General features: G+C 54.3%; 1 protein-coding gene across 2 annotated transcripts; it reads right to left on the bottom strand.

The window, feature by feature from the left end:
• Positions 1-85,531: 85,531 nt before the first annotated feature.
• Positions 85,532-243,497, bottom strand: LOC115503970 (protein sidekick-1). Of its 2 annotated transcripts, XM_030300555.1 has the most exons (29): positions 243,283-243,497; positions 240,901-241,016; positions 238,949-239,141; positions 233,671-233,769; positions 227,582-227,773; positions 224,750-224,871; positions 200,785-200,894; positions 198,986-199,136; positions 198,145-198,382; positions 190,447-190,562; positions 188,961-189,150; positions 186,434-186,532; positions 172,195-172,389; positions 169,747-169,948; positions 163,055-163,158; positions 160,804-160,874; positions 153,180-153,315; positions 151,623-151,682; positions 149,598-149,699; positions 128,324-128,439; positions 126,597-126,783; positions 125,028-125,165; positions 119,429-119,590; positions 118,401-118,526; positions 108,416-108,580; positions 105,374-105,511; positions 102,462-102,582; positions 101,916-102,045; positions 85,532-89,274 (listed from the first exon to the last, which is right to left on the bottom strand). In XM_030300555.1, exons 1-29 carry the CDS (start codon positions 243,296-243,298, stop codon positions 89,023-89,025), a joined length of 4,047 nt encoding a protein of 1,348 aa, XP_030156415.1. In that variant the 5' UTR covers positions 243,299-243,497; the 3' UTR covers positions 85,532-89,022. The 2 variants fall into 2 exon arrangements, with proteins under 2 accessions (XP_030156415.1, XP_030156416.1); XM_030300556.1 differs by lacking the exons at positions 227,582-227,773; positions 233,671-233,769; positions 238,949-239,141; positions 240,901-241,016; positions 243,283-243,497 and adding an exon at positions 225,237-225,472.
• Positions 243,498-243,793: the final 296 nt, after the last annotated feature.

Genomic DNA, 243,793 nt, shown 5'->3' on the forward strand with positions numbered 1-243,793 from the left:
ATTTGCTTATCAAACAACTGTATTCACCAAAACTCCTTCTAGATCCTTGCCTCACTGTGCCCACCAAACCTAAACTATTACGTCGAGAACTTTGCACAATCCCAGAGATGAGGGGGCCAAAGGTGAGGTGGGGGCAAAGCGCAAGCTAGCAATCTCCCCCCCGCCCCCGCCCCTTCCAGGTGGGGTATGTGTGACATTCCTCAGATACTCGCAGCTGTCCGAGGACAAAGGAAGGGAAAAACCAATGGCTAACTGTCAGAGATCAGTCACCCAGGATATGAGCTTCCATCAGTTTACAAAGGTCTTCGTACATCACAAGAAAAAGGCAATCTTACCAAGAGCCGAACCTCCAGAAACCCACAGACTCAATTTCCTGGAGCCCCCACATCATCCTCCCCTCCACAGTGATGTAGGGGACAAAGGTAAGACGAAAATTAAATAAAATAAAATTTCTTTATAACCTGCAGCCCACTGACAAACATTTGAGGTAGGCAGAGTATAACATTCCTCCAATTAACTCCCGACTGTCTTGTCTCAATATTAATGCTTTACTAGAGGGAAAACAACCTTAGCTCGACAATAACAAGGCCTCCAGTATCTTGTAGTAAACAGACACATTTCTAGTATCTCTGTAGCATATGAAAGTCCTTTTGCAAACCTCCCTTCTTCCTTACCTCCCCCAACTCCCAGGTCACTCCTCACAACCCCAGCACAGCTCTTTTTGTCCAGGGGTCCTGACCCTGTGCTCTGATGAAATCAAAGTCCTTCTGCACCAAAGACGTCTCAAGAATTCTTTCTTGGCGGACAGCTCCAGACCCGCCCCCACCACCCCCAAACCCCATCACCGGTACAGTCTCCCTGTCCAAAGCCCCACCCTAAACCAGTGAAGATGCGTAGTGGGCTGAATGGTGGCCCCCAAACAAACGTCCACAGCCTCATCCCTACAATCTGTGAATGTGGCCTTATTTGGACAAAGGGTGTTTGCAGATGGAAAGAGGGGTCTCGAGATGAGGAGATTCTGCCGGGTTACGTCGACGGTGCCTGACTTCAGTGACAAGTGCCCTCACAAGGAACACGGGGGCGGGAGAGGAAGAAGCACTGTGGCCACGGAAGCAGAGACTGACTCCAGCAGCCACGAGCAGCGGGGGGACAAAGACCGGATTGTCCCCTAGAGCCTTTGAGGGGAGTGTGGTCCTACCAGCACTTAGTTTTGCACCTCTGGCCTCCGGAACCGTGGCAGAAGCAATCTCCATTTTCTTTTAAAGCCACCCGGGTGTGTGGCGGTTTACTACAGCAGCCACCGGAAACGGATACAAGCCTCTCGCCGCGGAGACCCCACCCATGTGGGCCCCGGACCCCGTGTCTGAAGCGCGCCTACTGCCGACGAAGGGTCGTACCTCGGTTCCAGGGGTCCGACGCGCGACTCTGCTGGCTCGGCAGTTACACGCGGGCCTCTGGGGGGCCGACGGCCGATCACTCTCTTCCCTCGTCCTGCACGCTGTGTCTCGGGGCTCCCGAGGCTCTACAAAGAGGACCAGCGATACTGGTGTAAAGACACGCATGAAAGAGAGAGAAAGGCACATGGAGGGGGCGTCGCTTCACGCGACCATTCTCGCTTTGGAATATGTTGCATCGTCCCGGGGCATCTCGATCCAGAACACCGGTAAAGTGATTCACTTGTTGCACCGGTCACACATTTACTGGGTTTGTGTGTTTGTTTATATGACATTTTACCAGGGACCTTGGGAAACTAGGGTTAGAACAGAAAAATAGTTCACGGCGTGCAGAGTGGAGAATGCTTAAATAAAGTAGATTAAGTGGGAAGAAAACACACATCTAAAAGGTGCATTATGGAGGCTTAATGGGCTATATTGTATGAGTATTGATGCTTCGCCCAGGACGGGGCCACTTCCTGCTAACAGCGGTCACTGCGCACAACAGGAGAATTACAGCATGCTTGAAAATACCCAGAAAGGGAAGGAATCGCAAATTTAGTACCACTCAACGTGGCTGCTTAAAGACGTGCCATTGTGTCGGTGTCGATACAGATCAGCGTGGCACCCACATGCCCAGATCGTCCATAACAGTCCTGCTTTCAAATCCTCGTCCTTCGGTCAGATCCTGTGTTGTCATGTGAGCACTGGGTTACAGGGAGAAGCCCAGCCAACCCTGGGAACGATCTGCTCGTCTATTCAAGAAACATCCGAGTGACACCAAGTGGAAAGTCACAGATCTCGGACTCTGGTACTACATGACGTGTGACCTCGGGCCAGTCGCTTCGGCTCTCCCTGAATCTGTTTCCTCCTCGGTAAAGGAAGGTTGGTAACTGGTACGGAATAAATGAGATCACTCGTGTGTAGGGATGACTTTGTGGGGAATTCACCTGGTTCCTCCTCTTCTCTGTTTGTCCCTGAACGTTGTCACTTATAGCCTGAGGACTCCACCCACCCACCCCCGCCCCTTGTGGCCCTTGGCCCGGGGGGACAGGAACATCAAATCAAATCATCGGATTTCAGGTTTTAAAGAATTAAAGCCTGGAGAGAAGGCGGCGAAATTTGGTGTAAGTACCGTGGAGTCAGCATCTCCAAACTGGTGTCACAACAGGGGAAATATATTTCCGAATCTGGGGTGAGAAGCCAGTTGGAAAGAGGCTTCTGTACCCCACGTCCTCCACCGGGTGGACAAGAAGGGTAGAATCTTCTGGAAAGTTCTGGATCTGAGCATAGAGGGGACGCCTGCCTTCCTTCCAACCTGGGAGGGGTCCTTTTCATCACTGAGGTGTGGGGACAGCAGAACAGAGGCTAAGCAGGTGGCTGGCAGCTCACTGTGCTTTCTGCGGCCCCTGAGTAGGAGGGGCAGCAGCCAGGTTTCCTTTGCAGTAGGCTGTGTGGAGAAGGCAGCAGAGGTCTGTGAGCTCAGAGACCCGGCGGGAACACGGGGCTCCCAGGGACTTCCGAGCACCCTTTGGAGCCATCTGGAACCCTCTGGAACCTTTTGGAAGCTTGTCACGCCCAGGAAGAGGCAGGGTCTGTCTCCTCTCTTGCATCTGGGTGGGCTCTGACACCATGCATGCTGGAACGCTGGATCTTCAGAGCCATGCAGGGAAGTCTGATTGTCCTGAGGTCACCATGTGGTGAGGAGGCCACATGGAGAGGCCGTGAGACTGTGTGGAGTGGGCCCTGCCCCATCCTGCTGTTCCCGGCCCACATGCCGTGTGGGAATGAGAGACCTGTGGCCAGAAACGCCCAGCCAGACCCCTCGTGACTTCGTGACCCACGAGAACTGCAAAAAGTAAGAAATAGATGTTTTCGCTTTAAGCCTTTAAGTTTTTGGGTGACTTGTTAACGTCGCAATTGAAACCTAAAACCAAGGCTGAAACCACCAAGGACACCCAACACTGTGAGTAAACCTCTCACTGGAGGGAATGGAAGTTGAAGAAAAGCTCACTTTAAATAAACTTGTATTTTATTGTTTGCATGGTGGTTTCGAGCCCTGGAAGTTTATACCCACGCTGCCTGCGTCCCTCGGCAGCTAGCAGGGTCCCGAGGGCCCCCCAGTGCTGGGTGCACAAGGCTGGGTGTGATCCAGGCTCGAGGGCCTCACGCTCGCCTGCCTGGAGCTCTGCTGAAGAGGTGGGGGGAGCGCAGCCCCGGTGGTCCTTCCGGAATTTATTGGAAGAGGAGCGTAGACAGTCCAGCCCATGAGTGGTCTGAGGGCAGCGTGACGTCCCAGCACCCCAGGGTCCTCTAGAGCCCATCTCCGGCTTGGGGCCCAGCCCATAAGGGAACCCAAATCAGTAGCCCCTCAACGGGAGCCCAGCTCGACCCAGCCCTGAGCGTGGTGTGGGATGGGGGCTGGGGAGGGGACTCCGCAGCCCATCCCAGGCGGGTCTCACAACTTTGCCTTGTATCCTCACTCCTGCTCCCACCACCCCCAGCTTGACAAGCGTGAGCTCATTCTTCCCGGGAGCTGGATAAGGAGGAGGGCACGACATCACAGCTTACCAAAGCCTCCCAGAGCACGCAGATTTGAGTTTCAGTATTGCCTTTACAAGATACTCCCCTGTCCTGCAAAACGAAAATATGGCCGCGTGTAACAAAAGGAATATGGTCACTGAAGACAGGAAAAGGGGAGTTCGAACCCCATCTACGGTGGCCAGCCTCCTAGCAGGCCCCTGATGGATACTGTCCTGGTATTCACAGCTTGTGTTGTGCTGGGCTGGTCCGTGTGACCTGTAGGACACAGCAGAGGTGACGGCTTGTTTCTTTCTACATTGGGTTATTGAAGACACTGCCCATCTGATGAGGAGCTGAGGCCTCCTGCCAATAGCCTATCCTCCAACCCAATCGAGCCTTCAGATAACGTCAGCCCTGGCTGACAACATGGTTGCAGTTTCCCGGGAAACCCCAAGCCGGGACCACCGAGCCAAGCCATTCCTGAATTCCTGATCCTTAGAAACCACGGGGCATCATCAGTGTTGCTGCTTATATCTTCTAGGTTGTGGGATAATTTGTTACACAGCAAATGTAACTACTACACTATCTCTCCCAGTTATTGTTGGGTAACCTTGAGCACGTGACTTCCCGTCTTTCATCCATAAAATGGAGACATCAGTGCCCCACCCATATCCCCTTGGCCCTATCAGGGGGTCCCCACGGCTGGGTCTTACACTCACTAGCAGCTCCCCGTGTCCCCTGCCCAAGTCCATTCTTGTGCCACAGGCGTGTCCCTGGCCCACGCGCATTAATGCCCTGGGAGAGGCCCTCCGCCAGTGCAGACGGGGTGGTGGGTGGGCACCCCAGCTCCCTTGCTCCTGGCGGGAGGGCACTTCCGGATGCCGTGCACAGCTTTTCGGAGGGTCTCAGGGGACCGTCGTCACGTTCACACACCGGCTATCCGTCCTCCTTGTCTGTCTTGCTGGCCCACTCCCTGGCTGTGCTCCCTGGGGTCGCTCTCAGATGAAACACTTGTTCCCAAATCCTTGTCTCAGGCTTTGCTTTGTGGACAACCCAAACTAAGGCGTCCTGATCAACTGAGGTGTCGTGGGCGATGGGTAGTTCTCTTCCTTTCAAGGAGCCTGGCCTGGAGCGCCTGGGGGCAACGGTGTGCTGCCCCTGAGACACCTTATTCAGAGTGCTTCAGTCGTGGTGCGGCTTAGTCGTGGGTGACTTCCTGTGTATCGAGTCCCTTCCTCTCCCTCCTTTCTCCTTTCCTTTCCTCCCTCCCTCCCTTCCTCCCCCATCCCTCCATCTCCCCTTCCTTCCTTCCTTCCTTCCTTCCTTCCTTCCTTCCTTCCTAACTTCCTAACTTCCTTCCCTCCCTCCCTCCTTCCTTCCTCCCTCCCTCACCACCTCCCCTCCTCCCTTCCTCCTTCCATCTCCCCTTTCTTCCCTCCTTCCTAACTTGCTTCCTTCCTCCCTCTCTCCTTCCCTCCCTCCCTTCCTTCCTTCCTTCCCCCCTCCCTCCTCACCTCCCTTCCTTCCTCCCTCCCTCCATCTCCCCTTCCTTCCTTCTTCCCTCCTTCCTAACTTCCTTCCTTCCTCCCTCCCTCCCTCCCTCTCCTGTCCCTCCATCTCCCCTTCCTTCCTTCCTTCCTTCCTTCCTTCCTTCCTTCCTTCCTTCCTTCCTTCCCTCCTTCCTCCTTCCCTCCCCCGTCACTCCATCTCCCATTCCTTCCTTCCTTCCCTCCTTCCTTCCTCCCTCCCCACCTCCCTTCCTTCCTCCCTCCCTCCCTCCCTCCCTTCCTTTCTCCCTCTCAATTACATTACATGCTTTTTATTTCTTTTACATGTAAGAAACAATACCTAAGCATAGAAGGCTCAAATTTGAATGATGAGTTGATGGATAAACAGAATGAACTCAGGGAACAGTTTCTAAAATACATGTAATTAAATTCTTTCTTTCCTTGGTGGTCCCTCTTCTAAAGAAACAAACTGTACTGTAGTGATTTTTTAAATTTGTTTTTAATGTTTATCTTATTTCTGAGAGAGACACACAGAGTACAAGCAGGGGAGGGGCAGAGGGAGAGGAAGACACAGAATCCGAAGCAGGCTCCAGGCTCTGAGCCATCAGCACAGAGCCCGACGTGGGGCTCAAACCCACAAACCGCGAGATCATAACCTGACCTGAAGTCAGACGTTTAACGGACCGAGCTGCCCAGGCCCCCCCGTGTACCCTAGTGATTTTAGGAAAGCCTTTGTAAACTCCATAAACGAGGTTGTGCAGACATCTGGACACTCAGGCTACGAGTGGTGAGAATTATCTGGGACCAGGGTGGGGGGTGGGCGGGCAATGAACGAACTAAACAACCCGAAAGGCAGCTCAAGGCATCTCCTTCATACTGAATGGGCTGAGCCAAGCTTCGGGGGTTCTCGTTATTCGTAGCTCTGTCCTATGAAGTGACTGAACACCCAACTGGCGGATTCCGGAGCGACTTCCGCGGGGAAACGCAGGGCTACGTTCCGGCCGGCCCCCGGTCACACTTGGGTCGGTCAGTCAGGCCAGAACGTGACTTTGTGCCGTCTGTGTCTGGCTGGTGCGTCTTGGCCAGTATACGCTGAGGACATGGGAGCTGAGCCCAGGACGGACAGCACCACGACCCTGGGCTGAACGGCGCTCAGCTCTCTGCGCCTCGGCCGCGCAGCTCGCGGCAACCTGAGCTTGGGGACACCAGCCGGCACCGCCGCGCCGAGCCCGAGGGCCACTGTGACGGCAAAACGCCCAACAGAAAGCACACAGAGGTGGAGCGCGTGCGCTACACGGCCCGTGAAGGGGACACTTGTCGGCGGCGCGGGAGCGGCCGTGGCAGGCAGAGCGGTGGCCTCGGCCAGCCTCGGCCCGAAGCGTGAGGGGCGGGACGGTGGCCCCTCCGCAGGTCCGCGCCCGGAAGGGGTGACCCCAGCGCGGCAGGATCTGACTGTCGGGTCTCAGTCCTCTAAAGAGGCGGTTCGGTTAATGTGAGGTCATGGGGCAGGCCCCCGCCCAACCCAGGCCCCCGCCCAACCCGACCGGGGTCCCAGGAGGAGCCCGGGACGCACAGAGGGACCCCAGCTGCCCCTGGCCGCACAGGAAAGGCCGGGCGAGGCCCCGGCGGACCGACGGGGACCCCTGTGCTGGCGGGCCTGCACGTGTTCCCAGGGCGAGCACGGAGGCGCCGTGAGCACCGAGGGCGGTTTTGAATCAATCTTAGCGGGGACGCGGACCCGAGTGCCGGGTGCACGCACCGCGGGGGGTCAGCTGGACCGCCACCGAGGCCGGCACCCGGGGTCTCTGTGCAGCCACCATCGACTCTGACGGCGCCAGAGCGCCCCGGGGAAAACAGTCCGGGACCTCGGAGTCCCACACGAGTGGGTAAAACGGGGGCCCGTCGGGGAGAATTTCTCACCAAGAGCCCGGCTCAGCGCTCTCTGGGGTCTGTGGTTCCCCAGCGCAGTTATGGTGTTCCCTCCACAAACGTCGTTCACTTCGTTTTAAGTGCTGAACATCGTTTAGGGGCCAGAGCCCGAGGCGGGGGACACCCCAAACCCGAGGGGCGCGCGGGCTTTTCCCGTGCACCGACGCCACGTGGACGGGTGCCTGGCCGTGCGCCCTGGGCAGCTGCAGCTGGGCACCGAGCGCTGACCACTGAGCGCTGGGTACTGAGCACTGACCGTCGAGCTCTGACCACCGAGCGCTGACCACCGAACGCTGGGTACTGAGTGCTGACCACCGAGCTCTGACCACCGAGCACTGACCACTGAGTGCTGGGTACTGAGGACTGACAGCCAAGTTCTGACCACTGAGTGCGGACCACCGAGTGCTGGGTACTGATCACTGACCACCGAGCACTGACCCTCGAGCACTGACCACTGAGCACTGAGCGCTGACCACCGAGCTCTGACCACCGAGCACTGGGTACTGAGCACTGACCACAGAGCTCTGACCACTGAGCACTGACCACCGAGCGCTGACCACCAAGCGCAGGATACTGAGCACTGACCACCGAGCTCTGACCACCGAGCTCTGACCACTGAGAGCTGGGTACTGAGGACTGACCACCGAGCTCTGACCACTTAGTGCTGGCCACCGAGCACTAACCACTGAGCACTGACCACTGAGCGCCGACCACCGAGTGCTGGCCACTGAGCGCTGGGTACTGAGCACTGACCACCGAGCACTGACCACTTAGTGCTGACCACTGAGCACTGGGTACTGAGCACTGACCACCGAGTACTGACCACCGAGAGCTGGGTACTGAGCACTGACCGCCGAGCTCTGACCACCGAGAGCTGGGTACTGAGCACTGACTGCCGAGCTCTGACCACCGAGTGGTGACCACCGAGCACTGGGTACTGAGCGCTGACCACCGAGCTCTGACCACTGTTCACTGGGTACTGAGCTCTGACCACCGAGCGCTGACCACTGAGCGCTGACCACCGAGCAGTGGGTACTGAGCACTGACCACCGAGCGCTGACCACTGAGCGCTGGGTACTGAGCACTGACCACCGAGCGGTGACCACTGAGCACTGGGTACTGAATGCTGACCACTGAGCGGTGACCACTGAGCGCTGACCACTGAGCGCTGACCACCAAGTGCTGGGTACTGAGCACTGACCACCGAGCACTGACCACTGAGCGCTGGGTACTGAGCACTGACCACCGAGCGCTGGGTACTGGGCACTGACCACTGTACTCTGACCACCGAGTGCTGACCACTGAGCGCTGGGTACTGAGCACTGACCACCGAGTTCTGGGTACTGAGCGCTGACCACCGAGCACTGGGTACTGAGTGCTGACCACCGAGCTCTGACCACTGAGCGCTGGGTACGGAGCACTGACCGCTGAGCACTGGGTACTGAGCTCTGACCACCGAGCTCTGACCACCGAGCGCTGGGTACTGACCACCAAGAGCTGACCACCGAGCACTGGGTACTGAGCACTGACCACTGAGTGCTGGGTACGGAGCACTGACCACCAAGCTCTGACCACCGAGTGCTGAGCACTGAGCGCTGGGTACTGAGCACTGACCACTGAGTGCTGACAACTGAGCGCTGGGTACTGAGCACTGACCACCGAGCGCTGACCACCGAGCACTGACCACCGAGCACTGGGTACTGAGTGCTGACCACCGAGCTCTGACCACTGAGCGCTGGGTACGGAGCGCTGACCGCTGAGCACTGGGTACTGAGCTCTGACCACCGAGCTCTGACCACCGAGCGCTGGGTACTGACCACCAAGAGCTGACCACCGAGCACTGGGTACTGAGCACTGACCACTGAGTGCTGGGTACGGAGCACTGACCACCAAGCTCTGACCACCGAGTGCTGAGCACTGAGCGCTGGGTACTGAGCACTGACCACTGAGCGCTGACCACTGAGCGCTGGGTACTGAGCACTGACCACCGAGCGCTGACCACCGAGCACTGACCACTGAGCGCTGGGTATGGAACACTGACCACTGAGCACTGACCACCGAGTGCTGACCACTGAGCACTGGGTACTGATTGCTGACTGCTGAGCTCTGACCACTGAGCACTGACCACTGAGCGCTGGGTACTGAGCACTGACCACCAAGCGCTGGGTACTGAGCACTGACCACCGAGCACTGACCACCGAGTGCTGGGTACTGAACACTGACCACCGAGCGCTGACCACCAAGCGCTGGGTACTGAGCACTGACCACTGAGCTCTGACCACCGAGCACTGACCACTGAGCACTGACCACCAAAAGCTGGGTACTGAGCACTGACCACTGAGCTCTGACCACTGAGCGCTGGGTACTGAGCACTGACCACTGAGTGCTGACCACTGAGCACTGACCATAGAGAGCTGGGTACTGAGCACTGACTGCCGACCTCTGACCACCGAGCACTGACCACTGAGTGCTGGGTACTGAGCGCTGACCACTGAGCTCTGACCACCGAGCGCTGACCACTGAGCGCTGGGTATGGAGCAATGACCACCGAGAGCTGGGTACCAAGTGCCGACCACCGGGACAGCGCATCCCACGGCCACATGGATACATCTCGGCTCCTTCCCAGCAGTCATCAGGGATTTGCACGGACACATCTGCCCTTTTAGCCCGAAACCCCTCAGATCGCTGGCTGGGACTTAAAGGGTGACTGCAAGGGGTGAGCAGTACTTCTCATGATTCCCCCCAAATACTGACCCTGTGACACTGGCCCCCTCAGCACCTGCTGCAGCAGCAAGGCTACGGCCCAGGTGGAGGCCCTCCTTAGCAACAAGTGGCCGTTACGTGCCCAGCTGCGGCGAAGAGCCTCTCCCTCTACTCCCCAAGCACACATCTTACTCCTCGTTTTGACCAAACGGCACCATGCTTCACGGACTCCTGCGCGTTTCAGAGAAGCTCTCGGCGCCTTAGCGAGGACCTTTTTAAATGAAATGTGTGGATGTACAATAATTATTTTTAAATCATGGAGACGACAAAACTTTGTATATCCTAAAATCAGAGTTTTTTCCTTTTCAGAGTTGATCAATTAGCAATCTTCTAGATAGAAAATACATTTGTGTGGTTCCAAGTTTGGAAGATACAACACGATCCGTGAGGAAAATCTTCCTTCCGCCCCTGTGTCCTGCTACCTACTTCCTCCCTAAAGAGGAAACCGATCTTACCGGTCCTCGTGTATCTGTATGTTTCCACACTCTTGTTACGTGCAGGTGGCTAAATAGGTGTGTGTGTGTGAGCACACACACACACGTGCACTCGGAGTCTAGCACATTCGCTAGATTTCTTGTTTGCTCAACCACTCTCATTCGTAGGTTCTGAATTTGGGGATTCGCCTGCTTGCTAAAATCTGTTTGCACCCCGCACATCAATGCTCACGGTGTAGACACTCCTCGGAATAGGGAAAATCCGAGTCTCGCCACTTCCATGCTCCCAGCTGAGGTCCAGCAAAGCTACGCTCCAGATTCTTGTCACTGTTGCTACTTTTTTAGAGAGTGATTTTTGGTCACGCATTCGAATTAGCTGTTGTTTTATATGTTCAGTATTTTTTTTTAACCTGTATTTATTTTTGAGAGACAGAGAGGGACAGGGGAGGGAAAAGGGGAGGAACAGAGAGAGAAAGAGACATGGAATCCGAAGCAGGCTCCAGGCTCCGAGCCGTCAGCACAGAGCCCAACGTGGGGCTTGAATCCACCAACTGTGAGATCATGACCTGAGCTGAAGTCGGACACTCAAATGACTAAGCCACCTAGATGCCCCTGTTCAATCATTTTTTATATATTAATGCCTTCCTTCCTTCCTTCCTTCCTTCCTTCCTTCCTTCCTTCCTTCCTTCCTTCCTTCCTTCCTTCCTTCCTTCCTTCCTCCCTCCTTCCTTCCCTTCCCTTCCCTTCCCTTCCTCCTTCCCTTCCTTCCCTTCCCTTCCCTTCCCTTCCTCTCTTTCTTCCTGTGGTTTTACATAAAGCACAAATCTCCCCTCCACTTGTGACCCAATTTCACCCCACTTCCACTGCTGATTCTCAACATTCACCCTTCACTCCCAGGGGATTGTGTCTCTAGGGCTGGCATCCAGCTTCTGTGGTTGTGGACAGGCCAAGGCCCTCCTTTGCCAGAAGTGACCTTTATAAAGACTCTTCCTGATAGGTGCAGCCACAGTTGGTCACATTTCCTGTTATTCACCAAGACAGTCCCAACCAATAGAGAAGACAGCATGGTGACAGCAGACCTCAGCGATGGGGCGGGGCGGGGCTGGGCCGGGCCTGAGGACATTGTTGCACCTGGGCTGGGGTGAGGTAGACCTTGGAGGTTTTAGTTACATGAGCCGGTAATGCTGTTTGGTGAGAAGCCATCCGGCCCCTGCACCAAAAGCTTCCCCAGTGACTCAGGAACGACCCTGTATTCATCCGTGCGGCTGCCATTTGCTGGGTGTCCTCTCGTGACGGGCACGTGTCCTGGCCTGGGGATTTCCATCGTCAGATAGCGGAGATCTATCTTGTTCTTTGGAATGTGTCACGTTTCCCTAATTCTTCACGTTCCTTGTAGCTTGGCATTGGTGTCTGTGTATTTAAAGCAGCAGCCCTCTCCCAGGTTTAATGGACTGGCTTTGACTGGGACAGACCTTCACCATCAACGTGGCCTGACGTTCTGGGTCGTTCCTGGCCGCCCCAGACGTCCAGTCTTCCCGGCTCCCCTCCCCAGGAGCCCACCATCTCTCGCTCCTTCTGGTGTCCGACTATGCTAGCTCCATGCGGGGCAAGATAGAAACCGGCCCCTCGGGTACGTATTGAGCGAGCCCCCCCGCCCCCCCGGCCAGCGGAGCGAGGAGGACCGTGGCCATCTCAACAACTCTCCTCCACCTGACCTGTCACTCATGGAACGAATGACTCAGGCCACCGAGGTGGGTTGGACCATTGCAGAGTTTAAAATGGCTTTCGATCGCACAATTTGAAATGGTTGTCTTTAGCCATTTAATCTTTAGCCGTTGCTTCGGGCAGACACGGAATAGGTCACTGTCCAAAGGAGAGACACATACGGAACCCCGAATTTTAAATATAAGCTAAATAGAATAGAAAAGAAAAAGGAGTCTTTACATTTGACTCAGGTTGAAGCCCAACAGCCCTTTACTAGGTCCGCGAGCTACGTTGTATAGAGAATGGCACAATGAGCTTCCTTTGTATGTTAACCGCTGGCATTACGAAAAGACGTGCAACCCTGGAGTCAGCTGCCCGGACCTGCGTGCCGTCCGTGGGGAACACGGTCTGTATTCCGTCGGCCTCTGCCCTGCCATGTGCAACTTGTGACAAACCCCTGGCGGCCTGAAACTCTCTAATCTTTTCACTTAAAAGTAAAACACAACACTGATTTAAAAACAATCATTTGAGGGGCACCTGGGTGGCTCGGTCAGTTAAGCGTCGGACTTCGGCTCAGGTCATGATCTCATGGCCCGTGGGTTCGAGCCCCACATAGGGCTCTGTGCTGACAGCTGGGAGCCTGGAGCCTGCTTCGGGTTCTGTGTCTCCCTCTCTCTCTGCCCCTCCCCCCACTCATGCTCTGTTTCTCTCTCTCTCTCTCTCTCTCTCGCTCTCAAAAATAAATAAACATTAAAAAAAACCCAGTCATTTGATTGTTTTGAAAGTAAAGATTCAGGAATTTCAAACATCAAGCCAATTTATGTCCATTTTTAGGATGTAATGAGTAGTTGAATTTCAATTTATATTTCCATACTCGTTTACTTTTAATTTTTTGCAAACAAATCAAGCCTTTTGTACAGAGCATATTGGAAAATACCCGTTTCTCTAGATTTCATGAAATAAATATGGTTGCAAAATAACTTGTGTTTAGGTAGACTTGTGAAATCACAGTGCCTAAAATGAAGTATTTCGTCTTACAATTCCTTCTTCGTCATACACGGTGTGTGCACAATTATCTGCTCATCTCGGCTGGGGCCGAGGACTGCCCTTCCTGGGGACCCCAGCCCCTCACGCTTCTGGCTAGACTTGGTGGTGGAGACCAGATGAGGAAGCAGTGACAGCTGCTGTTCCCAGAGGAACAGCAGGTCAGGTCGGAGGGGGATGGACAGAGCCGAGGGGCTCCGGGGTCCCACTGCCCTCCTTGCCTCCACTCTGCCCGGGGCTCCATGTTACGGACCCTCCACACTCACCACCTGCACACCCTCGGCTGCCTGTCCGGAGGGATGGCAGCCACACAGGATTCGTGGTCCTGTCCCCAGCCTTCCCGGGCGCAACCCACTGAGGTTGTGGCTCGTACTGGGCTTCCTGACGTCCCCCCAGGAGCCACTCGCCCTGTGCTTCAGGGGGACGCTGAGTGACTTCTCCGGGATCTCCCAGTTCCGCCCTCTAAGTGTTCATCTCCCTAGCCTACCCCACGTGTCTGTAAGTGTCCAACGCCTGTAATGCACCCCCCATCCTGTCACCCTTGGGGTGGCTCTGCTCCGCTGGCTGAACCCTAACAGATACACTGAGAAAAAAAATTGTGAGATGGCTAAAATTCCCAAGGTGGTTCCCGTGATTCAGAATAGGCTGGAAAGCCCTTGACTCTCAGGCCTGCCACTTGACCTGCCCACTCTCCAGGAGCTGTTACTGTCGTGCACGAGACAGGGTGAGCAGGGGACATCTTGCCCTGAGTGTGGAAGCTTACATTTTGGTCAAATGACGCTTCGGTGGTTTTTTTTTTTTTTTTTCTGCCTGCAAGATCTCAGCCCACTTATAAGATTTTTATCCTTCTCTTTTCTTCTTTTTTCTTTCCAGTCCTTTGTGGGCTTGCAAAGCCTGTCCGTCTGGATGATACTGTCTGTTTCTGAGACCCTTGGTCTGTCTACGGCAGGCAGCGCCTAACGAGCAGGTCTCATCTGGAGGTTCTAGCATTTTCCAAGGTTGTGATTTCATTTATTGTTGTACGGATTTCAGGTCAAGTTTTTCTTCCACTACTTCAAAGTCCCTCTTTAATCATTTTCAGGTTTTCATGGCAGGTTCTTCTGCAGGGATTTTGGAGCGGTCGATGTCACACTCTCGTCATAACGGCGTGCAGGGTGGTGCAAGCCCCCCGTTGTAACCCCATTCCTAGTATTCCTTCCCCTAGCATTCCACGCTCCAGCCAGATCCACGGACATTGCACACGCTTCCTTTCCGCGTAAGCCTTTCCCTTCCCTGAGCCGCCTGTGGACTCTCAGTCTGAGCTGCCATCTTGGGAAGGTTCTCTGGTCTCCCGGGGGAGCGGAGCCCTCCACCATGTCTCTGGGTCTCTGTGGCCCCGGCTCATACATCTGTAACGGGACCTAAGTGTTTTGTGCATGGGGCACAAGTCTGTGTTTATTTCCGGCTCACACGTCGGCTGGTCGGCTGGGATTTGCTCGAGGCCGGGGTTGGCACTGCTTGGCTCCATTGTGAGCTCAGCTCAGGTCTGCTCTGTGTGTCTCTTACTCTTCTAGGATCTCATTCAGGGGCACCTGAGGCGCATTCCTCACGCGGGGACGGCCTACGTGCAAGGGGGCGAGCCCAACTGGATGAGCGTATTTTGACCCTTTGGATCTCACCCCACTGGCCAAAATGTGATGTACGGCCAAGCCCTGTGTCCAGTCGTGGGGAAATCCTCTGCCTGCCATGAAGCCACGGCAAGGACGTGGATATACGATCTAACTACAAGAGAGCAAAGAATTCACGCCAGTGATTCAGTCTACCCCAGCGCACTTAAATATGGGTTGCGTCCACAAATATGGAATGTTCAGGACATCCAGGAAGATTCCTCATGGTTGTATAGAACTTAGCAACTGCTAATTTACCCACATGCGAGAGACTAAGCTTCTTCTCACCTGTCCCCAGCACCACTCCATCCATTTCTCTTTTTTAATTTATTTAATTAAAATTTTAAGGTTTATTTATTTTTCAGGGAGAGAGAGGCAGAATGTGAGTGGGGGAGTGGCAGAGAGAGAGAAGGAGACACAGAATCTGAAGCAGGCTCCAGGCTCCCATCTGTCAGCACAGAGCCCGATGCAGGGCTCCAACCCACGGACCGCGAGATCATGACCTGAGCCGAAGTCATACACTCAATGGACTGAGCCACCCAGGTGCCTCCCCACCCCATCCATTTCTAAATTTTTTTTTTTTCAACGTTTATTTATTTTTGGGACAGAGAGAGACAGAGCATGAACGGGGGAGGGGCAGAGAGAGAGGGAGACACAGAATCTGAAACAGGCTCCAGGCTCTGAGCCATCAGCCCAGAGCCCGACGCGGGGCTCGAACTCACGGACCGCGAGATCGTGACCTGGCTGAAGTCGGACGCTTAACCGACTGTGCCACCCAGGCGCCCCTACCCCAACCATTTCTAAAGCAGCAACGACTGCCTCAAATCAACCTGGGGGTCAGCACCCCAGGGCTCAGTGTCATAAGCTGACAAGAGCCCCTTGACTGGGGGTGTCCAGCCGCATCGTGAAGCCACACCACACAGCGCCATCTGGGTAACCCTACGTTCAGCCCTACCTTTTTCTCTGTGAACATTCCCTCATGCATCAACAGGAAACCATATTAAATTTTTGAAGACCGTCTTATTTATCAGCTCATCATGGTAAGACGAGTTTTGGCGTACGCATGGCATTATTAACAAAGCTTACAAAAGAGCAAATATTTTGGCTCTTTATTGTTCTTTTCTTAATGTTTGTTCTTTGGATTATTTGTGGAATTCTATTAAAGAAAACCGAGGGAGATGGGCCCTTTCCTGCTTCTGGCCCACTGATGTTAACCTGAGGGATTTTTTATACAGTGAAATTTGTTTTTCAGGTTCGCTTTTGTCATGTTGGTGCTGAATTTTCCATCACAATTTGCAGCGAGGCAGAGGTCAGGAATAATATGCATAAATATTTATTTCCTAAAAAGTTAATTCTTACTCCTAAAATGATTTTGGAAAGTTGAAGGGAATAAACTTTCATTATGTAGCAGAAAATGCTGAATAATTCAGTCGGCATTTTCAAACACCTGCCCACGAAGTAAAGGAAGGCGCATTAAGGGAAGGGATGTTTGGAGCTGTTCAGACGGGGAGATCGGCCGGCGGCACTGAGGGTGGGACAGGGACGGGAGCGACACAAGGGATGGAACCAGTGAAGGACGCAAAGCCTACTGATCTGGTTCCCATCACTTGAAGCTGGAGAGGAGAGCAATGCCGACACTGTCCTATCGTTCATTACTGGCACTGGGGCGTCCTGCCCGCCAGCCTGCCTGTGTACCTCCTTCGAGAGGGCAAAACTCCAGACTCGCGGAGGGGAGGAGGTTCTGCTGGGAAATGTTTCATTATCATCATTTTCTACAGAAAGCAGATGAACTGTTTTAGGGCGATGTCTCACTGCCATGGTACCGCGGCAATGATGAGTTTTATAAAACACCTCATCTGTGTGGGCGTCTTAGTTTGGGCAACGTTGACCTTCTTTGTGCGGCCGTGCGCTGCACCACGGAACGTGTAGTAGCAGCATCCCTGGTCTCTGTCCACCTGATGCCAGGAGCTCTGCTCCCCCAGGGGGACAACCAAAAAATGTCCCCAGACATTTGCAAATCGTTCCTCGGGCGGGGCGGGGGGTGCAGGCAGGCTCGCCTCTGGTTGAGAACCACTGCTCTCATCCAATCTCAAAACAATTATGTGGTTGGTAATCAGGGACATGCAAACCAAAACAGGAATTAAATACTATTTCCCCCACTAGGTTTGCAACCATATCGAGCTGGATAATGTAGAATGTTGGCAAAAGGACAGGGAACAGGTTGTTCCTGGCAGGAATGTTAGAACAAGCATTTAGGGGGAGGGCATTGGTAGTTTCGATTGAAATAAAAAATGCACATATCCAATGACGGAGACTTCTTTCCAGTATCAACCAGGAGAAATAGCGACACTTTTAGATAAGAAAGCATTGAAGCAACATTCACTGCAAAATTACTTGCTATAGGGAAAAATGGAAAGCCTACGTGTCCGTCCACAGATAAGTAGCTAATTAAGTCATTGTGACTGGTGCTACAGACTATTTCGCAGCAGCTAAAAATAATTAGGTACATCTGTCTGTGCTGACATGGAGTTCGACAGAACATCGAGACACAGCATTAAGAAATAAAAAGCAAAGTTGCCAAATGAAAGGTACTGAATAATTTCACCCATGCTGCTCTCTGTCATGCACACAAACACCGCATTTTCTTTACGCGCACGTTTCTGTACGCAAATAGGAATACGTAAAAAAAAGATGTAGAAACACTGGGAGTGGCAGGGCCACTATGACCCCCTTCTCCTTTTCCTTAGGGATTGGTGAGGGCTTGGTGGCAACTATGCTGGGAGCTTGGAAGGAGAAGGACGGGGAGGATGAGTTGGAGAAGGAGGAGCGGTTGAGAGTCTGCCTTTCAGAGCAGTGCAGACATCGAAGAAGCTGAGGTGGGGGGGGGCTCTGGGGAGAGAGACTAGGGGGAGGCATCGGGGGAGACAACGCAGACCAGCATTTGTGCAGAGGGCATCATAAGCGCGCGTTCACAGCATCACTCACAACAGCTGAGATCTTGGAGGAAACGACCCAAGTGTCCACCAGTGGATGAATGAATCAACAAAATGGAATCCATCCAATGGCTCTCATTCAGCCACAGAAAGGAAGAAATCCTGACACCTGCTACAACCTAGATTAACCTTGAAAACATGATGCTGAGTGAAAGGAGGCAGACACTGAAGGCCATATACCGCGGGATTCCATTTATGTGGAACGTTCAGAGTAGGCGGATCTGTAGACACAGAACGCTGGCTGGTGACCGCCAGGGGGTGGGAGTGAACCTCATCATCAGTCATTGGTAAAAGTAATTTTTTTTTAAAAAGTAGGCACCACTTATTCTGAGAACTAGGGAAGAAAACAGGCTAAGCAACTCTTCCATAATACCAGAGCCAAGAGCGAACCCTTTACGGATTCATGTCTGCTGTCGGGGATGTGGAAATTTTCACCCTGTTAATTGACAGAAGGCAAATACTTGGATTCCTGGCAAAACGCCAAGGTAGTAACTCAACTTTGCCAAACGCTTCGTTGAAAAACATGGAGGAGGCACTGACCCGGTCCTCAAGGCCTCGGCAAGTAGAAACAGTCACGAAAACACTTGTGTGATAGACTGAGCGCCAAAAGGATGTCTCTCGTTTAGGGGGAACACAAAGAAGGAAATTCCGAACTCCCTGGGAAGCCTGGAAGAGGAGGAAAACTCCTGAGGGAGGTCCTCAGTCTTGCTGGGGGGAGAGGGCCGGCAGGGGAGAGCCTGAAGGTACCTCCCAGGGCACACAGAGCACCCGTTTGAGATGGCAGGAGACGAGGTTTACCTGCAGGCGGGCCTCTAGCGTGAGGGGAAGGCCGTCCGGACTCTGGCGCGTCCGTTAGGTTCCAGTCATCTGCTCCTTTGTCCGCTATCCCATGAGAATTTCAGCTCTTCTCAAACCCATGTCCACGTCCCAACTACTCCTGCCCTCATTTTAAGAAGATGACTCTGTGTCCTTCCCCACGGAGAAAAGGGAGGTCACCAGCTTGAAACGCCTCTTGACTTCCCAGTCTGTGTCTATAGGTCTCCCTTCCTTCCACCTGCTATGGCGGGGGGGGGGGGGGGGGGGGGGCGGGGCGAGGAGGTGTTACCCCAAGTTAGGGCCCGGCCCTCCCCTGGGCCCTAGAGCCCCTCCTCCACAGTCTCCCTATGGTTTATATCTCACATGGTGTGGCACAAAAGGGGCACCTGGGTGGCTCAGTCGGTTAAGCATCCAACTTCAGCTCAGGTCATTATCTCACACTTGGGGAGTTTGAGCCCCACGTCGGGCTCTGTGCTGATAGACGGGAGCCCAGAGCCTGCTTCCCATTCTGTGTCTCCCTCTCTCTCTGCCCCCCCCCCCCCGCTCACGCTCTGTCTCTCTCAAAAATGAATAAAAGTTTAAAAAAATTAAAAAAAAAAAAGGAAACACTGGAAGGCCCCGGTTGCTTCTGCTATCAGGCTGGGGGTCTCTGCAGCCGCCCACAGAGCACGGCCAGGCCAGAGTCTGCCCTGCTTACGCTGCTTCTCGGGCGCTGCCCGGTCCTGGGTCCCTGCTCACCTGGCCCCGCCGCCCCACGCCCTTGCGGTCCTGCGTCTTTTCCTGTGTTGCGCCTGTCGCGGTCTGTGAAGCGTCTCTGTTCCGGCTTCACTGGCTCCTGGTTCTCTCACGAGATCCTAAGGTCCAGTGGAGTCACGCCCCGCCCCCCTTACTTCTGCAGCACCAAGCACCGCGCCCGGCTGGCGAAGATGTGCTCAGTACACGCTAACTAACGTTAACGGAAACGCTGATTGGCTTTCACACACCCGGGAGGCTGTATCAATACTCTCCAAATGCGTGCAAAAATCATCACAATCGTTCTCTTCCTTGTTAGCCGAGAATAAATTTCTCACTATTGCCCATCTTTTGAACTGGAAGGAAGTTTGGAGGAGACACGGTCATTGACCGTTTTAGGCCAACCAGCCCACAACCGAGCTAACCTTGTCGTCTGCAGGCTCCCGGTGGTGGGGGAGGGAAGGGTGTGTGGTTAAGTGGGGACTTGCACAGAAACCCGAGCTGGAGCCCCGGAGTCCCCTTCATTTCTCTGTGAAAGGCAGGCCTCTGCCGGGATCTTGACGTGAACTTGGCAGACTCATTCACTCACGTCAGTCTTAGGTTTCAAGATCTTTATTGTTTCCCGAGAGCCTGTTATAAGAAGGTCACAGAGAAGCATGAGAATGGGGGACTGATGTCAGGGCAACAGATTTTCCAAGGATAAAGTCGCACAACACTTAGCGAAGATCTTCTCTGACGGGGCCCAGCCTCCTGTCCAACCAGCAGCCCGTTATTGGTCTGAGCGGGCCGCCTAACAAGGCGCCACAGGCTGGGCGACCTTAACTACAGACTTTGGTTTTCTCACACCTCTGGGGTTGTAAAGTGCAACACCAAGGTGTCAACAGGTCTGGTCTCCCCTGAGGCCTCTCTCCTTAGCACGGAGACAGCCACTGTCTCCCCGTGTCCTCACGTGGTCGTCCCTGTGTGTGTGTCAGTGTCCTGATCTCTTCTCGTAAGAACTTCAGTCCTCCTGGAGGAGGACCCACACTAATAACCTAATTGTAACCTAATTACCTCTTGAGTAGGAGACGCTGTCTCCCGATGCAGGCACATTCTGAGGCCTTGCAGGTTAGGACTCCAACTTGTGAACTTGGGGCAGGGCGCAATTCAGCCCATCTACGTGAGTAACAACGGACAAGGTCAGAGAGGACACAAGCACATACAACCCTGTCCCGAGGAGTAATGCCAGAATTAGATATTCTTTGAGTGATATTTGGATCAAAAGGAGAGAAAGCCCACCATGACTCATAGAACACACACTTTTTATCAGCCTGACATGTTTACTTATCATCTAAATAAATTTGGAGAGCAGCCCCCACAATGTCAGCAAATCTGACAACGCAGTCACTGGGTACGACACAGATGGGGAGTAAATGTTTAAAGAATTAATCAAAGACATTTTCATCAGCGGGTGGCCCGTGCTACTGTAAACAAAGCCCGTTTCTCATCCGATGGCAGGGCCGGGTACGGTCCTCTCCTCTCCGGGCATCTTCACACACCTCTGGAGACAATCCCTCTCCCTTTATTTTTCTATCCACTGCCTGGGGAAAGTGTTCAAGCTGCGCAGGTTGGATAAGAGGTATTTTTAGGCAAACGGAACCCGTGGCTCTTCCTTGGGTCTTTTCTCACCAAGGGTCCCTGATGGTGCATCATCTGACGAGGGGCTGGGGCTAAGCTATCCCATACTTGACATCTTTGCTGGTTTTTGATTTCATAAACAAAAAATATTTTGCCTTTAGGGTTTTCCTTAGCAGAAGACCTAGGAAAAAAACCCCATTTATTCTGCTCATAATGCTTGTGGAGCCATTAGTATTTGCCAAGCATGAAGTAGGGTGCTTGCCTGGGTGGACCCGTGAGCTTGTCTCTGCCTTGGGGTCGAGTCTCTCCATTCAACAGTAAAAAAATTTCTAGATGTTTCCAAAAGCGTGGCCCAAAGATTTCTTTTGGTCAACTGGGACACTTGTTAAAAATTTAGATTAGAATTCCCTTATGAACATATCTGTGAAACTCCCATTTCCTCTATGCTCCAAAAAAAAAAAAAAAAAAAGAAAAGAAAAGACTAATAAAAGAAGCAAACTTTGTTTTCGGCAATGAAAGTAAACTCCACAGAAAGGGGGATGCTCCCAAAAGCATCTGCGTTGTGATGAGAGCTGGTGCAAGGAAACGGAGACACGCTGAGGACAGATCTAAGGGGTGACAGTCCAGATGCCACGAAGCTCAGAAAACATCAGCAAAAACACAGTTCTGTAGGGCCAGAGACACATCCTGACGGGCACAGCTTTCATTTGCTGTTCCATTGTGGGCGGGGGGGGGGGGGGGGGGGGAAAGGATCGACAAATGCCCCCACTGGAACCACGCGGGTTTAGAGATGTCAAGAATCACGAAGACAGGCCATACAGGAAGCTGTCTGTTCTGGTTGTAACTCGCAAGTAAGAGCTGGCATCATGAAGGCTACAACCGGGTCCTCCCTGCCCTGACTCATGCAGTAGTAAGTAATATATATAGAGAGACATATGAACACGTCTTCTTACTTATGTTACTACATTTACGTCTACATATGTCTGTCTCTATGAATACATATACACATATATCTACGTGATGTACTAAAAGAAAAAAAAACAGCAAATATTTATAAAGAATACTCAGATATTTTGCAATGTGTATTAGTTTCCTATTGCCACTGCACAAAAACTGCCACTACATTAGTGGCTTTAAACAACACAAATTTATTATCTTACAGTTTTGGACGTCTGCTGAGACTGGAGTCGCTGGGCTGTGTTCCTTCTGGAGGCCCGGGGGACGACTGTTTTCTTGTCTTTTCCAGCTTCTGGAGGCGCCTGCATTTCTGGGCCCACGGCCTCTTCCTCCAGCTGCAAAGCCAGCAATGGCCAGTTGAGTTTTGGTTCTATTTCACCACTCTGACCCTCCTCTTCCACACTCCAGGGTGCTTGTGACTACATTACACCCACCCAGATAATCCAGGGAAATATCCCTATATTAAGGTAATCTGATTAGCAACCTTAATTCCATTTGCAACATTTATTCCCCTTTGCTACATAACACAGTGTATTCACAGGGTCCATGACCTAGCACGTGGATATTGTCCTTGGGGGCGACACTATCCTGCCTAGGGCTCCACAGCATAGAGAGGAAAACGGCAAACAACCATCTCACCGTGAATTTTTAAAACCTTAAGAAAATGATCTCAAATAAAGGAGACCACAGATACAATGGCCAAAATATCAGGTGAGAGAGAAGGGGGATAAAACAAAAGTTGACAGTACTCAGGAAAAAGAATAAAGAAAGAAAGAAAAAGAAAGAAAGGAAGAAAGAAAGAGAGAAAGAGAGAGAGAAAGCGAGAGAGAGAAAGAAAGAAAACCATCTCAGGAACGCAGAGAGAGTCGGAGGGAGCAAAAGGAATGCCACTGAGGCCAAAACTCATACAAAACAACAAAGCAGTAGCCTGCCTCTCATTAGAGGAGAGAAAGGAAAAGAAAAAAAAAAAAAAACGAAAAGAGACACAGTTTTAAAATGGAGTGCAGGGGCGCCTGGGTGGCTCAGCGGGTTGAGTGTCCAACTTCAGCTCAGGTCATGATCTCACAGTCTGTGGGTTCGAGCCCTGCATCAGGCTCTGTGCTGACAGCTCAGAGCCCGGAGCCTGTTTCAGATTCTGTGTCTCCCTCTTTCTCTGACCCTCCCCTGTTCATGCTCTCTCTCTCTCTGTCTCAAAAATAAATAAATGTTAAAAAAAAATTAAAAAAAATAAAATAAAATGGAGTGCAGAGCGGATGACACAAAAGCTGTGGGAGAAGAAACCACAGATGTTGTAACTGGAGTCCCGGAAGGAGGAAACCAGAATGGGAGAGAAGAAATATTTGAAGACATGGTTCAAGAAAACGTCTTTGAAAGAAAAGAAGCCTGAGCCTGCAGAGTGAAGGAGCACGTCAGGGTACGTGGAGCGGATAATGCTGGAACTAGCTGGTCACTACGCTTCAAGGATAAAGAAAAACTTCCTTTGGGCAGCCATGCAAGAAAAGGGAGACAAGCTGAAGAAAAACCCAAGCAGGTCTCAGATGTTTTTATAGCAACATTTAAAGCAAAAAAAAAAAAAAAAAAAAAAAAAGCAAGCAAGCAAGCAGAGAAATCCTTACAACATTCTCATGGAAAGAGGTTGTGAGCCACAATTTTACATCCATCCAAACTCTACATAGAGTGTAAAGGCTACCCACAAAATACCTCTGACGTTAAAGACTAAGAAAACACCATTCTATGAGGCCTTCTTGGGGCAATTACCAGAGGATCTACTCCAGCCACGCACTGTGTGCCCAGAAAAAGGAGGAACTGTTTCAAATTCTTTTTATGAAAAGAACATAACCTTGACATTAATATCCACCAGATTGCGGTGGGAGCAGACACAGTGATGGCAACAATAAAAAAAAACTCTCACTCACGAATGCAGATGTAAAAACTCTAAATAAAATATATTAATGGCAAGATTTCATTCTTTTTTTATGGCTGAGTAATGTTAATTATACTTCAATGAAAATGTATTGAATGAAGTAACCCAGTAACATTTTCGAATCCATCATGACCAAGTATGTTACGTGAGGAGTATAGGAACAATTCAATTTGAGGAAATCTAATGAAATAATATAATTCAAGGGAAATGGAAAGATCATCTTCATTTTATGCTAAGGGGGCATCTGAAAAATTTCAATATCCATTCCAATTAAAAAAAAAAGTACTCAGAGAAACAGGGGTAGATTCATACTAGCTTATCCACCATGGATACATAATAAAACATTTATCCTAGCTCAAAACCCAGCGTCATTCCTAATGGCAATCCCCTAGAGGTGTTTTCACTAGAATCAGCAACATGAAGACGATGCTTTATTATTATTTAATGTTGCACGGGGCGGGGGGGGTGGTTCTAGCCTATGCGAGGACACAAGAGACACCACCTAGAGTCTCACCAAAAGGATGATACACGGGCCGCATCAAGCCTTTGGATTCAGTTGCCAATTAAGCGAGGGTCACACTGAACCGTGCTGTGGGGTTGCAATCAGCCCCAGATACCCCAGAACTTTCCACAGGTAAATTGTAAGAAAAAAAAAGGATGTAAGGGAAATGGCAAAATTGAACGCAACTTAAGAGACATAGCATGATTTTTTAAAGTGGGCGAGACTGAACTGTGGTGTCCTAGGGATACGCACTGGGTGACCTATTCAGGAATGACAAGAGGCGATGGCCACATAGCTCGGGAGAGTGGTCACTTTGTGCAGAGAGGGGAAGTTGCGACGGGAAAGATGGCGATGGTCTCTGAGGCTGTTCCCGTCCCAGGCGTAGTTTACAAGGGTGTCTGCCTTAAGACCACTCATTAAGCTAGACATCTCTCTTATGTGCTTTCCTGTACAGAAATTTTATTTTACAATAAAAAGGTTCTAAAAGTGCTCAGCTCTGCACAGCATAAACCACCATAAAAATACCAAGTCAAAAGACAAATTGCAACACTGTTGGCAATTTCCATCAGAGGCAAAGCACCGAAGACTTTCTTCAAATTAACAAGAAAAAAAAACCCCACCAGTTTATTGCAAAAACTGACGAAAGACATGAACACGGGGCCCCCAAATCTACAAAAGATCTATGTCTTTTCGCTTCACTTGTGGGGGGATCCATGATGGCGCTTGTCAGGATTTCTGGTTCCCCCTCTTTTCCAGCCCATGTGCCTTTGAGGTCATGTGACTGGCTCTGGCCAATGGCATGAAGCAGAAGGGAAACGTGTCAGTCGTAGGTGGAAGCATTTAAATGCCTGTGGAAGAGGGTCTGGCACTCCCCTCCCTCTTGCCCAAGTGGTCCTGGGAGCGCGTTTACTCCCAGGAAACAGAAATGAACCCCTGCACGGAGAGCAACTGCAGAGACATCACTCAGTTCCGCCAGGACTTCAAGTGAGCAAGACACAGACCATTTCTGTTCCAAGGCACTGAAATCCAGGGGCAGTTTGTTGCACAGTGTCACCTAGCCTATCTGAGTGTTACGGATGTCCTAGGCGTGCCCTGTGACAATTATTATCTTGGTCCAGACTAGGGAGAAAAATGCCACTGTTCCCAGCGGTGAGCCATCGACTGCATTACAAAGTGGCGAGGCTTCTAAATGCAGCTGATAAGATGAAAAAAATGACAGCCATTTTCGTAAAGCGGAATATCTTCGTATTTCAAAATGCTATGCTGCAGACAATACGTTTTGATGACCACACAATTTCATTTCCTTTGTGATCTCAACAAATGCACCCTATTATGAAAGAAATAACCGCCACTTTCTTTATTTCACTTATTTATTCAACAAATATTTATTGAGCGCCTACTCTGAGTCTGGCACTTGGCTGGGTGATATATCAGGGAATAAAGGAAGTAAAAATGCCTGCTGGCCTAGAGTTTACACTCTGGTGGGGAGACATGGACAGTAAACACACATAGTACATAAATAAAGGGCACAGCATGACACAAGGCGTTAAGGGCTGTGGAGTAAAAATAGAGCAGGATAAGAAAGATCGGGAATGCTGGGGGAGGTGATGGTATTTTAAATGAATGGACAAGAGAGAACTTATTGAGAAAGTGACCTTCAAGCAAACATCTGAAGGTGGAGAGATGCCGAGCCATACAGCTGTCAGGGGAAGGGTGCTCTAGGGAGATGAAGCAGTCTGTGCAAAGGCACTGGGGTATTAGAGGAACAATGAGGAGGCTGGAATGGAATGAATGATAATGGGTGAGTGAGAAACAAAAAAGGGTAGAGAGAGAGCAGTTGGAGGACCCTGCAATAACCCATCATACGGAAACAGGGGAGGGGACGGAGGGGAGCTCAGATTCTGGGTTCATGCTTTCAAGGTGGAGGCTACAAGATTTCTTGACAGTTTGACTGTGAAATGTGCAAGAGCGAGAAATCAAGACTGTCTCCCAGGTTTTAGCCTGAGCAGCTGGCAGGAAGGATACAACCGACTCGGGCAAGATCCTGAGTACAGTGGCCCGGGGAGGAACCCAGAGCTCGGTTTCTGGCACGTCAACCATGAGATGACTATTAATCACTGTGTCGGATCCCTGTGCAAACTCCCGTGAACTAGGCGGTCTAAAACAACAGAGATTTCTTCTCTCACAGTTCAGGGCACGAGTCCCAAATCCCACAGGGGGCTCCAGGGGAGACTCTGTTCCTGGCCTCTTCCAGCTTTGGGGTGATCGGTATTTCTGGGCTTCTGGTACCACACCGAACCATAGAAGTTACGCTGCTTCCTCTCCGTCTGTGTCTTTCATAAGGGTGCTTGTCATTGGATTTAGGGCCCGTTGAGATAATTCAGGCTGCTCTCGTCACAAAGTCCCTCAGTTACATCAACAAAGACCCCTCCCCCCAACCCACCTTTTTTTTCTAAATAAGGTCACAGTCACAGATTTGAGAGATTAGGATGTGGACATATCTTTGGGGCGCCCATTCAGCCCCCCCACGTGTCTTCAGTGGTTTAGGGAGGGTCTTTCCGTGGGGAGACTATATGGGGATTGTGCAAAGCTCTCGACATAATGGTTTAGGTTTGGTGGGCACAATAAGGTAAGGATGTAGAAGGAGATTTGAAAAGTACACAGTTGTCTGCCAAGGAAATGCTTTGACCAGTGGAACAATCTCGAGTCCCAGAAGGCTTGTTTTTGGGAACTCTATGGTTCAGACAGATTGATTCTGAAGACGTTCCTGAAGCAAAGAATAAAGTCCTTTACTGCTTTACAGCTGTAGGTGCCTGAGCGAGAATGCCCAGTTCTCAGCTCTGGTAATTAAGCTGATGCTTAGGAAAAGCTGGACTCAGAGCTCAAAGGGGCAAGATGAATATCCTGACCTCCCTCCCTCCTCTGGCCCAGACGCTTGGAGCGGATGCATGTTACGGGCAAAGGAGAAAGCGGACCACAGAGAGCCTCTGCTGGGTCCACTGCCGGAGCCCTGGGTCAATGCTGCTTCTCCATGGTCCCACGCGTCCCCCGGGGGCACGGGCCCTGTGGCAGGGGACAACGGCACCACCTTTCCACCCAGGGCCGTCATCCAAGCGGAGACATCAAGTCCCATCACGTGGTTAGCTACCATGTGATCATGTCTTCAGAGCTGGGTGAGGTCTTCAGGTCATTTGCTGTAACTCTTGTGTTTTAGGTGGGGAGCCCCACAGGCAACGGTTAAGAATCTCACTGCGCTTCTCCAGGGCCCTGATGAGAAGGCTGGCTTTCGGATCCCAACTCCTGTGCTCTGTGTGACATCTTTGCCCTGGCTACCTGCAGACCCAAGGAACTGATGCTCAGAACGCAGCAGCATCTCGGGTTAGGGGTTTTTGTGACTAGCAACAGAAACGGAAACTAGTTAATTAAAGCCGAAAAGGAATTTATTAAAAGGATCAGGGCGCTCACAGACCTCCAGGAGGTCTCAGAGTCGGGCGCGGAGGCCGCTTTGCTGTGAGCAGTGCCCCAGTTCACACTGGCTGGAAGACGCTGCGGCCCCCACCCTGGGGCACTGACAGATCTGTCCACCCCACTGGCCTCTCCGATCCCTAACACTGGGGCTCTGGACACTGGACACAGGGGCTCTGCCGCGGCCACTCCTGGCGGACCGGACCGGTCCCGCGAGGTCTCTGCTCCTTTGCCTACTGGCTCTGAATCCAAGCAAGAGCCACGAGCCCCCGTCTGGCTGGTTGGGAGGCGTGAGGGTGAGAAGCCGGCACTTCCGGCCTGTCTGGCGGGAGGTCTAGGGGCAGATTTTCGAGTCCCCAAACACAGAAGGGGCCCAGGGGCACGACGGCCACAGTTAACAGCAATGTTCACAGCAAGAAGCTGGGGTGTGCCCACTTGAGACAGTAACAAAATAATCCTACCTTCTAAAATGCAATTTGGGTCACGTCAACTTTCAGCGCGTCCTATCTAGTGGCCAAACAGTCCGGTCACCTGGTCAGGGCTTGGCGGTCAGCTCCGGGCTGTCTGACCAGGCTAGCTCTCAGCACAGCCCCCACCCTGTCTCCGCTTGCCTACCACAGGCCACTTACTCGCCCCACCTCACCCACTGGGTTTCTTTCTTTCTTTTTTTTTTTTTTAGGTAAAATGTGCATACGGCAAAACGCACTAGTCTGAAGTGATATGATTTGATGGGTGCTGACAAGTACACACACCCGTGAAAGCCAGACCTCTATCAAGATCTAGACTTTTCTATCACCTGGCTCATTCTCTCGTGCCCCCTCCCTGGTCAATCCCTGGAAACAACTGCTGATTTGCTTTCTGTCACTACAGATTTGTGTGTTCTAGAATTCCACGTCCAGGGAATAAAACAGTACATCCTTTTATCGTGTCCAGCTTCTTTCTCTTATCGAGATGCTTGTAAGCATCATTCAGGCCACCGTGTGTGTGAGCAGTTAGCCTAGGCTGTCTGCCCAGTGTGACAGGACGTAGTGGCCCATGGCAGATTGCAGAGAAGCTGTGACCTCTGCCGTTTTCATTTGAATGAGGATGGTTCCGATCCCTGAGACCAGCTGAGAAAGGAGGAAAGGGGGTCGGGTGGGTTCAGAACCACCTTTCCCAAGCACCACAGGCAGGCCCTCTCGTGTCTCCTTAGACACTGACGCTTTTAGGTGAGTTTTCGTTTGGGGATGAAAAGAAGTTTCTTGTCTAAACGTCATCTGGGGGAGCGTGGGCTGGTAACCTAGGTGAGCTCACCGGCATCTGTTCTGAGAACTGAGCGCACCTCCAGATAGAAACCACTTTCAGTCGAGTGAGGTTGAGATTTTTAAAGTCAGTGAACAAACATTTGGCTGCCCCGCGTGGGCAAAGAACGTGCACGACTCCGTGGAAGATTCCAGAAACCTCTAGACTGTACCTGCAGTGGTCCACAGCCTCACTGGCGAGAGGAGCCACAACACTTGTCAGGAGCCCTTGCTGCGTTTCCACCGTGAGCTACACTCGGTCCCGTTCAGAGAGCGCAGGCCTTGCAGAAAGCCTAGGTCCCTGACAGGCCGTGGCTGAGCTCTGAAATAGAAGGAAAAGAGGAGAGGGGGTGACATGTGCCATATGCTCACCGTAGGGCTGTTGGTGACACATTTTTGTATTTCTGCACAGGTGCAGCTTTTTGGGCACATGCTCCTGAAACGGGATCCTGGATGAGGACCAACTTGGGGAGTTAACTGCAGGGGGAGAGAATTCTGGAGAGATTCGCCGAATGCTGCGGGAGGAGGAGGGGCGCAGTCCTGGGACGCCGGGCTTCCCTGGCCCCCAGAGAGGCTGATTTACACCCAGAGGGCTGGGGCGAAGACGCCCTCGGAGCCCCTCCCAGGCCACTAACTCACTACAGCTTTCTGTGTTGGCCACATCTCGCTTCTAGGTGCCAATTTACATAAGGGCACAAAACAGAGCCTATGGGTTAAGGACACAGAACAGAGGCCGACCTGTCCCACGCGACAGCCCCGCGGTCCTGCGTCCTGGCCGTGGGGTGGGTGGGGCTCCACACCACACGAAGTCACCCGAGACCCAGGCCCGTTCCCTCCTGCGCTCCCTCACCCCCTAGAATCCTGTCCACACGCAACACAGTGGAAGCGGCATTGCTCCCGCGTCTGCTTTCCAGCCTCCGAACAGAACAGAAAAGGGCAGACGTCTGAAACAAGCCGCTCGCGCTTACGCCTGACGCTGCTCACTTCTCTTCTCACACCCCATTGGCCCCTAATAGTCACATGACTACAAGGGGCTGAAAAGGAGGCTGGGAGAGTCCTTCTGCTTACCTCCTATTGGCCCCTAATAGTCACATGACCACATGTGCTTGGAGCGGGGAGGCTGGGAGCTACCCTTCTGCTCACAACCCTCTAATTGGCCTCTAGTAGTCACATGGCCACATGAAGCTGAAAGGGAGGCTGGGAGATGTAGTCTCCAGGTTGGCGGCCCTGTGCCTGGCTGAAAACTCCATTAACATGGAAAAGGAGAGGGAGAATTGGGAACACGCTCAGCCCTAAGTCCTTGAGGGATGGCAGAATTAATTCGTCAACCTGGGTGGGTTTTCCTTCTCCCCTGCCAGGGTTAGGCTATAAACACAGCTCCGTTTTTTACAGCCCGGCCTCCCCTGCATCTCTGGACCAGATGAGGAGGCGGCAGGTGCGGCCGCCGGGTTTCGGGGGCGAACCCCTCATCCTGGGACGTGCAAGTTACCCGATGTGCTCCTCGGCTGCCAGCGGCCTTCCCGCATTCCTCCACTCCCCATCCCGCACGGTTCTGCTCCCTCCTGCCCGGTTGTCAGTCCGTACACGTACTTTGAAGTCTGTGGGCTGTATCTATTTTCTGGTTTTCCCGAAAATGGAGTTTATGGGGTTTTTAAGTCCTCCTTGTTCTTTATGCATGATTTCCAGGAGGAGACGTAGAAAAATGGTCTTATGTGGCCACGTTCATTCCGAAAGGCAATGGACTAGTTTAACGAGTCACTTTATTCTGGTTAGGAGTCAAGGACTTAGCCTCTCTGGAGACGGTGTTAAAAGGGATTTCTCTGTGGGGCGAAGAGACTGCGGCAAGTAGCAATTTAGGCTGGCGACAGAAAATCGGCTTGATTAACGACGACAAGATCAGACAAGGAGGGGAGAATGCATCTGAGTTAGGGTGGAAAGCGGAACAACCTTGATAACATTGCTCTGGGCAAGATGTGAGCTGCTTTTCCAGCTCGGAAATTGGTCCAGATGTGCCTCGGGTAGGATCGTAGGTAATGGTCCCACAAAAAAAGTAAGAAACTACAGGAAGAGAATGTGCAAATGCCACTGAGTAAATGCAGAGAGATGTCCGTGGGCCCCGGCATCCTGCGCTGGGGGCAGGAACCAGCTTGTAGAGTTACCGAGAGCAGAGGTCAGGGAAATGTGCTGTGCGGGCCACACTGACTACGTCCTGTGTCCCCGACCCATTCCGGCGCCACGTGACTGTGCCTTGCAGCACATTTTCTCCACAGCATCCAGATTTCCCTTCTGAAGCAGAGTGCTGGTCTCAGAGCCAGAACCATGAACACTACTGTTATCATAATGAAAACCACCACCAGGTTAACTCTAGACATTTTGCGATGGATTTGGATAGATAAAAGCAGCATGGCTTTCTTCCCGGAACGTCTCCGTTCAGGCCATCCTCGGGAAGCCAGGTGCCCTGCGGGATGCTGGGGACGTGGTGTTCCACTTTACAGGTAAGTAACTGAAGCTCAGAGGCCTCGCGTGTCTTGCTCAAAGTCACTAGAATATGCAAGCGGTCAGGTGGCTTGGGTGGATACCGCTAACTTGTCTGTAAAAATCCTCCTGCCTTTCTTCCTTGCGAAAAGGAACCCGAGTGTAAGGCTGCAATGCACGTAGCCCCAGATGATGACTTATGATGCAGACAATCATGACAAAGCTGTTTCCCAGTTCCTCAGTCCCTTCTGCAGCTAGGGGGAGCCATGTGATCCAGTTTTGGCCCATGAAACCTAAGGAAAACACTGTTACCTGTGGCTCTGAAAAGCTTTTTGGTAAAAAAAAAAACAAAAAGAAAGAAAGAAAGAAAGAAAGAAAGAAAGAAAGAAAGAAAGAAAGAAAAAGAGAAAAAAAAGATGTGGCTCACATGACTTTTCGCACTTCCTTCCTCTCACTGCCTTGTTAGCAGATGTGATATCTGGTGCTGCTGCAGCCATCTTGTGACCACGAATGGGGGAAAAAAAAGAAAGAAAGAGAAAGAAGGAAAATCCTGAGTCTCAGGCTTAACATGGCCTGGGTCCCTTATGGTATTATTAAAACAGGTAAAGCAATGCCAGCAGCTGCCTACCTCCAGATTTCTATGAGAAAAATAAGCCTCTCTTTTATTTATTTAAAGTGTCTTTATTTATGTATTTATTTATTTATTTAGAGAGAGACAGAACGAGCGATCAGGGGAGGGGCAGAGAGAGAAGGAGAGAGAGAATCCCAAGGAGGCTCTGCACTGTCAGCGCAGAGCCCGACGTGGGGCTTGAACTCACCAACCACGAGATCATGACCTGAGCTGCAGTTGGATGCTCAACCCACTGAGCCACGCAGGTGTCTCAAGCCTCTTTTAAAAACCCACGTTGTTCAAGCTGTCTCTTGATTGTAGCCAAATGCAAAATTAGAATGTCTTCAGAGCTGTCTGAGCCTAAAGTCCTGTGGTTTCCACTCTACCGTGGAGGCTGCTTGGCCAAAGACGCATAAGCAGGTTCTCAGACTCCCAGCGAGTCTGGCAAAAATGTCACGCCGCAAGGTCAGGCTGAACGAGTCACGAGGCTGAGTCTCGCCTTGCTGGATGCCAGTCACCCCGGTCCTTTCTGCCCAAGGCCTCACTCAGCCCTAAGCGGAGCCCGCCCACACGCGAGGTCTGCAGCGTGTGCGAGGGCGGGGCAGGTAGCTTTGCCGGCTGAGGACCAAGGGCACCGGGCAGGGAATCGGTGGCGGGTCTCGTCCTAGAGGAGCGTTTGGAGTCTCCACCCCAGGCAGCCCTGGGTAGGCCAGCCTGCTGTTAACGCAGCACCGGCCCTTCCCGGATCCTTTGAAGCGACTGGCAAATTGCTGTTTTTCTATGGAGAAATACAGTTTCCGTTTTTTGCAAAACAAACTACCCTAAAACTTAGGGGCGTGCAACGATACTTTTCATTTTTCTCATGATTTCGGGGACAAGAAGGTGAGGAGGGTTTCAGGCAGTTCTCAGTTGGGCCACTCATGCTGCGGCTGCCAGATGGTGGTTGACATTCAGCTGTATGAGGACCTGGCGGGACGGGCATCCGGGATGGCACGTCCGGTGGCCTCCCTCCTCAGGCTGGTGGTTAATGCGGCTGGTGGCGGAGCGCCTGTGGCGTGGCCTCTCCAACAAGGTAGTCTCAAAGCTGCTATATTTCTTTTATTTAAACAATTTTTTAATGTTTATTTTTGAGAGAGAGAGATGGCGCGCTAGTGGGGGAGGGCAGAGAGAGACGGAGACAAAGAATCCGAAACAGGCTGCAGGCTCCAGGCTCCGAGCTGTCAGCGCACAGCCTGAAGCAGAGCTCGGACAACATGAACCGTGAGATCATGACCTGAGCCAAAGTCTGATGCTTAACCGACTGAGCCACCCAGGCGCCCCTCAAAGCTGCTGTATTTCTAACATTGTGTCTGGTTTCCTCCAGATGCCTCCGGAGCAAGCATCCAAAGAGAGAGGGCTTTTTCTGACCTGACCTTGGAAGTCATACAGCATCACTTTTCAATTCACCCTGCTGGGTCACGAGCAACTCACTGAGGTCAGCTTTGCTGTGGCAGGAGGGACATAGCAGCAAAGAATTCTGTGGATGAGTTTTTGAAACCAAACACAATCATCTGGAAGGAAATTCTTTCTGCTGGGGAACCATCTAGAAGGGAAATGCGCTGTTAGCCAAGAACACGGTACTGAAGGCAGAGATGTCCCTACACTGTAGGCCATTTTTATAATTGTTCTGTTATTTTTTTAATTTTTTCAACTTATTTATTTTTAACTTAAAAAATTTTTAATTTTTTATTGATGTGGACTTTTTTTTTTTTTTTTGAGCATCCATTGCCTCTTTCTGATAGAAAATCATATGTGTGAATTGTGGAAGCTCTGGAAAGCAGGAAGTTAAAATCATGCCGCACGTAATCTCATCAGAATTCGAACCACTGGTGACGTTCTGACAAGTTTCCTTTCAGCACTGTCGTCCCCAGGATGATCTCAGATCACGTGTAGTTCTATGCAGGCAATGAAACGGCATGGTGACTGGAACAGGCCTGGGGACTGGGGAGTCACTGCCTTCGATGTTGTCAGGGAGGCCTCTCAAAGGGGGTTTCCGCTGAGACCAAAATGAGGGGCGACTCGGTGGCTCAGTCACTTAAGCATCTGAGTCTTGATTTTGACTCAGGTCACGATCTCACGGTTCGTGAGTTCGAGCCCCACTTCGGGCTCTGTGCTGGCAGCTCGGAGCCTGGAGCCTGCTTCGGATTCTGTGTCTCCCTCTCTCTCTCTGCCCCTCCCCTGCCCAGGCTCTGTCTCTCTCTCTCTCTCTCTCTCTCTCTCTCTCTCTCTCTCAAAAATAAACATTAAAAAAAAATGATAAAAAGACTTGGGCAAAGAACAGCCAGTGTAAAGGCCCTGAGGTAGCAGAAGATCTGGAAGGTCTGTGGATGAGAAGGGGGTCCGGTGAGCTTGGAGGGCGCTGCATTTCGGCAGGAGGCATAAAGCAGGGTAGGTGTCGTCAAAGACTGGGCTACGCAGGGCTTGTCTGCCTTGGTAAGGAGGGTGGATTTTATCCTAAGCGTGATGACGAATTTTAAGCAGAGTGGAGAAAGGGTCCAATTTAAAAACAATCTCTGGGGCGCCTGGGTGGCGCAGTCGGTTAAGCGTCCGACTTCAGCCAGGTCACGATCTCGCGGTCCGGGAGTTCGAGCCCCGCGTCGGGCTCTGGGCTGATGGCTCGGAGCCTGGAGCCTGTTTCCGATTCTGTGTCTCCCTCTCTCTCTGCCCCTCCCCCGTTCATGCTCTGTCTCTCTCTGTCCCAAAAATAAATAAACGTTGAAAAGAAAAAAAATTAAAAACAAAAAACAAAAAACAATCTCTCTGCGTCTGATAGTTTGCTGGGGCCACCATAACAGAACACCACAAATGATGTGGCCCGAATAACAGAAATGGGTTGTCTCAGCATTCTGGAGGCCACACGTCCGAGGTCAAGGCGCCTGTGCGGTGGGTTCCTTCTGAGGCTGAGAGGGAGGGTCCGCTGCAGGCCTCTCCCGCTCTGCTTCTGACGGGGCTCCAGCAGCGTGTGGCACTCCTTGGCTTCTGGGGCATCGCCCCCATCTCTGCCTTCATCTTGATGTGGCCTTTGCTCGTGTGATGTCTGGGTCCAAAGTTCTCTTTTTTACGAGGATGCCTGTTGTATTGGATTCGATCCCGTCCTGATGACCTCATCTTTAGCTGATCGCCTGCAAAGACCCTATTTCCGAATCAGGTCACATCACAAGTACCGGGGGTCAGGGCTTCAGCATCTTTTGGGGGCTAGGCGGCACAATTCAACCCACAAAATCGGTGTTGTGTGGGTAGATGAGTTTGGGAGCGAGGGTGCAAGGCAGAAGTCTGACCTCATTTCCTGAGCTTTGTTCTCTATTCTCCAGTGGTCAGAGGCCAGAGGCAGGCAGAGTCCCTGTGCTGGGCTGACCGTGTCCCCACCGGCGGCCTACCCCTGGCCCGCGGCTGTGAGGCTCCTGTGAAGAAATCAGGCTCGTGAAGGTCACCAGGGCCAGGCCGAGCAGGCCCCCCAGGACTCAGGGTCCAGGCTTCTTACCAGCGTGAGCCTCGTTTTGGCCCCGCTGTGGCGAGGCCGCTCCGTCCTCTCCCGTCCCATGACTTTCGTGGGACAGGGTGACAGACACCTTGCTGGCAGGTCTGCTTTGTCTGATATGCTCTGTATCTTTGTCGTTATCATGGGCCCACACCTGGTAGCCTGATCCCAGGTCTGATTAGAAGAAAGCTCTTTCTGCTTATACTTAAAACTCAACACAGTAACTCTGAGAAAGGAAATATTTAAGATCCCGACGTCTTGAGTTGAGATAGTAAATCCATGGGGCTTAGCAGGCGCTTGAGGGATGGGACTCCTATGGGCCGAACTGCACATTAAGCCACATTTTACAGTCCTGACGGCCGGTATCTAAGAAGGGCTTGCGTCTGTAAGTGGTACCTTGGAAAAGGAAGGGGTAATTAAGGCCAAATGAGGTCCTGAGGGTGGGCCCTAATCCAGTCTGACTGGGGTCCTTCTAAGAAGAGGAGATCAGGACACAGACGTGCACAGAGGGACAACCACGTGAAGCCACGGGGAGAAGATGGTCATCTACACGCCAAGGAGATTGGCTTCAGAAGGAACCAGCCCTTTGGAGCCTTGATCTTGGACCTCCAGCCTCTGGAAGTGTAAGAAAATAAATTTGTGTTGTTCAAGCCCCCCAGTGTACGTGCTTTTTTTTTGTGGGGACCCCAGCACACCGATACGGGGACACAGGATGGAGATGTGTTGATAGGGAAGGTGAACAGAGGTTTAGAGTATGGGGACCGTCCCTTCATCCAGGGATTCCACATTTACAAGTTTGCCAGCTCCTTTAAATTTATTTGTGACCCTGAGATGAACACCCATGGCGCTTTCGTGGTCATTCACAGACCTGTGCACGGTGGTGACAGATCTGAGTCACCCAGTGGGCATGTTCCCAGCTACGATGGAGACAGGCCACCCTCTGCCTTCTTGTTTCAGCTCATACCTTTGACTTTCGTGCTTTTGGCTGGTGACTCCACTGTTTAAAACATCCCCAAGCTGAAGCCAGGAGTCCACGAGTCCAGCGGTGATGATTCCACGATATATACAGGTGAGGTAGGCTGACCTTAAGCAGAAACGCACGTACGCAAGGTTATATATTGATCTGTTCACGAAACCCTTGTGACCAGAGGCTCCCTCGGGAAGAGTGTATTTCCCCCGGGAGCGATGGTTCTGCGCTGGAGATTCAACTTTAGCAGCGGCTTCATAGAACACTTTACGGAAGGGACGTATCTTGGCTGCTCGTGTGTGAGCGAGGCGCTTTGTGTTCACGTGCGGACGTCATCCACCCATCCGTTTCCATTGTTTCCGTCAGCAGAGATGATAACTGAGTGTTCTTTCCACATGGGTCGGTCCCGATATCAGCATTTTTGAGTCACCTACTGGCCTTCATATTTAAAAAAGTTTTTTTTTTAACGTTTATTCAAATTTTTTTTGAGGGGGGGAACAAGTGAGGGAGGGGGAGAGAGAGGGAGACACAGAATCCGAAGCGGGCTCCAGGCCCAGAGCTGTCGGCACAGAGCCCGACGTGGGGCTCGAACCCACAAACCGTGAGATCATGACCTGGGCCAAAGTCAGACACTCAACTGACTGAGCCACCCAGGTGCCCGTTGGCCTTAATTTTATATCGGTGAGCGTTAGGAGAGAATACGGTTTGTGCCAGGCTAGAGGCTACAGTGTCTTCATGTGCACGTGGCCACGAGCCCAAGTGCCACATGGTGGGTTTGTGGAATTAACACCTTCAGTTCTAGTAAGGTGGGGGCACTGGCATCTATTCACATTCTAAATTGGACAACAGGGGTACCTGGGAGGCTTAGTTGGTTAAGCATCTGACTTCAGCTCAGGTCATGATTTTGCGGTTTGTGGGTTCGAGCCCCGCGTCGGGCTCTGTGCTGACAGCCCGGAGCCTGGAACCTGCTGCAGATTCCGTGTCTCCCTCGCTCTCTGCCCCTCCCCTGCTCGTGCTCTCTCGCTCTCTCTCGAAAACAAACATTAAAAAAAAAAAAAAAAAGTAAATTGGAGAACAAATTCGTTTCTCTTTGAGAAAAGGTTTTCTTGGTTTTATTTTATTTTTTTTAGTTCTTAGCTTGAACTTTGGTTTTACTTTTGATCACCTGGGGGCAGAGCTCTCTTTCCATCAGATGAACCATAGAAATTTCCCAGAAGGTAGACGAGAGAAATTTAGCAGATTTCTAGAAGGGAGGGCTATTTTAAAATAAGGGGTTGAGAGTGCATTTCACTGGAAAGGGAAGGAGAATAAAGTCCTTTTATCCCTACATTAACTCTGGATTCTGAAGTCTGAAAAGAAAGTACCGCCAGGGTCTCCCCATTTCTCCCGGATAAAGGACCCAGAGCCACGTGACTATTGATTACAGACCTTGGAAAGGCGGAGAGGGAGCTGAAAGTCAAAATGAAGGGCCATCAAATAAGGAGAAATACATTTTTCCTCTATTGAGATATGCTCTATATTTTAGCCCAGCGCCCATCGGGAGATATAATTAACGTTGGGCAGGCGGACAAGACAAATCACAGCAAACTGATTCAGCAGAAATCATATCGGAGCTGGTTACTGACCTCAGCAGGGGAGAGAAAAAGCAATCAAGGAGGCTCCTAGCTGCCAGTAAATGAAATGCACGCTGCCCCTCCCCCCCGGCAACGCAGCCCTCTACTCGGGATGAACGATTGGTAATCTGCACGCAATAAAATAAGAACGGCACATAAACAATACTCAGTGTCTTAAAAAATGGAACCATTAGTGTTACTGCATATGCGGCCCATCCTTTCCCTCCCGAAACGTATGAAAGATTCCTTCGCCAGGGCCAATTAGGATCTTCCACCCCGTGTGCGAGAAGGCCACTTATTATGGGTGACAACATAATGCTGAGAAGATGCTTAGAAATAAAACCCAAGCCGTAATCATTTGCCTGAGTAAGAGTCCCTGGCTCTGGCAGCCTCCTGTATTTGCTAAAAATTCTCCTTTCCACAAAGGTTAGGTCTCTGTTTACTATTTATTACTGTGCGTGTGTGGCTGGTGGGGGGTGGGGTGGGGGGACGGACGGGAAACTTGGTCCACAACTTGGGTGTGCCAGCGATGGTTTATGTCTTCCGTGTCTTTAAATCTGCGTAATTTTATCTCTGCTTGGCCGGTGGGAATACAAGAGGCATTTTTACGACGCCCTCCCTCTGAAGCTTCCTCTATAGACTGAGCCTCGCCTTTGGAGTTCCAGGCAGGGCAGAGGCGGCTGAGAGGGTGCTTGGGGTCATAGATGGGTGAACGCAGGGACCCCATCGCCAGCTCCCACGGACCCTGCAAATCTGAAGCTTTACTGCTGCCTCGGAGCTAGGTCTGGGGTCCTGGAATCTCTGCTAAAGCCGGGAGTTCAGACTGAATCCACATCCCTGGGGCCGGCTGTCTCTGAGGTCCGGGCACAGTTTGGCAGAGGTCCCTGTCTGTCCTGTGGCCTGTGCTCCACACACCCAGGAGATACTCCTTTTTTATCTAAGAGAAACTCTCTGCCTCCACATTTCCCTCAGGAGCTCACTTCTCTCTTCAAACTTCTCTTTCCAAAAAAGAGTGGATTCATATTAATCCGCGTTTCTCTTCTCCTTTTGGTTTCTAAGATCCCATTCAGGTCCCGGTTCTGGGTAAGAACCTGTGTTTTCCCCTGTATCCAATGACCCTGATTTAAAGCATTACCAGTGGCGATGCCAGCGGCTGCCATGTTTTCCCTCCAGCCTGGGTTTAATGCAGCTGGAAACCCAGATGTGAGCTGTGGGGCACAGGCAGGGAGTGAGTGCTCAGGGGAAGCTTCTAGCCCTGGCTCAAAGTTGGAAAAAGGGAACCCTAGTACCCAGAAAGCACAGCAGTGCCCTGGGCTTCCTTTTCTTCCTTCCCTCTCAATTCCCCCATTGTCTCATCTCCCAGTCCCCGGACAGTCCCAGAGACCGTGGCTGGCGAAGGGGCCAGTGGGAGCCCAAACTCAGAGAGGGGTGCTTCCTTCTATGTTCAGTGGAGCTGGGACCCTCAAAAGGGCACCAACCCTGGGGACTTTTCTCTCCCTGTCCTCCCTCCACGTGGGCCCAGGTGCAGTCCTGATCGCACAGGTGGCCAGCAGACCGCAGTGACCGGGGCCATGAGCCTTGGCCGGAGGACCATGAAGGGGAGCCTCAGAGATGTGGAGAAGTTGTACGCTTAAGGTTGAAATGACCCTAAATACGCTTCCCAACAACAGTTGAATTACATGAGGGATTAATGGCGGGAGACAATTTGGGAAACTCAGAGAGACACAGAACCAAAAAACACACTCCTAAGTAACCCATGGGTGAAAGAAGAAATCACACAATTAAAAAGTATTTTAGCATGAATGAAAAAAAAATGCAACATACCAAGATTTACAGAATGCAGGCAAAGACTGCTTAAGGGAAATTTATAGGAGTTAAACAAAACAAAACAAAACACAAAGAGGGAGGGATGGTTCAAACCAATCACCAGCCTTTCCACCTTAAGAAACAAGAAAAAGAAAAGCAAGCAAAACCCAAAGCAAGTAGAAAGAAGGAAGTCTTAAAGATTACAGCAGGAATATGATAAAATAGAGACTAGAAAATCAGTGTAGAATAATATCAACAGAACAAAAATGGGTTCTTGAAAAGACCAACAAAATTGACAAACTGACCAAGAGAAAAAACCAGAAGAGTCAAAATACTAAAATCAAGACGGAAAGAGATGGCATGCTTAGTGACTTGACAAAAATAAAAGAGATTATAAGAGAATTCTATGATCAATTACAGAGATAACTGTGATAACAGAGGAGAGAGACAAATACCTAGAAATTCGCAAACCACCAAGAGTGTCTCAGGAAAAAGTAGAAAATCTGAATGGATCTATAACAAGTAAAGAGATTGAATTAGCAATAATAATAATAATAAGAAGAAGAACAACTTCCCATGAAGAAAAGCCCATAACCAAATGGCTTCATGGGTCAGTTCTTTCAAACATTTAAAGAAGAATTAACATTAGTGCCTAACGAACTCTTCCAAAAAAGAAGAAGAGGAAGAACATTTATGAACTAATTCTGAGGCCAGAATTACCCTGATACCAAAACCAGACAAAGATATCACAAAAACAAAAACACCCCAACACTACCCATCGATATCCCTTATGGACAGTGATAAAAAGAATCCTTAACAAAATACTAGTAGATGAAGTCCAGCAATATATGAAAAAGATTATATACTATGACCAACCGGATTGTACCCCGGAAAGGGAGGCTGGTTTAAGACATGAAAATAAATCAATATAGTAAAAATATCGATAGAATAAAGGACACAAACCATCTGATTGTCTCAATGGACACAGAAAAAGCATTTGACAAAATCCAATACTCTTTTGTAAGACATTCAACAAACGAGGAATAGAAGGGAACTTTCTCCACCTGACACATAGCATCTATGAAAAACCTGTACTTATCACAGTTAATGGTGAAAAACTGAAAGATTTCCCACCAGGATCAGTAACAAGACCATTATGCCTGCTTTTACCACTTTTGTTCCACGTTGCACTGGAAGTTTCAGTCAGTGTAGTTAAGGAACAAAAAGATATAAAAGCATCCAGGTTTGAAAGGAAGAAGTAAAGCTCTCTCTATTTGCAGAGATGTGATCTTATATTTAGAAAATTTCAGAATATACACACATAAAAAAAACCCTATTAGGACAAAGGCCGAGGTTAGCAAGGTTTCAGGATGAAAGACTGACATACAGAAATCACTTGTATTTCTCTACACTAGCAGCGAACAATTCTAAAATAAAATGAAGAAAACAATTCCTTTTATAATAGCATCAGAAGAATAAAATAATTAGGAAGAAATTTAAAAAAGGAAGTTCAAAACTTGTACACATTAAACTAGGGAGCACTGTTGAAAAAAAGTTCAAAAGATCTAAAGAAATGGAAAGACATCCCATATTCATGGATTAGAAGACTCATTTCTATGATGGCGATGCTCCCCACATTGGTCTACATATTCAATGCAATCCCTATCAAAATCCCAGCTACCTTTTTTTGTTGTTGTTGTTGAAATTCACACACTAATCCTAAAATCCATATGGAAATGTGAAGGACCCAGAATAGCCAAAAAAAGTCTTGAAAAAGAAGAATAAAAATGAGTACTAACATTTCCTCATTTGAAAGCTTGCTACAAAGCTACAGTAATCAAGATAATATTGCACTGGCATAAGGATTGACATTTGGATCAAGGGAATGGAATTGAGAGTCCAGAAATAAATGCTTATATTTATGGTCGATTGATTTAGAAAAGGCTGCCAAGACAATTGAGCGGGAAACAATAGTCTTTTCAGGATATGGTGCTGGAATAAGTAAATAGCCACACGCAGAGGAACAAAGTGGGCCCCTTCCTCGCATGATACACAGGTATTAATTCAAATGGACTGTAAACCTAAGGGCTAAGCTAACACTACAAAATTAGAAGAAAACACAGGAGCAAATCTTCATGGCCTTGGGTTAGCCAAGGGCTCCTTGGATATGACATCAAAAGCACAAATAATAAAAGAAAAAAAGAGAGAAATCTGACTTTATCAAAATTACAAACTTTTGTGTTTTCAATTAAAAAATTTTTTTTTCATGCTTATTTTTGAGAGAGACAGAGCTCAAGCAGGGGAGGGGCAGAGAGAGAGGGAGACACAGAATCCAAAGCAGGCTCCAGGCTCTGAGCTGTCAGCACAGAGCCCGACACGGGGCTCAAACTCATGAAATGTGAGATCATGACCTGAGTTGAAGTCTGATGCTTCACCAACTGAGCCAGCCACCCAGGCGCCCCTTTTGTGCTTTAAAGGAAAACATCAAGAAAGGGAGAAGACAACCCACGGACTGGGACGAAACGTTTGCAGACTCGTATCTGATAAGGAACGTAAAACCTCTTAACAGCTCAGTGATAACTGATTTTTAAAAAATAACCCAACTTGGAAAAATGCGGGCAAAGGATCTGAACAGATATTTCTCTGGAGAACACATGCAAAGAGCCAAAAAGCACAGGAAACGATGCCTCACAGCCTTACCATTAGGGGAATGTGATCAAAACCATGAGAAGCAACCACTCCCTCCCCCGCCCTCCCACCCACAGTGGCTGCCGTCACTAAGACAGAAGACGCAAAGCGTGGGCGAGGATGTGAAGCAAACGGGACCCTCCCGCGGTGATGGCAGACACACAGAATGGACTGACCACGTTGGAAAGCACTTTGGCAGTTACTCGAGACGCTAAACACAGAGTGATCATCTAGCCCGGAAATTCTGCTCCTAGGTACACACCCAACAGAAAAGAAGACACACGACCTTGTACGTCAGTGCGCAGGCAGCATTGGGATAAAAGCTCAAAAGTGGGACGCAACCCAAGTGTCCATCTTTCCTGATGAAATTATGTGCTATATCCATGCAGTGGGATCTTTTTCAGCGGTAACAGAGAACGAATTACTGACACATGCTGCCATATGGAGGGGCCTCGAAAACGTGTTAGATGAAAGAAACAGTGACCAAACAGCACATACTGTATGATGCCCTTTATCTCAAATGCCCAGAAGGCAGGTCTTTGGAGAGAACGTAAATTAGTGTTCAGCGTGGGGCTGGGGATGGAGGTGACGTGGGGGGTGAATCCTAAGGTACAGGGTTTCCGCTGGGGGTGATGAAACTCTTCTAAAATTAGATCCAGGTTGGTTGGTGTGAATATTCTAAAATCCACTGAATTGTGCCCTTTAAATGGTGAATTGTATGGCACCTGAATTCTCTCTCTCCATCTCTCTCTGTCTCTTTCTATACATATATATATTTAAAGAACCAGCACAGGATTCTGGCTGATTCTTATGACCTCTTTACCGCTGACATCAGAGTTTTTAAGTGTTAAAATATCGCAGTATTCTGGGCTGAGGTCTCACTGGTCAGCTCCTGTTTTGGCCCAGTGTACTCATCAGGATGGAAGCCTCTGTCAATCTGGGTGAGAGCTAGCAGGTCTGTGACGCATACGTTCAGGTCCCGAGCAACCCCAAGCCCTGTCCTGGTTAGAACCTCCACCTCTAGAGACGGCCATGGGCACAGAAGGGCCGCTGAAAAGGTAGCAGTCCTACCTTAAGGCGGCCCTGGTGCACAACTCCAGGGGGCACTGTTGACATTGCGATCTATGTAGGGGGCGACCTCTCGTGTGAATGACTGCACCTGCCGGCTCACAAGCTGTGTCCTTACACACTCTCCATGAATTCTCAAAGCCAACGATTGCAACCGGGGGATGTTTCTTTCTTTCTCCATGTTCCTGTGGCCCATTTGAACCTGCAGAAAGGAAGACAGGACACCATACAGAAGCTCATGAAACCACCCCAGATTTATGACTCTTGCAGCCTCAGGTTGCTGCCTGAGGAAATGACACAATGTGAACGGGTCGCCCCCAACAGCAAGCCACACGGGGAGTCACTAAGGGAGCCCTGAGGAAGGGGAAAGTCTGGTAGTAGTTGTGTTTTCAACAACCTCTTCCTAGTTTAACTTTTATCCGCGCCCCCCCCCCCATAGGATGGGCGTAGCGAGTGACCTTCAGGCGAATGCTACAGGTGCCACACGGTTTTACCTTTCCCAAATATCTAGACTCTGAAACCATAGTTTTAGGACCATGAGTATAAATGTGAATGAACAAAACAAAATCTACTGGAGTAGGTGGTGGGATAAACCAGACAGAATGACTGGGTTCATGACGCAGCTGGTTAATCCGAATCACATTATTTTGTTTGGCTCCAAAAATGACACTCAATCTTCTTTATTATCTGTGCCTCAGCTGCTCTCCAGGAACATTTTAGTAACTGTTGTTGACAGATTATGAGACGGCCTGGCTCTCCGAGCTAAGAGGGTTTTTGGATTTCAGGGTTACACTTTATTTTTTCAACTCTCTAGAAATTTGGGTCACCTTGTGCATTATTAAGGACGTTTCACCATCCGTGTTCATTTGCGGTGGCCAAGGATGGAAGGTAAGCCAGGATTCTGCGCAGCCAAATTCAAAATGTGGAGGAAGAGTGTTTTCCACGGGAGGCAAGTGGCCTTGAAGGACCAGCACCTGGTCCTGGTGTCCACAGGGACGTGCGCGCCTCTGAAGCGTTCTCCTGGTTTCTGACAAAACACCTGCTGTGAGCCGGGAGTGACAACCTCTTCCGATGAAAGAGATAGTAGATTATCGACTGGGAATCAAAAAAGAGAAAAGCAAACCCAATGACATGTTTTTGTTGTTGGTAACGGTTCAGTTTTTGTCCTACACGGGGGTCTGGAACGGAAAATTAAACCCTGATCTCCTTCGTTAGAAACAAAGAGCCGTTTCCTTATCCAGGTCCGACATCTGTCTGTTCTACTTTTGCTTCGTCAGGATTTGTATTTGATTGTTTTCGCCTACTTGTGACTCGTGGACAACTTTCAGTCTTTTTTTTTTTTTAATTTCTAGTGTTTATTTATTTATTTATTTATTTATTTGTTAAAAAAATTTTTTTTAACGTTTATTTATTTTTGAGACAGAGAGAGACAGAGCATGAACGGGGGAGGGGGAGAGAGAGAGAGAGGGAGACACAGAATCTGAAGCAGGCTCCATCAGCACAGAGCCCGACGCGGGGCTCGAACCCACAAATTGCGAGATCGTGACCTGAGCCGAAGTCGGACGCTCAACCGACTGAGCCACCCAGGCGCCCCTAGTGTTTATTTATTTTTGAGAGACAGAGAGAGCACAAGCAGGGGAGGAGCAGAGAGAAGGGAGACACAGAATCCCAAGCAGGCTCTAGGCTCTGAGCTGTCAGCACGGAGCCCAACGAAGGGCTCGAACTCACAAACCACGAGATTATGACCTGAGCTGAAGTCGGATGCTCAACCAACTGAGCCACCCAGGTGCCCCAACTTGGAGGCTTTATCTGAGTTGACATCACTACAGACTTCTATTTTTAAAAAAGTTTTTTTTTCTTAATGTTTATTTATTTTTGAGACAGAGAGAGACAGAACATGAACTGGGGAGGGTCAGAGAGAGAGGGAGACACAGAATCTGAAACAGGCTCCAGGCTCTGAGCTGCCAGCACAGAGCCCCACGCGGGGCTCAAACTCACGGACCGCGAGATCGTGACCCGAGCCAAAGTCGGATGCTCAACCCACTGAGCCACCCAGGCGCCCCAACATCCCTACAGGCTTTGAAAACTGAATCACGTGATTTTCTGATTATAAGGTCAATTCACGTTAATGGTAGAAAATTGGGGAAATGCACAAAGTCATGGAGGCAACAACAATCACACCTCCCAAAAGCGAGCGTTCCAATCTTGCTGTGCTCTTATTTCCAAGCAATCCTTGCACGCTATTACCCAGTGCTTGCCATACGTCAGGCACTGCTCTGTTCAGTATTTTTTTCTGTGCACATTTCTCTCTGTATTTACTTACTTTAGATTCGGATCTTGCTTTCGCCCCCCTAATGTTTTATCGGTTGCATTTCCCCAGGCCATTTGGTAGCGTTCTCACTGGTACGGAGAACTGCCATACAGGCTTATGGTTTATTTAACCATTTACTTATTTTTACTTATTTAGGAGATTTCTCATTTCTGGTTGTTAGTAACTCATATCTTCACCTAAGCTTTTGTGTGTTTATTTAACCGCTACTTAAGCATAAGTTGCTAAGTGAGACTCGTAGTCAAAGGTATAAACATTGTACACGTTGTGAATGCTTATGCCCCAATGGTGCTCCAGAAACATTGTGGGACTTTTCTCTTCTGTGAGCAGTTGAATGAAAACATCCATTTCATTGCACTTATACTAACGCTGTATGCTTTTTTTTTTAAATCTTGAGGGTTCAATTTTTAAAACTTTATTTTTGCATTGTTTTATATTTTTGATGAATATATCAAATATTGTACATGTCTGGTAGCTATTTATTTTTTCTAGTTTCAGAACTTTAAAAGTCAATTTTTTTGAGGGGGAGCCTGGGTGGTTCGGTCGGTTGAGCGTCCGACTCTTGATTTCGGCTCAGGTCATGATCCCAGGGTCGTGTGTGGGATTGAGTCCTGCATCGGGCTCTGTGCTGGGTGTGGGGCCTGCCTCAGATTCTCTCCCTTTCCCTCTCCCTGATTTCCTGCGCTCTCTTTCTCTCTCTCTCAAGAAAAAAAAAAGCCATCATTTTTCATACACACTGCAAATGTTTCTTCCCACTTTGACTTTCCTCTTTTAATTTTGTTCATGGGTTTTTTTTTTTTCTCCCTGATATCAGCATGTTAGTATAATTTCATTGATCTCTGTTGCCATTTCGTTCACATTTTTATGCCTGGAAAATCCTTTCTACCTTCCTATATACTCCCTATATTTCTTGTTACATGTTGGCTTGGTTTTTATATTGAACTCTTTAGACCATCCATAATTTATCCTGGCACATGATCCAAGGAGGGAAAGCAACCATTTTTGTCCATTAGTCACCCATCTAGCTGCACGTCGCCAGTGAGTCGTGGGTGGTGTGAAACGCCCTGGCAGATACGGACGTAACGAAGGAGGATCTGGGGCTCCACTGCTGGCCTTCATGTCCCCAAACCTCTCTGTGCAATCCCTAAAATGCAGAGAATAGCAGACTTGTTTTAAACATCAAATTACTATTTTTAAATAGTCCTCCTTTGAGATGTAATTCACATACCTACGCATTCACTGATTCAAAGTGTATAATTCAAGGGCTTTTAAATATATTCACGTGGTGGCATGTCCGTTACCATAATCAGTTTTAGAACATTTTTATTACGCCCCAAAAGCATCCTTGAACCCTCAGGCGTCACCGTTCAATTCCTCCATCCACCCCAGCCCTAGGTACCGCTAACTTACTTTTCCGTCTCGATAGAGTTGACTATTCTGGCTTTTTCTTACAGAGGGAATCACACCATAGGTGGTCTTTTGTGGTAAGTTTCTGCCACGTGGCATGTTTGCAAGGCTCTTGCGTGCCCCCGCACGTCCCCATACTTCCTTCCTTTCTTTGCCTGAATTCTGTGCAACTTCGTGGCTACACCGTGTCTCACTCACCCATTCACCAGCTGACGGACATTTGAGCCGTCGCTCCTTTTTGGCTCTTATGAGTCACACCGCTGTGGATATTCCTGATGCATTTTTGGGTCATCGTTTACTTTCATGTCTCGTGGGCGCACACCTAGGGGTGGAAATGCTGGGTCATACGGTGACTCTGTTTAATTGTTCGACGAACAGCCAGACTGCTTCCGAAGTGGCTGTACCAGCCTACGTTCCCGCCGGCAGCGTGTGGGAGTTCTGATTCCCCCACGTCTTGGTCAACCCTTGCTATTTATCTGACTTCTTAAAAAAATTTTTTTTAAAAATTTTTAATTTTCTTAATGTTTACTTATTTTGGAGAGAGACAGAGTGCGGGCAGGGGAGGAGCAGACACACACACACACACACACACACACACACACACACAGAACTTGAAGCAGGCTCCAGGCTGCCAGCACAGAACCCGATGCAGGGCTCAAACTCATGAAGGGCGAGATGATGACCCGAGCCAAAGTCGGACGCTTAACCGACTGAGCCACCCAGGCCTATCTGACTTCTTGATTACAGCCGTCCTACCTGATGTGAACTGTGGGTGTGATCTGCATTTCCCTGCTGACTAAGGAAGCATTTTTTCACGTGCTTATTGGCCATTTGTATATCTCCTTTGGGAAAAAAAAAACAAAAAACAGAATATATAGACAACCATGTCCTTTGCCCATTTTAAGTTGGGTTACTTGCTGATTATTGAGTTGGAATAGTTCTTTATACATTATAAATAGAGTCCCTTGTCAGATCTAGATTTATATATAAGCACAGTCCCAATCAGATGTAGGATTAGCAGTTTTTTTCTCCCATTCTATGGATTTTCTTTCCAATTTCCTCATGGTGTCCTTTGAATCACAGAAGTTTTTAATTTTGATGATGCTTTACTTTATCTATTGGTTCTTTTGTTGCTTACTGTTCTGGTGTTGTATCTAAGAATCCACCCTAATATAAAGTCACAAAAATTTACACCTACATTTTATTCTGAGAGTGTTATACTTTTAGCTCTTACGTTTAGGTCTTTGATCCATTTGGAGTTAATTTTTGTATTTGGTGTGACGTCAGGGTCCAATAGTCTCAGCACTATTTGTTGAAGAGACTATTTTTTTTCCCCAATGAATGGTCTTGGCACCCTTGTGAAAAGTCGCCTGACCATAGATGTCTGAGTTTATTTCTGGACTCTCAGTTCTATTCCCTTGATCTTTATGTCTAGGCTATGCCAGCACCACACTTTCTTGACTGGCACAGCTTTGCAATAACTTTTGAAATCTGGACAAGTGAGTTCTCCAGTTTCGCTCCTTTTCAGGACTATTTTTGCAATTCCGTGTCCCTTGAATTTCCACGTAAGTTTTAAGATCATCTTGTCAATTTCTTCAAAGAAAGGGATTCAGGAGGAATTTTGAAAGGGATTGTACTGAATCTGTAAATCACTCTGAGGAGCATTGCTGCCTGGGAAACATTAAGTCTTTTGTTCCATTAATATGGGATATCTTTCCATTTATGTAGATCTTTAATTTCTTTCAACAATGGTTTGTAAAGTGTGAACATTTTATACTTCTTTTATTAAGTTTATTCTAATTCCTTCCGATGCCATTGTAAGTGGGACTGTTTTCTTAATTTATTTTTGGATTGTTCAGTGCTAGTGTATAGGCTTTTAACTGACTTTTTGGATTGATTGGTCTTGCATCTCGCAAACCTGCCGATCAATTAGTTAACATTTTAACCAGCAAGTATCTGGCCCCTAGTAAGAGTAATGTAGCTGCTGAAAATAATGAAGCAAAATAATACAGTGAAATGAGATGAAACTGTCATGTGACACCACAGAATGGTCCCCACGGCTTTTCTTTGTGGCACGGTACGACTCAGACCACTTTTTCAATTTCTTCTCCACCTTCTCAGGTGTCCTAAAGGTTCGTGAGTTAACTTTGGTCCCTCACAGTTACCTGAGAAGTCATTTGTTTCATCCAAATATTCAGATTTGTTGGTTGATTAATAATTATTCATCCTAAATCCAGAGTGATTCCAACAAATATCGGGAAGAGGGAGACGGAATGTGGACAGAGAGTGAGCTCATTTCTGTGTCTCGTGTAGCAGGAGCCACTTACTAAAAAACAACGGTTCAAGGTTTTCTTTTAAACTCAGCAGTAGCCACTAAGGGATAACTAAAAACTGTCTCTTGTGGGGCGCCTGGATGGCTCAGTCAGTTAAGCATCCGATTTTGGCTCAGGTCATGATGTCTCAGTTCGTGGGTTCGAGCCCCGCGTCGGGCTCTGGGCTGACAGCTCGGACCCTGGAGCCTGCTCCGGATTCTGTGACTCCCTCTCTCTCTGCCCCTCCCCTGCTCACATTCTGTCTCTCTCTCAAAAGATAAATATTAAATAAATTTTTTAAAAAGTTTATTTTTTTAATTTAAAATTTGAGTGTGGTTGACACTAAGGGAAACTTTCTGATTTGAGGTGGGGTGATTCGGTCATGACACGGTGTCATTCTCCGTCTGTGCACTGTGCTCCTGTGTCGTGCTCCCCTGTTCACGCCACCTTAATGCCTTGTCCCGCTCCCGTCGCCTTCCTCCACTCCCACCACGGGCAAATATTCTTTCAACGCCTATCTTTCATTTGTGTTTTTTGCGAAAAGTGTTTTGTTGCTTTGTGTGGCTGGGTCTTTATATAATTGTTTTGTGCCCTGTTGTCATTCTTTTTCCACTTTTACATTCTTCACCGGGCACCATGAATGTAATTAAGATCCATGTTTCTGTCTATATGTCTAACCCGCCAACTCCTAATGCGTGCATTGTGCCATAATGTATGATCCACCGTGTTGTACCCATCAGCCTCCTGTGCTGATGGCCCAGCTGGCTTCTATCTATTGTATGTGTCCTGCAGACTGTGGGAGAAGCACCCTGGGACGTATTTCCTGGGGCGGGACTGCTAGGTCATCGTGGGGATGATGGCCATTGCTCTCCAGACTGGCCACTCTGCTCTGTATTGCCACCACCAATCTACGAGGCTCCTCCACCTTCCCGCCCCCCCAATCCCACCCAGTAGGAATGATTTGATTCACCAAAACCCCCTAGCCAATGGATCTACAGATCCCTCACTGTGTCATTAAAGACACAGCCCAACAAGGGGTCTGGCCCTTGCCCCGTGGCTTTGGGAGGTGATCTCAAAGCCCTTGGGATGTCATGCTTGATAGAAGTGCGTTTGCTTCCCCAGGATCCTTGGGTCACGCCAAATAGTCGCATGATGTGGATTAGGGTGGGGGCCGTGGGTGTTGCAACATCAGCGCGACCTCCAGGGGGGCCTGAGGTCAGCCACCCGGAAGTCAGTCGAGCTTACACCCCAGGGAAAGTCGAGGGCACCCCAGGGAAATTCCTGGCTCAGAGGAGCCTCCTTGGCTGGTGATGCTCTGCACGCTGTGTGACATCATTGCAGGAAGGTCATACTGTGCATGGCTCCGCCTGGAAGGGGGCAACCGGAAGCCCCAGGCTTGGAACCTTCTGGGACCCTGCGCTGAGCACCGCTTTCCTGGGCCTTTCACTGTATCCTTTCGCTGCCTGAAACAATTACCATGAGCCCAACGGCTTTCAACAAGTTCTGTGGGTCTTTCGGCAAACTACCGAAGCTGAGGGTGGTTTGGGGGACCCTGAACTTGTAATTGGTATTAAGAGTGACGGAGGTCTTAGGGACCGTTCCCTGACAGTGTATTCCCAAACCAGCCCGGCTTCTCGTGGACACACCCCAAAGCCCACGGGGACGTCCAAATCAAATCCGATGAAAAGGAAAACAGTGCCGTGTTGTGTCAGTCTCTCTGCAAGGCTCCATGAGAATGGCCGGGGACGGGCACGACCGGGGAGGACCTCATAGCGAGGAGTGCACACCTCCCTCAGGGCGGCACCACAGGGAGGGATAAACCGGGGGCTCCAGTTCCCTGTTTCTTTTTTTTTTTTTTTTAAATTTTTTTTAAATGTTTATTTATTTTTGAGACAGACAGAAACAGAGCATGAATGGGGGAGGGTCAGAGAGAGAGGGAGACACAGAATCCGAAGCAGGCTCCAGGCTCTGAGCTGTCAGCACAGAGCCCGATACGGGGCTCAGACTCACGGACCGTGGGATCATGACCTGAGCCGAAGTCGGACGCTTAACCGACTGAGCCACCCAGGCGCCCCACCAGTTCCCCGTTTCCTGCACGGATCCGAGGTCCAGGCAAGGAGAGCGTTAGGACCAGGAGAGAGCGGAACATCTTTGCTTTTGGACATTCATGTAAATTCAGATGATGGAAGAAGGCCATTGAGTGCTTGGCTCACTGCTTTCCCCCAGTACCTGGCGAGTACGGACGAGGCCATACTGGTGGCTCTCAAGTCCAACGTGACCGGTGTCATCATACGAAGAACGCCGCATGAAGAGACAGACACGTGGAGAACGCCACGGGAAGGTTGGAGTGACGCCATCACAAGCCAAGGAGCCACCAGGAGCTGGGACGGAGGAGGACGGACGGGAGGCGGGGCTTGCGACGGATCCTCCCCCCGCGCCCGCACCGTAGTGTGATTCTGCCGACACCTCGGTCTCAGACGTCTGGCCTCCACGACCGTGAGCCGATGCTCCTGATGGTTAGTTAGGCCGCTGGGTTGGCGGTACCTTGTTAAGGCCTCCCGAGCAAACTCATACAGCGGAGAGTGGAGCCGTCGTCCAGGACCCAGGCTTGCAGCGACCGCATAGTCGCACGGCGGCTCTGAACGGGGACGGACGGGCTTTGCAGCAAAGGCTGGGCCTGCCTGGCTGGTGACATTCTTACTCCAGGTGAGTACAGAATTAATCCCTGCTGTGCCTGACTTGTTGTGCAAAGCGATTTAGTTAAATAGGTTCCAGGTGATTCCCCTGATTGTGACCAAGAGGCTTTATGCGAAAAAGGACGCAGACTTGATATCCTTCTTTGAGGCTGTGCTTGTTAGGGATCCAGCCCACACACGGGGCTGCTAAATCTTCCTCGGTTCGCTGCTCGCCTGGGCTTCCGGTGCCTCTATGCCTGCCTCATTTGTTAGGCTGTGACCCCACAGCGAAGCCGGAATGTGACTCGCTCATAACCACAGCTGGAAAATTAAATTTTATTTTCAACACATCTTTACCCTTCTTGCCGCTGATTTGTCTGGCTCTAAGCCAGTCTCCCTATGGCTTTGGTTTTAATATGTGGCCATAAACCCCTCAGTGTTACAGCCACTGTAAGGTGGTCGTCACTTTTTCTCAATACAGTTAATTAAATTCCAAGCACAGTGTGCAGACGGAGATTATAAAACTCCTTGGCTGGAGAGGGTTGGTAGGACACATCCAGGCGAACGTTCAGATTATCGTTTTACAACGGTGTCAACGCGGAATGGGAGGAGGCCATCTGTGACCGGACGGGAAGTGACGCTTTTAAGGTCCTTCCAGAAATTCCACGAGGCTCCCACCTTGAGATATCTACCCAGGAGAAATGAAGACACAGTCCCCGAAAGGCTTTCCCGAGAATGACGACAGCACTATTACTGGCTTTAGCCCCAAACTGGAGACAGTTTAAACGTCTGTCACCAGGAGAATGGTACACTGCTCGGTAATAAAAAGGAACAGACAACACAAAAATACATACTGGATGATTGCATTTTATGAAGTTCAAACAGCCAGCAAGACTAATCTATAGTCACAGAAGGCAGGACAGTGGTTCCTTATGACGGGCGCAGATTGCCTTGGGAGGAGCACACGGAAACTTCCTGGGGTGATGACCATATTCCATGTCTTGACATGTGTGCTGATGGCCTTGGTACGTGTGTTTATCAAAGCTCAGCTGGGGCGCCTGGGTGGCTCAGTCGGTTAAGCATCCGACTCGATTTCGGCTCAGGTCATGATATGAGAGCCCTGACACTGAGCCCTAAGGGAGACTCCACACTGACAGCACAAAGCCTGCTTGGGATTCTCTCTCTCCCTTTCTCTCTCTGCCCCTCCCCTGCTCACGTGCGCACATGCTCCCTCTGTCTCTCTCTCTCTCTCAAAAAAAAAAAAAAAGGTCCAATTTATTAAGTGTGCTCTTATGACCTGGGCATTTCACTATATGCAAATGTCACCTTGTAATGACAAAAAGGTGCGTGACTATAAAACCCTGAGTGCCCCGCCCACTTACCTCTCAGGACAGAACTCCTCGGGCTCCGGCTAGTGCTTGGGACGGCAGTGTAGACGGCAGGTGGGGATGGTGGTGTAGACGGTAGATGGGGATCATCACCAGCATTCCCTTGGAGGTAGTCACCCCTTGAACTCTGTGGTTTTATTCCAGACCCTTCCAGACATCCCCCTGGGGATAGAGCCTGTGGGATTCATTCACACAATGTTTAGATTCTCCATCTGAAGGAGGACCTCACGGGCAGGGTCCGCCTGCCGGAGAGAAGGGTGTTTATTAAGTAGCTGCTGAATGAGCCTGGCGTATGCTGCTAAGAAAATGAGGACTTCTATCTTTCTTTTTTTTTTTTAACTTTTTTTTTTCCAACGTTTATTTATTTTTGGGACAGAGAGAGACAGAGCATGAACGGGCGAGGGGCAGAGAGAGAGGGAGACACAGAATCGGAAACAGGCTCCAGGCTCTGAGCCGTCAGCCCAGAGCCCGACGCGGGGCTCGAACTCACAGACCGCGAGATCGTGACCTGGCTGAAGTCGGACGCTTAACCGACTGCGCCACCCAGGCGCCCCTATCTTTCTGAATTCTACAAGGGCGCGTCTGCCCGCTCAGAACTATCTCTAGAGGAGGTGCTGTGAGCTGCAGGTGACATTGGGTGGAACTGTCCACAGCTCACTGGACGTCATCATGACACGTTTATGTCTCTTCCAGGGGGTTAGGGGTGGTTTGGCTGTGCGCTGCAGGCCCACTGACTGCTTGTAGGGTTGGTACAACCTTTCCTTTCTCAGAATAGTCTGTGTCTACATGTATATGGACGTCTGGTGGGCACTCGCCGTCTCCCTGGGATGGCGGACTCAACGTGGCCTAACTTCTCTGACCCCGTCAAAATGTTCTTCCCGACTCCCCCCTTTTCTGTCAGTGGTCCAACCATCCACCCGCTGTCTCAGGCACAAAACCTATATGTTTTCCTTGATTCTTTCTTTTTAAAGAATTTTTTTTTCAACGTTTATTTATTTTTTGGACAGAGAGAGACAGAGCATGAACGGGGGAGGGGCAGAGAGAGAGGGAGACACAGAATCGGAAACAGGCTCCAGGCTCCGAGCCATCAGCCCAGAGCTTGACGCGGGGCTCGAACTCACGGACCGCGAGATCGTGACCTGGCTGAAGTCGGACGCTTAACCGACTGTGCCACCCAAGCGCCCCGATTCTTTCTTTTTAAACACACCCCGTCCAAGCCATCAGTCCCACCTCCCAAAAGTTTCTCTGATCCAGTTGGTTTCTCTATATCCACCGTGGTCTTCTTCCCCACCTGGACCTCCGCCTCCTCACTGACCTCCACGCCTCCATTTTTGCCCCCTGCATCTATCCCATCACATCACCCCTGCTCAGTGCTTCTCACTGCAGTGAGGTCAGAAGCCCCACTCCATCCCATGGCCTACACAGCCCCTCAGGATCTGGACCCTGCCCTCTCCCCCTCTGTACCTCCTTGTCCCTCCACCCAGAACTTTCCATGGGAAGGCTGCCTTCTCAGGCTCCTCCCGAACACTGGCTCTGAGGGATGCCCTGCACCCAACCCCAGCCCCAGCTCTGCCCCCTCCCCATTCTCTAACCTGCTGTCCTGTTGTATTTTCTTCACTGAACGTTATCACCATTGCCTTTCTCTTGCTTATCACCTGTGTGCCTCCTCCCCATCCAGGAGCATTTAGGTATTTGCAGGGCTCAGGGCCAGATGGAAATGCGGGTCCCCTCGTCTAAAAATTAACAATTTCAAGATCACGACGGTGGAACGTTAAACCCAGTGTGGGACTCTTATGTTTGTCTGGGTGTTCCCACCCACGAAGCCATCCCTGTCTCCACCTGTCATACCTGGAAGGTGAGCTCCTCGAGGCCAGAACCCTTGTCCTGCTTGACCACCACCAGACCCCTGCGGCCCTCCACCTGGTCTGCTCAACAAAGGTTTGCTGCATGCACAAAAGTCAGGCTGCTTTGCGCACACTGGGTAATTTCAGCGTATTCCTAACTATATTTATTCTCTCAACACCTTAGTGCTGTTGAGGCAGGATTCCCACTGTGCACCGTTCTGTGAGATCCTGGAGTCAATATCTGGCATCATCTAACACATAATTATTGGTTCAACGGTGTCAGCGTCCCCCCATCTGAGAACATTCTAGAATTTAGGCTCACACTTAAAACATGAGCCTTCCCTATGAAGGCTCCCAAGCCACTTGGCCTTGTTGGGCAAGGCGCTATTTCCTCCTGAAGTTTCTCTTGCCCCTCTGGGTGAGTGGCCAGGTTCCGGGAAGCAGAGACCCTGGCCAGGCAGGTGGCGGCTTGCAATCACCCATCCCACGATGTTTAGTTGGAAGGTGATGGTCTGGGGAAGGTCCTGGAAGGGGAAGGATGATGGAAAGATGGCAAAGGCTCATGGAATTTTATGAGCTGGAGGCAAGAGCCCATAAAAGCCAAGCCCCTCGAAATACAAATTGAAACCACAATGACATACCCCTTTACACCCATTAGGATGGATATTAAAAAGAAAACAAAACCAACACGCACACAACCTAGGCAGAGACAAGCGTCGGCAAAGATTTGGAGAAATCTGAACCTTGTGCACTGCTGGTGGGAAGATAAAATGGTACGGCCGCTGTGGGAAACAGTATGGCGGTTCCTCCAAACGTCTAGAAAATGACCACAGAACCCAGCAGTTCCATTTCTGGACAAATACCCCAAAGGACTGAAACCAGGGTCTTATTTGCACATCTGTGTTCACAGCAGCATCACTCATGATGGCGAGAAAGGAGGAAGCCACCCAAGTGTGCACCGATGGATGAACAGATGGACTGGCGACCCACACGCTCACACACACACACACACACACACACACACACACACACACACTGGAATGCCACTCAACCTTAAAAAGGAAGGAAACTTTGACACCTGCTCCATCATGGGTGAACCTTGAGGACACGATGCTGAGTGAAAGAAGGCAGACCCAGAAGACATTACGGGCTGAGTCCACGTCTGTGAGGTCCGAGAGGAAGCAAACTCACAGAGAGGGAGAGCGGGATGGTGGGTACGGGGGGCTGGGGGGTGGGGAAATGGGGACAGAGTTTCCATTTTACGAGACGAGAAGTCATAGAGATGGAGGGAGGTGATGGCTGCACAAAATCCGTGCCCACCGCCCCTGAACGGCACACTAAAAACGGTTAACACAGTCAGTTTTATGGTTTGTGTATTTTACCCCGATTTAAAGAAGAAGCCAGCTCTCCGTTCGGGAGACAGGCCCCTGGGCGCCTCTGGGACGTTACCTTTGGGGGCTTGGTCGTCCGCGCCGATTCCTGGCCGGCCTGGGCGTCCGTCGATCGTTTGCTGTAGGTAACCCATCGGGTCCGGGCAGAGACTCGGGGGCGGGGGGAGTGACGATGGCGAAGCTGACAGTGACCGGTGTCCGGACGCCCCTCGCTGCTCCCTTGGGGAGGGCAGGGAGGCTGCCGCCTCGATGCCCCCAGCCTTCGGCCGTGTCACATCCGGACCGTCCCCGCAGAGCCAGAAACTGGCCACCTCCTGCCCTTGTCTCCTACCGTCTGCAGCCCAGCGCCCGCCTCCCGCCCTGCCCGTTCCCTTGCAGAGCGCAGCCTGAGCAAAATTGCTAAGCAGGAATTTCTGCCTCTATTTTCATGTGAATTATTTTTTAGATGTCTGTAATTTTTGGACATTGAAAACTATGATAAAAATTAATTGTAAGGCAATTGCTAAAGATACATGCTGTTGTGCAGTTATGTGTTTCTTCCCAGGCTTTTCTCAAGCAATGTTTACGTGGATAAGCTGACATTCCGGGCACAGTCTTCTGTTTTGGTGTTTGCCACGTAGCATTACCATTTTGGCCTTTTCTCGTGCCGTAAAAGACTCTTCTGTGTGCAGCTAACGGCACCGGGACGAGATCCCACCATGTGACCATGCCGTCTTTTCTGTCACTCTTGCTGTGTTTCTAATTTATTCCATTTTGCAAAAAATGTTCCAATAAACATATCTTCTTGAGAATCTTTTTTTGGGGGTACACATTTCCAACTGTCATATTGGAAAAGACTTCCAGATTTTTTTTTTGAAGTGGGATCAACAGGTTAAAGGTGGGAATTATTTTATTTTATATTTATCTATTTTTTATAAGCATTTTTTCTTTTTTTCCCGAAGTTTATTTATTTATTTTGAGAGAGGGAGGTGGGGGGGGGGAGGGAGAGAGAGAATCCCAGGGCCTGATGTGGGGCTCGAACTCAAGAACTGTAAGACCATGACCTGAGCCCAGATCAAGAGTTGGACGCTTAACCGACTGAGCCACCGAGGTGTCCCTATTTTATTTGAGAAAGAGAGAGAGGGAAAGAGCCTGCATGAGCCGGGGAGGGGCAAAGAGAAAAAGAATCTCAAGCAGGCTCTGTGCTGTCAGCGCAGAGCTCGACGTGGGGCTGGAACTCAAGACTCTGGGATCGTGACCTGAGCTGAAATCAAGAGTGGGAGGCTCAACGGACTGAGCCACCTGGGTGCCCCAAGGGTGGGAATCATTTTAAAACTTGCCCCACATGGTGGCCACACTGTGTGGCTACCTGAGGAGGCTTGGTTTCCGTATATTTATTTACCACTGTAAATTTGTACAGAAGCATGGTTTATTTTCTTGACAGTAGTATAAGGTTCAGATAATTTCCTTGTAGGAATGTGAGCTGAACACTTTTTACTTTTTTCATTATTTATTTTTCATTGTTTTCTAGGGACTTTCTACCAATGTATAGTTTCGCTGAGAGTGTTCATGCCTCTAACACTTCCCACATTTCATATGTATACTTCATGTATATGTAACGTGTACGTATTATACGTATGTACATATATATACACACATACATAATATACACATACATATAATATGCGCACATATATGTGTACGTATACAATACATATGATAATATATAATTATAATTATAATAATTTAAAAATTCTAATTTGTTAGTAAAATAGAACACGGCGCTTAAAAAAATCTCTATGTTTTTGGTTACTAGTGAGGTTGAATGTCTTCCCACACGTTTATTTACAGCTGTATTTCTTCTCTTATAAATTTTTTTTTAACATTTATTTATTTTTGAGAGAGAGAGACAGACGGCATGAACGGGGAAGGGTCAGAGAGAGGGGGAGACACAGAATCCGAAGCAGGCTCCAGGCCCCGAGCTGTCGGCACAGAGCCTGACGCGGGGCTCAAACTCGCGGACCGCGAGATCACGCCCTGAGCCGAAGTCGGACGCTCGACCGACAGAGCCACCCAGGTGCCCCTGTATTTCTTCTCTTATGAGCGTCCTTTGAACGTCCACCTGTGGAGCCTGGGATTCTTCTCACTGATTCACACAAGCTCTTTATAAATTCAGTCTGGGAACACCTCGTCATATTTTTGCAGATACTTTGCCCCCCCCCTTGATGTTTGCAGGTTGAATGAACTGGTGTTCTTGGGGTTTCTGTCTCCTCCTCCTTCCTGCTCCCGGGGGCTCTCTCCCGCTTTCCCGCGAGGGTCAGTGTGAACAGGTGCCGTGTGGAGGCGGCCTGGGCGGTCGGGGGAGCCTCGGGGGCCTGGGGTCTCTGCGTTCAGGCAGCTGCTCACCGTGGGGTTCGGGCAGATTCTGTAACTTACGTGAGCATCAGAGAAACGTGGGACGGGGTCAGTGGGACGGTGAGGAGAGAGACCACTACGTGAGAACACCCAGCCCTCGTCAGAGAGCCCCGCTCTCGGGGCACCACCGCCTCCTCCGCCAACGTCGCTTTCAAGCACCGTTTCTGCTTTCGTGCCAGGACAGCACAGCTGCGCTCAGAGAGGGTGGTGGCGAGGTGAGAACACACAGCAAGAGGAGAACGGCCGTAAGTAAAGTAAGCGGGTCTGCCCGGAGGGAGATGCGGCCGAGGAAAAGCTTTTTCTGTGCCACGAGCCTCGCCATTAAAGAGAAATCTGAGAACAGAGCGGGCGTGCTGCGTCTGGGGACACGCAGAGCAGTCTCTGGGAGTGCAGAAACTACTTTTGAGACTTCTCTTTGCATTATTTTTCGTTGATCCTTCAAAAAATGCCAATTTTGGAGTATGCTTTATTATGTACATAATATATTCTCACAGAACTACATGTGGTGCTTCATAAATAAATAAATACACGCACACGTGCGAAGCTCAAAACGCGGTTGCTCGCACGGGTGTGCGGTCAAAAGAGCTCAGAGTGCCCGGAACACGCGGGGCGTGTGGATAAAGCCTTTGCTCTATTCTAATCGACTCCTGTGAAACCGCACTGCAGCACGTGGGGAGTCCTTCCTAGTCATGTGGAGCATTTCTTCTTTATTTGTAAGCCACAGTCTGGCAAACCGCTTCCCCACACTTGAGCTTATTAGATGCCCACAGCAGCCCGGGGAGCGGGCGGGTTTTGGGTTTCTTCCAGGGCAGCTGCGGGGAGGGCAAGGTTCCCCAGGGAGCACCATGTGCTTCAGGGAGGGGCAGGGAGGCCCCCGTGCTGCATTTGCTGGGAGGAGCTCCTTCTGCCCGGAGGAGGACCAGAGGGCTCAAGAAACGGCACATGATCTCCGCGGCAGCAGTGGTGGGGAAAGTCACCCCTATTATTGACAGGATCTATGTCCACACCGCAGGAGGTGCTGCTGAGGACGTCCAGACTGTGGCCCCCCAACATCCGGAACTCAAACGGGACTCAAACTCTAAGGGAATAAAGCAGAGGCGGCAAAGGGGTCAAGAGTATCCGGGGACCCCCTAGCGCACCCGTTGGCCTCCTCGCTGGTCCCGGAGCCCTCGCTCGGAGCTCGGTGGTGTCGGACTCACCGGGCAGATCAAGGGAATAAAGGGCACCGTCCTCCCATCACACGTGTCCGTGGCATAAAGGCTCTGCCTGGGCCAGCGAGCGATGTCACGACGTGGGCACAGGAGAGTCTATGAGGGGACACCCACGGTCTCCCCCGCAAAGCTGGTCGTCTGCCTCTCCGCAGAGGGTCGGAGAAGGAATGAATCACGGAGGTCAGCGTCGCAAGGGGCTTCGCGGAAAAGGTGAGCTACAAGATGAGCCTGGAGAGTGGGGGAGTATTTCAGTAAGCGGAGCAGAGCACGAGTGGGTGAACGTGTTCTATGTTCGGGAAATGCACACGAAAGCCACGACAGGCGTCCTCTGCGCCCCCGCCAGGATGAGGAGCCGCTGGGACGCACAGACCTCGTTGCTGGACACACAGAGTGGCCCTCGGGACTTGGGAAAACAGTTGTGCGGCTTCTCCTGAGCACAGACAACGTACACGCTCTCACGACCCAAGAAACCCCCTCCCGAGTAGGTCTCCGGGAGAAATGGGTGCTTACGTCCCTGAGAAACTACGTCCAAGTATCTTTGTAGGAGTTTTTGAATTATTTTGAATTATTATTATTTTTTTTTTAGAGAGAGAGAGAGCAGGAGAGAGGGGCAGAGGAAGAGAGAAAAAGATGGAGGGGGAAGAGAGAGGAAGAGAGCGAGAGAAAGAGAGAGAGGAAGAGAGAGGAGAAGGGAGAGAGAGAATCTCAAGCAGGCTTCACGCTCAGCATGGAGCCTGACTCCGGGCTCGATCTCACCGTCCTGGGATCATGACCTGAGCCCAAATCAAGACCTGATGCTCAACCGACTGAGCCACCCAGGTGCCCTGTTTGTAGCAGTTTTAATTACGAGAGTCCCAACCCAGAGATTCCCAGCTCGTCATGAACCGTGGGCTGGAGATGCCCGGCGTATATTCGCAGCGAACTGTAGCCACTGTCTGAAACAGTCCTCTCAGACACAACACGGAGCAGAGGAGACCGGACGAACGAGAGCCCCAGAACAGCCCTAGGGCGTCACCACACATGCACGAAGTTCAAACACAGCCGAACCTCGTCCACGATAAAGAGGATGAACAGGCAGAGAAGTAGGAAACTGGCTGGGGGTTGGGGCGCGGGTGGGGGGGAGAACAAGGGGGAAGGACCACGACGGAACCTTCTAGAAGCTGGAAATAGTCCGTATCTTGATGTGGGCAATGGTCACACAGGTGGGAACAGATATAAAAATGAGGCCACTCTACACTTAAGATTTGTATGGTTACTGCATAGGAGTTATATCTCAATAAAAGCGGTTTTAAAAATAACCAAAAACAGCGGCGTCTGGGTGGCTCAGTCGGTTCAGCGACCGGCCCTTGATTTCGGCTCAGATCACGAGTGATGTCACAGCTTGTGAATCTGAACCCTGCATCAGATTCTGCACTGACAGCACGGAGCCTGCTTGGGATTCTCTCTCTCTCCCCGCCTCTCTCTGCCCCTCCCCCTTTAGCGCGCTCTCTCTCAAAATAAATAAAACAAACAAGACAACCAAAAATAATCATCAAACTAAGAAAAAAAAAAGGCCATTCAGGTAAGGAGAAGAAACCACATTCCAGTAATTCACGGGAGAGGCTTCTTCTGTCTTTTTTGGGAAACCAAAGTCTGATCTTTTGAGTCATTTGTCCCCCTCACATCTTTCCCGAAGCAGAAATCCATACCTTTGCAAAAACGTTTGTCCAAGTCATTGCCTGCTCCGGTCCTCGTCACCGAAGGCTGTAACGTGTCATTCGCCCAGAGCTGCAGGGCAAGTGCTTTGAGACGCATCAGTTTCCAAAGCAAAATGGTCCTTTCCTTGAAGCTTCGTTGAACAAGATGTGTTTCGGAGACTGGAAACATGTAGATTTGTTTCGTTTCTGAGAACGACACCCTGTACTTGAGGGCCGCTGAGCGAGTCTGCTGCGGGAGACGGGGAAGGCTGTCGGGACATTCGGCAAACCGTGGGCGGTGGCTCCTCGGGTCGCCCGTCGGCACCGGCGGGGGTGGGGCAGAGACGGCCGAGGGCCCAAGGCGGGCGGGCGGGCGCCTTTCCTGGTACGGGTTTCCCACGGAGAAGAGAGTTACCGGGGATCCGGTGGGTGGCACGAAACGTGCCCGTGGGAGACGCCCAGCGAGTACTCGGATGTTGAACGAATCAAAGAATAAGCAGAAGGCCCGAAGTCTCTCTTCTGCTAATAGCACAGAGCCGGCTCCGGATAAACCGTCCAAGTTACCCCCTGGCTTTTCGGTTCTGTCCCCTCGGCCTCCCTCGAGGGCACCCCCGCCCCCCGGCCCCCACAGGTGCACCTGCCCTTCCCCCAGCCTCCCCGCAATTGAGCCTCGAAGACACCTGTGACCCGTCTTCACACTGAGGCGCCGAGTTGGGCCGGGAGGGGGTCATGGATGAGGTGCAGGGGAGGGGGATCTGCACACTGATGGGGATCAGCACTGGAGCCTCTGCCCCGAGGGTCCGTTCCCTGGCGGAATCCCGGCCACGAACGCCGGCAGCTCCACAGGACGCGCGTTTGCACAGCGCCATGTGCCTCTGGGCTTCACGGCCTGGCCCGCAGGTGCCGGAGACCTCGGGCCATCATTTCCAGCTCCGGTAAAATCCTCACATATCTTTTTATACCTGTTCTAAATTCATTTGGGCTCTGGGCCTTTTAGGCCTCGCTAATAATGTGCAGGACTGGGACGAGGCAAATGGGGCTCGTCTGGCCTCGCGCTGTCGTCTATAAAAAGGGGAAAAGAAAACCCTGAATATTTATGCCTGGGCGCCTGGCCCCAGACCCCCCTCCATCCATCTTTTCCAGTTCCCGGACTCCGTAAAGAGCCAGCGGCCGCCCCCCTCCTCCCCGAGGGCCACACCACGCGATTCCAAGGATGCGTTCCCAGCCACTGCTTTCCTGGGATTTTACACCAGAAACCCTCTGCAGCATTTGCTGCGGGGAGACATCTGGGGGCACAAGTGATATCAAAGCCATTTGGCATTTGGTCACTGATGTGTCCGTGGGTGACCGGCGCGGTGAAGGACATTTGGGTGCTCAGGGATGCCCTGCTTTCCGGAAGTTCACTCAATGCCACCTCGCTTTTACGAAAGGTCAACAGCAGTGCCTGCACTAACCGGAAGAAAGCTGAAGAGGGATTTTGGATTTTACGAAAAAAGCTGGTTTCCGTGCTAATGAGGGTCTTTTATGAACGGGCATGGCGGACTGTGGACTTTCAGGAAGCAGGGATGCTTTGCCGTACGTCATGGTGGCTTAAGGAAGGTTTTACAGACACGCTCTCTCTGGGTTACCGGGGGAAGCCTGCATCTCATGTAAGCCCTCTAATGACCACAACTGTTGAAGTCAAGGGGTTTCGGGTGGATGAAAAGAGGCATGACATATTCTGATTCATTAGCTTGAGCATGAAAAGGACTTTAACTTCACTGCGGCTGTTCAAATGTTTCTGGAGCCCGAACTGACTTCCCTGCTTTTGCAAATCCTGTCTGTGAATATAAATCTTCCTAGGACATAAAGATCATCTTAGTTGAAGCGATCACCACGCTGGAGAGGCAACTGGCCGGAATTCTAGATGGAGGGATCTCGTGGGTGTGTTGGCAAACATTTACCGACTGGCTCCCTCCAAGGGTAGACAGTCAGGTTCGTGGTGTTTCCCAGTTTCATGATGCAAATACTCGTGTGTGGCTGACTTCAAGTTACCAGCTTGATATCCCCGCACGTCAGTGGGGTCGACGCGTGTATAATCGGCTCTCACAGCTGATTCCGGCCAGTGGGCGTGCCATTTCCAGAAGACTTTTTTTTTTTTTTAAATTTCAACTATGAATGTATTTTGCCTAAAAGCAAGTGCAGATAAAAAACAGAGGGCTGAAATGGTACCATAGGGGTCATCCCACTGTATCCCAGTCTGGCCACATTGAGGGTTTGGGTTCGTTTCTGGCTGAGAAAAAATGTTGAGATGGTACAACCTCTGTCCTTTCCTTTAAGGCGCTGTTAGTCGAGGGGCGCTTGGGGGGCGCAGTCGGTTAAGCGTCTGGCTCTTGATCTCAGCACAAGTCACGATCTCACGGTTCATGGGATCAAGCCCCATGTTGGGCTCTGTACTGACAGTGTGGAGCCTGCTTGGAATTCTCTCTCTCCTTCTCTCTGCCCCTCCCCCGCTTGTGCTCTCTTTTTCTTTCAAAATAAATAAATAAACTTAAAGATAGATGCTAAATAGTTGGATAGGAACTAGTCCAACAAAGCTCATTGTGGAGCTTGGCTTTTACATTTCTCTCTGCTGAGAGACTGGTCTGGACTGGAGAGCACTCCTCACCCTCACCCCCCTTCCCCCCGCCCCGCCTGCCCCCCACGCCTTGTCCTTGAAGAAATCCTCCCCATCCCTGGCTCCGGGGGAAGGGAAAGCCACGTGGGTTCTGCCAGCTGCTCCTGTATCACTGCCCTCCACCTGCAGAATTCCCAAGACATCCCTGGGTCCCCTGGGTTGGGCGGATGGGGACAGAAGACACAACGGAAAACAATGGTATCGCCATACTTACGTTCGAAAACTTGAGTCCTGGATACCTGCTCCTCCCCTTCCCTCCACCCTTCTTAAAAACACAGATTCAGGTACGGCTAAATCATCCTGGTAGCCACGTGTAGTTTCTCCAGCGGAGAGAAGCCAGAAGGAGGGGTGTGCTGCCTCCTCAGGGAGATCCCCCTGGACCCGCGTTACCCAGGCTGGTGGAACTGGTTCCTTCCCTTCGGTGCCATAGAAGTCTGCCACTACAGTGTGAGTAGCATGGTTACAGGTGCCATTTTGCTGTCGGTGGCTGGCTCCTAGCAAAGCTGTATCGGGGAGAGACAAGCGGGATGGGAGAGGATGACAAGGACAGAGGAAGAGAGGAAGGGAAACCGATGATGGAAAATGAAAGATGTTTCAAGACCCTGACTCCCCCCACCCCCCCACCCCCGCCACAACAGCTCTTTGGGGCTGGCTGACTGGCCAGCACTTACCTCCTGGAGGTTTCTGGGGGCGAAGGGTGGGGACGTGACGGTTCTGAGCTGTTTTCATTTGTCATCCTTGGCGAAGATGAGGCTTGATTCCAAACTTCCATTTCAACCTCGGTTCTAAAGCAGATTAAGTGAATGAAAACAGGTACAGCTCAGGGTCGAGAAATGGCTTGGGAGCTTCTCCAAGGAAGGATTAGATGCATTACCGAGAAAAGAAAAAATAAATGGACTCGGATGATGTGCGATGCTGCCTCTTTCCAGAGCATTCTGAAGGGGCACGGAGGCAAGGTGGCAGGCTTGGGCGCCGTGTGTGGACAGCCACGACCGAGCTCCGCGTGCGCCCGAGGCCGACGGACCTCTGTTATCGTCGTCAGGGTCTCAGACGCGTCCCCTCTGCTGAGCAAGCCCGTCTGCTTCCCTGCTGGGAGTCCAGCTGGGGGAAATCATTAGGCATGGATGTTTCTGAGTGAATCGTTTTTAATCTAATGTAGCTCGCCCGAGGGAAGGCTGTTGAAATCTTGCATGAAGAGTAGATAATCTCTTGGATGGTCATCCTTTTGGAAATGTGAAGAAACCCGGGTGTCTAGGGGACCTGTGGCTGATTTAAGCCAAATCTGAGGCTGGAAACTGGGACTTTGGGACTTTGGCCACTAACAATACATTCAAAAACGTGGGCAGGATGGTGAGGGAAGGGATTCACATGTGGTCTTGACCCTGAAGTCCCCACCTAACTAATGCGCAGTGGTAGAGATTTGTCTGTGACGACCAGTGGTGGCGAGACAGATTTTTGGACAGAGGCCTGCCCAGGACCTCTCGAACTCCCTGTCACGGAGACCGCCGCTGGTGAAGGCTTGTAATCCACTGAAAGTGCTCAGATCCTGGCTGCCTTGACATATGGCCATGTTAAGTTCAGCAAAAGGATAAATTGTATTGTTCTGGATGCCACCATTGGGCAGATCTAGTCATTTTACATTAACCTGCCTTCATTTTCCAAATGTGGCTGCCAATTCACGACGACCCCTCCACATCTTAGATGCTGGTGCGGTTGCCAAGAGCCACACCGTCTCTTTCAATGCCATCAGAGTCTGAAATGACTCCAGGACTATGAAAAGGAGCTTCAAGCCTATCATCTGATGATTAATTCCTTTCTCAGGTTGAGAGGGAGGGAAGGGTTGTCACCAGCCCAGAAAGCTCAAGTCTAACTAGCTTCTGGTCGGAAACAGGCAGGGAAGAAGCAACCTCAGGCTCCAACCTACCCTTTGGTTGGGGAAAAGGGTGTGAAAGTCCTTCATCGGAACGCGCATGATGAGAACAGTGTCCAGGAGACCAGGACGAGCTGTCTGCCTCCAAGATGCTGTTGCACACACCACGACTGCCAACGAAACAGGCAACGACGTTATTTAAGAAAGGTGCCTCGGTGGGGCACCTGGGTGGCGGAGTCAGTTAAGTAAGCGTCCGACTTCAGCTCAGGTCATGATTTTGCGGTTTGTGGGTTCGAGCCCCGTGTCGGGCTCTGTGCTGACAGCTCGGAGCCTGGAGCCTGCTTCGGATTCTGTGTCTCCGTCTCTCTCTGCCCCTTCCCAACTTGTGCTTGCTCTCTCTCTCTCTCAAAAATAAACATTAAAAAAAAAAACAAAACATGCCTCAAGCCAAAACGTCCTGGTTGGCTAGTCTGGCATTTTGATGATTTCTTTTCTGAGAACATCAGTATTATGCAAGCTCCTATCATTTCCCCCTTTATAGCATAAACAATCTGAGTGCTTAATTTTCAAGATAATGCCTGATAGGATTTCTCTCCCTAGCTGGTTCCATCCGCCTCCCATTTTATCAGGCATCTTATGCTCCAGCCGGGTGGAGAGCTTTAGTCTTCACTGTGTCCAGAATATGCCAGGACCCTTCTTCCTCATTCTGCTTTGGGGACACGTAATTTTAAGAGGTCAGTTTTAAGAGTTTTGGCAATTGTGATCACCAGCGTGCAAACTAAGATGTACACATGTCCACCACCTAGAAAGGCATGGTCGATTTGCTACCCACCTCCCATCCCCCAAACCCCCTTCTGGTTTCTACCACCACAGGGTTGGGTTTTTTTGTCTGTTCTCGGACTTCATAGGATGACATCCTATTATCTGTATTCTTTCCCGCCTGGCCTCCTTTGCACAACATAGTGGCTTGGGAGATTCGTGCACACTGTGTGTCAATAGTTCGTTTCTTCTTACAGCCGAATAGGATTCCATTGCATGGAATTTACTTATCAACTTTCCAAGCAGATCCACAATGTAATCCATTTCGTGTTGATGAATGTTGGGATTGCGAACAAGGGTTTGTGTTTGACACATTTAAATTTTTCTCCGGTGAACTCCCAGGTAAAGACTCTCTGGGTCACAGAATAAATGTGCGTTTCATTTTATAGGAGGCACAGATCTTCAACGTGGTGGAATCACCTTACACGCCCACCAACAATGCGGGAGTTCCAGTACCTCCGTCAACCTTTTATATTGTTAGCCATTCCAGTGGGTGAGAAAACAGTTCTCTCCTTTCTGTTTGACTAACTGCTCTTCATCCTTCGAGACCGCTCGGGCACCACCCTTTCCGTGTGGCTTTCCGGCTTTCCGCTGTGCTGAATTTTCATGGCCTCAGTGACGAGTTTGAACCATCCGTGAACTGTCTCTTACAGCCGTGAGCTCCCTGGGACAGAAGTTGTGCTTTATGGGTCTCTTCCCCCAAACAGTGCTTAGCAGTGTTCCTGGCTGGTGGCAAGAGCCCAAACGAACGTGACAAATGAATGAGGAGTAGAGACGGAGTTAGAAGCTAGTTTCTGGTTTTGAAATCTTGGCATTTCTGATTCTTTTAAAATGGGCATTTCAAGAGATGTTGAGGTTAAATTGTATAAAGTGTGATCAATATACTGATTGATGGTTTCCTTTTTTTTCAAAATTTTTTTTAATATTTATTTATTTTTGAGACAGAGAGAGAGCATGAACAGGGGAGGGTCAGAGAAAGAGGGAAACACAGAATCCAAAACAGGCTCCAGGCTCTGAGCTGCCAGCACAGAGCCCAACGCGGGGCTCGAACCCATGGACCGTGAGATCATGACCTGGGTCGAAGTCGGACGCTCAACTGACTGAGCCACCCAGGCGCCCCTATGGTTTTCAATACCATCTCCCCTGTCCTCAGATTCTTTACTGGATCACAGTGGGCAGCAGCACTAAAATCTGTTTTGTTTGAAGCCCACGACAGTAGGGGGAGATTGTGAAGGCTGGGCTGTACTGTCCACAGCACAGAGTGCCTGCCTAGGTTGTGTCTCTCATGTGAACCTGTTTTAAAGAAGTCAACCTCCATGCACACTGGAGAAGGTGCCCGTCTTGCTACAGGGTAGTGGTGGCCTTCTGTTTCACCCTCATGGTGACCGCTAGTGCCCTTGAGGCCACCTGGGCCAGCTGGGTCCCCGGTGACTCTGTCCTCTGTATCCTGCCCCAGCATGTTACATGTGAATTGATCCACATCTCACCCACAGGACTCCAAGTTTCTCACGTAGCCAGCTCTGCTCCTACACATTTCTCAAGACCCCATTCAGGTCTCACCCCATCTGAGAGGATTCTGGAAATTCTAGTCCTTGTCCCATGCCCGATTCAGGGCCCTGCCCACAACGGAGGTCCGAATATTGGTTGATTAATTTTCAAGGTGATGAAGCTATAGCAATGCCTCCAAATCCACCACATGAGATGGGGTCTTCTACAGCTGACATGACAGTGGGCACTGTGTTGGCTGCCATATTCCCTGACTGGCTGAGGGGCGGGCTTTTGTACCGCATGGCGGAGAGGGAGAAGGCCCAAACTGCCTTACCTTGAGGAACATTCCAGTTCACATTCCAAAATCCCCTGGGGAAAAAGAAAGCCCTGTTCCAGGTGATCTACTGTTATGTCAACACTGCTCAGACGCTCAGGGGCCCCCCTTCCACCTTCCCATCCGTTGTGTCCCGACGTGGCCCCGCGTGATGGCTCGGGCAGCACACGCACAAACACTTGTTAGGTCAACAGGAACTCTTTTAAGGTGAACTAGAAAAACATAGAGTTAGTACATGTAGTTTAGAATTTCTAATATATTATTTCATAAGATAAAGTGACATTGATTTAGGTTAAAAAAAAAAAGCACAAAGTTCAACGTAAAGAAAATCATGGAGTGGATTATAGTACAGTGTTTCAATATGGATAAAATGGTGAAGGTAGTACCTGAACGTCGAAAAAGCAGTGGACTGTCCCAAAGCCCTGATCACGACAGAAGACGATGCGTTAAGTCATCTCCTCTGGGCCTGTTGGGTTCCCACCCCGGGGGTGGGAGAGGAAGTGATCTACGCACCTGCCTGTGGGGCTCAGCCACCGTTTGACCTGAAAAATCAGCACTGGTTGGTATCTGCACTTGCAAATTAGTCTAAGACGTGGCAATGAGCTTCAGTGGATGGGCCTTTCCTCACGTACAGACCTCGTTCTCGAGGACGCCCCACGGACAGGGACGCTGGGTCCACTCACTTCTGCCCGAGCTCTTCCTGCCTCGCTTCCAGGGTTTTGAAATCTTTCTCTCTCCTCTTCCCACCTATGGCCATGTCTGTTCCAGAACGTTCTGTCCCTCTGTCCCATGACACACTGATACTGCTCTCCTCTGAGGCACCTGCTGTCCCTTGTGCCTGTCGTGAGCACCACGTCCTCTGAACATCTGAAGTGACAAGGTGATGGCTAATGTCTGCAGTGTGGGGGCCGTCTGTCTCCTCACACCTTCGTCTGGGGCACTTGGATCCACGTGACTTAGCTGAGGACCTCCAGCATCTGGCACGTCACACACAGCACTTTACTCTGCCTTGTCTCCTCGACGGTAGTTCGTCTCGGTGAAGCCCTCCTGTCGCTCACAGATGGCTCAGCACCCATCGCAGGGATGAGCAGGGAACCCTCCCAACACCCTACTGACCCTCCCCGAGACCTCGTCCTGCTTTGGGAATTCTTCCCTGCCTGGATCCCTGGATTCCCCCTTCCACCACCCCCAGGACTGTCCCAAAGGCCCTGTCGAGGTGGACAGGAGCTTCCTGAGGGTCCGACAGACGTGTATCTGAGGGCCTGGAGATTTCTCATGCTTCTCCAGTGTCAGGATCCTCCTCTGTCACCCCTACTGCCCTCCCACCCCATCCTCACCCCTACCTAGCTGTCCTCAGGCCCCCAGATTCCAGGGGAGAGACAGCACCTCCCCTCCCCAGCCTCCTCCCCCACCCCCCACAGCGACAGGCCCAGGAAGCTGCGTTCCATTGGCGACTCAGCAGCAGGAGCGTGACGCAGGCCAGCAGGTGCGTCCACATCTCTGAGAGGACAGGGCTAGAAAGATGTTCACGTCCACAGCCTGGAGAGGACTGGGCAGGCACTGAGAGCTGCAGGCACATCTACAGAAGTCCTTCTGTGTCACTCATTTGACTTCTGTTATGAGTCTGTCCCCAGAATGCCAGCCCGTGCTGTCTCTTGCATAGTTTCCCTTTCTAATAAAAGGGAGGTGAAGGCTTTGCCCCCCGCTAACTTCCCGGCAGGATCTGTGCTTTGGCTTCAAAGTGCTGGGCTTGTCCCTGAGCCGAGGGCACTCGGTGCCCCCAGCCTGCTTCAGGGACACATGCCGAGTCCTGGGAGGAAGGTATACGGTCCCTGCCAGCGGGAGGGATTTAACGATGTGTGTCAGACGTCCCTAAACACCAGGGTTTGCTGAGACCCAGGGCACTTGTAAGGAGTGACAGGATCTGTATCTGCGGTCCTCGCGTCAGCTTTCCTTCTCTTCCTGCAATGTTCCCTTCAGCACCGCCACGGGGCTGTGTGGTAAGGACACAATTTTTACACCTAAATGTGGATTGGGGGTCACAGGGGGAGCCTCATGGGGCTGCAGCAAAGACTTGAGACCAGTGAAGATGGCACATAGTAGCCAGAGTCCGTGTGGAGGGACGGCCACACACCCCGCTGTGGCTGGCTGCCTGGGTGGGAGCGGACCGGGGAGGGGGGGGGCAAATGCCACCCTGAGCTCTGGTGCACCATCAATTCTCCCCAAAGAGTGTATTTTTTTCTTTGTTTTTATCCTTACACATATAATCCGCAAATACATCTTGTTTTTCAATGTTAGCAGCTTTATTGAGGTATAACTGACCTATCACAAACTGTACATGTTTAAAGAGAACAGCATGAGATTACACACAAACACACACAAGTCCGCACCCCCATCAAAGCAGCCAACAAAGCTGCTCCCTCCCCAGACTTTTCTCGAATCACGCCCTCCTGCCCATCCGCCACGAAAGAACTGCCTCCTGTCGCTGTGGATTTGTTTGCGTTTCCTAGAATTTTCTTTTGTTTTTTTTTAATGTTTATTTATTTTGAGAGAGAGCATGTGTGAGCAGGGGAAGGGCAGAAAGAGAGAGAGAGAGAGAGAGAGAGAGAGAGAGAGATCCCAAGCAGGTTCCACGCTGTCAGCATGGAGCCCGATGTGGGGTTCCATCGCGTGAACCGTGAGATCATGACCTGAGCTGAAATCGGGAGTCAGATGCTCAACCGACTGAGCCACCCAGGCATCCCTGCCTTTGCTAGAATTTTCTATGGGATGAAATCATGTTCTCTGCTTTGTCTCGCTTCTTCACTCAGTGCACTTCTTTCGAGACTCGTCCGCGAGGCCACGTGTATTCTCCATCCATTCTTTCTGTGGCCGAGCAGTGTCCCGCTATCTGAATGTACCGCGGTGGGCTTATTACTTTCCTGCCGATGGACATCTGGGCTGTTTCTGATAAACAGCCTTTCGTTCTGTGGGGTAAAATACCCAGAAGACCTAAGTTATAGGTCTAACCAGTACGTGTTATAGTCAGTCATTTTCATTTTAGTCCCTGATAGGTGGGCAGGGGTATCCCACTGTGATTTTTAAAACTTATTTTATTAATAAGAATTTTTAAGATTTATTTTTGAGAGAGAGAGAGACAGAACGTGAGCAGGAAAGGGGCAGAGAGAGAGGGAGACACAGAATCGGAAGCGGGTTCCAGGCTCCGAGCTGTCAGCACAGAGCCCGACACGGGGCACGAGCCCAATGACCACGAGACCATGACCTGAGCTGAAGTCGGACGCTCCACCAACTGAGTCACCCAGGCGCTCCTAAAACTTATTTAAAATGGTCACAGATACACAGGGGGTTGCAAAGTTATCACAAAGACTTCCGATATACCTTCACCCCGTCACCCCCAATGGTTTCATCGTACACAGTGATTGTACAACCAGGAAGCTGACACTGGTACAATGTGCGTGTGAGTAGTTCTGTGCTCCTTACCGCATTCTGGATCTGTGGAACCACTGCGGCAATCGAAACAGAATTATCCCATCACCACAAAGCTCTCCCCCCTGTATCTTTTCACAGGGACAGCCACCTCCCCACCACCTCTCTCTGTTTTCCATCTCTATAATTTTGTCATTTCATGACCGTTACATAGATGGGATCGTACGTTTGTCTTCATGTTCATGCAGCACGTTGGTGAGCAATTTTCTTTTTTTTGAACTGTGCTCCTCTGATTGTAGCATCAGCCTAGTACTTGCTTCATAAAATTGGCTGGGAACAGTTTTCACCTCTTCTATTTCCTGGAATAGATTCTACAGAATTGGTGTTAATTTTTCTTTAAATATTTGGTAGCGCTCTCCTGTGAATCCATCTCAGTGCAGAAATTTCTCCATAGGAATCTTTAAATGACGAATCAATTTCCTTGATAGCTATAAGGCTATTCAAATGATCTATTTCCTACAACTCCAGTGAGTTGTGGTAGTTGATCCTTTTCAAGGAATTCATCCATTTCGCCTAAGTTGTCAAATTTATGTGTGTAGAGGTATTTGTAGTATTCCCTTATTATCCTTTGGACGTTTGCAGAATCCATAATGACGCCCCCAGTTTCATTCATAATAACTGTGTCTTTTATTCTCAGTCTTGGTGGAGGTTTGTCCATTTTCCTCACTTTTTCAAAGAACCAGCTTTTTGTTTTACTGATTTTTCTCTGTATCTGTTTTTAATTTCTTTGATTTCTGCTATTATCCTTAGTATTTACTTCCATCTCCTTGCTTTGGTTCTATTTTTCGGTTCTTTCTCTGTTTCTGGAAGTGGAGGCTTTAACTATTGGCTTCAGAATTCCCTCACTTCTGATGGAAATATTCAGTGCTATAAATTTCCTTCTCAGAGCTCTTTTAGATGCTTTGCATTTTCATTTAAATTCAGTTATACATATCTTTAAAATTTTTCCCTGAGACTCCTTTGACCCACGGATGATTTAGAATTGTATTTTGTGGATATCAAATATGGGGAGAACTTCCTGTTATCTTTCCGGTATGGGTTTGCAGTTTGAGTCCGATGTGCTCTCCGAGTATGTATTATGTACAATTTCAATGCTTTTAAATACATTGAAATGTGTTCAATGGTTCAGGATATGATCTTGGGTAATATTCCATAAATACATGAAAAAAACTGTGTATTCTGCTGTCTTTGAGTGGGTTTTCTATAAACGTCAATTCATCCTGATGGTTGATGCTGGTGCTGAACTTTTTATGTCACCTCGTTGTTTTTTTTGTCTAGTTGTCCAGTCAACTGTTGTGAGAACGGTGTTGAAGTCTACAACTGTGATTGCAGATTGGTGTTTTTCTCCTTTCAGTTCTATGAATTTCTGTGTGTCATATTTTCAGTTCTGTTGTCTAGTGCATACATATTTAGGATTGCTGTAACTTCTCGTCAGATTGACCCTTTAATCATTATGTAATGTCTCTCTCTGTCTCTGGTAATTTTCTCTGCTCTGACATTTATTTTATCAGATTTTATATAGCTCAATTTTATATTCTTTATCTTTTTATTTCTATTAACTTTTTTCTATTCTTTTACTTGCGATCCACCTATATCATTATATTTGAAGTAACTTTACTAGAGAGAACAGTTTGATGGTTTCCTCCTTGCCAATCTCTGCCTTACACCTGGCTTATTTAGATGATTTACATTTAATGTAATTATCGAAGTGCTGCCCCTGCCATTTTGTTTTTTTTGTTCTGCCGTTCATTCTCCCTATATTCTGTTTTTGTTTTCCCTGCCTTCCTATGGGTCACGTGAGCATTTGTTTTAGAACTCTGTTTTTATTTGTCCAGAGTGATTGAGTCTCTTTCAATTTTTTAAATCATCGATCTAGAATTATATATGTAAAATATAAATATATGTATATATTAAGAGTCATAGGCATCTGAGGCATGTTATGTGTCTCACACGTACATAACTTACCACAGTCTATTTGTGTTGACGTTTTATGAGTTCAAAGGAAGTGTAGAGACTTACATCTCTTTTCATCCTTTGCCCTCTCCATTTATAAAATAACTGTCCTCAATATTTCTCCTACTTACAATGAGAACATATTAAAAAGTGTTATTTGACTTTTGCTTCATAATTTGGAAGCCTCAGAAGGGAAGGAAAGGCTGTCATATTTACACATGTTTCTGTCTGCTGTCCTTCCTTCCTCAGGGTTCCAGTTTTTTTTTTCTGGTTGCATTTCCTTCTTGTCTGAAGAGCTTCCTTTAACAATGTTCTTTTAGATCTTCTGGCTATAAATTCTAGTTTTCCTTCATCTGGCACTGTCCTTATTCTCCCTTTATTCCTGAAGGTTACTTTCTGCTGGATATAGAGTTGTAGGTGACAATTCTTTTCTTTCAGCACTTGGAAAATGTGTCACTTTTTTTCTGGCCCCTGTGGTTTCTGATGAGAAAACACCATCATTTGAATTATTTTCTCCTAGACTTAATGTCCCATTTTCCTCTGAATGCCCTCAAGATTTTTCTTTTCTCTTTAGTTTTCAGAGGCTGGACTGTGATGTGTCTTTCTTTGAGTGTATCTTTCTTGGGGTCACCCAGCCTTTTGATCTTGTACACTTATATCTTTTCCCAATTTTGGGAAACTGCAGCCACTATTTCTTTCAATACTTTTTTCAGCCACACCCTCTTTGTTTTCTCCTTCCGGGACTCTGATGACCCAAATCTTGTTACGGAATTTTGTTGTAGCTTCGAATGTCTCTGAGATTCTGTTCATTTTGTTTTTCAGTCTGTTTTCTCTCTGGCGTCTGGGTTGGGTTATTTCTGCTGTTTTACCTTCGACTTCCCCGCATCTTTGGTGTGTCCTCCCTCTTCTGTTGGTGAATCCCCCACCGTGACTTTTTGTTCGGGTACTGTGTTCTCCATTTGGTTATTCTTTATAGCTTCCAACTCTTTGCTGCATTTTTAAATTTTCATCATGTTTGTAATTGCTTATTTTCTTTTTTTATGATGGCTGCTTTAAAATCCAGGTCAGATAATTCTAATGGCTGCGTTACCTTGGTGTTGGCATCTGTTCCCTGCCTGTTCTCATTCAGTTTATGGTCTTCCTGGTTCCCGGATCTGGATCTTATTTAAACCTGACACCAGTCCAGAGCGGGCAGAGGGACGCTGCCTTGTTACCGCCGGGTGGGGGCAGGAGTTCAGGTTCTTCGTGTGGCTTCCATGGTCTGCTGGGTTGTGGATGTTTCTCATTGCAGTCGAGCGGAGGGGAGGTTGGGCTTTCAGGCTCCCTATGGAATCCGTGGGTGGAAGGGGGACAGACATCTCACTACTGTCATCCGAATGGCTTCTACTGACACTGGGTGGCGGGAGGGGCGGGGCTGTTCCTACCACTCAGTGGCGGTAGAAGCTCTGAGTCTCCGCCACACTCGTTTAGCACGACCCACCCCCCCGTCGGGGAGGTGGAAGGAGGCCAGGCTCCCTCCGGGTGATGGTGGAAGCCCAGGTTCCCCATGTGATCTCGGCACAGTCTCAGCTCTCCCCTTGGCCTGATCTGGAGCCACCAGGCAGCAGCAGGAGGGGGAGGAGTGGGGACATCTTGTCACACACAGCCTGGCGAGCTGCGAGTCTGAACTCTCTGTCTTTGCTGGCAGGGGTAGAGCCACTGTTTTTGTCTGTGGCATTTGGCTGGAGTAGAACAGGCATCGCCTAAAATGTTTGTTCTGCTAGGTTGCCTTTTCCTGGGCCTGTGGCTGGGGAGAACAGGCTTTCCCGGGAGCTTTTTAGTCTGTACCTGGTCCGGGTTACTAGGTTCCCACCTGGGAGCTACATGAGGCCACAAGGAAACCCGGAGAGTCACTGCCGTGTCCTTCCTCGGCTCCTGAGGTCCTTGGCCGATCTGCCATCTTCTCTCCATTCTCCAGTCTTTTGTTTGTTTTATCTAAATATCCGGGATTTTAGCTGTACTTAGTGGGAGGAACAGAAAAAAACAAAAGCACACCTACTCCATTTTTTCTGGAAGCAGGTCTCTTTTCTGGGTCTTCTTTCTAAACACTTGTCCTCCCCTCATCAGACCCTCTGTATTCTGATCCTTCCCGAGATAATTATTTCTCTTGATTCAACGCGTTTCTTCATAGACCTTTCCCCCTCTGTATTCACCTACACACATTCACACACAGAGAAAAGTCTGATTTTGCCTTTCGTAAAGAGTCAGATGCTGTATGTGTTATTCTGTAGTTTGCTCTGTCCATTTAATATGTCTCGGGAATCACCCCATGTCAATACACAGCATCGTCCCCATTGATTTTAGCTGTCATAAAAAAAGGGAAGTGTCTTCCATATAATAAATAAATGTAATTTATGTAACTGCTCTGCTACTGAAAAACTTCATGTTACCTCTAATTTTTTGTTACTATAAACAGCGGTGGTACTAATATCCTTATTCCTGGCTGTTTGAGCACAACCCCAGATTGGGAGAAAATCTCTACAAATTGTGTATCTGGCGAGGAACATGTACCCAGAACATATAAAAAGCTCTCAAAACTCAATGATGAAAAGATAAATAGCTTAATGCAAAAATGGGCAAAGGGTTTCGAGAACCATTTCTCCAAAGGCGAGAAATGAATGTCTATCACACACGTGGAAAGATGTTCCACAGCATTAAGCTGCAGGGAAATGCAAATTAAAACCACAATATACTACCCTACGCCCACTAGGATGGCTGGGGTAAGAAAGACATAAGATTACAAGTGTTGACAAGGACATGAAGAAAAGCCCTCATCCGTCCACGACGGGAATGCAAAAACGGTGCAGCCACGTGGGCAAACTGTGTGGCGGCTCCTCGAAACGTTAGCGTTACCTACGGCCGAGCAATTCTGGGTGTACACGTTGTACGTGTGGACATACGTACTCAAAGGAAATGAGAACCTACGTCCACACAAACATTTTTATGCAAATGTTCATCCAGTATTACTCACAACAGACGAAAAGGAGGCACCATCAGTGTCCGTGGACCGCCAAACGGACGGACAAAATGCGGTCCAGCCACACAGTGGAACATCACCGGGCGAACAAACTAACAAAGAACAAGTTGCTGATTCACGGCGCATCTTGAAAACCTGCAGCTCGGCGAAAGGAGCCAGTCCTAGATAGAGGCCATTTGTGGTGCGATTTCATTTCTGCGAAACGTCTGGGAGACAGACAGTGGTGGAGACAGGAGGTAAATTGGTGGCGGGTCAGGCCGGGGGCGGGGGGCGGCTCAGGGACACGCGGTGAGCGGCCGTTAGCGGCCGCAAGGTTTGCTTTCGGGATGGCGAACACACTCTGAAGCCTGAATGAGGCGATGGTCGCCCAGCCCTGGTCACGTGCAGGTCAGGATGCTGACGTGGAGGCTGTCGGCAGGGGAGCTACGGGGCCCGGCCCGCAAAGCATCTCCCGGTAAAGCTGCCGGGAAAACCAGAAACCCGGCGGTGGTCTCACGTAGCCTGTGGCCGCGGTCTGCCAGCCCGTGATCTAGACCGACGACCCCACCGGCCCCGCCTGGCACCTGCCTTCTGGCTCGAAGACCCAGGGCCCTGCCCGCGAGGCCCTTTAATAAATTCTCGGCGACCGTCCGTGGCACAAACCAAACAGCACAACGGGCCGCGCTCTGGATTTTCTAACGTCTTCTCAGAAGAGCTGTGTTTACCATTTTCTCCGCCCGTGAACCCCGTATCTCGCAGGATTTTGCGAGGTTTCATCTACTCGGCAAATCTCGTCCTCCCTTCCTCAAGTAACAGTGTGGCGAGGTCCATCGAGTTCCTGGTGGAAGGGCCACCTTTTCTCTGAGGCCTCAGCCCCCCCGCCCCCCTCAGCTCTGCTCCGGTTCCTGTTACACTCACCACCCTGAGCAGCCTGTATGGTTTCTGGATTATGTTGACTGTTCATTTCTGGACCCCCTTCCCTGGAGGGCAACTCCACAAGAGGGGGGTGTTTTGTCTTCTTCACCGAGGAGCCCCAACTACTGAGCCATCACACAGAGCTGGGGAGAGGTCCGTTCAGTGAGAGGGCGACTGTTCTGTAGTACTTTTCTTTTTTGTTATATATATATTTTTTTTCCAGAATCAGCTGTCATTTCCTGAGTATGCCAAGTATCCCCATTTTACAGACGGGAAAACTCGAGCTCAGAGTCAGTAAGACCCCAGCCCAGGTCACACAGCCAGTAGGGGTGGGACCCGGTGTGAATCCAGACAGTGGGCCTCTGGAGCCCACTCTGTGGTGCCCGCCAGCCTGGGGCTGACCCCTGCGGCCACTCTGGATGGCTCGTGTTTCGGCCCCAAGCAAAGACACCTGCACGTCCTACGAAAGGTAAAGGAGAGAACTCTCTGTTGGGCATTTGGAAACACTGAAGGTATCCTGTGAAACCCCCTCACAGGATCTCTGTGAACCCCGAAAGGGAGCGGGCTGGCCAGTTGAGAAACGACTCACGGACAGTGAGAGCGAATGGCTCCAGAAAACAGGAAGTGACATGCAGGTCCATCGGGATTTAGAGACGCGGAAACAGACGGTCCACATGCTCGCACACCACCGTCGTAATCCGCGGGGGCAAGGCTGGGAGGGGGGCCGCCCCAGGGTGGTGTCGGCAGCTGCCGTGGGGGTTCGGCTCCTGGAGACCCCTGAACTGGGAAGACGGCCGCGCAAAGGCTGAGCCTCCGGGGGACGGAGGCAAACACAAGTCTCTCAATCCTGGGCATTTTGCAATGTCATCGTCCCCCTTGGTTAGCTGGCTCCTGTGGCCTGGCTCTTTCCTGACCCCTGCGCGGCAAGGGGTCTCTCTTCCCGTTCGCTAGACGGGAGTGGGGTTCCAAGGGGGCTGCACAGACCGGCTGGTGGTGAATGTGGCAGACACGGGCACCGGGTGTTTTGAGTGTGATGACTTCATCCAACCGACTGCTTCACCCGGCCCGGCATTAATCTTCCGGCTTTCCAATCGTCTCTGCTAATAGCCGCCAGGATTCTCTGCAGCCTCATTGAGATTCCAGAGCGTCTCCAGTTTTAGTCCGAGCTGGATTCTGAGTCACTCAAAGGCCACAGAAAATTCAGACCCCAAATTTAGTGGTGATTGTTCTTGGCATCATGGAAGACAATCGTTGAGTAGAGGCCACTCAGGAGGCCAGGACAGGGAGGAGGTGATGGGGGGGAGAAGAGGGAGCAGGGCAGGAGAGCGGGACTTGGCCACCTATGTTTTCAAGTCACGAGTTACATATGTAAATATGTCCAAAACTTCATTAATAATTTTAAAAAATGCATGACAGTCTGCAGTATGACAGAATTCTAAATGGAAGCCGGGACTGACCGAAGGTACAATTTCTTCGCTAAAAGGGCATTAAGTTGTTCCAGGACAAAACGCGGACCGCAGTCCTGTTCCAGGGTGAGGGGCTGAACCAGGTGGCGGATCTGGTTTGGGATGGTGTGGACGGTGTGGTCTCGGTGTGGCTGGCGTGGGGCAGGTGGGCCCCCCCTGGCAGAGCGGGTGCCGCGGTCTTCCGCGGTGGGTCCTCTCGCGCACGCCTGGGCGGCCAGGGCGGGGATGGCTCGCGCACCCACTGTGCGGAGGCCCCATTTCTTGCTCACGGTGCCCTGAGCTGGCGGCGGAGGTGACCACGGGAATGAACGGACAGGTACGGATCTCTGGAGTCTGCAGGCTGCTTTCCCACTCACTTGTCCCCTAAGTCTCAAAAGAGCTTAGTGTTTCATTATAGCAAAGCAATAAATCAGAGAGGATTAGCGAGTTTCCCAAGACCACATAGCTGGACGTCTTCGAATCACATGAATGTCCGGCACCCAGGATGCCCAGGAAGGATGGGCACTGGGGAGGAGGACAGTGGGCATCCGTGCCCTGGCACTGCTCCATTTTCCTCTTTTCTGTTTGAAAAGACAATGGGGAGCCCGGGTGGCTCAGTCATTTGGGTGTCCAACTTCGGCTCAGGCCGAGCTCTCACGGCTCGGGAGTTTAAGCCCCGTGTTGGGCTGTGTCCTGACAGCTCAGAGCCTGGAACTTGCTTCGGATTCTGCGTCTCCCTGTCTCTCTGCCCCTCCCCTGCTCACACTCTGTCTCTGTCTCTGTCTCTCTCTCTCTCAAAAATAAATAAAACGTTAAAAAAAAGATAATATGTGTGCATGGCAAAAAGTCCAGACAATACCAAGGTCGGAGGCAACCACTGTTACCAAGGTCTTGCCTGTCTTTCCAGAGATGGTCTCCACACATGCAGACGTGTGTGTGTGTGTGTGTGTGTGTGTGTGTGTGTGTGTCTATGCACATGCGTGCACACGCATGAGTGACAGCATTCTTAATTTCGCTCACAAGGGCATCACTTGAAGATTGCTCTGTGCCCACAGATGTGATTGCAGTTCATTCTGCTCAACAGCTGTGTGGGTCCCAGTGTGTGCAGATAGCAGAATTCATTTCCTGCTGCGGTGGCCTGGGGGTGGCCTGTAGTAGAGGTGGCACAGGGCCGGGAGAGCTCACGCGGGGGATGGTGAGTGGGTGCCCCGGAGGCAGATGGTGAAGGGGGGGCTCCCCTCACCGGAGTCCCCAGGAGGCTGGGTGGCCTCTATCGGAGATGTGCCGGAGGCCTCTGAGTGGCTTGTCTGGATTTCTGTCTGGCTTGTCACACATCTTCTCTGGAGCAGCCGGTCCCCAATTTCCTGACCCTCAATGTTCTTGAAAAAACATTGCCTAAGACTGAGCGAGCACAGGACCCCAGCTGCAGCTCTGGGTCTCCATCAGCCACATGGGATTTTCCCCTTGGGCTCCCTTTGGGGACCCCACGGGGCTCTCTGGGCCCCAAGTCAGCAGGCCAGTTATGCCGTCTGCTGGTTGGAGAATCCCACGGAAACATCTCAGGATTCCTCAGAAACAGGAATTTGTTATTAAAATATTTGAACCTGGGGCGCCTGGGCGGCTCGGTGGGTTGAGCTCAGATCATGATCCCAGGGTCGTGGGGCCTGCTTGAGACTCTCTCTCGCCCTCTGCCCCTCTCCCCTGCTTGTGCGCCCACTCCCTCTAAAGTAAAAGAAAAAAAAATATTGAACCTGGATCACATTCAATCCCATAACGTAGCGGTGTGCTCAACGACTGTAGAATATTGTCTCGTCCGAGGAGAAGCAGGACGTTTTAAGACCGCAGAGCCCAGAATTAACAGCTTGGAATTTTCGCCCTTGCTTGGCTGCTAATTGACTTCAGCCATTAAAGGGAAGGAAATTCCGGCAAGTCCTGAGGTCCTTGAATGAGCAAAGCTGCGGCCACGTTCAGGTCCTCTAGCGGTGGGCGTCTGGCGAACCCATCCTTTCGGGAAGATGGGTTGTTCAATCAGAAGGTTTGCAAAAGCTTCTGTGGTTCCCGAGCGTAGTGTCCGTGAATGGCTGCACCTCACGACGGACCCACTTGTGAAGGCCACGCAAACCGGCCGCCACGCCATCGAATCCCGGTTTTCTCGGGAAACACGGTGCAGCCCTGGCACCGGCCTCCAGACCTGTCCTCGAGCTGCCCTTTCCTCGGTGCTGCGGGTGTCGGGGCCCAGGCTGGAGGCAGGATCGCCTTGGCGGGATCACCTCGGGATCGTCGGGCCGCGGAGGCCGCGGGGTCAGGGCCACCCCCGGACGCTGCCAGCTCCACACGCACAGGGGTGTCCAGGTCACGCCCTCCCCCTCCCCTTTCCCACGTCCTGCGCGGTACGTCCACGGGGCCCACGGGGTCCCCCGCCCGCGGCTCAGGTCAGAGGCGGCAGCTGTGTGGACCAGAGGCCACGAGCAGGCAGCAGGGCTGTGACTCCAAGTCCCCACCTGCCCGGGTCAGCCCCGAATAATCCCGTCGGGTGCTCACACCCGTCGAAAAACTGTCTTCCTTTTTCTACTGTCCCCCAAACGCCTCGTTTTGCAGAAAACGCACCTCAGGCTTCCATCCATAGCTCACTGGGAACCAGCCCCCGCCCTGGTCGGTGTATCTGTTCTGTAAGGACAGTCCGTTGGTCTGGCCCGAAACCGTGAGCTCAGGCAGGTGGCTGCGGCACCCGGGGCCGAGGGACCCTCCCCGGGCTTGGCCGCCACGGCCTCCCGTGGTGCCTCTGTGGCCTCCCGGGCTGGCCCATCGGGCAGGGGCACCGCGGGCGCTCAGAGCTCAGGCCCGAGGGGGACGAGGGCCCCCCTGGGGCAGGAAGTGGGGTTCTCCCCCTGCAAGGAGGTGGACGGTCTCAGGCTCACCTAAGCGAAGGGGACTCATGGCAGGAACGCTGGGAGCTTGCCCAGCCGACAGGAACCCAGTTTGGAAACTGGCAGAGAGCAAGGTGATGTCCCAGGCGAGATTCAAGGTGCCTCTATCTCACTCATCTGCTGCCAGAGAGTCATGTTTCCACGAGGGGGCCGCAGGCCACCCCCAGCCTTGCCTAGACACTTGTCGCCTGGGAGGTCGGCCTGGGGGAGAGGTGATGCCCCAGAGGCAGTCGGGGTGCGGGCGGGCAGGGAAACGCGTTCTACGGCCAAAGCGCTAACGACCCGTCTCTGCTATCTTGCTCCTGGGGCCCAGCTCTGCTCAAGCACCCTGGCGGTGCCCTGGCCCGTGTCCCATGCACACACCTGTGGGTGAAGGAGGGGAGGACCCGGAGACTCCCTTTCCTCAGCGGACGCCTGATTCACGGTGTGCAGGTCCTTGCGGCCCCCGTGGCCCCCGCTGCTTCCGGGCCCACCCTCTGGGGTCTGGGGGCCTGGGGCCTGGCTCTGGAGGACCCGGGAGTCCTGGCTCCTCCCAGCCAGGCGGGGGCACCCAGCATGCGGCCGCCACGCTCCCGCACCTTCCCCGTCCTGTCCTCAGAGCAGAGAAACCACTGTCAGGGCTCTGTGCCTGGGACGCTCACCCACGTCGCTTTTCCATCCCGAGACGGTCCACCTACCTGTCACCCAGCAAGGGAGTGGGGTTCTGTTCTCCGTGACGGGTGCTGCCTTTGGAAGGTCCTGCCTTTAACTTCCCAACAACAGTGGTCATCACGACGCGGGCCGAGCTAACGAGTCCGCTCTCTTCTTGTCAGCGCTGGAGGGGACGCCGGGGAGGATGAGGCCGCCCGCGTGCCCGCACACTCCCGCCAGGCTCTGGGCCGTGCCCACCAGCACCCGGCTCCTCCGAGGCTCTCCGTCCCGGGCTCCCAGGAAGGTTGGGGGAAGCAGACCCCTCCTGGAAGGCAGGGCGGCGGCTCAGGACCCCGGCTCTGCGGCCCCCCAGCCGCCTAGGTTGGGACCGCCCCCTGCCCCTGTGCCAGCTGGCTACCCTGGGGCAGATGGCTTCACCTCTCTGGGCGTTTCCTCATCTGCAAAACGGGAGCCCTGACTGTGCCTGCCGCACGTGGATCGACAATGTTGAAGGACACAGAACGTGCTTGGCAAACGGTACGGGTACAGTAAAGGCAACTATCTGGGACACGGAAGCTGCGGTTTCTGAAAAGCGTGCAGGTTTCAATTTCACAGTTCTGGAGGGTGGGAAGGAGAACAAGGGAAATGTTCTTACCTCTGGCTTGTCCACGACGGTGCTGGCTTCTGGAGCAAAAGGGCAAACTTGGGACCACAGGCCCCAGTTCTCCTGTGACCCGGACCCCCATCCTCCCTGCGGCCGGCAGCCCTGCCCCTCCCCCGCGCAGGTCTTCCTTGCCTGCGCGTGGGAACCGCCTGGGTAGCTTTCAGAACCAGAACCGAATGTCTGGGCCCAACCCCCAGAGATCCTGGCTTAGCTGATTTGGGTGTGACCGGAACACCGGGTCTTGTACACATTCCCGGGGATTCTGAAACCCACCACGGCCAAGAACCCCTCTCTGAGGCTGGTGGGACGTGGGGAGGCGGGAAGCCAGGCCTCTCGGGGTGGGGGGGCCTGCACGGAGGGGAGATTCCTGCATTGCCGCCAACCCAGGCTACATTCCGTGGGGCTCAGTGTCTCCTCCGGGCTCTGTGGAGTCTGGCGGGGGGGGGGGGGGCTGGGGCTGAGGAAGGCCACTGTTGACAGGATCCGTGGCTACGTGGTGCCCCTGACGTGTCTCTCCCCGGGAGCGCTTAAATCCCTGTGACCTCAGCGGCGCCCTCTGTGTGGCGTCTGCATCTCGACAGGCGTGGGGCCTGGGACGGCTGTGCATGTGGTTCAGGACCGCACTGGGGCTGAGCCTCAGAACCTAGTGTTTACAGGCCTAGAATTCAGGAGGCATTTCGTCAATACTTGAAGAAAATCACGAGCACATAAGGAACAAAATGATGTTTTTATTAAAAATCGTACCCATAGCACCTCTCTGTCATCCTACATTTTTTTTTTTTTTTTTTTTCCAAATGAGATCTGGGATTCTGCACAACTCCAGAAAACATTGCCGGGAAAACTTCAGGACTGACCTAAGCTCTCGATAAACCGGAAGGCGACGCTGAGAGGAATGGAGAGGAGCCTCAGCAGACTAGCTCGGGTCACGGGTTGCTGCGGTGTTCCCGCCTTCCGGACCGGATCCAGGCTACTGGGATGCCGAGTTCAAGAGAGCCAGATTTGGATACGCGGGTAGATTGCTCATTGGGAGAACGACTACACCGTGTGCCGAGAATTCGTAAAAACTAGAGACCATGCTACGATCCGTTACGCAAACACCATGCTTCAGTCCAGTCGTGGTCAAATATAAGCACAGCATCAAAAGAAGTTTACAGCGTGCGCGCGACCCTTCCTCCCCGCGGCCTGGACGGATTCCCTGGCCGAGGGCCTCTGCCATCACTCGCGGTGCGGGGGACGCGCCCCCACGTTGCCCTACGTCACACCGTCCTCTGCTACGACACCGAATCGAGTACGCCTTACAAGCACGGCGGCGAGTGAAACAGAAGGCAAGGCTGGGGAAGGACAGGGTTCGCTCTGGGCCAATTTATTCAGGAAGGGGTGCGTGAGGCCTTGCTGATGTGCTTAATGCCCGCTGGGTGCGGGGACCGCCCGCAGCCACCCCCGCCTGGAAACCTGTGCCCTGGTGCCCGGGCGGAGAGGGCCAGCCCGTCCCGTCCCGCCAGCTCTGACAGAGCTCGGCCCTGCCTGGCCGCTTTGCTGGCTCACCCTCACACGGGAAGGACAGCTCATCGCCCAACGACCTGCCCGGTGAGGGATGAGGGAGTGCACGGGGGGGCTCAGCCACCGCTCACCGTAAGGCACCCGAATGACGTCACTACAGAAGAAGGCAAGATGAGGACATTTCATCTGGCCGTGGTTAGAGAAACGTTGCTTGTTCTGTTCTTGGACGGAGATTAAAATCCAATCAATACCTATTCTCCTATGGTGTGGTGTCTATTTTCCTCCCTACAAGGTGAGAGGCTGGGGACTGATGCCCGTGGACGCCCACACTGCCTGGGGAGGCTGAAACCTAACTGCGGACGCCCAGTCTGTTGCTTTGGTGCAGGTGTCTCTCATGGGCCAGGGCCCCCGAGGGACAGGGCGGGGGGGCGGGGGGGAGCAGGTGCTAACAGTCCGTCAGCAGCCACGGTGCCAGCAGAGCCTCAGACAGACGATCCCATACACAAAAAGTTCAGTAAAAGCAGAGAAAGAGAAAGTACAGGAAATATAATGAACCTGAAAAAAAGCTTCATGTTGTCGCAAAAACCCCAAAGCAAAGAACACACCTCCAACCAAAGGGTCCTCATTCTGAGACGTGACAACACTTTCCCCCATATTTTAAAGCGAAGTCCATATGGCTTAGAGCTCGAAGTGCACAGAAGGCAGTTTGTCCGTGTTCTGCCCCGGGCGTCTGTCTTCCAAGAAGTTCAGCTTGCAGCCTGTCGCCTCGCGCGGGTTCCTGCCCCCTCACCGGCCGTCCTGGGGCCGAGAGGACGGAGCCGGGCTTGGGGCCCCAAGGTGCGTCCTGTCCAGTGAACTGTTGGGGGTGATTCTCATGCACAAGTGGCTTTGGGCAGAGCATCTAGGATTTTTGGTTTAGAATATTTCTGCCTCCACTCAGAAAAAGAAGGCAGGAAGGAGAGAAGGAAGGGAGGGAAGGAAAAGGAGGGGAGAGAGAGAGAGAGAGAGAGAGAGAAGGAGAGAGAGAGGAACCTTTCCACACCGTCAACTGTTGGAAAAACTGAAAAGGGGCTTTTCACCCAACGCAAAACTCTCCTTGGCCTCCGGGGGCCACAGGCGGCCGCTGGGAAAGCAGAGGGCCCGACGGAAGTATAGACTGGCTAGAGCCGAGGAGATACCACACGCTCTATATGGGGCCACAGGACCGGCTCCCCTACCGTCAGGGCACTGGCAGGTCACAGGTCACCCCTGCTCCTTGGGGGTGTCGACAGGGTGGCTGTGCATTGTCACGGCCACCCTCCTGCTAGCGAGGTGGGGACGCGGGGCCCTCCAGGAGCTCTGGGCGCCCGCCGGTTACACCTGGACCTCGGCTCTGGCCTGGGGGGTTGGCTGTCGGCTCCTCAGTCACCTCGGCCACCTCTTGGAAGAATAATGTGATGGCTGGAGCCACAGGTACACTTCGGGCTCTCGAAATTTCAAAGTAGTTCATGCTATTCTCACGTAGCTAAAAGATGAAAACTAAAGTAGCAAAGGGGGAAAAAATCGTTTCCAGAAAACCTGTTAAGGCTGAAAGCTGGGCTGGGCTGGGGGCAGGGACAGCAGCACTGGTGGTCAAGGCAGTGGGCAGCGGGCGGGACAAGGAGACCCGGGGGGGGGGGCCGCGCTCGCGGGAGGCCTGGCGGGGAGGAGGCAATTCGGGCCCCACTTTCTCAGAGCTGTTTCGCTTTATTTGGAGACACCGACGCTTTCCGCCTTTCTCATGTACAAGGCTAAACAATTAATAAAAAGGCACCTGGAGACAGCAGAGACTCATTCATTTCATGTGACATAGTTTAAAAAAAGATAAAAAGATTTAAAAAATCCTCTGGTTAACAACGCACGCCTCTTACACAACAAGCAATTCTGAAAGCGCCGTCTTGCTCTCTCTGGGTTCGCGGGGTGGGCCGTGTGCTGTTCACGGGAAGGACACGCTCGAGAAGGGAGGGCCCGCGCCCACTCGCAGCCCTGGGGGTGGGTCCCTGCTCTTCGCCGTTGGCTTCAGGCAAAGAAAGGAAGAGAAAAGCCCCGGGGATTTCACCACTGGAATGATGCAAGGTGCGACCGCTGAGCCGTCAGCCGGTCAGAGGACCCCCCCCTCGGAATCTCTTGCCCCCTCGCCAGGAACCTGAAAGCTGATTCCTTGCCTACAAACTGCGGAGTGAGAATATTTCAGAGATGGATGGGGTCGGGCCGAGAAGCGCTCAGCCCGGGGCACACACTTCGCTCCGCAGAGGCCAGGAGCGGGCGGGAGAAGGCTGGTTCTCCGGAGGCACAGGAGGTAGAGAAGAGGAAGGAGCGGCCTGGACGTGGGCGGACATCGCACTTGACCCCCGCTCCTCCTGCCCCCCTCCCCCCGCAGCCTCCCTACTTGGCGTGGGATGGGGACACCCAGGACTGGGGGGGTCTGGGGTCCCCTCGCCACCGCACCACTGAAATACACCTTCTCGTAAAAAGAAAAGAAAACAAAGAAACCCGCTTCCTGCAGCGATGTTACAAAAAGCCGTTAAAAAAACCTTTCTAATTGAAATCTAGTGTTCACAAGTAGGTAAAATCATCACTTATCAGAATTCTTGTTTGAACAAAAGCTTGAGCTCAGTTACTGGAGTTGATTGTCTTAACAAAAGGAGGCTGGAAGGTGCGCGGAGGCCCCGCCGCGGCCGTCACACGAAGGAGGAGAAGCCGGTGAGCGGAGTCCGGGCGCCGGGGCCCGCGGGCGCGAACACGGCGCTTTGTGTGGTGACCACCGTGTGCAGGTGCGGCCCCGCCTCGCCGCCCGCCACCGCCTCGTACCTGTGCGGGGCGCGCCCGGCCGGGGCTCGCCGCTTCCACGAGTTGTAGTAGGTGGGGTCGCTCATGTAGTGGTTGACGAAGGAGTGCTGGGGGGGCGTGTCCTCAGATTCGGAGTCGGTGCCCTGGGGAGACAGCCAGGCGTGAGCGGGCCTCGGGCGGCAGCAGGTGCCGGGGAGGGGGTGGGCGTGGGGGAGGGCATGAGTGGTCACGGGGGAGGGGGAGGTCAGCCACAGAGGACGGTGGGCATGGGGAGGGGACGGGGTGGCCGTGGGCGAGGGCAGGGGGCGGCCTTGGTGGGGACCCGTGGCCACGGGAGAAGGGCAGCCACAGGCGGAGGGTGGCCACGGGCAGGGGGGCTGAGCTGGAAGCGAGGGGTGGCCAGGCGGCCACACCAGCGAAAGCCACCCAAAGTGAGCTGGCTTGTGTCCACGGTGTCCCACCCTCTTCCCTTCTCCCGCCCCCCAGGCCACCCCGCACTCCACCCGAGGTACGCCTCCCTCCCTCGCCCGAGCTCAGCACCTCCACTGCCCTGAGACAGGGACCACGTGCTGTCCCAGCTGCCCGAGTCTGCGCCTGACCCCTCAGCGTGTGTGAGCCCGTCCCAGGAGGGGTCTGCACTGCACTTCTGCCCCAGGACAGGTCTACACTTCATCCTCTGACCCGGGAGAGCTCTACACAGCCTCAAGGGGGTGCTCTGTGCCCTCCCAAGGCAGAGCTCCTGCGAGGGGGTGGGGGTAAGAATGGTCCAGGGTCCTTGGCTTGCCCAGGACTACGGTGTAGGCTGCACTAGACCGAAGGGAGCCGGCCCTGAGCACACGTGGAGGTGAGGACAGGGTGACCTCTGTGGGATACAAATGTCTGTGTGATGTCACATCCGTGCAGATCTCAGAGGGGAGGCTACCGAGGACAGGGGCCCTAGGGAGCCACGACGTCTACAGCGGCCGTCGACTCCTCCCTCCCCAGGCCCTGAGACCTGACCCCTCCGGCCACACACAAGAGCCAGCCTCGTTGATTGGTGAAGGCCAGGCTGAGGGGGTTTTCTCCCCGTCTTTATAAGAAAGTAAATCAGCAGATTCCACTGAGAACATTTAGTCCACATAGTTTCTATGTTCACGTTCTTAAAGCAAAACCCTGTTTTGTGGTTTGGGGACTGATGTGAAGTCACTGAGGTGCCATTAACAGAGACAGTGAAGACCGTTTTCCCAAGAGGGTGGAGGCTCCCACCTTCCTGCCCCAGAGGAACTTCGAGTACCCCCGGGGGGCCTGCCGCCTGCCCACAGGCTGGCCGGGTCGGCTGCTGGGCCCCCACGAGACACGCCCCCCACCCCCCGCTTTTGAAAACACAGTGGGTTCCTCCCTGCACCACCGGGGACCTCTCAGAGGCCACTGACGCCTTGAAAAAGCCAAATACGGGTCTACAGACATGCAGCCATCTAGCCTTTCGAGTTCAAGGCCAGGGCGGGAGCCTGCAGCTGGATAAAGCCTCTCCATTCCAAGGTGCCCTGCCTGGGCTCCGTCCCTGACACGGCCACACCCGCCCTTTTTTCTCTCTCCAGGAGGGTCTCAGGAGGCCCGGCTGGTGTGAAGGTGTGGGACATGCCCAAATGCTGTCTCAGAATCAGCAGGAAAGTTTTGGGAGAGCACAGATTACTGGGTATGCTTCCTGACAGACTGGGCCTGGGCTAGGGCTGGGGACTGTGTGTTTCTCAGAAGCTCTGGGAGGATTCCCATCAGTGGCCAGGCTGGAGTGAGGGCAGGACTCATTCGATGTGTCGGCTGTGTTGAGACTGAGGGAAGGCAGAGGGTCCCTGGGTGCTCTGAGTCACTGTCGCTCATCTGATGGGGAGCGAACGGCCCACGTCATGCTCCATCTGGGGACTGCGTCCTGTCAGCCGGTAAGAGCAGGTGGCACCTGGGCTGTGCAGAAGCCCCTTGTGGACATGGGGGGAGCCGGACTCCCAGGAGTTTCCAGACACCGACTCGAAAATCGGGCTCTCACTGGAACATTTACAGGAAAGTAATGGTAAGTCACAGATTTGGGACTTCTTGGGACCTGTGCGTTATGGCACAGTCAGCTGTCGGCAGCTAAACACCTCTGTGGTTCCTCTGCTTTGTACGGAGTCAGAGCTCACATAAGTGCAGGTCTGATGACTGTCCTCTCCCGACACAGCCCGAGATGCAGGGAACATTAGTTCCTCCATCACTGGGCGGTGAGGGTGACAACAGACCACAGACCTAAGAGCAGCTTCTTTTTAGGAGACGCGACTACATACAGATGAACCCCTGCGGAGTCCCTGAAACCGCATGGTTCCTTTTGTTCCTATTTTATGGATGAAGAAAGGAGCTCAGAGAGACGGGCCAGTTGCCCAGCATCCCAGGCGGGGTGGGAGCCGAGGGGGAGCCTTGCAGCCCTGGGGCCCCTGCTGGTGCGGAACCGGTTCTCTGCTCCGGGGTCTCCTTCGTGTCTGCTGACCCGACTCACAAACCCCCGCTCGTGATTCCAAAACCCTCTGTGCTCTGAAAATCAAAAGCGGTTTTTGCAGCTTACCTGGTGGCAAAGTCTGACCTACGTGGAGCTACTTTGGCAGCTATGACCCTGAGCTGAACTGACGTGCAACTATTTAGTGTGCATATTCGCAGATTCTGCTGCAGAAATACTAACGTGCTCATAACGTAACGTGCCCTGCCGCGGATGCTGCGTAACATACGATGTATATATCCCACCCCTGAGAAACGCCGAATTCTTAAACATATCTGGCCTGGAGGGCTGCAGGTGAAGAGATACGGCACGTGTACTTCTGGCGGTTAAGGTTTATCCTTCGTCTGTTTTCCAGAGGCCTCGAGGGGCTTCTGAGGCAAAGCTCTGTGTAAACCAAGACAGGCAGGAACGACAACAAGGGTCACCTGAAGGAAGCTGGCGGGATCCGTTATCGGTCCCTGAGTTGGGTCTGTCCCTTCTGTAGACACCATATCTTGGTTCCAAATTCCTGACTTAGGAGAAAAGAGCTCATGCTGAGCTATGTCGGGGGTGTCGTCCTCTTGACAAAGTCACAGAACACTCAGGATTGAGGCTTCACGCACCGGGGTCAGAGGTCGTGGTCATCTGACGAGTGAATGTAAGATTCAAGGTTTTCTCCCTCTTCACCCTGTACCCTGTGGTGCTCGGGCCGCCCCGTCCCCCCCTCCCCCGGTTGTGCGTGAGGAAAAACGTGAGCAAGGGCACTTAGGTTCAGTCTCCTCGCTTTGTGTCTGACACTGGCCAGGGACAGGGCGGGGCCAGACCCAGCGCCGTATCACAGCCAAAGGTGGCAGAAATGAAGAAAGCCTTTCTAGGGGACACTAGGGTGTCTAGGGCCACCTTCGAGCACAGCCGTATGAAAGGTTAGAAGGACACTTTGTGTGCTCGGTCTTCCGTCAGGTCTCCACGTTGGGGGACGTCACCACACGCAGAAGTCACCCGTGCTGGCGGTTCCACTTTGGCAGACCTGTCGGGCACCTCTCCCTCTTCTTGCTACCCCTGTCCGCCCCTCCTCCTGCAGCTGTTTGGGCCGTCGAGAAGCCGGGCTCCCAGTGGCCAAGTGGCACTGGGTGGGAAGGGGAGGGGTGGCAGTCTGGTCTAGAAGGCACTCCCGAGTTCTTGCAGGAGGCAGCCTTTCTACGGGCACGTCCAACCTTGCTCAGGTATGAATGCCTCCCGTGTCCCACCCCGGCGTGCTCACACGGTTTCACTGGACATGTGTTCAGCTGTTACATCATTCCGTATTTTCCCGGCCACGGACCTAAAGGTCCTATAGCATGGAGAGAGGGCTCGGTGACATGCGGGTGCTAAGAAGAGGCCCGGGGGGGCTGTCTGGCTCACAGTGATGTCCCAGGTCTGGGCTTGGACCTTCCCGAAGGAACCTCAGGAAGTGAGCCTTCTCTGCCTTTCCTTGTCACATGGGCTGAATGGCTCCTCCCTGCCTTAAACAGTGATTGGCTAGTGGGTATACATGTGACTTAAGCTGAGCCAATCAGAATCCTCTCTGGGACTCTTTGTGCTGCACAGGAAGAGCCCCGCCCTTTAGGTGGCTACGAGCCCTGAGCGGGCAGGGCCCACAGACCCAGCCAAGAGCTGCTGGGAGAGGTTAAGACCATCTTGCAGAGAGACAGGAAAGGCAGGAGCCCAAGAGCGGACGGTCACATGACACACAGGCCAGGCTTCTTGGAGCCTGCTCAGCCCTCCCCATTACCTCCACCAGAGAGCAGTGACTTAAATGCCATCCTCCCCCCTGCCTGCTCTGTTTATTGTTTATATGACATTATTATTTTTTAATGGGGATGTATCTTAGTGAGTTACAATTACTGACGAGAAGGCAATGCTGCAGGGTCCTATTTTTTTTTTTTTTTAAGTTTCCTGTGTGATCCGAAGTAGCGATGTGTGTTGGTTTCCCCGGAAACCACAGAAGGACAGCAGGTGATTGGATGTGGTGGCAGTTTCTAAAGGTGCACAGATGCCTGGCAAGAAGCTAAGAAAGATAATCTCAACACTCTTGGTATTATATTTTCAAGATGAAAGAGTCAAATAATATTAGGGAATTAATTAGGTACGGGGGGGGGTTGGTCTAGGTTGGAGCGGGAGAGATTTTGAGAACTGTTTCTTGGGATCTTGAAAACGATTTTTATAATGCGACTTGAACAGCAGTCCTGCGTGAAAGACAAAGTCTCTCATCCCTAACCAGAGACAGACAAAGGGCCACGGCTCATGCCACGAGACACTGACGGCCTAACTCACAGTGGCTCTCGTCAGGTTCTTGTGCTCCCGTGATCCCATTCACAGAATTTCCACTTCAAAGCACTGTTTCTGAAAATAGTTAAAAACGTCCTGGGGAGAAAAGGACGGCATCGCCGTTTTCGTGGTGAAATATTAGCTTCGCAGAAGACCCCTTCCAGCAAAGATCGCATAGGGTTTCTGTCTCCTTACTTCCCCGGGCTCTGGAGAGGAGGGGGGGCCGGGAGGAAGGGCATTACCCTCCTCACTCCTGAGCCACATTGCATCAAACCGTTGACTAAGTCCAGGGCCAAGAACGTGTCTTACTTTCCACTCCTGACATCTCAGTGTACAATGTTTTTCAACCCAGACGCTGCCTCTGGTAGGGAGGATCAGTATCTGAAATCTGAATGCACGGGGCTCCTGGGGGGCTCAGTCGGTGAAGCATCCGACTTCCGCTCAGGTCATGATCTCACGGTTCATGAGGAGCCCCGCATCGGGCTCTGCGCTGACAGCTCAGAGCCCGGAACCTGCTTTGGATTCTGTGTCTCCCTCTCTCTGTCCCTCCCCAGCTTACTCTCTCTCTCTCTCTCTCTCTCTGTCAAAAATAAATAAACTTAAAAACAAAAACTGAAATCTAAATGCAAGTGCAAGTCACTTATTAGGTGGTCCTCTTTGAAACAGGTGCTAAGCGTATGTTCTGCTGCCCCACCCTGGGTCTCTTCTCTCTGGGACCCTTGCTCATCTCTCTGAGGGTTCTGTCTGCAGTTCGGTAATTTGCCTCTATTCCTGTGAATTTGGGGTTAAGGGGCCGGGCCAGAAATCATCACCATCTTTAGGAAACCTTGGCCCATGCTTCTCCCCTCTGAATATCAGAACCATCCATTACAAAGGCAAGAGGTGCTTCCAGAATGGCCGGTGAGGAGCCAGCAGATTGCCTTCCAAGACAGACAATGATTTAACTGGAGAAAGTTATTTTATAAACAGGCCTCTAAAGTCGCTGGGAATCGTGGCCGGGACAGAGAGCAAATGGAGGAAGATTTACTCCACCAAGAACAGCAAGAGTCTGAGGCACTCGAGCCGTGACCTGCATCACCCCCCGCCTCTGACCCCCAGCTCCGTGTGACAGCAGCTCGGCAGGTGTGGTCGAGAGAACCGGGTTCCCTTCCCTCACCCTGTCTTTACCCCTGGGCCGGACGGTCTACACCACTTGTGGCAGGTTGAGAATACTGAGCCCCAACGGCCCCTGCCTCAGCTAGCTTGTAGGGAAGAAGTTTTATACCAGAGGGGCAAGCCCAGAAAATCGGGGACTGTCGTCTCCACCCAGTGCCCTACCTGCACGGCAGGTGTGTCCCTATGGGCGAAGAGGGCCACTGTCCCCACCCCCAGCTTTGGTGCTGTGACACGGAAGTCCTGCACGGTGGGGAGAGACAGTCCATTAGAACAGAGAGATCCCGACTCTCCTAAAGGGAATGGCTTTGTTTGGAACAAAGCATACCTAAGGGCACTGCCGAAAACAGTGGAATCCTTCCGCATAAGACATTAAGAGGAAGCTGGTAGTTCTGTGATTGTAACAAGTGAAGCAATAAACCAGCCAGAAGTTTAACAGAGAGAACCACGGAAAGAGACAGCTAAGGAGAGCCTCCTTGGGGTCAGAGCAGAATTCAGAATGATAACATCCTGCTACTGCAGGAGGGCTGCCCCTTAACTGGAGCAAGCTATAGCGTAACATATAGCCCAGGGCATCGTGAAAAATAATCGAGCTAGCAAGTGGTAAAGGTTAAGAGCTGGGTGTGATACCAATACCAACAGACCATCCAGAATCTTAATAGGGGGTGAGAAAAAGAGACAAAGAAAGCCTGGCTGGGACCATCGTCATCCCGGGTATTCAGGGGTCCTGAATGTGTTCCTAAGACTGCACTTCTCAGGAGTGTGGCATAAGAGAATCCACCCCTGGGGGAGACAGTCTTGCACTGAACTAGTCCAGCCAGCCCACTAAACACGCAGACAACGAGAATGATCCTCGGGGTAGAGGATATCAGTATTCACGGTTGGCACAATACATTAACAAAAATGAACTGTTTTCAGCAAAACAGGACAGTGTGTTCCACACCTGCAGCAAAAAGCAGGCAGCATCTGAGGAGACTCGAGTGTTGGCAAACAAAGATTTTGAAAGCAGCTATTACAATCTAGTCATAGAACTAAAGGAAGCTAAGTTTAAAGAATGGAAGATGATAATACCGTGCCAAGCAGAACTTATCAATAGATAAATGATTTTATTTTATTTTATTTTATTTATTTATTTTTCAACGTTTATTTATTTTTGGGACAGAGAGAGACAGAGCATGAACGGGCGAGGGGCAGAGAGAGAGGGAGACACAGAATCGGAAACAGGCTCCAGGCTCTGAGCCATCAGCCCAGAGCCCGACGCGGGGCTCGAACTCACAGACCGCGAGATCGTGACCTGGCTGAAGTCGGACGCTTAACCGACTGCGCCACCCAGGCGCCCCGAGAAATGATTTTAAAAGAACCAAATAAGAAGTTTTGGCATTGAAAAATACAATGGCCAAAATAAACAATTCATTGGAGGCGCCCGACGGTACGCTGGGTCTGGCAGAACAGAGTCAGGGCACAGGGACGTATCAACAGAGATTATGCACTCTGGAAAACAGAAGAAAAAGCATGAACACACACGAAGGAGAAGAACAATAATGAAAGAAAAGAGCACCTGACATATGCAGGACAATGCTGAGTACACCCACACACGAGATGGTCATGAGAGCACCAGGACAAGAGCAGAAAGACAGAAGAAGAAAACACAGGGGAAGAAATGGCTTACGACTTCTCAGATTTGCTCAGAAGCATTCATTTACACGCAGAAAATCTCCATAAACACTAAGTAAGTCCACACCCAGACACCTCACAGCCAAAAAGACAAAGAAATTCTTCAAATCATGGACAAGGGAACTCAAATAATGGTCAGAGTTGGCTTCTGATCAGGAAAAAAAAAAAAAAAAGATGGGGGACAGAAGGCAATGGGGATATGTATTCAAAGTGTTGAATAAAAACTGCTAACCAAGGATCTTGTGTTCAGCAGAACTGCTTTCAAAAATGAAGGTGAAATAAAGGCATCCCTAGATAAGTAGAGGCAGGAAAATTCATCACTATCCAACCTGCCTTTCAAGAGATGCTACAGGAAGACTGTCAGGTTGAAAGCAGGTGACATAAGCAGAAGTGTAAAAGAAAAGGCAATGACCAAGATGATCACACATGGGTAATTACGAACGATAGCATCTTTCTTCTCTTACCTAAATTAAAAAGCAATTGCATACAATGATATGTATATAATTGTATTGTTGGGCCTATGACGTACAGAAATGTGACATCTTTTTTTATTAAATTTTTTTTAATGTTAATTTATTTTTGAGACAGAGTGTGAGTAGGGGACGGGCAGAGAGAGAGAGGAAGACAGGGAATCGTACACAGGCTCCAGGCTCCGAGTTGTCAGGACAGAGCCCGACCTGGGACTTGAACTCATGAACGGCGAGATCATGACCTGAGCCGAAGTCAGACGCTTAACTGACTGAGCCACACAGATGCCTCAGAAATGTGACATATTTTTAAAAAAAAAATTTTTTTTTTCCAACGTTTTTATTTATTTTGGGGACAGAGAGAGACAGAGCATGAACGGGCGAGGGGCAGAGAGAGAGGGAGACACAGAATCAGAAACAGGCTCCAGGCTCCGAGCCATCAGCCCAGAGCCTGACGCGGGGCTCGAACTCACGGACCGCGAGATCGTGACCTGGCTGAAGTCGGACGCCCAACCGACTGCGCCACCCAGGCGCCCCAAGAAATGTGACATATTTAACAAACAGAACAAAGGAAGCAGCTGAGTGAAGAAATGACACCCAATGGTAACTTGAATCTGCTGGAAGAAATGAATAGTATACAAGAAGGGTAAAATGGTAAACTCCAGATATATATTTGCTCTCCTTTCTCATCTCGACTTCCTTAAAAGATGTAGAGTTCTGTAAAGTAGTAACTATAAAAATGCATCCTTGAGTTTGTAACGTTATGGATTTACAGACATCATGTATAATAATAAATGACAGCACAGAAAGGGGAGGAGGCCAGAGAGCTATATAGGAATAAAGTTTTTATACATCACTGAGATTTAGCATAAATCTTAAGTAAATGTTGATACTAGAGCAATCACTAACAAAAATAACTGAAAAAATAGAGTAAAAGCAAAAACAAGAGAATTAAAGTGGTACACTGGAAAACTTTCACTTAAAAAAGAAGAAAGTAAGCAGGAAAGAAAGAGGAATAAAGACATGAGACATATAAAAGACAAATATCAAAACAGCAGATGTAAAGTCTACCTTAGCGGTCATTATATTAAATGTGAATGGATTAAACAATCTATTCAAAAGGCAGAGATTGGCCGAAAGAAAAACCACTCCAGCTCTATGCTATGCTACCTGTAAGAGATACATTCTAGATTCAAAGATACAAATAGGTTGAAAGTACAAGAATGGGAATAACATACTATGGAAATAACATACAATGACCAAAAGAGACCTGGGATGGCTGACTAGTATCAGACAAAATAATCGTGAACGCAAAATTGTTACTAGGGACATAAAGGGCCATGCTATTCTGATGAAGGGGCCAATCCATCTACAAGACAGAACTATTATAAACATACATCTAGAACAGAGCCCCTGAAACACACGAAATTAAACTGGCTGAATTGGAGCGAGAAATCGAGAGTTCAACAATAGTAGTTGGAGACTTGAGTACATGAATGGACGGCAGAAGATCAGGAATCCAGGTGACTGCCACAACACTGTAAATCAGCCAGCCCTAACAGACACATTCAGACCATTCCACACAACTGCAGAATAACACTTTGTTTTTTCAAGTGGCTATGGAACATTGTTCTGGCACAGACCATGAAACAAGACTCAATAACTTTAAAAGGAGTGAAAATACACAAAGCATGTTCCCAGACCACAATGGAATAAAATTAAAAAAAAAAAATCAATAACAGAAGGTCATTTGGGAAAGTCACAAATATGAGAAAATTAAAAAACACTCCTAAATAACCAATGTTCCAAATGAGTGAATTCTGTGGTATGTGAATTATATCTCAATCAGGCTGTTTAATAAATGCGGTTCACAGCAAACTCTTCCATCTGAGCTGGTGCTTCCAAGATGACGGAAGTCCCCAGGTCCCTCTGTTGGGACCCTGTGAATATCTGGTGCTTACACATCTCCCAAATCCATAAGGTTCACAGATAGGACCCAGCAAGATCAGAAAGCTAAGAACTCTGGAAAAAAGATGGGCCTCACTGTGTCTACCCGAGGACCCAGGAGCAGACAGGACACAGGCACGGGAGTTCTCGGTGGACTCCATGGGACCTCAGCTAGAGATGACCGTCAGAGCTTCCTAGGGGCCTGGACCCCAGATCCTAGGAGAAATTCTGCATGTACATCGAGCGTCCACACCTCTCGTCAGCTTCCTGATGGAGCCCTTGACCCAAAAAGCATTAGGAACCATGAGAGGCATCTGTGGGAATTATAAAAGGAACCCCTTCCTCCTGGCACAGGGCTTGCCAAGAGGAAGGCAGGCCCCTCGCGCACTCAGCCACAGCTGTGGAGCTGGGACGGCTCAGTTCTGGGTGTCGGGTCTGCTGGGAGGGACAGCACTGGGAGTCTGGCTCAGGTCGGCCACTCAAGCTCACCCCACCAGCATGTGTGCAGGGAAGACGTAAAAACTTCTGTAAGCTCCAGCTTTGTCCTCTATTATATGAGGATCACGGCTACCTCCCCGCAGGGCTTAGTGTGAAATCTACGTCCCTCTCTCCTACGCCTGCCCTCCTCCCCCACTGCCCCCATCAGCTCCTTCCCTTCCTCCTTCCTCCACCTCTGGACGTGCGTGTTTGTATGTAGGTATACGGGCGTGTGCACGTGTGCATACGACTAGCTCGGTGCCTGTATACGTTTACTAACTGTCTGTAAAAACCAGCTGAATTGGCATCTCCAAACATCCCACAGGCATGAGAGGACAAACGGACTGCTGCCCGTCTACCCATTTTGAGAACGCTCCCATGAACACAGAGTTCAGAATTTGTGCCTCCAACTCTGGCCGCTCTCGACACGGCCGCTGCCCCCAGGGGTCAAGAGGAGCCGGTGGAGGCCAGGGCCTGGCTGAGCTCTGGATGACCTCAGACTTAGTCTTGCTGGCTGGCCAGCGAGGAGAATCGCCCTACCTCATGGGACTGGTGTGAGCATTGAGAGAGCACGCCTGGGGCACCTGGTGGCTCAGTCGGTTAAGCGTCCGACGTCGGCTCAGGTCACGATCTCACTGCTCGTGGGTTCGAGCCCCACGTCGGGCTCTGTGCTGACAGCTCGGAGCCCGGAGCCTGCTTTGGATTCTGTGTCTGTCTCTCTGCCCCTCCCCTGCTCGCACTCTGCCTCTCTCTCTCTCTCAAATATAAATAAAACATTAAAAAAAAAAAACAAATAAAAAATGGAAGAGCGTGCCTGGACCATAGTGGTGCAAGTAGTGCCTGAGCCCCGTTGGACCGTTGTTCACTCCACCCGCAGGGCGTGCTGGCGAGAACTGAGGACAGACGCCCAGCACAGGCCATGCGAATGTATCTCGAAGTCGCTGGCACACGCAGTGCCTGCCGCAAGGCCGTCGTACCCCTTTCCAACGTGCTGCTTTTGGCGCAAGCAGCTAGAGAAAGCTAGACAAAAGCTGCTGTTTCCTTCTCACAAAAAGCCAGGTCACTTCTGCAGCATTTCACTCGAGAGCCCTTGACTTCAGACAAATGCAACATCGGCTGCTGCTTGCTGTTTGCACCGTGCCCAAGGCAACGGCACAGACGGGGCGCCCGGCGTCCTCTGTAAACAGGAAACTTGAAGCAGAGCGGACCCGGTGTCACCTCGACAGCCACCTGACGTCCGTGTCACTTGGAGTTCACACACTAACCACAACTTCAAAGAAGCCATTTTATTGAGCCTCGGGGCTTGATAAGGCCTGAATTCGGGTCCAAATGAAGGTGGGACTTATTTTAGATTAAATATTGATTTAGAGTATGGATGTCAAGAGGTGGGGCAGGCGTACGTGTCTAGCAAACAGCTTGGTGATTTTCCTCCCTCTCAACACCGGGCACGTCTGAAATAAAGACGTTTAGGACTGATAGGGACCCACCCCTCAAACTGTCACTTCGGCGGGCTTCGCTCCTTAGGGTCAGACGCTGTCAGACCCTGAGGCAGCACGCTTGTGGGGAAAGGCACTTCCCGGGGGGCAGGGAAGGCTGACCCCTCCTGGAGTCTCCCACGGCTGCCTCCTCTCCGGATGACACCCTCCCCAGACTGCTCCCCGACGGAGGCCTCGCACTGTGTGCTCAGCTGCACGAGCGAGCGCTCAGACACACAGGACGCCTCGCAGATGCAGGCCCACGGGTCCCGGGTGGGGGCCACATCCGCGGGGGCAAGACCCCCCTGGTCCATCTGCTCAGTGAGGACAGAGACAAGCCTCAGGTCAGGGCTCACCAGACCCTGGAACTGTCCCTGAACGGCGGTGGCTCAATCCCGCTTCAGCACAAAGCGGGGCGGGTGGGAGGGGAAGGGGCTGCCGGGCGCGGGGTCCCAGGTTCTGTGGGTTTTGGGGGCTCAGGCCGTCTGCCGCTCCAGCCGGGGTCTAGAGGGCAGGTTCTACGGTCACCACCAGAAAACACAGTTTATTTACGGAAGCCAAACGGAAAGTCAAGTGGCTTCGGGACCGGAAGCCACTTTGGGCGAGGTGCTGATGTGAGAGCTGGCCCCGGGGGGCAGTGACCTCTGGGTCTGAAGGAGTCCCAGCATGTACTTTCCTCATCGGTCAAAGGGACTCATTTGCCCCTGGCCCTGCTGCCCCTCAACTCCACAGGGACCAGGGGGGCAGCACCTCAGGAAGGCAGAGGGCTTGGCACAGAAGCGGGGACAGAGGCCACGTGCACTGACCTCAGATTCTGAAGCGTCCACAGACTTCTCCTTGAGGTTTGTGCTCTCGGTCAGCACGGCGCTGTTGTATTTGTTGCAGATGTCCTCGTCTGAGTAGTGCAGCCCGCCGGGGCTGGGCCGGGGTGGGGACCTAGGACAGGACGCCGCCCACGGGACGGACACGGGCTCAGATATCCGGGCCGCAGCTACCTCCCCGGGGCCCTCCTGACCCGCCCTCTGGCTGCTGCCCTGTTGGGATGGGTGGACGTCCATTCTGGTGGCACCCGTCTGCCCGAGAAGCAGGGACTCCCTAACGCTTAGCCAGCCTGCGGGCGCTCGGCCTCCCGAGACCACGCCCCTCCGCGCCCAAGACGGGCCTTCTTTTTGCATCTCTGGAACGGGAGGAAGGATGCCCCGGACCCCCTGCCATGTCCCCCCCCCCCCCCCCTCAGAGACTCAACGCGGCCCTGTTGGGTTGTGGCAGGTGCCCGTGGGCACGGCGACATGCCCGCGGCCAGACCGTTGGGCAGACGTGGCCCAGGTAGGTTACGGGTGCTGCGTCCCTACCTGGTCCCGTTCTTCTTTGAGAAGGTGTTCTTGACATTGAGGTGGCGGCTGTTGAGCTCCAAGGCGGCAAACCCTCCGTTGTCCAGGGTCACGGTCTCCTCCACGTTGGAGATGTTCTTCCCTAGAGCCGGGACGGGAGAACGGGTTCATGTGCTGCAGTCAAGGGCTCGCTGCGGGTCTGAGGGCCGCACAGGTGCTCGGCCTACAGGTGTGCGGAGTTCCCGCTGGAAGCAGGGCCCAGAGCCCGGCCAGACCCGCCTGGGCGCGCGGGGTGGGCGGAGGCTCGCCGGGGAGCCGGCAGCGTATTAATCGCAGCGCTCGGAGCACTGTGGTGTTTGCTTTGTCTGACACCAAAACATCAGCCTTCCTATCAGAATTGATGGAGGAGCCCTCAGGATGCATCGGCGTTTTTTTTTTTCTTTTAAGTTGAGAATTAAGTATTTTATACATTTCAAAATGACGACCTCATGACCACCTAATAAAACAGTAAATGGAAAGTAGATTTGCAGGGGGTGACAGTCCAGGGGACACGGGGTGTTTCTGGGGTGGTGAAGATGTTCTAGAACCGGCTGTGCTGACGTCCGCACGTATCTGTCAACACGTGAGAAGCCACTCAAAAAAATAGGTTTACAAATACACGTGAAAATGTGTTCTAAACTATGTCGGCAGATCAAACGAATAACCGTGAGGTTGGGGGAAACCACAGGAGATGCCGAGAGTCCCGTGTCTTCCTGTCCTCAAGGCTGTCTGTCCCCTTCCCCCAGAGTCCTCCTGGCCCACCGTCCCCTTCTTTCAGCTCACAGCCCAAGCGTCACAGGACCAGAGAGCATCTTCCAGACCACCCGAGACAGCGACCGTCCTTCCCCCTCCCCCTCTTCCTTCTCCTCCTCCTCTCCCAGAGATGCGTAGAGCTCCCCCCGTGGTGCTCATCCCAGCAGTGCTTTTTTTTACCTGCTTGCGTGTTCCTTACTGTCCGCCTCCCATCAATCTCTCCTGGCCAGACCACAGCCCTTGGAGGCAGGGACCCCACCTGTTTTTCTCCCGCTGTCCTCGCCTCCAGGACAGGGGCCACTTCCAGCTTTGTTAAAACCCCACGGCACCCTCTCTGCTTTGAACCAGCGCCCGCCTCCCCTTGCCGAGGGGCCGGAATGCTCTAGGTGCACGCAACAGGAAAAGCCGGCAGGACGGAGACCTGCAGATGCTGGGTCATTCGCTGGCCAGTAGGGGGCTGACTGATGAGCGGGTGGGCAGGTAAAAAGCAGTATCGGAAAGGAAATCCAAGGAGGGTGGTGTGTGAGGGAGGCTGTCGGGCCGGAACGGTGAAGGTTTAGGGTCTGTGTGTCTCCCGGCAGGAAGGCAGACATTCGAGTAGACACGTATTTTTTTTTTTTTCTAGGCTTCAATTATGATGTTAAATTAATACTCCAGGGTGAGGCTGAGTATCAGAAGCTTGGGTCACGTCTGGCTTTTCGGGGCTGTTTTGCAGATGCAGAAGGAGAGTGAAAAGCGGGGAGATTTTCTGTGTGCCAGACACAGGATTCTGGAATAGCATTAACTCAATAAAATGACATGCCATTCATACATAGTAAATCCCATAGGAATAAAATCTGATTTACGAACACTTGTTAGAAGTGAATTTATACAGAAAAAAATAAACCCTTTCTTGGAGGGATGAATTGCTTAACGCCAGGAAGGCAAACGGTGAGGCGCCTGGTTGTGTTAACCCGTTAGGCGCAGGGATGGATGGAACTGGGAGGCTGAGGCTGGGGAAACCGCTGAGCCCAGCCCCTCGTCCCCGAGGGCTCACGGGCCGGCTCCTTTGCAGGAGGACCCCACCAGGGAGCTGGCCTCCTGGGGAGCAAAGACGGAGGAGCGGTGGGAATAGCTCCAGCTATGGGGCCTGTCCTGCCGCCCTGGTGACACCAGGGAGCTGGTCACGTTCTCGGCCAAGCTACAGCTGTGATGGAACAGACAGCCGTGGTTGTGCCAAGAAGGGGTCTCCTAGGTTATTAGGAGAACTGAAGAAAAACCGAGAAGAATAAATGCGTAAAGTGTACTTATCTGACACGTCCGGAGTGGCTTGTTTGCTACGTGTGTAACTGCCATGGGCGTAGAGATACGGAGCCCCGTGAACCCCGAGGGGCTCCCTCACCTGCCAGGGTCCCAGAACCCCGAGGGGCTCCCTCACTGACCTTCTCTGTTTATACTTCTCTCCCAACAGGCAACCACTATTCTGTCTTCTAGAAACTCCCACTCATTTTGGTGGTTCCGGACCTTCCTATAAATGGAGTCCAGCTTTGCCCCGTGTTCGTTTGTCCATTTCTCTGATGGGGGCGATCCACTCGGCAACAGACACTTACTGAGAACCTTCCGTGTGCCAGGAGCTCATACTGGGGAGGCAGCGGTGAGCCGGGCGCCAGAGGGCGCGGAGCTGGGACGTGGGGTTTAAGGTGAGGTACAACTCAACCGCTGTCTGGCTGAACCCCGCACCTTGTTTCCATCGGCGGCTCCCTGAGCCTCACCGACGCTTCGGAGACGTGCCCAGCACTGCGTTCCCGTGACACTGAATAGTCTGGTGATTCATCTGGTCAATGCTTCTGGCTAACGCGTTATAGATCACGTTCAAAAATACCGCTGCATCTGGGAAATGGTGCTTATGGGGAAAACAGACGCAGGGAGGCCAAAATGACCCAAGCGACGGACAGGACACACAGCTCATTTGCGGGCAGAGCCAGGGCCAGAGTCCGGGCCGCCGAGCTCTAGGACGCCTGCGCGCTGCACCCAGCCGCCTCCCGAAGGAAATCCGCTGCGCCTATCTTATCATCCGCAAAGGGGATGCTGGCCCCACAGACCCTGGAGAGATGGGAGAAAACAGTGGCGGGGGGGGGGGGGGAGGGGGGCAGACGCCTCACCTGTGCCGCAGTTCTTGTATCTCTTGTTCTGCCCGTGCAAGACCAGAGCGAACACCACCAGCAGCAGGACGATCAGGCTGGACAGCGCCATCACCAGGAGGAACCACCACTCCCCGTAGAACGGGGTCTCCACTTGCGCTGAGGGACACACCAACACAGTCACACGCGATGGAGACTCCTGCCTCCTGTCCGGGACCAGGTGGCGGGGCTCCGTGCAGGGTGGGGGCGGGGAGGGAGGAGGCGACGAGCCCCGAGTCACGGGGAGGACGGAACCACGGGCTGGTGTGGGTTCCAGCTTCCCAGACCCAGGCTCGGGCGTGACGGGCTCTGCGGCCGCTGCTCCTTCCCTGCGGGAACCGGGCTCGGGGCCCCCGTGGCACCCACACTGCCCTTTCCCAGAGCTCGCCCTGCCCTTGACCATCTACACTGTCCTTCACACTACTTCCTGTGACCTCCACTGCCCGCGGATGTCGTCCGGGGTAAAGACAGGAAGGATCGGAGTGCCTGGATGCCCTCCCCTCTTCTAGGGCCCAGGCTTCCCTCCCGGATGGCCCCGCAGTCCCCTTACCCTCTCCACCACGGCCACCACCCACCCCTGCCCGCCACAGCCTCTTCTCAGGGGGCTTCTCCTCTACTGGACTCACCCCAATCCACTCCCTACACTGTCACCAGAGAGATCTCGCTCAGATGGAAACAAACCGTCCCTTCCTAAAAGCCTTCGGTGCCCCACATTAGCCACGGAGCACAGACCAAGCCTGGGGAGCCCTGTAGTCTGACTCCTGCTCACTCCCGGTGCTAGATCCCATCCACCCCTGCACAGAAGCCCCCCTGCTGGCCTGTTCTGCCACACCAGGGCTCCCCAAGGGCCGCGGCTGTAGTTTATTTATTTTGCGCCTCCAGCAAAACTGAGCGGAACTGGCCCATCTTTCCACATGCTTTTTGAGGCACCGAACAGAAAAGTTCATTTAGAAGTTGCTTTGAAGGATACCCTTCTTGATCATGTTTTATTCTGTTTACTAAGAACAGAACAATAGGCACTGTTTCTGGTAGGTGCCGGATGGCCTCGGGGTCCTCCCCGGAGAGCGGATGCGGAGGGAACAGGAAGCCTATTACGGGTGAGGCCAAGGTCCACCTTCCAGCCACCGAAATCCACAACAAACACATCTACCTTGTGTTAAATCTCTCACTGGGCAGGTGAAAAATGTGTGCGCGCTGGGGTTGACAAAGGGGGATTGACTTTGGATAATGTATCAGCACAGGGGTTCCGGGGAGCTGGCGAGCATTTGGAGTCCAGACACGGTAAGTGGTTTTCAGGCTGCACGTTAGGGCCCCCACGTAATGAGCCAACAAACCCCAGCCGACCGCCCAGCGGAAGAGGCCCAGGTGGGCCTGGAAAGGAAAGGCCTCGGTGCCCGCAAGATTCTCACCCGGGGCAGACCTGCGGTCGGCCCCGAGGCAGAGCCGGGCAGGTGCCCACCTGCTGGCTGGTCTGAAGGGTGAAGGGAGCCGAGCACAGTCCTGCCGGCGGCCACGGTGGGCGAGGGGGTGCGGGGGGTTTCAGAGAAACAGCACGGTCACAGACCCCATGAACAGCAGGGTAGGAGCACTGTGTTCTCCTGTAGGAACCAGCTTTTGCCATCGGCCGTGTGTGTGTGTGTGTGTGTGTGTGTGTGTGTGTGTGTGTGTGTAACCAGAGTCTCTGTGCGTTTGGAACCGCTTCATGTTGACTTTCCACAGGTGAACCAAGAGAGGCTTGAATTGGGGAACTGGGGTGACAGTGTCCAGGGATTCCTTATTCTAGTCTCTCTTTTTGGGGGTGTATTAAATTTTTCACGAGGAAAATGAAGGAAATGAGAAAAATTTGGTGTGTTAAAGTCTAATTTGTTAAACAAGCCGGCGGTGTGCCATGTCTCCTCCAGGCAGACCCCCTCACGGGCCACCGGGACCTGGGGGGCCCGAGTGCGCCCACGGACACTATCCTTGTCCAACGGCAAGTCCAAAGGCAAAACACGAGAGGTGTTTTCAGTGACACAAGACCAGTCAGTAGCTTAAACAGACCTACGTGCGGGGGAAGTGAAACACGTTTCTCTTACCGTAGGGACGCCCGTCTGGGTCTCTGGCCTTGCCGGTGACCCTGCCTGCAGGGGACGGCCAACTTCTTTTCTGAATCGCGCTCACCTGACTCCCTACTATCCCTCCAGAGCGGGCTCCCAACTTGGGCTGCCCGGGACAGGGGAGGGGGGGATCCGCTGTGGAGCCCCCGGGGGGGCGTTCTCCAAGCAACCCCCAGTAACCCTGGGGCTGAAGGCAGCTTCCCCCCCACCACCTGCCGTCTGAGACTTTGTGCTGCCTCCTCCTGTGCCCTCCCCACTGTGCACCCTTCACCACCCAGCCCCCCTCTTCTGAGAAGCCCTTCCTGACTCCTGGCGGTCACTTTCTCCCCATGTGTTACACCCCCGGCCACATGGCTGGTGACGGCGGCTAGTCTGTCCAGCTCTGGGAAAGAAACCTCACCTCTCCCACCCAGAGTGGAGCCGGGGCCTCACCCTACAGGGTGGCGACCAGCACGGGCTCACGTCCCCGAGGCCCCCCATCAGACACAACCTATGTCCGGCGCTAAGACACTCCCCAGGGGCGTCTGCTGGGGCGATTTTTGCATTTTAGGCATCACACGAGTCTGCACCGTAAGGAGCCTGCAGCTCATGGGAGGGCTCAGGGCGGCCTTCACCCCGGAGGGCACTGCTCAGCCCAAGTGGACTGCTCTGACTCCTGCACAGGCCTCCGATTAGGGAAAAGTGAGACAAAAACTAAGGATTGCTCAAGCGGAACATGGTAAGGGCAGTCGGGGGGCCTGGTGGTGGTGCCACGGGCTCCCATGCACACTGCTTCCCCAGCACCGAGTTCCCTGGGCCCTCGGCGGGGCCGCCTACACGAAGCACAGTGTTGTCCTCTGTCTTTTCGTGACGGCCCCATGTCTCCCTCTCCTCCCTCAGGGGACAGGGCTTTGTCCTGAGATTCCCCTGCTTGGGCAGGGCTCCCTACCTGACACGGCTGTAGAGGGGCTGCTGGGCTCCCCGTAGCCCGCCTGGTTCACGGCCACCACTCGGAACTCGTACGTCACTCCCTGCCTGAGCTTGTCCAGGCTGACGGTGTAGGAGGTGGCACTCCGGGGGATGTCCTTCGCAAACATGTCCCACAGGCCTTCATCTGAGGACACAGCACCGGAGCAGAGGTTAGGGCTTTCTCCCGCCTTCGACCTGGCGCCCGCCCCGCGGCCGGCTCACCGTGGCCCTCGCGCGGTGCAACTGACGGGAGAGCCAGAGCCCGGGTGGGTTGCACGGGGCCAGGCTGGGGAAGAGGTCAGCCCTCTCCCCGACAGAGAGACCCCGCCAAGGCCCTGGGGTGGTCATGGCATGTTCCTGAACATTCTCCTCGCCCTGTCACATTCCCATCGGATTCCAGGCCTCGTCTCTGCTCTCTGACTTGATGTTGTCTCTAGTAGGATCTCTGGCATCTATAACAGTGCCTCACAAGGAGCGCATTATGTGAGGACATATACGGAGGCTGCTTGGTAAAAAGTGGGCTCAGAGCCCAGAACGTTCATGAATTATAATTTCCTTTACAGGCACAGGTATGTGATCCTTTAAAGAGAGCAGGAGGTCCGGAGAGGAAAGGCACGTTTGAGTATGCACGCACACGTGCGGACAGCTTTGCAGAGAGCTGAGGGTTATCTGGCACCAACCTGCTCACGCACCTTGGAACGCCAGATGCGCTCGAGTGGATTAGCCCAACAGTACACAGGAAGAAAAGTGCTGGCGTATAAGTCTGTGTTTGCATAGGATTTAGAGTTTGCACCGATTAAGCCCTTACAGTCACAGGTTAACGAAGGCACGGACGTGAATGAGATTTTAAAGGCACAAATCTCTGGACGGGCAGAAAAAGAGCACAATGATCATTTATTCCTCAACTTTCACGTTTACACTCATTCCTCACCGAGGTGCCCGTTACGGCTAATCACGTCAAAATGGCCGGCCAGCCACAGCTCCAAGACCCCCCACCACCGACACGCTGAAGTTTGCACACGGGGTGGCTGTCGGCTGTGGTTTTCGTTCTAAGTTTGCATGACAATGACCAGGAAATAATGGGCACCGAGAGTGCCCTGCTCTGCCCCGGAGGCCCCTTCCTCCCCTTCCACTGCCTCCCGTTCACTCACACGTTCCTTCCACAGACACTCGCGTGCTCACTCTTTGCCTGGGCTGTTCCGCCCATCGGGGAATCAGGTGAGATTTCTGCTCGCATGAGCAGGTCCCAGTCTAAGGGCAGTGTGCGGAGGAACATCAAGTCATTTCACCCTTTCAGACTCGTCTTGACCTCACTCCTACGCTTTAGCAAGGGGGTTGCCTCTACCAACTGGCTTTCTGAGCACTCTTTCACATTTACCTTTCGGCACCATGGTGCCCTCCGAGTCTTCAAGAGTTCAATAAATATCTGTTGGGGTGGTCCATCCTTCCATCCTTGCACCCACTTACCTCCCCTTCCTTCCTTCCTTCCTTCCTTCCTTCCTTCCTTCCTTCCGTCCGTCCTTCCTTCCTTCCACCCATCTATCCATCCTTCCTTCCTTCCATCTATCCATCCACCCACTTACCTCTCCTTTCTTCCTTCCATCCATCCACCCACTTACCCTTCCTTCCTTCCTTCCTTCCTTCCTTCCTTCCTTCCTTCCTTCCTTCCTTATACCATCAATCCTTCCACCCACCCATCTATCCATCCTTCCTTCCTTCCGTCCATCCATCCACCCACTTACCCTTCCTTCCTTCCTTCCTTCCTTCCTTCCTTCCTTCCTTCCTTCCACCATCAATCCTTCCACCCACCCATCTATCCATCCTTCCTTCCGTCCATCCTTCCACCCACTTACCTCTCCTTCCTTCCTTCCTTCCTTCCTTATACCATCAATCCTTCCACCCACCCATCTATCCATCCTTCCTTCCTTCCGTCCATCCATCCACCCACTTACCTCTCCTTCCTTCCTTCCTTCCTTCCTTCCTTCCTTCCTTCCTTCCTTCCACCATCAATCCTTCCACCCACCCATCTATCCATCCTTCCTTCCGTCCATCCATCCACCCACTTACCTCTCCTTCCTTCCTTCCTTCCTTATACCATCAATCCTTCCACCCACCCATCTATCCATCCTTCCTTCCTTCTGTCCATCCATCCACCCACTTACCCTTCCTTCCTTCCTTCCTTCCTTCCTTCCTTCCTTCCTTCCTTCCTTCCTTCCACCATCAATCCTTCCACCCACCCATCTATCCATCCTTCCTTCCATCCATCCATCCACCCACTTACCTCTCCTTCCTTCCTTCCTTCCTTCCTTCCTTCCTTCCTTCCTTATACCATCAATCCTTCCACCCACCCATCTATCCATCCTTCCGTCCTTCCGTCCATCCATCCACCCACTTACCTCTCCTTCCTTCCTTCCTTCCTTCCTTCCTTCCTTCCTTCCTTCTACCATCAATCCTTCCACCCACCCATCTATCCATCCTTCCGTCCATCCATCCACCCACTTACCTCTCCTTCCTTCCTTCCTTCCTTCCTTCCTTCCTTCCTTATACCATCAATCCTTCCACCCACCCATCTATCCATCCTTCCTTCCTTCCGTTCATCCATCCACCCACTTACCTCTCCTTCCTTCCTTCCTTCCTTCCACCATCAATCCTTCCACCCACCCACTCATCCATCCATCCTTCCTTCCTTCCATCCATCTACCCACTTACCTCTCCTTCCTTCCTTCCACCATCAATCCTTTTATCTATCCATCATCCATCCTTCCATCCATCCACCCATTTCCCTTCCTTTCTTTTCCTTTCCTTCTCTTCCCTTCCCTTCCCCATCAATCCTTCCATCTACCCACCCATTTTCCTTCCTTTCTTTTCCTTTCCTTCCCTTCCCTTCCACCATCCTTCCTTCCTTCCTTCCTTCCTTCCTTCCTTCCTTCCATCCATCCATCGATCCATCCATCCGTCCATCCATCCTTCTATCCATCCATCTTTACCTCCCCATAGCACTTTGCAGGGCCTAGCACAATCAGCTTTTCAGTAAACAACCACCACCATTTTATTTAGCACTTACTATGAGCAAGTCACTATTCTAAGCGCTTTAAATGTTGACTGAATTGTTTCTTTTCTTTTTTGTGTGTGAGAGAGAGAGGGAATGGGGGAGAGGGGCAGGGGAGACAGAGAAACCGAATCCTAAGCAGGCGTCGAGCCTGAATCGGGGCCTGATCCTGTGACCCTGGGATCATGACCTGAGCCAAAATCAAGAGTAGGATGCCTAACCAACTGAGCCACCATGGTGCCCCTGCAGTGTTTTTCTTCTAAAAGGGAAGACAATTTTATGCTGTAAAAAAGACAAGCAAAAAAAAAAAAAAATAAGCTCTTTTAAACTGGATGTTGCTTGAACCACTGCAGTGTAGGGACTAAGTGTGAAAGGAATTCTCAGACTGTTAAGAGCAGGTCTGAACTCTTCTGGAATGACTTCTCCAAGTGTCTTTTGCATTAATGTTTCCGTAATGCTTTCCTGCTCCCGAAGAAAAAAAATTATTTCCCCTTCCTCCACCGTCACCTAAAGGCCACATTTTATTTTAAGCGCTCTGTCACAGCCCCAGGAATTGTGTGCATTTTTCATAAAAACATTTTAAAATATTGATATAGAATCTCAACACAGAACAATTTATATAGCAATCCGTTTACACTGAAAAATGTTGGGGGAGGGAGAGTCATGCCGAGAGAATTTCCTTCTGAACTACGAGAAGAAAATGTTCACATTTTTATTTTGCTTAATTCCTCCTTGCCAAAATTAGCACATTTTGCGTTTTAGAATTTGCTTCCAATTCACAGGGCTATTTGTCTGTACTGATCTTTATATCGTGATCATGAGTGGGTAAGAAAACTTGGCAGCTGTTAACGCGTCCACTCTCTTTCCCCACCGTGGATTGTTTTTTTCTCGTTTGTATTGTGCCGTTAAGTATCTCAATAAATCAATGATGGAGAAAAGTATCTCTACAAATTAGGGGGGAAAATAACATTACAGAACTATTAGCCATAATGAGGTTTGTGCAACTGATTTTCCATGCATAGGGATAATCCCCAGCGTCCGATTTCCATCTCAATCAACACTTGAGAGCAGTGTGGGCCTTCGCTCGTTCCAAAGGCGGTTCTGGGGGTCCGATTCAGCCAGCCCTCAGACCCAGGTGAGACTGGCCCCCACTGCGATGCTCAGGGGGCCCCGGCCTGCCTTCCCGTCTGCGCTCGGGGAGCTCCTGTGTCCAGATACCTTCCGAAGCTGCATCCCCGAATGGCTGATGCCCCATGCTGTGTCCTCTGCGGGGCTCCGGGGCTCCGGGGCGTTGGACTTCCTGGGGGCGTGGTCTTGATGTCTGCGGGAGGGGGGCCCGTGGCGGGGGAGTGAGCCCAAATCACACTGGTGTGCAGGGCCTGCCCCCTATTCCTGGACGCCTGGGGGAGCACCTCCCTGGACTCTGGCCACTCAAACGCCTGCCAGGGACAGCAATCCTGCCCCCACCAGCTAAGCGGGGGGTGGGAGGGGGACACCGCTGAGAGAGAAACTTTGCAATTATCCCTAAAGACACCCCAGGTCCCACCAGCCTCGGGGGAGGTGGTAAGAAGCCACACACACGGTCTGGCTCCTCAGCGGGCTCATGTTTCGGGAAAGAACGTGAACTCTTTGTCTTTGCCGCCTGCAGCGCATTATCTGTGCGTCAGACTCGGGGAAGCAGCCGATGGTCAAGGTCCTTGTGGAAAGAACCCTCTTCCGGTCTGAACGGTTTTGCTGCCTCACGACAGGCCTGCTTGCGGCTCACAGAACGGGCAGCCCGGCCTCTCCCCCGCCCCGGCAGCGGGAGGCACATCTGCTCCCAGACGATGTCCTAATAAACGTGGGAACACGAACACCTCTCTTCTGGATCGAGACGGAGCCCAGCTCGGGCACATCCGCGGGTCGCTCGATTTATCCCTCGAACGCCCAGAACGGAGCTGTGTGCCGCAGGTATTCAGGCGGATGCCAGGCCAGCACGAAAGTTTGATTTCACGGACAATTAAACAGGGTCTCCGTGCTGAATGAAACTGTCACTCACGGGCCCGAGATTTCTGGTTCCACTAACTCATGTCACCAACAACGTGACTGTCAGGCCGTGGCTCGGAGCAAACGGACGCCTGTCGGCCGTGTGTTTCTTAGACGCTGCCATTTCTGTCGTATCCGTGGTCAATCTCGGTCCGAAATTTGACTGAAGCAGGTGGGGCTCAAACATGAGGCTAAATACCTCGCAGGGCAGGAAAAAAATTCCCTTGTATCTGATCCAGTTGTAAGACAGGAGACAAGCGGGGACGAATGTCTAGAAGCAAAGGAGGCCTGTGACAGGCTGAGCCCAGCGGGCGGCAGGGCGCCCGGGCGGACGGGCGGTCAGCGGACGTGGGTGCGAGGAGGCCGGGAGTGGGTGCCAGGCCGGGCGCCGTCGGACCTGTGCCCGCAGCTCCTTCCCCCTGCTGAATTTGCTGACTTGGGAATTTCCATGGGTTTTAAAACCTTTGGGAAAAGACTGATTTTGTTCTTTGTTCAACTGAAAATCCCTCGGCCAGAGGCTGACGGTGGGGAGTGGGGAGGCGGGTGGGGGGCTCCCAGGGGGACTCCGCGTGGATGAGGCAGGTCCAGATCGGGGATGGGGACGAGGAGGGACCAGCTCTCATCTCTGGGCTAAAGACGCTGCTTGTGAAAAAGGCAATACAATGACTGTCTGCACCGGGTACGTCCTAAGTATGTATTTCACGGCTGCTTCGGAGAGGAAAATATATTTATAGTTCCCTTACTGCCATTCCGGTCTATTGTGTAAATATGTAAATTAGGTTTCGTGATCTACACAGTAAAATGCCCTGGGATAATTTGTGTAAGTAAATCATCCGCCTGTGCCCACTGCATAGTCTCCGTCGCCTTCCAGGGAACTTTGCAACGCGGATTCGGAGCAAACGTGCACGCAACCAGAGAGAGGTGTCTCTGGCCAGGCTGTCCTCGCGCCCGCACTCCCTGACTGTCCTTCCCCGGAGTAAGAGGGACTCTGGGCTCGAGCCTGACAGTCATGTCACGGCTGCCGTCTGGTTCTGTCTCCACGTTAGGGAAGCAGTGAGCTACTCTGCAGAGATTGTAGGGGTGACAGTTGAGGGTACAGAAGGGTGAGGGGGGCTGCCCGAGCCCGCTGGCCACCTCGAGGTGCCAGCCACCCAGCTGATCAGCCACCTGCCTCCTGGGGGTTGAGACAGAGACTCAGCTGGACAGGAAGACGGCAGGCCCGGCAGACAGGTGGGGGCTCCAGGGGCCACCTAGTGCCAAGTGGCTCAGGCTTCCCAGATACCCAGGGGTGTGCCGGGTGTCACCTGTGTGCCGGGTGGCTACTGCCCTCCCCACCCCCAATAAAAAATAAGGCCTCCTCACGAAAACCCGGGCCCGTCCACCAAATCCCCACTCCCTTTGACACCCACGCCCCTGCCTGGAGAAAGTCTTGCCAGAGAGCTTCGGTGGAGAAAATAAGATAGAGCGTTTAATGTGTTGTGTAATGAGGCCTGTAATAGATGGCAGCTGAGATCCAAAGCCCTAAGGCACCAGCAAGGTGTTTAAATATTGACAATCCATAAAAGCATTTCATTTGCCTCTGCGTCGCTGCTGGCCTCGGTCACGGGAGGGAGGAGGCCTTTCCGCGGGAAGACGGCGAGGCCCTGCAGCCGCTCTGCTTGGGCGGACGGTCTGAAAGGGGGAATCGGTCGCAGGACGCCAGGGGAGGCAAAATCTCTCGCGCCCGCTGAACGAGACGGCGTCTTGCAGGCCAGCTTCCTGTGGCGTCTCAGTCCCTGGGGGTTGGTTTCCACGTGGCGGCATGACCCCCGGGCCTCGCTGGTCTCAGGACGCGTCCGCTCGGCGGAGGACCTCCGGGCGGGGGGCTCAGTATGACACCCGGGCCGGCACCCCGATCGGCTCTTCCTCACACACCCCCTCGCAGACTCCCTAAAGCTGCACTTCTGGCCAACAGGCCACCGGCTTCCTTCGCTACGGTGGACGCGTGAGCATCTGATGACCTGATGAGAAATTAAACGGCTCCCCGGGCAAGTCTGAGGATCAGTACCTTCTCTTTCCTCAGAAGGTGCCGGAATGTGCTCTGCACTGTTAGGATCCCGAGCCCTTGCGCCCGTGTCTGGCTGCTGCTGTGGCACATTCCCCACGGCTGACCTCTGACATGAGAATGCTCGTTTCAAAGACGTGCCGTTGCACTTGACTGAACAGGACACCGTCCGTGGGATACACGTATGTATTTTAAAATCTCGAGTGGAGCTTTTTATGTTGAGATAACTGTAGAGCCCCACACGGTTATGGGAAATACTACGGAGAGATGCCACGCGTCCTGTATCCGGGGTCCCCCGACGGTATCACCCCTCAGAACAACAGCGAGGCATCGCAACCGGGAACTGACGTCGACGTGGTCCAGACACAGAGCGTTTCCGTCGCCCCAGTGACCCCGCTGTGGCCTCTCACATCTATACATCCACTGGGGTTTTTAACACTCAGTCGGGGAGCAAGCGTGCGGGCCGAAGGAAATGACTTGGCAAAGGTCTTCCACTTGTGTCACCGAGGACAGGCCTTCGTCTCCTCCCGGTGCCACGGACCCCTCCGGCAATCTGCTGACTCCGAAGGGAGCCCTTCTCAGAACGGCTTTGGATGCAGAAAATAAAACTAAGAAGGAAGCCAGCTATGCTGCTAATGACTGTAATTACCCAGAGGGAACTGGAGGTTCACAGCAACCCTGTGTCCCAGGGATGCTGACTGTGTGGGTCACGTGTGGTTTCCGATGCGCCTGTTGGGCTCCGTGGTTCTTTGGAAGATGGGGTGCAAAGGCTTGGATTCCTCCAGGGCCGCGCTGGAGCACAAGTTCCAGGGAACATCTGGATGGCGAGGCCCACCACCTTGTGAAACACCCACCCCAGCCGGGTCGGGATGGGAACCAGTGTGGTTTCTACTGCTGACAATTCCACAGGTTGGGAAGTTACTTATGCGGTTTCAACCCAACTGTTGTAGGTCAAATTGTGACCCCTCAAAATTCACGTGGTCGAGGTCCTATCCCCCATGTCTCAGAATGTGACCTTATTTGGAAAGAGGGTCTTTGCAGATGTAATTAGTCAAGGTGAGGTCTTGGGGGTGGGCCCTAACCCGGTATGACTGGTGTCCTCATAGAAGGGGAAGTTCAGGCACAGGGACTGGAGGGCACACAGAGAGAAGGTGGAGATGGGAGGGAGGGGGCGGGAAATCCCTCCACAGCCCAAGAAGGCCCAGGGTTGATGGCAAACCACCCGAAGCTGGGAGAGAGGACGGAGCAGACCTCCGCTCACAAGCTCACAGGACCCAACCCCACCACGCCTGTCCTCAGACACCCGGCCTCTAGACCGGGAGACAGACAGTACGTGCCGCGGGGTAAGCCGCCTGGTGCGGGGTACGTGGTCATAGCAGCCAGAATACACGAACACGCCTACGTTCATAAGGGAAGAAAATGCTGAAGGTCAGTTGGTGGTGAGCGATGTCCACAGATCTCCCGAATTCTCTCAGGAGCCCTTGGTAGCCTGAAAGGGCACAAAGGAACCTTTGCAATGAACGCTCTCCCTAGATTCGGGGAGAAAGGGTCGACTTCCTTCCTTGGGGTCCGTCTGTGCAGGCTCCTCAGCCCTCAGCTGGGCCCAGACCTCACCAGGCCTGTATTCGAGGCTCCTGCCAATCTCTGAAGGTGCCGTGGGATCAAGTGTCCTCGGCGGAGAGCCTGCTGTCTGCTCTCGGGGCCGCCGGCTTTCAGAGGGACGGGGCAGGGGAACCCAGCGGCCGCAGGAGGCCCGTCGCCCATCTGCGACCCTCCGTTTCCAGAACAGGCCGAAAGCCTCGCTCAGCATAAGCTCCAGGACCCCTCGGGGCGGCACGGTGAACGTGTGAGTTCAGGGGCTGAAGAACTTTACATATTGCCTTTCACGGGGCCTGTTTGGGTCTCGGGCGCCAGATTTCTACCTGGAAGTTTCTAGGAGGTGCTTACAACGAGTAACCTCGGAAAAGCACTTTGATGGGGGAGGGGCATCTGGCACAGTCCTAAGTGACTTCACAGCCCTTCCCTCTTGGTGTGATAGCTTCTTTAAATATCCGGCTAAAATGACGCCCGGCGCTGAGGGTGGGCTCTGGCAGAGGGCTCTCTGCCCGCAGCCCTGGCACACCCTGTATTTTCGTGCTCAGGTGCTCACGATTCAACGTGCAACCACCTGCAGGCCACAGTGGACGTGCTCGGTGTTCTCTGCATTGGGTGATTCCCCCCATGGCTCCAAGGAGTAGTAGCCGACTCCACGCAGCAGAAATTGATCTTCCAGCAACGTCCATGCTTCGTTATTACAGCTGAACGGGAGGAAGAGAGCGAAAACCCTCCTCGGGCAGATAGGGTAGGGAATGGACCGAGACCTCATTTTCGGGAGCCTAAAAGATGGGGCAGAGGGCGTGGACAGGAATCTGCGCCCTGATCGGGAGCGAGCGGGACTCTGTCCGTCGGGGCAAACAGGCGGAGCCTGAGGCGAGCATCCGAAAACACTCTTGGATCTTCCCGAGGAGCCGCAAGTGTCTGTAAGCGTCCCTGTGTTTTCATGTACATGTTTCTGAGGGCGTCCCTGTGTTTTCATGTACATGTTTCTGAGGGCGTCCCTGTGTTTTCACGTACATGTTTCTGAGGATGACGACGACCGGGCTCTGAGGCACGTGTACTGTGGCCAACCATCGAGAATCTCAGGCCCGCGAGGTTACGGCGGAGGGAGGGACATGCCTCGCCCTTCCTCGAGTCGCCCTCGTGGTCTCCACATCTTTAGAGAGAGGCCAAGCGGAGGCCAGAGGGCCCTGACACTCGCCTCCGCTAGGCTGAACAGGCTCCTTGGCAGGTGCCCAACCCCCTCCTTACCTGAGGGCCTGACCTCGATGACGTAGCCCGTGGTGGGAGTCCTGCCCACGCTTCCCTCCGTCCACTGCAGGGTCAGCTCAGAGGCGGACTTGCTGACCGAGACATCTCTGGGGGACCCCGGGGAGCCTGCGGGATAAAAGAGACAGGGGAGGGTGGACGTGGGCACTTGGGGGCTCCTCATCCCACAGGGGGTCGGCGGCTCTGGCCAGGTTCTGTCTCCTTCCCCAAGCATGTGGCTTAGCCTCGCTCTGTCACAGTCTTCTCATCCTAGACGTGGGAAAGCCACCCTGACCTCCCGGGTTGACCGGACGTGAGCAGAGATGGGCCGTGCAACGGGCCCAGGATCGTGCCTGGCGTGGGGCATGCACCCTGTGAACCGAGGTCCTGTCACCCTCGCCTTGCTAAGGTTGTCAACAAATGCCAAAACCATTTAGGTGGGTGGGAAGCCACGTGGCTCCTCTTTGTGACGTGAACACTTTAAGATTTTCTTGCGTATGGGGGCGCCTGGGTGGCTCAGTCGGTTAAGTGTCCAACTTTGGCTCAGGCCATGATCTTGGTCTGTGGGTTTGAGTCCCACATCGGGCTCTGTGCTGATAGCTCAGAACCTGGAGCCTGCTTTGGATTCTATGTCTCCCTCTCTCTCTCTGCCCCTCTCCCGCTTGTTCTCTCTCTCTCTCTCTCTCTCTCTCTCAAAAATAAACTTAATAAAATGTAAACAAAAGTTTCTCATGTATCTAATTTCAAAAATTCATTTTTCCCAAGTTTTTCCAGAAAACAGCCCCAAACTTGACATGCTTAACACCGAAGAGTTTGCTGGTCTGCACATAACGAGCCTGTCTGTAGACATTGCTGCTAACACAGGTGTTTGGAGACACCCATGCTGCCAGAACATTCCTGCGTTTATGGCCGCTCTGGGTGGGCCAGAGCTGCTTGACGGGCAGCGAGGGGGGACCCTCTGACCGGACGGAGCCCGGGGCGGGCCGCTCGCGCTGCACCAGCCGCGGGGCCCCCGGCGGAGCTCCACTTACCCTCGGCGGGCCCGGCCGTGACGTTCGCTTGCAGCTCGGGCCCATAGGCGATGGTCCGCGCTTGTACACGGAAGAAATAGGTCACTCCTTTGGTGAGATCCCGGACCTTCAGCCAGCGCTGCCAGTTCCCCTTCACGTCCACCGTCACCACCTTGCTCACCCCTGGAACCACCGAGAGCAAAGGCCAGGAGGTGGCCAGAGTCAGAGACGCGGCCGGATGCCGCCTATTCCACCGCGACCACAAGGACGGCGTCCCCAGCTTGCTGAGGAACTATTTCTTGCAATTAGGAGGAGTTTAAGTGGTGGTGATAGCCAATTTTCAGCACAGATAAGTGTAATTAGAGTTTAAGCCTGATAAGTGGGGCTGACAAACCCAAGAGCCAGCCTCACGGTGCGGCGCGGGGAGGTGGCCCAGGTCTCCCTCACCACACCGGAGAGGCCCCCGTGCTCCTGCCCCCAGCCCGGGCCCCCCTCCCCTCCCGCTGCACTCCGAGCCGCATCGAGCTCTGTGTCACCTGTGCAATGACCTGGAGCCTCCTGACTTGGGAGGAGAGAACGGGGAAAAAGAGGCAGGAACCTTCATCATAGCTAAAAGCTGGGCTTCCTCCAAGCGGGGCTCTCCAGCCTGACTGGGCTGGCTAACCAGTGGCCTAGAGGCCTCCGGCCCCTCGTGAGAACTTTCTCCTGGACTCCGAAGCAAGGACGGAGAAAGGCTGTCCCAGGTTCAGACAACTCTGACCACGGAGAGACAACGTTTTCGCTCATGAACACGCAGACGAAGAGAAAGTGTTGGTTGTACTTGGTGTAGCTGGAGAACTGAGATTCCACATTTCGGGAGGAAGACACACAGTGAAAATCATACGAACGCAGCATTTTCCAGGACGGAGATGGGGCTCCCTGGTTAAGTACGTTTGAAGATGACATATTACAAAAAGGCCTCGTAGGCTCTCCACTCGGGATTTCTGAGAGCTTTCGACATACCGGTGTCTACGGCTCATCCCCCGGAGGAGCAGGAAGAGGTGAGGTGGCCCCTCTGACACTGGTCAGCAGAGCCCGCCAGGAGCACCGCCCGGCACCTGCCGTCCGCCCCCAGCACGGCCCGCATGCACCGTGAACACACTGCCCGGCGTGGCCACCGCCGGGCCTGCCCTCAGTGCGAGCAGCCAAAGCCATCGGCACCTTCCATCCCCGTGTGGCCCTGACCTCAGAAGAGCCCAGCCAAGTGCGTCCTTACTACGAAATGGGCTCATCCTTCAAACTCATCAAAGCGAGTGTCTCTTAGCCTACAGCTCTCCAAGTACCTTCCAGTCGGCTCGCCGTGTTCATATCGTGCCTTTTATAGAACACTGATTCAGCTAAATGACTCCCTTCCAGATGATTTCAGAGTGATCCTGCCTGCGTTTGAGTGACCTCCAAATTTGAGCTTTTCTGCAGAGAAACAGGGCCGTTTCTGCCCAGGGAGCCTGGCCCTCACCCTGCATGGCTCAAGGAAGGGGTCTGGGATGCCAGTTTGCACACACACTGCCCATCATCAGCAAACGGATGGGGTCCATTTGGATGTAAAATTACTCTGGAGAGCACCCCCCCTCACTTTTTTTTTTTTTTTTTTATGTTTTATTAAAAAATGCCTTCCTTTTCCCCAGAGCAGAAACAAACCCATGTATGGATTTTGTGAATTCTATCCCACTAGGACGTACAGCTAGTCTGGCCTCCCCTGCATCTCAACTATGTCAGAATCTTATTTATTTAGTCAATTTGTAAACCGTGCCCTGCAATACAAAGCCCCGGGGTGCAATCACATAAAATACTACCGTTTAAAACATCTTAAAAAACATAAAAGTAACTCTGCCATAAAACCCATTCCCTAAGAACACGGCTCCTGCTCTGTGTGGCTCGGTGCTCCCCACCGTGACCAGGGCACTGGCGGGGGACGGCGGGGGAAGGAGCCGGGCCTGTCCTCTCCGTGGAGGGATCGCAGGCAGGGTCTGCCCGTGCCAGGTGGGTGTTCTGCTCTCGAGGAACGTCCGGCCGGCCAGGAGGCAGGAAAAACGGCCAGCAGAATCGCCAGCGGGTGAGACGACCATTTGACGGCCTTCCTCCCTGTCTTTGCCGCACAGACAGGCCCTCCGTGTCCGTAACCACCTTCACGGGAGGGCTGGCGTTACCGCAGAGTTAGTAGGATTCCAGCCCCAGATGTTTTCACCACACTTGCAACCACATCTCTTGGAAATGCAGCGGTTCTGTGAGGCATTTTGAAGAACTGGCAATTGTTCGGAGACCTGGTTGCCACCCCCGCGATTCCCTGTTGGAAATCCAGATCCAACGTGAAGGAGGCAAGGGTTGGGTTCCTCCGAGAGACCCCCACTCGAGAGGCCCGCACGCTGATCAGACGGGCCAGCCGATGCCCTAGGGGAGGGGACAATACGCTTCTCAGAGAGACAAGTGTCTGGGAACGGAGGCGGGACGGCGAGGGCCGGCCGCTTTGACCTCAGCCGGGCGCAGGACGCCGCGCTGTGTGTGCTTCCCAAAGCTGCCTTCTGTTTAGCCACTCGGAGCGTCTGGTCCCTTTGCGTATGTGACAGCACAGCCTTACTTTCACCTGAAAGATCCCCTCCTCCCCTCTCCAGCCTCAGGTCAAAATGCCCCCGACGGGCCTGGGGGCGGAGAGAGGCCACAGGAAAGTCTCTCCTGCTCTGAGTTCCTGCCCTCTACCGGCCTGCGTTCCTCCTTTGGCCCGTGTGGCTGCAGAGCGTGGCCAGCTAGAAGTCGGATCTGTCGGCTGCTGTCTGGCTAAGCCAGGGGCTCTGGCAGATGCCATCAGACCAGGCAGGCACATGGTAGGACCCGGAAAAGCAACACTGGTGTTGGCCGGTGGTCAGGGACACCCCCTGACCCCACAGGGTCAGGGGCACTCAGGAAGAGGGCTGGTGGTTCTGCTCACGGGGAACAGGCTGTTTGCTGGGTTCCAGGCAGGGAGGACGGGCGGGGGCGGGGGCGAGGCCAGCCTCACCCCCGGCTGGAGCAGGGGCAGAGCGGTTTCAGGAGGGGGTCTGCGGCTGAGAGGAAGGACCCAGCGGAGGCCCCTCCGACTCCAGCAGAGTCTGCAGCTTAGCGGCAGCTGTGAAGCAACCATCCCCAGCCCCAGGCCCGGACCAGCCGCACGACAGACGAGCAGGAATCAGGGGGTCGGGGGTGTGCCCGTGCCGCCTTCAGGGCCAAGGTTTGGGGGTCTGGATGGTTGGGTCTCAAGCGCCCAGGGACTGCACCCCGAGCTTCCGGAGAGACCTGTGAGCTGCTGACTGAAAGTACCTTCTCCTGCCCGGCTCCAGAGCGTATATACTCACTGCCAAAGACAGGAAAATCCAGGCAGAGGAACCAGCCCTCCCGACAGACAGGAGGGCCAACGGAGTGACAGAGGGTCTTACTACTTGTGAAAAGAGGTGAGATGCTTGCGACCAAGAAGATCTGCCTGTTGTCACCAGAGAGAGAGGGAGAGGGGAGGGAGGGAGGGGGAAGAAGGGGAGAGAGTGAGAGGGAGAGAGGGAGGGAAAGGGGAAGAAGGGGAGAGGGAGGGAGGGAGGGGAAGGGAGAGGGGAAGAAGGGGTAGGGAAGAGAGAGGGATAGGGAGAGAGAAGCAGAGAGAGGGAGGGAGAGAGGAAGAGAGAGAGGGAGGGAGGAAAAGAGACAGGGAGAGAGGGAGGGAGGGAGAGAGAGAGGGAGAGAGGGAGGGAGAGAGAGGCAGAGAGGGAGAGAGAAGCAGACAGAGAGAGGGAGGGAGGGAGGGAGGGAGGGAGGGAGACAAGTGCCATGGGCAGCTGTGACACGCTGATGACCACTTCTCCCGCTCCCTGCTGTGACGTTTGTGGCACGTGTCCCCCCCAAAGCCCACGTGCTCCAGACATTTCCCCATCACGGGCTCTCAAACCAGCCCACCTGGGGCCAAACCCCACGTGTGTCCGCCTTCTCCACCTGCAGGCCCTGGGCGGTCGTCTTAAGGGCTCGGAGCCTGATTTCTTGTGAAATACGAATAAAGGCGGCCCGGCCGCCGCGTGAGGACTGAGAGCGTGTGGCCTTGCTCGGCGCCGGGCGTCTAGACGGCGTCTGGTGAGCCACGGCCGTGCTGCTGCAGAGGCCACGTGACCACGGCCCCGACAAGGCCCGGGGAACCAGATGTGCAGGGTCATCTCCCTGGAAGGTAGGAGGAGGCCGTGGGGACAGATGCGTGGCGAGCCGGCAGGACTCCGGGACGTCGGAACGCAGAGATGGGGGGATCGCGAAGCAGGGCCCACCGTGGCTCCCGACCGGGTGGAGGCCACGGCCACGGTCTTGCCTGGATGGCAAGTACTTCTTTATAAGACGAAGGCAGCCAGCCTGGGGGCCGAGGCGTGCGTGCCATGGAGTTTCTAGAGAGATTCTACAAGCCCATCGATGCAGAATAAGTCACTTATTTGAGGAGGTGCAGGAAAACCCGTACCTTGATGGGGAGGGGCTCCAAGGTGGCTCGGGGCCATGATTTTTGGCCATCCTTTCCCCGTTGCGTGTGGCACTAGTTAAAAGGCGTCTGCAACGCCCGGGCCACCTGGTCCCCACGCAGGCACTGGGCCCTGAAGAGGACGCAGCGGGTGTGGCCGCGCCATCTCGGGCCGGGCCCGTGCCCTCCGCCATTTCACACACCGCACACCCGTACCACCTCTACTGTTATTTACCAAAGCGCATCCATCGCTTGTCTGAGACTCTCTCCCCTCACGTGTTTACATCTCTGATTTGGGATTGATGATGCCAACATACTGGGCTGCGGTTTACGGCCGGCCTTTTTTCTTTCTTAGCACTTCGTAAAATAACAATGAATCTTAGAGTCGATAATGGCATTTTAGATTCGATGAAATGAAATCTGGTGCTTAAATTTTCCTCAAATCAGCCCCCCGTTTTACTTGAAAGTACTTATTTTAAAAGGAAACTTTTATCACGGCTTTAAATGGAGCGCCAATATTATTTGATGTGTTGGTTATATTTTCTCCTCCCGGGCATTAAATAATCTACAACGTTTACGGTCTGGCCGCGCGCGTTTCCAGGGGAAGCCCGCCCTGGGCCGGGCGCCCTCCTGTGGCACCGGTGCCGGGCACAGAGTGGGCGAGAAAAAAGTGCCCACGGAGCCCTCTGACAGCGGGGCAGCAGTGAGCGGGAGGAGACAGACGCGCCAGAAATTACGACGGCACCAGAGACAGGCAGCAAGGCAGCAGGGGCGGGTCAGCACCTCCGGGACCAAGGGGCGAGGGTGCGCTCCCGTCTCTGCCCCCTTCCCGTGCAGCGGGCGGGTCCCCCGGGCTCCGCCGCGAACACGCGCATCCCCGGTCCCCGCTCCACGCACCCAGAGCCCAGGCTCCGAGCCCCTTGCTAGGCGCTGCTCGGCCGGCACCCCCTCCTGCCCGGAAGCTGCTGGTTTCCTCTTCTGTCCCCCCCCTCGTACTGGGCTTTACGCCCTCCTCCCTGTGCCTCTGCCAGGCAAGACTCCCCGCCCTGCAGATGCTGTGGAGTGCCGTGCCCTCCCCATGCGCGCCCTGTGGGGCCGGCCCTCCCCATGCGCCCCCCCTGGCCTTACCTTGCACGGGCGCTAAGGGCTCGTAGACCACTCGGTAGCCCTGCAGGACGCCGTTGGCTGCCACCGGCTCGCCCCACGAGACGTTAAGCGTGGTAGAGGTTATTTCTGAGAACGCCAAAAAGCTGGGGGTCCCCGGAGCTGGAAGAATGGGATGTGAAGGGACTGTTGGTAAAGCTCCTTTATAGACCATTTCCACACACGTCTGTGCCTCCACGTACGATAAAAGCGCTACTAGACGTTATTTTCAACTCCGTAAAAGTCTCAATGCCGTGCGACCACCTCTGAACTTTCCAGGATCAATCAGACACCTGGACTCTTCCGAGAAGAGGAGACAAGATGATGGGGGTTTAAACATAAGGAGCCTAAGGGACGCGGTGACAAAGGCAGAAAGATGAGTAAAGAATGAAATGCAGACAGCCCTGTTTTCTAGCAGCTGCTCCCATCCCGTTCCTCTGGGGACAGCAGGGGCTCTGAGGCCGTTGGTGGCTCTGCCCACCTCTCCTGGCCTCTCCCTTGGGGCCCCAGCTGGCCCTCCTCTGAAACGTCACAGTGTCTGCCCTCGGGCTGGGGACAGAGGGGCCCAGTGAGCCCCTCGGGCGGGGGGAAGCTGCCCGCAGAACGCAGACAGCCAGGCAGGTGGCTGGGTTGCTGACCCCGCTCGCCGCCCCCTGCCTGGGCTCCGTGTGGGGGTTGGTGCCCGGAGCAGTCCCCAGTGCTCTGGTAAGGAACGGGTGACCCACCCTGGATTCCAGAAACGGCCCCCGTCTGGCTGCTGGACGAGACCCAGAGGAAAGAGTCCCGGCACGCTGGCCAGTCCTCTCTCAGGCAGGACGCAGGATGCCTGGGAGCCCCGAGCGGGACGGGTCTCCCCGACTTCCCCAGCCTTACACTTCCTGGGTCCCACAAAGTGCATCCCAGGTCCGCGGGACCAGGGTTAAGCTGACATTCCCTTGGAATCCTGACTCACTTCCTAATGTTCTCTAGGCCGCTGGGGAGAACGGCCTAGAGAACATGACAGAGGGAGCCGCGTGCTGTGTGTGTGGATGTTGGGCCACAGGCGGCGAGGCACGTGGCAGTGCAGTGCTCTCGCCTGGCTGGTGGCGGGTGTCTGAGAGGCGGCTGCAAGCTGTTGCGGGTGTGGCCCTGAAACCCGGCGACCCTGGAAGCGCCCGACGCTGTGGCCTGGGCTCGGCGTACAAAGAACTCACTTCCCCCGGGATCTGGACACGCCAATGCCGAGCCCCAGCAAGAAGCTCCCCGAGGGAACCGGAAGGAGGCCTGGGTGCGGAGGCGGAGCCCTCCTGCCCTCGGTGACCCGGGAGGGTCCTCGGGAAACAGGTGCCGTCTCACGGGCGCCGCCGCGCAGCAGGCCAGGGCTGGGCACTGGGGAAAACAGCTGAATGCAACCCAGGCCTTTCTCTCCAGAAAGCCCCGGGCACACGACAGCCGTGCGTCACAGGCTGGGCAGAGCAAAGGGCTGTGGGGACAGGGAGGGGCCGCTCATCCAGCCTGGCTCGGCCACCCGCGGCCGTGGGGAAGGGGAGCCCGCGGAACACGCCGCTCTCCTACCGGCCTGGTGGGTGCGCCCCTGCCTGGGGTCACTCCGGGGCCCGTCTCCAGCCGCGTTGAAGGCCGAGATGCTGACCCGGTAAGGGGTGTGACTGGTCAGGTTCTTCAGTTTCAGCACGGTCTCCGGCAGGAACAGGACCTTCATCTTCTCTGTTTCGTTCTGGCTGTCTGCCTCCCAGTAGTAAACCTGCCGATAAGAGCCAGAGGTCGGAGGCGGGCCACGGGGCCACAGGGAAGGGGTGGCAGCCCTGGTTTCTAAACTGGTGGGGGAGGTGCCCAGTGAGCGCTGGGCAGGACTGGACCTCGGCCCGTGTTTCTCCTGGGTTCACTTTGCCCCCCACCGCCCGGCCTGCACATGCTCACGGGCGGACTTGAGGCCCAAGCACAGAGGCTGGAGGAGGTGGGTTGGCAGGACCGTTTCCCAGGACAGCCGGCAGAGAACCACTGCCCTGAGCCGGCACGAGCCCGGCTGCCCAAAGACAACACCCACCTCGGCTCCGGGGGGCGAAACCCAGCCAGGCCACCAGGGCCACTGGCCCACAGGGCAGAGAGCCGCAGAGAGCTTGGGACAGGTTTTCTGCCCCCACGTGGGCTCCCGGCCACGAGCACTGCTGACTCCTGCCCGCAAGATACGGTCCGGTCCTGCTCTCGGAACTGAGCAAATCTGATCCTACGCTTGAACAGGCCTTACTGACTTGAGATCAATACCCAAGTTCAATGTCTTTATCATTAAGGAAATTAGAAAACATATTTTGGACATACATAAATAGCATCTTGCCTCCAAGCTCGTAAGACTTCCCATTACCTCATTAATCACTGTAACAGCCCTGCCGTGGAGGAAGGTATTTATTTTCATAAAACACCGACCCAAATCATTTTTAAATGGACATTTAATTGGCCCAATAGTCATCAGGGCAGGCTGGCCCACAGAAGCTGATGACTGACCAACCTGGGCTCCGACATACCAGTCGGGGAGAGTCATTCGGGAGAAGGAAGGGGGAGTTCTCAAGGGACGGCCCCGGGCTGCTTTCTTCAGGCTGTTTTTAGCTGATCCTTCTGACTTCTCTCCGAAAACGTGGCCTTCCAGGCAGGTGTGCAAGGAGCTTCCCGCCCCCAGATGAACCTACTCTGGGTAATTACTCACTGGCCTCCTGTCTTTCCTTTGCCCCATCTCCAAAACTTTGAGCTAACGTGGAACCTTAGTGTGGTGGTTCTCAATGTGGGGTGCCTAGGAACCACACCCCTGGGGGAACTTGCTAGAAATGCAAATTCTTGGGCCCCCTGCCCTGGGCCTCATGAAATATTCAACAGAGATCCAAGGGCAGGGTCGGGCTGGAGAACCTGTTCTCTTCAGCCAGATCTGTTCTGCTGTCAGCAAAGATACTGGAGGCTCCCAGAGCGGGTGCAGCAGCAGGAAGGGTGCTGGGCGGGGCCTGGGAGGGAGGGGCTGCCGGGCACAAGCCAGCTGCACGGTGAACCGGGCCGCCACCCCCAGGCCGAGAGGCAAGGTCAGGCCGAGCCTGCCCCAGCCGCTCAGCACCGACCCCGGCTGTCCGTCCTGACGGTCAGCTGCGCGTGCAGGGGCAGGACGGAGTGAGCCGGGGGCGGCGGCCGTGGCATGCAGCCAGGGTTCCAGCGAAGCTGCTGGGAACTCTGTGGATTTAGGCCACTCTCCGGGCCTCCAAGTGACCTGGAGGGAAGAGCCAAACCATGCGAGAGAGCATTGCCTTGTAGCCCTGGATGTTCCCGTCCTGGCTCTCCGGTGGCGGCGGCTCCCACGTGACCTCCAGCTGGCTGGCCGTGAGCGGGGTCACCTGGACGTTCTGCGGGGCCATGGCCGGGGCTGGGGAGAGAGCAGCACAGGAGAGGGGCTGAGATGGCTGTTGGCGCGTGCGGGGCCCCTGGCTCCAGGGTGGGTGGCCTCGGAGCCTGCCCCGGGGCCGTGCAGCTTTTAGGCCAGGGAGCGCCACACACGCCCTTCCCGGAACCGCGTTTTCAGTTGGCATAAAATGGAATCTGGAGGATTACGAAGAAAATTATGTTAATTATAATAATTATATTGAGACGCGGTTGGCAGAGTGTTCAGAAACAAAAGCGTGATCTGGTCATCTGCGTGCGTCGTGGGCGGGCGCGGGACATGGGTGGGGGGCTGTTGCTGAGCGAGCTGCGGGTCCCGCTGGCCATACGCACCATGCTACCGCGTTCACGGTGGAGGGAGGCAGTGTGTTTTGGACGGAACGCGGAGAAAATGAGGCACCCACGTGTCCGTCCCAAGTTCAGGAATCTCGCGTCGTGGAGCCTGGCTCCCCGGGTCTGGGCCGTCCTCCAGCGGCGACAGGACCAGCCTAGGCTGGTCCCCGTCCCCTGCCCTCTACCCAGGCCCCTTATGGCTCGAACTCTGAGGACCCAGTCCTCGATTGCGACCCTGCCCTACCGCCCTGGGGACCACGCTGTGCCCGGAGAGGACACCGTGGCCGTGGCCCGGCAGGCGGCCCTGGGGAAGCTGGGATGGCACCGAGAGCACGTGTGCACACACAGGACACGTCTCCGCTCCGTCTCTGCATTCCTTGCCGGGCATCTGTGCGGGACGCACTTCTCTCTGCCTCCCGGGAGTCCTTCCCTTCTCCCGCCTGTGTGCACCCCAACAGGGCTGTGCTGGGCTGGACCCCGGAGCCCTGGGAGCTGTCTGGGCGGGCTCGGCCCGCGGGCCCACGAGCACTGCCTTCCGACTCAAGCACGTTCCTGGCCACGCATGGAGACCACGCAACAGCCACTGTCCGAGGGCGACAGCCCAGCACGCTGGCTCTCGGGAGAGAACGACCTTCGAGAGTCACCCCTTCCCCTCTCCCCCCCCAGTGTAGAATCAAATAGTAATTAACACCCACTCAGCCTGACACCGACTATTTATTTTGTTCTAACTGTGTGGTTCCCGTATTATCGCTGCCCACCCTGCCGTTAATGGAAATGTTAATAACCCACACCAGGTTGTTGTGACAGATGCTTGGCCTCATTATCAGAAATTCTTATTTACCGCTCCATTAAACAACAGAATCACACAAAAAAACAATTCAATCAAAACTAACTGGAGGAATTTTAACAGCCACATTAATAATCCAAAACATAAATAAAGTTAATGTCTTTTGCATGTTTGCCATCGGCAACTCTATCGCAAAATTACTGTTGTACAATTAAAACGTGAAAGGCGAAATTGAGCACGGCCATTACCCCAGTAGTCGGTTAGAACCGTCTGTGCGTGGTCTCCCCCGACCTCCAACCCCAAGGTTTCCTTTTCAAACCCTGGGCCCACGACCCTTCTCCGGACACGGAGGTCCACAGAAACCGGTGCTTCTGCGGGCTTGAGGCGGCTCCTGGAATTCAGGGGCCACGTGCCTGGACAAGACCCGCCGGTCGCGTGCGGGGCGGCTGAGCCACGCGAACTGCTGTCCCCAAGCTGAGATGCTCCGATGTGCCCACCAGCTGTCCTGTCGCACAGAGCTGTTGTGCCATAAAAATGCCGCAGGGAGTGAGGATTTTTTTTGATGATGACACAGGCAGGGAAGAGAGAGAAATGTGTGTAAACACAGAGCAGAGCGTGTCGGTTTCGAGACCTACTTTTCTGGCTCCCGGAAGCTTCTGGGTCTCCGTCCCTGCAGGATGACCTGACTGGGGAAGGTCCCCTTGTGTACAGCCTCAGATGCAGTTCTGGTTTGGCATGGAGCATGTTTGGAGGGAACTGATGGAGCCTCCGATGAGCCCTTGTCTGATGGCTCTCCCCTCTTCGCCCCCGTGGTGTATAGAATGTTTTGGGAACATGCGTGAAATCAGTTTTTAGAAGCAATTTAGTGCAGCGTGCTCTGGCATTTGCTGATAGCAGATCGCCTACAAACAGCACCAAAGAGGGGCTCACAAAGGTGAAGGCGCAGAGTGGAGATTCTCTCTGCACGTCTCATGTCGGGGCTGACGATGCCGCCACACAGCTGTGAGCCAGTCCTTGGCAGCCACGGAGCCGCCAGAGACAGCACAAGCTTCCAGAGGCACCCTGCGCCTGGAGATTTCTGGAATCTCCTGGGCTTCTGGCTGATTGTGTAGGGAGGCCCTACAGGTTGGGTGCTGGGGGCTGCACGCTGGCAGGCAAGCCCCACAGAGCAGGACGGGCAGCTTACTCAACCCCCTAGGCGGACTCGCTGCCCCCGACATGGCCACCAGCCATCAGTCACTGGGGAACAAATGGCCACTGGAACAAAATGGCTGTCCCTGGCTCAGTCTTAATTTGCTGGGAAGCAGAGAGTGCTGGCTCATGGCCACCTGGCTCCAGGCCCACTGGATCACCAGAATGACCTGGTCACTTAACAGTCCTGAGCTACAGACCCTCCACCCTCCACCAAAACATCGTCCCCTCCCATGGGAGGGTCATCCATCTGGCCCATGGAAGTCTCTCTCTTGCAGGGACCCTGCGGACCCTCCGCCTCTGACTCTAGTTTGGTCGATGACAGGGGAGCGGTAGTGACATGTGGGTAGGGGTGACATAGGCCACCTCCTAGCAGAAGCTTCCAGAGGGTTCCCTGGCCGGTTACCTCCTCTTTTCCCGCAACCACCTGACCTAGCAGGTCCTGCATGGGGATTGACCCCTCAGTCTGTGTCTTTGAAAGAAGACGACAGGAAGCTGGAGAGAAAGAGCTGGCCTTGAAGGATGGGGAAGGTGCACGAGACAAGTTGCCACTGGTGTTTCAGCCACGCGGAGTCTGTAGTTATTTGTTGCCATGGTACAATGTGCTGGAAATTTCCTGAATGTCAACCGGGCCTTAGGCTTGGCGCTGAGGGGTAGGTGGATACAAGGATGCGGAAACAGGTGTAACAAGAGAGACAGGTCACAATAATCATGATACAGGGTGTAACGTGAGGGCAGGTTCCAAGGGCCACGAGAAGTCACTTCTGGCTGGGGGACACAGGCTCTTTCCTGGAAACAGAGTATCCTTCAAAAATGGGGCAGATTTAACATGGGACAACGGGCCAGGGAAGCACGGGCAAAGTAAGAGACAGGAATGGGAAGGGCGAGGGTACGGAGGTGACAAGGCAGGGTACCTGCTGGGGTCACATCAGACAGACAGTCATCAGATGCCAGTGCTACCTGGGGCCACACCAGGCATCTATTCATGCTGAACCATGCTAAGCCATGCTAGGCCATGATAAGCTATGCTAGGCCATGCTAGGCCATTCTAGGCTATGCTAAGTTATGCTAGATCATGCTAGGCTATGCTAGGCTATATTAAGCCATGCTAGATCATGCTAGGCCATGCTAGGCCATGCTAAGCCATGCTAGGTTATGCTAAATCATGCTAGGCTATGCTAGGCTATGCTAGGCCATGCTAGGCCATTCTAGGCTATGCTAGGTTATGCTAGGTCATGCTAGGCTATGCTAGGCCATGCTAGGCCATTCTAGGCTATGCTAGGTTATGCTAGGTCATGCTAGGCTATGCTAGGCTATACTAAGCCATGCTAGATCATGCTAGGCGATGCTAGATCATGCTAGGCCATGCTAGGCTATACTAGGCGATGCTAGGTCATGCTAGGCTATTCTAGGCCATGCTAGGCCATTCTAGGCTATGCTAGGTTATGCTAGGTCATGCTAGGCTATGCTAGGCTATACTAAGCCATGCTAGATCATGCTAGGCCATGCTAGACTATGCTAGGCGATGCTAGATCATGCTAAGCCATGGTAGGCCATGATAGGTTAAACTAGGCCATACTAGACCATGCTAGATAATTCTAGGCTATGATAGGCCATGCTAGATCATGCTAGGCCAGGTTAGGTTTCTACTTTCATTTTTTGTAACCCGGTGATTCATTATTTGGGTAGAGCAAACTTTTAACTGATACTTTGCGGATCATTGTTAACATTTTAATATAACGAGGTTAAGTATTTCTTTATATAATCAAAAAAATTACACATTTCTCAGTTCACTTTAATTACATCAACCCCTTTCTGGCCAAACACTCCTCCTGATTTCCTGTCGAAGTAAACAGGAAACAGAATTCTCTAATGTAATTTACCTTCTCAGCACACTTGGCCAGCACATCTGTTCCCCTAAGCCAAGATACCTGGAGACAGGCTCCAGCTCGGGGTAATTATCTAACCTCCGGGGCCTTCGCAATACATAAAGGAGGCTTAAACAGATCATGGCTCTTCAGCTCAGTGGGGGCCAAGTCAGAACTGGAGACAGAGCAATGACTCAGAGCAGGGAAGTCGGGAAGGAGCAGAATCTCAAAAGGTGAGCCGGGCCTGCAGACACAAAGGCTTCGCTCCCTTCTGGGCAGGGGTACGGTTCACAGGAGAAAGACAGGAGAATCACTGCCGTCACCGAACATAAAGCCCGATGCCCGCGGTGCCCCACGAGGCCGCCAGCCCTGCCTCGAGAAACTCAGGGTCTGTCAACGACCATTCGGTGCGACATCACACGGTAGTTTTTTTAAAAGCCTGCAACAGACAGTTCAAAGGGAGAAGATGGTGTTTTATAAATCCGTGATAAACAGAGAAGACGAGGATCGCCCCTTCCTCAACCTCCAGCCCCCTGTCTCCAGAAATCTGCAGGGCCTTCTGTAGAGTGCTCTCATCTAGTCTGACGGCTGCTGGAATCCTAGCAGCCCATGAGGGGCGTGACAACGGCGTTGAGGGCGGCATTGAAGCTTGGCGTCTGGGCTCACTTCACCCTCATGGCCGGCCCGCAGAGGCGGGGGCTCGTCGCCGCCATTCATGCAGGGGAGGCTGGGGCCGGAGAGAGCAGGGCCTGGCCCCAGGTCTCCACTCACCCCACGCTCTAAGCCGGGCAGCTCGGCTCCCAGCACCATGCCTGGGGGTGGGCAGGGGATTCAAGGCCACGTTCCTGGGGTCCTGGGGCGGCCGCCTCGGCCCAGCGCCTTGTCACTCAGGCTGGCGCTCTGCCCTCCAGCTCAAATGTCTGTCTTTGCTCCAATCATCTCACTGCTGAGCCAGAACAAACACAATTCTAAGGAAGCTTAACAAGAAAAATCAGGAAACTGGTCACAGGAAACCTATTTTTCAAAGTAATCAATGCCATGGACTCCAGGCTACAGAGGCTGCAGGCCGGAGGTTGTGGGAAAAGCCCTGGATGGCGAGTTTTAGGATCCAGGCTCAGCCTGCGGGACCTCGGACACAGTTTGGTCTCCCCGAGCCTCAGTTTCTTTTGTAAAATTGGAGAAAATACCAGACTCAGTGGGTTTCAGAGACGAAATGAGCTAAGTCTTGAGAGGGTACAGATCAGCGGCCAGCAAGGAGGAGGCGCTCTGTAAGGCGGCTTGAACACGGTGTCTCGCTCCAAGCTCATTCCCCTGCACTCACCGACTGGTGAATGGCCCAGTGGTTGCGAATGGCACATTGGTCCTGCTTGGCCCGTGTCCCCGCTGGGACTGTCGGTAATTACGTCACCACGTGCTGACGCGTTTAAACGTCCGTCTTTCCTCACGGAAACATCCGTCTTTCCTCCTCATGAACCAGGAGCTGCACAGGCATATCCTGGGCACTCTGCCTTCCACAGCCCTGGACGCCGGTACCTTGGATCACGGAGACACTCCGAGGACCCGCCTTCTGCTCCCCGCACCCTCCCTTATGTAATCTCCTCTTGGGAACACTTGCTTCCGACCACGGAACATGGCAGACGCTGTGGCCAGTGGCACCGTGATGAGCTTGCAGGAGACTGTACCTCTCCACAGCTCGTGCCCCTCCTGGCGGCCCTCTGCCCTGCCCCCTCCGGTACCCGCTCTGACGAAGCCAGCGGCCACGTCGGGAGATGCCCCACGGAGAGGCTCATCAAGGCCTCCGTCCAACAGCCCACGAGACGCAGTCCTGCCAACGACTACACCAGCTTACAGATGGACCCTTTCCCGGTCCAAACTTTGGATGAGACAGCGGCCCTGGCCGGCACCTTGGGAGAGACCCAAAGCGGGGGACGCAGCTAAGCTGTGCCTGGATTCCTGGCCCCCACACACTGTGAAGCGGCACAGGTGTGTTTCAAGCAGCTGTGCAGGGAAAATTTGTTATGCAGCAGTAGCTAACCAATACACCCAACAGGCAGGAAGGCCCAGACTCTGCACATCCTGGGCTCTGCCAGACGGGCTCGAATCTGGTGTAGTACCGCTCATAAATGTGCGATTTCATGGTGTTCAAGCGAGAACTCCTGTTATGTCCAACATGTGTTCATAACTGGTCCAGACCCAGCTCTGGGCTTGGCACCATGAGGGTGCAGAGGAACACCGCTCCGGGCCTTCTGACTGATAGACGTGCCGCAGGAACTACGGAAGTCTGGAGCTTGGGGGGTTTGAGGGGTTCTGCTACCGGTGCCTCCAGAGCAAGGGCGAGGGTGAGATCGGGAAGGCTCTGAGTCATGACTGAGCGAGCTTGGACGTGTGGCAAGGAGGAGGGGGGCCCAGGCAGGGACTCAAGCAGGGGACAGGGCAGCAAAGGTATGCTGAGGACACTTAATCTTCCCCAGCTTGGGATGCGGGCTGATCTGGGATCACGTGGCAGCTGCAATCCCAAGATGCTGGTTTCAAAAACCGTGGCTTAAAAAGTTGCTTCGGGGCGCCTGGGCGGCTCGGTCGATTCAGCATCTCTGAATTTCGGCTCAGGTTATGATCTCACGGTCTCTGAGTTTGAGCCCTGCGTCGGGCTCCGTGCTGACGGCGCGGAGCCTGCGTGGGGTTCTCTGTCTCCCTCTCTCTCTCTGCCCCTCCCCTGTCCACACATTCTCTCTCCCTCTCAAAATAAATAAACATTTTAAAAACTTTTTTTTAATAAAGAAAATAAAAAACAGTTGTTGCAACAGGCAGGGAGGTTGAGGCCTGAGAGTTTCAAACCCGTAATCGCAAATGTGGCTCTGTCACCGCTGTTTCAGTGATCCAGGTGAGCGCCGAACATCTGATTCCATCCCGTGACGCTCCCCGCTTTCTGCCATCATCGACGCTGTCCCCACCTGCCACCGACTGACTGCCACCACCTGCCGGCAGGAGATGCAGGGGTGAAAGCCGCTCAGACGAGCCAGCTGTGCACTGGCACCTGTTGCTGGGCTTTTCTCCTCGCCTACGCAGGGACCGTCCCACCAGAGCAAGACCCAGGCCCTGCCAGGCCACGACTGCATTATAACCACTGGCGGTCTGTGTAACGCAAACCACAGCCCGCATCCTATGCGGACTGTATTCGCCAAACTCAAGTGAGAGGAAGGATGTTTATCCTCACATCACACCTTCGAAAACTGAGCCTGAAGGGGTTAGTTTGTTTGGCCCAGAAGGTGCTGGATTTGAACTTGGGTCTGCATAACCAGAAGGCTGTGTTGCCAAGGAAAGGGCTTTGGGAAGCTTTCTGTGAAGGGCCAGACAGCATTTTAAGTTTTGAGGGACACAGGTCTCTGTTGCAGCAACTCAACTCTGCCTCTGAACGGCAAAAGCAGCCGCAGACAGTAAGCAAACGAATGGGCGTCTCAATAAAACTTTATATAAAAACGGGCACTGGCTGGATTCGGCCCCTGGGCCTGGTTTGCAGACCCTGCTCTGAGTCAATAAAGAAAGGGCAGGGATGGGAAGGGGGTCCTCGCCTGCCAGCTTTGTCACATATAATGAGTCGTGTCACGTATAATGAGGAATGTCCCCGGCCACCAGCCTCCTGAGCTTGTCCCCGTGATATAACCCTGGACCCGTCAGGTACACTGGGAACAGCCACCAGGTTCTGGCCACCGGGGACCCCTGTGAGGGTCAAAGGACAGATAAGTACGCGTGGGCCCGGGGCAGGCAATGGGGGGCCTGGGAAGTCTGGAGAGGCAGGTGACACGATGCAGGAAGCCCCAGGGGATGAGGCTGCCAGAGACTGGCTTTATTCATGGTGCTCTCATTTTTTTTAAAGAAGGGATAAATCTTTTTTTTTTAATTTTTTTTTTTTTTTTTTTTGGGAGAGAGCACAAACAGGGGAGGGTCACAGAGAGGAGGACAGAGGATCTGAAGTGGGCTCCGTGCCGACAGCAGTGAGCCCGATGTGAACCTCACGTGATATCGGGACCTGAGCCGAAGTTGGACGCTTCTCAGCCGAGCCACCCAGGCGCTCCCGTGGTTTTCTCAATTTTTGAAACCCCATGTTCTGATTTTGATTCCAGAGGGCCTTGTTTTCTAAGAAAAATAGCTTCCTTGGATGAGGTGGCTACACTGACGTGTCCTGCCACCACTGACCAGCTGAGCATTCCTGGAGAATTCTCCGGAAGCTTGGGTGCTTCCGTTTTTCTCACCTGTAAAATGAAGGTAACCTCTGAGCCCCACGCCCACTGGGACGTGGCAAGTTTGAGCCAAGACAAAGGACACTGCAGGCAGGGTCGCGGGGTATCTCTCCTCCCACATCCCACTGCCGGGACCCACTGTGCCCGACGCCAGGTGACCTCCAGGCCAAGCTCCAGATCAAAGGAACTGGTTGAAGAAGTCCGTGTCCGAGTGAGGCTGGGGACCGGGTCGCTAGCAGGGACACGCAGAAGTAAGCCTCCGCCCTGCACAAGCTGGGCTGCCCCTCACCCCAGCTCTGACAGCGGGGGCGGGGCAGCTGCAGGCCTACGGACGCCCTCCTCCCCGCCACCAGGGAGGCCGGCGCAGACCTTCCCGCTTTACAGGAAGGGAAGTGAGACAGCGTCCCGACAAGGGCAGGCTGGAATCTGAGCCCAGAGCGTCCTGTTCCAGGTGTGGCCTCAGGGATGCTGGCCTGCCCCAGACAAGCCGGGGAGGTGAGAGCCCACGATCAGCTAGTCATCGAACGACTACAAGCCACGTGCTGGGGAGGTCAAGGCACAAGAGAGGCCTGGGGCCTCGGGATGAAACTTGGGGCATCTGTCCCCAGGCAGCAGGGGCACCTCGTGCAAGATACGGATGTCCGTTCCTCCCTCCAGGGTGAGCTGCAGGCTGTGATCTGTGGGGCATGCAGGGGGCCCCCCACCACGCCTGGGCCAGAGGCGAAGAGGCAAGGAGGGCTTTGTGGGGAAGGACTTGAAGGCTGGAGAGAAGACTCAGGTGGGGCCAAGTCGGCTTTAGCCATCGGACGTCTCTCCAGAAAGGCTCTGTGAGCGGGCAGGGAGCACCGTGGCCACAGTCGTACTCTTGGGGATGACAGGGCTGCAGCCGGGAGGGCACTGGCCGTGAGGACCAGCTGGGCGACTGCTACGACGCCACAGGCAGGCGAATGAGGGCGGTGGCCACAACAAAGGAGAAAGTGACAGAGTGTCTTTGATGTCGGGGACCGCGAGTCAACAAATGGTGACTGGCCGACGGGTCATGGGGATCGACGACTGGGAGGAACCAAGGCCAGCACCCGAGGGGCCACGTGGGATTTGGGGATGGATGGAGGCATTGCTCCCGGGACCACACACAGGAGTAGACTCGGGAACCGTGTGGCCCCTGAGGACGTGGGAAGGAAGGCGACTGTCCTGAGAGAGCGGACCTACAGGATGGAGTGAACGGCACCAAAGAGAGGGCCAAGGCGGAGCCGGGAGCCAGGGTGCCACCGAGACCGAGCTGGAGACGGCCGCAGTCAGAGCAGGTCAAGGGCAGAGCTGGAAGCAGCCTTAGAATTTCCAACAGCAAAAGGGGCTGAAGCTGCTAAGTCTCGAAGTGGAGGAAGGAACCGAAGGCGGAGGGGAGCTAATCCCCCGGGAGCCTGTGTGCTGACTGCATACTTGATCATGTGAAGAAGGTGTTATTAATTTTTCTAGATCTGATAATGGCTTCATGGCTATATATATATACACATACACATATATATATGTACACACACACACACACACACTATATACGTATGCACATGTGTGTGTGTTTAAGGAGTTCTTTTAGGGATACGCGCTGGGGATGTTTTTGAACGAAACGATACGATGTTTAAAAGAAAGGATAGGATGTCTGAGAAATGCTTCTGAGCCAGTGGGCAGAGGGCACAAGTGCAAGTCCCGAGGAAGCAAGACCCCGCGTCGGTGCCGCGGCGGAGCGGGTGGTGGGGGCACGGGGGCGCGCAAAGCCGGCCCGTCTGCTGCTGGGTGTGCCGCAGGCTTCCCTGCTCAGCGGTGACACAACAAACAAAAGGGAGAAGGTTCTTGAATTCAGGAAGAGCTTGGCCGGGAAGGAGAGGCACAGGCAAGGCCCCGGGCTCCGGGGAGAGACATAGGGCTGGAGCTCTTTCAAATCCACCGTGTGGGGACGATGCCTCCCTCCCCCCAGGGGAGGACCCGTCGTCTATGCACCCAGCAAGCACGCCAGTCTCTGTAAGGCGTGAAGACCGCGCAGCCAGTAAGGCTTGACCCTGAACAGCCACGCCCCCTCAGAGGTCACAGGCCAGGCCATCTCTCCGCCCAGAGTGTGTGCTGCCCAAGGGCAGGGCCTGCCTGGGCCTTTCCCCCTTCAGTGGCCTCTGGAGCTGCCGAGCGAGTGGGCGCTCGGCCGAGAAGTCTCAGCCCATCACCAATATGGTAATCAGACAAATCTCCCGAGAAGCTGGCCGAGGACTTGGACTCCGGATTGCACGATGTTTGGGATCCTTTCCAGATACAGCATTAGGCATTCAAATATTCTCCATAACCTTCCTACATTGATGGAAATTAGGTTATTAGAAATGTCATTTATCTACCAACATCTCCTGGGCCTCACGTCTCCTAGGAAAGGCAGCAATCCAAGGCGGGGAGCTGCATAGGGAGCCCGTGGCACGGGAGAGAGGCGTCCAGGATTGGGGGGCCAGGAGATGCTCACTGTGGCCGGAGGGGTCCCAGGGGCCTGTCTCAGGAGCAGATTTTATTTTCCCCCTACAGACAGTGGGGACCCACTGAGCGGTTGAAACAGAAAAGTGATGGGATGAGGGTGGGTTGGGGAAGGATCACCCACGCAGGGGTGTGGAGGGTGGGGTGGACATGGGGACTCTGGAGGCTTCCACAAGTCCCTGCTGAAGGGCTTTCGCTCACACCTGTGGACACAGTCCGTGTCCCTCGTGGCACTGCAGCCCCGCCCAGGCTCTAGGAGACTCCTTTCCTGCCCTCTGTCCCGGGGAGCTTCTCACTGCACGGCCGGCTTGGTCCTCACGGCCCTCCTGGCTCAGCCCTCCCCTCCCCTGCTCAGTACCCTATCCCTGTGTGCTTGCAGTGGCTTTATAGTTAACACAGCTGCCTGGCTCGGTCATCTCACTCCCCTCGTGGCCTCTGGACAGGGTTTCCTGGGAAAAGGGATGCTGAAGACTGCCTGGAGGAGGTGGCAGAGGGCCAGGACCATACCTTGCAACTCTCCCTCGCCTGGGGAGGGGAGGGGCGAGCTCTTAATGTCCTCGTCAACATCTGCCCAGTCTGCCAGCGTCAGGCACGGAGACACTGGGGGAGGCCCCTTGGTGGGGACTCTCCAGTCTGGCCTCGGAGGCAACGGCTCATCAGGTGTTTGTGCATCACGGGAGCCCCAGAGGGTGAGAAGGAGCCTACGGAGCCGCCTCCAGGCCAGGTGAGGAACTCTGAGCACCTGCTGCTCATCTGAGAGCCACGACGGCGATCCTGCCTGGCGCGCGGCAGGTCTCGTGCCGCAGCTGACGCCCAGGCCACAGGTCATGACAGCCCGTGTGCAAGCCGTGGCTCCACCTACACACGGCCTGGCCGACTGGCAGACCGGCCACCGAAGCTGCCCGTGGCTTCCATGCCGTCACGAGCCTGCGTTCCACGAGTAGCAACCTGGAGATCCCGCTGCACGAGGACGAGATACCGTGGGCCCGTGAGTCGAGACCTCTGCGCAAGTACCGCTGACCCTTGGCCGCACAACCGTCCGAGGCCAGGGGCGCTCAGAGCCTCCGCCTGTCCCCTGGGGTTCGAGACCAGCTCTGTCTGCCGCTAGGGGGAGCCACAGCAGCGAAGAGCCGCGAGATTGGGCTCCCGATCCAGCCAGCAGTAATTAAACGCTGACAAGAAAGGTGGTTCGCAGCTAAGTCTCTCATTCTCTGAAAAGGAGCAAGGCAGGCGTTCCCAGATTCCCTTCAGTCTTGTGACGCGACACATAGGCTCAAAGCCACCCGATGGCACCTGCAGTGTGGGACCCACTGTTTCCCCTCTTTAGCAAAAGGTGTCGTGTTTCAAAGGTCCCACATGGGGCACTGCTGACCTGACCTCTCGTGGGCGCTTCCCACCGGGCCCAGGAGAAAGTCCCGACTCCCTCTTTTGGAGACAGAACCTTGCCAGTCCTTCTTTTTCCCAGAGGGACAACCGCGGTGCCTGGACAGCCAGGTGGGCCTGGGACTCTGGCTGCCGTGGGCACAGTGAGGACAAGCTACTGGGGTGTCAGGGCTCCCAGAGATCACCCTGCCCGGACCCAGTCCAGGTGACTCCCAGGGTGCAGCCAAGGGCACGGCCGCTCCAGGGAGGGAGGGGGGCGGTGAGGGGGAGAAAGGTCTGCCGAGGAGGGTGAGCTCCGTGACTCCTCGGGGCACTTTTATATCCGTTTGGAATGTGACACACGTTCTGCAAAAACCCGGCAGAATTTGTCAAAATGATGGCAAAGTTCCTAAGAATGGCTGAGAAGTTCTGTAGGACAAAAAACAGGACGAGCGCCACTAAACAGGAAGAACGCGTAATAAAGGGGGGGGGGGGCGGGCGAGGGGACGGCGGCACCAGGGCATCGGGAGGAGAGGTCACGCGGAGATGGTGGGATCGGAGCAACGTCTCCGAAAACCGACCCCTGAGAAGTTCACTTTGACCAGGCACCCAGGCCGATTCTGGAGGCGTCGGGGGGCATCTGGGAGAAATGAAACCGTGAAAATCTGGAAGGCAGTCTAGCTAGACGCGGGGCTCCTGGATGCAAGCGGTGGTCCAGCACGTCCAGGGGCCTGACACACAACTGGAACACAGGGAAATCAGCAACGAACAACAGAAAAGGGAAAGCGTGGGCCACCAGCAGGGTGGAACGTGACATCCCTAATGTAAACGGAGCCCTCACACGTCAGCCCGAGAACAGGAAGCCGGTGCGAAACGGCACCGCCTACAGTCACGGGCAGTTAATGGCAGAGCAGTGACTTACAGGCCCGAGGACTGAACAACAGCGACATAGATTTTCTCCTAACAAATGAGGCAGGACCTAAATGTGGACGCAGAGAGGCCACGAGACCCACAACCTGGTCGCCACTAAGCGGGGTGTCAGTGTGTTTAGGTTCCTCCAAGCAAAAATCGCTCATGTCCTTTGAGCCAGGGGTTCTGCTTCTAGCGTTTTCCCCCAAGGAGAGAACCGGAGAGGTTTTAAAAGACTGGCAACAGTGTTCACAGAGGGTTTGTTTGAGACCGTGAGGTCCCGCACCCAGCGCCCCATGCCAGCGTCCCCCGTCGGCAGAGCGGCAGGAAGAACCCGAGAGGTTGTTTGCGAAGGTCCCCTGCCAGCTGGACCCGGCCCGGGCCTGCCCCGTCCGGTACCACCGGCCTCGTTCAGGGGAGGCGTCACCCATGCAGCACTGAGCCCCGCTTGCCCGCTCCCCCAAACCCCTCGCGCAAACGCACCATTCACCAGATCCACACGTGACCTGGCCAAAACCACGAGTCCCAGCTCCTTTGAACCAGCTTGCAGCCCCCAAGCCTCTCCTGTGTGGAAATTCTGGAGTCCCCGCTGCTTCCAGCCCCAGGAGGGGGCTACCGATGCAATCCCAGACCCGGTCTGGAGCCACCCCTGCCGGACCCCGACGCAAAGGGCAAGATCTGGAGAAGCCTCGGGAGGCTGGGAGGGGGTATTCTGCCCCCCACCGAAGGGCTGGGCCCAGAGACCCTGCGACATCGGCTGGACCGGCGGGGCAGAGAGGACAAGTGCGCTCCGAGCGTCTGAGGGGTCTCCTAGCCTGTCCTGAGCGGGAGCACGTGTGGGCTCCACTCAGCCTCCGTGGATGGGCGGGCGGCACACACAGGTTAATGCGCGCACGTCCACAGGAAGGTGCCGGGGCGCTCACGCAGGGAAGGAGACGGAACAGCCAGACTTGGGAGCGTGTGTGGCCTCTGTGCCGGGGCACCGGGACACAGGGGCTGCACCGGCCCGGCGGCCCCGACCCCCCGGGGACGGCTCTGCCTCGGGCCTTCGGTGTGCCAGGCCTGTCTGCAAGTCCACGGGGATGGGGAGGCTGGGAAAACCAGTGCTGGGCTCTCCACGGTCGAGGCAACGGAACAGGAGGTCCAAGAGGAGACTTGAAGGTTTGGATGAATGTCCCAGCTGGGCCCCCGCTGAGCTACTGCCAATAGCCCGGCTGTGTCGCAGAGCAGCCCCCACCCCCAGGCATCGCCAGGGCCTTCCCTCTCATCTCTTGTCCCCCAGCAGCGGGAGGGCCTTGGGAGCGGGCGGCGCTTCGGGCACTGGGGTCATCCCATTTTACAGGATGGAAAACAGAGACCGGAGTAGTAACCGCCCAAGGACCTGCCTTGCATGCTCCCCCACACGCGTGCCCTCCTGCTCTCCTCTGTGACACAGGGCAACTCCCGAAGGCCAGAGGGGCTGCTCAAAGCTCTGCAGGGTGTTGATTTTGCTCTTGGACCCTGGCAGAGAAGCGTCTGTCCGGGGCCAGTGACACCATGGTCAGGCCAGGGGAGGGTCCTGGGCCTGGCGGCTGGACCCCTCCTGAGCCCGATGCCCATATGCAAAAGAGACGGGTGGCTTTCCCCCTGCAGGACGCCGTGGGGCCTGAGCTCCCGAGCCCACCCTGCCCAGAAGCCCTCGGAAGCAGTGACCCGCCAACATCTCTGCACGGCCATCTCTGTGATGGCAGCTTTTCACGGCAGGAAGTGAAAGGTGAGGCTGACCTTGTGTTTCCTCCCCCGGGGCAGGGCTGCTTCCCCGAGAGGCCCCTGCACACGCACTCCTCCCCTCCACGGCAGCCCGCCTCGCCCCAGGCGCCCACGGCTCTCCTCCTCCTGCGTGTCCGGTGATGGCTGGAGCCCCAACGGGATCATCCGACCGCACACCCGGGTCACAGTGTCCGCCCGGCCTCTGTGGGCTCTGCAGCGTGCCCCGTGGTCCTGGAGCCAGACCGCAGTCTCTGGGCCCATGGCCAGGCCCTGAGCATCAGGTGTGTCTGGGCCGTCAGCTCAGGCCCAGGCCGAGCACTTGGCTGCCTCAGTCACTTTCTGGGCCAGAACTGCTCCCGGCCGACATCTCCCCGTCAGGGTTCCACTGGGTGTTCTCTCCTCTGCCATGACCAGCTCGGCGCTCTAGATGGGCTCGCGTGAGTTTGGAGAGGGACTGCGTTCTGTCTTTAAAACTGGGCGGAGGGGCGCCTGGGTGGCTCAGTCGGTTGAGCATCTGACTTCGACTCAGGTCATGATCTCGGGGTTCGTGGGTTCAACCCCGTGTCGGACTCTGTGCTGACAGCTCGGAGCCTGGAGCCTGCTTGGGATTCTGTGTCCCCTTGATTTCTGCTCTCCCACCCCCCACTTGTGCTCTGTCTGTCTCTCAAAAATAAACATTAAAAACAAAACGAAACTGGGCCAAGGCTCAGAGGGGAGGCAGAGCTAGAGGAGGTCAGGAGCGGCTCAACTTGCCCCACCCCTGAAGGGCAGGTGGAACGACAGCTGTCCGTGCCTCCCTGGACCAGGGCGCCAGGCCAGGAACCTCTCGTTCTTCAGTCTCACCGGATCTTCACCATGACCCTGTGACAGAGGCCTCAGGAAATCTAACCCCAATCCACAGGGGCTCTCGCGACACCCCCTGCCTCCCAAATAAGGAGGCTCAGTTAGAGCCCACCAGCGGCAGGGACGGGCTGCAGCAGACAACAGCAGAGCCGAGCGGGGGCTGCTGGGCTGGCGGGTCGGGGCAGGTGCCGATGGGCTGAGGGGTCCCCACACTGTGAGAACGAGTGCCATCATCCCCCTTTCCTGGCTGCAGGAGCGGGAGGGTCCTCTGCTTCCACGACCCCCACCATCACAGGGGGAGCAGGTGCTCCGGCCCCACGGGTCACCCCCAAGCGTTCATGATAGGATCACTTCTTGATCAGAGTGGAAGAGGATCTCAATGGAAAGCCCTGGGCTTCGTTTGGGGCCAGTCAGGTCTGCTCTGCTGAGTTTTGTGAGAAGCCCTCACGGTGTCGGGGCTCCTGGGCTTCTGTCCTCCCTGAACGAACAGCGGCCGCGGGGCAAACGGGAGCTGGGGCCGAAGCCTGCCCTCTGGGACCTCCACGTGTGTCCCTGACCCGGGGTCTCCACCCTCTGGGGCGCCGCCTGCTGTCATTTGTCTCTGGTGTCCGTGCCTCTGAGCTGGGCTGCTGGCTTCCCACCCCCCCACCCCCACCCCCGCCCGCCCACAGTGCTCCAGAGTACTGCTGTGTTCCAGGCAGAGTCCTGAGGACGTTGGGGTGAATCGGACGGGTTCTCTGCTCCGTGGGGTGCACAGACACAACGCAGACGGGAAATGCAGGAGGCTGTGTGTGCAGCACGTTCTGGGACAGGGTGGGGAACACAGGGTCTGCCCGCAGAGACGGGGAGGCAGCTACTCCCCCCGAGGTGCAAGCCCCGAGCCCGGGCTGTAGGAAGGCTGGGGTCTTCCCGGGGACGGGAGGCGAGAGCAGGGATTCTGGGAGGCAGAGCTGGTGTTCGCTCCAGGGGAGAGTGGCCTGGGAGGCCTGGAAATACAGGCAGGGGCTCATGTGCCCGGCCCTGGCCCAGGGCAGGAGGGCAGCCTGATCCCGCAAGTGGGGGCCCATCCTTGAGTGCCACGTGTCTCGGAGGCCAGGATGTGGGCTCCTTTCCGGAACTGAGGACACAGAGAGGGGCCTGGAGATTCTACTAGGGATGACGGGAACAGCAGCCATGCCACGGCGTCCCCAGACAGGGCTCTGCACCTCTCCCAGGGAGAGTTCTGGCCGCTTGGCAAACTCTGCCACCAGTGCTATGCATCCTGCTACAGTGAGCACCCATTCCCCTGGGGATCCTCCCTCCCCTTCGGTCCCTGTGCTTCAGGTACGGATGACATCGTTGGCTTTGCGGACCTCAGGCCATTGGCCACAGCGTCTGGTATGCAGATGGGTCATAAAGGCAGGCTCGGGAGAGCCAGTGGGTTTCCCCTGTGGGCGCTGTTGAAGGCAAACTCCCTTCCTGCTGCCTGGAGCTGCAGGGCCACTGAGATGAGAAGCCTGCCCAAGACAGGAGCAAACAGGAGAGTGGAACCAACAGGGGACAGCATTCCAGCTTGTTAGGATGCTGGATCCAGCCATGCCTGAACCCGTATCCGGGCTCTTCAGCCGTTTGCTGTTACGTGAGTTAATAAATGATTCTTTCAGCTTAAGCCTGTATGCCTTGGGTTTCTGTCTCCTGCAAACTGGAGTCCCTGCTGATGTATTATCTTTATCGATTTGTAATGCCCAGGCTCAGAAATCAATCTCAACAAGAAATTTCCTCAAAATCACCTTGTCTCCATGAAATGAAACAGACTTGAATATTATACATTTGGGCTAGACTGAGACTTTTGACTCAAAACACCTTGCTTTGCAGATGAGGCCCGGCAAGTCGAGTGTCTGACCCAGGGTCTCAATCATCTGTTCACAAATACCGACCGGCCCTGTGTGTCACATTTCGCACATTCATCCTGTGGGCGGGACAGACGAGTCAGGGGCAGAACCGGCATGAGGACCCAAGTCGCCTTAGTCTTAGCTCACGGCGTTCCCCTCTGCTCCGTGATACCTCAAGGCTGGGCCCAGAGTGGTTAAGTGACTTGCCCGTGGTCACACAGCCAGGTACAAGGGACGGACTCCCCTGCGGCCCCAGGGCACCGAGAAGCCTGCTTCCCCGTCTTCTCCACCGAAATACCAAACGCCCTCCCATTTCATCACCTGGGGCCGTGGTCCTGCTCCTTCCCGAGTCCCAAACCTTAGGGCCCAGACCCTGGTCAGTGCCCGTTTCCCTCCGACACAGGCAGGCAAGTCTCACCCTTTCTCCTCCGGGGCGCACGGCACCCCCTCTCCTGGTGTCCGCCCGCCCTCTCTGCCTCTGTGTTGTGTCCTCGGGAGGCTGGAACCCACATTATGGTAGGAGCAGCAAACACACAACCTCCCTCCCTGCCGTCACCCATCCGAGGTCGTGCGGGGAGAGCAGACCCGTGGGGCCACGTGCCTGGGGGTTTTCACGTGTGGCTCCGAGGGGAATCCCCTGGCACAGAGCCTGCACCTTGGCACTTAGCGGGCTCGTCTGGTCCCTGTCCCCGCTGTCTGCCCGGGGGAGGGAAGGGGTGGCCTCCCAGCACCCTGGCTGCCCGCTTCCCAAGGGTTCGCTCCTGCACCCTGCGTCGCTGCCCTCCCCTCCCCTGTGTCAGGAAGAGCGCTCCGTGGAGAAGCACGGCCACCGCACGAGGGTGCCTCGGGCAGCAGAGGTACGAGGGTCGCGGCAGTCAGGGGCAGATGCCGCCGTCACTCGTCGCTTTGCTTCAGGATGAGGCATCACGGATTAGCCCTGCCCCCCACTTACTCCCGCCCGCCCTGAGACACGAATTCCATCCATCCATGGCAGCTGATGGGGGCACCTCCCAGTGCCAGGAGTCCCTGAAGTTGCTCTCCTGCCTCATCCTCATGGGGGTTTGGGGGCCTCTGTTTGCAGGACAGTAAAGGCGTTCAGGTCCCCTTTGGTCCTAAGCTCAGGACGAGGAGCATCTTGAGACGCGTGGTCGTGGTCCCGTGAAGAGGAAGCCAGGCCAGTCCCATCTGACAAGGGAAGGCAGAGGTATTCGCCGAGCGCCCAAGGACCCGGGCACAGAGGGAGAAACGTGGAACTCTTCCTGCGGGGGGTGTCGGAGAACTTTCTGGAGAAGAAGCCTCTGGAGCAGGGTCCTGGGCGGCAGGGGGAGGAATCCAGGGCTCCGGGGGAGCAGTGCTGCACACACTGCACACAAGTCCGCTTGGGGGCTTTAAAGCCCTTCTTGGTACCTCCTGCACGTGCCCTTGGCAAGACAGCTGGCTCTCCAGAGCGTGTGCGTGGGGCCAGATGGCCCTGGAGCCCGGGCTCGGTGGCTTAGAGCCTCCCTTTCCTGGGGGTGACGGGTCCAGGAGGCTGAGGCCGGGCGAGGTGAGGAGACAGCATGGGGCGCAGGTGCGTGAGGGGCGAGGGGGGTGGCAGGACTGGCCTGGAGGGAAGAGCCGGGGCGGGGACCCCTCCCGGAGAGGGGAGCGAGACAAGGGGCCCGGGCCCCGCCTGCGGCCTCCTGCCCACCGGGGCTCGGCGTCAGCCCAGCGCCGCTGGAAAATCCCCGTGCGTCATTATTCACAGCGGCTCTTCTCCCAAAACCCAAACGGCGGCGACAACCCAAGTGTGCGTCAGTGGATGCAGAGAGAGAAAACGCGTGTGCGCACAGCGGGATACTCCACAGCCACGAGAAGGAACGAGGGGCCGAGATGTGCTACGAAACTCGAAAACGCGTTCAGTGGAAGAAGCCAGGCACAGGAGCACAAACATCGTGGGATTGATTCCACTCGTATCAGACACTCCGAACGGGCGAAACAGGCTTCGGTGGAGGTGGCGGTGGGGGGGGGGGGGGTGGGCAGAGGAGAGGGGAGGGACCGCCGGATGGCGAGGGCTCGGCTCTGGGAACACGGGGCTCCGCACACGGCCGGCGGTGAGGGCGGCACAGCATCGTGAACGTGCCCCAGGCCGCTGAGCGGCTGGGACGGCGGAGTTTACATCGTGTACAGCTGACCACGGCCCAAGACAAGCCGACGGGCCACCGCGGCATAGAGCGCGGAGCTGGGCTTCCGGGCCGTGGTGACGTGGCCGGCCGACACGGCTCCCGGCGCCCACATGCCTCCCTCCCCGGCCGCAGCCCTTTCCCTGAACGTCCGCCCTGGTCTCTGGGTTTAAGGCTCTGCCTCTAGCGACCCCCGGCCTCGGGTGCAGCTAGAGCCAACGAGGGGGAGGGAGCAAGGGGCCCGAGGCACCACCGATCCCAGCTGGCTGGCCGTGCCCTCCCTCTACCCACCCGCCTTCGTGACCCACGTGGGCCCAGGTGCCAGAATAGGACTGGAGCCCCACGCTTACAGGCGGCGGGTGCCTCGTCCCCTCCCTGCCCGTGCTCCTGCCTGGCCTCCGTGTGCTCCTGGGAGGCCAGGGGCGTCTGCCCCGAACTCCGACTGCCCAGCCCCCACACCGTCGGCTCTGAGGAACCCGTGGGGACAGATGTGAAGAGAGGCCAATGGGACCTGTGCTTCAAGCATCTCTTTCCCTCATCCCTCGCTTGGCCTTTCCAGAAAAAGCCTGCCAAGTTAGGCCCCTGGCGCTGCCATCTGCCATCTGCCATCTGGTTTAGGACTGTAACCTCTCCGAATTGCGAAAGGTCACCTGACGCGTTTCTGTGGGCGGGCCCAGTGGCCGGACCTCCTTCTCCGAGCCTGGGGCTCTGTGCTCAGGGGAGTTCTGGTGGTTCCCGGCCCAGAGCACGGCCCGCTCACTGCCCCCACAGATCCGAGCCGGGTTCCCCCAGCAGAGGAGGAGAGCGGGCAAGGGCCCTCGGGCCGGAGGGGAGGCAGGGGACGGAAGCCCGAGCCGATCTCAACGCGACACGATGCCTCTACGGAAGGGACAGCCCTTGAAACAAACTCAGGATCCACGTCTTATCTAAAAGGGGTACGAACAACAATCCGGGTGGCTTTCCGAGGCCTGAGATGGGGCCATTGCCAGGAGGTCAGGCTGAGGCCCAGCCAGGGACCGAGGGCGACAGAGTACAAGCATCCCCTGCAGATGCCAAGGTCCCCACACGCCCGGGTGCCCATGCAGGCCGCAGCCTGTCTCCCCTGGAGCACGTCCTGGTGAGCGGGAGGGCTCCAGATGCCAAACAAACCGTCGGGCCTGGAAGCAAGACCGGGAAGCATCACCCCGGCCGTCGGGACTTTCCAGCCCTCGGCAGATCCCGACTTGCCCAGCGGTGACCCGGAAACCTCCCGTCCGCCAGCATCACGCTTGGCACCCGAGAGCGCCAGGCCAGGCCTCTCGGAGCTCAGGGGCGCTGGGAACTTACCGGCCTCGCCGACAAAGACCTCGACGGGCGCGCTGGCCGGGCTCTCGCCGATGATGTTGTAGGCCGTCAGGATGACCTCATAGCGCCGGTATTTCTTCAGATCTACGGGTCAAAGGAGACAGCGGTCAGCTCGCCCGGGCCCGGGCCCATCTCCCCGCCTGAGAACCACACCGAGGGGGCGGTGCCACCCGGGAGCCGCGGGGGCACGTCACGAGCGTTTCCTTCCTCCTCCTTCCCTGGCCCGGGACTAAAGGTCACCCTGTGCAGCCGCAGAGACCCGTCCCACTTGCACTCAGGGTAAAGGCAGCAGCAAGACCCCCTTCGGAGGAAAGAATCGAGGTGACAGAGTGTGACGTGGGCTTTGCCGCTGGGTCCAGAATCTCTGTAAGAACTGACAGAGTGAGACCCTGGTGGTTAAAAAGGAAATACATTGGCCTCGGAGTCTTTAACAACCACATCCTGGGAAGAGAAGGGTGTGCGAAGCCACGTATATAGGATTACACAGGGCACGCGGCCAAAGCAGCCGACCTTTGAGCCAAAACATTCTGGAAGGTTCTCCCGCTGGTGGATCTTGTTTCGTCACAGCCTGGCTTTCCCGAAGCCCAACGTGCGGGTCTGACCCCCTGAGTGAGTGGTGACTCGCGCCAGGCTTCGTATCATGCCTCCTAGCGAGCCGCCGGTCAGCAGAGGTTCGAAGCCTCAGGACGCCGAGTTCCTTCCACCCCAGCTTCACAGAGGTGCCCACCGGGCCCAGCAGGGGCCTCTCCCCCACTCTTAGCCTTGCCGAAGCCCTGATGCCTCGGAACCCACCGCTGTAGCTTGTTAGTGTCCACCTCGGGACCGTGGGGCTCTTCAGTGTTACCTGAGACAAGCCAGGGCGTATGTGGACGGGGTATAGTGGGGGCCCCTCTCTCGCTTCAGAACCCAGACTGAAAAGGCCGGAGTGAGGTCCGGCCGGGAAGCCTCATCTCTGGAACCTGGGCTGCACCTAACCCTCTGAGCTGATCCTCAGCCTGGGACGTATTACGTGCGCACAGGGAACCAGGCAGTAGATGGGGACACGGGGCAGATGACAGACGATGGGGTGTGTTTGGGGCGTAGTGTGGAGGAGGAGAAAATGGCTCGCCTGAGGCCTTCCCCGGGCACTACTGGGATGCGATGGGATGGCACTGGTAAGCCCTGGGAGAGCACCCCCCTTGTACCCACATTCCAGTCCAGGGAGGCTCCCTGCACAGAAGGGGGTCCCATCGGGGGCCCCCTCGGCCCCACATTTGGACCGTGAGACCCTCTGAGGACCAGGAACACAAGGACAAGTGACGTGGTGCCACCAAAGGGAAGGGGCGATGGACGGACGGATGGCCAACATGGGCTGAGTGCACGCGGTGGGGCGCCGCTCAGCCTTGGGAAGGAACAGTGTCTCGAGCAGGCTCCGGCAGGGACCGAGCTCCAAGGGGAAGAGGACAAGGGCTGTGTGGTTTCGCTAGTATGTGTCCCCGAGGGCTCAGACGCAGGGACAGAAAGTGGAAGGTCAGCGCCAGGGGCTGGGTGGGGGGACGAATGTCCATTGGGGACAGGGTCTCACTGTGGGAGAGAAAGGAGCCCTGGAGGCTGGCGGTGACGGGCGCACGTGGTGGGAGCAAGCTTACGGCTCCTGAGCCTCACGTTTCCCAACAGCTAAGACGGTAAATTTTATGGATATTTTATCACAGTTAAAAAAAAGAGGAAGAAGAAAAGGCCACAGAGAGCCAGACGGGAGATCTCGCTCAACCTGACTTTCCTTTCCGTCCCAAAGTCAAAGACCCGCTGTCAGGAAAACCCCTTCCCAGCCTCAGTTTCTAGAAGTTTCCTTTCCTGTCTCCCTGATGGTTTTGGTGTGTTGAGAACAGCGTTTGAGAGGGGAAATTCCAGAAATTAGAGGCGTTAATCCAAGCTGCTTTTCACTGGGTCCACCGAGAGGCCAACTGGCGCTGGCCCCGGCCTGCCCCGCGGTCACAGCGCCTCCTGCTGAAGGCGGCGTGCACTTACGTGTTAATTCATACGTCGTTAACGTGGAGCTGCTGTTCACGGTCTTGAAGCTGCTTTGGGCTATTAGGGGCGAGCAAGGCAGAAAGGCAGTTAGCACGCGGGGAGCGGTTATTGCAAACGATGGGCCGCGGAGACGGAGGGGACGGCACCTCGCGCGGCAGCCGCTGTGCCTCCCACGCTGCCCGTCCAAGGGCCACAGAGACCAGGCAGCCCTGAGCACTTCCTCAGGGCTCACCAGGGCAGGGGGCGGGGTGGGGGGGAGTGGCCTGCACTTCTTCCTGCGACAGCCAGGTGCACGGCCCGTGACAGGTAGGGCCTGCGCTTACCCTCTGATTCAACGCATCGGATTAGAATCTGCCACAACAGCACAAACAACACTAGAGGAGACGGGAGACGGGCTTCTCCCAGGGTGCCGACTCTTCCAGACGCCCCGCGGCAGGTACGGCTGTCGGCCTGCCTGTGCTCAGGTAAGAGCCCCGCTCTGATGCGGGCCGGCAAGCCACAAACCAAGAGCACAAACCAAGGACCCAACCACATCCTGGCTCCTTTTATTTTGTTGTTTCGAATCTGCTACAAAGCCCGGGGGGGACGCTGTCTGGCCATCAGCAGGGAACACCTGTGGGGTGGGGGCGGGGTGGCCAAGAGCCTGGGCAACAAATGTCACTTCTTCCTGTCAGCACCACGCCTGGGGCGGGCAGCCTCGAGCCGCTGTGGGTCCGCGGCCCTGCGACCCCTTGGTGGTCGGTGGCAGACAGCGGGCATGTGGTCCCCGAGCGGCACGCTCTGAAGCCACAAGGAGGTTGAGGGGCCAGAAGTACCTTCTGGGACACCATCTGGGGGACGCCTTCTGACCCCCTTCTGAGAGAGGAGGATGGGAGAGAGCAGCGGCCTTTCCAGAAGTTCCAGAAGCTGCCTCTGCCGCTGTTGCATCCAAGTCCTAGCCCGAGCCAGGGGTACCGGGAGCAGGGGTCAGCAGGCGGATGGGCCCCGGGAGAGAGGAGGCGCCACTCCACGTGAGGGCTGTGCGTGCACCGAGGCCGGGGAGCCCCCTGAATGGACCCCATCGGGCAGCGGCCAGCGGCGCGATACCCCCGGAGGGCCCGGCCGGTCTCCTCCCTCCCGGCCACACCCCACCGGCCTGACGCACCAGGGGCTTGGGTGAGGCCGTCCAGGAGCCCCTCAGCTCTTCCCGCCTCCCGACCATTTAGCTTTGCAGAGGCCCTTGTGAGTCACGCCTTCCCTGGTGTCCTCGGTGAAATCCGTCTCCGGGGCAACCTATCTCCCGGGACTCCTGCTCCGCGAAGCCTCCCCGGTTACCCCCTCCCCCGCCCCGTGTTTTCCACGAGCCAACACCTCTCTGCATGCCGGGGCTGCTGCAGGGACCCGTCCGCCCCAGTGGCTGCGTTCACCGGAGGCAAGCGGCATCTCCCCTGGCCCTTCAGGGCATTTCCCACCATGCCTTGCATGCAGAAACATGCACACTGGTCCCCCGGGGCCCTCGCTGCCCGCCTGGGAGCACGCGGCGGTGCCTCCTCCGGGAAGGGGAAAGCGTCTCACCTGTGAGCTCGGCCCGTAGAGCCGAGGGCGTTTTGAGCGTCTTGGAGGCCGTGGCTGAGGAGGCCTCGGACTCCAGCTCCCGGTAGTAGATCCGGTATCCCTGGAGGAGGCCGTTCAGGCTCTCGTCTCTCGGAGGCTGCAAATACATCACGGTCAGCCCACCGGAGCGGTCTGGCGACCTCGGCTTCAAGTTGAGTCAGCCAACAGCACTGGGGCGGGGGGGGGGGGGGCGTCACTGATTCAAACAGGCGGCTCTTGGTTATTTACGAACAAAAGGGCCAGTGCCACATTCACGCAGAGGAGCACAGGGGACCCTGAGGCAGAGGGCCAGGCTGTGGAGCCTTCTCTGAGGGCCCAGGTTTTCTGGTGCTGGTGTGTGAGCACCGGGCCTCGTGACCCGCGTGCAGCCTGTAGGAGCCCCCGTGGGCAGGGGAGCACGCCCAGGTCGCAGAGGGGCGAGGGAGCTGCCCGTTGCCTGGTGAACCCGGGACTCACGAGAACTATGCACGCAGCCCGGCTCTGCCTCATCCACGGGCTGACCCCACCCTGTCCCTGACGGCCACCTGGGCTTGCGGCAACCTCACTGCCCCCCACCACAGGCTGCTCTGCATGCCAGGTCAGCCCCACTCTGCCCTGACTCAGACCTAAGCTGGAGCCCCTGGGCGTCCGCCCCCCAGAGTCTGCTGGCATGTGACGGGCCCGGGGTAGGCTGGGTGCCCATCGCCCTTCAGACACCCCGTGGAATACGAATGGCGGTAAGACAGGCCCTGGGCTCAGAATTTCACCCGCACTGGGATCCGCTTCTCAGCCAAGGCCCGGCCCACATTCTCCCTCCCATCAATTTCTGTCGATTAACGAGTATGGGGACGGCTGTAGCAGCCACATGCCAGCCAGGGGGCCAGGGGCTCTGGTTCTGGTGTTTCCTCTGGGATGCTCAGCAGATAAGGACAAGAACCACCCAAGCTGTGGCCAGACAGACGGACAAAGGGCACCCCAGGACCCCTGGCTACAGGGTCACGAAGTCTGTCTGGGGACAGGGACGCAGGGCGATTCCCCGTGACCCCTACACAGGCACTGTCTATAAGATGTCACCAGCGCCTCAGGAAACACTGTCCTGGTCCCAGAGTAGAGGCCACAGCTTTGTTGTAAGAAAACCCCATTGTTGTGGTGGGTTGAACTGTGTCCCCCAGAAAGACACGTTGGTATCCTAACCCCCGTTACCTGTGGATGCCGCTTTCTTTGGAAATAGGGTCTCTGAAGATGGTGAAGGTAAGAGGAGGTCATATTGCAGTAGGGAGGGCCCCAATCCAATGACTGGTTTCTTTTTTGGAGGGCAATTTGGCTTTATTTATCAAAGTTTTCAATGCGCTTACTTTTTAATCCAGCGATTACGCTCTTAGAAATCTACCCTACATAAATGTTTGCAGATATGTAGTCCTGAGTCCTACAGATACAAGCTAAGGCTACCAGTCCCCCCAAACCCCAAAACAAAGTATCTCTGGGTCTTTTCAGGGACACCCAAAGACAACAAGACGACCTTCAAGCCTGAAGGTCACTGGCAGCAAAACTGCTTGCAGATGTAATCGTGCACTTTGGACTGATGAACAGGTATGACGATGGTTAATTCACACAGGGAGCCTGAGCGTTCAACATTATCTACTCGGTAAAGTTGAAGACAAAGCATATTTTAGGAAGCAATTTAGAATCCAGCAATCATTTGATAAATACTGAGACGACACAAAGGTCCTTATAAGAGGAGAGAAATTTGGACACACAGGGAGAGCCTCGTGTGTGCAAGGAAGCAGAGACTGGAGTCGAGTGCTGTGATATTGTGACCCTCAAGAAAAATATTTGTTCCTTCAGAAGGACAAAATCTGCTTCTCATATACATGTCTTTGTCCAGAGCGACAGAGGTGTCTTTTGTCATGTGAATGAGGTGACCCTTGGACCTCACCCAGGGAAGTGTGATCAGAGGGTGGGAACTTTCCGGGGGGAGCAGGGGGGACCTTTCCCCCCGACTTCTGGGGAAGGGAGAGGGACCGGAGGTTCAATCAGTCACCAATGGCGACTATGTAACGAAGCCTCCATAAAACCCTAGAAGATGGGGTTCGGAGAGCTCCTGAGTCGGTAAACATGCTAAGATTTGGGGAGAGGGGAGCACGTGGAGAGAGCCTGGGAGCTCCGTGCCCTCCCCCACACCTGGCCCTTGGCACCTCTCCCACCTGGCTGTTCCTGAGCTGTACCCTTTCACAATAAACTGGCAGCTCGTAAGTGAAATGCTTCTCTGAGTTCTGGGAGCTGCTCTAGTCAAACCCGAGGAGAGGGCTGTGGGAACCTGACTGAAAGCCGACAGGTCAGAAGCGCAGACCATCACCTGGCACTCGTGACTGGCCTCGGAAGTGGGGGACAGCCTTGTGCGACCGAGCCCTCATCTCGTGGGACCTGACGCTCTCTCCAGGTAGAATCAAGTTCAATTCCAGACACCCTGCCGGTGTTGGAGAATTGCTTGATGACGTGGGGAAGCCTCCACACACACGCTTCGGAACTGCATCCAGAAACGCGTTGGTGCATCTACAAGCTAAGGACCGCCAGAGGTGTCGGCGGCAACCGGAAGCCAGGAAGGACGCTGACGCCGTGGCTTTGGCCCTCTGGCCTTCAGAACCGTGTGAGAATTCGTTTCTGTCATTCGAAGCATGTGGGGTGGAGTAACATGTTGTGGCAGCCACAGGACATTAGCACATCCTCGCCCCCGAAACTCTCTCAATGCAATTCTTACTGTCTGAACCCAGGGACCAGAGGGATTCGGATGCTCTGATAATCCTGTTCTATTTCAACCCTTGCTACCCACAACCCAAAGAAACCAGGCTGATTGGGAAGATGCAGTATCCTGTTGTCCAGACTCTCCAACGGCATAGCTCACGTAACTCGTAATGACGTAGCTAGCCACGGCATACACGCAGGCCTGTACCAGAGGGACACGGCGTGCCTGGTACATTCAGGATGTTTTTGAACACGAGAAAAGCTCGCGTTAATTCACATGCAGGCTGCCTCCCTCACAGCCCCAGTGTGACAGTGACAGCTGACAGCTGCAGGGGTAATCTGACCTCTGACCTCTGCAGGAAGGCTGCAAAGGCCCCAGGACCTGACTGTGCAGGTGCACAGGCCAGAGGCACAATTGCTTGAGGGTAATTCGCTTTTCATGGAGAGAGAAGCCGGGGTTTAGGGAGACTGGCTTTCACTTGCCACAATTATCAACGAGCAGGAAGTTGGGAGTTCGGGAAAATAAGTGTCCTCCCTGGGGCCCAAATGGGGTTCTCCAACAGGCAGCAAATACCCCGCCCACGGCATCTGTGTCCACACACATCCCGGGCTGGAGGGAGGAGGGGAAGGGCCGAGGCCACCCATCCTGGGCGCACGAGCGTTTCTAGCCGAGGAGGAGAGGGTGGTCTCCAGGTGCGAGGAGAGGGACCCAAGCCCACGTCCCACAGGCACAGCTGCTACCCGCGACCGGGCAGGACCCACGTGTGGCAACAGACTCACTGGCGGCTGCTCCCGAAATGCCCTGGCGCGGCCCTCCCTGCAGGAGCCATCTGGGCTTGGGGAGGGGACAGGTGACCATGCAGCACGGAGGGTGGCCTCCTTAAGGCTGCAACAGGTCCTGGCCGCACAAAGGGCAGGCTCCACGGAGACTCCGGGGTCTGCCGCACGGGATGCTGAAATGGGCTTAACCACATTTTCTATTCCTGGAGTCTGGAGTAAACCCATCTGTCATTTGTGAAAGAGGCCTCTACGACTCTGGATGTCCTGGGAGGCATCAGTAGGGCAGCTCCATGCGACACACAGAAAGTTCCAGAAGCCATGGGCTGAGTTCAGGCTCTGCAATGGAGTCTTGGCTCCTAGCAGCGTGGGCCTGGGCCGGTTGCTCAACCTCCCAGGCTCAGTCCCGTATCCCTAGCAGGTGGAAGCCTGGCTAGACTGTGTAGAGCCTCCTGTGACTCTGGCCAGAAGGTTCCCTTTCAGCCACAGACCTGCTTTTCCAGCCCTCGGCCCTGACCACACCGCGCCTGTAGGTTGCGATTCCACGCGGACTGGAGGCGAGGCAAGGCCACGTCTGCGTCTTTTCCTTTCTATTTCCCCGCTGCACCTGTGGCAGGCTCTGGGCACAGCAGGTGCTCGCTCCGTGCCTGTGGGAGCGAGCGGGGTTTGCTGACGTCCCAGATGACCATGCCATCGATGGTTAGTTTCATCCTGGACTGGCCGCCTGTCTGGGAGATGCTTGGGCCCAGGAGGCCCTAGAAAACCTGGTTCCGACACGCCTCCCTTTGAAGCCTGGTGCTGAGTCCCGGTGGCTGTCACACCTCTGAGCCTTTGCTCTGTCTGTGCGTGATGCCCGGATGCCCATCCCTCTGCCTTCTACCTGGGGTGGGGGCAGGGAGCGTTCATCCTGCAAGACACAGCCAGAAGCCCCCTCCCGGCCCCCCTGACGAGGGCCGATTGCCCCCCTCCACGTCTTCCCACGAATGCGTCATAGGGCTCAGCCCGGTAAACAGAAGGTCCTCGAGGTCTTGACTGGGTCTTGTCCACCCCTGAGGGCTCAGCACCCTATGCAGGAACCGGTCCTCTGCAGGTGATGGAGAAAAGGAACAAAGCCAAGATACGTCCCGAGGAGGCCCCACTGCCCGCTGTCCAGGCGGGCTCACCGTCCTCTTAGGAAGGCGCCTGTTCCGGCACCGAGTCCACTGTGTGCTGAGTCCAACGTGCACGACATGATCTATTGCCTAAGAGGGTGTTTTTCGGCTCAAAAATGGCCTCAACCTCCACTTAGAGAAGTCTGCGGCCACACAAAGCCAACCGCATTTGAGTGACAGACTGCAGGAGCCCCCGGAAGTTTCAGAACAGCCAGCCTGAGTGCTGCGACCGATTCAGAAGCGTGTCTATTATGAGCTGCACTCGGTGCGGACACAATACCATCGCTGTCTAGAATAGACGCTCAAATCCTTAGATTTCAAACAGCACCGGACCCCATGAAAGGCCGAGATCGATTATCCTACCAGGAAAAATCAAACCTGACAGATTCGACACAGGGGCCACTCCAGTGGGTCAGCAGCCTTGAAATTACAGGCGGCGTTCGCATTTTTAAACAAATTACTGGGGGGAAAAAAAAGGGTTTACAGGTGAAACGTTTCATTTGGAATGCAAATCTATATTTAAACGGAGTCTCTTTGTTCTCTTCGCTCTAATTTAGTAAATTACTCATAATTTTAATTATACTTCAATTGCCTGGCAGTTGACAGGCATTTATTTCTACAATACATCGTATTGACCACCTCCTGCTCTGGGCTTCTGGCAATTAGTTTGTTCTACTGGGCTCTGAACAGGGACAGCCGATGGCCACACACGCCAAGTTCCTTTGGTGCAGCTACCCACCATCCACGGAGCCGTCCAACCGCAACCGCGCGCTCGGGGGTGGGGTGGGGGGCAGGACGGGGGGCCAACAGCCGCTGTGCGGAGGTGAGGGTGCACCCCAAGCCTCAGCGCAGCCTCGATCGTACAGGAGCCCACCTAGCGCCTGGCAAGCCAGATGGCGCGTCTACAAAGAACAAGCTCATTTTCTGGTAGAATTTAGCACGGTAGACAAGACCGATCTTTTGGCCGACTGAGTTAGTGGAGAGTGGGACACAGAAGCTCCCGAGACCTTGCGTTGCCATTCTGAACGTCTCCCCCCCACCCACCAAAGGCCCTGCTGCAGCCAGACGTGTGGACACCTAACGGGGCTCGCATCAGAGACCTCGGAGGTCACCTTTGACCTCCCAGTGTTACAGAGGAGGGGCCTGGAGCCAGAGACGCCTGTCGGGGTCACGGCGGTCCCCCCCGCGAACTGGGGTCTGCAGACCAGAGTCCTTTGTCACTTAGCCGGGGCTCCGTGATGCGGTCCAGGGAAGCAGCTTCCCAGAGGCAGGCCCTCCGGTGAGGCCGGAAACTACAGAATGCCACAGCGGCCAATTTCCACTTTCACCGGATGACGTCTGGAACTATCTCCTGATCACCTTTAAGGGTTCCCTCACCCCTGGGAGGTGTCACTTAGCAGCAGAGAGTGAAGAAGGGCCCACAGCCACTCTGTCAATCCCTGGAGACTACCGCGTGCTTACTGGAACCCGGGCTATGGAAGTCCGGCTCTCGTCCGGGGAGAGAGGCTTGCCAAGTTCCGCCTGCATGGGTCTCCCGGCTGTACTCCTCGGTCGTGGCCAACGTGCACGTGGGTGGTGCCGAGTGGCCGCATGTGGGGAGGCAGCGGGAACCTTCGGCGGTCAGGAGCCACCACCCGAGAGTTCGGGAAGCCCCCTCACGGCTGGCGCCCACCCCCGACCCTGGTGTTCCGGGGCCTCCCGACTCGGTGCTTCTCTCCCTCTTGCTCCTTGCGGGGCTCCAGCGTGCCCCGTCCCGGCTGCTGGAGGCCGTCCACTTAGGACAGGTTCCCTGAAGGTCACCTCTGCATTTCCCCTCTCCCTCCCCACCCTGCCCTTCATCTCCACCCTTTCCAAAGGAATCCCTTCCAGCCCTCCCTTCGTGCCAGCCTCTGCCCCCAGCAAGGCACGGCCTCTCTCTCTCCAGGGCCACACCCAGACCACGGCCTCCTCTCGGTTCCGGCGTCACCTGGGTGCCTTCACCTCCAGACCCTCACACCGGCCCCTCCCCTCCTGCCGGCACTCTCCCGGACGGTCCCCTCAAGGAAGAAGCCCCCGCCGCACAGACCCCCTCTGCGGCCCACCGGTCGGAGGCAGTCCTCACCTCACTGCGGCCACGAACACAGACCAGGGCACCGGGCCCCACCTCCCGACCCCAGGACCCCCGGCTCCAGGCACTGCCCTCCCCCTCCTTAGGACAGCCGCCCCATTCTGGCCTCAGGAACCTCCTCGTTAGCCAGAGCCCCCACGATGTGCTCACCACTGCCCTGGGCCCCTGCCCGGCCCGGCTCCAGCCCGGGTCGTCAACCCGACCCCCTGCCTGGTGAGCCCTCTCCCTCAGACCTGGTCGGTTCCTCGGCACTTCTGCCCCTCTGTTATTTTTGTTCTCGATGCGTGGTATTGTTAGCAAAAGCACCGAAATTTTCCAATTTGGCATAGAGAGGGCACAGTGTCCTTTCTATGTCCTAATACAGCGCTGTTTAGAGGCCCAAGATTATTTGATTATGTAGGATAGCGTGCCTTCATTTGACTCACTGCTCACTGAAGATTCAGACCTGGGAGTAGGGAGGACTCCCCGCGGGCATCTTGTCTGGTTGCAAATGATTCTTGTAGAAAAGACACCTCCACAGGCTATGGTTTCACTGCCCTGTAGGACGCCACCCAGTTCTGTACGTGCCATGGAGGCCTCGCTGGGCCACCCTTCTCCAGATGCCTGGAACATTCCGCCCTGACGCTGGGCACCAGCCCTGCCGTCCTGCTGGCCCTCCCCGGTGAGCTGCGTTCAAGCTCATTCCCACACGCGTGGCCATCAGGGAGCCCCGTGCACCGCGGCCCCGTCTGCACGCCAACCAGGCTGTTTCCTCTGACCGGCGACCTTGACGAGGGGCCCGGCCTCCGACAGCGGCGTAGGAAACACCCTGTGATTCCCTGGCCCTTACCTGCCACTGGATCAGAACGGAGGAGGTCGTGTGCGGTGTCACCGAGACGGAACTGGGAGGCTCTCCTGGAACTGGAATCCAAGAAAGAAGAAAGCCAGGGTTAGCTGGTCCGGGCTGTACTTGGTCGCCGTCCCGGAGCCAGCCCTCTCCTGGTGCTGGCGAGGACGCAGGGCCGGGGCCTGGCCGGGGCTTGGGAAGCGGGCCAGCCAGCAGCCCCACCTCCCTCCCTTCCCTGTGGATGCCCTTCCCCACCCAACTGCAAACGGGAAAGAAGGGACCGGATAGTGCCCTGCCCTTACCCCCCAGGCGGACCCACACAGAGACGCAGGGCGCGTGAGGCTCTCTTCCTTGGGAACCCTGCCCGGGGAGCCTTCCTGCTGGTTCCACATCTTCTCAGGGGCCCACAACACCTCCCTCGGGGAGAGACATCAATTTTTTAAGGTGCGTAGGTCAGAGTGGCTCTGAACAGGACAAAAGATCGGGCCAGGCCAGAGTGCTCCCGTGCTCACGCGCGAATGTGACTGTCAACGGAGGGGTGTGACTGCTAGTGGCTGAGGGTCGTCTGCCCGTGGACGTGGCCCTACACGCCGGGAACTAAAACCCTGCAGCTGTCCGCCATGTCCACCGCTGTGAGATCCTGAGGCCGTGCCTTAAGTGTTCACGAATGGTCGCTGACTAGAATGATTTAGGCTGTTCTCCCCACCCCGTCCCACGTGACTAGCCAAATCTTGGTCCCCGGGTCACCTGCTCTGTACCTGCCGGGGCACCCAGCCCCTGGGACATCAGCCACACCTCCAGCCCCCCATCCTGCCTTCTGGGGAGCTCTCTCCACCCTGCTCTCTGGCCTCTTGCTGGTCTGTCTTAAGTCGGTGGTGACCCTCATCCAGCTTTCTGGATCACACCCGATTACAATTTCGGGGGGGAGGGGGGCTCAACAGCCCAACCACCATAGTAAGAAAACGTTTCTCAGCAAACCATCCACACGTTGAAAACCCCCGCCCCTGGCCCAGGGCTCCCAAGCCCTCGAGTCTGAGAGTCTCAGCAGTTCTGTGGTTCTGGAGACAATACAGTGCAAACACAATGAGAACCAACTGCAAAGAGAAAACTGCGAGTCTCAGAAGAGGAAGACAACAGGACAGGTGCCTCAAAAGAAATGATTTAAATATCAAAGGATTGAGACAGACCTTCGGGAGCCTGGAAGAGGCCCCTGAATGTTTTTTTCTTTTCAGAACAGGCCAGTTCTGACTGAGCCCCGTAAGGGAGGCCGTGGGGTCCTGCTCACTGGCTTGCAATTTCCTGAGACTCCCTACAAAATCAGCTTGCTCTATTTGCTTCTTTTTGCCAAGAATTAATGCTTCGTCTCAAATAGCACCTGAGTTGTGTTAAACGTAAGATTAAAATAGGAGCCAGAGAGATGACCAGCTTTTTGAGGGGCCTGTTCAGGCCGTGGGCCCCCTGGGCGTGCTTCCGGAAGGGTCCCGGAACGCCTCTGCCGGTCCTCCAGGGCACCGAGGCCGCATGCCGGTGAAGCTAGGCTCCCAGGCCATAAAAGAGGAAGACAGAAACTCTGGGAAGGAACCCAGCGCTGCTGCTGGGCGAGCGGAGGGCTCAGGCTTGCGGCCTGGGACGAGGGCTGCAGCACTGAAAGCGGGCCTGACCGCGGGGGCGGCGCCCCCGGCGGGACCTACACCGATGCCGCGGCTCTGGCCCGGGCCCGGCGGGATCCGCACACAAAATCACACCAGCTCTTCAGCCCCGCTCCTCCGAGGTGGGAGGGAGCGGGTCAAGACCGCCTGGAGCTTTTAGGGGACCTCGCCCCCATCCGCCATGGCTTACCGGTGTGCTTTTGCCAAATGGCAAGACCGGGGAGTGGTTTGTGGATGAGAAAAACATGGGGACACCTCCGAAAACCCAGCCGCCCTGCGACATTTATTTTTAATGACTCCATAAATTATTCAATTTCTGGGTTGCTGATGGGTCGAAGAGGTTTGGAAGCCAATCAAAGAAACCCCCGTTCCATCTGGAAGCCCTTGAAGTCGGCTTCACGGCCACAGGCTGTACGGAGAGCTGGGAGCCGCGTGTTGCTGACTGAATTCTACTGCTCGCGCCACCGCCCTCCCTCCCGCGGGTGACCCCTTCCTGGCTCCAGATGAAAGCGGGGCCTCTCTCTGCAAGCCCGTGTCTTGGTGCCCAAAGGTGGCAGCCGGGAAGGGGCCGGCGTCCGCACCCGCCGGGGGCCCGGCCGGCTCACCGTCTTGCAGCGTGGTGACGGCGTCCGTCTCCGCACTGAAGTCACTGTCCCCGATGTCATTGGTGGCTTTCAGGCGCAGCTTGTAGGAGGTGAAGGGCCTCAGCCTGAAACACGGAAGAAGGCTGAGTCCTGAGCCCTTCCCCTCTGCCCCCTGCCCCGGGGCTCCGGCCGGAGTGAGTGGGCAGCTGGAGCAAGACGTGCCGGGGACCAGGGAGTGAGTCCTGCCCGGGGAGGGGCCCTCAGACCGCCAGCTCTGTCTGTCTGGGAGGGATCTCCAGACAGGAGGGGAGCCCGGAACTCCCTGGCCGGGAAGGCGGTTTTGCTTTGGGCTCCTCCGGTGGGGGAGGGGGGGAACCACCTCCTCCTATAATTAGACCCTCTCCTGCAGAGGAAACCAGTGCTCTCTGAGGGACTCGGAATTCTTCAGGAGGAGCTAATTACCACATCCCTCACACCATTCAGAGCGTGAAACCGGTCCTCCTAACCACGTCCTTGCTCACCCGTACGTGTTCCTTTGTGCAGGTCGGCGCTGGCCGGGCCCCCCCTCCCCGCCCCTCATCCCTGTTTATGCAGCCGGACGCGGCACCAGCTTCGCCCCGGTTAACTGCACGGCAGCCCTGTGGGGCGCATTCGTGGTGATTCCCGTTTCAAGGATGGGTAAATAGAGGCCCAGTCCCGTTAAGTCCCTTGCCCGCTGCCAGAGGGCTGTAAATGGCCCGGCCAGGGCTGGAGGAAGACCTTGTCATGAGGCCACCCCGTCCACTGTACCTAAGACCGAGATAATGCCAACTGTCCAAGGCGGGGAAACGTCCCCTCCCAGCCCCCGGCAAGGATTTACGGCACACTGCTGGCTGCCACCTCTGGACCACCACCGTCCTTTCTTTCCTCCTTTCCTTCCCCCACATCGAGCAGTTCCGTGCTGACGGGGCTGGTGTGCTGAGCTCCGTACGTCGCCCAAGACTAGGACTCAGGACAAACTTCTGTGCAGAGGACACTGTCTTCGTCCGGTCCTCGGCTGGACCGCTCCTGTGGACGCCCTGGTGTCCGTCTCCCAGACCAGGAGAGTAGCGTGACCCTGGGCTCTGCCCCTCCCGTCCCTCAGGAGGGGAGGTGTGGCCCACTTCCTCCGCTACTAGCAGGCAAAGCCCTCCCCGCCTCTGAGCCGGTCCACTGTCCTCCCTCCCAGGCCAGCCTAGAAACCTGTGGGCTTCAAACCAAGCCCCGTGGAGCCTGGGAGGCTCCGAGGGGCCCTCTCGGAGGCCGGGGTCCCCACACCCCCTGCGTCAGCCAACAGCGGCCCCGCTTCCGTCCGGCTCGCGAGTGGGGTCTGGGTAATGATGCCTAGAGGAAGGATTCTGCTTTTTCTGCGAGGCAACTACTGTTGGACCCACGGTCAGAAGAGTCTTCCTCTAGCCCTGTTTTCACGTTGCTCTCCCGCTGAAGATGGTGGGACGGGATGACACTGCTTCTGTCGGCCGGCACAGGACACTCTTCCTTCGAGCCCCGCCGAGACGGGGGCTCGCCCTGCTGTGGCTGGTCCGCGACTGCAGGCCTGTCTCCCGGCCTCTCTGCACCCTGGTTCCACAGCTGGAAAAGTGGCGGGCGACCCTGCTGTGGCCCCGGCTGTCCTGGGGGTGCTCCTCTAATTTTAAGGTTTTGTTTCATTTCTTTGAGAGACAGAGGGAGAGTCTGGGCAGGGGAGGGGCAGAGAGAGAGGGAGACAGAGAGGGAGAAGCAGGCTCCAGGCTCTGGGCTGTCGGCACAGAGCCTGACGCGGGGACTGAACCCATGAACGCGAGATCATGACCGGAGCCAGAATGGGATGCTTAACCGACTGAGGCACCCTGGCGCCCCAATCCCGGGGGTGCTTCTAAAGTGCCACCCTTAAGAATGATCTTTGCTCCTGGATTCTGGGGGAGATCTCCTCTATTAAGTTAAAATAAACAAGTAACTTCCCATCTGTTCTTAGCTTCCTAGGAGCTATTTCATTGAATTCTGGTGACAACCGTGAGCTTTTCTCCTGTTTCCTGCCTCACTCACCGGAGGCCCCCGTGTTTGGATTAGCTTCTCCTTGGACTAGAGGGCAGTGGAGGGCCAGCTGCCAGGAGCGTGCACTCTGGAGCCAAACTGCATGCACTCTGACCCGTTGTAACCTTGGGCAGGGTGTCGTGCCGCAGGGGCGCCCAGGTCGTGAGGTGGGCGTGTGGATCACACTCAGAAGAGGCACGTGGAAGAGACTCTGGCACCCGGTGCGTGCTCACCCAATACAGGCTGTTCTCCTTATCATCACCGCCCTCTGGTACCAGCATACGTGGCCCCAGGAAGAGCCCGTCCCACCGTGCTCGGTGCCCATCTGTCTCCTCATCTCCCCCGCCGTGATCTGCCATTAGCCGTTTCTTCCTTGACCACCGTCTGCCTCCTCCACCTTCAGGACTCCGTGGGGACAAGGACCGAGTTGGCCTCGTTTACTGCTGTGCCCCCAGCACCAAGAACAAGGCCTGGCACCTAGGAGGTGCTCGGTGAACATCTATGAGTGGATGAATGAATGGATGGGAATGAAATAGTTATCTCCAAAGCGCCCTGGGAGGGTTGAACGCGTGTAACCATCAGCATGGCGTCCGGCAGGCGGGAGATGCTCCGGAAATGCCCCTTGTCACCGTATGCAGAGCTTACGTTCACTCGGCGTGTTATATTTAAGCGCTTGGGTGGGGGCGGGGGGACGCGGCTTACAGTCCGGGTTCCTCCCACCGACCTAGAGGCAGCGTCTCACACACAGAAGGAGCTCCCGAGATTCATTCATCCATTTCGGTTGTAATAATGAAGCACGAGTCCTGAGGAGTTTAGACGTCACCTACCGCTGCCTCTCTGTACTTAATGCTACCTGTAAGGTACTGAAAACACCTATTAAGAACTCAGGATTTGCATCACAGAGAGCAAAGAATATCGAACCCCTGGATAATATCCTTGGCCAAATTTACCTGACTTCTCACATGGCTTTATTTTTAAAGATCACACAGAAGGAGGAGGAGGAGGAAGAGGAGGGCAAAGAGGAGGAGGAGGAGGACGACGACGAGGACGAGGACGAGCAGACCAAGAACGCAGTGGACATGAGGCCAGCACACTGACTTTAGCGGAATCCCTGGTGCTTCACACCCTAATCCCCTCTGGTCGCGGTAGTTTGGGCTGGACCCACGGTGTCCCCGTGGGGATGTGCAGAGGGATGGCAGGACGCATTATCACTGGATACGCAGCCATCGCCTGAGCTCACGTTGCCACCATCCCACCCTAGTGACGTCCAGAACGTCCGTGTGGCTCTGGGCTCGCGGACCTTCTCCTCCTGGACGGAACTGCATTTCTGTGGGCGGCAGTCACCCACCAGGGACCGACGCTGCCTCGGTGTCCCTCAGCCCAGCGCCACCCCTCCTGCTCCAGAGCCACGTCCTCTACATGTGGGGACAGCCCCTTGATGCACACGGTTAAACTTTTTTGCTTAGAACTTTTGTTGAGACTTTCAGGTCTTCTGGTCATTAGCGGATTTCATGCGATCGGCACAAGTAAAATGTCAAAAGAATGTAAAAAAAAGGAAGGAAAACGTAGCTACGAGAACACGTGCCACGGGGCCGCACAGAGCGCTGCTCTCTCGGGAAGGGGGCCGGTGGCTTGTTTCTGCTGACGGGCGGAGGGGGCCCTTTTGGGGGCTGATGACAGCTTCTCCCACGGCAAGTCCAACTGTCCAGAAACACGGGCCCCCTCTCTCCAACACGAAGTCCCGTGCACAGCATTGGTCTGTTTGATTTCAGGAGATTCCCTGACAGGAAAGGCCGGTGGATTTTACCTTCCCCCTTTCTCCGGGATGGTCACACATGGAAGTGGGGTCGTTTTTATCCGCAAGCACATTCTAATTAAGCCGAGCACCAGCGCAGCAGAGTGGAGTTTACGAAGCAAGCTGGGCTGGCTCCACCGCACCCTCCCGACCCTCGGGGGGACTCAGGGCCCTGGGAGGGGGGCAGCTAGGATGCTGTCCTCCGAGGGGCTGAGAGCTGCGCCTCTCGGGTTCTGGGGCTGTCGCTCCAAGGGTAAGCGGGGTGCTGGCAGAAGTGGGGGACGGAGTGGGACTGCTGGGGACTAATGGAGGCAAATCTTGGGGTCGCAGAGCTGAAAGGAACAGCGAGGTCACCCCTCCGTCTCTGTCTTTCACACATGAGGCAACGAGGCCCAGCGAGCCTGTGCGGCGGACCTTCCCAAGGCCCCGGCGCTGCCGGGCTCGGCGGACTTCGCGGGCTCGGCGTCTGGGTGATAAGACACCAACCGCAGGCCCTCGTGCATTAGCGGGACAGTCTGCGGCCGTGAGCTTGGAGCTACAGACCCAGCTGGCACCAGGGCTGAAGGGCCCCGAGGGCCTCCCTCTCTCGTGCGGAGAAGCGCGGCTTGCGTCTGCGCCTCTGCTTCCTCATCTGCCAAGTGTGGTCTGGACGCCTGCGGGCCTGCGACGGACACCGTGCGAGCCCCGAGGAGGACAGAACGCCGTCTGGCGTGGGGACGACAGTGGCAACGACAGCGGCTTTGATAGTGACCGCGGTGAGGAAGACCCCGCGGGAGCCCTGGCGGTCTGAAGCCTCCAGACGAGGTCCCAGAGGTGAGCGCCACACGGATGCCACTCCCGCCTGCTCTTCCTATGATGAAAAGCGTAATCACAGCTGTAACCGTATCTAGTTTCCTAGACACCAGCTCGCCAACGCGCACGTCTGAGCCACCGCCGACCCTTCCGTGGGGGGCCAGGCCGCGCCTCGGGCCCCGCTGGACACACCGCTGGTGCTGGGGGCTGTTCATCCTCCCTTCCGGACTGATCTGGTGCTGCCGGCATCATGTGACGGGGGGGGGGGGGGGGGGGGGGTCACTGGGCCACGAATATCATTTGGGTCCCCGGCAGCTGGAGCTGTAAGCTGACGAGCCGCCCTCCTTCTCAGACTGCAACCCGCCCTGAAGGCCGTCTGCAAAGGGGACATTACATCTGGGGGCCACGACAGAGATGCTGGGAGACCCGTGCCACCTGCTCGGGGCAGCTCATGGATGTGCGGGGAGGACACACGCTCCCCACCACAGTCTGGGCCCGGCGCTGCCGGGACCCGCGTGCCGCCCGCAGGCCGCACAACAGCGCGGAAGGGGAGCACTGAGGAGCTGCCCAAGACCGCCGCGTGGCCCCTGCACCTGGACAGCTGAGGCCTCAGTCTCTGCTTTCCTGCGACGCCCCAGTGCTGACCACGCCCATGTGCGCATCACACGCCACCTCGGTCATATGCTCGCTCCCCGAACCCTTCTCTCCGGGCCTTGCTGTTGCCACCTGCTGGAGGCGGTGACGGAGCCACGCTCCAGCCCCCACGGCGCCCCGCAGCCTGCACTGTCCCTCCGGGGGGGGGGGGTGGTGAGGGTCGAGACTGCCGCAGGAGCCCCCACCCTGGCTGCTTTCCCTCCGCTCGGGTTCGGCCAAGGGCGGGAGCTGAGCCCCGCGGCCTGGCAGAGGGGGCGGGTCAGGACGTCAAGGCAGATACTGGGGCCGCAAGCAAGAACGACTCTTCAGACCCCGGCTCTCACGCATAGAATGGGGACGGCGGTCTCCCCCCACCGGCCCACCGTGCGGGTCTGATGAGAAACGTGCGAAATCTCCCAGGACGGTGCCCAGAACCGGGGTGCGGGGGCGCCGAGGACGCGGTGTTGGGTCTGAACGATGGCCAGCCTGGGAAATAGCATCTGGCCCTCCTCTGCCCTCCCGAGAGGGGCTGGCCGGGCTCCTGGAACCCTGGGAGCCGATGGGACGTGTTCCTCAGCGGCCCCCTCGTGGCCAGATGTGAGCTTCATGGAAAGTGACCGTGGCCAGCGCCACAGAAGGAGCACAAGGAAGATGTCGGGCCAGCTCCCTGGACAGGCCTGCCCCCCGATATCCCGGGGCTTCTGCAGGGCGGTGTGAGCAGTGCAGCCCGGGCCCACCGTGGGGACGTGGGGCCTGAGGTCACTTTTGAGAACCTTCACCTAGACGGTTACGGAGCCTTCCTCCCCCGCCATAGAGGGGGAGCCCTCGTCCCTCACCATAGAGACGGGTGTCCTTGACCCCACCGTAGAGGGGGGAGCCCTCGTCCCTCACACTGTAGAGAGGGGTGGGAATGGGAGAAGGGTCCTAAACGAGGCCATGGGAGCCAAGAGCTGAGCTGTGGTGGTCGGTGCTGCTCCCTTCCCCCCCTTGCCTGGTGGCTCACTGATAACTGGATACATGCGGGGTTCTCATCGTGCAGCGGGGACGTTCCTCCCACACCCCTGATCAGCCATCGCGAACGGATGACAGGGGTGGGAGCCGCCTGCCTTGCTGACTACGAGAGGGAGCACAAAGAGAAGGTGCGACTCTTTCAGCCCGCAACACCCCTTCCCCGCGCCTCCCCTCCTCCACACCTGCGTCTCAGGGGGTAAGGCGCGGGGCCCACGCTTCCGGGCTCACGTCCCCGTCATCTGTGCCTCTTCCGTCCCCGGGGCCTGGGCTTGCAAACCACCTGCGCAGGGCGTGCGTAGAAGGCCAGACCCGGGGAGGCCCGAGTGGGCTCCAGGACGCGGAATCCTGGTCCCTGGCGGAGGGAGCGTGCGCTAGGAGCGGAGACGAGGGCAGGCGCCCGTTCCCCGGGGAGGGCCCTCCCGGCTCTGGGTACCTTTCGACAGCACAGGCCGTGGCCTCGTGGCTGATGGACGAGGAGTACGTGTGCCACTCTCCCCCCGGCAGCTCTCGCACCTGCACGGTGAAATAGCGGATGGGGGAGGCCCCGTCGCTGCCCGGGACCCACTGGAGCCGGAGGCTGCGAGCCGTCACTTCTGCCTGGGGCACCAGGAGCTCTCTGGGGGGCGCCGGCCGCTCTGCAACCCAAAGAGAACAGAGCAGGGGCGGTGAGAGGGCGCTTCTCCGGGAGGGCTCCGCGGGAGCACAAGCCTGGGGACTCGGCTCCCCACGGGATCAGACAACGCGGAGATGATTGCCGCACGTGGCTGGAGACCCCGGCTTGCTCCCGGAACGCGGCACTGTCAGCGCAGAGACAGAGAGAGGTGAGCCCACACGTGCCCCCCACACGACCACCTCCGAATGACACCTGGGCTCTTGCGAGCACCTCCAGGCCCCTCTGATCTCGGGCTCAGTGCGTCTGTCGCGCGGAGGCCGACCCGAGCCTGACACACGGCGGCGTCCGGCTCGGCATCCCCGGGGCCGGTCACTGCCGCCCTGCGCGGCGGCGACAGGGAACGCAGGGTGCACGGGGCCAGGACCCCGCTTCGGAGTGTGGATCGTTACCGTCCCGCGCCTCCTCGCCCATCGATTCCAACAGGGCGACTCCACACAGGGAGGAATAATTGTTTAATGGTTTATCATGAAGATTATTGATTCGGAGGAGAGCGCGTGGTGGGTAATAAAGCAGCGACTGACTGCGGGCCCTGCGGCGACGGTCTGGAGGAGCGCTTCCGTCTTACCCGGTCAGCAGTCCTCTCGCAGGGCTGGAGCTGGGGCTGCCCGCTTCCTCATACCCCCTTGCCCCTTGAGCACAGCTCCCCTGGGCAAAGCTTTGCTGGGCCCCCTCTCTCTGAGCCTAGAGCACGGAGGGCCTGTGGGCCCTGGAGGAAATCCGCTGAGCTCCGTGGACCCCAGGCAGGTGGTGAGGGGGGGTCGGGGTGCGGGCTGAGGTGTGGGTGAGGTAGGTGGTGCGGGGGGGCAGGGCACGGGCTGGGGTGTGGGTGAGGCAGCTGGTGGGGGGGGGTCGGGGTGCGAGCTGGGGAGTGAGCCCTAGGTACGTGGTGTGGGGGTTGGGGCGCAGCTGTGGTGTGGGCACACGTCTCCCCGCCCCAGCAGCTCCGCTGTGAACCAGACCAGGGCGCCGCGTGAAGGGCACCCGTGTTAATGCCTCCACTTGGATTTAAGTCACATCAGACCTTTAGCAAACCTGTGTCTTTCCCCGTGCCTTAGAAAGTGCTGGATTTCCCTACAGGGCTGCACGGATTCTGAGGAGGGCGAGAGGCTTTGGGAGCGGCCCTCAGGGCCCGGGCTGCTTCCCTGGCACTGAGAGCGCTGGCCGGACCGCGTCCCGGACGGGACGAGCCTGCGGACCTTGGCCGCAGCTGTAGGAGGGGTTCTCCCGGGGCCCGTCCTCTGTCCCAGGGCCCCGTGCTGGGGGCCATCGGATGGACCGCGTTTTGGGCTGACGGCGCGGCCTGCGTGTGCGTGGCCGTCTCCTCCACCCGCTTCACGCTCTGGAGGGCGCTCTGTGACCCTGGGATTTCTGTCCTCCAGTTAATAGCAGAGATGCTCGTGGGAGGAGGGGGCGAGCATCTCGGGGAGGCTGCAGCTGCTCTGGGGTGGGCGTCGTCATCTTTGGGGAACTGAGGCTCAGGGTTTGGGGTCACGGGACTCACAGACGGGGGGAGGGTCCAGCCTTCGAGCTTGCAGCCAAGCTGCCAGGGTCAGAGGCCCGGAGCGGTGGCCCCTGGGGAGGAGGCTGCTGAGGCAGATTCCAGAGCGAGGCTCGAGGGCAGGGCCTCGGTGAGAAATCCGCAGTGCATTTCTGTGGCAAGAGCCGTGTCCACGCAAACCGCTGGATCCGTCTGGGCCCAACTTCCTCTTCCACAGAATCGGGGCTTGCAGCGCTCTTGCCCCCAGGCTTGGTGAGGACAGACCAAGACGGTGCTTGGAACGGAGGAGGCGCCCGTCCAGACAGATCTCCCTAGGAGTGCCGGGCAGGAAGCGTGCTTACCGAGCACCTGCTCGACTGGGCACGTGGTTTTGAACATCAGAGACCAAGCGCCTGCCTTCAGGGAGCTGCCCTTAAACAGGGGGACTCAGTGCAGCCCTGGGCCAGTGACACAACCTCTCTGCGCCGCGTCTCTCTCGTTAAAGCGGGGACATTCGTGCCTCTCTGGTAAATGTCAGGCCGTGTAGGCACCCTATGGTAATGTGTCCGGCTACAGGTGCGGCTCAGAGGGTGCTTGATAAATGCATGGGTCCCGGAGCCACCCAGGGCCCGACCCAGGAAGCCGTGGACCCAGCAAGTCCCCGGCTCCCACGCGGGGCCGTCTCTCCCCACTGTGGCACCAGGACAGCAGATTCGGGTCTGAGGTCTTACCTCTCTTCTCAGTGGTGATGACGGTGGCCTCCAGAGGCTCCCCCCAGCCCTGCCTCGTCTTGGCCGAGAGCCGAAAGATGTAGGCCGACTCTGGGGCCAGCTCCGTGGCTGTGAACTGCCTCACCGTGGCGCCCACCTCCACCGTGGTGAACGTGTTGGGGCTGCTGCTGGCCAGGCGGTAGGCGATCTGGTAGCCTGCGGGTGGGGCAGGAGGGCCACCCGTCAGTCACGCAGGCTCGCGGGGACCCCGCTTTCCCGCCACCCCGCCACCACCCTGCTTCGTCTCTCCTGCTTCCTTCCTCCTCGGCCAGCATCTGACAGGTAGACGTGGTGACACATGGAGCCCCTGAGCGCTGGGCCCCATGACTCTCTTCCCCCTTCTGCCCTCCGCCACCCGCCCCTCCCCTCGCAGGGCCAAGGGCCGTGCCTCCTAGAAAGTTCTTTCAAAGGCGCCCTTCTCACATCAGTGACTCGTCACCCTCCCTGCCGCCCGCCCCTCCTCTGTGCCTCCCGCCCCAGGAAGTGCCAGCACCCCACCCCTGGGCTAGGGGCTCCACCGCACAGAACTCTCCTGGCCGGGGGGCAGCGAGCTTCAGCGGCTCTGAACGTCTCCTAAAGTTCCCGGTTATCAAGGGATTGTGGTCGATCTGATGTTATTAATGATCACACCTCCCAACCAGGCTGCGCCGGGACTGCCTCCACACGTCCGAAGAGGCCACCTGTCGGACCCGGCCGGGGACCCGGCGTGCCCCACCTTCTCTCGGGCACCGACGGCTATGCGTCCATCTGCACTGGCGAAAACCAGAACTGGCGGGCGGGGCGTGGTGGCATCCACAGGGCAATGCCCTCCTGGCAGTTGGGGGGGGGGGGTGGTGGCAAGCAGCCAGCAGAGCCGAACCCTGTGCCCGTCAGCCCTGCCTTCCCTGGCCTCCCGGGGGTGGCGCGGCCGCCAGCGACAAGGCCGCGGTACTTGCACAAGACTGCCCGCCTCTCCGCGAGAGACACCCTTCCACCTTTGTCTTCCTTCTGGCACCTTCTTTGGCTCCACTGGAGACCGAGCTTACCGGCATCTTCCCGGTTCCTGCACTCGGTCTTCTGTGAAACCACACAAGGAGCCAGTCTCGGGCGGCCACATGTGAGGGGGGGACAACTCTGTGTGATCAGCCAGAGATGCCCCTAGCATGAGGCCCCTGACCACGGCTGGCCACAATCGTCAGCACACACAGTGGGGGACAGCACCCCCCTGGCCCTCTTCCCCCTGCCATTCACAGGCCTGGTATCTGCAGGGCCTGGAGCTCGGGCCCCTGACTGGCTGTCAAGGCTGCGGCTCTGCCTCCGATGGCGCCTTCTCCTCGCTGTGACAACCAGCTGTCCCCAGCTGCCCCGGTGGCCTCCGGGCTCTGGCCAGGGTGTTCTGCTAGACGCCTGTCCTTTCCCATTCAGTGACCGACAACCCAGAGGGGCCGAGCCCCCCTTGTCCGTGCCCTGCCCCCCCTTTCTCTCCCTCACACACTGTAGGTGGGGAGACTGGGGTTCGGGTGCTGTGGGAGCCTGGTCCCCGTCCTTTTGAGTCTCCTAGGCACCTAGTATCCTGAGGGTGAGGGCACCGTGGTCACTGCAGCCCCCTCATGGGGCTCTCCTGCTGACCTCCTGGCAGCCTTGCCCCTCTGAGCCCTCGCGATGGCCACAACAGGTAGCCTTCGTACGCTCACTGGGTCACGAAGCAGTACAGCTCAGACCGGGTAAGTGGTCTGCCTGAGGTCACACAGCAAGTGACCAGAGGGGGTGGGACTGGAGCCCTGAGTCTGTCTGGCTCAGCCCACGCTTTCCACTGAGTCGTATACTGTTCCTGTGAATAGAAAACCTCCACCCCAACCTTCTAGCAAAGGGAGAGTCCCCTTGCCAAATCCTGGCCACTCGAGACCGCGCATCCCGAGCGCCGGCAATACATGAGCATGTCTCCAAGGGAAAACAGCGTGCCGTGGCGTGACGAGCACGTGCTCTGGGAGCGCACCTGCCTGGGCTGTGGTCCAGGCCCTGGGAAGTCTGTGCTGTGCGACTGCGAACCAGTACGGTGCCCCCTCTGGATCTCAGTCTGTTAGGCGACGTGGGGCGGGGCGGGGGTGGGGTGGGCGGGTGCTGTCCAGGTTGCCCTTTGGTGCATGCTGCATACTGAGCCGGGCACGGAGTGGGCACCGAGCGCGTCCCCTCCGTTATCCAACGGCCCCTGCTTCCTGGGCCGGGACTGTGCGTCTAGGGCCTGTGTCTCTGGCTTGCTGCCTTGTGGCTGGAACTCGTCCTCTTGTCTTGGAATTAACATTCATCTAGGAAAACTCCGAGCGTTAAGCTGCCTTTCTTTTTTTTTTTTTTTTTTTTTAAAACGAAGGCATTAAAATGTTATATTGAAACATTTTGTCATTACTCTTCGGGTTGTATTATACTCAACACGGCTCACGAATAACACAGGAGTGCAAGGAAGCACTTTCGAGACAGTCACCTCCCACCCAGGCCCCAGATGGCAGGTCCCCTCTGCTGGCTCCTCGTGTGTCTTTCCGGTGAGAATCTGAGAGCACGGAGACACGAGCCCTGCCTTGCTAACGAGAGCGCACGCGGTAGTGCGGGGCGCATCCGGGCTCCCACCCGGCCTTCCTCGGTGGCACCTCTGTGGTTGGCATGTGCTCTGTCAGAGGTCTGGTCCTTCCGAGGTTTTCTCGTCTGTGGTTCTTCTAATACGCATGCCTGACGGTCACGATTTCCACAAGGTCAGTCCCTGGTTCTTCCTAGACTCACGGACCCCGTGGACGGTGGTGAGGTCAGCACACCTTCCCCTCTGGCCTGTGGGCCACGCGGCGTCTTTTAGTTACGGTACCGCTCTTGTTTCTCTTCTGGTCTTGACCCTCACCCACTGCTATGAAAGTTATGTAAATCAAGGCTCTTACCGCACCTCTAACCTCGGTATGTCCCCCTCTGGCTCTTATGAGTCGCGTTCTCATTTTTATCTTGTCGGGATTTGCAGCGGAACTACGGGTGAACAGCAAATTTAAAGCGGCACGCAGGGTAGATCAAAGCTCGGGAGGAAACCAGGCGCCGTTCCAAGGCAGTGCTGCCCGCGCGGGGACACGCCTCGTGTGCACAGGCTGATGTGAACCTCGCATGAGACCGGGGTCAGCCAGGGGCCTTGGTGACGACCCCTTCTTTCCACCCGACCACTGGAGGAGAGTGTGCGCCCAGCACAAAAAGCACCTGACCGATGTCATTAACGTACGCGTATTCCTAAACTAGAGAGAGAAACTAAGGGAAGAAGGGTATCTTCCAAAGACAAACTGAGCTCGACAGTGAAGCACAGAGGCCACTCTGGCAGAGCCACAGACATTACGCATAAGAACACGATCAAACATGATGTTTTCAAAACCTCCAATATCCCTGCTGGTGATGAAGAGCCACCAGCCCTCCTCGAAGGAACAGAAACTAACTCTGCAGTAAAAGCAGGCCTGGGCCCTGTCCAGGTACACACTGGATTTCTGTGTAGGATGAGCTGGACAGCTTTTGTCTTGACGGCGTGAGAACACAGGCCTGCACCTGAGAGAGTAAGGAGTGGACATGACCCCCTCGCACACGCTCTCCCAGCGTCCGTATGCAGAGCGGGCAGACAACTGGCCACGGACGCACACGTCTTGGGAGACTCCCCAGGCGGCCCGGAGCCCAAGGCTGCCCTCAGCCGCGGCAGCGGCCTTCACTCTGCACGTGACATCTCGGATGTCCGGAGGTCCTGAGCCAGGCTTCAACCCCAACACGACTCCCGGCTCCTCATTTCCAGCCGCTGGAGCAGAGCAGCACAGGTCACTCCCAAGATGCCGTTTCCGCATACTGATTACTTTGGGTTAAAGTTACCCAGGGATAGCCAGTGCGGGAAGGACACTGTGACCCTCCTCTCTCCCCCTGAGAACAGGAAAGAAGTCTCCCACGGGGAAGGTGCCTTCCCCACAGCAGGAGGAAGAGAGGCCCCCTTATCCCGGACGCGGGCAGTCTAGGGCCTAGATGGCCGCATAAATAAATCTTGTTACTTTTTCACTAATTGACTAGCCCAAGCCCAAACCCTGTGGTCTTGTCAATTCTTCACAAATTTATTGTTTCTTTGTCTCAAAGGCATTAAAAACTGCTGCTATGGTCACACTTGAGCCTCTGATCTTTGGGGCTCATACACATATAAAATTAAATTTTTCTCTGTTTCATCTGTCTTTTTAAAGAATTTTTAAATGTTTTATTTGATAATTTTGAGACAGACAGAGACAGAGCACAAGCAGGGGTGGGGCAGAGAGAGAGAGGGAGACATAGAATCCGAGGCAGGCTCCAGGCTCTAAGATGTCCGCACAGAGCCCGACGTGGGGCTTGAACTCACAGACTGTGAGATCATGACCCGAGTCGAAGTCAGATGCTCAACTGACGGAGCCTCCCAGGGGCCCCTCCTGTTCATCTTCCTTATGTCAATTTAATTCTTGGACGTAGAGCCCAGAAGGGAAGAAGGGAGAAGTCTTCGCCCCTACACTATGAATAAAGAAAACAATTATCCCCCGCTTACTAGAGCCAGTGTATTTCAGGCACAGGACACGTGTCACATCACAGCGGTCAGTGTTACCCCCGGGGGCAGGGAGGGGGCACAGGAGCAGAGGACGGAGCTGGGCCTTCAGCGTTAGAACCACATTCTGCCCGGGAGGCCCTGCTGTTTCTCCTAGCTCCCTGCTCTAAAATGGTATAATTCTGGTGACTGGAAGACAACGGAGACGAATGGAAAACAATCTGGTCACTCTACAGGTCACCTGCAAGGTGACTGTGACAATCTGGTCACCTGCAAGGTGACTGTGAGGGACCGGGGGAAACCGCAAGGCGTTCTGGACAGCGAGAGGCTGACCCCCGTGCCCGGGCAGGGGGGAGGTGATGCCAGCAGAGCGGAGAGGCAGAGACTTCCAGGGCCACGGCTCCTCCAGAGAGGAAGAGTTGTTTCAGAAAGCAGCCAGAAAAAACGGGTTGTGTGCAAAAGCTCCGACGTGCCTGCGTCGGGAACGAGGTCAGGGCGGTGCCTCAAGTCCCTGGCAGCAGGGCCTGGGGTCAGAGCGGCCGCGAGGTCCGAGGGGAGCGCGACAACCCACCGGGAGCCGCCCTGGCCCGGCCGCAGGTCGGCAGGTGACACGAGGACCAGGACTCTCCGGATGTCACGTTCCACGGGCGGCGGTGGGCACAGAGCTGGCTAAGCAGGGCAGATGCCAGAGGGACGCCCGGGGGCTCTGTGCACACAAGACACTGTCTATTCCAGGGGTGCCGCAGCCTGAGTCCTGAGGGGCCCGGTCGGCTCCAGCCTGGCCTGGAGCGAAGAGCTTTTTCGGGAGGCGAGCCCAGGAAACACGGGGAGCGGACGGCAAGCACGAGGAGGCAGTCGCCTTGCGGGTCCCCAAGGCTCTGCCTAATGGGAGGCGTGGAGAGGGCTGCTGCGTGGTCCCCCCGACTCCCAGCGGTCACGGGCTGAGGGCTGCTGGCGGGCAAGTCCCCCCCAGAGGACCGGTCCCAGGGCAGAGGGTGCAGCCCGGCGGGGTCCCCGGCAGCTAAGGCCTGGGCAGCTGGCTGGCTGCGGGTGGGAGAGCCTAGGCTCTGAGGGCCGACCACGCCCAAGGCATCTGCGACAAGGCGACCCTGCCGCCCAGAGATCACTGATCTCAGGGACCGCTTCTGGCCATCATCCTTCTATGCATAGGGACTTGAAACAGAACTGATTTTTCTCCAAATGCAGGCTTTTTGTGTCTCCTCGCCACATCCCAAAAGCCTCATTTCTTTTTTTCCCTTCAGAAACTCAAGCTTTAGTGGCTGCGTAATATTCCCCCGTGTGGGCCGGCCGCTGGAGGTGCTACCAGGACTGACTGGGACGGGGGGTGTCCGTGGCGGGACCGCCCTGGGCTCCTCTGCCGCTGAAGCACGGAGGCGACGATGCCCCCCTTCCCACCGCCATGGCGACGACTCTGGCGCGTCGCGTGCGAACCGCAAGGCACAGCGTTGCCACCCGTGTGCAACTGCAGGGCATGTGGGCTGGTCTGTCCGTCTGGGACCCAGCCCCTACGCGAGCCACTGGGGAAAACCCCCAGCCCGCGGGTTACATCCGTCCTTTCCCGTTATTCGCCCTGAAACTGGGCTCATGCCCTCTCGTCCCCGTTCTGTGGCCTGGTGAACTGAAGATTGACACCTGTGTCTTAGGCTGAAGTGTCCTGAAAACGTCCTAGACTCAAGGGACGCTAGAAGAGAGCCTTCTGTGCAGAAACGGCGAGAGGAAGCGGCTGAGCATCCGTTCTTGCGTTCGCGGAGAGTAACGAGCTAGAGTGCTGCGGGATGAGAGCTTTCGGTGGGAAAGGCTTGTTCTGTAATTACAGCTGCAGCGAGGTCAGAAACATCAGTGTGTTGAGTGTCACCGTGCAAGGACAGAAGGCTGCGGTGGGTGTGAGGAAAAGAACAGAGGAGCCAGATCAGTAGCAGGAGTGAAACGCGGCCCGAGCAGAGTCTGATTTTTAAAGTGCTGGGTGAAAAAGAATACCGGCATCCAGAGGGGCAAGGCCAAGTACGAGCCACACCGATCCAAGGCTAAGATGAAAACCGCAGCGTGAGAGACGCCTGGGCGGTCTCTGATTATGCCCAGAAGGCGGAGAAAACAACGTGCATCTAGAAAATCACAATCAGAAGAGGGCGTGTGCCTCATGCTCCAGACGAGTTCTAGAAGCATCAGCTGCGCGAGACGCAAGAGGAGGTTCTGAGATGCTGCGGTCGCTGGGAGCCTCCTGGGGGGTCTCAGCCGCCTCGCTCGGACGGGGTGACTGCAGGCTGACACCCGGAGCCCCCTGCGGGACTTGCGTGTCACGTGGCTGGTGGTCACAGGCTTCCCGGGCAAGCGAAAGGGACCGGTCTGAGAGTCGCCTGCTCAGTGACACATCCCTGGGCCCCGGGAGGCACCCTGCCCAGAGGCCGCATGGCTTGTTGGTTTTACGGCTTATCCGTGAGGGCTGGGGGCAGACAAATGCAGCCGTGGATCAAAACTATGTATTTGCAAACATGGATTATGCTCACTGGCGCTCCTCTCAGCAGAGCCCTCGCACACCCTTCTGTACTAAGCTGAAGGTAAATGTTAGGCCCTCGGTCGGCAGGTGGAGGTGGGGGAGGCCGCCGGGGTGCCTGGTGGGGGGGGGGCAGACCCCGTGGGTTTAAAGAGCACACGCGTCACGTTGGCTTCATGGCATTTAAGGGAGCGCGGAACAAGCGAGGGAGGGTGGCCGTGCCCAGGGTGGCTCTCGCCGCATCCCCTGAAGGCAGGCTCTAAATGCTAAAAGCTCTCCATGGTAAAATATTTACGCAAATAAGCAAGCATTTTTCCCTGTAGGCGCCCGGTGGCGTTTCGTGCCGTTAATCTTTTTTGGAAATGCAAGAACACGTTTTGCTACAGATTACAAGAGCACGGGCTGCCGAGGAGGCTCTGTAGTCGGAGGGCCGCGCCACCCGAGCGTGAGCATTGATTCAAGGTCTCTGGGAGCCAGGCCTGCAGAAAGCCGTTTCCCTTTCTCTCCCTTCAACACCAAGCCGGACCTTTAGGAACTGTTTTCTCATCTTCCCTACAGCACCTGCAAGTTGGTGCGCTAGCTGTAATGATATCCAAGTGACGGGTTGCCCAGACAACATTTGTTACCGTTCAGCTGAAGGCCATTCTGACGGAAGAGGCTTGAATGTGGTGTTTTTCTGCACGAAGGGGGGACGAGGCACCGCCTGGCCGTTCGTCCGCTTTGCCGCGGTTGGGATGCTCAAAGCATTTAAACACGACCCTCTCCTTACCTGGACACTTGTGACCGTTAGTGACCCCCAGGGCCTCGGGGGGTCACAATGCCGACTTCTGAATGTACTTTAGGAACACCGTATAGCCTGACTCCAACCTGCCTTTCCTGATTCCTCTCCCTGTCTTGTCAGCACGAGACCTCTGTTCCCCCCCCAACCAGGGCAGAGGAGAGCAATGATGCGCCTCCCGCTGGCGAGCACCAGGTAGATGCTGGTGCTGGGGGATGACTTGGGTGACTGGAAGACACCCTCTGGTCCGGGAGACATGATGAAATACCGAACAGCCACGCGTTCGAGCTGACATTCGTCGGGTGTTTACTACAGGGCAGGCGCTGTCCTAAGTTCTTCACGCACAACTCACTCAACGCTACGAGGGTGAGTGCTATTCCCATTTGAGGGATGGGGGCACTGAGGCACAGACAGGCTCAGGAACGTGTGCAAGCTTACCCACGCTGCCACTCGGACTGTCCGGAGCACAGTGCTTACAACACGGGGGAGAGTAAAGCAAGCAGCCCGTGATCCCCGAGTTTATGGCGCAGACCGCAGCCGGCTGGGGACGCAGGGGAGGGTGAGTCATGCCCGCCTGGGGCTGTCTCAGAAGCTTCCTGAAAACAGTTGGCTGAGTCAGATCCCGAGAGACCGTGTTGGTTCGTGTTGCTGTTCGGCCTTTCCTCTCGCTGGGTCTTGCCCTCTGCGGCCTGAAGAGGCCGAGCCCCGTCAACCCTCCCACGTGTCCCGGTCCTGCCACCACGTCCCCGGTGGACGCGGGGACCAGGGAGCGCTTCCTGAGCACATTTCACAGGACACGCCTGCAAGTCCTGGTTGGGAGGAGTCCTGCCACTCGGAGTGAGGGACAGACGGAGAGACAGCAGCCCTGGGGAGGGCCAGGTGAACGCCGACCCCACGTGACAGCGGGGGCCACGTGACAGCACCGGCTTCACCCACCACGGAAACGGCAGACGACTGACTGGAAGACGCACACGTTTGCGGTCTGTGAACGTCCCTGTGCCCAAAGTTAAACGAGCAAGTGTGTGGCAGATAATATTGTCAACGATCGTGCTGGCTGGTATTTACTGGGTTAAGTTGTCTGACCCCGTGTCGTGGCACTAACACAGCAGGGCCAGGCCTCCGAGCCAGACCGGACTTCAGGGTCTGGGCTCTCGCTCGGCCATTTGGTACTTCAACGCGGCCCAAGTGTCAGGCACGGAAAAGCCAGTGAGGAGAGGGTTAATCCCCAAGAGAAAAATGGTCAAAGGGGGTGTTAGGGGCTGAATGGCAATCCCCCCAAATTCTTAGGTTACAGTTCTAACCCTGAGCACGTCCAACATGACTGTATTTGAGGACAGGGTCTTTATTTTATTTTATTTTATTTTTGAGGACAAGGTCTTTAAAGAGAAGATTAAGGTAAAATGAGGTCACTAGGGTGGGCCCTGATCTGGAGTGACAGGTGCCTCTACAAGAAGGGGTCAGGCGGACGACGAGGTGAGGACACCAGGAGGAGACGCCATCTGCACGCCCAGGAGAGAGGCCCCAGGACCCGCTGGCCCTGCCCAATGCCTGGGTCTCTCACTTCCAGCCCCCAGAGTTGACAGAAAATAGACTTCTGTTGTTCTGTGGCTCTCGATGGGAGCCCCAGCAAACTAGTACAGAACATAAGCTGGGAATTCCCAAAAGGAATAAAAAAAAAAAAAAAACCCTGACGGCTAATAAACTGTGAAAATGACCCCCATATAAATTTTACATTTTAGCTATTAAACTGGCCAATATATAGAAACGTTAATGTAGATGTTGGTGAGGGTGGAGTGACACGGGAGCCCGTGTGAGGGGCACTGACGAACGGTGCTTCTGGACGGAGAGTGTGAAGTACAGGTGAAGAACCTTAGAGATGTTCTAGCACCTTCTCCAGGTCATTCTGCTTCTGGCCTGTACCCTCGGAGATCATCGGAAACGCTGTGGAAATTGACCTCTAAAGACGTCACTTGCACCTATTGTTTACGATTGCTCAATTTGGGAGAAGGTCCGTGTTTTTAAAAGTTTCAATTGCAACGTATCTGCACGTAAACATTACGTCATCTGAATGAGCGTGTTCTCGCTGCGGACCCCCCAACGGTACTGGAGTATATAGTGTCTGCTTCCGGCAGTGTGGTCAACCTGATGTCCCGAAGAACCTTCCTGCGAGGACAAATTGATAAACATGACGTCAAGAAAAGAAAACCTTCTAAGTGCGTGGCTGAACCAGCAAGCGAGAAGGAGAAATTACAGAGATGGAAAAGGAAATGCCCAGACCCGCAAGGATGGGCACGCACATCTGGCATTGAGGAAGCCATTGGGGAAACCCAACGTAAAACCACGACATGCCACGATGTGAAGTCTTCCAGAATGGCAAAACATTTAGACTCTGAGGCTGTCGAGCGTTGGCACGGATGTGTATGGCGGTGGGGGTGCTGGTGGGGGTACAGACTGGTGTCACTACCTAGGAGAATGGTCTGGCGTCATGGGCGTCACCGTGCAGAGCTTGGAAGGTGCAAACTCTGTGGCCCAGCGAGCCCGTTCCCGGGGGGTGCCCCGGGGAACACTCCCGCGCACGCGCCAGGAGGGGAGCACCAGGCACCCGTGTGTTGCAGACACGCTGGGGGCACTGCGACCGTCCCGGCCGGGGGATGGCCGGGCAAGCTGCTGTGCGCGCACTTGGACAGCCAGTGTATTTGTGACGTGGGAAGAAGAGAGCAAGGTTGCAGAAAAACCTGTCATCGGAGTTTGTATGAAATCTAAAGACATGCAGAACTAGTATTAGATTTTTAGGCTTAACTTCAGCTCTGGGGACATCACGTGGGAAACCACCGGGGAGATAAACACAAAATCCCAGAGGGGGCCTGGTGGGCTCGCCATCTCACACTGGGCAGCAGGGATGCGTGTTAGTTTACTGCCGTCACGACGTAAACGCGCTAGAACAAAGAGGTTCCTGTGTAAGCGTGAACTATTTCATAATAAAAATATCAGAACAGCGACCGGAGGAAACAAAGATACTCACATTGTTTCGGGGTGGTGGAATTGTGGGTGATTCTCATTTCTTCCTGTTCCTTTTTAAAATTTTGTTTTTTTTTTTTTTTTTTAAAGTTTATAGGGAATGTGCCATTTTTGTTTTTGAGTTGTCCTTTTTTGTCATGAATATTTCAAGCATACAGAAAATACTGGAAATGCTATAGAGCGGACACTCATATATTCATCACACCAACTGAACACATATTGAGATTTTTGCTAAATTGGACTGTTTGTTTTCATATTAGACGGGAGATGAGGCAGAAAGAGTTGAAGCCGTCCGGCGGCCCTACTGGATGTTCTTCCTCAGCGTAATCCCCGTCACAGCTCAGGGTATGTCCCTGCCCACGTGTTCACACCTTCCTGTACGCGTGTACCCGTAAATGATGGAAAATAACGTTTACACAGTTTCTGAAGGTGCAGGAATGTTCTCAGGCTGCACATATCCTCCCGCGACTTCTTTTTTCCCTGAACAAATGTTTCTGAGGCTCACTTGTATTGACTTGGGTAATTTCGTTCATCATTTTAACTGCTACCGTGTTTTCTGCTGGGTGAATATCCCAAAATATACCTTTTTATGGTCTTACTGATGGACACTCGGGTGTCTGGTTCTTGGTTTCCCCTGTTATTCAAAGCGATATTCAAAGCCAGGAATGTCCCCGACCGTTTCTCCTTGGGTCCCGGTGTGAGACGTCCTCCAGGGTTTAAGACCTGACGGGCTCCCGGGAGGTAGAGCGCAGATGTGTTCACCTCGCCAAGACGTTCCCAGATTCTTCTCCAGAGAGGCTGTGCCGGTTCACATTCCAAACAATTGCACGTGAGTGTGTCTGCTTCCCCACATCTCTGCCTCGCCTGGGTGGTACCACACTTTCTATGGCTCTCCATCTGAATAATGTAAGATTCTATTCCGTCATGGTCTGAATTCCCCTTTTCCAAGTGCTCTTTCAATCAGAGGAACAGATGTTAGAGAGACCCTTAAAAATAAGTGACAAGATTTTACTTTTGGACGGCGAGACTCTCATGTGATTGTGGTCGGTGCAGGAAGGCAGGGACGGGCGTGGAGAGAACGTGCAGGTACAGGTGACATCGAATGTGACGGTAAAGGCAGAGAAGGGGCAGGGGTCTTCCCTGGCAGAGGACCAGTAAGCACAGGGGGCTGGTGCTGGCGGAGGCCAGAACCTCCCCAAAGAGGAGCCCGGATGAGCAGTTCAAAGCCACGGCTACAAAATCAGAGCGCGGGTCTGTCTGCGCTAAGAGAGAAACACACATGAAACGCTTACTGGCCTCCCTTCCATCTCCCGTGGGGTCCTCCTGTCAGAATGATTCTTATCAGTCCACGATGGCTACAGCGAGTGCGGAGGTGGGCGCAGAATTAGCACCAGCCTTGGGACTGGAGCACGGGCGGAGGGCAGAGCCGAGGGGGGCTGCCAGGCCCAGGGCCGTGGGGCCTCCCTCCCCCAGCAGGCAGGGGAGGCTCTGCTTCTTGGAGACTCCGGGTACTGTGACAGGTCGGAATTCACACTTTGTGCTCCAGACATGTTTCCTGTCTCACAGCAGGCTGGGGACGTCCCCTGGGTAATCGGATACAGTCCATCCAGAAGAGGCAGCAGTCTGGGCCCTGCGTGGAGGGCTCCAGAAAGCCTCTGCCGTAGCCTACGCCCTGCACACCACCCTCCGCCCCACGTCTGGAGCTCCAGGCGCAGGGCCCAGCAGGTGTCTGAGATCCCGTCTCGTCCGGACAGGATCCGAAACACATACTTCAACAGGGGCTTCTTCGTCTGCTCATTGTGATTTGAATAGCAAGAACCTATAGTTCCCAAGGTCACCCAATTCAGAAATACCGTGCTCATAGCAAGACGCCCCATCTAGTGACTCCAGGCACCGCACAAGGAAGAGTCAGACCGAGGAGGGCCACAGCCTTTGTGCAGGCGACTGAGGTACGCCCCAGGCCCCCTCTCCATGAAACAAGAACTCAATAAATATCTGCCTCTCCCTTTAGTTATTACCTAAAAGACGAATCTGATTATGTCACTTTGCTGCTCCCAAGTCCTTGGGTGACTCCCTACTGGCCTCAGCACACATGAAAAGAAAAAGTTTTTTAATGAAGTGAACCCTTCTTTGAACCAAATCTTAGAATCCTAATGTCAGAAGCAGATAGGCGTGGTGAATTTTGCTACCTGTCTGTAAGCTCAGGTTTCTGATCTGACCACCCAGCACAGAAACTGACACATTTGGGGGTCTGCCCCACGTTGGGATTAGGGACGCACCCGATCAGAGGGCTGGCCCGGGTCTGGAGAACATACTGTGCCTTTTGATGCCTGATTTCACGCATCAAGGCCTAGGAGCACCCCTGCCTGGTGCAGCCGGCCATCCCCAGCAGTCCCCGGCCCGGCCCACATCTCCAGGCCTGGGTCTGTCTACACAACCAGAGGCACAAGACATTCCGTCTGGCTGAGTGGATGACCCTCTTCCCTTCCTCCAGGGCTCCGGAAGCCACTTCTTTGCAAGCTCCAGTTCCAAAGCGGCCTTCCGTCCACCGAGAGCCCCTCGCCCCGGGGAAGACGTGCTTTGGGGCATTTCTCGAATCTGTGTCCCATCACCTATCATGTTGCACTGCATTTGGGCCTCTCCCCGGTGCTGCCCTGGGCACCTCACATCTTGAGGACGGGCGTATCTTATTCACTCCATACTGCCCACCACGGACACGACGCCAGGCATATAGGAGGCCCTTAATTCGTCACGGCGAGAACGTGAATAAATAAAGGGACTGATGATTTTTTTAAAAATACAACTTGCTGCCTTGGGGGAACAAGGAAAAATTAAGGCTTTTCATCAATGTTATCAGAGTTGCCCCGCTAAAAGTTAAAAGCAAACAAATTTCCGGGGGACGAGGGCACACACAATTCACTCCGGAAACTTCTTCAAAGGATTAGGCGCAAGCCCTGCAGCAGGGGATGTCTCCTGGAACTTGGGAGCAAAGGCCAGGCCTCTGGCTCCCGTGAAAAATGAGCCTGTTGTATCCCAAACACACATGGAAACAGCCTCGTGGCTTCGGAGCTGAAGGAAAGGCCAATTACACACGGTACCGTTGTGAACCGCGAACGAAAGGAAGAGGTTCTGGGTGAACAACGTGGAAATTCCCACCTGCAAGGAAACCTCAGCGCTCAGCTCACGGAGCAGCCGAGGGTCCCACGTTTCTCAGCGTGGAAAACGCGTGGCCACGGCGGGCAGGACTTTGTCTTTTTCCCCCAACCTCTTTGATGTGTAAAAAAACCAGATGAAATCAATCCAACTGCTGTTTCCCTCCGAGCTACGACCTGGTACGTCGCGGCCGCTCCCTCACCCAGGATGATGCCGTTGGGCTCCTCCGGCGGCTGCCACACGATCCGCACGGACGTGAGTCTCACTTCAGGAAACACGAGCCTCACGGGTGGGCCTGGGGCTGGAGGGAAGAAGGGAGACCGTGAGCCAGGTGCCGCTACGGTGCTACGTGGGTACGTGGCGAGGTTGTGCGCGACTCTGTGGGCCAGCACGGCGGCTCTGATCACGGACGGGACGCTCTGAGTCTACGACTGACTTTTGCAAACTAGCTCGCTCTGCGTGGCCCCCTAATGGTTCTGAGAAAACAGCTCATTTTGAATCCAGCTCATCTGCTTTCCAAGTTCCGGAAGAAGTGGTCACAAACCGTGCTGGGCGTCCCCTGAGCGTAAGACCTGCTCCCAGCAGGTCAAGCTGAGGGTCTTGGTTTTGCCATTCTGGCCCGAATCCGGTCTGGGGCTCGACACCCGCTAGCAGGGGCTGGATAAACCAGGTGGCCTCAAGTCCCTCCCAAATGACAAAATAACATGTTGACAAACACTGATTTTTCTCTTACGGACACCACCCCCTCCTGCACCGTCCTAGAAAACAAAGAGTTGAGGTGCGCGAGCGCATGTAATTCTTCGGTGCATGACTGTGGCGCCGTTTAGTAACGGGGTCAGAGCCCGCGTAAGATACATTTACTTCAACGGACAGGCGAGGAAGTGCGTGGCCTGTACCAGAACTTCTGGTTGGAACTTAACTGACTGATTCCCAGGTAAGAGGCCACAGGCACAGAACTATCGATACAACAGGATGATGTGTGTCACAGTCACGCGGGGCTGTGGGGTTCTGCCTCTGGCCATGAAGCTGAGAAGAGCATTTAAGATTTTAAACCTGTGTTCAAAAATTTTTTTTATTGTTTATTTTTGAGAGAGAGAGAGAGAGAGAGACAGTGGGGGAGGGGCAAAGAGAGAGGGGGACACAGAATCCGAACAGGCTCCAGGCTCTGAGCTGTCAGCACAGGGCCCGACGCGGGGCTCGAACTTACTAGCTGAGCCCAAGTCGGACGCTTAACCGAATGCGCTACCCAGGCGTCCCTAAACTTGTGTTTAAATAAACCTGTGTTTGGGAACACCTGGGCAGCTCAGTCGGTTAAGAATCCGACCCTTGATTTGGGCTCAGGTCATGATCTCACAGTTTGGGGGTTCGATCTCTGCATCGGGCTCTGTGCCAACAGCTCAGCCTGGAGCCTGCTTGGGATTCTCTCTCTGTCTCTCTCTGCCCCGCCCTAGCTTGTGCTTCCCCCCCCCCCCCCCAAAATAAATAAATAAGCTTAAAAAACATTAAAAAAAATGAACCTATGTTTGGCAAAATAAACATAAGAAGGAGGCTAAGGGCTCACACGCCAGGGCCAATTCATACATATGCAAATTCTGACGTCAGCCTTGGTGGCACGGACCCCCTGTGCTGTCCCCAAGGCAGGTCACATAGATCACACTGAAATGAGGGGGTAGAAAACATGCTTAAATTCCGACTCTGAGAGAAGGAGAATCATTCCTTGACTTCCAACCTATACTCTCGCAAGCAGCGCCTGTAACTGACCGAGTTGTGAGGCCCATTTTCTCACATGCCCCTTTTACTTTTCGTCTCTGTGACTCGGGACGCCCTGGCTTCTCCTGTCACGCCCCAGCCCCCCAAGACTCCGCGTCCAGGATGGGGTGAGCATGACAGTGAGCCGAGCTCCTTCCTGTCGTCAGCTGAAGCCCGATGCCCGCCCTGTCCCCCTGCAGGACAGGAGGCCTCCGGCTCAGCAGCCCGAGCGCCGTGGGGGCTCAGTTAATGACGTCAGCAGACACGTGGATGAAAACCTACAGCTGGTCCAATTCCGTGAGAAGCTTCTGATCCCCGAGGTGAGTTTTGGGGGGGGGGGGGGGAGGAGATTGGTGTTTTCCCCCAGAACACCCTCCCCCGCCGAACATTTGCCACAGTCAGCTTAACGATAAAAATGTAAAAGAGATAACCTTTAAGTGTTTGACATCTGCGAAGTGGAAAACCATATTTACTGATGATTTAGACTTCCATAAAAACAGAGCCGTCAAGAAGCGCGTGCTGTTCCCGCCTGGAGGCAGGCGTGCCGCCCCCACCCCGGAGCCTGGGAAGAGCTCTACCCAGAAACTTCTGGCAGCCTCTTGGCACGCCACGCAGGGTCTCCTGGAGCTGGGGGCGCCGCGAGGGCGGGGGCGCCCAGGTTGGGCTCGGAGTCCTTCACCAGATTTGTGCACACAGCCCCGGGAGAAGCGGCCGCGGGTTTTACGGCCCCAGCCCACCCGGCCTTTACTGCACTGCCTGCTGCCAAGTTACGGCTGAAATTCGCACAGCTTCGTAATTAGGCTGTAAAAATTCACTCCGGGCTGAAATTGGCCATATAAACAGTGACTGGAAAACAATTCTGTTTTGTTTTTCTCAACTGAGAAAAAGGCAAGGAGAAAAAAAAAGGGGGATCTGAAAATTAAGTTACAAAAGACAAGCATCCAAACTGTTCGGGCCGTGGGAGCACCCGGCGACCGTACCGTCATCCTTGGTCCGCTCCAGGAGGAGGGGAGAGCTGGGGACTCCGTTCCCGATGCGGGTGAACGCCAGCACCTGGAGCTCGTACAGCACAAACTTCCGGAGACCCGTGAGCAGCGCCGACTGCGTGTGGTTCCCGCGCACCACGTGGCTGCGGGGCTCGGGATCCAGCTCTTTGGCCCGGAACAGGATCTGGAGCATCAGCACACAAGTGCACGGTCATGAGGGCGCGCGGTGCCAGGAAGGGGTCTCAGGGGCACCGGGGCTCCCAACCCCAAGGCAAGGACCAGGCGACCGTTGCCTCCCCTAGGACGGCCGCGTTTTGGCTTGTGGACCCGGTTTCCACGTGCGGCGTTCCGTGGGGGCGAGCGGCCCGAGACGCGCTTTGTGAGATCTGGGGCGCACGGCGGGAGCCACGGCAGCCACAGCCACTGAAACGAGGACTCGGTCACGAACACAGAGACGTTCTGCTTCCTCCAGGAGCCTGCGGCCCACTCCGTGTCCCAGCTTATTGGGAAACTGGGCTCTTGCCTCAGGAGAGTCGCTGCAGTCCGCCTGAACCCCAGGCCGCAGCTCCCCGGGGCTAGGTACTGCTGCCCCCACACAGACTCAGCACCCCGGGACGCTGCCCTCCACGGCCCCGCCTGCTCCTGCCCGTTTCCTAAGTCCTTCCTCAGAGCTCACCCTTCTGGAACTGGCCCCTCAGTGACCGGAAAGCCACAGAAGATGGGGATCCCCAGGGAGCAGAGTGAAGAGAGGACAGCAAGCTCTTTTCTCCAGGACCCAGGTATGTGGCGTGGAGCGTGGCTCACTGGACCCACTCCAGGGGACCGCCACGTCCCGTGGGGCCCGAGGGAGCAATCAGAGCTCCCTGGAAGGGAGACGCGGGAACAGGTGGGGAAAGACAGAGACTAGGGATTGAAATCACGGGACACCCGCAGGCGACAGGCAGAAGTCTGCAGCTGGCCACGTCTGGGAGAATTCATCCTGCTGCCTGGAGGAGGTGACGGAACAGAACACAAGCGGGTGTGACACTACACCCAGCAACGGCTCCCAGAGAGTCTGGAAGGCGGTCAGCCCCTCGCCCCGACGCCACCGCCTGGACTTCCCGGGGTACTGGTGTGCAGGCACGCGTGCACGTAGCTAAGGACAGGGACCTGACACGCACACCCTAGAAAACACCGGCTTCCGTCCCATACCTAACCTCAGAGGCGGCTACGATGACGACTCCCATTTCACAAAGCCTGGAAGCAGAGGTTCAAGGCTAAGTAGGTGGCTACTGCGTGTGCCTTGCTTTGGTCTATGGTAAGAGGTCACGGCCACACCGAATCCCCAGAAGGTTTAGATAAGTTTAGATAAGACGCCAGACAGGAATATCACAAAACGGCAGGTGCAGTCGGTCTGGAAGAAAACACAAGCTCCCTGGTTTAGGGGAGTGGCGTGCAGTCCCATTACAACTTACGCGAGGACGGTCACCTGAACGCGTACCTTGTAGCCCAGGATGAGCCCGTTCTGGTCCTGTTCTGGTACCGAAGCCCATGTCAGTAAAATCTGGGTCGAGCTCACAGCCTCGGCGGACACATTTTCAGGCGCGGCTGAAGGAACTGCCGGGGAGGAGTTAAATAGGTTGGAACCGAAAATCTAAAGGCTTCTATAAATAAAGGCCCAACTTTTACCCAAACAATCAAGTTGTCCTTGAAAGAGCAACGAATTCTGAGCCTTTTGGAGTGATCAGATTAAGCCTGCAGAGATATAACAGAAATGTAAATCTCTTTAATATTAGCAACAAATTCCACAGATCCGGGGTATTTAGATGCTCAATTTTACCCGAATCCGCCCAGCAAGACAATATGCTTGGGCTGTTTTCATATTAACTTGTGGGAGCTACAGGCTTTTCTCTCCAGGGGGAAATCCTCACTTCCAGACCCCGGTTCAGTGATACCTCTAAATGTGGTATTTTGTGAGGGCGGCAGGGGTGCTGGAGAGAGCAGGTGACGTTACCATGCACATGACCAGGGAGGGGAGGGAAGATCACCCATGTGCTCAGTGCACATCCTGTGCTACGGGGTCTTCGGATCCGCACTCACATCTAGCAGCCGCACGAACCCAGTGAGGCAGGGGTGAGCAGCCCCGTGCTGCAGGTGGGCAAACCAGGGCTGGAGAGCACGCCATCCAGTCCGGTTAGGTGAGTGCTTTTTATACAAAGGGATGGGCCTCCGGAGGCAAGCTGTGCAAATCTTACCCGTGCACCTGCAGGATAAAGTTTGACTCTGTCCTGTTTACGGATGTCACCGAACTAATTCTATTTATTTATTAATATTTTAGAGAGAGAGGGAGAGCGTGCTTGCGCGAGCAGGGCAGGGGTGGGGAGGGAGACAGACAGACAGAAAGTGAGAGAAAGAATCCCAAGCAGTCTCACATACAGCCCAACACGGAGCTCGATCCCATGACTGTGGGAACGTGACCCAAGCAGAAATCGAGAGTTGGACGCTTCACCGACCGAACCACCCAGGCCTCCATCACTGGGAGCCCCATCACTGAACTAATTTTGTCCTGTATGTTTCCAGTGGTTCAGAAAGAATGTGTATTGAGACAATCATCAAACTTTAAAAGGCGAGTCTTTATTTTCTAGATAATCTCTCGGCTTTGATAATTTTCTCGTGAACCCATTTAAACTGTATTCAGATGGAAAAGGCAGGTCTAGCGTCCCCCAGCAAGGTCATGGCAGCATTCAGGATGACAGTGTCACCGGATCCACATCCCACCAGGATCCAATCCGCCGTTTAGTTACAAAGTATCTGAGTATCTTAAAGTTGGTAAAAATAAACCAGTAACTAATCTTACCCTTTCTCTATTTTGAGGCAGCTTCAACTCCCTTTCCGATCTGCCATCTTGAGTTTGGGGACAGTCCTAGAAATTCTTTTTCATTCAAAACAATCCCGATTACAATGCTTCTTTTCTCCTTCATTTGCTCCCTCTCCTCCACAGGATTTCTCACTGCTCAGTCTTGATTTTTAGGGCCTCATTTATCCTTATAATATATCATAATAAATCATAAGATGTCATGAAACCAGTCAGATCGTACTTCAAAATCGGAAACGTCATTTAAATGTGGTTCAAAATGTTCCGCTCCGTGCTACCCACACCGGCTCTCAGTATGCCTGTGGCCACACCGTATGTAAGTGCCCACGTGTGGCCACCCTCACGAGGCACAGTCTGAAGTGTATTCTCCCCCTCAGCTCCCTCCGCTCCCTCCCTGCCCATCAGGTGCACTCCACCACTGGGCTTTGCGACCCATACCCCCTCCTACCCACCCTCGAGGGCTGAGTGGTGCCTGGCAGGGTCTGTTCTAGGAAGGGGTGGATTTCTCTGTTGGGAGGACATGTGTTCAAATTCAGCAGGACCAGGGAAGGCAAGACATCAAAATGCTGCAACAGGGGCTGGGGGGGGGCGGGGGGCTGCCTGTCAGAGGTGAGGGGCTGCCTCTGGCAGGAGGTTCTGGAAGTACCATTCAGAGGTGGAGGTGCCAAGCTCCAAAGATCCAGCAACACTGGAAGAGAATGTGCAGGTTGGGAGGGCCAATATGCGAGCACTGGTACTCTTGCGGGGAGGGATCGGCCTAAGAGGGGCTCTGAGGACCCCACTCTTCCACCATTAAGAGTGTCTGAGGTCTGGGGGTGCCTGGGTGGCTTAGTCAGTTAAGCATCCGACTGTGGCTCAGGTCACTATATCATGACTCATGGGTTCGAGCCCCGTGTCAGGCTCTGTGCTGATAGCTCAGAACCCGGAACCTGCTTCGGATTCTCTGCCTCCCTCCCTCCCTCTCTCTCTCTGCCCCTCCCCTGCTCACTGTCTCTCTCCCCCCAAAAAATAAAATAAACGTTAAAAAAATTTTAAAAAGTGTCTGAAATCTGAATCATCACATCTTGAAATGAAGATCAAAAACCCTATTATTCAATTTGTGATGAAGGCACCTTCTGAACCCAAACTCTTCTAACTGAACAAACATCCCATTAAAAACTAAAAAATAATTTTCTGTAAGCCAGAACCCTCAAAAGAAGAATGTGGTAGCATAAAGCAACGCTTAGGTTGCGAGAACAATTCTTACTCTAGATCAAAAACTTTCTCAACAAGTGAACCACAAACGTGGCAATACCGAAACGGATCCGGTTGGTGCCGGGGGCTGTTTGTGCTTCTCCGTGATACGTACACACATGTGTTGTTGTTTTTTGCCAACCAAGACAAAACACAAATCTGTTATGCCTTTTTTGTTTTGATACAAAATCTGTAGCCCGGTATCACCTGAAACATAGAAATCCCTACAAAAATAAACAACATCGCTCAAGAAAGTCTACTCAGAGTTACCGGGTAGGAGGTGACACAGATGGTCTGAAGAGGACAGAGCGAGAGGAAAACATCTCACTATCGTGAAGGTAGCTTTGCAGCAGCTGAACAGATTTTTACAAAAATACAGCCTCACTTCAGCAATTTTGACGTTGGTTCACTTCGTTTTTTTGAGAGTGTTCTTTGGAAATGTAACAAAACAATATTATTTTCCATTTTTATTACATTTCATTCATCTTCACGTATCATTTGTACTTTTCTGAACAGAATCCTTGAAAAGTAATTTAGCTGAGTGTAAAACTTGAGGTTAAGTTACTTTCTCTTAGCTCCTTCAGGATTGTTATGATTCCATGATTCCACTGCCTTCTGGCCTCTACTGTCCTTGAGAAGTCGGCTTCAAATTGTCTTGCCTTCTGCAGGTAAGATGCCTTCACTCCAAACATTTTTAAGATTTTCCCTTTGGCTTTCAGGCTTTACACTTACAGCATAATGCATTTTGGTGTGGACATATTTTATTCTGCTCAGGAGGCATATTTCTTCAGTCTGATAAAATATCAATTCTGAACCTTCTCAGCCGTTATCTCCACATATTTCCTCACTCTCTTCTCCTCCCTCCTTCCCCTCTGAGTCTTATTAGATATATGTCAGACACTGTCATTTTATTCTTTATGCCTTTTAACCTATCATGTTTTCAACCTCTGTGTCTCTGTGCTGTATTTTATTTACTCATTAGAGTTACAGTTATAGATTACTCATATCTAGCTTTCAGTTTGAGAATTCTCTCTTTAGCAGTGTCTAAACTGCTTTTCACCTCAATTGTAGTGTTTCATTTTCAGTGGCTGTGTCTTTTTTTTTTCTTAAAAAGTGCTTTAAAAATGGCATTTTATCTTTAAAGTTTCAATGCTTTCTTTTCACAGTTTAAGACTTTAATATTTATTCCACCTTTATTGAGATATAACTGATATACAACATTGCATAAGACTAATGGGTGAAACATGTCAATTTGTGATATTTATTGCAGAGAGATTACTACCATAACATTAGCTAACACCTCCTTCGGTCAAATAACTATTGTTCCTTTTTGGTGGTGAGAACGTTTAAGATATATTCTCTTAGCAACTTTGTTTTTTGTTTTACAAAAATTTTTTAATGTTGGTTTATTTTTGAGAGAGAGAGAGAGTGCAAGTGGGGGAGGGACAAGAGAGGGGGACAGAGGATCTGAAGCAGGCTCTGCACAGGCAGCAACAAGCACCCAACATGGAGCTCGAACCCACAAGCTAGGCATGACCTGAGCCAAAGTTGGATGCTCAAACAACTGAGCCACCCAGGTGCACCTCTTAGCAACTTTAAAGTAGTATTATTATCTATAATCACTGTGCTGTACATAAGATTGCTTAGAATTTATTCATCTTGCAACTGTAAGCCTTCAATAATTTTAAACGTACTTATTACATATTCTCTTTCATACTAGTATGTACTTTAAAGTAATCAGGTCCTGTTTCCTTCCTTCCCTCCCTCCTTTCCTTCCTTCCTTCCTTCCTTCCTTCCTTCCTTCCTTCCTTCCTTCCTTCCTTCCTTCCTCCCTTCCTTTCCTCCCTCCATCCCTCCCTCCTCCCTTCCTTCGTTCCCTCCCTTCCTTCCTCCCTCCTTCCTTTCCTCCCTTCCTTCCCTTCCTTCCTTCCTTCCTTCCTCCCTCCTTCCTTTCTCCCTCCTTCCCTTCCTTCCTCCCTCCTTCCTTTCCTCCCTCCTCCCTCCCTTCCTTCCTTCCCTCCCTCCTTCCCTTCCTTCCCTCCCTTCCTTCCTTCCCTCCTTCCCTTCCTTCCCTCCCTTCCTTCCTTCCCTCCTTCCCTTCCTTCCCTCCCTCCCTTCCTTCCCTCCCTACCTCCTCCCTCCTCCCTACCTTCCTTCCTTTCCTTCCTTCCTTCCTTCCTTCCTTCCTTCCTTCCTTCCTCTCCGCTATCCCCCCTCCTCCCTCCTCGCCCTCCCTTCCTCCCCTCCTTCCTTCCTCCCTCTTGCCTCCGCTCCTGTCCTTCCAAGAGGAGTCCTCCTTCTGCCTTCCTTCCTTCCTTCCTTCCTTTCCTCCTCCCCCCTTCCCTCCCTCCCTCCTTCCTTCTCCCCGCCCCTCCCTCCTCCTTCCGCCCTCCCTCCTTCCTCCTTCCTCCCTCCTTCCTTCCCTCCTTCCCTTCCTTCCCTCCCCCTCCTCCCCCTTCCCTCCCTCCTTCCTTCCCTCCCTCCTTCCTTCCTTCCTCCCTCCTTTCCTTCCTTCCTCCCTTCCTTCCTTCCTTCCTTCCCTCCCTCCCTCCCTCCCTCCCTCCCTCCTTCCTTCCTTCCTTCCTTCCTTCCTTCCTCCCCTCCCTCCCTCCCTTACTTAAAAGGATCTCATTATTACACATGACAGAGTATTCCCTTGTGTGTTTGGCAAAAATTGTGAATTCATCTTTTTCATCTTTTAAAAGTTGTTTTTTATCTGGGACAATTTGGCTGTGACAGTATCTCTCCATAGACGTTTCCTTCTTTGGTTGCCCAGAAAGTCTGGCCCAGGACCACATTTCTTTTTCTTTTTTCACTTTTTGTTTTAAAAAAAAAATTTGTTCTGTTTTTGAGGCCAGTGAAATCACTTATTGGGTTGTAACACGTAACGTTTCAGGAGGAGTGGATCACTGTCTCCCCCGGGGTAAGAAGCCGGTCAGTGAGGATGTTCCTCAGGGCCTTGCGATGACATACCAAGTGCACCGTCTCTGAACCATGCTTATTTTAATAACAGCACTTGCTACTGTCCATCTTGATTTTAGATTTTATTTTAGCCACCTCAGGGGTGCGAACTAGCAACTCACTGCGGTTTTCATCTTCATTTCCCTGGCAGTGAATAACACTGAACATCCTTTCGCGTGCTTAACTGACCATTTGTATGTCTTCTTTGGAACAATGGATATTCAGATCCTTTGTACGGTTATTAATTGGGGCATTTTTTCATTTGGAGTTGTAAGAGTTTTTATATGTACATCACGGACATAACTCTCTTATCAAATGTATGATCTGCAAATATCTTCTATGATTGGGGGACTGTTTTCTTTTTTTAACTCTCTTCATGGTAGTCTTTGAAGCACAAGGCTTTTAATGTTAATGAAGTCAAATTTTTCTTTTGTTGCTTGTGATTTTGGTGTCTGGAACCAAGTTTTACATTAATTTCTTTTCTACAAGTCTCTGGGACAGTGTAAAGGCGGAGCCCCAACCTGAGTCGGGCATGGGACCTAGAGTTACTTCGCTTCTTCCCATTCAGCGTCCAGGTAGACAGGTAGATGTGGACAAACTTCCTCGGGCAGAGCTTTTCAGTCTCTTCTTTCAAAGATGGTACAGTGTTCGGGAGCCTTGTCTGTAGGCAAGTGTCTCGATTCCAACCCCCCGCCTTGCAGAGACTCACGGTTGAACCTCCTTTTCCTGGATGGGCACCACGTCCTGAGTCCTGCAGCTCCCAGGATGGATGTCCCCTCCCCGTGCCAGCCCCCTGGGCCAGCCACCGCACCAGCTCACCACCCAACGCTTCCGTCCCTTCGTGTCTCTGACACATGGGGATTTCCCCTGTTTTTCTTATGAGGACAACCAATAAATTCAAAATCCCCCCTAATTATATTTTGTCCACAATTTTCTAGTTAGTCACGGTGACGCGTTTTTTTTTTTTTTTTCTAATATTTTCTTGGTCTGCCTGTTACTGGAGTTAGAACAGTCCCTTAGAATGTTTCAAGTTCTCTTCTTTGTCGCAAAGACTCAGACACTGAATAGAGCTTTTTAAAAATCCATGTGATCAGACGGCCACAAGCTGAGCATACAGTCTCAATCTTTTATTGCTAACGTAATAAAACCTACAGCCGAAAAGAAAGCCAGGAAGGCATCTGACGCAGCCCCAGCTGTTCTGGCAAACCCCTCTTTAAATGTCGGTCCTCTTGGAAGAGGAACGATACATTTCCACCCGTTCAGGAGAGAACCTAGCCGTTTCAGACCAGGCGGAAGGAGCTGGTCTGTATCACCATACCCTTTCAATAGGACAGCAGCCCTTTTTTGGGACTCCATAATCTCAAACTGGGCCAGCGAGGGTCCCCAAAACCACAGGTCAGCCCACAAAGCCCAGAAGGTTCAGGGAACACACTGGTCCTTACCAGACCGCAGTCCACATTTTTGCCTGTTGACCCGACACTTCTCCCTTCCTCCCTGGCAACCCCGAGCCAGGTGGCTCTGCGCAGAGAAGCGCGTACTGTTTCTGGAAAGATTCTAAGGGTCAGGCACGCCCGCTCTTTGCTCTTCTCCCTCTGGTAGCTGGGCACAGATGACAATTAGTCTTACGGCACAGCAGAGCCTGGTTCCTTGAGTCACCTCGAAGACAGCCACCCCCTGAACAGGAACAGTCCTACTTGGTGGCAACTGAAAAGTGGACTTCTATTGTGTTAAAGCCACTGAACCTTCGAGGGGCTCTTTGTCAGTGCAGGTGAGACTATCTTAACACGCCCACAAACTACTTTGTCAAGAGGAGGTCCTGAGGGCCTTGTGCTATAAAGATCTCCCTTAGGAACTCTGTACGCTCTTGCTTCTCGTCACTGATGGTGAGAACCGTGCCTCACTTCGCAAATAATACCGTGAATCCAGCCCCCGGTAAAATCCGTCATTAATTTCAGATTAGTGGCATTCACTCTAATGACGTTCTACTTAAGTCACGGTCGCAGTTGACCTGATTACTGGGTTAGGAGAGTGTGGACGTAGACACAGGTGGGGACAGAGCCAATGAGACGCGATGACTGGGGACACGGGTAGGGGCTGAGCCCCGGGGCGGGAAGAGCCCCCCCACCTCACCTGACTCGCGCGTGCGGCCCCGCACCGCCTCGCTCCAGGGCCCGGCGCCGATGGCGTTGAACGCCTGCATCTGGAGCTCGTACTCCGTCCACTCCTCCAGCCCCTCGATGGTGAACTCCCTCTCCAGCCGGTCGTTGATGACCTGTGCCAGTGCCTGGGGCCGGAGGTCGGGGCGCCAGTACTTAATCCTGTAGCCCACCGACTCGGGGTTCCCGTTGTACTGGGAATCGGGCAGGGGCTGGAAACAAACGACACCCGGGGTGAGCCGGCATCTCCGAACTGCCACCTGTCAAGGCCGCCAAGCCTGGGCCTGTCTTATGAGGCCAATTCCTTGGAAAATATTTCCCGCGGGGAACACGCTTGGAACCTTTACCGCGTTTTGTCCCCCCAGAACTTTTCTTCCGTTAATTAAATGAAACCCGATCAGTAACTTTGGCTGGACGTAATTTCTTTTAATACATCTTGGCTTAATTTTGTGGGGGAAACGTTCTGAATAAATATCAGGCTGGCTCTCTTACAAACATTGAGTATTGGCTTCATGTTGACCCAGCTTAAGGACTTACAGGTCCAGCTTATGGCACCACTGGTTTCCCTCCCCCAGAGAATATTCCTCAGTTCCAAGAAGCCAGTGACTGATGCTGCTAATTAATTAACAGGGTCTCCGGGGCTGGTCTGTGACCCAAGCCCAACGGGAAAACGCAATACTTTTTGGTTTCACCAAGAGGTTAGCTGTGACTAGGACAAAGCCGTGGCCAACGCATCGCTAAGCTCTGGTTTCACGCTAGGTCCTGGACACTGGAGATGACCGTCCCTGCCGCCAACTTCCGGCCCCCCAACTCACCACCCAGCGGAGCCGCAGGCTGGTCTCGCTAGCAGTCCGCACGGTGATGCTGGTCGGAGCCACGTCCGGGGGCGCCTGCAGGGTCTGGATGACCCGGGAGGACTGGCTGAAGGGGCTGGCACCGACGATGTTCACCTGCCTCATTCGAAATCTAGAGGCACATGGCAAAAGGCAATGTGGAAAGATGGACAGAACAAAAAAGCCCACAACGTTCTCGGACGGCGCAGGCGTGTGTCCCTCTGTGTCATCGAGGCTGCCGCTCAAGGGCACCTTCTTTCCGCCTGGTTTCATTAAAAATGCAAATTGCGTATCTGGTCCTTTTCCCCCAAAAACCTCCGAAGAATGGTAAATTCATTGAAACTCAGAGATGCTACATTCCCGAGTGCAGCGTAATGGAATGGGTTTCATGGCCAGAAATCTGTGTCGTCAGATGCCACCGGCTGATTTGAGTTTGGGGTAAGGACGGGGGGTTGGGGTTCAAAGAAGCAGTTGACAGAACTGGAGGGTCAGGATGTCACGACCAAATGGTGGCCTCGAGACTCTGGTGTCTTTTCACCAGAACGGATGCCCTCACCCCATTCTCTGTCGGCTCAGGAGAGGTGCACTGGCCCCAGAATCCACACCCCAGGACCCGAACCCCACTGGCAATTGGGACCCGAGGCAAATCAGACTCGTCTCCATTTCCTTACCTATAAAAGGAGGGTGGGGGCGGATGTGCTTTAAAGCTTGGTTGGGCTAATGTTTTCAGTTCTCTGTGATTTGTATGTAGATTACTTGGAGTGAACTTTCGTCCAATAAATGTACCCTGAGCAAACACGCATCTATTACAGAGTCTGGAATAGGACACGGACAGGGGTCTCTAATCACAGTTTCTGGCCTTCGAAGCAATTGTACAACTGACATCAATTTCACATGAAAAGCCTGGAGGCCCTGCAGCTCACGTGCGGAGAAAAATATTTCTCGAAAAGCGAGTGCGTGGTGCCTTGATTCATCTGCTCTAATCTGAGGGAGGCTGTTAAAACGAACAGAAGCTTGAACAGCAACTCTCATTAGGCATTTAGGAAAAAAAAAAAAAAAAGTAATGTCGGTATTATACTCAAAAAAAATGTTCTTTACAAAGATGTAATTTCACCTTTTACTCTCTGAATTAGTCATTCTTAGTCTTTTACTCCCCGATCTTATGAAAAGTATCCGTCCTGGCAGAACAGTGACATTATCAAACTCAACATCTGGCGATAACTGGAAATTTCATCTTGGTCAATGATCTTACGGGAAGTTATAACATCTCTAACGGCTTGTGATCACGCTACCCTTTGTTAAGGCCAAGGATTTACTGCCTGGATAGGTTTCAGGATCAAGAAGCAAAAGGTTAAATGGCATGTTAAGTGCTTGATTAGTGAGGCCCGCGGCTCCTGGGCGTTGCAACGGGAAGCAGAGGATGTTTAGTGGAAGGTGCTTTGTTTATACACAGACTGTTGACAGGAGCAAGGGGTCACTGGGCTTTGTGAAGACCCACATCTGGGCTGCCTGGGGCTTTTGGTATTAAGCCTAACTTAAGAGTGAGCCATCGCAGCTGGTGTTGAAGAAGGAGAGCTGCTAATCTGGCCTCGGGGATATACCCTCTCTTGGAATCCTCCTGAAGATTCATGTAACATGAATTCAGGTAACACGGACTGTTACCGCTGCTGAGAAATGCCTCGGTCACATACACAGAGCTGGGTTTTGGTCTTGCGGGCTGAAGCCACCCGCTGGCCTTGCCAGCCCTCCTCCTGTGGCGGTCTAGCACCTGAGGTTCTCACCTGTAATGAGTGTAGGGTGTGAGGTTTGGGATCTCCAGCGTCTGGGCATCAGGCTCATTCTCCTCCTCGTAGAGGCTGACCCACTCCTCCTCCTCTCCGATGGCTCCAACCTGTGGGAGAGAAGATCGTGAGAGGGGACGGAGGAGCCGCAAAGCGGATGCTGCCATTTACACCGTGTGCAACTGCCTGGTGTGAGTCGCGCTGGGCAGACCCACCCCGTGTCCCGCACACGGGCAGGTTAGTTGAATCTTGCACACACCTTCGGTCTAAGCCTTGGAGATAAGGCTCCTGCCAAGTCCAAGGTCCTGCCAGTGTCAGGACCCAGAGGGCGGGGCCTGAGGGTGAAGTCTCTGGGGACAAACGTCACGAACCTCACACCCTCCCGTCCTCCCTCCTGCTTAACAGGTGAGGATGCAGAGACAGGCCCAGAGAGAAGACCTGGCCAGGATCCCACGTGACCCCACGTGGCCGCGTGTCCTCACTTAGGGTCCAGAGCCATTTCCACCATACGATGACCGGGGGGACGGAGTCTCCGCCCACTTCTGTCCCAAACACACACTTTTCAAAGAACTGGCGCTTCTTCAAAGAACCTTTCGCAGAGAAGGACTGGCCGCTGCCCGGGAGCCAGACCAGCAGGCCAAGTCAAGAGACACCATGACCTCACACCAGCGAGGAGAGCCCTGACTCCACATCCCTGTGTCAGGCACACTCGGCCTTGTGCAGGCTGTGTGGCTCTGGGGGACCCAGCGGACACACGTGGAGGGAAGGCTGGAGCACAGAGGGAGTTTCAGGCCAAACGTGCCGTGCCGAGGTGGGTCATTCCAGGGCCCTGCGCTTTTAACACTTCATAAAGGTGTCAAACGACACAAATGAGCAGAAATGTGCTCGTTAAGCTTGCAAGTGGCCAGGGGGCTGGGGGAACGGCACAAGAACCCGAGATCTCGGAAAACCGGAGGGCGGTCCAGGAGGGCGAGGAGGAGCCTGAACGGACACAGTGCGGACAGGCCCGCTTCCTCCAGAAAGCTAAATGCAGACTCGAAGCTCTAAACACCCCATGTTGAAAGCACGGAAAGAGTCTGGCCGTTCCTCGAGAAGTTAAACAGAGGACGACCATATGGGCCAGCAGTTCTGCTCCCAGGGGGACGCCCGGAAGCTGGTCCTCTAGCAGGTACACGGGTGCACGTGTTCACGGCAGCTCTGGCCACAGGGGAAGGCCACACAGGGGCCCATGGGCGGACGCGCGGATCAACAGCTACAGTGCGCCCACACCGTGGACTGTGCAGCTGTAGAAAGGAACCTACACCCTACAAGGTGGGTGAACCTCGAAAACGTGATGGTGAGTGAACGAAGCCAGACCCCAAAGGCCACATATTGTACGACTGCATTTCACGCAGTTCCCAGAATAGGTAAATCCAGAGTCAGGAAGCAGATCGGTGGGTGCCAGGGGCCGCAAGGAGGGAAGGGTGAGCGACTGCTTCACGGGTACAGGACTTCCTCTCGCGGTGATGAGAACGTTCCGGGACCGGGTGTTGAGCAACATTGTGAACGCGCTAACGTGTGAACTGTGTACTTTGACACGGTTAACTTTATGTTACGTGAATTTCAACTCCGTTTAAAAAATCAAAAATGTTAAAATAAAAGGTGGGATGACTGGTCAAAAACGTGTGGTGGAGAAAGATCTGGAGGTCAGAGTCGATGCACGGCCCGGGAGTCAGAAAAGCAGCAGGGTAGTCGAACGGGCAGTGAAATCAGGAAAAGATGATGGAGTCGGCACAGCTGGGGACATGTGGGTAGCCTCCAGGACCCTTGCGCCGGTGGAGGCTAGTCTCCCCCAGTCATCAGCATGGGGGCCCCCACCGGAGCCCGCAGAGACACAGAGGTGAAAGAGGGAGAGAGCAGACGTACATCGAGGATGGTGCACAGAACGCCTGTGTTGGAGAAGGGAGGGTCTAGGCTAACCTGGGTTGGAGGAGCTGCAGAAACAGACAGCACTAAGTGCCCCCAGGGCCCAGGGCCACCACCGGCCTCCTCCACTGTGCCCGTGATGTGGAAGGGGCCCAAAGGGGAAGACTGGCCAGTACTGACCATGGCCTGGGTCCGTGCAACGCTGCCGGGCAAACGGAGGCGAGCCCCCGCCGTGTGGCGTCAGGGAGCGCACCAATGTCCACTCAGGAGCCCTGCCCGTGGCCCGGCGTCCAGCCAGGGGCAGACCCTGCACGAATCTGGGGGGTGAAGGAGGGGAGCTGGCAGATGAACTACAGGGCGGGAGGAAAATCACAGCTGTGCCCCAGACTTGGAGGGTCTGCCGCGGTTCTGCCCCACGTAGAGGGGACTACACTGTCTGCTCAGCACCGTTCTAGACGTTAACAAGATGTAGGCGCGCCTCAAAGTCAAAACGCTAACAGTTCAGCCGAACTGTACTGAGTGTCAGGAACCCCCTCGATCTGGGCCTCACGGCAGGGTGTCGTGGTTTCTGAGTCCGAGGTGACAGGTGAGCTCCTCTCCGTGAAAGGGACCCTCGGGAGACTGAACTGTGGCACTTGTACCATTTCTTGTAAGACAAGTTTAGGGGGAAAAAGGGAAAGGAGGATGAAAGGAAAAAGGGAAGAGATGACTTCGGTTTTAGGAGAGTCAGTTCAAGACCTTTTATCTCCTATTTGAGCCCCTACGGAGACTCCTCAGAGGGTGCTGGGGAGCAGGGCAGCTGGCGCTCGGGGCACCGAGTATCAGAGGCAGGTGTGGGCCGTGGGCACCTGCTCACCACCACCAGGAACCGGGGCACGAGTGCTGCCCCGGAGCACTGTTGTCCTGACGTGTCTGTGCGCATAGAGGGGGGACACGCACGGCAAGTGCCATTTATGGACCAAATCCCCAGGCCCCACTGTGGGGGCCCCTGTGCTTCCGCGAAGCCACTCCTTCCTGTGTCCCCATCTCCCTGTGTCCCCAGCCCCACCCCTCCAGCCACGGCTGCTTTGTCTGAGCTCCTGGTGTAGAGAAATACCCCGGGCTAAGAAACGACAGGGCTTGGTGGTGGCAGGCTTTTGGCCTCAGTCTGGCGTGTTTGGATTCCATCTGTCTGGTTGCCTCACTGGCCTAAAGCATTCATCTGCCGGCCCGGTGACTGCCCTGACCCCGTGGACGTCACTGGCCTGAATGGGCACCGGGGGCTCGGAGCGTGCCCTTGGCCATGCAGCCACTGTGGTTGCCGGGGCTCAGCACACGGCCTCAGCGGGGTCAGCAGGGGTCGCCTGCCCTGGGTTTCTAGCCTGTTCCGCTCACATGATTGAGAAGACGGGAGAGGAACTGGCAAGGCCTCCTTATACGCTACTGGAGAAACACTGCAAGGCATCCGTGGATGCGTGGAGGAACCGGCTGGCGTGGTCCCCCGGGGGCCCTGGCCCGCAGCTGCATTAGCCCCACGGCTGGGAAACGTGAGGGGCCGGCAAGATGACACCCGCTTAGCGTTCCTGGGAAAGAATGCCACTCCGCACTGGAGAGCCTGTGCAGAGAGAGCTCCCAGGCCCTGCCGCCATGTTCCCAGCCATGCCTAACACGCCTTCTGAGAAGGTCACCGTGGGTCGAGTGCAGGGCTTCTGTTTTGCGGAGGGGAGCCTCCGGCCGTAGGGCTAGGATGAATGGATGGGGACACCCAAGGTCACAGTTCCCTGCCTTCCCATGGAATGCTCCGTCTCCTTTTTAAACAACCTGGATTTGAACGGGTGCCAAATCAGCGGCGAGCCCAGGTGGGCGCTGTGTGGCTCCGTTTGGCTCTGCCCGCCGCTTCTCCCTGCAAAGCCAGTCTGTCATTACCCGGAGGCGTCACTTAGTCGCAAACACCTGCACCTTGCAAAGGCTCTTCCCGCCCTCGAAAGTGTGCCCCCTCCCCACTCCTGTCCTTGCAGCCCATGAGCTCCTCTAGAAGCTGCAGAGCATCCGGGCCTTTGGGAAGCATCCAGGAACGCCCCTGCCCCCACGCCACTCATTCTGCCCTCTCAGGGCATCTTCTGTGTCCCTGAGATACAGCGTTCCTCCTGCCTGTCACATCCTTTTAAAAACATGACTCTCCTATGAATACACAGTACAGGTCAAAGATTCCTTTTGCTTGTTGGTGAGGGAACCAGCAAGGTGCTGAAACTGGTTCAGAGAATACCAGAGTCAAAGCGCAAGGACTCCACCAACGAGGACACACGTTTTGCCACAAGATGGCAAAGTTAGAAGCAAAACCGGTTACAAGAGCACGGCAACCCTAACCTCTGGGTGTGGAACTTTCAATCTTCTGTAAGTTCTAACTTAGAACATCTAACTTCACAGAGCCTGAGCCAAATCATAAATAGTAAGACAAACACAATCACGGTCCTGAGGACAGACGAGCCGTAGGCAAGCTCACGAAACCAGACCCCAGGACAGGGACCAGCCCGCTACGGCCCGAGGGCCAAATCCGGCCCACCTCCTCCCGTTTTTGTCAATAAAGTTTTATTGGGACACGACCACACTCGGTGGTTTGGTTCCTGCCAATGGCTGCTTCTATGCTGCCAGAGCAAAGCTGCTTAGTTACAGCGGAGACTGTCTGCCCGAAGGCCTAAAAGATTAACTATCGGGCCCTTCACAGGAAAAGTTTGCCAACCCCTGGTCCAGCGCTTCACCAAAAGGGCAGGCAGTGCCCCTCTGCCTCCTTACTGAGGTGACTTGCCATGTTTGTCTTCCCTTTTGTCTGCATGAGAGCCCCCAGTCAGGTTCAGGGTCTCACCCCTCACTGCCCCCCCGGGCGTCACCCTCAGGAGCCGTCCCAACCTGTTGGCTTCATATACAAATGTGCAGGATTTCAAAATCAGTACTGAAACGAGGTTGTCTTGCGCTGAGCTCCACAAGCAAATTATTACCGAAAATGTAATTTTACTTACGGATCTCCGAAGCAGGGGAGGAGGAATGATTAAATTTCTATAATAAAGGGTTTACATTTTGATCTGACGCGACCAGAATTCTTTTTCGCGAGGAACAGAAGTCTTTTGACACTTGCTGGGCTCCTCCGGCTCTCTAGTGAGATTTCAAAACCATCACGACGGAGTGTTCTAGAAGTAACTAGCTGTTCACTAATGATGTGCTGGACATACAGTGTGGCAGCGCTCTTTAAAGATGAAACAAATCAGAGCTCCACGGGAAGCTGGGATTTTGACGGTTTTCTTCTTCTTCTTCTCCTTCTTCTTTTAAAGCTAACAAATAGCACTTTACAATACTTAATACAAAAGCAGAAGTGCCACACATTTCAAACACCACTCATCAGGGGGTGGTCGTTAGGATCCATTAAGGAACTGCTGTCCTTCCAAAAGCCACGTTCCTCCTGGAGGGCTCTCATTGGCTCGTCCACCTCCCTGTCTGGCTGGGGGGCTGCGCTCCTTGGGACGCAGGTGCTCATTTAATGCCTGGGGGTCCCAGAGCCCACCGCCCTCGCCAACTCGGGTTTTCCATCAGAACGGGAGCCGTCTGCCCTAGGACAGCCTGCAGCCAGCGGGGCCTCTGAGAAGTCGAGCGGAAGCCAGCCTGCCCGGGCAGGACCCCCAGCACCCCGCTGAGGCCCTGGAGGCCAGAGGAATGGCTGCTCCCAGGACGGTCATTAACCTCATCCTCTGAAACGTACCGGCAAAGGAGAGGACGCATAGGAACGGGCGGCTGTGCCGGGAGAGGTGGTGGTGGTGGGGGGGGGGCTTGGTGGCATGAGAACACTCTCCTTTCACCCACAGCTAAGAGAGGGAAAAGACTCTTCAAGAATTCATTCCAGGGAACTCTGCCAAGCCAAGTGCACCCTGCTGGCTGGAACTCTGGTGTCAGCAGGAAAACTTGCGTGTCCAGCAACTTCCACGGCTACCAAGGCCCCTCTTGCTCTGAGCGGCGTCCCCCGCGCCCCAGCCAAATGAAGCGCCCCGGTGAGGACGCGGGACAGACGGGGCATCTCCGCATGGCTCTGTTGGCCAGTCGCACACGACCAGGAAGGGGCTTAGGCCATCCGTCCGTCTGGAACCCTGATGAGTCCTTGGGGGGGCATCGTACCTGCACTTGACCGAGGAGGGTTCAGGCTCTGCAACAGCCCTAGCCGGGATCCCCAGTCCTCCCTCCTGTTCACAGCTGTGCCCGCTGGTTACTTATTCTTTTGTAATTGTTTAACATTCCCTCCATCTGCAGAAGCAGGACTGTGACGTGACCGCTGGGTCTCCTACCATGTGCGGCCTCAAGGACACTGGGTTCCCCTGCCCCCCCTCTGGCTTTCCAGCTTTGTCTTCTCTGGTTCCTCCTTTGCCCCCAGTGACACCCAAATGCAGTGTCCCTGCAGGTGTGTCCCGCCCTCCTCCTTGGCCTCCCTCGGCGTCGGTCTCCTTCCTCCTAGCGTTCGGTGTCCCTGCTCGGGTGGCTCAGACCCCCGTGTGTGGCCTGCCTTTGTACTGACTACCGGGTGGACGTTTCTAAGTTCCGCTCACGTCTGAGCTAGCGCCTCAGACCTGACCCTCCCGCGACAGCGCCTGTTCTGCCCCCACCCCGGCTCCCCGTCCCGCTCCCTCCCACCCTGCCCGGTGCTCGCAGGCAGGCCGCCCTGCAGCCTCTCACGGCTGCTTGACCCCACGGACGGGACCTGGCGTAGAAACTCCCGACCTGTTGCTCGAACTACTCCGATAGGTAGTGTAGTCAGCGAACCGAACACAGCAGAATGTGCTTGCTCGTAAGAGCCTCCCTTCCTTAAGACCAAAGGTTCGGGGCTGCCGACGGCTGGGCGCAGGGTCTGCGTGCTCACTGGCCTGGGGAGTCGCATCCCTGACCGGCGGCTGGAAAGCCCCCAATCTGGCGGGGCCCTGACCTGCCTCTCGGTGAAAGAGCTGGCTCCTCGTCAGTCACCCTGTGCAGCGCACCTGGGTATGTCCCTCAAGTACAGGCCCCCAAATGCTGCCGCCGTGACGGGGCACTCCGCGCGGGGGAGCTCCAAGGTCATCCCTGCTGCCGCCTGCTCCTGCTCCTCGTCCGTGCCTCGTCCCACCCAGTCCTCCCTGTGTTGCCTCCCGTGGGCCCCCCCAGGGTTCCCCCATTTTATACACAGTCCCCAAATGTGCCCCCACCTGAAAGAGCCTTCTAGGGACGGTTTTCCCATGAAGCCTTCCCCTCCCGTGAAGAGGCTTCTCCCGCAGGCCATCTGTGCACCCAGGACAGTCCCTGCTCTGGAGCCCGGGTTCTGAGCTCGGCTGCCCGGGGTCTGGGGGCCGGTTGTATGCAGCCTGGGGACCGGGCCATCCCCCCCTAGTCTCTCCCCAGCCCGTGCAGGTGGCCTCCTCTGCATCTGTCCCTTCTCTCCCATCAGATACGACCCCTCTCACGGACAAACGGGACACCCACACCTCCCTGTGCCACTCCCCAAGGTCCTGAAATGCCGGCGAGGACTTGGGACCCCACTCTCCGAGTGGCGTGCACGGGGAAGGTGGCAAAAGGCACGGGGGTGTGAGAACCGGCCTGCTACCTGCCGCCTGCTTTGTGATGCGGGGACCTCAGCCTTGCCTGTAAAGTGAGGACGGAAATGACTCTCCCCCGGAAGTCATCTCCGCGGCACCCTTCTCGGACACCAGGAGGTGCAGTTTCCCATGATGCTTTCACTGCAGAAACTCACCAGGCCGTTCACACAAACCCCCGCACCCCTCCCCCCTCCCACAGTGCCTGGGCACACCCCCGCCCTGCAGCCGCCCCCGCAGGTGCACCAGCCACGCTTCCAGTTTCTGCATCTGACCCCTGACCTCTGGGGCCCTGCGGACCCTGGAGCGGCTGCCCCAGGAGGCACGCAGCCGAGGCCTAGAGAGAGCAAACAACTCGCCTGTGACACAGCTTTCGGTCCATAGCCCACACTGTATCCCCTCCTCCAGGGGGCTCCCGAGCTCTGGGCCACCGTCCCCCTGCCCTCATCACCCAGGGCCAGGGACCTATGCCCCGGAGCCTCTCACATTACTCAAGCTGGCCAGGCCTCAGCCTGCCCTCCCGCCTCCCCACTCCTTCCCGCAGAAACCAGAGTAAGGCTCCCGCCCAAGCGCCACCTCCCCTGGCCTCCTGACCGGCCCTGGGGCTTCCCCCTGTGGCCCCGTGTGGCATCCCGTGCCTCCTCCTCTGGGAACGGTCAATAAAGACTGTTTTTTCAGTGAGTCATCTCCTGACCTGGTGGCCTCGCCACACCTGAATAAAAACTAAGTTTGTATTTTAAAACAAGAGGTGCCACGTAATTTTCCAACTCTGCCTTTTGCGCGGCTGTTGTCTCTGCTCAGAACGCCCTTCTCACCCTGCAGCGCCCAGCGCCAACCTCGCCTCCGCGGAGCCCTCCTCGGCTGTTCAGGCCAGGCCCCCATTTGCTTTCGGGCTCTCTCTTAACAGCAGGTCTCATCCGCGTGAACCAGATTATATGCCCGCCGTCCCGCCCATGCCCCCACCCCCACCCCCACCCCGGGCTGTGAGGTTCTGGAAGTCTTTGTAACTTGGCGTTGGGCACCAGACCGGAAACCTGTAAAACAGGAGGTGCTTCATAAATGTCTGCTGGATGAACGGGTGACTGAATGACACAAATATAAAACCTGGTGCCTGAAAAAATGGAACACGGGTGAACCTAAAAATCCAACAGGAGAATTAGGACGAAAGGTTTAGAGCGGTCCTCAAGATGAGTAGAAAAATATTACCCTCGTAAAACTTAATTTGGTTTCACTGTTGTGATTTCTATACGCGTCGACCTCTCTTTCCGGAAAATGACATGATAAAACATTTCCCTAGGTCCCTACCTGCACCGTCACTGATGCCGTGATATGTGCTGCTCTGTGGTATTTTTAAAAGTCCCGTAATAGGACCTAAAAGGATCCGATAGACTAATGAACAAGAAGGCTGGTTCAAGCCGTTCATCTTGTATGGATTTCCCAGGATGGTCAAGAAATAAGGGAGAAAAGTCATTGTCAGGGTGTCATCAGGCACAACCAAGCAAACAATAAACACTTTGAAATATCCGCGAGTGACGTCGCAGTCACCTAGCACGGCTGTGCCTCAACGCTGAGCCAGACACGTTGTCCCGGAACAAAGAGGAGCCCATGTTGGCACATTACGCAGGTGACCGCGTCATTGTTGAAGGAGCCATTAGAACTGGTGACAGCCCTCCTTTGCATACTCTACAGACAATTTAGAACTAATGTCACTCTTTTTCTTCCTATTATGAGAAAGAAATTCAACTAGTCAGAGTTTATTACAGCCGAGCTGCTGACAGATACGCCTGAGAAGGGCCACAAACGGCTCTAACCTCCATCCCTAATGAGGGAAGGGGGAGATATAATTAGTGATTACAAGTCCCCACCTACAGATCTCCGAGTGATGAGGCAAAAAACGTCTGGCCTGTGACCCTGCTGCAGACAGGACACGCTGGAAGAGGTGACAGGAGCCAGGTGGATGGTTAGGTAAGGACAGGAAACGCCGCGAGAACACGGAGGCTCTGCCCACGAGTAGGCGCTTGTGCGGTGACCTGCCCCCGCAGGCTTTCCGGGCACCCTCCCCCCATGCAGCCAGCCTGCCTGGGTCCCAGGTGAGCGGCCACAACAGGACAGACAAGGTGCCTGGTCTCGCCGAGCTTACGTTTGGTCTCTGGGGACCCTGTGACCGCGTAACAAACCAAGAACCTTTCTGCGGGAACGGAACAGGGGGAGAGGCTCTGGGCCCTCTTGGCCTGTCTGCCTCACCCCCCTGGTTAGGACTTGGAGCCCGGTATCCCGGCTGCGTTGGATGATGGGTGCGGAATAGGCAGTCCCTCTGTGCACTCAGGTGGCCCGTGCCCTTCAGGCCGGGGGAGGCTGGGAGCCACCGAGGGCTGGCGGGGGAGCCCCGTTGCCGTTCGTGGCATAATTTATACCAGGAAAAGGAGGCCAGGGATTGCCGGACTTAACATTTTTCAAGCGTGGATTTAGGTTGCTCGTGAGTGAGTTCTAAGTACCGGCGGCTTGACCCCCAGCTGACCCTCTGGGCGCTCGAGCCCGGGCTGCCTGCCAGCGCCAGGAGCTTGGGCCTTTTCCCGACTGCAGGCCCCACGTTACAGGGGACTCAGCCCTCCTCGGTTCTCTGGGCACGGAGTACCTCCCGCCCTGAGCTCGCCTGGGCCCCAGGCCCACTCTGGCCTGGGCCTGCCTGACTTTCCAGGTGTTTCCGGGTGTGGCCCTGCATCCTCGCCACGGGCCTCCCCAGGAACGCAGTCTTTCTTCAAACGTTTGCCTTGATTATTTTGATTATGTGCTTCCATTTATTAAGCGCTTAATAAGTGTGAGTGCCATGCTTTCAATGCACTGCTACTCCCACCATGCAGCAGGGTGCCGGTGACCACAGTCGGCCGCCAGCCAACGCTGCGGACTCCCCTACGCCCATCAGCCTGGAGCCTGGCTTGTCACCAATGCGCCTACGCTCCTGCTTTGGCGCTGTGCTCTGCCAGTCGGCCTGTCCCTTCCTGGTCTGGCCTCCAGCCATACGGACCCCACAGGTCCTTACCCGTCCTGCCCATCCTAAAAAGGTCAAGGGCAAAGCTGCAGCTCTAAGTATTTTATTGCAAAATCCTAGTATCTCTCTCAGCCTCCATATTTCCAGGTTTGCTCTTTAACATTCGGGTGGGCTCTTAAAGGGAAGAAGACGCTGAAAATAGTACACAACTCCTACTTTCAAATGCAACGTCTTCATAAATTCAGCCTCCTTCAGGCGCCTGGGTGGCTCAGTCGGTTAAACATCTGACTTCGGCCTATGTCATAATCTCGTGGTTCATGGGTTTGAGCCCCGCGTTGGCCTCTTGCTGACAGCTCAGAGCCTGGAGCCTGCTTCCGATTCTGTGTCTCCCTCTCTCTCTCTGCCCCTCCCCTGCTCATGCTCTCTCTCTCTCTCTCTCTCAAAAATAAATAATCATTAAAAAATTTTTTAAAAACTTCAGCCTCCTCTGAGGCCTGCAGCCGTCTGCTTCCCCTGCACGGCTGGACATCAGTCTCTCTCCTATTTGTCAGAGGCAGGGCTGTATCTTCCCCAGAGGCTACGGTTCGGCAGAGCACGGGCGTGGCAAGGACTCGACCACAAGGAGTGGCCAAAGGTGCAGACGGGAGGCACATCCAGCTGAAGGGAGTGGAGAAGAGCTACGGTCCCAGAATTCTCAGGTCACGCTTGGCCTAAAGCCCCGGGCAGCGTGGGCACGAAGGGAAACACCGGGGCTGCTCGGGCATCGGCTTAAGAGAAAGTCGACGCACTCGTCCACCTGGACATTTTCCCTGCGGCTCGCCGCTGGCAGAGATTCGCTGAGAGAGGCCGTGGCTCGGCAGGCTGGGATGTGCTCGCCCGGGGAGCCGCGCTCACAGGTGAGCCCGCCAGCCGACGGGAAAGAAAACGAAGCCTGGCCGTCCCCTCGCCAGCCCGAGATCCAGTCCCTCGGCAGGAAGTGCCCCGGGAAGCAGAGAACCTCGCTCGGCACCTCAGATTCTTCCAGGGACGTCTCTCCACATGCCACTGCCGTGGACACCGGGGCCACCCGGGGCATCCCTGACGCCCCACCTGTTCCGTCTCCGCTACTCTTTAGTTACCGGGAGACCGCAGTCGGCAGGCGTGTGCTTTATTTTATTAGCCCATAACACGCTCTACAACAGTTCCTTTTAAGAAAATGGTACTATTATGCACAAATAAGCACTAAGTGGGCTCTTCTCCCCTCCCCGTTTTCGGGATGGAAACGGCTTTATCTGTACCACCAGCATCTTCAGTACAGGGGACCTGCTCGAAGCAACCTTTTGAGAAGACTAGATGTTATTTTGGCTATTAGAGCACAGCAAATGGCTGCAGAAGGCAGGGGTCGGCAGGGGTGCCGAGAAGGCAAGCAGGAACGGAGCGGCAAATGAGAACATAGAACATTTGCATTTTCCCCTTCTATGCGCGCCATAGAAACAGGGGAAGAGGTGTTTTGCTCGCTCTATAGTCAAAGGTTACTAATTAAGCAAAGCGTTACCGAACGAGAAATACCTATAGAGCTGCTTTCTACAACTTGAACCCACATCTGAGCATCAGCTTATCACGCGGCCCTTCAATGCATTGCTCCGAGGATCTTTTATCCCATAATTCACTGAAGATAACGCCAAGTAATACGAGCCTCCCGGTGCGCTTTAAAAGCAGTCAGAATCTAAAGGAAACTTTTCTGCAAAGACCGTATGATTGAGAAGTGGGTCAAAGGGAAGAAAACGATGCTCTCCTGCCACAAAGCGTTTGGTATAAGACCCAAATCCTCACACCTGGAAGGCCACTCGGCCATCGCCTGCCACGACCCACCTTCCTGGTTCCTCGAGTCAGGGTGCAGATGCCATCTCCTTCCCGGGCCTCTGCCACCGCCTGAACCGGTGAAGTCTCTCCTTCCCGTGTTCTGCCGGCACCCGGGGCCCCCTAGGAACTCGCCCCCTGCTTCCCGTGTGGTATGTCGTTGAGTGGCCGACTTCTCACTGGACCCAGTGTTCCTGCGTCTCTTTCCTCTCTGAACTCAGGCCCCCCACCAGGCACAGAGCAGCTGTGAGAGGGGATGCTGGAGTCTCACAGCATAGAAAGCCTGGGCTCAGCTTGCATCCGTCCAAAGAGAATTAGGTGAAGAATGTTCCAGAAGCCTTCTCCTATTCCAGCTATAGTCTCAAGGGCCCTGTTGTTCTGAGTTTAGGAAAGTTGGAGCCTGGCTGGCCTAGGGAACCCACCGAGATGTTTTCGCAGAAGCAGCTGGGCCAGCTGAAGCGAGGCTTCGTGGAGGGAACACCACATGGGCGGGCAGTACAGACGAAAGTCAGGGGCACAGGTCAGGGACACGCCTGCAGGCTGGCAGGTACCCGGAAGAGATTTCATTTGTAAAGTGCCTCTTGCCTAGAGAGCAGAGGCACGTGTGTCTTAGAGAAGTAAGTATGACAAAGCGTTCGAATTCTCTAGCAACACCTCAAGATGGGTAGGAATATCTGTTCTACAGACAAAGAGCCAGCGCTGGGTGGCCTGCCTGCAGCCACCGGCTGGGATGGGTAGAGCTAGGATTCAAGGTCCAGGCTCTCTGACCCCCAAGCCTGTGCCATTTGTCCTCAGGTCACCGACCATTTCATCTGGGCACCACGTATTCTTGGCGAACTTGTCCATGGCCTTTCCTGGGGGGTGAGTCGGAGGTGATCCGTGAAAGGTGGTGAATGCCCAGGGTGGCACGAGGAGAGGGTCAGGATGGGGTTTCTGGAAAGATCTCGTGGCCAGAGTCCTGGCCCTGAGAGCGAGAGGAGGGGCTGCAGACCTGCTCTTCCCCTGGAGGGGCCGTGCGAGTGTTAGCAGGTGATGTGGGTGGAGTGGAGTATGTTCTGCCTGGAGCTCCCAGAAAACTGCACCCTGGCCTAGCGGTGAAGTGCCTGCCAAGGCATTTAAGGAGATGCTCATCGGTTCACTTTTCAAGGCACACCCTCTGCTATATGCCTCCGAGGTTAGTAGGAAAGGGTCGCAAATAAAAGTAGGATTGGTTTGGCCAAAAAAAAAAAAAAAAAAAAAGGATATTCATGCTAACCTTTGCCGCACCATTATGAAATTTTCTTGGGATAACTCAGTGTATGTTTGGAACCAGTCCAATGCGTTCAGCCCAAACTGGATTAGTATGACATAAAGCTTGGTAGCGGTCTGTTGATGGAGTCAATCCAGGTGTTTGAGGAAAAGGGCATCTTCTTCACGTGGCCAAGTGGTCACTAGAGAAGGGCACGCCGGCTCTGTGACAGAAGCAATGTGGGGCTCCCAGCGCACAGAGCGGTAAAATGCTCATCGCTTGTCTTCTGTCCTAAGAAGCCCAGGAAAAGTCTTTAATCTTTACCTTCTGGGGTTCGGAACGAGGTTTCTTTATACAGATGAATGTTTACAGTTTAGGAACACTGAAACACAAGCAGTTCAGATAATGCACTTTAGGGGGAAAAATTCTCTTTTGGTTTTCAAGTTTCAACCATCTGTACCACTACCAGAATTGTTAGGCTTGCTGAGTTAATTTTAAGACAGCTTAGAGAGAATATTTGTCAGAACTTCCCGTTCGAGCAGTATGGCAGACTAGATAACCTTTAAGGTTAGCCTCCCACCCCCAAAGCCAGAGCAGGGCTGGATACGGCACAAAAGCTGTCTTCTTAGATGCCCGGCCAAGCGCTCGGGGAGCAAGGGACGTATCTTGAGGCCCACGTCAATGTGACATGTAGCTGTGGCCAAACCCATCACAAAATCTAAGCAAGTGCTGTCTGTGGGAGGAGACGCTCATAATAATTACAGCCTTTAGGGATACAGAAAAACATGGTGGACGTGAAATACTGGACATAATAACAAGTACAACTGGCTCAGAGTGAAGGAATTTTAGAACCCTGTACCACCTGGAGGAAGACGGAGATAATGGCTAACTTTAGATTTTGATAACTTACCTTCGCATGTTACAATTTTAAAGGCAGCTGGTGGGGGGGAGGGGGGTCAGGACCTACATCGAGGCAGCTGGCAACCGACTCGGTTGGGAGGAAGGCCCACATCTAGGGGGATTTGGCAAATCAGTAAATAACTGAAGTTAGTGGGAGCCAAAGAAGGGCTAGTGTCCATGTGGAAAGGGGCGGCCTGAATACACAGGGGGCTCTAAACTGTATTTGGAGGTGCTGGTGAGAACTAGTGATTTTCAGCATATACAGACAGACGCAGAAATAGACTGAGGTGTAGGTGTGTGTGCACCTGAGCATGTGCATTTCCTAGCTCTGGGCACTGAGGAGGCCTGGACACAGTGACAGCCAGTGGCAGTGAGCCCACGTGGTGCCCAGATCTTGGTTTCTAAATACCACTCTCCACTGAAAGGCCCCAAGGTTCCTTGGAGAAAGGGCTGAAAACAAAGAGGAAATAGTACGATGAACCTAGAACACCTAGTTTTGCCAAAAAGCAAGGGTGTACTTTGAGGGGCGGGAGCTTATGGGGAGAACATGAAAACCAGGGGGGAGGGCCTCCCCCCGCCAGTGCGGGAGAGCCGGGGCACCGACCAACGTTAGCAACGACAGCAGATTACAATCTGTTAAGTAAAGTAGGAATCCACGAATCCATTCTGATGTAAACAACTGAATGAATAAATAAATGAGGAGAGAAAAACTGTCTCCTACAGTAAAAAGTCCAATCAATAAATGGAGAAGAAATTACTGAATTAGAAAAGTCACTATTTGGTGCCCTCATTGTACTAATTAATTCAGGCAAGAAATTTCAGTGGATGACAAAACCAGTAGATATGAGCAGGAAGGGGAATGAGATTTTCACAGAATCTCTAAACACCTCCAAACAGAACACTTACTCACTGTGAAGAGGAGGAAAGCGGCTCTACGTGGAGAAAGCCGGCTGACCCCATTTTAATCGTGTGAGCTAAATTAACTCCACCAGTCATGGGGCCTATCAATGTCTTATTAAACCCAACAGGACGCAGTGGGAAGAACCCAGCACCACTTCTGCGACTATCTGACCAAAAATGGATAACCTGACTCTAATCCTAAAGAAATTTACAAACTCGAATTGAAGGGTATTGTAGGAAATGAATGGCCTGTAACCTCTGACACTGCTAAGGTCATGAACATCAAGGACTGGCTGAGGAACTAACCCAGGTTGAGGGAGACTGGAGACTGTGTGACAGCCGGGGGCAGAGTGTCATCCTGGGCTAGATCCTTTCCCACCGAGGACATGTTGGGACAACGGACTGAACTTGTATGGGGTCTCCGAGTGAAGGGAGCTCTCTGTGGTACTCTTACAATTTTTTAGTAGTGCTGCAATACTTTCGAGGCGAATGGCAAATACGAACTTCAGGGCAATCTCGAACTCCAGCTAAAGCTTTTAACCGACAGCTACAAACCGAGCCAGCGAGGAGCACAGCAGCCCAGGGCGCACACCCGGGGAGTCCACCTTTGCCACATGGGATGCTCTCAGACCGACCTGGGGGAGCACGACCCCTGCGGAAAGGCACAGAGCCTGCCCAGACCATGCTGCCCTGGGAGGAGACATGGAGAGGATGAATCACTGTGTCCCCTTTGGAGCCCAGCGCCCAGGGTCCCTGCGGTGGTCCCTGCGGTCCCTGTAGTTTTTAATCCACCGCTCCACCCGGGAAGTTATCACTCACATAGCAATCCCCTCCCCGCCCCACACTCCACTCGCTAAGGCTCAGCCAGGACTGGGAAACCAAGAGGGCCTTGGGAAGACACCCCTGAGGCTCTGGTCTACGCCCAAGTTCAGAGTCAGCAGCCCTGCCTCTCACATCTCTGAAGGGCAATCCAGTCTTTGTGAAAACTGTGGAGAAAATAAACTATTGATCTTAAAAGCCAAACCAACCACCAGAAAAGGCCAGGTTCACTTAAGAACAAGAATACAAAAAATCCTGGCTCCGGACTAAACCAAACGGAAGAGAAACCGTGATCAAGTCGTGTTTATCCCAAAGCTGGAATGGTTGAACATTAGACTATCAGCACACATTGTTACCGACAGACGACAGAGGAAAAACCTCAAATGACTCAACAGGTGCAAAATAATATTTTGATAAAAATAAACTTCTTAATGATTTTTTTAAAATCCTAAAGTACCAGGAAACAACTCCTAGCAAACCAGGTTTAGAACAGAACGGTTTCAATGCAATACAGCTAGCTATAAAAAGGGATGACTGACCAACCGTAAATGTTTTCACGTCGTAATTGATAACACCTTAACAGAATTTCTTGAAAGGTAGTAATAATATAAACGTTGTTCTATCACTGCTCCAGTTCAATACACTACGGGAGGAGCTCCCCTCCCCCGCATCAAGACAATAGATTAAGTACATTAAAAGAAACAAAAAAACGAGAAATGAAGGAGATAAAGATTTCTAAAGAAGAAACAAAGCTGTTGCTTTGAACAGATGATAGGACTTCTCTGTAGAAAACTGGAATAGAATTAATAAAGTAAGAAGAGAATTCTCAAAAGTTTCTGGCCATAAGGCAGACTGGCGGCTTAGAGCCAGTCATTAAAAGAAGAAAAATATTCAAAAATCAATTGTGATTCTACAGGCCAGCAGAATGTCAAAAAATGTAATTAAAATTACACACACATTAATTAATCCTCAGGGCGATCTTGTGAATAGTACTACTGTCCTCATTTCACAGATGAGATTAAGGCTCACAAAGAACTTAAGAAATACGTCCAGGATCACAGAGCAGGGAGAGAGGGTGAGGAAAAGGGGGGCGTCAGGTCTGCCTGATGCAAAGCCCATACTCTTTCCACCGCTGTTTTCAGGTGCACTCACTGCCCTCGATTTTCCTGCCTTTTTCAGAGCAGAGCGAAGGTAGGAATAGAGAGCCCAGGGCTTTTGCCAAGGAGAACACAGCCGAGAAAAGTAGATTTAAACAAATGGAAAGACGTATCATGCTCCTGGACGGAGGACTCACCATCGACAAGAGTAGCCAGAAAGATCCGAAACAAGTCAAGCGGTGCGTGTGCAGTGGCGGGGGTCAGGAAGACCTTATCAGATACGAAAACGCATTTTAAAGCCTCTATAATTAAAGAATGTGGGATTACTGCATGAGTAGCCAGACTAAGAGAATAAAAAGTTCAGAAATGAACCCAAGCGCATATGGGAATTTAATATTACAAATCAGGAGGAGGAAAAAAAAAAATCACGGGCACTTTTTATTAAACGGCTTTGAGATAATCACAGAGTTATTTGCAAAATTATAAAAATGGATTCATACCTCACTCCACACATAAGGACAAATTCCAAGCGCTTGGGGAGCTAAACGCGAAAGAGCAAGTCGGACAGTGGCGGCAGAAAGCGAGGTGAGGTCCTTTATCCCCAGAGGGTGGGGAAGACCCTTCTCTGACTGACAACGCAAAAGCATGCAAAAAATGATTGATAAATTAGACGCGGTTTTTTCTTTTCTTTTCTTTTTTTTTTTGGCATGGTGAAAATTTATATACACAGCTGATGGGAGTACAAAATGTCCCAACAAAATGTGGCGATTTGCTAATGTCCAGAAAATTTACACAGACAGTCACTGTCTGATGTAGTAAGTCTGCTCCCAGGAATCCACCCCCAAAATTCAAGATGATTGTGCAAAAGGCTGAAGACCACCTTAGTGCAGAATAACACCCCCACCCCGGGGAATCCCACACCGTCATTCCTGGGACCTGTGCGTATGTTACCTGACCGGGCGAAAGGGACTCTGCGGATGTGATTAAGGTTAAGAACCTTGAAATAGGGAGATTATCCTGGATTATCTGAATGGGTCTAGTCTATTCACCCGAGGACTTACAAGTGGCAGAGGGGGACAGGAGGGTGGTCACAGTCAGGAGATGGGAGGAGGAGGAGGAGGAGTCGAGGAACGAGAGAGCCTGGACCGGTCACGGTTGGCTGGGAAGGTGCAGGAAGGGGGGCCTCGGGCCCAGGAACACGGTGGCCGCTGGAAGCCGGGGGTGGTGACGGTCAGCTGGGTTCTAGGACCACGAGGAGGTGGATTCTGAAAACCCCTGAACCGGAAGGACACGGATCCTCCTCTGGAGCCTCTGGACAGGGACGGAGCCTTGCCGACATGCTGATTTTAGCACAGGAAACCCACACTGGACCTCTGGCCCACGGAACCGTGACAGAGCGCGTGGGTTTTGGTCATCGCTTAGGGCAGAAAAGGGAGGGCCCCGCCGGCGGAGTCAGCCAGCGCTGGCACACCGGCACCGGGGACAGCTGCGTCTGCGCCAAGGCCCGACGGTGCACGCGGCCTCCCGGACCTGCTGTTAGGGGGACAGAGCGGCGTGCAGCCTGCTGCGATCGGAGTAAGAGGGTGGGGCACAAACGCGTGTAGCTGCTTATGTTGTGGAAAACAGAAAAGGATAAACCGAAAACCTAATATGGGGTTTTGGGGGGACAGAAAGAGGAACGTACATTTCTCCGAATATACCTTTTTTATGGTTTTGACTCTGAGCTCTTGCAAATGAGTTACACGTTCAAAAATAAAATCGAACTTACAGTGTGTTAGCAGATTTTTTAGAAAATGATTTTTAAAGAAAATTTAAAGAAAATATTGAAGCAAAAAGAACAAAGCCAAACCAGACCTTGAAATGAGTGAACCTAGTTTTGTATTAAGTTGATGACTCGACCAAACAGGGAAAATAACTTAGAATTCAGAATTTTGACTGTAATCTGTTGTAGCATAATCCTGTCCAAGGACAAATACTTCAACTGCATTCGGGACTCTTATTGGGAGTCGTACTGTTGAAATTCTATTTTTGAAACTCTTTATACAATAGTAGGATAAAGAAAGTAAGTAATGATGCTAATTTTTCTAAAAACAATTTTATAAGAAAGCTATTTCAAGTGTAAATTCAAAGTTAAAGCAATCTTACATTTGAAGTGGAAATACCAGTATGAACTCATAATGCTTCCTTTCTCTGTACCCTGAAAAGACCCAGAATGCCCAGCTGGAGGCAATGAGCACCCCTCTCCCACCCTCGGTGCCCAGACTCTCGTCTATAAACGCCATCTGACCCTAAAGGAAACCAGGTAGGGATGACTCCACCTGAGCTGGAGCTGTGCGTAAGGAAGGCACAAGACGATCCCGGGACATCCTGCTGTACAATACCATCAAGGACTGGGATCTCCAGGTGAGGAAGCTCAGAACAGGAAGGGCTGCCCACTGGCCAAGATGCGTCAAGTTTAGGTTCAAGAAGAATAAGGGCTGAAGGCGACTGAAAGCGCACGGAATACAGTTTTAAAAATTATGCTTTCATATTGATAATTCAGGAAAAGTGACAGCAGGGGGAAGGAAGGGAGGAAGGGAAGGAGGGAGGAAAGGGGAGGGAGGAGGAAGGAGGGTGGAGGGAAGGAGGGAGGAGGAGTGGGAAAGAGGGGAGGGGGAGTAGAGAGGGAGGAGAAAGGAGGGGGGAGGGAGGGAGAAGGAAGGGAGGAAGAAAGAGGGAAGACGGGAGGAGTGAGGGGGAGGGGGAAGAGGAAAGGAGGGACGAGGGAGAAAGATGTGTTTCACACTGGGAGTAAGCGGGGGACCAGTCCCTTACTGAGACTGGGTTCAGGAAGAGGACTCGGCACTTATCCTGCATTCAGGGTGACAGACCTGCCTGAGGGACGGACAAGGGTCGTGCTTCTTTTCAGATGAGAGAAAACCGCTAAAGATCTTAAGGGAATACTGATTTCAGGGCAGACCCTCGACGGCTGAGACTGCTAACTAGGAGGCTGACAGGGATGCACAAGCACAGGGACAGGCTGCCCGTCAGTCTGGTGTCCCCGAGGGCGGGACGGGGGCCACTGTGTGTCCCGGCTGCCATGTGAGGTGACCGGCCGCACAAGGGGGAATCCACAGCAGTCTGCCCTCGTCCACGGTTTCGCCTGGTCCAGAGGCGGGTGACCCTCCCCCTGACTGACACACGTCACAGACACCGTCATTCCTGCTTCCATCCGGTCCTGGGGCATCTTACACCTCCTGTGACCACCCAGAGTGGCGGGGGGGGGGGCGGGGGGAGGTGGGTTGGTGCGGTCAAGTGTTTTGGGAGACAGTCCACATTCACATGACTTTTCCTTCAATGAATTGTTATAATTGTTCTATTTTACTGTTACTGTTGTTCGTGTCTGACTGCACCTAATTTATAAATCAGACTTCATTGTAAGCATGTACATCTAGGGAAAAACACAACATATACAGGGGTCGGCACTGCCCCGGTTCCAGGGGTCCATTGGGGGTGTTGGAATGCATCCCCGAGGATATGCTGGCCAGGGTTTTGGGGTGAACTTCCAGTGTGCAGGAGACATGGGGCCAAGGAACAAGTGACAGCACAGGGAGGTGAAGCGTGTCCCTCCAGCGTGGGACACCCAGGCGACAGCTGCCTGGGACTCGTCCACGAGGCACTGGCATGGTACCACAGGAGGGCTCTAGATGAAGGGTCCAAACCTACAGAGACAGAAGGCAGACTCACCCTTGCTGGGGATGTGCAGGGGGGAGGGGGAAGAGTGCCGGGGGTCATAAAGGGCGCACAGAAACCTCTAGGGGTCATGGGTTTGCTCATCAACTTGACCACGGTGAGGGTTTCGTATTCAGAAGAATACGTACAACTAAGTCAAAACTTGCCAAACGGTACGGTCTAGAAATATCCAGTTTATTGTATGCCAATTAAAGCCTGATAAAACTATTAAGAAATTTCTTTAAACAATTTAAGAGTCATGACAACCAAATGCATACTGTCAAGTCTGTGTGGATCTTGTTTTTCATCAAAACCATAGTAAAAAGATATTCTTGGGAAATTTGAACGTGGACTGATTATTAGATGATAATGAGGAATTTTTAATTAACCTTATCAGGTGTGATAACCGAATTATAATACTGAAAGTATCTATGTTTTACTTTTATTTTTATAAAGGCTTTATTTTTTTAAGTTTATTTATTTATTTTGAGAGAGAGAGAGAGAGAGCGCGCACGAATAAGCTTGCAAGAGCTCCTGGCAGAGAGAGAGGGAGAGAGAGAATCCCAAGCAGGCTCCATGCTGTCAGCAAAGAGCCCAATGTGGGGCTCGATCTCATGACCATGAGATCATGACCTGAGCCAAAAATCAAGAATCGGATGCTTAACTGACTGAGCCACCCAGGCGCAAGTATCCACATTTTAATGTAAAGTTTTTATCAAAGGAAATACAGACATGCACACAAGTGCACCAAGCACGGGCGCACACACAAGATGAACACACGTGTATAGAGCCCAACTCCAGACCGAGCAACACCAGCAGCATTATGGGGGCTCCAGCCCTGCTGTCCCCCAATGGAACTGTAAGACTCCAAGGGGAGCCGGGATTCCAATCCCAAAAAGTACTTCTTCTTGTTCTGGAACTTTACATATGTGGAATCAAACAGTATACACTCGAAACACAAGTCTGGCTTCCTTTGCTCAACATCATGTTCATGAAATTCATCCACATAATAGTTACACGCACCTACACTTTAGAGACATGTGCTAGAAATCTGGCGGGGAAACGGTGTGTGGTCTGAGCTTGCTTTAAAACGCTGTGGCTGAATCAAATCAGCACATTGTACACCTTAAACTCAGACAGTGACATATGCTAATTACATCCCAATGAAACTGGGGGGGGAGTGATGATAATGGATAGATGTGTGTGTGTGTGTGTGTGTGTAATTACGTATATGTGTATCTATGGGTATATAAAGAAGTCAAACTGCCTAACCAGATTAGCTGCGAACATTACCATTCCATACACAAACATGACCACATAATTCTGCATAAATGACTTCACATAATACAACTCCTACTACCTTTGATCTGCTCGTTTGCATTTAATAATATGTACGGGAACACCTTTCTATGTCAGTAAGTCAACAAACGTAATCTTTACCATTATTTTTCATAGCTGCATTTTATGACATAAAAGCATTAAAAAAAAAACAGCTCAGCAACAATAAAGAGGGGGACTACATGAATCTAGGTAATAGAACAGATGAGTCTAGGTCATGGGTATATGGGAGTTCACTGTGTTACCGTCTTTCCTCTCCGGTATGTTTAAAATTTTTTATGTTAAAATTAAAGATGTGGTCGTGGGACAGCAGTACTGAGCAAATGTCCTGTGGCAGAGAAACTGCTCCGTGTCCACCACATCGTTTCCTCCTCTCGGGCACACTGAGAGCCGTCCCAGACCCCCTCACGTTAAACTGGAGCCATGCGACTGAATTCTGGTAGACAGAATATGGACAGAGCACTGTGATCCCCGCTGGCCCCAGAGGCATGAAGCGAAGCCTCCGTCCGGTGAGCCACCACATCCCTGTGGCCCCGCCGAGCCTCACGCGCAGGCCTAAAGCTGGGAGACCTGCATCCGTGGCATCCCGGGGTGCAGCCCTCCCGTGGGCAGTGATACAGAGGGCACCACGTGCTCCCGCAGGCCTTGCCCAGCTATTTCTGAGGGACCTTGAGACCTAGAATTGGTTTTCATGAGATAGAGTGATTTTCTCCCATAATTTCTTCTACGTGTTTTAAAGTTCGCTTTCATCATCTTGATTCCCCTTCACTGGGGACCTGCTATTTTCAACTTGACGTGGGGGGGGGGGGGGACTTTTTTTCCTAAGGAAATAATTGTTGTGGTCTCATTTATCAATGAGTCCCAACGAGCAGGTTTGGGCTTCCAGAATCCTGCAGAGGTTTTCGGAAATAGTTGCTTAGTGAAAGCTTTGAGGATCTGAATAGAATCTGTTCCCTGATCGACGGCCAATTTGCAGGAGTGACTTATCTCGCAAGAGGGCAGAAGCACAGCTATGAGTGTCGCTGGGACTTTCCTGCAGACAAGAATGGTCCGGAGACGTTGCTGTTCCCATCACTTGTCTCTTTAGCTTTTTACCTCCTGTTCTTGCTGGGACATGGAACCGTGGCCTGTGTGGCACTACCCCGTCTCCGGGACCCCGTGTGACCTGCCCTCAGGCCTCCCTGCTGGGTCCTCCACTGCGATGTGCACATTCCTTTCCCAGCACCCTGAGCATCTTTCTCCCAAGACAGAAACCCCTCCTTTTCGTTTTACTGCCTGGGACAAGCATGCTGTCCTCACGGCACGTATTCACGCACGCGTACATTTGGTGGCTAATTGTTACATGGAATTAAAAAGAAATAAATCAAGGAAGCTATCCAATTGGGTACCTATTTGGAGCCAAAACTTGAATGTGAGCACTGGCAATCACTCCTTCCGTGGCCCACAGGCTCACGTCCCTATCTCCTGTGTCCGTCCACATCCTGCCCCCAGCAGCCTGTCGTCTCCAGTCTCTTGTCCTGCAAACACGACCACCTCCCCAACCGCTGTCCCGAGGGTCACCGCACTACTGACCGGTCATTCTTCAGAGTCTCCCACCGCCACACGCAGGCCCCCGTGTGGCTCTCTGGAAAGCCCTCCGTCCGCTTCCGCGAGCGCGTACCTGTCCCTCTACGATCCACCTGGAGATGGACGTCTTCCCGTCGTAGCCGGGGCGGAACTGAAGTGTGGCTGAGCGGGGGCTGATGTTGGAAATGACCAGGTTGGACGGGGCACCAGGGAGCTCTAGACAGAAAGGACAGAAAACATGGAGAGGCGAGGTTCTGAGAGCTTAGGAAACGCATCAAATGTGTCAGCAAGGACACGGTCTCAAGACGCCCAGATTTGCTTTCAATACCCCTAAGCGAGAGGCACTGCTTCCCCGGGACGTGACCCCAGCACGATCCTTACTTTCCTAGGGCCGCCCATCAGGCCCCACGGCCTCTGCAGCGGGGCGAGGACACACGCGGCCCCAGACGATAAACTCGGAAGGTGGGACTTACTCGTGTCTGTGCACAGCCGGTAATTAACAGCTACAGGCTGAGGGAAGTAAGCGTGAGCGGATGTCATTTTTCCTGGCCCCAGAAAGAGCACAGAGACCAAACACCCACCGTCTCTCTGGTGAGGACCATGAAGCCGGGGCAAGCGGAGCAGGGCGGGCGGAAGACAGCAGGTGCCGTGTATCACTGCCAGGTGCGCGGGGTCCTGAACCTTAGGCTCCCGGGTCCGGTTTCCAAGACAACCACATTCGGGTGAAAACGCAAGGCTCTCCCCACTCTGCCTGAGTTCAGTTGCTCCGGCAACGAAATGGGGGGGGGGGGAGACACACTCCCACCCTGAGGTGACGTGGGTCTTCGGCCTACTCACCGAGTGGAGACCCTCGGGCAGGCTGCTCCCCCAGAGAGCCGGTCCCGCTCAGAAGCGGGATACCGTGAGTCTGAAATATGGGCTCTTATCTTGGCAGCACAAACGGGGAGGATGGGGGGATGGGGTGAAGCCGACAAGGACGCCGTGCAGGCAGCAGAGGCGGTGGGCAGCCCGCGCCGTGTCCGAGGAACATGTCGCGCCGGCGGGGAGGGGGCAGGGGGCTGCAAACCGGGACGAGCATGGGGACGGTAAGGCCGTGTGAGCGGTCAGGACAGCACTGGCACAGGCAGGGTCCTCAGGACCTCAAGGGTCCTTTCCGCGTCTAGTTTCATGACTCTGAAGCAGGAAGTGTTTAAATCGAAGGACAAGTGACTCTTGTCTTTGTATTTCTCAGCTCGCTGGACTCTTTACGTGGTGCTCCAGACATTTAGTGGCTGTGAGCTTGAAGTGCATGAAGCGGAGCACAGTCCTCCAGCGTGATGTGACGGTGGGTGTGAGTTTGCTTCCAGACAGATCTCCAGGCCCTGGACCCGTGTCCAGCGGCAGGTGAGTTCACCAAGGTTAACTGGCACAGCGGGGCCCTCTCCCTGCGAGTTCTCTCTCCGTGGTGCCTCCGGAGGTCCGTAAGGTGCCCGAGCCGACCCAGGGGGACCTGGTTACACGTGGTGATGCTCCCCAAGTCGCCGTCCGTCGCTGAGCGTGAGACAATTCTCACACATCCAGCGTCCCGCCATCATCGCTGGTTATTAGGGCGTTAACAGTATCTTAAACGTGTGCTGTGGGAACGGGCTGTTGATGGCGAAGAAACGAATCTTTCTGGCAGTCAAAGACTGCTGTCTTTCAAAAAGCAAACTCATTTTGTAAACGCCTTTAAGAGACGCCTGGAAGCGCGGTCCCCGACCACCTGAGCACCTGCTGCAGAGGCAGATCCTCCAGTCCCGCCCCGCATCCGCGGGCCCCAAAAGTCCCTGGGATACGCTGTGGGTGGCCGCGCCGACCCGCCAGCTCGGAGAGAGGGTGCAGTGATCATGTATCTGGGGACAGAGACTGGCTTGGGGACACCTGCCCAGCTGGCAGAGCGGGTGGCCACTGGCCTCTAGAGAGCGTCCTACGAGGTCACGCTGCTCAGAGGAGAGGAGACACCGTGCCCTCCTCCTTCATCGCACCCAACTGGGAGTGGCGGCTGCCGAGCTCTCTCGTGAGCGTGGCCCCTGTGAGGAGAATGCGCTCTTTCCTGGGCGGATTTCTTTTTTCACTCTATCCATTTTATTTGCTTTGCGTCCCTTCCAGATTGCGCGTCCCCCTTCCAAGAAAGCGGCTGGGTGTGAACACGGAGTGGGAGGCAGAGGGAGGCGGAGGGCACGACGAGGGGACGTGCAGACTTCAGAGGGGGCTTCAGGGCCTAACCCTCGAAGACCAGCCAACACGAGGCAAACTGGCATCTTGTGAGTGGCCAGAGACTGACAGCTGGAATTACAGTCGAACCGAGAGCCCACAGCACTTTCCCGCGTTCACTTGTGTTTGTGAATTCCCAGGAAAAACATGTATTTTAAACAGAAACTTTAAGATTAGAGAGAAAAGAGTTGAGTGCCATTCTCCAAGGCTGGAGCAAGCGTGCTGCATGTTCGGGAAGATAATTGAGTCCCCGGCGCCTGGGGACGCGTCTGCCTCTCCCTCTGTCTGCAAGATCTTTCCTCCCCTGCCGCCACCTCCAACTCCTTCTTCTTATCTCCACCCAAGTCTCCATTGTGTAGTTCGGGGAATGAAGTTTCATGCTTCCTGTTCTCGGTTTCCACACCCACATCTCTCACCGTCTTCCCTGCAGGCCCCGACTACCGTCTCCCTGGAGGGCCGCACTCCGCGGCCAGCTCGCTCCCCGGGGCGGGATCCCCCCCACCCGACAGCAGGTGCTGGCAGACGGGGCTGACTCAGGCCACAGGGCCCGCTTCCCACCCCACCGCCGGCAGGAAGCGGACACTCCTCTCTTGAAGGTCCCCGGCGGCCGGGACACGGAGCTGCCTTCAGCCCCGGGCGTCGGCGTTCTCTGAGGGCAACGTCCTCAGACGAGCGGCAGCTGGGCTCTACTGACCTGGCGGCACTCCGGAAGAAATGGTGGACGAGGTCGCCAGGCCGGCCCCCGCCGCGGTGACGGCAGCCACGTCGATGGTGTAGGTGGTGAGCGAGGACAGTCCTTGGATTTTGTATTCGTGAGTCGTGCTGTTGAGGGTGTGGGTGAGCCGGGAGCCGTTCCTGCCGTATACCTCCCAGGAGACCTGGTAGCCTAGGAGCAAGAACAGAGTTAGCCGGGCCTCCCGGGAGCCAAGGGCGCGCCAGATGCGCTGTGTCTGAACATCCGCCACAGCACGGGGGGCCGGGAGGACGCGCAGCCTGCCCAAACCCAACTCCGAGTCGGGCCCCTTCTTCTGCGGCCCAGCGCCCCCCCCCTCGCCCCGGGCCCACAGTACTGTCCCCGCCTGCCCCCCCCTCCCCCGCCGAGACCCAGAGGGCTGCCTGGGTTTGGCGACCTCAGCCCCCGAGCTGGGTGGGTGGCGGAGACAAGAGTGATGGCCGCCAGCCTGCTGCGCCTGATTTCAACTCTTGTCAAAACGTGGATGCGTTTCATCAATATTTCCATTTTCGTAGGCTGGTATTTTCATTATACCCTGCTCTAAATCAGGAGCTAGCTCCTGGGTTGCAACTAATTTGTGGAAACACTGCCACTTTCTCCCTCATGAAATGATTGATCGACGCTCTCTCCTGCACAAAGTGCTTTGCCTAAAAAGTTCCTCTGGGCCCGGGCGCCACTTCTACTGCTCCCCACCTTCTGAGCCTCCCGTTTTCCTGGCGAAATTTCTCCTTCCCCTGGACGCCGTTCCGTCTGGGGCGGGGGCCGGCGGGGGGCTCCAGATTACAGTTTAGTCAGCCTTGGATTCCACCGTGATTTTAGGCTCAGGGAAACAAAGCCTCAGCAAGATCCTGAATCGGCCCCCCGTGGAGGGGAGTTTATGTGATTAGGGACCCTTAAGAGCGGCTCCTGAAGAGGGAGACAGTGATGGAGAGCGCTCCCGGGCCCCCCGGGGAGGGGAACCACCGAAAATGCTTGCTCTTCTGTCTTTCCAGTCAATAAACTCGGGACACCAAAGCACTGAGAGGAGTCTTAAAGCTCATTCTGATGAAGGCAATAAATATAGTTAGAAACTCGTGCTTGCAGGTAAATAAGAATTTAGAGAGCATCTTGGGACTTTAATATTTCGAAAAAAAAAATTAATGTCAGAAGCTGCTGCCTGTCTGCAGTCCCACAGCCCGGGGGCTCCGGGGCACAGACACCAGGCCTCCCAGCTGGGCGGTGCCGATCAGGCACCCGGGGCAGGAGGGCAGCAAGGGGTCCCGGCCACTGGCCGCTGGGTGCCTCTGCGTACATCACCTCCGCCCGGGCCCCTGTGCTCCGCTACACCCATCTGGGCTGTGGGCTGCCTGCCCGCCTCCCGCTAGTCTCCCCTGCACAGGGCCCCACAGGTGACGCCCCACCCGGCTGCCCTGCTCCCCCTACACCCCAGACTCTCTCTCCTCACCTCCCGCCCCACATCCTGCCTCCCTCCTTTTCAGCGCGCCAGGCCAACCCGTTCTTTTCATTTTGTCAGTTCGGAATTTGGATCTAATTGTACGATTAAAAATCAAATTACTGGCTTCAAACACACAGTTCCTGGTGTTCGGAGGCGTCCTGAGCACATCAGTTCATCTAATCCTCACAGCGGACCTTCCGGGTCAGAGCCGTCGCTACCCCCTTTACGGTGGGGAAAACTAAGGGGCAGAGAGGTCCGTGGGCTTGCTGGGAGCGGCCAAGGGTTTCTATGGCTGGCCCGGGGCTGCGTGCTTCCCCACAGAGCCCCCCCGCCCCCCCGCCCGTGCACGGCCCTGTCGCCGAAGCCCTGACCCTGGCTCCACCTGGCACGTCTCTGAGCAGTCTGATGGCCGCGTCTTCCCTGAACATATAGCAGGAGGCGTCGCGAAATGCTACGGGCTTGGCAGTTCAGACAGTTTTATCCGTTTCAAAGCTGTCCTTCGTCAAACTTCATGGAAATACGACATGTTGTTCGTCATGGCAACCTGGAGCCCAAACCCGATTGGAGTCCTCAGTGGGGGGGCCTTGTTGGAGTCCGTCAGCATCACACCTGGTCGCCGGGTGGGCCACGACCCTTGCGGATGCAAACGAAACCGAACGACACTCATCTGCTCAGGAAGGGCGCGGGAAAGCTCGGCTGTGCCTGGCGGCTCCGGCCCGGGGGCGTTTCACCTGCTCCAGCCGCGAGAGGAGGCAGGAGGGGCCGCCCCTCCGGCGCCCGGCGCCTTCAGCGGGCCTCCTACCTGCTCCGGATGCCGCCTAACGGAGACGAACGGCCGCAGGAGCTTCAGAAATAATTTTCTGTTGATCTGAAGTAAATTCTCTACAAGAGAGCAGTACATCCAATCACAAGCTGTCTGTCTGCATCCTGGCCCTCATAAATCAGAGTTTACGCAGGGAGAGTGGAAGATGCTGGAATTTACAATAAGCGCAATGGGCAATTTGCTCGGCGGGCAGGCCGCCCCTGCTCGGGGCTGCCTTCTCTTTCTGGCTGCGAATTGACTGGGAGGCGGATAAAGAACGGCTTCCTCCGGGCGTCTCGGCCACCGAGCGCCCCACGCAGAGGACCACACCGTGCCGCTGTCGTCGGCCCCAGTAGCAGCTGCACTGACAGGGAGCCTCCAGAAGGATGGTGGGTGGCTTTGGAGGCCGGGTTTCCCCACAAACCAGGCTTTCCTTTTGCTGCACTTGGCGAAATCCTCCCCCCGGAGCCCGGGGCAGACTCTGTGTTGCTGCTGGCACGCCCCCCGGGAGCCCGGTCGAGGGAGGGTGCTGACCTGTCAGGGCAGCGCCGCCTGGGCCGGGGAGGGCTTCACCGAGGGCAGGGGTCACCGGGGAGGTGACTGGGGGGCCCGTGCAGTGAGGCCAAGGAAACCACGGCCGTCGGGCCTCGGCTCTGCTAGGCCCTCTTCCTCCGCAGGCCTCCCCAGAGCTGCAGGGACCCGGGCACGCTGTAGAGTTTGCGTGGGAAAGGGGACAGCGCAGCCAGACAGAGCGAGACGGGGACCACGTGGCTGACAGGGGAAGCGGGGCGTCCGCCCGTGGCTCTGAGGTCACGGCGGTGCCAGAAAGCACCAGGACGCCAGCAGCCAGGAGCTCCGATGGCCAAGCTCCGTGCTGAACAACACGAGGCTGCTGCGTGTAACCACAGGTATTTGTTTAAATAAAATACGAAAATGAGTTCGTTAAGCCCTATTAGCTGGCGAGAACAGATGATCGTAAATCGCGAGTACTGGCAACCACGGGTCAGCCGGGGACGCCGGCTCTGCTTGGTGACTTCGTGCGCCCGCCGGAAGATTTACACCAGGAGCGAGGTGTGGGGTGCGTTCACAGAGGACGGGGCGGGGGCCAACTGTGTCTCTGTCGGAAGGGAAGTCTCCGGGTCCATACGTGTCCACCACGGAGCCCTGGCCAGACTTCTGAGACACGGTGGTCACAGGGCCCAAGCACAGAGATGTGGACACCTCGCCTCTGAAGTCGGCGCTGAGCACAGCCTCGTTCCGGCCACAGGACTGGAGCCGACCCTGAGGGATCTGAGCCGGACGCCCTTTGCTTCCGAGGGCAGTCGTCCTCTGTGCGCTTCTCCCCGGCCCTGCTTGCTTTGCTTTTTCCTCCCTCTGTGTGGCAGAAAACAAAGTTCACCTACACCGGCTGCTGCTGTCTACGAGGTCCTGCTCTGCCCACCCACACTCTGTTCAGTTTCTTCGCTCCAGGCAGCAGGAGGCCTTTGTCGTTTCGCAGTCACACCTGCGATCTGATGGATGCTGAGGGGACTGCCGGATACACAACGGATCTGGGCCCTGCTGTCCAATTTCAATAGTGACTCTTCCCTTTTCCTGGAGTGACAACGTTGCTGACAGGAGGCATTTCAAAACGTTAGCTCCGAGGGCAGAACCAGACCCACAGATGTACCCTGGTCGAAAGTCAGGGTTAGAGGCCGCATCGGGGCCTGTGTGCCCTCTGGGACGTGGTCTAAGCACACCGGTCTATAGGGGCCTCTGGCCGAGCTCAGGAGACAAGGTAGTGTTTTGTGGACAAGCAGGAGAGGTTGGCACCAGGAAGTTTCCCGACTAACAGAAGGGAACAGAGGAATTTAGGGTAGGAAGGCAGTCCCCAGGCTATGCCTTAGGGCACCCGGGACACTGCCTGGAGCCCCAGAAACAGCGCGAGGACACAGTGATGCTGGGTGCCTCCCACCTGTGTCCACAGGGGACCACGGTTCTCAATTTCAGGACCACGGCATGCCGCATGCCTTTGCCCACATCCTGTCTTTGCAGAGCTGGGTTTCTGGTGGTGTCGGCGATACAGAGGCAGGTAGGCTTCCATTAATTTCAAATTCAGCTGTTGAGTTGTTTGCATATAATTAAGTTTTTTGCACCAAGTGACCTCATCCAGAGAGCTGCCAGGTGTGTGGAGACACTTGGTGGGAGCCCATGACCCCAGGAAGACGGGAGCCCCGGGTCGGGGTTAGGAACATGGTGTGAACCCCACCGCCGTCACACTGAGGAGGGAGAGGCTAGAACACAGACACTTGTCCCCCCGTGCCGGCCACGTGACCCTGGGACGTCGACACCAGGGTCTCAGACAGGGGTTGTAAGAGGTGCTCTGTGTGCTTGTTCCAAACTAAACAGGATCCTGCAATGCTGAGGTGCCTGCCTGTGGTAAGTGCCCGGGGTCGCCACTGCTGCTGTCTAGGACGTGGCCCCGAGGCCGGGCAGCGGGGACGGACGTCACTCCTGGTCTCTCCAATGCACGGCTAGCATGAGCGGGCTTCTGGAGTGTCGGGCACAGGAGGGCCTCCGTGGGCTTCTGCAGGCGGTCAGGCTACAGAATTATCCGCTAAGGGGCAACGCGCTCCAGGTTCGTCAGAATTATCCGCTGAGGGACAGGTTTGTCACAGATGCACAGGAAGGATGGACACCACTCGCTCAGGAGCTGGGTCCCCCTGAGGCCTCAGGGTCCAGGCTTAGAGGGCCGAGGCAGGAGCCCCAGACATGACAGGAGATGCTGCAGGCAGAGTCCCAGGGCGCGTGGCCGCGCTGTGGGGACACGAGTGGCTGGCTTAACATTTCACAAAGCGCTCAGTAAACGGAAGGGGCCGGTGGCGGCCGCAGCTTTGGATGGTGCTGCGCGCGGCCGCCCGGGGCCTCCTCCCTACGGCCCCACGAGGGCTGAACCACTGTCCAGACAAAGAAACGGAGGGTCTGAGAGGTGAACTGAAGCCCTCAGAGCCCCTGAAACAGTGGGACACGGTCCTTTCCATCTTTACCTGAGGCCGAAGCCTGCATGGCTGTTAACCAAACCCAGAACTGTTTTTTCAAGCCAAGATTTAAATTAAGCCTGAACCTAAAAGGTGAAGCCTCTTCTATACGAAAAAAATCATCAAAGCCCTACAAAAGACAAACCGCTCCCCAGAGACGCCTGAAGTCAGAGAGGAGCCTGTCTGAGGGCGGGGCAGGCTGGCTGCCCCTGTCAGCTGGGGTCCCCCGAAGGCCCTGTACGGGGGGCCAGGGGCAAGGAGCCTGAGCCAGGACACCCAGACCTCCCCGTGGGGCTCCCGGGGCCCTGGCTGCTGCCGGATAGCAGCGTTTTAGTAGAGGGTCTGCACACAGTGGACGTCTGGTGCATGCCTGCTGAAGGAGGGCCCTCTGGGCCTCAGCGTCCTCTGAGAATCCGTCATGATATTGGCACCTACTTTGCCGCATCACCTCGAGAATCGAGGGGGACGGTGTGTGTGAAGGGATGTGCCACAAAATGCCGATTCCCCCGGATCAAAGCCTCTAGAGGTTCGTTAAGAGAACGCAAGGAGGCCTGGCCTCTGACTCGAAAGCTGTGGCCCACAGAGAAATACCCCAAAGGAGGTGGGGCCCCAGGGGCATGATCTCGGGCGTGGCGACCAAGCCCTCTGCCCTCTGCCGATGGCCAGGTGGACACGTCCGCTACCCAAAGAGGCCGCCAGTGCACCTCTACCCGGAGGGCTGTGCGGGTTATGGCCAGGCCATCTCCTTGCTGGGACACAGTCTGCATTTCCTTTTTCAGAAGACAGGGACACTAACCTGTAATAACGCCATTTTTTTCCAGAGGCTCCTGCCAGCTGACCTTGAGGGATGTGTCCAGAATCTCCGTGAAACTCAGATGTCCCACAGCTCCTGGTTCTAAAAATAAGTTAAAAACAAAGTCGCCTGTTAGCACAAGAGTCCCTTCTCTTTGGGTCAGATTTGTGTGGAAAGTTCTAACCCGGCAAGGGCAGCCCGCAGGCCAGAGCCGAAGGAAACGCCAGTACAAATCCTGCGGGGGTGAGGGATTTCGAGGTGGAAGGTGTCCGGGCTCTGGGCACGTAAATTATTTTGCTCAGTTTCGTCCCAGCCACGCCGAGAACCCAAGCAACGGGCCGAGGGAGAATGCCACACTTCACTCTCCTTCTCCTCGATCTGATCTAATGAGAACCACCAGGCTGGCTGGGTCCCGACAAGCAGCCCCTGGCACCCGGGCGTCCGGCCTGTGAGGGGCCCTGCCCTGTGCAGCCGTTCTCCTGACACCAGAGGGTCGCGGGGTGGAACAGCGGCTTAACGAGCAGCCGACTGGACTCAAGGCCCATCCCCGACGCAGTTCCTCACACTCTCTAGTCTTCGTTTGCTGCTCTGCACAACGGGGACAATAAAAATAACTCCCTGGGCCAGGCAAATGTGAGAATAAAGCTGAATAAAACAAGGAGAGCAGCTTGCAGGGCCCTGGCACAGAAATGCTGCCTGACACCGGCCGCTATTCTCAGCTCTGTGTTGTCCTAGTATCCCGACAGTCATTTGTGAGAGGCACCCAGACAAGAAGTCCCGGAGCCCAGCGTGAGGTGAAAAATCCATGGTCACGGACCCTCAGGGCCAGGGACCCCTCGCCCGCTCTGCAGGGGCTGTGGCACGCAAGGCCCGGAGAAACAGGAGGGGAGCCGGGAGGAGCTGAGGAAGCCAGTCCCCCAGCACAGGCCCCCACCCCCGGGGCGGGGGGGAAAGCCGGTTCCTACTGAGCTCTCTGCCCCACATGGCTCCTCCAGTCAGACCCCGAACGTGCCACACCGAGATCTTTCTAGTAATAACACAGTGCAGTATGTCAAGCTTAAAATAGGAGAGCGCGAAGTCATGGGTGATGCGTGTTGGCCGTCCGGCCAGAGAGCAGAGGAGGCTTCCTTCGGAGAAGCCTCACCCCCATGCCGGCTATGGCCAGCCTCGGTTGCAGACGGCGGATTCAGAACGCGGTGCTCGGCTGGTACCTGGACAAAGCTTCCTAACACAACTTGTAATTTGAAAAAAAAAAAAAAGAAAAATGGCAACAGCCTCGGCAGATACACTTATCTGGGTGGAACTTTCAAAAGACTTTTTACGGATAAGCTCAAACACTGACAAATGCCACTCTCTGAGCAGGGAAGACGGTAAAATAGAACGGTTGTCGAAATGCGCTCATCTTCCTCCAGTTTTGAGTTTCCAGAAAGACGTTCTGATGGATTTTTGAACTGACTTCTTTTTTTTTCAATCGATAGAGCAGCAAAGAAAGCTTTTTGCTCCTTTTATATTCTCAGTGTTTCTGCTTCTTGGATTCCTGCCCAAATATGCTGTCCTCCAGCTCCGCTGGAAGCAGCTGGCAATGTCTGGGCTTAAAATTTATATTCTGTTTCCTCTTTACTGTGTTGCCCACCCTCCCCTCCCCAGCCCCCAAGTTCCCATCGCGTGGGAGCTTTGTGGAAGGGGGCCTGCTGGCTGCTGAGCTAAGGGAGGTGCCGTCAGCCAGAGAGCAAGGGAGGCCGTCCCTACGGCCCCCATGGGGCCAAGCTAGCACCTGACCGCCACCTTTCCGTGAGACAGTCCACATTCTGAATAGGAAAAACAGGCTCCTTGCCTGCCTCCCCCCCGAAAATTGAGACTCCGTTAAAAAACTCTCAAAAGATGATATCACTTCCAGTTTTCTCAATTCCCAAGAAAGAAATGTCCAATTTTTATTTTACCTACTAATGGTGGGTCTAAGTGCATTTTGTGTTCTATTTCCTGGCCACAGAGCTTAATGGGATGTTTCCCCGCCATTTCTGTCCACTAACCAGCAACAATTGGGCTTTCTTTCTTTTTTTTTTTTAGTGAAGAATCGAGCCAGGAATTTTCTCTCTTGTTTGAAAGGAGTCATCTTCTGCCACTTTGTGGGTTTTTAAAAATGTTTTTAAATTTATTTTTGAGAGAGACAGAGCATGAGGGGGGAGGGGCAGAGAGAGAGGGAGACACAGAACCCGAAGCAGCTCCAGGCTCCGAGCTGTCGGCACAGAGCCCGACGCGGGGCGTGAACTTGTGAACCATGAGATCGTGACCTGAGCCAAAGTCGGATGCCCAACCGACTGAGCCCCCCAGGCACCCCCACCACTTTGTGTTTTTAATGAATATTCTCTGGGAAGAGAGGTCTGCTACCCAGCTGGACCTGGCTGCGGCTTGAGCAGAGACAATGCCTTGCCTCTTCTGCCAAAGAATGGAAACGCGCACATAATGGAGAGCTACAAGGGGGATTCTCGTCAAGCGTGTCCCCCGCTAGCTCCCCCCCCACCCTGTCTACACACGTGAGGGGGCTGTGCTTTCCTACACGAGTGCAGAAAGTACCCTTCATCCAGGCAAGGCTGCCTCCTTCTCTGAGACCCCACACGGGTCCCCTGCGTGTCCCCTCTGTACCCTCAGTCCCCAAACCTACAGGTCCCGCGTGACTGGGCTAGAGCCCAGTGGCTTCCCCCTTGTTTTAACCCCCGCCCCACAATCTGCCCACCCGATCCTTAGAGTGACTTCATGTGCTTAGGTGGCTTTAACTGCCTGGGATCTTGCAGCACAGACACTCTGGGGTAGAACTGATTTCAAATGTTTCCATCTGTGCATAGACCACATATTCAGTTACGTTCCCTAACTCTTTCTCGGAAAGTAAGGTCACAATTGCGAACTGCCAGCCCTCCCCAGTCCACTTCAGATGCCCCTCCGCTGCCCATCGGCCACATGGGCCCAGATGCCCCACAGCCACTGCACACCCGGTGTGTCCCAGTCCAGCCCCGCGTCCTCACCCCAGACCACTTTTCCACATCTTCACTGCTGGCTTCTTCATCGACAGTCACATAAACTCAGCATGTTAGGCCATCCTGGGTGATTCTTTCCACCCCTCTATTAACGAGTCCCCCTGTATTAATGAGCACCCAAACTCCCCGTGACACGTCTTCAGGATCCATTGCCCCTGGTCTCCACAGCCTGGAGGTGGGCTCTTGTAATTTCGTGCCTTCTTCCCAGCATCCTTCACCCATACCTCCAGTCCAACCATCACAAAACCCCCAGACAGAGCTTCTAGAACTACAGATCTGTTCAAATAGCACCCCTGATGGAGAACCTCCTGTGGTTCCCCAATACCCAGAATGTCTTTGTCCAAGTGCCTGAACTTAGCGGTCGAGACTCTTCTGGGTCAGCCCCCAGCTAGTTTTCCCAGCTCATTCCCTCCGCCACCCCTGCCCCGTGCTGCACTGCAGCCACACCCAACACGTCATACCCTGTCACGCTCGCACACTCTCCTTACCACTGTCGGTTCTATTTCTCCTCCCTGGAGTGGCCTCAGCCATTCTCTGCGTGAGAAGCTCAGCTGTCAAACTGTCACCTCCTCCACAAGACTTACCCCACACCCCACCTATTTTCTGTCCCTCTTTGCTAGGCACCTGCAGCCCCTTCCCCAGACCTCCCTCCTCAGTGGCACTGGCCTCAGCCACGTCCCTCATGTCCTATTAGGCCGTAAGCTCCAAAGGCAGAGGCTGTGCTGACTTATCTTTGTAACCCTTGCGACACCCAGCTGGCTACCTCGCACATGGTGGGCATTCCACAGACACGTGAATGTTAAGTGTGCAGACTTGTTTCTGTGTGGGACAGATGGATGAATGAACCAGTCAATCAGCCTTTAATTATGATATAATTACAGTACAAACAAGACTTGATGAGATAGGCACACATCCTTTTTTTAAATGAAAGAGCTAAACGCGATCAACGTTCTCCTTTAATCCTAAACTCTGAGGGCGGGGGGGGGGGGGGGGGGGAGGGCTGCATAACATTTGCAGCTGAAAAGCAGGTTCCACAGAAGAATGCACATTATTCTTTCCAAGCACTTGCGATGAAACATTTACCAAGACTGACCATGTGCTGTGCCATAAAGCAAACTTCAATGAATTTAAAGGAATTGAAATTGTACAAAGTGTGCCTTCTGACCATAATGGAATCTAGCTAGAAATCAGTAGCAGAAAGGCAACAGGAAAATCTCCAAATACAAGGAAACTAAATAGTACACTTCTAAATAATTCGTGGGCCAAAGAGGAAGTCTCAAAAGGAATAAGAATACATAGAACTGAATGAAAATGAAACACACTATAGCAAAATATGAACACGATATATCAAAGTATGTGGGATGCAGCTAAAGCAGCGTGGGGAGGAAAATTTATAGCACCAACTGTTTATAATAGAAATGAGTTTAAATCCACAGTTTACCCACATCAAGAAATTTAAAAAAAAAAGATCAAAAAATAAACCCAAAGCAAGCAGAAGGAAGGAAATATTAGCAGCAGAAATCAACGAAACCAAAAATAGGGGGGCGCCTGGGTGGCGCAGTCGGTTAAGCGTCAGACTTCAGCCAGGTCACGATCTCACGGTCCGTGAGTTCGAGCCCCGCGTCGGGCTCTGGGCTGATGGCTCGGAGCCTGGAGCCTGTTTCCGATTCTGTGTCTCCCTCTCTCTCTGCCCCTCCCCCGTTCATGCTCTGTCTCTCTCTGTCCCAAAAATAAATAAACGTTGAAAAAAAAAATAGGAAAAAATTAGAGAAAACTCGATGAAACAAGAAGTTGGTTCCTCAAGAAAAAAATCAACAAAATTGATAAATCTCTAGGAAGAATGACAGAAATATAAAAGGAGAACACCACTATCATAAATGAACAAGGAACACAATGACATATCCTGCAGCCATGGAAGAAGGGACTACCGCCAGGAGTGTGACATCCACACACGTGAAAATCACAGATACTGACACCAAACCAAGATTAAACAGACAACTGAACAGTAGTATAACCATGGGAGCTCTGTCCGCCCGCCAGGCTCCCAATCCCAGGGACCGCCTTCCACCACTCATTACCATTACTTTCCACTGACTATCTCCCTAGAGCACATGCACCCTGAACACTGAGGACATGGAGGTTCCTGATGACCCTCCGTGGGCCCCGCCCAGCGCTGGACGAGACAGCGGCCGGGCCTCCTGGAGGGCTGACTTTGGCTGCTGGTGCGACCACGACAGATGGGTACTCACTGTCCTCATGAGTCCGTACGAGCTGAGGTGTGCTTGGAGGCCCGTCCCCCGGAGTGGTGAAACACAGAACTGATGTGAAGTAGGCAGTGAACTTCTTCAGGTTCGTTATATACCCGTGGTGGGCTCCATGGAAATCTGGCGCAATGGTGACCACAGTGAAGGCCTCCGGGATCTCTGCGGGCCATGCCAGAAGCTGGGACAGGACAGGGTGAGAAAGAAATCCTTTTTAATTGTATGTCTTCATTCTCAAGTCTGTATCAGAATCTTATTTTGTGGTTGACGTAACTTCAAAGAAAGCCACGTCACCATCAAGAAACTCTGTAAGTCTAATGTTTTAGAGTCCCACTTAAACATACTGACTTTAAGAGACATCTCGTAGATTGTTGAGATCATATATTTGTATGTATTTGATACATGTCCATATAAATAAAATCTCTACTTTAACTCAATTTGAAATAACCGACATTCCTCAAACTTTCACTTACGCTTCACTTAAAGATGATGCGGGATGTACGTGTTTTCAGACACTAAGCAATAAAGACGACACCATCTTTCTTCAACTTAGTACAACGAGACACGGACACAAATATTATTTCCAGATAGTCACCTACTCTGGCTCAAAAAGAAACCCCCTGATTCAGTGGGAATGAATCTTAATTATTTGTGATTTATGTCACACTGCTTTTCTGAAAAGAATTTTAGGAGGTTGATTACAGTTTTAAAGAAAAATAGTGCATCTACATATTCTAAGGGATGTTGTTTTCACATGCGGGCAACATCATGTATGAGTGGGACTTCTAATTCCTGTGACGCCAAACATTTGCAGGGCTAATCAGGTCTGAAGGCTGACCTGCCTCAGGACACAAAGCGTATTTATAGAGATCAAACCGACGTCGAGCCATCGAATGAACGCTCTGGTCTTGCCAATAAGACCTGACAGGAAAGCCAAGGAGGCAAAATCATCTTGGTTGATCTGATCATTATGATTTTCTTTCAAAAAAGCTTCTGACTGTAGATTCTTCTGGGGAATCAAAAAGAAAAGAAAAGAAGAGAAAAAAGAAAATAAAAAAAAAAGAAAAAAAAAAGAAAAGGCAGGACAAATTTCTAGCTACATCTGCCACGTAGTGAAAACCAAAAAGTGTTTTTGTAAGTTGAATCCAAGTGGGGAAAAAAAGGGAACCATGTGTCTAAGGAACCAATACCCTCCGAATCTGAGATTACCAAGAATTCGAGCGGACTAGGTGGAGTCCCTTCCCCATGAAGATCTTCCGTAAGTCTACCTTCTAATGCAGAACACCTGTGAATACGTTGTAGGTAAAATTAACACAGGACCCCGGGCCAGCTAGAAGCTGATCTAGTCGGCAAGATGAACTATACTTTGGGAGGTTATGTCCAAATACACCTGTGAAGGTAATATATTCTGGTAGCTAAGGACAGAAGGAGGTTGGATGGTGGGGATCGGTCTGTGTCTCTACTTCAGTCCAGGTAGGTGTCCTAAATTCTCTGGTCTCGGTTCTATAAACAGAACTCTCCCTTAAATCCAGAGGGGGAAGGAATAAATGCCCTTACTTGATAGAAATATCATTCACTTGCGTCCAGTGCCCTTTGTTCTTCCGAGAGGACTCCTTGCCGGGAAGAAGTGGTTTGTACAAATGCTGATTCTAATCAATCGAGATAGGTTTTCCACTGGTAATTTTAAAACGAATGGCTTTTTTCAAAAGAAATTACTCTGTTGCATCTGAAACGTCCTCTTGAAAACTAACAATTTGAGTTCCTGAACCAGTAGAAGTGATAAGACCTTGGATAAATGCTGACCACCCCCCAGCCCCGACCAAGGTCGACATACACTGTAGCTTGGTGCAATGGGTTCTTGATGAGATGAGGGGTGGGCAGCCCACAAGACCAGAACACAGCACGACAGCCACCCAGGGTTCTGAGCTAGGTCCAGGTACCTTGTATCCCTGGTTGATGCCATTGATGAACTGCTGAGGTGGAGGGTTCCACAGGAACTGGATGGTTGTGGAATTCACAGCGTCCGTCTGCACATTCTGTGGGGGTGCGGTAGGCACTGTTCCGGGGCGGTCGTGGAGGACAGCAGGGCAAACAGCAGGAGCACAGTAGGGAGAAGAGAAGAGAAAGACACCCTGAGCTGCCATTCATGATTCACAGGCAATTACGCCATCGAGAAGAGCGAAGTGTGATGAATGTTTTTGGAGGCTAATAGTGGCATCACAAAGAAAAAGAACTAGGCTATTTCTCATTTTCTTCTGGAGAATTCTTTAAGGCATAGGCGGAGAAGTGGACTGGATCATCTCATTCCACGGGTGACGCTTTCCCAGGAATCCCGAGATAAATAGCTAATGAAAGCTTTCTCTGGTTTCTTTTTTGGTTACTTGGCGTGTGAGACTCAGGCAAGGTTTCATCTAGAAGCCCCTCCCCCTTTAGACACCACTATGTTTCAAGCCCATTTATCCTTCGTATCGGAAAAAAAAAAAAAGGCACCCCTTCCCATATGGATTATTCATTCATTTGGAGGCTAAATCTCTCTTGGTCTGTTACGGGACCACCATTTTTAAGATTTTCCACTCTTGCTGTCTTTCTGTTATTGACCAGCTATATACGTGCCAAATGGCCTGCCTTCCAGGAAGTCACATTCTAGGGGAGATACTCATTTGACGGATACAGGCAAATCGCTCCCTGGAGCGGGAGACGCACGGGGCAGACTCCGCCCTAGGAAAGCACAGAAGCCTTCAAGTCAGGAGGCATCTGGACTAGGTCCAAAAGGACGGGCCTTGAGAAAGGCGCTCTCCGCCCGGAAAATGGAGCACGCAAGGCCTGGTGTTTATGAAATCTCTGGCGCACTGTGAGAAAACAGTGAGCGTGGTGAAACATGGGGTGCACAGGGGCAGTGTGGCTGAGGAAGTGGATTAGGTTGCTTTGGGCATCGCCTCCTGTGCCAAACCCAGTGGTTGATCACGTATACAGTAGGCAATGGGGGAATCAGAAGTGTTGCGGAAAAGGCAGTGATGTGACCTGGCGAGCCGGTGGAGGATGAGAACCCCAGCGGCCTCGAAGGAGGGGACTAGCACCCTGGGGGTGACATCCAACTTTCTGCAAAGGAAGGTTGCTTGTTTCAGAAACAAGACACAGAAACTGAAAGGACCTTTTGGCTCAAGGTAAAGAAACAAAGACCACAGTCTCCTGGCCCAGAACCTGTGGGAACAGAACATGGTCCTGTTGAAAGATCACCGTGATCTCTCATTATTCTCCTCTTGGAAAGCTCATCTCGTTAGGCAGAAATAAAAACGCCTAAAATTTGCCCAAGCCCCTCAACTGGGCTCTACAAGTCACACTCTCTTCCCATCTGCTCCGGACCCTGGCTGCGCTAGACCTCAGACCCTCCCTCCACCAGCCACCAAGTCCACGGTCCCGTTCCCCACTCAGCATTTGTGGATTAAAAGCGCCCAGGGGGGTCGCGGTGCCTAGGATGCAGAAAACTGGGAAGAACCTCACATCCAGGAATAAGAAAAAGCTGAACTAACTACAAAATCTTAACTTTCCTTGAGCCCACAGAAAGCCGAGGTCGACAGGACAACCCGCTGGTCTGGAACATTAAGAAAAGACAGGCCTCTTGACGGGTCAGAGTGTGAGGGCCGGCTCACCGGTGACACAGCAGGGCAGCACCATCGGGGACACCGTACAGCCGGGTAAGGGAAACTCAGCTAAACTTCCTAATGAGTCGCCAGCGGCCAGAGGACGGAGGGCTTGGCTGGTGCCGATGCCCAGACAAGTTCAATACGGACAGACAGATACACGAAGGAGAGAATTGCAACGGCCTTCTCGTGAGCCAGAAGGCAATGGAGTATGATATGTTTAAAGTACCGATGGGAAAACCTATCGTCCCGGGGTTCTTGTCCTGTGGAAGCATCACAAAGATGTCTTCCGGAAGACGAAAATGGAGAGAATTCATTACTAGCAGACCCGGACTACGAGAGATGCTGGGGGAATGTGCTGTCCAGTGGACACCCAAACCGCACGTCTATGCGGAGAAATGATTTCCAGACACGGTTCAAATGAAGGTAGATCTATTTCTTTCCTTATTTTGACTCACTCTCAAATAGAGTTGACTGTTTAAAGCTACAAGAGCCGCGTTTTCTCGGGACTTGTAACGTGGGTACGAGTGAAGTGAACGGCCCCGACGGCACGAAAGGTGGGAAGGTGGCGCCGGAAGCATCTGTTGGTGAAGTTCTCACGTTATGCACGGGCTGCACTTCAAGAGAAGCTGTAATTCACTAAGGATATAGATTTTGGCAGGGGATAGATTCTAATCTCACCTGCTGAGAGTCCCATAAAATGTCAACAGTCTGTACGGAGGGATAAAGGACAGACTCCCAGATGGGTGAGGAGGAGGGAAGAAAAGGAGCGGCTGGGAGGAGAAGAGCACCGAGCGACTGCGCTTTTCTCCCGGAAGCCGCGCTCTCTGGACGCAGGCTCAGTGCTGAGGTTTCGTGGACTGAGACTCCATACAGCCTTCCTGTCCAACGTTGTGATGTTCTCTAGAACATAACACTTGCAAAGAACTGGGATTTTGCATAAATTAAATGAGCAATGAGTTCCTGGTGTCCTCAGAGGACATCTTGCGTCTTTGCAGTGCTTTGGGGACAACATGATCGTTGCCCCGAGAGGCTCATGCTTTCCTGGTTTGGGCTGGTCACCCCAAGGTCAGCGTGTCTCTGGGGTCCACCGTGGTCTCAGCACCACGGGCCCCGGGGGCCCTGGGGTGACCCAATCAAGGACGCGGTTCTGTCTTGCCCAGGCTCTCTCACCTGGAGTCACGCAAAGTCA

This window comes from Lynx canadensis, chromosome E3, assembly GCF_007474595.2.
Source record: "Lynx canadensis isolate LIC74 chromosome E3, mLynCan4.pri.v2, whole genome shotgun sequence".
Classification (NCBI taxonomy): domain Eukaryota; kingdom Metazoa; phylum Chordata; class Mammalia; order Carnivora; family Felidae; genus Lynx; species Lynx canadensis.

Bases quoted from the DNA above. Each gene is read 5' to 3' on its own strand.
- LOC115503970 (XM_030300555.1), bottom strand. The intron at 233,770-238,948 runs GTGAGTACCCAT...ACTTATTTTTAG, and splicing joins CGTACGGACTCATGAGGACA to AACCAGGAGCTGTGGGACAT. The intron at 199,137-200,784 runs GTGAGAACCTCA...ATGTGCCTCTAG, and splicing joins ACACCCTACACTCATTACAG to ATTTCGAATGAGGCAGGTGA.